The sequence below is a fragment of the Lontra canadensis genome, unplaced genomic scaffold (assembly GCF_010015895.1).
Source record: "Lontra canadensis isolate GAN:19392208 unplaced genomic scaffold, GSC_riverotter_1.0 scaffold189, whole genome shotgun sequence".
In the NCBI taxonomy this organism is placed as follows: domain Eukaryota; kingdom Metazoa; phylum Chordata; class Mammalia; order Carnivora; family Mustelidae; genus Lontra; species Lontra canadensis.
Genome location: NW_022631183.1, coordinates 789904 through 1076503, shown reverse-complemented (window position 1 = coordinate 1076503; position 286600 = coordinate 789904). Strand labels below are relative to the sequence as shown.

Below are 286600 nucleotides of genomic sequence, written 5' to 3'. Positions count from 1 at the left end.
GGTTGGGGAGTATACAGATATTCAAATTTGTAAGGTTATTAATGCCAAATAGTTTTCAATTCTCTCACAGTTTATAAGAATTCTACTTACTGTCAATATTTGGTATTATTACATGTAACTTTTGTCAATCTAGTGGGGGTAAAATGTATATATCTGCTTTTATATGACGGAAGAAGGAGTCAGCTTTACTTAAAGCTTTTTAAACTTCCTCTTCCTTTCTATATTAAAAGCTTGTAGCCTCTTTTGACATTATTGTGCCTGGGAGTTCCTTTGAGAGAAAGCATTTATTTGTGAGATAGTTTCTGCTAATGGTATAGAAACTGCGATGGGATAGAGGCTGCTAACTGGGTAGTTTGCATGTTGCTTTTGAGTTGATCTTGTATGCACAAACTAAAATTTCTTGTTAATGTTCTATAGAAATGGAAATTACATTCTTTAATATTGGCCCATCACAAATTAATCTGATCTTGAGTTTACACTTATATGCAAAACTATTTTAAACAAAAACTTTCTTCAATCTGTTGATCTGGAGTATTTCCACAGAATCAAGATTTGTAAAGATATCTTTGTGTATTTCTTTGTATTTTAATTGTACCAAAGAGATCCAACTTATTTTCTTTTGATGTGGTTATATTTACATGATATAACACAAATTAATCTCTCAAAGGAATTTTAAAACTCCAAATGATCATCTTACTGCTGTTACCCACTGAGCTGATCTCCACACGTCAGACAGGGGAATGAGTCCAAACAGAGGGTGCTGCTATACTGTGCCCTAAAATGTCCTTTTTTTTTAAATTGAAAAAGCCATTTGTATATAAACAGTACTCATCAGTAACTAAAAACATATGGAGATGAAAAAAGAGAATTCAAGACAAATGGCAATATATGTATATTTTAAAGTAGAACTTATATAGCCCCTTGTGTTTATTCTCTTTAAAAACAAATACCAGTTTTGTCATTTGTGTATTTTTTTCTTGCCTTTGAATGAAAGATTTTTGAAGGGAGGGACTATGTATTTGTTTTATGTTTCTTATGTTTCTTTATTATATTGTTAAATATAGTGTCATATCCTGAAGGGAATTCAGAATATTAATTGAGCGCAAAAGTCCCCGCTGTACCATTAATATTTGTTGACTAACAAAATGACTGAGTGAATATTCATGACCAAACCATAAGAAAGCTGCAGTTGACTTTCTTTCCTATGGTACAGTAGCTATTATTGGAAATAATCATTCATCAGGGGGAATACATTTATGCCAGGTGACTGTTTTTTCAACTTATTTATATAGCTAATGCTGTAGTTAGCCAAATTGCTATCAGCCATTGGTTTCTTTTAAAGCCAAGTGTTAAGCTTCATTTCCTCATTCCCATGATGCCAGATACTCACTTTCTGTACTGATCAGGGGACATCCGCTGCTGCTGAAGTAAGACTGACTTTCTACTAAAGCTCCCTCTAAGTGAGGACTTTTTCTGTATATCATGCGGCATACATGAGCTTTTCATTGTTTTTTGTTTGTTTGTTTCTTTGCTTATTTTGTTTTGTTTTGTTTTGCTTTGCTTTTGTTATCTTGTAAGTGGTGATCTATGAGATGGGGCAAATCTAGAGGTAAGTCTTTACTTTGCACATGGATTGCAACATGACAACACCCTCCCTGTTGCAGGCAGCTTCCAAGATGGCCTTCAGTGATTCCTGCCTTCGGGTGTTCACACCCTTGTGTATTTTCCTCCCACATTCTCCGTGGGTTGGTTTGTATAAGCAACAGAATGTGGCAGAAGTAGTGGTTGGGCACTTAAAAGATTATGTTCTAAAAGACTTTAAGAACCCAGAGACCACAGGCCAGATTAGAACCTCAACTAGTTCTATAAGGCATTTTTTCTGAGACTGGGAAGTTCCAACCCGGATCCTGAGCCAAAAAGGCCCCAGACTTTCTTAGATCTAGAAAAGTAAGAGACAGAAAAACTTGTATATGTAAATAGAAGTAAGTAGGAATTTCACTAAAAGACAGTGGGGAAAAAGGAGAGCTCCTAATGAAAAGAAATGAAATACAGAGGCTACCACGTGGCTGAACCTTAAAAAATTACTAAGTCAAAGAAGCCTGTCACAAAAGACCAGATAGTGTATGATTCTATTTGTATGTAATGTCCAGAATAGGCAGGTCTATAGACACAAGGGAGTTGCCTAGAGCTGCAGCAGTGGGGGTGCGGGGAGCTTGGGGTATGATAGCTCGGTTCAGGGTTTCTTTTGGAAGTAATGAAAATGTTTTAACATTGATTGTGGTAATAACTGCAAACCTTTGTAAATATACTAAAGCCATTCAACTGTATACTTTGAATGGGTCAGTCGTATGGTATATGAATTATGTCTCAATAAAGCTGTTTTTTTAAAAAAAAAAACTGGCTTCTGTCTCGGTTTTCTATCTCATCACTTCCATCCCCCTGGAGGAAGCCAGCTGCTGTGTCTTGAGGACACTTAGACAACCCACTCATGGAAAGGCTTATGTGGCAAGGAAATTTGTGAATCAGGTTTGCCAGTTAATTTGTAGTTTCCTAATTTGAGTGGTATTAGGTATATTTAATATATTTATTTTTTAAAGACTTATTTATTTATTTTAGAGAGAGAGAGATAGCAGGGAGAGGGTAGAAGGAGAGAGAGAGAGAGAGTCCTCAAGCAGACTCCTTGCTGAGCGTGGAGCTGATTGTGGGGCTTGATCCCAGGACCCCAAGTTCATGACCTGAGCTGAAATAAAGAATTGGCCGCTTAACCGACTGAGCCACTCAGGCGCCCCATGGCGTATTTAATATGTTTAAAGGCATTTATAAAAGGATAACAAGAAATATAAGCATGAACTCCATACTCAATGACATTAGGAGATCTTTTTAACCCCAAGTTATAGTATGTGAAGGCTAAAAAGTGGATGGGGAAATGAATGACTTAAGAAGTCAGAGAATGGTAAAATGTAGGAACTACAGAGGAAGTAACAGGGACATCAGTAACAGGCACACAGATTTGTCCCACAGAACCTGAGAAAGCCACAGGAACTGGAGGGGTGAAGAATATATGCAGGCATACCTCGGAGATACTGTGGTTTTGCCTCCAGACTGCTGCATTAAAATGAGCATCCCAATACTTCCCTAACCAGTGCCTGTAAAAGTAATGTATGTCCTATATTGTAAGTGTGTAGTAGCATTATGTCTAAAAAACAAACAAACAAACAATGTGCATATCTTAACTTAAAAATACTTGATTTCTAGAAAATGTTAACCATCATCGGAGGCTTCAGGGAGTCATAATCAGTGATTACTGGCCACCGTAACAAATATAATAAGGAAATACTTTGAAATATTGCAAGAATTACCAAAACGTGGTACAGAGAGGTGAAGTGAGCAAATGCTATTGGAAAAATTGTGCTGATAAAACTGTTCAACACAGGGTTGCCACAACCCTTTGATTTGTAAAAAACACAGTATTTGTGAAGCACAATAAAACAAAATACAATGTATCTGGGTTCCATCTGGTTCTTGTACAGATAAATTCTGTACAAAAACCAGATGGAACCCAGATACTCACCCCCCATTCTCACCCCAAGTAGTCAGACGTTCCCTCTCCCTCTCCAGGCAGGAGAAGGAAGTCATCTTCTCCAGAAAAACTGAACTAAGGGAGGCTTTGGACTTTGGTCTATCAGGCTCTGAGGACTGGGTATGAAAACAAGGGCATGGTATGAAGACATAAAAGTCTGTATCCTCAACAGGACATTCTGCTATTTTCCCTACCCAGCTCCAGAAAGCTTGCAGCCAGACTTTCGATATCCAGATAGGAAATAAAAGGATTTTTCTCCAGAAAACTGAGCTGATAGAAAATATATATACCGAATTCCTAATTTTACAAAAAGCCAGCTTCATAGTATAATAGAATTCATAACATATCCGGAGTATAACCACTTCTCCCTACCTTCATTTACTACCATCCTGGGGATTGCTGCTACCATTCCTTACTTGGATTCTGGCAGCATTTTCCTATCTGCTCACCTACTTTCCTACCTTTACTGCTAGAGCTAATTTTCATCCTAGCAGTCAGAAGAAATCTTTTTATAATGGATGTGAGATCATGCCACTTTTCTATTCAAAACCTTCTAGTGATTACAGATCTCAATCAGAATAAAAACCAAAGTTCTTACCATGGCTTACAGGTCATACATGATCTGTCTTCTCTGCCCTCTGCCTCTCTAACCTTGTGTTCTTCTAGTTTCCATTTTCTTACTCTATGCCTGCCACATTGGCATCCCTGAAAATACGGGCTCTCTCCCATTTCAGGGCCTTTGTATTTGCTTTTTTCTCTACTTCTTTCCCCAGACATTCTCTTGGCTAGCCCAACTTCTCTAGGTCTTGCTCAAAAGTAATCTTAACTGGAGCGCCTTGGTGGCTCACTGGGTTAAGCGTCTGCCTTTGGCTTAGGTCATGATCCCAGGGTCTTGGGATGGAGTTCCGCGTCAAGCCCCACATTGAGCCTCGCATGGGGCTCCCTGCTCAGCGGGGAGTCTGCTTCTCCCTCTCCCTTTGCCCCTTCCCCTGCTTGTGCACTCTCCCTCTGTCAAATAAATAAATAAAATATATTTTTAAAAAGGTAATCTTAACAAAAGCCTTCCCTGGTCACCCTATATTAAATAGCATCCTTTTGATCATCATCTTAATTTGCTTTATTTGCATCATAGCATATAACTAAAGATGTTATATATTCATTGTTTAATTATTTGTTGTATATCTACCTTGACTAAAATGTAAGGTGTTGCCTGCAAAACTTTTTCCATTTGTGCTCACTGCCATATCTTTAGCACCTGGTACAAAGTAGATGCATACTGAAAATTTGTTGGCTGAATGAATCAATCAATAAGTCACCCAAGGGGCACCTGGGTGGCTCAGTCAGTTAAGCATCTGCCTTTGGCTCAGGTCATGATTCCAGGGTCCTGGGACTGGGCCCCACTTTGGGCTCCCTGCTTTTCTGGAAGACTGCTTCTCTCTCTCCTACTCCCCCTGCTTGTGTTCCCTCTTTCGCTGTGTCTCTCTCTGTCAAATAAATAAATAAAATCTCTAAAAAAATAAAAGTAAAAAAAATCACTCAAAAGTGATGGCAATATGCTTTTTCTCTTTTTATTTGTTAATATGGTTAGTTATCACAATAAATTCCCTGATGTTGAACTATTCTTGTTTTCCTGATGTGATCATACTTAGTCTGGTGTTTAATTTTTTAAAAATGCTTCTGAATTTTATTTGGCTGTATTTTAGTTAATATTTTCTCAGTAGCTGTTTAAAAATTGTAGCTTTGTCAGATTTTGTTCTTGTATTTACTTTGGATTGAAACAAATGTATATCTTTTTTCCCCCCTCAAGGCAGCCTAGACTTATTTTGCAAACACAGGAGAGAAGAGTTTGTTCTAATTTATAGAACCAGGACTATTTCAGCCCATATTTTCCACTGTCTGAGGCTGAGGTTCCTCTCAACTTTCTTTTAATGTATTTCTTTCTTTCTTTCTTTTAAAAGACTTTATTTATTTATTTATTTATTTATTGAGAGGGTGAGAGCACATGAGCAGGGAGAGGGGTAGAGGAGGAAAGGGGGAGGGAGGAGGAAAGGGAGAGAATCTCAAGCAGATTCCATACAGAGCCCAGCAAGGGGCTGAATCTCACAACCCTCAGATCATGACCTGGGCCAAAATCAAGAGTTGGTTGCTAAAAGGGACTGAGCAACCCAAACACCCCTGAGGTTCCTCTCCACTTAATTCACATTTCCTGATCTGTCCATGAAAGATAGTGAAAACTTCCCTGAAAAGAAGTTTCTCTCTCTTAGAAGATTCTGGCCTTCCCATTTGCTTGGTTAGAAAAAGTCTTCTAGCTAACCATCAACTATAGAGAACAAACTGGTGGCTTCCAATGGGTGGATGGCGGGTGGGTGGGGGATGGGTGAAATAGGTGAAGGGGATGAAGTGTTCACTTATTGTGATGAGCACTGAATATGGAGTTGTTGAATCACTATGTTATACACCTGAAACTAATATAACACTGTAAGTTAATCATACTGGAAATTAAAAATTAAAAAAGAGGAAATAGTCTTTCTAGGACCTTAGGTTTCCTCTCCTCAAAATCTTTCTCGGGGCACCTGATTGGCTCAGTCGTTTGAGCAGCTGCCTTCAGCTCAGGTCATGATCCCAGGGTTCTGGGATTGAGTCCCATATCGGACTCCCTGCCCTGTCTGCTTCTCCCTTTGCCTCTGCCTGCTGTTCTCTTTCGTTCTGAGAATAACTAAATAAAAGTTTAAAAAAAAATCTTTCTCTGGGATGCAGTTTCTGGGAGAAGGGCCTCTGGTTTGAGGCTTTGACCCTCTCTCTCTCTTTTTTTTTTTAAGATTTTATTTATTTATTTGACAGAGATCACAAGTAGGCAGAGAGGCAGGCAGAGAGAGAGGAGGAAGCAGGCTCCCTGCTGAGCAGAGAGCCCTATGCGGGGCTTGTTCCCAGGACCCTGGGATCATGACCTGAGCCGATGGCAGAGGCTTTAACCCACTGAGCCACCCAGGCGTCCCGAGGCTTTGACCCTCTCTTAATCAGAGTGTTGACTATAATTTAACTTCATTAAAAGATTTTATTTAGGGGCGCCTGGGTGGCTCAGTGGGTTAAGCCTCTGCCTTCGGCTCAGGTCATGGCCTCAGGGTCCTGGGATCGAGCTCCGCATCCGGCTCTCTGCTCAGCAGGGAGCCTGCTTCCCTTCCTCTCTCTCTCTGCCTGCCTCTCTGCCTACTTGTGATCTCTGTCTGTCAAATAACTAAATAAAATCTTTAAAAAAAAAGATTTTATTTATTTATTTTAGAGAGAGAGAGAGCATGTATACATGAGTGGGGGGAGGAGCAGAGGGAGAAACAGAGAATATTAAGGTGACTCTGTGCTGAGATTGAGCCCTATGAAGGGCTCAATCTCACGACCCTGAGATCATGACTTGAGCCAAAAGCAATAGTCTGACGCTCAACCAGCTGAGCCACCCAGACACACATGGGTGACAGAAGATCTTGATTCACACACAGGTAAGTTTGTGTATGAAATAATGCACAAACTCTGACATCTTAACTATTAAGGGTACAAGGTGACATGGTGTACACCGAGAACTATTACTCTAGACTAATCATCTTGTTCTTGTCTTAGTCAGAGCTCTTGTGCTGTTAACTCACACTGTAATATTTTTTCTAATATATTACTTTTATATAATCTTTTTTAAGACTTTATGTATTTATTTGACAGAGATCACAAGTAGGCAGAGAGGCAGGCAGAGAGAGAGGAGGAAGCAGGCCTCCCGCTGAGCAGAGAGCCCGATGTGGGGCTCGATCCCAGGACCCTGGGACCATGACCTGAGCCGAAGGCAGAGGCTTTAACCCACTGAGCCACCCAGGTGCCCCCTTATTACTTTTATATAATCTTAAAGTGTATCACAAGATTGGAAAGTGTTATTGAAAGTTTTACAGCTATATAGTGCAATCCCAACCAGAAGAGAAATTTCTTTGCATCAAGTAGGCAATTGATAAGTATTTGTAAAGAAGGAATTAAAAGATACACTGGTGATGGGGAAATACCATAAGAAATAGTTTCCAGATAATTATAGTGGAAATTTAACAGGTCTAGTAAGGAAAAAAAAATAGAATCTTCCTATTATTAAATTTGCTACACTCTTGTGTTCCTACAATGTTTTACTCACATTTTTATTATTGCACTTACAATGTTGGATTATAATTTATCTTTAAAAATAACTGTCTCCTTTTCCAAACTCTGAACAGCTAGAGCATAGCATCTGAATCTTATTCCTTCTTATAATACTGGGACACATAGTAGGCATCCAATTAATGTGTGGAAAGAATAAATGGCAGTTGATTTTTGGATGAAGTATTATTTTTATTCCCTGCCAAAAAAGATATATCTCCATACTCCTTTGTTCTTGAATATATTTTAACTCAGTTTTCCTTCCAATACAACTATAGTAGAAGCAATGGGTAAGGCTGGCTGATTATTTTAGGCTAAGAGGCACAGAAGAGTATAGTTTGGTGGGTAACTGCTCTGAAGTCGAGTCACCAGTTAAGACTTTAGTAGTAGTAATCTTATTCACTTGGAAAGTGTTATTGGATGTTTTACAGCTATATCACTCAATCCCAACCAGTGAGAAATTTCTTTGTCTGCATCAAGTAGGCAATCAATAAATATTTATAAATGAAGAAATGAATAACATGGTGGCAATACCTGTGTGGCTCAGTCAGTTAAGTGTCCAACTCTTGATCTCAGTTCAGGTCTTGATCTCAGGGTCTTGAGTTCAAACCCTGAATTGGGCTCCATGGTGGGTGTGGAGCCTACTTAAAACAAAACAAAACAAAACAAAAAGAGATATTACTCTCCTCTGTCACTAATAGACAAGATAATTAGAATGCTATTACATCAATCTGAGTGTGAGGGCATAAGAATCTAATGAAAAGTAATAGAGAAGAAAAGAGGAAACACATTCTCTCTCTACTTTTTTATTACTTTGGTTTTGTTTTCTGATCTTAAAGTAATGCCTTAATTTTCAACAAGCATTCCAAAATGACTCAATGGGGGGAAAGAATAGTCTTTTCAACAAATGGTGCTGGAACAATTAAATATGCACATGTAAAAAAACAACGTTGGATCCCTACCTCACATCATATGCAAAAACTAATTCAAAATGAATCAAAGTGGGGCACCTGGGTTGTGCAGTCAGTTAAGCATCCAACTCTTGGTTTTGGCTCAGGTCGTGATCTCAGGGTGGTGAGATCGGGTCCCATGTCGGGCTGCACTCTGAGCACAGAGCCTGCTTAAAGACTCTCTTGCTCTCCCTCTGCCCCTCCCCCTGCTTTCACTCTCTCTCTCAAGTAAATAAATAAATAAATAATAAATCTTTTTAAAAAATGGACAAAGAACTTGAATAGACATTTCTCCAAATGATATATACAAATGAGCAACAAGAACATGACAAGATGCTCAACATTATTAGTCATTAGGGAAAGGTGCATCAAAACCAAAATGAGATACTACTTCACTTTCGCTGGGGTGATCAGTGAACAACAGCAGCAAATTAAAAAGGAGGGAGGCAACCTGACTGACTCAATGTGTAAGTCTTGATCTCTGGGTCATGATTTCAAGCCACATGTGGGGTATAGAGATTACTTAAATGAATACAAAAATAATTTAAAACAACAGTAACAAAATAACAAGTGTTAATGAAAATGTGAAGGCATTGGAACTCTTCTACATTGCTGATGGGAAGGTCAGTGGGTGAAGTCTATTATGGAAAACAGTTTGGCAGATCCTGAAGAAGTTAAATATAGAATTACATATGACCTGGTAATTCTGCTCCTGGATATATATCCAAAAGACAGAAAACAGAAGTTCAAACAAAGACTTGTACATGAAAGTTCAAAGCAGCCAAAAGGTAAAAACAACCCAAATGTCCACCAACAGATGAATTGATAAACAAAATATCTATCCATATGAAATATTACTCAGTCATAAAAAGGAATACGATACTAATATATACTACAACATGGATGAAGCTTGAGGACACTATGCTAAGTGAAAGAAGCTGAGCACAAGAGGCCAAATGTTGCAGGATTCTATTTATATGAACTGTCTAAAAAAGGCAGATCTGAATACTGAGGCAAGTCAATCCCTGTGGCACAATAGAGTCTCTTCCCAGGGACAAAGGGAAGGAGGGATTAGGAAATGATTGCTTGGGGCCTCTGGGTGGGCCCAGGTGGGCCCAAGTTGGGCTCTTGAGCATCTAACTGTTGGCTTTGGCTTAGGCGTGATTTCAGGGTCGTGGGATTGAGACCCATATTGGGCTCTGCACTCAGCGCAGAGTCTGCTCATGCTCACATAGATAAATAAAATATTATTTTTAAAAAAGGAAATGAGGGGTGCCTGGGTGGCTCAGTCAATTAAGCATCTGCTTTAGGAGCAGGTCGTGATCCCAGGGTCCCGGGATCAAGTCCGACATCGAGCTCCCTGCTCAGCAGGAAGCCGGCTTCTCCCTCTCCCACTGACCTCCACTCCTGCTTGCTCTCTCTCTAGTGAACTCTCTCTCTCTCAAATAAATAAAATCTAAAAAAAAAAAAATCACAGCGGGCACGTATTGCATGGAGCACTGGGTGTGGTGCATAAACAATGAATTCTGTTACACTGAAAAGAAAAAAAATGTCTGCTTAGTGGGTACAAGATTCTGAAATTGAATGATGTTGATTTTTGTACAACATTGTAAATGTACTTAATACCATTGAATTGTATATTTTTTAAAAAGAAATTATTTATTTATTTGTCAGAGAGAGCACACACAAGTGGGGGGAGAAGCAGTCTCCCCACTGAGCAAGGAACCCCATTCAGGACTCCATCCCAGCACCTCCGAGCCAAAAGCAAACGTTCAAACAACTAAGCCACAAAGGTGTCCCTGAATTGTACATTTTAAAAGGTTAAATGGTAAATTGTATGTTATATATATTTTACCACAATAAGAAAAAGTAACACCTTACCGTTAGACCCAGGAATTTCAATTTTAGGAATCCACCCAGAGGAAATAATGGGCTGGATATAAAGATATAGTAAAAAAAAAAAATGTCCAGTTGGGACTGTTCAGAAGTAGAGAGTTGACCTAATAAATTATGATGATATCTCCATAAAATGGAATACTGTGAAGTTATCAAAAATCATATTGGATAATACTTTATGTACCTGGGGGAATGTTCTGGATAATATGTCTAACAGAAACACAGATCACAGAACAGATATAATGATCATCTTTTTTAAAAAAAGATTTCATATATTTGAGAGAGAGAGTGTGTGTGTAGGGAGGGGTAAAGAGGAAGGGAGAGGGACCAGCAGACTCTGCGCAGAGCCTGATGTGGGGCTGGGTGTGGGACACTATCCCAGGATCCTGAGATCATGACCTGAATTGAAACCAAGAGTCAGACGTTTAACCACCTGAGCCACCCAGGTGCCCCTATAATGATCATCTTTTCAACAAGATAAAACCACTGTAAAGGGTCTAGAAGGACATACACAAAAAGGTTAGCTGTGGTTATTTTTGGCTGCTGAGGTTATAGGTGAATTTTCATACTGTTCCTTTAATTCCATGTGTTTTGTACTTTGAAAATGAGTTAGTTTTGTAACTTGAAAAGAATAAACAATGCATGTTATTTACAGTAAGGAAACTATCTCAGGATCATTATAAAAATCTAGAAAAATAATATTTAAGGAAGAAAATGAAAAGTACCTAGCATCCAACTATTTAATGAGAAATACTATAATTGTTTGGCATGTTTTCTTTCATACATATTAGTGCTTATACCTGCACTCACTTTGTGTGTGTGTGTGTGAATTAGCAAATCATATATAAAATATATTAATTACTTCAGTTACTATACATTAATACTATAAATTAATATTCAATATAAAAGGACTGCATGACCTTTGTAAATGTGGTTAGAGAAGTACTTTATAAAAGTCTACTGGTTCAACAATCCTAAATAGTTACTTGTTGAAAGTATTCAACAAGTAACTATTAATATTGATATTGTTTCAGAAAGTTTTGATCATAAACAAATATCATACATACACATACATGTATATATACTTTGTTTTACCTAAATTGGATCATAATACTTATACTGTTCTGAAATGTAGATTATTTAATAATACATCTTAGAATTACATATTGTTATATGTAAATCTATCTTTCTCTCTTTAGTAGTATCAGGGTTTCACATAGAATAAATTGTCCATAATATATTTAACCAGTCTCCTAATGGTAGACTTTATGTTAATTCCAAGATTTTTCTGGTGCCTGTGAGAACAACGGTAAGAGAGCCCACCTGAGGGGCGCCTGGGTGGCTCAGTCGTTAAGTGCCCATCTGCTCAGGTCATGATCCTGGGGTCCTGGGATTTGAGTCCTGCATCAGGCTCCCTGCTTGGGGGAAGCCTGCTACTCCCTCTCCCACTCTCTCTGCTTGTGTTCCCTCTCTCAAATAAATAAATAGAAAAATAAATAAATGAATACAAAGAGCTCATCTGCTTATCTATCTCTGCATTCTTATCATGGTATTTCTCTAGATGCCTATGACATTCTAAAGGAAGAAATGATAAGGCTTAGTGACAGGTTGGTCAGAAGCTTGATTTGATTAATTCAACCAAGAGTTGAATTGGGCATCAATTCCCACTAACCAAATTTACAAAACCAAATTATAATCCAGGGCCATTACATTAAATCATACGGAGGTGTATCTGTTTGAGAAGAGAAATTTATTGTCCAGAGCGCCCCTTTTCTTGGTTACAAATTCTCCTACAACCAGAAAATCACTTCAAGAATTGGATATTTTAAAATAAGGTTAAATGAACTAAGGGGATTTTTTTTCCCAAGCTGGGAAATTTGAGTCATGCTTCTTCACTGAACTCTCTACCTGTCACACAGATTGCAAGGCTCACACCCTCTGGTTTTCTTAGTGCTGGAGGCATATTGGTGAATTCTTACTTATCTGCTCTACTTTTTGAAACAACTCTGTAATGAACTTGCCCTTATTACTTGTGATATCAATTTTCATCCTTTCGAGCTCCAGCTTATTTTGCACTCGTGGTCCCCGGTCCACTGGTTTGATTCTTTAGATGAAATTCTGTGCAGTGTTCATACCAGACAGCTCTTTTCCTTTCTGGAGTTCTTTCAGCTTCCAGAAGGGCTGGGTGAGGATGAAGAGCAACAGTCCTCCTTCCTCTTCTCTTTTGTAATCAGTTCTTCCTTCATTTCACCCCAAATGGAGAAATCAGTTAAGTAGAACCATCAGGCTTCCTATCCTCTCAGTGGTGACTTGGAGAAGGAAAAGTAGTTTTAGCTTCTAGGGGCTCTTGGCCCAAATTTCTAGAAGAATAGTAGTGGAAAAGGGGGGGAGCTATTTTGGTCATGAGTAATTTCTCCAAGGCGAAACCCATAAATATTAAACGCCAATTTTGTGGTGGTAAATGCCACCAAATTGAATTGCTTTTAAAGCTACCCATAACCCTGGCAAATATAATTTCAGCTTCTTCTCACACTGTGGTATCCTTTTACTTACACCATACTTTGACAGAGAAAGAATGGAACAAGCTTCATTTTGATTCATGAATGTTGTTTTTATTCTAAATGCCCCATGTGAGGGGAATGCAAATGGGACACAAGATATATGCAAATTCACTTGCATACCCAGAGAAGGCAAATGAGGCTTAGTTCTTAGATTCCTTGATCAGGCTCCCTGGGTGAGAAGGCTAAGGAAAGAGGTGTCTGTAACTGAATTACAGAGAACGTCATGTTTGAGAAGGGAGAGGAGAGATGTTGGCTGCCATACAGCTCCCAGCATTCCAGAACCTGCATATAAAAGTGAGTGCAGCTGCCAAGCCAAGAGAAGGAGCTCAATGAAAGAACGGCCTTCACTGGCATGAGGGCGCCCAGGGCACAGAATGCATACAGCAGGATAAAACGGAGTCTCCCACTTTTCTGCTTTAGGTCTTGACCTCAAGTCCTCACATGAGTTTTTAAACTACTGTCTCTTCCTGTTTCTCTCTCTCTCTTTTACAGCCCAGGCAGGACTAAGCTGTGGTGGATTAGGCACAAAATTCAAAGGGTGCCCAAATCCCCAGCCATCCAAATAAATAATGTTTTAATGCAATGTTCTCTAAAACTTCAAAATCAGTGCAGAAAATCCACAATGAATAAAATGTCAGCATTTTCAGTGAAGACAGAAATCTATCTTGCCGATTCTACCTACCCTGTCTCAGTCACTTCACCGAACCCAACCCTGGTTCCAATAAAACTTTATTTGTAAAGCTGGTGGCTGGCTGTAGTTTGCCGATTTGATTTTTTAAACTATTGCATTACAATATTATTCATTGGATCGCTGAGTTTTGGGGGACACCTCTTCAATTTGGTGCCCAAGGGGATGTGTCACTCAGCTTATCCTAGCTCTGGCTCTGTTTCAGCCCCTCCTTTTTGCTTTTTTTTTTTTTTTTAAGATTTTATTTATTTATTTGACAGAGAGAGAGATCACAAGTAGGCAAAGAGGCAGGCAGAGAGAGAGGGGGAAGCAGGCTCCCTGCTGAGCAGAGAACCTGATGTGGGGCTTGATCCCGGGAGCCTGAGATCATGACCTGAGATGAAGGCAGAGGCTTAAACCACTGAGCCATCCAGGTGGCCCTAGTTTTTGCTTTTTTAACCTTATAATGATTCTGTTTGTGAACATGCTCCCTTCTGAACTTGGCTTAATTTGAGAACTGGAAATACTTAGAAGGGACTGGTTTGTACAGAAAACCTTCTTTTTCACCTTCTTTCTCTGAGATCATTTCCCTGGGAGGACATTATTAATTGTCCTTTCCTGTCCTCTTGTGGCCTTACTTTTCTTTTCCAGGCAGTGGTTCTGAAATTTCTTGATCCTAGCTATGTTCTGTCATCTGTGGTCTCTAGAAGCACCTCAATTCCCGTACTGATTTCAGGCAGAGAGGGTAGCAGAGAGGGTAATTTGCTCTTCTTGTCATAGAGATTCTTATACTTGACTCATGTCCACGCACAAGGTGGGCTAAGGTGGCTACGGAAAAATAGATGTTGTGTTCACACCACTACAGAGCCACATCAGATTACCCCTGAAGTATGTGACTCCTGTGCTGCATTTATAAAAAAATAATTTATCAATAGTCTTTACTTTAGGTTACCTTAGAATTTATGTTCTGTTCTAGGTCTGGATTGCAGTGGACTAACATCACACGTTTTTAAAAATTATGTACATTCACCTCTATAGAACCACAGAGAAGGAGGAAAGGAGAGAAAGGGAAGAGAGAGATTCCAGGTTTTGAAGGAACATTCTCCCGACCGAGGACACATCGCAGAGCAAGTGTGAGAAGGGAGACGTGAACCTGCTGTGTCTTTATAAAATGGTGTCTGTAGAACTGTACTTGAGGAGCAAGTCTCAGGAATTGTGAAGTAACCTGCCTAGTCTCCTTCCCAGCCTCCATCCCCCCATGAGATGGCTGTTCCACCACGTGGGGATGAATGATCTTTTGCTATTGTGTTTTGTAAGTCTGTTTTCCAATTGCTCCGTGCATTTGAATTTTCTTCGTTCAACGCAACTGACCGTCTCTGAAAGAAAACGTGAGGTCACAGCTATCACACAATGTTGCATTTAACCTTTTCTCCTCAGAGCTGGCGGGGGGCGCTAGTTAGGACTGTGGGCGCCCAGAATTAAGCTGCGGAGGTTCAGACTATGGCTCTGGCACTTGGTAGCTGAGTGACCTTGGATCAACTACTGTGCGTCAGTTGTTTTTTCTCATCCGTAAGACGGGGATGATAACATGAACCGCATAGGACTACCGGGGAGATTATGAAGGAGAATAGGTAAGGCGCTTATCCCAGCACCGGGCACTTAGTAGGTGGTCAGTAAATATGAGCTATGATTGCAGTAGGTCTGCGGTGGCATGGCTGCGTGATGAGCCTGTAGTGTGAGGAGTCGCCCCTAAATAATGACCTCAGACTGTGATGGTAAGAGCCAGTTAGGCTTCCTTCTAGCAGACATCTGGTCAGCGTGTGGTTCCAGTTAGGTATGAGTTTTATTCATAATAATATGTTTGGTAGGGGTGGCTGAGTTGGTTGTACGTTGAACGTCTGGTTGAATGTCTGGCTCTTGATCTCAGCTCAGTCTTGATCTTAGGGTCATGAGATTGGGCTCTGTGTTGGAGCCTACTTAAAATAGTAATAGTAATAGTAACAAATAGTAATAGTAATGAGTTTGGTAAATTTACAGATCTGAACAATTCCTGACTTCTAAGAACCACAAAGAGAATATGATAAACTTAGAACATGTTAAGAAATAGACTTAAGTGAAGTTTGGGTTCCTTTTTAATTTCCACTAATAGTTAACAGTCCCTTGTTCTTATTTCTAGGTGTTCATAGGACATAATCTCCCTCCCACCCTAAATAAGCTTGTTTTGCATGTTTGAAACACCAGCTCTGGTACTGATGCCCACAGGTTTTAGGAGGTTGGCAAAACCTACAAGAGGAGTTTTTTTTCCTATTTTCTGGTTGGTGTTCAGTCCTCATTCTATCAGATTTCTTAGGGGAAAGGTCCCATCACCCTTGCAAGTATTTTATATCTCTAACCTCTTGGCAAAAACTAGCAGAGAAAGATAGAGATAGGAAGATAGAAAGATAAAGATAGCACAGAAAGAAAGAGAATCGTAATGACATTGCGCACATTGCCTTTCCCAATCATGGGTTTCTCTGGTAGTTAGCTTTGCAGCCTGAAGCCGAAAATTCCCCCACCTTCTACCACTCTTTTCTAAACACTACTTAATATAATTAAAATTGCTTTCTCTAGACCAGAGGATGGCAAACTGGCCTACAGGCCTGCCACCTGTTTTTGTAAATAAAGTTTTATTGGAACACAGCCTTGCTCATTTGTTTACCTGCTGTGTGTGGTTGCTTTCCTGCCACAGCAGCAGAGTTGGGTCCCTGCAATGAAGATCACATGACCCACAGGTCTAAAGCATTCATTGTTTGGGGCTTTAAGAAAAAAGTTATGAACCCACTGTTCTAGAGGATCCCAAGTTTTCAGCTTTGTATTAGTTATCTATTGCTGAATCACAAATTACTCTAAAAAATAGTAGCTTATGACAACATATTTAGCGTCTCACAGTTTTTGTGGGTCAAGAATTCAGGAGTGGTTGGGGCACCGGTGTGGCTCTGTAGGTTAAGTGTCTGCCTTCAGCTTAGGTCATGATCTCAAGTTCCTAGGATGGAGCCCTGCATCAGGCTCCCTGCTCAGTGGGGAGGCGGCTTCTCCCTCTCCTCCACTTGTGCTCCATCTCACTATCTCTGTCTCTATCTTTGTCTCTCTCTCTCTCAAATAAATAAATAAAATCTTAAAAAAAAAAAAAAGAATTCAGCAGTGGCTTAATTGGGTCATTCTGACTCAGAGTCTCTCCTGAATTTGTAGTCAAGACCTTGGCTCGGGCTCCAGTTATTTGAAGGATCGACAGGAGCTGAGGGATCCACTTCCAAGATGGTTTCCCTCACACGGCTCTTAGTAGAAGGCATTATTTCCTTGCCAGCTGTTGCCAAGAAGTTTCAGTTTCTCACCACATGGACCTCTCCCTGGGACTACTTGAATGTCCCCACAACATAGCAACTGGCTTCCTCTCACCAAGTGATCTGAATAAGAGCGAAGAGGAGGCTGTAACATCTTTTATGATCTAATCTCAGAAGTCACACACACTTATTTATGCCATACTCTGTTTTTTAGAAGGAAGTCACCAAGTTTTGGTCCACACTCAAAGAGAGAAGAATTAAGCTTCACCTTTTAAGGAAAAGTGTATCAAAAAACTTATGGACAAATGGTAAAACCACCAAGCTTAATTCCAAACCATTTTTAAGGTTTTTTGTTTTGTTTTTAAGTCCTATGACCGGAGGTGACAAACTTTTTCTGTAAAGGGACAGTTAGTACATATTTTTGGCTCTGGGCCATATGGTCTCAGTTGCAAGTACTCAGCTCTGTATCAGGAAAGCAGCCATAGGCAATCGTAAATGAATGGCCATAGCTGGCTTCCAAAAACATTTCATTTACAAAAATGGGCAAGGAGTTTGGATTATGCTTCACAAAGTAGAGTTTGCCAACCCCTAGTCCAGAATATTTTCCTCCTTTCTTATCTATTTTTTTAAAAGTAGGCTCCACATCCAATGTGGGGCTTGAACTCACAACCCTGAGATTAAGAGTTGCATGCTCTACCAGGTACCCCTGGAAGATTATTTTTCAAGAACATAAATCAAAGAGTTGAGTCTCACAGAAGACACAAAATTTGAAGCCAGAGACATGTGCATCCTTGACCTTTCCCAACCAGGTAGTATGCTCTTCCAGGATAAGACATGCTTTGTACATCTTTTCATGCTCCTTTATCATTTAATAAGGTTCTAGGCAGGCAGTTGCTATTTAATTATTGGTTGTTATTTATTTATTTATTTATTTTAGAGAGAGAGAAGGTGGGGTAGTCTTCAAGCAGATTCCCTGTTGAACTCAGAGCCAGATGAGGGCTAAAATGAGGTTAATCTCACAACCCAGGAGATCATGACCTGAACTGAAATCAAGAGTCAGCTATTTAACTGACTGAGACACCCAGGCACCCCAATTATTTGTTATTTATTGAGTTGATAATATTTCATCATATGAGTATGCTATAATATTGAACCAACTTTCCTAGTCTTTGTTAGTACAAATAATCTATAATAAGTACATATATCTATATATATATGTACACATATATATATACACATACATACACACACATGAGTATATTCTAGGACAGATTCCTAGAAGTATAATTGTGAAAGATCATGTGTACTCTGTGACAAAAAAGACTTTCAAAATAGAGTTAATTTACTTCACATAGTATATATACAGTATTTCGGGATCAAAAAGGATATAAAGTGACTTGAACTTTCTTTACAGACTTGTAGTCACTGTGTGATTTTTAAAAAATATTTTATATATTTATTTAGAGAGAGTGAGCAGGGGGTGGGGCAGAGGCAGAGGGAGAGAGAGAATCTCGAACAGACTCTGTGCTGAGCTTAGAGCCCAATGTGAGGCTTGATCTCATGACCCTAAGATCGTGATCTGAACCGAAATCAAGAAATTGGACGCTCAACTGACTGAGCCACCCAGGCACCCCAAAGAGTCATTCTTGATTAAAAGAATTATTGTTGGGGGTTGCCTGGGTGTCTCAGTGGGTTGAGTGTCCCACTCTTGATTTCGGCTTGGGTCATGATCTTGGGGTAAGAGATTGAGCCCCTTATTTGGCTCCACCCTCAGTAAAGAGTTTGCTTGAGATTCTCTAACCCCCTCTGCCCTTCACCCTGCTTGTGTGCTCTCTCTCTAAAATAAATAAATAAATCTTAAAAAAAAAAAAAGAAAAACAATTACTGTGGGCATAGGGGAAGAAAGGGAATGGAATGTACTAGGTACTTACTATCAGATTCTTTCCTCATGCTTCTGGTTCAAATAGATGTTATTTTCTCTTTCATAGATGAGGAAACATGCTCAGAGGATTTATTGGCTTTCTGGTCAAAAGCTAGTAAGCCGTGATCAGAATTGACCTGAATCAGGGTTTTCCTAACTCCAAAGCTCTTTCTCCTACATGATGCTGCCTCCCAATGTGCTCAGAATGCATTGCTATTCTCAAGATAGAAACATACAAGATGGGATGCCTGGGTGGCTCAGTCAGTAAACCATCTGCCTTCCGCTCAGGTTATGATCCTGGGGTCCCGGGCTCGAGCCCCACGTCAGGCTCCCTGCTCAGCGGAGAGCTTGCTTCTTCCCCTGCCTGCTGCTCCCCCTGCTTGTGCTTGCTGGTGCTTTCTCTCTCTGACAAATAAATAAATAAATAATCTTAAAACAAAACAAACAAACAAAATCATATAAAACTTCAGGGCACTGATTTCCCTAGACTGGCTTTGTGACACTAAGGAATTTCAGGAAAATTTTAGTCATTCCTCTGTTTTGCTCTGAGAAGAAAAGAGTACCAGCTGTTTCCTCAGAAAGCAGACCTTCCAGCAGGTGAAAGGAATAGCAGAAGAGCTAGATGAGATAACACAAATAATTACTTTGACCTAGAGTTGAAAGGAACCAGGTGATTTAATTTAGCCACATTCTTGGTCATTATGCTAATTAGAGGAAATAAAAAGGAAAGAGAAGGCAAAAGAAAGGATAGGGATGATGATTAGGGGGATAACCAAGAAGAATGAAACTAGTTGTTATTTATGGTTTCAATGAGGCAAAAATCAAAACTGAAATTTATTTTCCATGCCATCTTTATATTTGACTTTAGAGGAGACGATCTATTTTACTGTATTTCAGTTTTTCCACCCAATAAATAATAGAAAACAACTTTGTGACTCTAATAACGACTTTTCTTCCTGTCCCAGCAGATATCCCCTGGATTGTATTTCTTCCTAATCCATGATATCAGGTGGATGAACATATAAATTATAAATTAGGGTAGAACTTCACTCATTTGGATTCTAATAATTCAAATGTATAATAAAAATCACCTACCATAGGTTGTGCTGAAATTTAAATCACTGGAAATATAGATTTAAAAAAAGACAATGACGTCACTGGAAAAAAAAAACAACAAATGGGGATATTCAGCTCATGTAAGGAAATCAGTTACTTGTGAGCAATTTAACACCTATTTCATATTTGTTACCTCAGCCTGAATTCAAAACAACAAAAAAGTTGTTTTTATTCAGTAAGTAAACTCTTGTTTATATGACATTAAATAACAACTGGATTAATCCCTAAGGGAATACTATATAGCCTTCAATCAGTTTTTTGGGAACTTAGAAAGTAAGAGACTGAAGAGTAATTTTTGGAAGGAAGGATTATGCCACAAGGAAGTAGAGAATTAGGGTCTAGAAAATTCTTGGGAATTGACATGTAAGAGGTTTTTGGTGACATCCAGAGGTTAGTTTTGGTAGTGTGATATGAAAGGATGTGAAATTTCAGAGATCTAGAGATGATAAAGTAATAAGGAAATGGACGCTTCCAGAGAATATCCATTCCAAATACCTGTCAGAGAAATAAGGAGAAAACAGACAGGAACAATGGGGGAAGGGCAGGAAGTGCAGTGAAGATTTTGCCAAAAAGTGGGAGACTTCTGCATGATTGAACGTAGGGAAAGAAGGCCGTATTGGAAAGGGGTGGGAAGAAATAGGATTAAAAAGCTGGGTAGAAAAAGAAAAAATCAGGTTTTGCAAGATAAAAACAAATTCTGCTCTTTGAAAGAAAGTCTGAGAAAAGGAAAAGACAAGTTACCCACTGGCAAGAACCACTTTAAAAGCATATATCTGGGGGTGCCCAGCTGGCACAGTCGGTTAAGCGACCGACTCTTTCTTTGGGCTCAGGTCGTCATCTTGGAGTTGTGAGATCGAGACCCGTGTCTGCTCTGCGTTCAACACAGAGTCTGCTTAGGACTCTCTCTCCTTCTCCCTGTTCCCCTCCCCTCTGCGCATGCTCTCTCTAAATTAAATACATAAATCTTAAAAACAAACACATAACTGATGAAAGATTGGTAACCTGAACAGGTAAACAATTCTCTAAACTCAATAATAAGAAAACAAATAATCCAAGAGAGAAAAACGGGCAAAACTTTGGGACAGACACTTTACAAAAGAAGACAGACAGATGACAAATAAGTACATGAAGACAATCTTGACATTTTCAGCCCTTAGGAAAGGGCAAATTAAAATAACAACGAGATATCCCCACACACCTAGAAGAACAATTTAAATTAATACAACAGGAATTATAACAACTGCTAATGTCAAGTGCTGGTGAGGATATGCAGTACAGCTGGAGCTCTTACCCTCCGCTGGTGGGAATGGAATGTGAGACAGCCACTTTGGGGAACAGTTTGGCAATTTCCTATAAAGTTAAACTTGCATTCACTTTATGATTTAACAATCCCACTCCTAGGTATTTATCCAAGAGAAATGAAGAATTGTGCCCATGCAAAAACCTTGCTGGTAGTACTTGTAACAGCTTTGTCCGTGTTTTCCAAAAACTGAAAACAAAGCATGGTACACCCATACAATGGAATACCATTCGGCAATAAAAAGAAACCAACTACTGATACACACAACGATGTAAATCACTCTGAAAAGTATTATGTTCTGTGAAAGGAGCCAGACTGAAAAGGCTACCTACTGTATGATTCCATTTATGTGATATTTGGAAAAGGAAAAAACTATAGAGACAGAAATCCAATCAGCAGTTGCCAGGGGTCTGAGGGCAAGAGGGGTAGAAAGAGGTACAAGGGAACTTTGTAAGACGATAGAAATACCATATATTTGGATTGTTGTAATGGTTACCTGCCTGTATAAGTCTGTCAAAATTCATAGAGCTATACACATTAAAAGGGTGAATTTTGCTATATATAAATTATACCTCAATCAACTTAAAAATTTTTTTACAGGGCTGGATAGAGAATATTTCCTTGACAAAAGTAGGAACACTTGAGCATGTAGGTTTTTTTTCTTGCTTTAAAGTTTTGCATGCATGTTTACTCTACCAAGGCGTCTCCCTTTACCTTATTTCCTGAATATCTCCTTATTCTCCTTGCAGTTTCAGGAAAGTGTGACTTCCCCATGGAAAGCTTTCCCTGACTCCACAGACCAGGTTAATTTTTCTTGCTCCGTGCTCCTAATAGCACTCTTATCTAATCCCTCGGCAGGGCGGGTCAGACTACTGTAACTGCATATTGAATCGTCTTTCTCCCCTTTTATGCTGTAAGCTTCGTGAGAGCACGAATAGCATCCTTCTTACTTAACTATAGTATCCTTGCATTTAGCACAGAGCCAGAAGACTATTTGTTGAATGAATGGGGACAAAGCAGAAGGTTTGGAATGGCTTGATGAGAAATTGAACATAAATTGAGAAGGGATGACAAAGTGTGTAAGTTATCCCCCCAGGACCCCCAGATCCTGACCTCTAACCTATGTTCCACCAGCATATTGTCCTTGTAATGTCTTCGCATGGGTGTCCTACTGTTGCTTTAGCTCTAATATTTCTAAGCAAGAGTAATTTCCCCCTTCCTCAATTTCATTCAAATGGAATTCTTTTCCCAATTACTCTATTTCTGAAAGTAGGATCTCTCTTCTTATACACTTTTGAAGGAGAACCTTAGAATATCTTTAAGTTTTCCTTGCATTTGCTCTCTTATCTAATTTGATATAGAAATGTGTAATTCCTTCTTTTAAGATGTTTCTCATTCTCATTGACTTTTCATTCCCAGAGATGTTCTTATAGGGCCCGATCTGGACAAGAGAGGCAGGCAGCAAACTAGGAAACACATATTCAAATATGTAATTATGACTTGTGATAAGTACACGGAGGAACAGAGTGCTTTTATACAATTATGAGATGGGGAGGCCTAATCTCTCTAGGTCGCAAAGGGAAACTTCTTTGAGAATATCATTTAAGATTATTACATTTCAGCTAAGAAGGAGAGACAGCCAGCAAGAGGAAGAATAGAAAGAACACCATACTAAATTGAAGGAAAATAACATGCCTAGGGTTTGAGGTGGGAAAGAAACTGTTGTTCAGTTATAGCCTGTTCCCAAAGCTGAGAGAGGATGATGGTAGCTGGAGGGCAGTGAGCAATGGGCAAGAGCAGCACGGGGGAGACTCGGGAAGCACGTGGGGACTGGATCCTGCTGAGCTTTGTAGGCTATCGCAGAGGATTTGGGTATTAGTCTTTCTACTGTGAAGCTACCAAAGGATTTTAATCAAGGGAATAACATAATCCAAAAAATAATGCTAAGCAAGAAAATCGTTACACACAACAGCATCTCCAAATAAGCATTGATTGTAAACAAGATTAACAGTGATATTAAAGCCTAACTTGAGAAGATGTTGAAACTAAAATACTAGATAACAGCGAAGAACAAGATGGGAGGGAGGATGATTGGAGATAAAGCTTTCAAAGGCTTTTTTTTTTCTTAAAAAGATTTTATTTACTTATTTGAGAGAGAGAGAGAGAGAGAAAGAGAGAGAGAGGACAGAGCACCATGTGGGGCTCAATCCCAGGAGCCTGAGATCAGAGCCTGAGCCGGTGGGCAGATGCTTAACTCACTGAGCCACCCAGGCACCCCATCTAAGGCTTTTCCTTATTCAAGGAAGACACTAGATAAATTTAACTTTAGACTTTGTAATATACATGTTTAAAATGTAAGGATAATTGCCAAAAGGATAAAGACATAATATGAAGACTCTAAAACAAGAAGGGTAAAGAAAGAATAAGGAAAACTAGGTCAATCCATTAGAAGGAATATGAGGTGGGAAAAAAGAATCAGAGAAATAGCACTGTCATTTAGGAAAAAATATCAGAATTGCTGTAATAAGTCCAAATATGTCAGTAATTTCAACATATAAATAGATGAAACTTGTCACTTAAAAACCAGAACTGCTTATACTAGATAATAGTGCAAAAAATGTAGCGAGGGGTGCCTGGGTGGCTCAGTGGGTTAAGCCTCTGCCTTCAGCTCAGGTCATGATCTCAGGGTCCTGGGCTTGAGCCCCACATTGGGCTCTCTGCTCAGCAGGGAGCCTACTTCTCCCTCTCTCTCTGTCTGCTTAATTGTGATCTCTCTCTCTCTCTGTGTCAAATGAATAAATAAAATCTTTAAAAAATGTAGCAATATACTTTTACTATAGACACAGCTAGAACATAAGCCAATGAATGGGAAAATATTACCCCAAAAGATGTCAGTATGATAATACTAATGCCAGACAAAATATCCTTTAAGGTGACAAATATGGTGAAGAGTGAAGATTTTATTTTATTTTTAAAATATTTTATTTCTTTATTTGACAGAGAGAAAAAACAGGAGGAGAGGGAGAGGAAGAAGCAGACACCCCACTGAGCAGGAAGCCCAACAGGGGGCTCCATCCCAGGGCCCTGGGATCATGACCCGAGCCAAGGCAGATGCTTAACCTGCTGAGCCACTCACGGGCCCCTGGGAGATTAATTTTTACCTACATTTCCTACAGAAACAGAAAAAAATGGACAAAATATTACTAAGAATATAGGAGATACAAATAAGACAATTAACAAACTTGATTTAATGGAGATAAACAGAATCCTACACCTAAAAGAGAGTACATGTTCCTCTTCAGTACACATAGAGAACCTATAAAATTTTACTGCAAAGCCAGTCTCAAGAAATAACAGAAGAGTTGATATCATAAAGACTACTTTTTTTTTTCTAACCATAATATAGCGAAACTAGAGATGAACAACACAAAACTCCATGCCACAATAGAATGACTTTTAGTTTCTGCCATCAGCAGTTAGGTGGATGGCCCTGCTGTAGTGTTGTTTACTGAGATGGGAAGGTCTGGAGGAGGAAGGTTTCTAAGCTGGATGGAAATGAAGTTGAAGCAATGATGAGTAAGTTCAGGGATGTCTGGCCAACCTAATGTAATGAGGTGTTGGGACAGTTGTACCTCAGCTGATTCACCAGCCATAGATGTAATCTGTCTGGTGTGACCACACTTCTTTTCAAAGAGCCCTCTTTCTATTTTGGGATTTTTGTAAATTTGAGTTTGAAAACCACCTACTTACATTAATATTGCCAATTAATTGGTTATGCTGCCACCTTGTGGTACAGTTTAGGATAGCAGATGTCTTTTCATTAGACGAACTCCTGCACCCTTTCTTTAAATTAAAGCAAGCAAGGGTTGGAAAACCATTGATGTCATTGTTCAGAATACCATCACTCCTATGTCTACATGATGAATTATTTCCCATATTCTGAATATTAGCATTGCCTTTACATTAAACTGTTAATACTGCAAAAGATTAGAACATAAAAAGCTTAATGCATGAAAATTATACAAACAGCCAATATTTGCTGCATGCTTACTATGTGCTAGGCACAATCGTAAGTTCTTTACATATACATCTTATTTAATACAACAACCCTGTGAATGCTGTTATGCTTACTTGAAGAAACTGGGGCATAGAAAATAGGTAATTGACTCAAGCCTACATAGATAGTAGATAACAGAGTTGAGATTTCAAAATAGGTAATAAGACTCTGCAACTCTTAAGTTTAAGTACTATAAACATGGTTCAAATCAGGAAAATTTTTAAATAATCTAAATATTTAACAACAAGGAAATGGCTCAAAAACTCTAGAGTGCAATTTGATAGAATGTTTGCAGATTTTTTTTAAAAATATATTTTACTTATTTATTTGTCAGAGAGAGAGTATGTGCACAAGCAAGGAGGGGAGAGGCGGAGGGAGAGGGAGAAGCAAACTCCCTCCTGAGCGGGGAGCCCGATGTGGGACTTGATCCCAGGATCCTGGGACCATGACCTGAGCCAAAGGCAGACGCTTAACCCACTGAGCCACCCAGGCATCCCATTCACAGACATTTTAAGAGATATTCAGAGATTATGTAATAACATGAGAAACTATTTGTAATATGAAAAATCCAGCCAATGTTATTCATACTATATTAGTTATAATCAATATGTGACACTCTAGCATGTGTTTTTATTTTTTAAGATTTAAAAACTTACTTGGAAATAACTTCAAACTTACAAGAAGTAGCAAAAATAAATGTAGTACAAGGAACACTTTTATACCCCTCACAAAGATCCACTTATTGTTATCATTTAATCCCATTTGCTTTATCCTTTATTCTATCTCTCACCACACACACACACACACACACACACACACACAATGTTTTTTATGGAATCATTTGAAGTAAGTTATATACATTATAGTTTTTTGCCCCTAAATACTTCATTATGGATTTCTGAAGAACAGGGTTTGCTATGTAGTTGTTTACTTCATGAGTTAGCGTGGGTATAATACTTCATCCAATTTACTGCCCATATTCCAAATTTTTTAGTTGATCTAGTAAGTTCCTTGTAGGTTTTTCCCCCTCCAGTGTAGGTTCAATTTTAGGGTCAGGTGGAGCATTTAGTTGTCATGTCTCCTAAATCTGGAAGATTTACCAGGCTTTCTTTGTCCTTTTTTTGACATTTACATTTTTGAAGTACATAATTCCTCCACACTTTTTGGAAAATAGAACATTTTTTGTTTACATTGATTATTAGGGAAATTATGATTATATTGAGTTTATATGTTTCTAGCAGGAATATTGTGTAGATGCTGTCCTAACCTCTTGGTATTACATCGGGAGGTGAATGGTGTTCATCTGTCCCTTGTAGGGGATATTAATTTTGATCACCCAGCCAAGGTGGTACTTGATTTCCCCACAGTATGATTATCTTTTCTTTTTCTTTCTTTCAACTACCAAAAAGTTGGGGAAGGGGGTAAGATTGTTTAAGACCATGTGAATGTCCTATTCTTTATTCTTCACCCAATATTTCTTCTAGGTTTAGTATCTTTTTTTTTTTAAGGATTTATCCATTCACTCCAGAGAGAGAGAAAGAGAGAGAGAGAGAGAGAGAGAGAGCAGCCCATGAGTGGGGGGAGGTACAGAGAGAGAGGGAGAGAAATTCCCAACCAGACTCCCTGCTGAGCAATAGGGGACTCAATCCCCCAATAGGGGACTCAATCCAGGACTCTAAGATCATGACCTGAGCCCAAATCAAGAGTCAGAGGCTCAACTGACTGAGCCACCCAGGCAGCCCAAGAGTTAGCATCTTTGATGGCTCTTGCTGCATCCAATCTTTATCTTGAATGTTGCAAAATGATGATTTTCCAATGTGCACCCTGTCCACATATACCAGTTATCCCCCACAGGGCTTCTTTATGATTTTCATGAGCCCTATGCTCTTCTTTGCCTCGTGAGCCCCCTTTTCCATAAAAATTTGTTTAAATTGCATTTTATGACTGTGTTTGTAAAAGAAGATTGTGATCCAGGCCGGATTTATTGTTACTACAATTATTTTTCTTTTGATATCTTTTGTTTGTTTTGTTTTAGTAGGGTCCACGCCCAGCGTGGACCCCAACATGGGGCTTGAACTCACAACTCTGAGATCAGGACCTGAGCTGATATCAGGAGTAGGGACGCTTCACCAACTGAACCACCCAGGTGCCCCAGTTTTTGATTCCTTTTAAAAGAAGTAAAAATTAAAACACTTTTGTGGGCTTTTAAAAGCAACCTAGGCTTTGGGGTGCCTGGCTGGTTCGTCCGTAGAGCATGCAACTCTTGATCTCTGGGTTTTGAGGTCAAACCCCATGATGGGCATGGAGCCAACTTAAAAAAATAAGTATCAAGGGCTTTAGACACTGTGGTTAAAGGATACGTTGGCTCTGGGCTCTTAGCATTCTAAGTAAGAGACCTCCCTTCTCCCTCACTTATCTATTTATCATCTATCTATTAGTAATGTAGGCTCCTAGATTGTTATTTTTAAATAGTTTCTAATTCATTACTATTTTTACTTAGTTTGGTGCTTAAATTGTCCCAGATTTGGCCAACGGGAGCCTCTTCAAATTAGCCCCCAAGTCCTCACAACACACTCCCATCATCTTTTTGCACTTATTTTCTGGCATAATAAGATGTTCTAGGTTCCAATTGTTCCTACCTTGCCCCATCCCTGGAATTAGCCATTTTTTGAAGGAGTCAAGGTTCTCTTGAGTGGGGAATGGTATTGGAAACCAAGATCTGGGCACTAAGCATGCTCATTGCTATTGGGTTGTATTGCTTCTTGGAACTTTGAACAGCCAGAGTTGGGAGGCACAGACATGCAAATACACATACACGTATACATGGGCACATACATAAGCACATATGTACACATACATATTCATATTTTAGAAATCATGAATTCACACCAATTGCCTTAACTCCAACCCATCTCCGCAGGATTCTTTCTTGCCTTCCCCCATTCCATGCTCCTCCTCTCGTGAGAAACTTGCCTCCCAAGAGTGGCAACACATTTACTCATTTGCTCAATACTGGATTACATCTAAAATAGTTTCAGAATGCTTTGTCCATCCCAGGACAATGAACAACCCTACTAAAGAGACTTCAGGATTTATTTGCACTTTTTTCTCTCTAACCCCCTTCAAAACTTAGGATATATTGTGTTCATAAATTCCTTGGATTAGTTCATTCTGTTTAATTTTTTCCCCATTCAGTGGGGTCATAGTACTCATTTGAAATAAATTATGTTCATTTGTTTCATTTGGCTTTGGCGTTATTTTTGTCTTCCCTTCTTATTGATTTGATTTTTGAATATGTAAGATATTAACATGCTTTCAAAAGTCAAAACTATACAAAAAGTTACACTCAGAGAAGGATGACTCCCTTCTGTGTCCCGTCCATTCATTCCTGAACCCTTACTCCTTGTGGGAAAGACACTTCAATGACTTCTAGTTTATCCCTCCTGTGGGTTTTTTGGGTTTGTTTGTTTGTTTGTTTGTTTGTTTTTGTAAAGGTAATGGGTAATTTCTCAATGATCTTTTTTCCTTATACAAAAGGTAGCATATTATATGTGCTCTTTTGCTTGTTGCCTTTTTGGGAAAGTTTTGTTTGTTTGTGTGTTTGAGGCGGGTGGGGAGAGAGCAGGGACAGGAGCAGAGGGGGAGGGACAAACAGGCTCTGTGCCTGTGCAGAGCCCAACGCAGGGCTAGATCTTACAAACCTGAGATCAGGGTGGAAATTAAGAGTTGGATGCTTACCCAGTGAGCCACCCAGATGCCCCTACGTGTTGCTTTTTGCATTTAATGCATCCTGGAAATCATTCCAGATCAGTTCACAGAGAGTGTCCTCATTCTTCTTCACAGCTGCATAGTACTCCAATGTATGGATGTACTATTGCTTTGAAATTATTTAGGTCCTTCACTTATTTAGGTCATTTCCAATATTTTGAAATTACAAATAATGCTGCAATGTTCATGTGCATTTTTATATTCTTGTTCATGGATATTTTAATACTATTGGAGTTGTACTTCAGGATAAATTTCTACAAGTGGGATTGCTATGTTAAAGGGGAAATTTGTATGTGGTTTTGCCATGTTCTCCCCCAGCAATCTATGAGAACATCTGTTTTATATCCTTACCAACTGAGTGTCTTGTCAAATTTGTTTTTGCCAACATAATGAGTGAGAAATGATATCTCAATATGTTTCAGTAATTTAGTTATCTCTTGTTATCTACATCATTTTATGTGTTTAAAACCATCATTATATATTTCTTTGTGAAATTTTCTGTTCAAACCTCATGCCTATTTTTCTATAGTATTTTTGGTCTTCCTTTTCTCCACTGTTAGGAGGTTTTTAAGAAGTAAATTTAAAAATTATAGCCCTTTCCCTGTGATACATATTGGGAATATTAAATCCCATTTTGTCATTTGTCTTTTGACTTTGCTTATAGTGTTTTGTCATATAAAACATTTTTATGAGGGTGCCTCAGTGGCTCAGTGGGTTAAGCCTCTGCTTTCAGCTAAGGTCATGATCTCAGGGTCCTGGGACTGAGCCCCACACTAGGCTCTCTGTTCAGCAGGGAGTCTGCTTCTCCATCTCACTCTCCCTCTGTGCTCTCCTCCCTGCCTCTCTCTCAAATATGTAAATAAATCATGAAAGAAAAGAAAAAAAGAAAAGTGGAGACAACTAATTCAAGAAGTTTTGCTATGAATGGAAACAAGAAAAGGGAACAATGGATGAAGGGACTATGGAGACAAAGAAGTTTTTTTCTTTTTTAATAGGTGATATGAAGGCATTTTGTGAACTGATGGGAATGAGTCAAAAGATGGGGAAAAATTGATGATGTAGCAGAATAAAAAGATAATAGAGTGAATCCTCGAAAGGGCAAGAAAGAGGGTCCGGAACACACCTGGCAGCGTTCACTTTTGACAGGGACAGGAACAGTTGTTCCAGTCCAGTGAGAGAAGAAAGGCGGAGAGTGTGAGCCTCGCTACGGAGAGACTGGGGTACTTGGTAGTGGGAAGAAGGGGGAAGGCCTGTTTTCTTTCTTCTACCACAACATAGCTGAGGTCATCAACACAAAAGCTATGCCTACTATTACCTATAAGGTGCGTAAAGGAAGTAAGCTATAGTCTCTAGATAGTCTTGCCTAAGATATGCTTTTAGTTATCTCTTGCCTTTTAGCAAACGACTTCCAGACTTACGGGGCTTAGAACAATTGATTATTTCTCACCATTCTGTGAATTGACTCAGTGGATCCTGTTGTGTTGGTTGAGGCGCTCAGAATGGTGGAAATGTCCCAGATGGCCTCACCCTCACGGCTGACAGTTGGTAATGGCCTTGCTTTTCCTGCCTGTGGGCCTCTCCACACAGAGGCTTAAGCTTCCTCATGTCATGGCAGCCTCAAGCGAGAAGCACTTCCTACATGTTGAACTGCTTGGCTGTTTGGAAGGCATTCAATATTGGGGAGGTTTCAGCTTCTGGAGTCACATTTTTAAATTTACCCATAAAATCTAGAGCTGGGAAGCCATATCCATATTTTGTCTTGCTAATTAAAACTGTCTGATAATAATTCTTTTTTTAGATTAATTTATTTATTATAGAGAGTGTGAGCGAGAGAAAGAGCGTGCAAGTAGGGGAAGGGGCAGACTCCCCACTGAGCTTGGAGCACAGGGCTGGATCCCACTACCCATGAATGGTCGGACACTTAAAGGGCTGAGCCACCCAGGTGCCCCACGAATTCTTAACACTAGCAACAACAGCTGAGATTTTTCTTAGACCCAGAAAAGAGGCAAAGCTTCATTTCTCTTTTGGTGACTTGCTTTTCTTTTTCCAGGTAGAAAACTGCCACCTGTCACCAAGATTCCTCTTATTTTTCCATGCACATGACAGATTTATCCTGAATGCAAAATGTTAAAGTCCCATTTTCCCCCCATACTAGTTACAGAATTTTTTGGATGACTTGTCATATACAAAAAATAAGGGGAGCATTGAAAGAATGATTGCACATAGGGGAAATGAAGAGCTCTTGCTTCTGACTCCATGGATTGAAACACAGTCAATGTGAAATTAGACTCAAAGCTTTGTGTTCCAGAGAGAATGGTGAAAAGGAAAGGTGAAAAAGTTGTATGTTCATGAGTAAGAAACAGGGGAGACAGGAAAGTATGAAAGAGAGCTAACTGATAGATATTTTAAAAATGTATCTTCTGGGAAGAACCACTTGGCCCCTCTAGGTTTCCAATAAAAAAAAACAAACAAACCTTGAATTGTATACATTAAAATTCATTTTAAAGGGCATTCTGCTTTTCCCTGGACATATATCACAAAATTGCAAACTGAAAAATACCTGAAGCTCCACTGAAAACATGTCATTTTGGTGAGGAAGTGATCGATAGGGAAGAGAGCCCATGTGAGACTACAGACATTGTAAAGCTATGCCTGTACTGTTATGTTTACTAGAAATTATGGTTCTGACTTGGAAAACTTTACCTCTTTCTGGAATGTAAAGCACTTTCTCTACTTTTGCTTGCAAAATACCCTTTCAAGACCTTGTGAACTTCTTTCACATTTCAGGTCCCCTGCAGGGCATGTCCAATAAAACTTTCCACAATGATGGAAATCTTTATTTTCCCTGTTTAAAATAGTAATCTGTAGTCACATATGGTGACTGGGCACTTGAAATGTGGTTAGAGCAAGTGAGGAACAGAATTTAACATTTTATTTAGTTTTAATTGCTTACAGTCAATTTTTAAAGAGCCATATGTAGGGAGTAGCTACCATGTTGGACAGGAAAGCCTGGGTGTCTCACTTGTTGCTTGCAAAATTCTGCTCACCTCTTTTTTCTCAGAATCTGAAAAAACTGAACTGCAATATCATAATTCAGTAGAAGATATTGCCCTATCATAATTTTTATTCCTAGTAATTTGATTAGTGTCTCTATTCCTCATTGGATCACAAGCTCTTAGGGGTGAAGACTAAGTTTGTTTTTTCTCACTTTTATGTTATACTTAGCACATAGTCCAGTAGCTGGAATATAAGAGATATTCAATAAATAAATTAGCACATGAATGAATTTAAAAACATCCATATATCTTTGGTATAAATGATGCTTCCACTACCTACTGTATGTGTGTGTGTGTGTGTGTGTGTGAGTGAAAGAGAGAGAGAGAGACAGAGACACACACAGAGACACAGAGTCAGAGAGAGGTTTCTAGAGAAGGATCTAAAGAAGTGACCAGAAGACCAAGGCCAGCTCATTACAGAGTTAGAATTGGCTACAGAGTACTTTGGTATCAGAAAATTGGCTTTTTTAATAACAAGACTCTTTTTAAGCATTCACTATATGCCAGACAATATCCAAAGTACTTGACATGAAGTATCTTATGTAATCCTCCTAAGATGACCCTGTGGAATGAGTACTGTTATTAACCCCATTTACAGATGGCACAGAGGAAAAGAGGAGTCACTTACTAAGGTAAGTAGCAGAACAAGCATTCAAACGCAAGCTGTCTGACTTCAGAGCCTACCTTCTCAACCACAGTGCTGTATTGCTTTCTGTTTGATTGTGTCCATATGGTGATAGAAGCTTAGTGACCTCAAATGTCTGCATCAAGCTTTTGTCTAAATTTAAGCCTCAGTAAGCCAGTGTCTCCTGGAGGTTTAGGCCTCTTTCCAGTGGTGCAGGTGGAAGGAGGTGGAGATAGTAGAACCGAGAATAATAGGATATGAAAATCTGCCCAGGATTTCTTTTTTTAAGCAAACAAACAAATATTTTTACTTTTAGTTTTTTTTTTTTTTTGCCTTTTACATAGTCAAGGGGAAATAAACGCTTTTCTTTAATAAAACAAAGCACAAAATAATCAACCTCACCCCTCCAGATCCCTGTTCTAATAAGAAAGATCAATGAAAGCTTGAAACCTCAGAGTTACTGCAGCCCGACTGTGAATTCTAGTTCTATTTAGCTTTCTCTCCACCCCTTCCCTCAACTCTATCACCTACTTAGTGCTCCATACATCGTCCATAGTTGATATTTGTACTTAGTTGTTTAATTGTTTCCTATAAGGACAGCTCCTCTTGCTGTATTAATTATACTCTTGGTGCCCCACTCCAGCCATTTCCACATACCATCCCACCCCCCACCAGATTCACTCTCCCCCCTGCCCAGCCCTGCTCTGAACCATGTAGCACCAACCTCGGTGGGCTATCACCTCTGGCTTCCGGTGGGCTCAGCAGAAGCTTGGCATAGGGGTAGGAAGAAGAGGAAGAAAGAAATGGGGGATTTCTTCTCTCTCCTTTTCCCCTACTTCAGTGGTCTTGTCCTCACTACCAACAACACCCCCCATTTTGTTCCAGCACTCCCTGGGATCCTGGAACCCTCTCCTCACCTTGCCCCTGCATGTCTAGGGAAGGGAAGGATTCCACAAACTCTGCCTTGACCTATCTGCTGTTTCTTTCTTTCTTTTCTTTTCTTTGTTTTACGATTTTGGTTATTTATGACAGAGAGGGATAGTAAGAGAGGGAACACAAGCACAGGGGAGCAGGAGAGGGAGAAGCAGGCTCCCTGGGGCTCGATCCAAGGACACTGGGATCATGACCTGACCAGAAGGTAGATGCGTAATGACTGAGCCACCCAGGGGCCCCATACTTGTTTTTTCTTTTAATTCTGCCCACATCCTTGTAAATAGTCCCTTTAGTAAATTATTTTCAGTAAACTGTTTCAAGTAGAATATTATTTCCTGGTTGGGATCCTGCTCAATCTATTTCCCCCTTGGTAGTCTTTCAAATTTCTTAAAGGCATGGAGGAAGCCTGGATTTCCGAATAGGTGTAAGATTAAATAGGCTTCAGGTGGACTGTCCCACAGATTGGATCATGAGATATTATCTGTTTCCAACCCTGTTCAGGGGAGAGAGACTCTGAATATGATGGACAGGCAAATCCTGTTATAGGTATCAGAGATAGCTCATCTGCCTTTTTTACAGCTCGATGAAATGAACTCAAGATTATTCACTGCCCTGGGACTGATCATCCAGGAACCTTGTGATTACTTAATGGGTTTCCTAGGTAACTTGATCCAGAAAAAGGTATACCTTGGAGGGTGGACACCAGCATTCCAGACCCCGAAAAAGGATAGTCTTCTCTTATATTCATCACATTGTCATTTTTACAGAGGGAAAGAAAAAAGAATACAGTTTTCCATCTTTCCCTTCCACAAACATACTACCCTTTTACTTTCTGGCTTGCATTTCTCAAATATGTATCTTCTGCTGTTTGTTCTGTGTTGTTTACAGCTTGAGTTTTATGTTAAAATGAAGATTCCTGTTATCCAAATCTATAAGCTAATCCGTTTGTCTACTTGGACACTATCTACATCCCTGTCTTCATTTCGGTTATAATACAAGGATCGCTTTTCCTGTCAAAGAGCAGCACTACCCCCCGCCCATGCCCATCTTCTCTTGTCTTCTGAAGGACCTCCCTCTTCACTTATACCCTTTCTCCCACAACAATGTCTTCCTTCTTACTGGAACAGTCCCATCAGCGTACAAGCATCCTCTAGCATCTCCTGTTTTGGTGAAAACATTCCCTTGACTCCACATCCCCCTCCAATTAGTGCTTCATTTCTCTGCTTGTCTGCCCAGCAAAACTTTTTGAAAAAGTTGTTTTTACTGGCTGCCACCACTTCCTTACCTTTCATTGACTCCATCCTGGCTTCCTTCCAGGAAGCCATCACTCCACTGAAAAAACTGTAGTCAAGGTCACAAGTGAACTCCAAGTTGGTGAATTCTACTGCTCTCTCTCATCCTCAGTCTCTGATAAACACTGGACACAGTTGCCCAGCCTGTCTTTAGAATACTTTCCACTTGGCTTCCATGGCACCATACTCTCAGTCTCCTTTCCTGACTCTTCCTCTATTCAATCGCTAAATGTTGGGTTGCTCCAGGGCTGAGTTCTAGACTAGCGTTACCCCCATGTGGCTAGTATGAAATAAGATTTGCTGTCAGCATAAAATGCACTCTGAATTTCACAGACTTAATGTGAAAAAAGTATATAAAATATCTCACTAAAATTTATTCTATCGGTTGAAATAATATTTCGCATATATTTGTGGGGTGTTTTTTAAGAGAGAGAGAGCGCGGGGGGGAAGGGCAGGGTGAGAAAGAGAGAGAGAGAGAGAGAGAGAGAGAGAGAGAATCTCAAGCATATTCCACACCCAATGCAAAGCCCCATGCAGGGGTCGATCCCATGACCCAAAGGTCATGACTAGAGCCCAGTTAAAAGTCAGACGACCAACTGACTGAGCCACTCAGGCACCCCAGGATATACTGGGTTATTAAAATTCATGTCATCTGTTTTTTTTTTTACTTTTTAAATAGGCTATAAGAAAATTCAAAATTATATAGTATCTGACATATATTTCTATCGGACAGTAGTTCAAGATCATTTTTCCCAACCAGATTTCTCATTTCATCATTATCCAGTTCCATAGCTTTACATAACATCTATATGTTGACTCCCCAGTTCAAACCTTTAACTCTGACCTCTGGTTTGAAGTCCGGACTTAACTGTGCAGCTGGTACTTGAACTTCCATCTGAAGGTCTAATAGGTATCTGAGATGTTTGCATGTCAAAACTGGAATCTTCTGTTCCCTCCAGCCCCATTACGTTACTTGCTAAGTTTCCCATCTCGATCTGTCCAGTTACTCAAGCCAAAATTTGAGTCATCCTCAATCACTTCATTTTCTGTACTCACTTCACCCAATCTTCTAGCAAGTCTTGTTGGTTCTACCTTCAAATTACATTTTGAATTCCACCCATTTTTCATCTCCTCTGCCACTATCCCAGTCTAAGCCACTGTCACCTCCTACCCACAGTACTATAACAGCTTCCTAACTGCTCTCTTTGCTTCCACTCTTGTGATCATTACAGTCTCTGCCCCACATCTGAGACTGATCTCTTTGACCATAAACCAGACCATGCCATTCCCCTTACTTATGCCCCCCGGTGACTTCCCATTTTACTCAGAATAAAATCCAACCTATCATAGTGTACAAGGCTCAGCCTACGTCTTATCCCTACCGATCTCCCTAACCTCGTTCCATGACACACTTTCCCCTTGCTATAACAATTTCCAACGTTGCTGGCCTTCTTTCCATACTTTGATCATGTTGAGTTTGTTATTTTCTTGGGCCCTATGTATGGTGTTCTTCCCTCTGCCTCAAAAGCCCTGCTCCTTGAGCTCTGTGTGATAACCCCTCTTCCTCCTTCAGATCTCAGCTCAAATAAATACTACCTTCTTAGAGAGACCCCTTGCAAGTGGTAATCTGTCCAAGTCACTTCCAATCTAGTCATACTCACAATCTCTCTCTTCCTCTTTTCTTTCTCTTCCTAAACTGTTTCATGTCATTGTTTCCTTTTTAGCGTCTATCTCCCTTTAAGAGTCTAAGCATCTCAAGAGCAGGGATTTCCTGTGTTAAATGGATTTTTTAAGAAAAGGAATGAAAGAAACTTTTTTGGGAACTTCCTATGGGAATGAATAATGTAGAATATTTAAGAAACTAAGGCCAGCTTAAGGAGATGATGCATTAGGCCATAATAGGTATTAACCCCTTAGTGGAATTGAACTTGTCATTTTTAGCAGACATTGAGGACCTAGCATTTGCATGGCCAAATTCTTTCTGCCCTCAGAATTGGGAGAGCTGAGAGGTGACCCTGAGAGGTAAAGAAGAAGGTGACCTTACAGGATAAAATTGTGTGTGTGTTTGCAGGGGGGGCAGGGAGAGGTCAAGGGCAAGTGCTAGCTCCTGACTTACACTTTACCTAGATTTTAGCTCTAACTAAAAGGAACCATGACAATTATTTCTTTAGCATCTGGGCCAGTATAGATAGTAGGTTTTCAATAAATGCTTTCTGGGAGAATGAATAAATGAGCTTATGAATTGGAAAGAAAATTCAGGAAAGGTAAAGTCTTAACATTTCTGACCTAGAAATTAGACAGAGACAAGGTTGCTTTGAACACTCTAAGGCACACTAGCCTGAGGATTTAGGAATAAGAGAACACTTTCTTCTCCTCATCCTACTTTACTCCCCCAGAGTCGAATCAACCTCAGAGTTCCTGTTGACCTCAGGAGAGGATTCCAAATACACAAATCAGGAAAACAGAGGGAGGCAAATTTTTGAATGTTAACCAGTAAGAACGTGCAGCTTGAGAACATCTCATTTCCCCCCCAATCCCAATTAGATATACTCGGACATATGAAAGAAAACCACTGATGGTGTGAAATGCAAACATATTATTCGACTGTGATGATATAAACCTGATAGTCTCTGTCCAGATGATACCTCTGCTGTGATCTATTTTAGGGAGCTTCTGGATTTGAATCTAAAAGTGACCTCTGGAAAAGAGATAATAATTTGGACTCACATAGCACTTTTCATATAAAGGTCTCCAAGCACTTTACAAAGAAATAAGTATTATTATCCCAGATGGAAGAACTCAGACAGAGGGATTGCTGCCCTTTTCATCAAATTGGACAGTGGAAACCCTTGGACTCCTGACATAGCCCCCAGCTAGAAATGATTGAATTATGCCCTCTTCATTGGGAACTGGGCCTATCCATGATGTGACTTTCTATAAATTCATACATGCACAAATACATAGATATATACATACATATATAAAGTAGAACATCAGGCTCTACTCTTAAGAATTTTAGCATATGTTCGAAACAACTGAAAATGGGTAGTTTTAAAACTGCTGAGTCGGGGGTAAAGTCTACCTACTTAAAATAAGAAAAATGGTCAGTCTAGGTGGACTAATAATAGCTAACATGAGCCAGGCATTGTTTTAAGTAGGCTACACATATTATTATATTTAAGACTCAAACAATTGTAATGAGGTAGAACCTATTATCACTCTACCTATTTCATTTTATAGTTGAGGCAACTGAGACACAGAGAAGTGAAGTAACTTGGCCAAAATGTCAGTTTAGCAAGTGGCAGAGCTGGAATTCTGACCTGAGCCCTTCGTCCACATGCTTGGCCAGGAACTCTATGCTGGGTACTGTAAAGCATGTTGCATGAATTGTCTCACTGAATCCTCTCCAAACCCCTAAAAGGTAGATACACCGTTGCCCCAGTATCACTGGGGGAATGAAACCAAGGCTGTAAAGGTGAAGCCACCTGCTCGAGCTCATGTTCTAGAAGGAGCAGAGCCAGGATTTTGAACCATGGTTGGAACAGCACCAGGCAAGGAGTTGGGCTGTTCATTCTGTTTCTGTCACTAACTAGGCTGTGTGACCTTGAGCAAATCAAATAATCTCTATGGCCTCTGTCTACTCTGTGAAAGGAGGACGTCGGACCACATTGACGCCAAAGTCCTTTCCAGTGCTAATACTCTCAGATTCTCAATATCTGTTTTCTACTTAGTCCCTTGTTTGAAAATACTTGGAGGAAAAGAAATTAACCACACAGAACCTGGGAGTGACTCTGGGAGCCAAATTTAGAAAACAGATCTCAAAAAGAGAAAAAAAGTTTACAGAAATGTATTAAGAAAATGAGACTGTCCTGTCGTGTTGATCTTGACTGGTGAGACTCGGTGACTACATCAAGGTTGTACATGTCTCCTTGATGAGCCAGTTCTCCTGGTCATAGTGACTCGTGTGACCTGGTCCATTGGCCATTTCTGGCCACTGAATTGACTGAAGCTGGAAGGAGCCCATCTTGTGTAGGAGGGATCTGGAAGAAGAAGCCAAGCTTTTCATGTGGGTGTTCTATCTTGAATTCAGAATGTCTATACCATTCTGTCTACTTCTGTTTTTATTCTCAGTGATTATTATATAGTGACACAGCCTACTGTTACCATGAACCAGTTTTTTCACAATCTGGTGGGGAGCCATGCTATAGTCAACAGGTCTGGCTTTCTGTTTCTCCGTGTTATTCTATTCAAAAGTATGAGCTTGACCCAAAGGAACCGTATTTATTATCTTAAAGACATATCTATATTCCCATGTTCATTGCAATGTTGTTCACAATAGCCATGGTATTGAAACAACCCAAGTGTCCATCAGTGAACAAATGGATAAAGATGGGCTATATCTCACCCCACAAAATTATTATTATTCAGCCTTTAAAAAGAAGTAGATGCTGCCATTTGCAAACCATGGGTGAACCTGGAGGGCATTACGCTAGGTGAAACGAGCCAGACAAAGACAAAAACTGCATGGTGTACTTTACGTGTGGAATCTTAAAACAGAACAAACCAAGTCAAAATAAAACAATGAAATAAAATGAAATTCAAGTCAGACTCATAGAAACAGAATAGAATGGTGGCTGCCCAGAGCTGGGAAGTGGGGGAAGTGGGGGAGAGATTGGTAAATGGGTACAAACTTTCAGTTATAAAATGAATAAACTCTTAGGATCTAATGTATACATGGCAACTATAGTTGCTCACACTGTATTGTATAATTACAATGTGTTAATAGAATGAAACTTAAATATTCTTACCCCCCCAAAAATGGAAATATATGAGGTGGTGGATGTGTCAGTTAACTTGATTATAGGTATCATTTTATAATGTATATGCATATCAAACTATTGCCTTGTACACTTAAAATATCTTACAGTTTTGGGGAAGAGCAAGATGGTGGAGGAGGAGGAGACCTAAATATCATCGGGTCCCAGGAATTCAGCTAGATAGTTATCAAACCATTCTGAACACCTACAAACACAACAGGAGAGAGAAGCAGCAATTCTAGGAACAGAAAATCGACCACTTTCCAGAAGGTAGGACGTGCAAAGAAGTGAAGCCGAGGAGATGGGAAGATAGACTATGGTGGGGGCGGGGGAGGCGCTGGCTCCTGGCAAGCATCTGAGCACAAAACGGGAACTTTTAGAAGTCGGCTCCACTGAGGGGTGTGGCTCCAGAGGCTAAGAGGGGGAGGAGGTGGAGCCCTCGCAGGAACAGTGTGGTCTCAGGACCCACGGGGTCACAAAAAAACTGGGGGTGCCTAGGTGTGACAGAGATACCAAGTATCAGAGCAGCGAAGCCGGCTGTAGAGATGGAGCTGAGAAGTGGACTTTCAGCTCAGGGTTACCTTAAACCATGATCTGGGGCACAGTTGGGCCATTGCTCTTCAAAAAGGGACCCCACCTGCAGCAAATCCTGGGAGACTCACTTTCCTCCTCCAGGAGGGGTGGCGTGGGACCATGCTGTAGCAATCTGCTGGGTGTGGAGACTCCAAATGGGACTGTGTGCCAGAGACAGAAATGCTTGGTCACAGGCCAGGTGAGCTCGGAGCTCGGCCGGAGACCAGGGAGACAGGAGTGATTGAGCGCTTTTCTCCAAGGGCGCACTGAGCAGTGGGGCCCTGAGCTCTCAGCTCCTCTGGGCGGGAGATTGGGAGGCCGCCATTTTCATTCCCGTCCTCCAGAGCTCTATGGAAAGCGTTCAGGGAACAAAATCTCCCAAGAGTGAACCCAAGCAGGCTACTTAGCCTGGCCCCTGGCAAGAATGGTGCAATTCCACCTCGGGCAAAGACATTTGAGAATCACTGCAACAAGCCCCTCCCACAGAAGATCAGGAAGAACATCCAGCCAAGACCAAGTTCACTGATCAATGAGAACCACAGAACTTCAGAGCAAGGGGAAAGCAACACATAGAATTCACGACTTTCCCCCCATGATCCTTTAGTCTTTCAATGTTAATTTTTTTTAATTTTATTTTTTTCTTATTCTATTTTTAAAATTTTTTCCTCTTTTCTATTTTAACATTTTAAACTATTTTATTTTATCAATACCTTTTAAGAATCTTTTTAAATGTTCATTGTTATATTCTATCCCTTCGTTGTACTTAACCTTATTTTCTATATACATATAGTTTTTGGGTTTTTTTTTCTTTAAAATTTTGGCACACGGGGCACCTGGCTGGCTCAGTGGGTTAAAGCCCCTGCCTTCAGCTCAGGTCATGATCTCAGGGTCCTGGGATTGAGACCCACATTGTGTGGGGGGGTTCTCTGCTAAACAGGGAGCCTGCTTTCTTCCTCTCTCTCTGCCTGCTTCTCTGCCTACTTGTGATCTCTGTCTGTCAAATAAATAAAATCTTTAAAAAAAATTTGTGGGATACAGTTTCTTCTAATAGATCAAAATATACCCTAAATATAGCACATGGCTTTGTTCTAGTTTCCAGCCTGATCACAGTCTTTCCTCCTTTTTTTCCTTTTACTTTTTCAACCAACTCCTTATCTTATCAATTCCTTTTTTAGAATCTTGTAAAATTTTCATCTTTACAGTCATATTCCATCCCTTCATTGTGTTTACATGAATAACCAGAGGAATGTTGAAAAAGAAAACCAAAGTCAGCATCATCACAATTCCAGACTTCAAGCTCTATAACAAAGCTGTAATTATCAAGACAGTATGGTACTGGCACAAAAACAGACACATAGATCAATGGAACATAATAGAGAGTCCAGAAATGAACCCTCAACTCTACGGTCAACTCATCTTCAACAAAGCAGGAAAGAATGTCCAATGGAAAAAAGACAGTCTCTTCAACAAATGGTGTTGGGGGAATTGGACAGCCACATGCAGAAGGATGAAACTGGACCATTTCCTTACACCACACACAAAAATAGACTCAAAATGGATGAAAGATCTCAATGTGAGACAGGAATCCATCAAAATCCTGGAGGAGAATATAGGCAGCAACCTCTTTGACCTCAGCTGCAGCAAATTCTTCCTAGAAATATCACCAAAAGCAAGGGAAGCAAGGACAAAAATGAACTGTTATGACTTCATCAAGATCAAAACTTTTGCACAGCAAAGGAAACTGTCAACAAAACCAAAAGACAACTGACAGAATGGGAGAAGATATTTGCAAATAACATATCAGATAAAGGGCTAGTAGCCAAAATTTATAAACAGCTTATCAAACTCAACACCCAAAGAACAAAAATCCAACCAAGAAATGGGCAGAAGACATGAACAGACATTTCTGCAAAGAAGACATACAAAAGGCCAACAGACACATAAGAAGTGCTCCACATCACTCGGCATCAGGGAAATACAAATCAAAAACCACAGTGAGATATCACCTCATACCCGTCAGAATGGCTAAAATTAACAAGTCAGGAAACAACAGGTGTTGGCGAGGATGCGGAGAAAGGGGAACCCTCCTGCACTATTGGTGGGAATGCAGGCTAGTGCAGCCACTCTGGAAAACAGTATGGAGGTTCCTCAAAAAGTTGAAAATAGAGCTACCCTATGACCCAGCAATCGCACTACTGGGTATTTACCCTAAAGATACAAATGCAGTAACCCAAATGTTTACAGCAGCAATGTCCACAATAGCCAAACTATGGAAAGAACCTAGATGCCCATCAGCAAATGAATGGATAAAGAAGATGTGGTATTATATATACAATGGAATACTATGCAACCATCAAAAGACATGAAATCTTGCCATTTACGGCGATGTGAATAGAACTAGAGGGTATTATGCTGAGCGAAATTAGTCAATCAAAGAAAGACAATTATCATATGATCTCCCTGATATGAGGAAGTTGAGAGGCAACGTGGAGGATTTGGAGGGTAGGGAAGGAAAAAATGAAACAAGATGGGATTGGGAGGGAGACAAACCATAATAGACTCTTAATCTCATGAAACAAACTGAGGGTTGCTGGGGTGGTGGGGGTGGATAGGGTGGCTGGGTTATGAACATTGGGAAGGGTATGTGCTATGGGGAGTGCTGTGAATTGTGTAAGTCTGATGATTCACAGACCTGTACCCCTGGGGCAAATAATACATTATATGTTTATAAATAAATAAATATGTAAATATCTTACAGTTTTGTCAATTACACCTCCCTAAAGCTGAGAAAATAAAGATAAATGAAAGAGAGAGAAAAAAACAAACAAACCAAAAACAACCTTCCAAATATGTGAGCTTGAGTTTGTGATAAACCTTGGCCCAGCCCTTGGCTTTGTGATCTTGGGAAAGTCACTTAAATTCTCTCAGTGTCTCAATTTTCCTCATCTTTTTGTAAAGTGATACTTACACCCCTTGGTCTCCGGTGGCATAAATTTCAAATAGTCTGCCACTGGTGGAAATGGTTGGGAGAGATTAGAGCCATCTCAGGTGACCACGTGGTGAGGGAGAGGGCTGGTGTGGTGGCGCACACAAAGCAGGTGTTTTGGCCATGGACAAGCCTGCATGGCAATCCCAACTCTGCCTGTCATTTGGGTGAGTTATTAAATCTCCAGAAGTCTCTCCAACTTGTAAAATGCAACGTTGTGGAGATACAGATATATAAACATAAGCTTCTGACAGACAGTAGGCCATTAATAATGGTGGCTATCATTTTTTTTTATCAATTACTGAATCACAATGAATAGTTAGCAGGTTCAGAATGTGAAGGTTTATTTTCTAAAACATGCCTATTCATTCACTTTGATCCCTAGGGAAGAGCCAATACAGAATTGGGTTATCCAGCTAGGAAATTAAATCCCATGTTTCTCTATACTGAATGTTTGGGGCTAATTCCAGAAGCTTATCCTCATTACACATCACACCTTGAGAATAGCTGGACAGGTACTTCTCTTCCCCTCAGAAGTCTCTGCATTAAATCCCCACTCCTGTGACCACAGGAATTCTGGTAGTCTGTTGGGATCTCAAAATTTATCCGTTCTAAAGAGGGTAAAATTATCATGCACTAATTCCCAATGCTTTTTAGCATGAGAAGCTCATTTTTTTAAAAAAGATTTTATTTATTTGACAGAGAGAGGTAACACAAGCAGGGGAGCGGGAGAGGGAGAAGCAGGCTTCCTGCTGAGCAGGGAGCCCAATGCGGGGCTCGAACCCAGAACCCCAGGATCGTGACCTGAGCAGAAGGCAGATGCTCAATGACTGAGCTACACAGGCACCCAGAGAATCTCATTTAAAGGTAAAAATAATTTAAAGGAATCCCAAAAAATAACAGTTCTATTTTAAGTAGCTTTTGATTGAGAACATACTTGATAAAAATTTAGCAATGGTGAGAAGTTAGAGGATCCTCCCAAACATTTTTTTTGAGTAGGTAGTATACAAACCTGATGGAAAATGCAGAAGGTACCAAAGGGAATAGTCCTTGCACTCCATGCCTCGGTCACTCAGTGTCCTTCCCAGAGCCAAGTGTTGTTGAAACACTGTGTCTGCTTTGTCCTTTCAAAGGTCATCTATGCTTTACAAATACTTACATATTTATCACTTAAAAAAAGACAAAAATAACAGATCTTTCCACTGTTCTTCATACTTATCAATGTCTTGTTATACTTTAAACAGGGTACGTGAAAAAAAGAGAGAAGAATGTGCATTTTTATTCATCACAGTGGCATCTGCTATTGAAAAAGTTAGATTGCATTTATTAATATACCGAAAGTCCAAGTGTACATCAATTACAGAGCACCTAGAGATTCTCAGCTCTAAGTTTGGAAACCAGTAGTATAAGAAAGTTATCAATAATATTCAACATTAATTTTGGCCCCTACTTTGCATCAGGCATTGTTCTCAGAATTTTATACTTGTTATCTCACATAATCCACATCCTTCAAATCCTTCTCTTTCAGCTTAAATGTTATCTCCTTAGAGAAGCTTTCTATGATCCAAGGATACCTTCCCTCTTTCCTTTCTATTATTCCCTATCATTTCATCCTGTTTATTTCCTTCAGGAGATGAACCACTCTATGTAATTAGTTACCTATCTATCTGCTTGTTTACTGTTGTCTTCCCAACAGTACGTGTTTTACAAGCAAGGACAGAATCAGCTTGGCTCCTTGCACTATATCCAGTGCCCGGTACCATGTCTCAGAGGAGCCATTCATTGGATATTTATTAAATACATCATGAGCAAAAACCAACTTGACGAAGTAGACCCTATTATTATTTCTGTTATACAAATGAGGAAACCAAGGCCCAGAGAGAAAAACAAGCTCATTCCAAAGTTAGTAAATGACAAAATTGGTTTGAAACCCAGCTCTGCTTGACCCCAGAGCCCAAGCTCTTTACCACCATTCTGTTGTCAGAAATGGAAGACTGAGTATAGTCCTGGATGTGTGTGATCTTGAATAAGTCACTTTTCCTCCCTTGGACTGTTTGCTCCACTGGAAAAGGAGAGGGTGGAATTAGCAATATTCCTCACAGAGGTGTTCTGTGATGTAGGAGATTGTGATCCATGAAAACGTAAAGGGGGACATTGAAGGGACCAAGAAGATTGGCCAGATGCCTGCAAGAGAGATAGATGACTTTTGACTCTTTTCTTCCTTCCCTCCTTTCCTCACGGAAGATTTGCTGATCTTTATTCTATGGCAGGCACTGTGTCAGACATCCCTTTGGATAGGGCTCCAAAGACTAATAGGACATGGTCCCTGCTGTTAAGGGACCTGGCCTGATGGGTCTAATGCAGACCCACTAACAGCTGTTTTTAGTGTAGGTAAGTACCATTATAGTAACATGTATGAGGCACGTGGTTACACGGAAGAGGAAGGGATTAATTCCATCATGTCATATGTACAGTGCTCGGAATGGAACTGGATGTAAGGAAGGGAGGGATGAGGTGTAATGCTGAGCTGGGCCTTGGGGGAAGGAATAGTCTTCCAGATGGACAAGGCTAAGGTGAGGCTTCTGGACCCAGGAGACATTACAGGCAGAAACACAGGCACATTTTGCTGGATTCCTAGAGTAGGGGGTTGGCTCCCACGGTGCAGAGCTGGTTAGGTAGAGGGAGCCCAGACTCTTCAGCCTGGAATCGACTCCTGAGAGCAGAGGCATGGCCAACTCATATTTACATTTTATTTTTAGCAAGATGACTCTGACTGTGGTAGGACAGGAGGAGGCTGATGAGGCCAACAGTGGGGAAACTGGTTAGCAGGTTTTGCAGTGGTTCAGGTGAGAGATGATGAGCACTTGGAACCTAAGGCATTCACAGCAGGGTGGGAGAGGAGCTAGATACACCGGAGATTTTTTTTTTAAAGGTAGAACAGAAGGACTTGGTAATTGATTGGATGAGGGAGAATAAGAGGAGACTAAGGGACTTATTGGAATGGATCAGGTGACCAAATACAAAACACTGCCATGAACAATTATAGGGAATTTGGAGTGGTGTGGGAGAAATAATGCTGTTGTCTTTGGATATATTAAGTTTGAGGTGGCTCTTAGACAGCCAACAGGAAAGGTATAGCTGTGTCCTTCCTTTACAGAATAGCAGTCCAAGCCTGAGCCAGACATCCCTGGGCCCATTTCCTGCTGGGCCCCGGCAGGGATAAAATTCTCCAAGACCTGAGTAGAATTCCTGAGCTCCACATCCTTCAAGGATATAAGCTGGAAATTGAAAACTCCCTAGATCCTTATTGATAGGAGGAGAACAGATTGTGGATTTGCTTTTTAAAATCGGACGTTGGCTCCAGTGGATCGAACTCTCTTGTCCCTTGCAAGGACCAGACTTTAAAACAAAAGAAACCATTTCTTCTGGAGCAGCCTCTGGCCCTGACAGACTCTGGCTCTCGAGTTGGCTCCCAAGAAGCCCCCACTTGCTTTAGGGAACAGCTTTTCTAAAGAAGGTGAGGTTGTACGGCATGTAGCCTGTCCAGCCTGGCCGCTGCTGAAAGCCCAGAGTCTTGGGCACTGGACCCTCGCCCAGCCTCAATGGGCGTCCTCAATGCCAAGAAAAGACTTCACGTAGCCCTAACTGTTTCCAAAATGACGCGTCTGGAACCCTTCTCCACCTCAACTCGGATCCCTAGAGCTCACCAGGCGGTGGCAGGGCCGAACACGTGGGCCCCATTAGGGGCCGGCCTCTAAGGTCCTCCCGGGGAAGTGGGTAACCTAGGAGGCGGAAGGCTGGCCCGCCACACCGAGCGTGGTAATCTCCCAGGCTGCTCCAGCCCCTGGCCAAAGGCAGGGACACGCCCTGTGCCCCACTCCCACGTTCATAGGACGGTGCCAGGATCCCTTTTCTCTACTCCGCCCTCTCCTCCCGCACTGTCCCACTGTCCTGCCCATAAATTGCAAGAGCAAAGGTAGCACGATTCCTGCGGGCCGCGACATCGGGCGCTAAAGCAGTGCAGTCCCGAGCTTCCCCTGCAGAAGCCGCGCTCCTCACTTGGTCCGGGGGTAGAGGGGGCGCGAGAGAGCAAGTGGGCGGGCATCCTATTCTCCGCATCCTCCTCCAGGTCCTGGCGCGCAGGGTGGGAGCGCCGCGCCGCTCTGCGCTGCGCATCGCGGCCGGCTAGCCGCCTGCCCCCTGCCCTAGCTGGGCCGCCTCCCCCGGCTGCCGGTGGAGGGCTACGAGGCGCTAACGTTACGCTGTTTCCGGTTTTCTAGCGGGCTCTGTTTCCCCTCCCAAGGCGGCGGCGGCGGAGCGGCGGAGCCCCCCAAATGGCCTGGCCAGATGCGGCAGGTTTGCTGCTCAGCGCTGCCGCCGCCGCCACTGGAGAAGGCTCGGTGCAGCAGCTACAGCGACAGCAGCAGCAGCAGCAGCAGCAGCAGCAGCAGCAGCAGCAGCAGCAGCAGCGAGAGGAGCAGCAGCAGGAGCAGCAGCAGCAGCCGCAGCAGCAGCAGCGAGAGCAGCAGCAGCAGCAGCAGCCGCAGCAGCAGCAGCGAGAGCAGCAGCAGGAGCAGCAGCAGCAGCATCTCCTCCCGTCCCGCTGCGCCCCCAGAGCCGCGGCCGCCGCAACAGCCGCAGCCCCGCAGCCCCGCAGCCCGGAGAGCCGCCGCCCGCTCTCGAGCCGCAGCCGCCGGCGGCATGAGGCGCGACCCGGCCCCCGGCTTCTCCATGCTGCTCTTCGGTGTGTCGCTCGCCTGCTACTCGCCTAGCCTCAAGTCAGTGCAGGACCAGGCGTACAAGGCACCGGTGGTGGTGGAGGGCAAGGTACAGGGGCTGGCCCCGGCCAGCGGCTCCAGCTCCAACAGCACCCGCGAGCCACCCAGCTCGAGTCGGGTGGCGCTGGTGAAGGTGCTGGACAAGTGGCCGCTCCGGAGCGGGGGGCTGCAGCGCGAGCAGGTGATCAGCGTGGGCTCCTGTGCGCCGCTCGAAAGGAACCAGCGCTACATCTTTTTCCTGGAGCCCACTGAGCAGCCCTTAGTCTTTAAGACGGCCTTTGCCCCTATTGACACCAACGGCAAAAACCTCAAGAAAGAGGTGGGAAAGATCCTGTGCACTGACTGCGGTGAGTCGCCCCCTTCCTCTCTGCTGGAGAAAGGGGGGAGGGGCGAGGTGGTGGAGAATGGGGGTGGGGCGGGGAGGTGCTGCAGGTGCCCAGGCCTGGCAGCGCCCGGCTGCTGGGGGTGGGGGGTGGGGCCGTCCCTGGGCAGGGCACCTGGCGCGGATGGGTGAGGGGGTGGGGGTTGGGGAGAAGGAGGATCAGGCTCAAAGTGTGCCGGGGTGGGGGGTGGGGGAAGGCGCTGGCCTGGGCCAGCAGCGATCTGCGGCTGATGTATGGCATGTAGAGCTGGAAAGCTGCCATCATAGCCCAGTAGCGGCAGGAAAAACGGCGAAGTCCGGGTGGTGCCGGCCCGAGGCTCGGTGAGTCAGGAGTGACCCTCGGAGGCCTTGCCCGCTCTGCTCCCATGGGCCTGCCTCGCTCCGACTGACCAGGGTCTGCAGGAGCAGCTGGGCAGACTCCCAGGTCGTGAAGGCCTCCGCTTACAAGTTCTCCTAGGGAATGACGGCCCCCGCCCCCTCCTTCCTCTCCGGGGCTCCGGTTCTGCTCATCCCCACCGCTGGCGCAGGCAGAGTTGGACTTTTTCTGCTACTGTTTTCCGTCCTCCATGTGGCTCGGGGTGTTTTTTCCTTCGTGATTGCCTGTCTTTGCTAAGCGGTTAGCCCAGTCTTCTCTTACCCTCCAGGACCGGGGAGTGGACACCTCTTTTGGCCGTTTCTGGGAGATTTGACTAGGTCTCTTGATAGGGATGACAACGAAATAGAGTAACTTACTTCTGCTGAATGCCGTAAGCTCAAGCTCTGACATCTTACTGGCAGGATGTGTGGACTGCATCTGCCGTCTTCATGATGTTGGGGCTGCACGGGAATGCAGGCGCTCAGAAACAACACAAGTGTGTAGATCTCTGTAGCCGAGAGTGGAGGTCTCCCATGTTCAAAGTCAAAGAAGTATCTGTTTAAGAGCTTTTGTTTCTCCTCCCTGAACGCACTTACTTCTCAGTGAGATATTTCAAACCAAATCGCCCCCATACTGGAGTATTTGGTGCTGGCTGGTCTTGGGCTTATTCCTGTTGGGGCTTCTTTTTGTCCCGTCTCAGGCTAAATTGGGTGCTTGCTGTGTGACTCTGGGCTGTGTAATCACTGAATTATGACAGATGTCCCGGAGGTCATCGAAGTTGGCATGTTTACCAGGTTACCAATTGGGTCTATATAGGCTTTGGGAAGCAAAGAATGTGGAACAGCTCATGGGAAGTTTTGCTGCCCTCCCCTTTTTAGATCAATGCCTTTTTGCGTTTTGGAAGCCTTCCTCCTCTCTCCTCCTCCCCCACCCCTGTCCTTCAAAAGACAAAATTTTAATTTAGTAGTAGTGGTTGGGTATCCAGGCATTATGTTAAACTGTGGCCACTTTAATCAGAAGACTCTTGAAGTATCTTAATGAGGAGGGAGAAACTTGGGTGGTAAGAGTGATTTCTCTCTCTGACATTGTTCTGAGGAATACTGTTGACTGCTCCTTCATGTTGGTTTTATGCTCTTCCCTGTTTTATGAGGACAAGTCGAGAGCAGTTAAGAGTTTCTGATTTTTTATTCTGTTAAGTATTTTATGTGAGATCCCATAGGGAGCTGTGGAACTGTATTGTGCAGCGGGAAATAGATAGTAAAAACATTTATTGAACCTTGTCCAAGGACAGCTTCTGTTTTGGTTCTCCGTGAGTTGCTCCCGCGTATGCACAGTGCACATCACTACATAATCCCTGGTCTGGTCCACTGAGACCCCATGGTCTTTGTCAGATAATCCCCTGTCTTCCTCCACCTACTTTCCCCCTTCCCTCCTTTGCAATTATACCTTGTTTGTCGTGGTGAGAGTTGAGGAGTTGAAGAGTTGAATGTGGAGATCACGAGAGATGTGGGGGTCAGAGATATTTTCTACTTTCAGGTTATGATCACCTCATTTGATGGAAGTGGCATGTGTGGGTCTAGTTCTCAGAAAGTGCCCAAAGAGATCCCTTCTGAAGAGAAGGCCATCCCATGCTGTAAATTGTCAAGAGACAGAAACAAGCATGGAAGTAAATAAACACTTCAGAATGCAAACAATTTGGCTTTGAGTTGATAGCGCCTAAGTCGGTGTCAGTTTGTGGAGGGGGGAGCTTTATATAAGGGAATTCGAAATTAAAGGACATATTTGTGAGAGGAAATTTGTGGAACTGGGAATTATATGTCAGAAGAGCGTAAACTGCATTTTCTTATTTTCTACCATGGGGTTAAGGAAAACACGTCCTGGTGATGGTATATTAAATAAGGAAACAAAATCATCCTAACTAACCACAACACCTTCCTTGTGCTCAGCAGGAAATAACTAACAAATTCATTTTCTGTTTTCTATCTCTAAAGAAAGCCCTCTGGGCCACAGGGTCATTGGGAACATTTTCTCCTTGGAGCAGATTTGCCCATTGCAAAATAGGGAAACTGGCACTCAGAAACTGTCATCATGCCTGTTATATTGAGCAACTGTGGTTGAATTGTTACTTTGTTTAGCCAGTTTCAGCTCTGAATGTGTCTGGATTCAGAGAGCTGTGTTTCCTGGGGAGATCATCTAGAAAGGTGTCTTAGGGTGGGTTAGGACTTTGGGACAATGTATCCTATGGAGGGATATTGAGTTTAAAAGTTAGCACATGTCTCAGTAGCATCAATGAGGGGTCATGCTAGACCCTTTGTAGAAGGTCCTCACGAATGGCTAATTTCACTGCTATTGTGTAATATTGATTTGAAGCCTGTGAAGTCTGGCTGGGATAACAATATCTGTCAGAGGGGTATTTTTATAGATCTCATGTGTATCATTCATCCAAAATTACTACCTCTGGTGGTAAAGAGTTGAGTAAAATCTTTGCATTTCTAAAAAGCTTGCATACAGGGAGGTGTTTTCTGTGCCTTTTGTGGAGAGGAAAAAGAGGAAAAAGAGAAAGCAGTCTTCAGGATTAGCAACTCTGTACAATGCTATAAAAGCATCCTGTTCTGCAACCAGTCCTGCATTTTTAACGATGGTTGCACATATTTTGGTATAATCACACCCTATCTTGTTGCTTTCCTATATATATGGTTTTAAGCTGTTTCCTTGTTGCATAGACACAGCAGATAGCTTAAGAAAAAAAAAAAGATCATTCTTCCTTTGGGACTTTCTGATTTACAGTTTTCTTCCAATGTATAGTGTTCTTTGTTGTTAAAGATGGAAAAGGTGTATTCCCCCGGGGCGGGGGGTTGGGGTGGTGGTGGTGGTGGTGGCTTTACATCCTTTAGGATAGTTTTATTTAATTTGACAACCAGAATCACATATTAGAGGAAGGTGGTTCACAAAATTCAGCATAGCAAAAGCGACTGCATATTTTTAAAATGCTGTTTATTTAAAGAATCTTTTCTTCCCCCGCCAGCTGGAAACCCAGCTGTGCTACAGCTTAAAGATGGGAAAGTGAAACTAGTCTAGAAACTGACCATTCCTAGCTGTGAGGACGAGGCTTGGCCATAGATTTAGGGGTAGAATTGCCATGATAATATCATTAGTTCTCTTGGTGCCTCCTTTCCTCAGCCAATTGCAATTCTTGGGGGCGGGAACCATATCTTATCTTTGAGGTCTTTTTCCTACCTCTCCAGCCTCCCCCCCCCCACCATGTTGGTACTGTGTCTGATGTGTACAGGGACTCTCAAGTGTCTTTTGAAAGGATGAAGTCAAGTGAAGTTAAAAAAGCAAGCCTCCCGATTAATACTAAAACAATCTTAACTCTCGGATCTGTGACACCAAGTCTTAGTTCTGAAAAGCTGAGTTTGATGATAGCCTTTACCTGTCGCTATGGGAACCTTTTTTCCAAAGGAGTCGTTATCAACTAGAGTACTTAACCACAATGTGTTTAATCATTGTGCTGATTAGTGTTAATGGGATTTGAGCCACAGAGACTAAAGGTCTTGCTGGAGAGGACTCTCTCTTTTTTTTTTTTTTTTGGAGAGTAGATTACCACTCCCTCACCCTCAAAACAAAAATAAAAATAAAACAACTCTCCATTTGAATTAACAAATATTTTGGGAGCTAGAGAGGATGGTATGTTAACTAACTAGGTGACTAACTTCTTGGTCCCAATCCTCTTTTCCATTTTTCATCATCTAGGACATTTTCATTCTATTTCCTAATAGCAAATGCACCGTTAGGGTTTTTTTTTTCCCTTTCTAAAATTGTATTTACTTTTCTGAATGTGTAATATATTTATATGCCTCAATCCAGAAAGTGCATATGAATATACGGTCAAAAGTCTCCCTCTCACTCCTGTGCTCAGCTACCTAATCCATAAGGCAATTGAAAAATAACATATTCTTGAAATGTGTATTTCTCTAAAAGCAAAACGTTTGTCAAAGTAGTCTTAGGTTTTTCTCTTAACAGACGGAGAGTGTTCATTTTGCCATTAAGTCAATTTTATGGTAAATTCTTCCCCAGGCAATACATATATATACATATGTATGTGTATGTATATATTTGTATAGGCACGTACATATATATGTATCTATCTATACATAAGTATATATTTGACTTAACCCAAGATCTTAATCACTACCCTACCTCACAAATGTAACCCTAGGCTCAAGTATGAAAATACCAAGGTGTTTTTCAGATACTTTGCCATTAAGAAGTTTTGTGTGACAGGAAATTTTGGGAGGAGTCTTCACTGGGATGCCCAAGAGAGAGATGCAATGATTTGTCCCTGAGCTTAGGGCAGCCCCTCTGCCCGTACCACGATTCTTACTGTTTCTCTCTCTCAATAACCTCACAGCAGAATCCACGAGGAAAATCACATGCTTCCATATGTGCAAAGAGAAAACCCCACAGTGCGTGATTGCTTTGATTTTCATTTAGAAGGCAAACCCAAAGACTTCAGTTGCTGATGAAGAGTTTGATTTTGACTGACTGTATTCCTATAGGCTGGTACAATTCTAGGGGGAATTATCCACTTGAATCTTGCTTTGAAGTACGTTTAAGGTAACGGATTTGAATGCAGTGTTAAAATTTCAGAGTGTCAGGGAATTGCCACTTGAATACTGAGGGGAAAAAAAGGGCAACAGTGGAAAATTTTAACCCTCTAAATCCTGGTGGCTTAGTGGCATCTGGCAATTTTGCCCACTAATTTGGAAAAGGAATGACAATATCAGTGAAGTTTTTCCCTGTGTCATCTTCAACAACTGGTTCTGGGTTCTTTCTTTTGAAGGCCTGACGTGGTGGTGGTATAATTTGAGCCAAAGGTAAGAGAAATTTCCCTCCAGATTTTGAGTTTGGATGCATGCGTATGAAATGGGGATTTTTGTCTTACTCGTTTCTAGGAATTAACCCTCCTTTCCCACTCACTTACTGGAATTAGTATATAGAAATAAAGTGAGTTTATGAATTTCAAGAGATGATATAGGGAACGCTTTAGTAAACTGAGGAAAGTAGGTGAATTGGCTGGTGGAAGTGTTGAATTGTGATAGGTTTGTGAACATAGATTCTTATTTTTTAAAATATTTTATATATTTATTTGACAGAGGGGGGAAAGAGAAAGAGAGAGAAAAAACAAGCAGGGGAGGGGTGGAGGGAGAGGGAGAAGGAGGTTCCCTGCTGAGCAAGGAGCCTGGTGTGGGGCTCCATGTGGGATATTGGGATCATGACCTGAGCCGGAGGCAGATGCTTAACCAACTGAACCACCCAGGTGTGCCCCTAGACGCCTTTAAAAACAACAGTGCACCCAGGTGAATCTTGGTGAACTAGAGCTTGGTGGAAAGCTGTAGGAACCCTAGCAAATGTGGAGGCTGATTAAAAGGCGTTAGAATGACCTGTGAGAGGACATCCTATACTCAGGCAAAGAGCTGGGAAGCTTCTGCCAATCTGGGGTCAAAAGACAGAGAGTCACATTGACAGAGAGCATTTGTTGTTAATCAGCTGTGATATTTTTCGATAATTATGAAATGAGGTTAAGTTAAGGAACCTTCTTTCTCTGGCTAGCTGTGTCTGGCCAAGTGTGGCATATGAGCTCCATTCTGCAGCAACGTTCCCTTCCCACTCTGTGCTCCGAGTGAGCTCCAGGTAGCCTCTCCAGGGACCTTCTCTGGGACAGAGCCGGTTAGCTCCTCCCTGTGCCTCTGCTCAGGACCTGCTTGTGCAGCTTGCCTCCAGGGCTGAGCTGGATATGGTGAATACTCCATTTACCCTTGCAGATGTTTCCAGAGTGGCAGAGCATCCTGGAGGTTTCCGTCTTCCACTAGCAACACAGACCCCCAAGATGTGGTATTTGAGTTGTTTTTTATCCTGCCTCCAGAAACAGAATCTTTAATGGTCCTCTTTTGCTCTCACAGATTTCCCGCCTTGTGCTGATGACATTGGCTTCCCCCCCCTTCTCTTTCCCTCCGTGATCTGTTTATTCAGACTGAGGATCTGTCTTTGTCCTTTAGGCTCGGATGTTTTACTTGGTCTTGATCTTGATATCGTTCCAACTAACAAAAGCCAAACTGGGCTAACATTCCTCCAGACTGAGTGAGAGGAAAAGTCACTGCATGGCTGAATACCTGGTCCAGCCCCTGGGAGAGTCAGGACGTCATTAATTCGATTACGACGATGATGCCTTTTGGTGTCCCTGAAGTCGTATTACTAAAAGAGCTTTGCTTCAAGTCCATCTTTCAAATGTTTGCTTCCACAAATAATTCAATGTAGGTGCTCTGCTTCAAGAACGAGGGGTTTCGGGTAGTTGTATCAGACACAGTCCCTCTCATCAAACAATTTACAATCTGGAGGTACAAAGGAAGAGTGGCACTTCAATCCAGAATGTGATAACTGCCATGAGACACACCAGCAGGGGACTTTGGGGAGTAGGGGAAGCCTCTCAGAGGAAAAGAATATCATATTTAGAGGATTAAAGGAGAAGCAGTTAGAGATGGGATTCTAATACTCAGAGATAGTTGAGGTAGAGGTGGTTTAGAGATAGAGAGGGATGAAATGATTGATTAAATTGATTGCATGGGGAGAGAGCCACTTTCTCTTCCGCAGAGGGGTATACTTAAAGTATACAAAATAACCAGAATGACAGGGAGAAATGGGTAAGGAGTCTAGAGAGGAAGATGAGGGTAATATTTTCGACTGTCTCGAATGCTAGGCTGATGACTTTATTTGTAATTCTGTAAGTACTATTTGAAGGCTTATGTTAAAAGCAATTCAGTAATGTTTTGTAGTTACTGGTGGATGGGTCTTGCACATATTTTGTTAAATTTATCCCAAAGTATTTCATGTTTTCCTGATGCTACCGTAAAGGGTATTTTTGTTTAGCTTTGCTTGCCAGTTATTAATTGTTAGCATATAGAAATGTAATTTATAAAGCACTTATTTTGTATCCTGTGACCTTAAGACATTTGCTTGTTAGTTCTAGTAACTGTTTTTGGTAGGTCTCTTAGGATTTTTTTCTATGACTAAGTTGTCAGTGAAAAAAAAGACAGTTTTCCTTTTCCTGTTTGCCTTTTTTCTTTTTTGCCTTTTTTTTTTGTTCTTTTTCTTTCCTTATTGCACTGGCTAGGACTGCCAAGGACAGTGTTGATTAGAGTGGAGAGGACAAACATCCTTGTTCTAGTCATGGTGGAAAGGATTCAGACTTTCACTATTAAGTACAACATTAGCTGAAGGTTTTTCATAGATGCCCTTCCTTAAAAAAATTTTAAAAGTCTATTTAGTGTGTGTAATGACCAAGAATTTGGGCTCTACAGCCAAATGCGCCTGGATTTGGAAGCCATCCTCTGCATTTTCTAGCTGAGCGATGTTGGGCAAATTACTTTCTGAGTCTTAGTTTCCTATAAAATGGGGATAATGATAGAACACTTAATAGGATAGCTGTTCCTATTAAATGAGGTAATACATGTAGAATGATTAACATAGGGCCCCAATAATAAATGTTTAAAATAGTTACTTATTAACAAAATCTGACTAGACCAATGTGAGCAGGAAGCCTAGTAAGTGAAAATTTTAAGTTCTAGAAGTGGACTGAAGGCAGGCAAGGGGAAAATTTTCACCAACCACTCTATTTTTAACCCATATGTTCCTATTTATCTCCACTTGAGAGCCCCGGGCTGGGCTGGTGGGAGTGGTGATGAGAAGGGCGTGGGTTATGTGTGTGGTTTCAGTGTAGGGAAGTTCATGTGAGTTTAGGGTCTGAATGCTGGTCCTGTGGAAGTCCCAAGTAGGCTATCAGTCTTCATGTACCCATGGGTCTCGGTTGGTCAGTATTCTGAGAAGCCCACAGGTAGATACTGCTGCTGTTTCACAAATGGGATGACTAAGATCCATACTCCAAGTTTTCTTAGGAGGAGCTGCTCAAAGTCCCTGGAAAATAGCTGGAAATGTCCATCTCTCTTTTTCTTCCTTCCTTCCTTTTCTTTTCTTTCTCTTTCTTTCCTCTCTCTCTCCTTCCTTCCTTCCTTCCTTCATCTTTCTCTCTCTTTTTTTTTTTTTTTCCCAAAGAAAGCAGGTCCCTGGTTCATCCTGCTTTGATTTGGGGGTTTCCAACTCTGGGGATAGGTTTACACTGCATCATTCATATTCTTTCTTTGTTTCTACATTGGGTTCGGTGTGGATCTCATGGCTGACCAGGGACAGTGGGGTACAGGTGTGGGCATACAACAGGTGGCATTTTTGGAGTTTGTGGGACTGAATTTTAATTTTACATAATTGATTGATGTGCGGAACCTGATGAAAGTATGAATCTTTGCTCCTTAAATGTTTGTAGGACAGAGACTCTTTGCTTTGGCTTCTTCCTCTAAATATTTGTTGGGTATTATTAACCCTCAGATTCTGGGCTTGCCACATATCCCTAAGCTCAAGTTCTCCTGTTATTTTCTCATTCTTAGAGTCTTAGTATCTATGGCCTGTACCACGTATATGACACTTATCATTTAATGCCATGCATTGTTAATTACCTTTTGATAGGTCAGGTCAGTATCTTATCTCCTTTCCCTGACTAGAAGATCTTTGGAGGGCAGTAACTTAACATATGATAAAGTAAATATTTGAGTAATGGCTATTGCCGAGAAAGAAGGGAGAGTGGGTCTTTTTGCTTTCTCGACTGCCCACTTTGGCCGTAGATAAATTTCAAGTTTCCTCAGATGACAGCCTAGACTAAGGGACTAGAGCAACCATAGAAAGTATCCTCAGACATTTTGATAATAGGCAGAATTTGGCTTCTCTGTCATGTTTCTGTTCAGTTCTTTACCCCCCTTGATAGTTCATAGCGTTTTGTGCGTAATTCTTCTCTTTTCTTGAATTTTAGAATTATGACTGGGTGGTTTCCCTCACACATGTTAATATTTTGGCTTGCGTTTCCTTTCCGTCTTTTGGTTAGTTGGCATTCTGCAAACGATTCTTCAGTTTCACTTTGCCGTGGGAGTTTTTAGGATGTTCCTTGTTCGGGTTTCTCCCTGGAGTGTCCAGTTGGACGTGGTTACTTGGAGCTGCTCATGCTGCAGGCTGAGTACCTTGAGACGGAAGACGTATGGCTGGTTGTCATCTGTAGTAAGCGGAGACCGCAAGTTAGGCATTGTTGTACCTCTTGGCCTCGTAGGCAGCTTGGGCGCTTCTGGAGGCCAGGACTGGTTCTTACGTTGTGGTGTTATTTCCTCAGAGGGTGGGGAGGGGGATCCTAGTGTTTCTTCATGTCTCTCTTTGGCATGTTCATCCTCTACCATATCACTGAAATGAGGCATTGTCTTCCATCTGCTTGGCTAATATATTGGGTAAGGGTTGGGGTGGCTTTCAAGGGGAGGTGCTCCTCTAGCTCAGAGTGCCTAAGGACCACCCGTCACCACTTTGCACAAGGCCATGGCACGCAGCTCCCTGGAGTCAGTCCCTTCCATTCGTGCCTGTGGCCAGAAGTATAATCTCAGTACAGGGCCTCACTACGGCTCCTTAGGCCGGTGATGAACTTGACAAACACTGCGCCACTGAGGACTCTCTTTTGGAGGAGCTTTGTGTGGTTTTGGAGAGGAGAGTTTATTTACCAGTCAGGACTGAACAGGTAGATTAAAGAGATCTGACGTGTCTGACTTCCTGTCTCTGAATGAGAGAAAGAACGGCAGGCCTGCCTCTGGTGTAGCTTTCCCAGGATGGTCATTGGTTGGTTGGATGTCAGGGAATGAAATAATAAAAAGAAGAATTTTTTTTTTTTTAAAGGAAGAAATGAATCTCGGACCACAATGTGATCCAACTGTCCAGAATGAAGCTAAGGCCCACAAGCGAAGAGTTTCTTTCAAAGGGCACTGGGGCTTCCAAAGGCAGCCTCTCTGACTGCTTACTCTTAGTTGGTTTCCTTTTCATCGTTCATTCATGTGGATTTCCTTCTGAGAACCTCTTACCTGGGGTTTCCAACTCTCCTACCTTGCCCTTCTGTGCTCCCTACTTAGGTCTGCTGTCATACTTGCTTTTTTGTCATCATCGTAATAGCTGGTCCTCAGTCCCTATTCCCCAAAACCAGAGAAGTTGCCAGAAATTTCTAGTGCAACCTTTCCAACCCTTCCTCAGACTTTAGGTCTGGTGGACCTAGTGGAAAGATAATGAACAAGGCCTGGGACAGGGACCTTAGAGGCTAGAACTGCTTATGACAAATCTGGCTGAATTCCTCTCAGGTCCAGTTCTTTTAGGTAAAACATTTAGCCACCATCCCCCTCCCCAAGAAAGCCTCTCCCATATTCCAGGTTTCATCTGCAAAAGGGAATGCTTTTTCCAAAAAGGCTAGTAACATTCACGAGGCCCCCTAGTGACGTGCATGTTAAATTGTCTTGGCCAAGTACTGGTTTTTGGATGGCACTTCCCAGAGCTCGGCCCAAGTGATTCAGGCCATTACTGGGAAGAGCCTAGGATATGGAGGCAGGTGGAATCATACTCTGGGCCAAGCAAAACATTACCACTTCTGAGAGAAGCTTCTTGCTACTGGGAAAGAATCTAACTTGTAAGTTGAAGGGAGGCACATGGATGGTCCCCAGATTGGGAGGGAGCTTCCTGTCTTTGTTTCTCATTATGCAAATTATCTGAGTAGGTTTCTGCTGTGCGTGGTGTGCACTCATCTAACAGGGCAAGTGGGAGCTGGAGCTGAGACTAGTTCCCTTGGGAATATTGTTTTCACCTCTGCCAGTGCCCCCCCACGCCAGCTTTTACTTTGCCCACACTGGTTGTGGGCTCCTTGCTTCTTGTGTGTGGTGGCACAGCCTCAGGGCCTCTGGTGAATGAGCCTTAGGCCTGGAGCTTGTTGTACAGAGTAAGGATTAAAGGCATTGGTTTTAGATTCCTCTGTTAAGGGATCATGTCAAGTGGATAGAAGTTCCCAGAGGTTTGATGCTCTTCATTAGGCCAAGCTCACAAACTATATTTTTTTAAAGTAGGTACATAATTTTACTTTTCTCATCTCTGAAGTTAGATAATAGCCTAGTCATTCTAGAGGAAGAGTGCGTGTTGTCATTATTATTATTGGATTTTATATGAGAGACAGAGAGAGAGAGAGAGCACGCGCACGCGCACACGTGCGCACGTGAGTGGGGGAAGGAGCAGAGGAAGAGGGAGAAGCAGACTTCCTGCTGAGCAGAGACACCCCCCACCCCTCCCACCCCCGCCTCAAGCTTGGGGCTTGATCCCAGAACCCAGAGATCAAGACCCGAGCCAAGATCAGACTTGTCACCAGTTGAGCCACCCAGGCCCTCTGGCGCATGTTGTCATCAGACGAGGAAAGTAGAGAGGCACAATAGTGCTTCTCTGGCCCTGTGTCTCAGAGGATGATCCTCTGTGAGCGCTACTCTTTATTCTGTGGGTCAAAGATTCCTTTTTTTTGGAAGACTTTGTGACTGACAACTGTGAGTTTGGGGAAGGGGTCATGGCTGGATTGCCGTGGACCCGTTCACCCTTAAAGACTGAGGCTGCGCTGTGTCTCCTGCCTATGGTTCTTCCAGTGATGTGTGTGTTCTCTTTGGTTCTTTCCCCTCCCATTTCCTTCTGTCGTTCTGTCACTGGCTCTTCTTTTGACCCCTTGGAAAGGGTACAGTGCCTAAGGGCTGTCCTTGGTTCTCTTCTCTTGACGCAGGGAGTCGGTGCTGAAGGTTCAACCATGTACGGCATCTTGGTTAAGAGGCCATGCTCTGGGGGCACCTGGGTGGCTCAGTGGGTTAAGCCTCTGCCTTCGGCTCGGGTCATGATCTCAGGGTCCTGGGATCGAGCCCCACATTGGGTTCTCTGCTCGGCGGGGAGCCTGCTTCCCCCTCTCTCTCTCTGACTACCTCTCTGCCTACTTGTGATCTCTGTCTGTCAAATAAATAAAATCTTAAAAAAAAAAAAAAAGAGGCCATGCTCTGGAGTACTCTGAAGGGTAGACCTCCCAGCTCTATGACTTTGGGCAAATTTATTAACCTCCTTTTGCTTCAGGTTCCCCAGCCATAAAATGGGGCTAATAAGAATACTTGTCCTCATGGGGTAAGGTTTCAGGGAACTCCTCACGTAAAGTGCTCCGAAAAGTGCCCACTTGGGGAAGAAAATGGCAGGTTAGCTGGAATTCCCGTTAGTGACATGTCTGTTGTTGTGGAAAGAAAATGGCTTTTCATTTTCATCCTGATATTTGTTAAAATCCTGGCTCTGTTCCTCATAAGCTCTGGGGACTAGGGAAGGTCACTTGATTTTTCTGAGTCCTCCCATTTCCAGCTGCCTGGGGCACATTGTTTCAGGCCTCTGTCGCTGCCTGATGAAGCACCCCAAAATGTGGTGGCTTCAGACAGCAACAATTCTTTGTCATTATCTCTCACAGTCCCAGGGATTGACTGGGCTCAGCTAGGAGGTTAGTATCTTTCTTGTCCTTTTGGTCACAGGGTGGCTAAGCAGTCAGACGGTAGCTGGGACTGGATCACTTCAAAGTTTCCTCTTGACCTGTCTAGAAGTTGTTGCTGGCTCTTCTCATCTGGGAGCTTAGCTGGGGTTAAGGGCCAAGGACTTTGCCTGGGAGGATCCTGAGAGGGGGCCAGGAAAATGCTGAGTTGTCTTTTATGATCTAGCCTCAGAAGTCACTTCTACCACATTCTGTTTGTGAGAAGAGAGTTAGTTACTAAGCCCTGACCAGGTTCAAGGGGAGCAGACTTAGACTACTTCTTGGTGGAGGGATTGTCGAAGAATTTGTGGATATGTTTTGAAACCAGTACAGTCTGCTTTCTTTTTTTCTTTACTTTTTATGATTTATTTGAGAGAGAGACAGAGACAGAGGGGCAAAGGGAGAGGGGGAGGGAAGAGAATATCCTAAGCAGATTCTGCCCTGAGCGTGATCTCATGACCCAGAGACCACGACCTGTGCTGAAACCAAGAGTTGGAAGCTTAACTGACTGTGCCACCCAGGCGCCCCTACAGTGTGCTTTCTGGTCACAAACTATTGATATGAAAAATACGCTCATCTTTACCCCAAATCTTACTCCTTCAAAAAAGGCTTATCTATGCTGGCACCAGGCTCAGGCCTGGGGCCAGGGTCTCACCCTCTAAATCAGGTGTAGGTGCCGATGGGGCTTCTCTAAGTCAGTTCCTTGGGTGCAGCAACTTGAGCCTTATTCCTCTTGACTTGAAGAAGTGAACTATAGAAACAAGTTCTCTGACTACCCTCCCCGCACCCGTCTACTGTCTCACAATGCCGGACTAGATGTAGGGGAACTGCTAAAAATGCCCCTTTTTAAAAATTGGTAATACGTAAATATTGTGGAGGACTTGAATTTTGAGATAATTTTAAGCTTAAAGGAAAGTTGCAAAAATGGCACAAAGACACTCCTTTGCCCAGCTTCCCCGAATTATGCAACCACGTGAACTTATCAAAACCAGAAAATGAATAATAGTATTGATGTAATACTATTAACTAATCTATAGACCTTATTCACATTTGGCCAGTTGTCTTACTAATGGCTTTTTCCCAGTCTAGCGTCCAATCTAGAATCTCCTATCACCTTCAGCTGTCATGTAGATATTCTAGCTGAGGTAGATATTCCCATTTAGAAAGGGGGATAAAGAAGATATGGTCCATATACACAATGTCCACTGGTACATTTCACAGTTCTGAGATCCAGCCCGGCATGTGAATAGGCTCACGTCTGGGAACGATTCTCCACTATTCTTGGTTTGATCCTATGGGCTCCACGTTTTGCCCTCTAAATTCGCCTTCCTTTTCCCTGAAATACGGCCTGGGTCTGCAAGCTAAGGACTCGTCTCAGTGTTCTGTGTTCTTTCAGGTGATGGTCAGTCAGGTGCAGCCCCAAGAGGAAACCCAGGAAAGGCACAAAAAACCAAAGGTTACTAGAGTCACTGGTCCTAGAGAAGGGGTCACCACATGCTGTACAGGGTCGAGAGAACTTGCCACATTTCGGTCAGATGGTACAAGACAGAAGAGCACAGACAGCATTAGGCCCGAGACCTTATTGAGATTTCCTTGGGAAGAGAGAGCCAGGGCAGGATGAATTGTTGAGGACTGGCTAGTGTGAAGAATTCTGGTGGTCTCTAAGCTATAGGGGTGGTTGGTGCCTGCCTGCCTGGCTCCTGGTCCTGGGATGATTAAGGGGCAGACAGAAGAGGGACGGCTCTGCATTGGTTATTGCATATCAAAGGCTTGCTCCTGATTGAGTGTTTTGCTATCTCTAAGAAGTGGCTAGCCCTGATGGTGCAGTCTCTCCAGACAGAAAGAGTTTTTCAGATGTGCAGACATCCTATTACATAGAAAAGGAAAACTCTATAGAGTACACTCAGCCAGCTTCCTTCTTATAGATGTTTGGGGACCCAAAAGGCTTTTCATTTTGTAGTGCTTGGTCCGGGCTAGTACACTTCTTTTTTAAAATGTGCAGTTTGCCTATGAATCTTACTGGAGTTCACTACTTTAGATGAAAGTCACACTCTCAGATTTTAGCAAGCTAAGCTCTTCTCTGCCTTGAGCTCCCTGTGGGCTGCTGTGAGATGACACCCTCAGATTAGTGGAATTCCTGTTCTTGAATGGAAAGGACCTGGGAGGCGTGTCCTTAAGATCCTTAGAGGGCCTTTTGTCTAGCTCAAAGGTTCTTGGAGACGTTGCCTTTTGTCCTATGCTGTATAGGACACACCCGTCTTCGATAGTGACATTGATCTAGACTTCCAAACCACTGGGAACCTCAAAATCCATAATCTTTGGTTCCTTTCTTACCTTCATCCCCTATGTTCAGTACATTGTCAAGCTCATGACAGTTTTTGCTACTGCAAAGTTTCTTCAATCCAATTCTTTCCATTCATGTTGCTCTAGTTGGGTACTTGTACGTCGCCTAGACTATCACAGTCACTGCTAAATGGAATTCCCCATTTTCAGAGTCTCTGCTCTCCTCTATCATCTCTCCTGGAATTCGCTTTCTAAAACAAAGTAATTACGTTTGCCCAAAACAGAAGTCTTCATTAGCTTCTTACTGCTTGGAGAATAAAGTGCAAATGCCTTCACGTGACATGTGGGGCCTTCCACAGTTTGACCCCGCCTGTCTTTAAGCCTGCAGCCCACTCTGCTACCCTTACTCTTTGCTGCAGCCAGGATGGACTGTTCTGAAAATTTAGGAAACATTTTACATTTTTCTTCCTTAGCGCTTCTATACACTCTGTTTCCTTGGCTTGGTATGCTTTTCCTTTCTTTCTCAGGTGCTAGCCTCCTCATCCTTCACAGTTCAGCTCAGATCCCATTTCTCCTCAAGGCTTTTTCTGATCCCCTCAGTCTGAATGAATCATGGCATCCTTTATGTTTCCATAGCTGTTCATAGCTCTTCCGTAATCACACCGGTCTGTTCTATCATTTAGTGTAGTCAGATCTGGAAGCAGCGCATGTGTGTGTGGTCCCTAGACTATGAGCTTCTTGAGTGTGAGATGGAACTGCAGCAAAGGCTGTTTCTGTCTCTGACTTATTATTATCTTTTTGTGTGTGCCTTAGTTAAGTTAGATGGCTACCAACTGTCTGATGACTTGAAGAGAGAATGAATTTTACTTTAGGATTAGAACTGGCTGTTAGGGAAAAGAAGGGCCATCTGCACCCCAGTGTTCATAGCAGCAATGTCCACAATTGCCAAATTTTGGAAAGAGCCAAAATGCCTTTCAACAGACGAATGGATAAAGAAGATATGGTCCATATGCACAAAGGAATATTACTCAGCCATCAGAAAGGATGATACCTACCATTTGCATAAACATGGACAGGTCTGGAGGAGATTATGCCAAGTGAAATAAGCCAAGCAAAGAAAATCAATTATCATATGGTTTCACTTACTTGTGGAACATAAGGAATAACATGGAGGACATTATGAGAAGGAAAGGAAAAGTGAGTTGGGGGAAATCGAAGCAGGGAGACGAAGCATGAGAGACTGTGGACTCTGAGAAACAAACTGAGGGTTTTGGAGGGGATGGATTGAGGGATTGGTAGGGCCTGGTGGTGGGTATTAAGGAGGGCATGGATTGCATGGAGCACTGGGTGTGGTGCATAAACAATGAATCTTGAATCACCGAAAAAATAAAATTAAAAAAAAAAAAAAAGAACTGGCCAGTAGAATAAGCATCTGGTTCCTGGAAGGAGATTGGCCTGGGTATATTATACATTGGCAGAGATATACAAGGGGGTAAATTGAGGCAGCTGCTTCAGATGCAAATAGGGGTTGGTTTAGTTAGAGTGCTATGCCAGACTCTTGACTGTTCTTGTTGCTGCTGTTGATAACAATTAAAAAAAAATCTCTGATATGTGGCCTAGAGTCTGTGTTTTATTAGCCTCTGTGGAAAACGCCTTGATTGTTGGGGGTGCTAATTACTAAGCACCTGAGATTGTTCAGAAATAGGAGAATATGGTTCTTTTGTATGCCAGCGTATGCCATGGTACTTGGGATGTTATAGGATCTCAATAAATATTACTTGAGGCAAAGAGTGAGTGGAGAAGTGACTTCTCCTCAGTGACTCTAGGGTACCTGCGTGTGCCATTCCCAAGGATCCCCGCTTGGAGAGCCAGTTCAAAGTTGGCCAAAGTTAAGAGAAGGCTCGGTCCTCCCAAGTGATTTATTCAGGGTCCTTGTGATCCTCAGAGCTTTCTGCACTGCCACGGACGAGTGGGGAGGACACTGGGGCATTCAGATGTAGACATAAGCGATCAGTGGCAAGTGAATGGCAGAACTGTGATCGAAATCAGGCAGTCAGAAGGGACAGGAGCTTCTTTTAGGCGGCCAAGAGGAGAGTCTGGGCTGTGTCCTTAGTCCAGGAAGAGGAGACTGTTCAGGCATTGTCAGCTGTTTAGTGGTTGTTTTGCTTTTAAATGATGAAAGCCCTTCCTGGAAATCAGTGTTTCTGGGCCTAGGCTCAGCCCACTGCTTTCCCCATGACCTTGTGCAGCCTGTGCTTAAACCCTGGGCTTTGTCTTGAGCTGACAAATGCTGGGTTCTCCTTTGGCTGTGAGAACTGGGGTGGAGGGAGTGTTACAAGCCAACTAGGTAAGTGGCATGGCATCAAAATAGAGCCTGCATGGGTTTCTAGCTTTTCTTGGGAAATTTTAGCAAATCCCAGACTGAGGGACAATCTGGATGTCTGCAGTGCAGAATTTCTCCCTGGAAGCTGGACTTCCCTGTCTGCTATTCTGAGTATCAAATCCGAGCAGCCTTGCTAAGTCTGTGATTGTGGTAATTGGATGGGAGGGGTTGGGGCAATTTAGGAAGATGATGGGGGCCTGACCTCTTCCTGCCTTTGAAATCCACAAAGGGAAGGGAAATGGGGAAAATGATAAATAGTTGATCAGAAAATGGGGAGTGCCCCTCCTAAATTAGGACAGCTGGCTCAGTGATACAAATGTTTTGCTGCCAATGGCCCTCAGGACCATTGCTGTGAAAACAGAAGTTCAACTCTGGCTTTGGGCAGCTCTCTCCACACAGGGAGGGCAGTGTAACCTCTTCTCTGCCCTTGCCCGGCCGTGGGTTCCTCTGAGGAAGTCTCAAGGGTCTGGAGAGAGGGGACTCATTGGGTCCAGGTTACTGGATTCCAGGGGAGGGGTAGTTCCAGTTGACAGGGGCCTCAGGGCATGTGGGTTTTTCTGCTTGACTTTTGGCTTGTCCTTGGAGACTCTGCTGGCCTGTTTTCAGGAGGACTGGATCAAGGTGACCTGCCTCTGTTCCCTAGATAGGAGAGTTGGCCTGCTTGGTCTCTCCCTATCCCCGAGAAGCTGATTTCGCTACAGGACTGGGTGAACCATATGGCAGCCCAGATTACAGGGATTGTTGGAGTTTGTCAACAGAGAGAGCAGGCTTTTTGGCTCTAGCAGATCCCCCAGGTAGGGTTCCCACACCATCTGTGAGCACAGCATATAGGATCAGCCCAATGGGTATACAGTCCCATGCTCATCCACTCCCTGCCTCCTAAACAAAGGGAGAGGTAAGTTTGCCATCAAATATTGGCTAATAGATACATTCTTTAGTTGCTTTATTGTTAGTTTATTTGAAGGAAGCTAAAGAGGTCTGGTAGTCATGTATCTTACTCTTGAGAGGTTTATAGTCTAGTTGAGGATATCAGATTAACATGAATCTAGAGCATGTGTCATAAAGCAAAAGATACATGATAATTAAAAATAGGGAAGATAGACTATAGAATTCAGAAATGGGGAGGATCTGTTGGGGCTGAAATTTTCCAGAACAGGGTTAGGCTTGGAGGTTAGTCTTGAAGAATGAATAGGTTTTGGGGATTTAGGAGGATAAAGGAAAGGCTTCAAGGCCCAAAGAACAATATGAACAGAGGTAGAGACAAGCAAGATGTCTTTGCAGGACCATGAGGAGATTAGTGTGGTTGGGGTAGAGATACAGGGGAGATAAGATTAGGAAAGCAGGGCCAGACCAGATTAAAGACGGTCTCCAGAGACAGGCTAAGGAGCATGGACTTGGTTCTGGAGGTGATATGGCCCCATTGTAGGTACCGGTGCAGATATGATATGAAGGGAGGAATGTTTGCAAGTACTTTGTATACACAAGTCAGAGTAGACTGGAGTTGTGGAGAGATATATGTTCCAGAGATCAAGGAGGGATTTATAAAGTCCTTGAAGCCATGGCAACTGGGGGGGAAGAGGCAGGTAAATTATGTTGTTTCTTTCCAGAATCTGTAAGATTTGATCGGGAGCTGGGTAGCGCCTGTGAGAGAGGTCAAGGTTGAATCTTGGAAAGCTGGAAAAATAATAGGGCCATTGGCAGAAATGGAGAAGTTGTGAGAAAAAGTCATTGTAAGGAGGAAAATGATGAGTTGGCAATGATTTTATTTACTTAACAAACAGTTCTGTGACACTATGAACTTGGCACTGTACTAACCACTTCGTAAGTGTTAACTCATTTAGCTCTCATCAAAACCACATAAACGCAATACTTTGCTATTATCCTCTTTATCACAAAGGGGAAAACTCAAGCATGGAAAGGTTAAATAATTTGCCCAGCATCACGAAGCTATCAATAAATGGCAGAGCAAGCATTCTGAACCCAGGCCATCACTCTAGGCTCCCCCTTGTTAATGGGAGACCCAAGTAGAAACTGTAATAGGCAGTAGGACATCAAGTGCTTGTTAAATGCTGCTCTTGTGAAGAATTCTTTGTAGGAAATATAAAAATGGGGGCATGACATGGATATATCATCCGGGAGCTGGTACTAGGGAGGGAAGGGCACTTGCCCAGTCATTGTTAAGGGGCACTATGTTTAGTGCTATGAGAAGGGAGTACATTAAGAAGTGGGGGGACAAATGCATATGTGGTTAAGAGACACCAGAAAAGACTTGAACAAGAAGGAGATGGGATTGTAGATTGCAGATACACCTTGAGAGATGGGTCAGGTTGGACTTCAATAGTTGGTTGTAGGGGAAGACCATCCCAGATAGAGAGCAAAGCTTGAATAACATCATGGAAGAAAGAAAGTTCAGAATGTATTTTGGGACCAGCATGGGCCACAGTACTTAGCTCAATAAATGTTTGCCCTGGGATGGGAGGAGGTTTAGTGGGACTGCAACACAGAGTTGGACAGAGAGGACTGGCTCCCTGGAGAGAGGCCTGGAGCCTGTGAGAGAGGAGCGCGCATTGGAGACATCCGAATTCCAAGTCCACAGCTTACAAATGAGATGTGGGGTAGCTGATTCCATCAGGACAGAGGACTCCTGGAGGGAAGCAGAGAGTTGAGGATGGAGCCTTTTCGTTTTATGCATGTGGATGTGTAAGCTAGTCTTCCTTTGGGATGAGCCTGAAGAGTTCCTAAAAAGAGGCCTTGTGGGTTGGCTTGTGGGCTGTGGTTGTTTGTGTCCTGGATTGGGACACCATTTCTGGCTCTTGGCCTCTGCTCTTCCAGGGTCTACGAGCCACCTGGAGTAAGTGCATTTCTCATTGTCACGGTTCCCTGAGTAGATGTAGACCAGGATCCTAGGCCCCTCCTGTCTGGACTGAGGAAGGAATGAAGATATGACACCATAGGCACGTCATGGGTGCAGAGATGACATTTCAGGGACACACGGCTTCCCTGTGTGTTGTGAAACTTGATGTGGTTGAGATTGCACTCTCTCGTGTCATGGGCAGTGACTTCCAGTATTCCGTAGCCCCTGAGACCTTCAAGGATCATTCTAAGGAAGACAGTGTTGAGTAGGGACAGAACTTAAAAACACAGAGGTCAGGCACGACTTGTGGACAGGCTGGGAGGATCTAACCTCACACTTCATCTCATGAAAAAAGACAGCACAGTCCTAGGAGCGAGATGTCACTTTGAAGTACCCGATTTGCCACTCACTAGCTCTGTGACCTTGGGACAACTGACCTTTATGAGCCTGTCTCCTTAACTGGAAAATAGGGTTAATGGTATTGGCTTTTCTTTCCCAACAAGGGTATAAAGGTATAAAGCCCGTCTGCGAAAGTGCTTTGAGCTTGCGGAGTGCTGATGAGTACAGAGTGCTGTATGTGCTATTATTATTACAACTACGAGCCCTTTGCTCAGTTTTTAAGATTAATGTCCTGAGAGGGCCTTTTGCATAACCTTTTGCATAACCTTTTGCATAAGCATAACCTCTTCATAGTCCCTGTGCCAAGGACTGCAAGGGCAGGGTCACAGAGCGGGGGTTTGAGGCATGGCATGGAGTGTTTCCTCGGGCAGATGTGTCCAACTCCATCGGCCGTGTGAGGCACTGCCTCTACCCTGAACACCCAACATCTGGGAAACTGGGCCTGACAGCGGATGGCATGGTGGATGGGAGGAAACCATCTAAGTCTTTTCTTGGAACCAGCATGAGCCACACACATAAACTCTTCTCTTTTTTTTTCCAACACAAAAAGCTCTTTTATCTCAACCTTTGCTTGAGAAGATCTCCCTGAAATGCATGGGGGCATTGTGCTGCCTCAGCGTTCCTGACCCCCCCTGCCCTTAGCATCTCGACTGGTGTCATGGTCAATCCTTTCTCATGGCCCAGAGCTCTGCAGGCACAAGTTCGGCTGGGACACGTCTGTCCTGATCTTGCCGCGTCTCCTGCTTCTTGATCTCTGACGACAGTTTTGCCATCATTTCCTGCTTCCTCCAAAAGTGGAAGGCGAGATGCTTTTTGGCTCATGGGACGGTTTGCATTACCCTGGGCTGGGCTGTTTTGGGCTCTGGTGAATTAGCAGCTGAGGAGCTGGGTCCCCCGATCTCTGTCCAACAGATTCCTAGCCTAAACCCTTCCCATGCCAGGACAACCAGCACACCCTCCGTGGAGCTTCTCTTCCCAATGAATTCTGTTCCTGTTTTCTTTCACCCTTTGGAAAAATCTTCAGATTCAACTGCAAAGTCAGCGCTGCTTTCTTAGTGCCAGCTCTTGTGGTTCCAGTCTTTTATTGATGGTGTGGGGCCACCTGTCCCAGGTCGGGGTTGGGGTGTGGGGTGGGGGGACAAGGAGCTGCTGCCCTTCTGGCTGGCTGCTGCAGGCTCCGGGAACAGGCACCGCCAACTTGCAGTGACAAATGCAAAGGCTCAGCTAAAGGTGGCTGAGAAAGAGGCTCTGACCTTTCACAGACACAACTTCGTTGGATTCTCCCGACAACCTGGGAAGGTGGCCTTCTCTTCCAGATAATTACATTCTGGAGCCAGAGGTTCAGGACCCTCGGCCTCGCTAGTTAGGAGGGATGGAGCTAATCTGAACCCAGGCTCTCCAGGCTGAGCCAGTCTGGAAACAAAGAGCAGTGATAAGGGGATTACTGGCACTTACTGATTACCTAGATATCCCCCACCCCAGCTAACATGGAGATGCAAGAGATGACTGGATAGGGTTCTTTAAAGAGTTCTGGGTTTTTTTTTTCCCCTTGCCCCATTCTGGGAACGGCTAGTGACCGTGGCCCCTGGTTGGAGCTGTCCTGGGTGGCTCAGCCTCTGATTGGCCCTCCGGCCTCTGCTTCCAGAGCCTCCCGATTCAGGTCAGATGCTGCGTGGTGCCCTAGAAATAACGGGGTTTCTAGCCCAGCGTGCCTCCCTGGAGCCCCCCGGCCTGCTAGGCCAGCGTTTGCAGCACCCGTCCCCCCTGCCACCTTCCCCCCTCAGCTGTGTTTATTTCTATTATGTCATTTGCTTATTATAGGCAGTCTGCTAAGTGTCAGCTATCATGCCCCCGTGGTTCCCCTGCATTTTCTTCTCCCCATCCTCCCCAGTGCTTTGGAGACTGTGGGCGACAGGGACCCAGGAGGCAGCATTCTAAATAGGTTCCTTGTAGGGTTCTTCATTAGGAATTAAGCTTTTCTGTTGATTTTCCCTCAGGGTCGAGCTTTTGTTAGAAGCCTGGCGTTGTCAGTGAGGATCCTCTCTGTGGTCCTGAGAAGCAGCAGCCTCAAAGGATTGAAAAGAGAGCAAACTGCAGGGGGGAGGGCCTGTAGGGGGAGGGTTGGAAAAGGGGGTGTGGTGGTCAAGTGCTGACCCTGGATCTGGCAGCTTCTGTGTTTTGGTCTTCTGCTTCCTGTGACCTTGGCAAGCACTCGTCCTTTTAAATCTTTATGTCCTTGTGGTGATTCTGCAATTTGCACTAAGCGATGCTTACTGAATTCTGGTCCTAGAGTCCTAGCCATAGTTACAAGACAGCTAACTGGAGAAACTGCCCCAGAATCCAGGCCTGGGGTGGGGAGAAGCTGGGAGGTCAGATGCTTGGGCAGAGACTGAGGAGGCATCGCACTCTGGACTGCAGTGTATGAAACGGGGCAGCCTCTGTCCCCTTCCAAAGTTACCTCGGGAAGAAGTGGGGCTGTTTTTCCTTCTGAACCCACCCCTCTGACCCCTCTGTCTGTATGTTGGTGCTTCAGGACTTCTCTTGAAAACATCGCCGTTTTCAGTCATTTCCCTGGATTGGACCTGGTTACATGTGGGCCATCTCCCAGAGATCCCTTGGCATCTCCAGCAGACCCCTCAGTTGGAAGCAGTGCCCATTTGGCCTTGTTCTGACTCAAGCCGAGGGCAGAGGAGGGTGCGTGTTTTGGACGAGGTGTCAAGATGGGGCCCGGAGAGGTTGTTTGCTTCCTGGGGTCTCCGTTGCTCACTAGCCAGCAGCACATGGGCCTCTAGCTTCTGGGGGTTTTCTCTAGAAAGTATTAGCAGGGCTGACTTGATGGCTGCGTGTTTGGAGGGTTGAGCAAAAACAGTCTTGCATACTTCCTCGTCACCCCTTCCCTCCTGAACCACAGAGGAGCCGCCCTTGGTGTCCAAGGCCTGCGCTGCCCCCAAATCCATCCCTCCCACGTTCTTGGGATCCACATACTGTCCCCTTTTCTTTCTTTTCACTGTCCCTTCTCTGGCTTCATCTCTGCTGAATCCTTTCTATCCACTTTTCAACGTACTGACATCTCTCCATCTACAGCTCCCCGCCCCAGCTTTCTGTTCTCTCTTCTGCCAGACTTCTTGAAAGAACAGTTTTTACACCTTGTCTCTGTTGCATGAGCTCCCCTGTCCCCCTGTTTGGCATCCTTCCCAATCCCCACCCCACTAGAACCACTCTAAGTGAATTCCAGGTCCCTGAAACTCATGTCCACAGTCCTTCCCTGTCTTATCTCCTCTCTCAGCAGTTTGACCCCAAGAACTGACCCTGGCTTCTACTGCCGTCACCCTTACTTAGTTTTCCTCCTCCAGCTCTGGTCATCCCTTTCCGGTTGACCGGGTTTCTCCGGTTTTCAGCTCTTTCCTTTCCACCACGTTTTTGAATGTGGGAGTTCTTCAAGTCTCCATCCTAGGTTCTCTCTGTTTCCCCTACTGTCTCTCTGTACACAGCTTTCCTGCCTCTGGTGAGTGGCTGCCAGGACCCTCAAGGTCATGTGTTTAGCTGGAGCCCTTTGAGCATGAGATTCTATTCATCTTCTTACTCATCTTCTCTATTTGACATGTCACAGTGATCTCAAACTCTGCCTGTCCCAGACCGCACTCATAATGTTACCTCCTTCCCGAACCTCTAACAGTGTCCCCTTGTTTAACCACTTGGACTTTCTTCTTTGTCACTGGAACACAGCAGCCCCCCCTTGTTACTTTTCCCTCCTCCGTCTTTCTTGAATCTGTCTCTTCACTGATATCACTCATATCAAATACTGTTTGTCTTGCACCTATTTTATGAGAGTTGCTTCATTACAGGCCTTTTAAAAATTTATTTATTTATTTATTCGTCAGAGAGAGAAAGCACAAGCAGGGAGAGCAGCAGAGGGAGAGGAGGAAGCAGGCTCCCCTCTGAGCAAGGACTCTGAGCAGGACTCGATCCCAGGACCCTGGGATCATGACCTGAGCCGAAGACAGGCGCTTAACTGACTGTCACCCAGGCGCCCCTATTACAGGCCTTTTTATTAGTGCTTTTTGCCCCTTAGAGTCATTCTTCACATAGTGGGCTTTTACTTCTTTTCAATTTTTTTAAAAATTAAAACTTTTTCCCTCACATAGTGGGCTTTTAAGAACAGATGTCTAGTCAGATTTCACTCTGCTACCCCTCCTCTCCTTCAGTCCCTTTCTTTAACCATCACATATATGACAGCCACATCCCTCTCATGTCCTACAGGCCTGTGTGGTCTTGCCTATGTCGACATGACCAACGTCATCTCCACCCCCTTCTCTTCACTCTGCGCTTGGGTCACACTGGCCTTGACCAGATGTGACTGCTGCCTCAGGGCATTTGTATGTGTTCTTTCCTGTCTTGGAAATGCCCTTCCTTCCATCCTTCTGCACTCTGCTGAGATGTTACTTCCTTCAGGAAGGCTTTCTGAAACCCAGACTAGGCGACAGGTAGGCCACATCTGCTCACAGATGCCACTATCATTTCCTGATCCTTCTAGTACTTCCTCATGGTAATAACCAAGACATCATTTGACGTGGGATATCTATCTCCCTGCTAGACCATCAGCGTCTGAGGGCACAGACTATGTGTGTCACGTTCAGACAGTCCTTGCACAGTGCCTGGCACAGAGGTGGCCCCAGGATTGGTTCTTCTTATGGATAAATGACAGCTGAGCTGGGGAGGAGGGGTTAAGATGAATTTGCGGGGAGCTGTACGCAGACAATGTTGTCCTCCCAAACTCTCAAGTTAGAGAAGTCCCTAATAGTTCAGTGTGATAAGAATCACATAGTTAGCTTACCTGGTTGAGAATATGGGTTTTAAATATGAGGAGATGAAGGCCCAGAGAGTGAAGTCACTTGCTCAAGGTCAGAGAATGAGATAGTGAGAGTACAGACTCCTCCCGCCCAAATTCCAGGTTGGCCTTCACTCTCTCCTGCACCACCCCCTTCCTGCCTCTCATACAGGTGACAGCCTGTATGTTCCCCAGTTGCTGAACAGGGCTCTGGAATCAGGAAGGCAGATTGTTTCCTCCCTGCTGTGAGTGAAGGTGGCAGGTGGGAGCAGCACCCCTCCTTCCCCCCACCCTTGCCTGTCACTCCCCTCCCCCCAGAGTTAACAGTGAGTGATGGGCTGCAAAGGCATCTGAGCAGAAGCCGCCAGCCCTACCTATTGAGATGCGAAGCCCTAGAAGGAAAAACACAAGGGATGTGTTTGTTGAAGTAACTTGATTTTCCAGTTTATAGGTTATCAGAATTTGGGGACTGGAAGCCTGACTTTGGAGCTAAAGCTTCTGGGAGCCTGGTTTGTGGCTGTGACTTGTGGGTTCACTGTGCACCTGGCTGGGAACCCCAGCTGTGTGGTCTGAGGCTGAAGCCTTCGTTAAGGCAAGTGTGGAAGCGCGTCTGCAGTGAGACGTCCCTTCCTCCATTGCGCTTTGAGAGGTCTGTCCTGCAAGATCTAGAGATGGAAAGCTCCAGGCTGGGAGTGCAGGAAACAGGATACTTAAAATATAAACTATAGAATGCTGGCACCTCACATTTCCAGGTTCCCCTCACTCATTTTCAGGGTTTTTTTCCCCTTCCTTTTTTTTTTAAACCATTAAATCTCCCTGACTGTCCTAGGTATGAGGATGCAGAGGTAAGTCACATCTCTGCCCATGGGAAGCTCATAGCTTAGTGATTGGCCTTTCATGTAGTCATTCACTCATTCATAAAATATTTGGTAGGCATTTGTCACGTGCTACACGTTATGCTGGGCGTATTCACTCATTTGGCAATATTTGAGTTCTTCCTGTATCTCAGGACTCCTTCCAGGTGTTTGGAATATTGAACAACAAGCATCTCTGCCCTATGGAATTTACTCTCTAATGGGGAGAGACCGATCATATAGACTATCTGTAATAAACCAGTAAATTGAATAGTGTTGAGAAGGGGTAAATATGATAAAAAGGAGAAAAATGAGTGGAAAGGGGTAAAGGGAGTGCATGGCATGGGTTGAGGTTTTAAGCAGGGTGGGTATGATAGACCTAACTTCCAAAAGTGACATTAGAGCGGAGACTTGAAGGAGGAGAGGGACTGAGACATATGGCTATCTTGGTGAAAGGAATTTCAGGCAGTAGAACTTCCACCAAAGGTGGAAACATGCTTGGCATGTTCAGGGAATAGCAAAAAGGTCCGTATGTCTGCAGCGGAATGAACTGAGGTTAGAGAGGCAATGGGTGCCAGATCACATAGGGCCTTGTAGGCCATTGTGAAGATTCGGGTTTTTCTTTTAGTAAAAACCAGACCCACCAGAGGGTTTTGAGTAGAGGAGCTGTTTGATCTGATGGATATTTGAAAGGGATCACAGAGTCTCCCATATTAAGAGAGACTTTTGGGAGAAAGGGTGAAAACAGTAATCAGTTAAGAGGTGACTGCAAACATCTAGGAAAGAGATGGCCGTGGCTCTGTGTATTGTGGAAGCAAAGAAGGGGATATGAAGCGGTCGGAAGCTGATAGAGGAAGTGGAATCAGGAGAGGTTTAATTTTATTATTTTTTTATTAAGGTGAAATATACATAAACTTTACTCTTTTAACCATTAACAAGCATATAGTTCAGTGGCCCTAAATACCTTCACATTTTGGGGCAACTATCACTGCCATTCATTGCCAGAAAGTTTTCATCTTCCCACAATGAAAATCTTTTTTTTTTTTTTCAGGAGGAGAGAATTTGTGTCATGTTTCTGGGCTAGGTGGGAATGATTCAGTTGAGAGGGGGAAGTTAATGATGTAGGAAGGTGAGGGAGGGGAGATTGTTGGAATGATTTCCTAGAGTGGAGAGGGGCTGAGACCTGGAGTACAAGCAGAGGGGTTGGCTCTGGGACCACAGATAGTTCATCTCAGTAACAGGAGGGAAGGCAGAATTGTGGGGGGGGGTGCCAACAGGTGCTGAAATTCTATGGTGAGCCTCTGTGAACATTCTTCTCTGGTTGTTCCCATTTTCTCAGTGAAGGAGGAAGCAGAGTCATTGGCTAAGAGGATGGGGAAGAAGTACTTGAGGTTTGAGGAGAAAGAAGGTAGAAAAAAGTCATCTAGGTGAGAGGATAAACTAGGGAGTTGCAGTATAACTGTAGGATCCACTATAATAAGGGCCCATCTTTGGGTCATGGTCATGAATTTAAAGGGAGACCACCCTACGTGGTTGTGGGCTCTTCTCCAGCTGCATTCAGTTGTGTGGAAGCCAATACTGGGTTGGATTTAACCAGGACTGTGGTTTAACAAAGTAAAGAAAGAGAATTATTATAATAAAGATTGATCATGAATGTAAGCAGGGAGAGAAGGGAAGAGGGGGCACCATATTCACTCTGATGACCAGTGAAAAGATGGTAGTATCAATGGGCTGGAGATTCTGTTAGGATAAAAGACTTGTTGGGATGCCCGTCCTAGAGGCACTGAGCTGGAAAGTGGTTGGAGAGTGGGATGTGTACATTCAAGATCATGGAGGGGTTGTAATTTCTGGTGCTGACAAGGATTATAGTGGGTGAATGAGTGAGTTGCTAGAGAAGAGAAGAGGACAAGGTCACTGGAGGGGAAGAATGCAAGGAACCCAGAAGCCAAGATATTGGCAGGACCACTTGCTCAGTGTAATGACATTTCTGAAAGTTAAGGTAGGACTAGTATACATACATGTATGAATAATAGACATGTGTCCTGCCTCGAAGAGCTTACAGTCAGAGCCCAGGAGATAAGCAAGTCGAAGGCGTCGACAACATAATGTGGTAAATGCCATGACTGGAAACATGCCAGGAAGGGCAGCACAAATGGAGGACACCCAAGCCCAGCCTTGGGGGCTAGAAAGTTTTCCTGGAGGAAAGAGGTTCTTTGGGGGACTTTGAAGAACAAATGGAAGTTAACGAGGGAAAGGGAGAGGAAGAAGTACTCCAGAAAGGGGGAACAGCATGGGCAAAGGGATAAATATGAGACCAGAGTGTGCTGGGGTAAGTGAGAGAAGATCTGTGACTGCGGGTTCAGGTGCAGTGGGGCTGGATGAGATTAAGAAGGTAAGGGAATGGAGTCATCATGTGGGGCCTTGGGGGCTGCAGTAGGGAGTTGGGCTCTATCCCATGAACAGTGGGAAAGGTGCAGATGGACTAGGGGATAGAAGCTGGTGTTGAGGAATGCTTAACAGATGAGAGACCTTTGAGCTGGGCCCTCATATGAGCTGTCTGTGGCTGCATAACAAATTACGCTGAAACTTAGTGGCTTAAAACAATAAACATTTCTTTTCCTTCCTTCCTTCCTTCTTTCTTTCTTCCTTCCTTTCTTTCTTCCTTTCTTTCTTTCCTTCTTTCTTTCTTTCTTTCTTTCTTTTTCTTCCTTCCTTCCTTCCTTCCTTTCCTCCTCCTTCTTTTTCTTTTTTTAAGATTTTATGTATTTACTAGAGAGGGAGAGAGAGAGCATGTGCATGAACAAGCAGGGAAAGGGGCAGAGGGAGAAGGAGAAGCAGTCTCCCTGCGGAGCAGGGAGTCCAACACAGGGCACGACCCTGGGATCATGACCAGAGCTGAAGGCAAATGCTTAACCAACTGAGCTGCCCAGGCGTTCCCAACAAGCATCTATTTTCTCGAAGTTTCTGTGGGTCAGGAGTCCAGATGCAGCTCGGCTGAGTCCTCAGACCCAGCAGTTTCACAAGACTACAGTTAGAGGGGTGGCTGGGGAGGCATTCATTTTGAGACATGATGGGAGCCTTCCACGCTCACTCTCACAGCTGTCAGTAGGATTCAGGTCCCCCACTGGCCGTTCGCCACAGACATCAGTTCCTTGCCACATGGGTGTCATCACAGGCTAGTTCACGACATGGCCCCTGACTTCCTTCAGAGCATGCAAGGGAGAGGGCGAGAGAGAGCAGGCAGGTTTCAAGTTGCTGTCTTTTTATGACCTAACTATAGACATTCACGTATTGCTCCTTCCGTCATATTCCATGTGGTAGGTAGGAGTGTGTCACAGCCCACACTCAAGAGATCCTAATATGAGGAGGCAAGAGCATTAGGGGGCCATCCCAGGGGCTGCAGTCACAGGCCTGAAGGAGGGCTAAGCCATGGCCAGAGAGAGATGAGGAACAACTCGGAGAGTATGGCACAGAAGAGTTTTAAGGAAGAGGGAGTAACACTGGCAGTGGCATGTAGGCACACAACGCACTAGGTGTCCAAGTGGTGGAAGATACCTCTGTTAAGACCCATTGGAAAGGGTCTTGTGTGCTATACTGAGGAGTTTGTTCTGTAGTCTTCCTACAGGGAGAAAGTCCCTTGAAGCCTTTTATGTAGGAGAGTGACCTAATTAGCTTTTGGTCTCCAGCTGTGTGGGGGACCTTTGGGACTGGGAGGGACGGGTGACCGAGAGCGCCCTCCAGTGGGCAAGGAGGGTCTGCATCCAGGCAATGACAAAGGGCCTTGAGAAAGTGGGCGGGTGGGCGGGGTGGGGGGGGTAGGGGGTGCTCCCGGAGGCCCGCTCTGCAGCAGCAGCATGCTGAGATGCTGCTGGTTTCTCCAGGGGTCTTCCACGACAGGGGAAGCCTCCCAGTAGCAGAGGACTGCTGAGTTTCCACTCCCGTTGATGTGGTAAGGGCTCTCATCCCCACCTTCCCCCCTTCCAGAACAGCCTCCCAGGACTGTTGGGTCAGGCAACGTCAGCCCAAGAGAGCCCTGGGCTCCAAGTTAGCGTTTGGCTCCAGCAGGGTTCCTGGTGCCTGAGCGACACAGTGGCGTTAATGCGCACCACAGTGAATTCTGCAGGGGAGGGAAGTTTGTGTGCCCTTTTGCTAGGATCTCCTGGGAAAAGAAGGATCAGATTGGAAGGTAAGCTCTAAGTGGCGCGTGAGTGCCAGAGAGAATTGCTGTGGAATATGTCCCAGGGCTTTGTACTTGTTCAGCACACATTATCTCACTCAGTCCTCACAACAGTCCTAGGAAGTTGGTATTATTGCTATTATCCTATATCTAAATCCTCTATTTCCCCTACACGGGGAAGTGAGACTCAGAGATGTTAGGTGGCTTGCTTAAAGCCACACAGCAAGTTAGAAGTACAGGCAGGCCTGTCTGACTGCAGAGCCCATATTCTAACCCTATTACCTTACTCCTGTCTTCATGCTTTTATTTATTTGTTTATTTTTGAGCCCATCAGTCTTCAGTCTTGTCTCTGATTCTATCATTTGTCAGAAGATTATTGTCCCTCTGCTGCTGGGGTAAATAAGCTATTCTTCTTTGTAGGTTTTAATTTGGCATCGAGTGTTGACCCGTCTGGAATTGATTGTAGTATATATAAATTTCATTTGGTTGTGCTCCCTTGGTCACAAGTTAGATTCTCCTAAGCTAGCTCAGGTAAAGATGAGTTCCCTGGGGCACCTGGGGGGCTCAGTTGGTTAAGTGTCTGCCTTTAGGTTAGGTCATGGTCCTGGGGTCCTGGGATCGAGTCCTGTGCCTGGCTCTCTGCTCAGTGGGGATCCTGCTTCTCCCTCTCCTTCTGCCTACAGCTCCCCCTGCTTGTGCGCTCTTTCTCTTTCTCTCTCTCTCGGTCAAATAAACGAATAAAATCTTAAAAAAAAAAAGAGAGAGAGAGCTTACTAAAGGGAACTGTGAAGTGTTGAGGAGTAAGGGATCTCAAAGCAATCCATGAATAAGGCTGATCTATCACAGGGCTGGACCTTGCAGAGACTAAATCAGACCCAAACAGCATGTGCCCAGCTCAGTTTCTGGGATAAACTAGGTGCTCACTAAATATTTATTGAATAGGTGTAGTGAAAGTTGAGTGGCCCACTGTCCAGTGAGAGGGGCCTGTGGCAACCCAAGTAGGCCACAGCCTTTTTGTTCCGGCTGGAATCAGGTTCTCTAGGCTCCTCGAAGGCTATGGCAGTAGTGACACTAGAGGTTCACACCTGTTGTGGGACCCAGCTCTGATTTCCACACACGCCTTCTGCCTAGACTCAGAGCTTGACCTCAGTGGCTGGAGCCAAGTGGGAGACATGGATGACCTTCCGCCCACTGTGTCTGCATTCCTGCATGGGTCCCTCCACACCTGTTCTCATGTGAAATGTCACCAGAGAGTAAGAGTGTCCTCTGACATGACTGTGGTCTCCCAGCACTAGACTTCTTGGTGACTAGAAGAAAGGAAGGACTACAGGGATGGAGGATCTGGGTTCAGGTGTTGGCTCTGTCAGAGCTGTGTGACTTGGGCCTGATACATAGCTTCTCTGGGACTTGGTTTCCTGATTTGCAAAGGGCAGAGTCTGATTGAGGTTCCTCCCTGCTCTCGAGTCCTGTGACCTGCAAGGTTGGGGCCCAAGATCACAGGGAAGGAGACGCTGGGATCACATTCGTCTCCCCTGGAATCCATCCATAAGGCGAAGCAGGTGACACCTTTGATGGAGGACAGTTTCCAAGAGGGGTAAGAATCTTTCTCAGGGTTTGGGTGAGACTCTCTCTTTTTCGAGTACCCTAAAGACACTTGACAGCTAAGTCTGGCATGGTCAGCTGGGTCTCTCGAGGTGGGGGCAATGAGGACGCAGATGAAGTACATGGCAGACAGGCCTCCCCTGCTCGCGCTCTCCGTGCACCACCTCTCCACCGCCTTCCCTGGGCTCATCTCATCTGTTTGAGTCCTTGATCCTGAGCTATATGTCCCTTTGGTGTTCGTTATGGCTCTGGAGTAAAATATAATTTATTTTTCTCCAGCTGGAGGTGCAAGGTTGCTTAATATTAGTAATAACATCCTTCGTGCTCTGCCCTCCACGGTGCGTTAACTGCCAAGTCCGATCCTGTTTGAAGCCGGAGGCCCTACCACTTCCACAAGTTGGGGTTCCTGATGTATTTTTGAGCTACCTGAGCTTTTCCAAAGTGCATTGGTGAAGGAATTGTCTCGTAAGATGCTAAGCAGCAGTAGTGTCCTGCCCCTCCCCCCGCCTCGAGTTAGGACAACCCAGAATGTCTCTAGACCTGCCAGCTTTCCCCAGGGGGCAAAATCGCCCCAGTTAAGAACCACTGTCCTCAAGCTACTACCCCACGCATGCTGGTACCTTGTGACCCAAGCGAGGCTTTTGAGAACCCTGGTCTTTGTTTTTGGTTTTACTTCTGACTCAGTGAAGGTTCCAGGGCAATGAAACTCTGTAACTCTGTTTATTTACCTATAAAATGGGGCCACCCATTTTCCTTATCAGGATAGTAATAGATGTTTGTTGAAAACAATTCAGAAGCAGCGTTAATGTATAAAGAGGACAATCTAAAAAGATTTGTCAAGCATCTCAACTACCTAGAGATAACTACTATGAAGTTGTTTCCTTTCTACATTTTTAATTTGCATACCTCTCCCCTCCCATGCCACAGGGAGACCAAATCAGGATCATGTCAGAATATATGGCAAACCGTTCTTGGGAACACAACTCCTAACAGGCACCTAGAAGGCCATCTTATGAATGCCATGTATTTTATTTAATTTTTTGGTTTATGACATGTATCATGTCAATTTTTTATGGCAAGAGCTAATACTGGGATAGCAACCTCATGCATGAATCTTTGTGTGCAACTCTGATTTCCCTTGGATAATTCCTAGAAGTGGAATTGCTGGGCCAAAGGGTGGGGACATTTTTAAGGCTTTGGGTGTGTATTATCCAGTTGCCTTCCAGAATGGTTGTGCCATTTCTTACCAGCAGTGTATGAGAGAGCCAAATTGGGGCAATCTGTACTTAAAAAAAGCTTTCTTCAACACCTCAGGCTTCTGCTGAAGCTGAGCAATCCCCATTTTGTTTGTGATTTTGCATGAGAGCCCTAGAAGCACAGTGGTGGTCTGCTCTCAGGGTACAGCTGGGCAGAACGTGCACTGACCAGGATGGGTGACAGATGCGTATCTTAGAATTATGGATGGAACTAAGACCAAAGACAAGAGGGCCCACAGCCATATGAGAATTCTGTCATTTTGGCCTGGCCCCAGGAAAGGGGTGTTGTGCACCAATGGCCTTGTCCTAACCAGTGTTCTAAAGGGGCCGCTGATTTTAGAGCCTCTGACCTAGACACCGTTAGTTCATGGTTTTTTACAGTAGGAGTCCAGTGGCCTATGAGGAAGGCTTAGAGAGTCGCATCTGAGGTGGAGCTGGCTAGAAGGAATTTTACTAGTGTCAGTGTTCCCTCCCTGCCTCCCCCATTCCTCCTACCTGCCACACCCCTATCCTCTTAGAGGCATTCTGGGCATTCTTAGTAAAAGAACATGCAGAAGGTGTAATTTCTCATCTTGACGTGAGCCTGAGATGCTTGAGATGCTGGGGTAGACGGGGCAATGGGGTGGGCATGTGGCACCTGAGATATTGGGTCTGTGCAGTTGTAGTCGTGACCTTAATGGCCATTCCGGTCTTGGCAACCCAAAGCACTCCTGCCATGGCTGCCTCTGTCTACGAATGTACTCACTGTGGGACTGGAAGGTAAACAGAGGCAGGCAGTGATGCAGTCAAAGAGAGACAGACAGACAGGTTTTGAGACCAAGCACTTGCTCCTTTGTTATAGGGGCAGACACGTGGAGGAAGGTTGGCATTGGCTCTGGCCCACCCCTGGGGTGAACGCTTCTGTGCGAGCACCAGCTTTGAATCCCTGGCCACCTTTCTCTGGCCAGTGGAAGAGAAGGTGAAGGTGGCTGGTGACTGTTAACTGGTGCTCATTAATGGTGATTTCACCTCCCTTGTCAGGGCCTCTGGTATTCACGGGAGGAGCCCTCTTATGTGGGAAGAGGGATAGTTAAAGCTTGGGGATCTTTCCTTTCAAATTCCTACTTCTGCCCCTAGGGAGCTCAAGGTCTAATAGACCTTTCTTGGGGAGACCCACCCAAGGCCACATTTTCTGAGATGGTGTCAGATTCACCTTGCTTTGCAGTAAAACCGAGGGCAAGGTGCCTGAAGTTGTGGGGTAGTGTTTAATCAGTGGTAAATCTAGAGACATAATCTGTCTTTTAAAATTTTGTATTTTGTGGCGCCTGGGTGGCTTAGTGGGTTAAGCCGCTGTCTTCGGCTCAGGTCATGATCTCAGGGTCCTGGGATCGAGTTCTGCATCGGGCTCTCTGCTCAGCGGGGAGCCTGCTTCCCTCTCTCTCTCTCTCTCTCTGCCTGTTTCTCTGCCTACTTGTGATCTCTGTCAAAAAAAAAAATTTTGTATTTTGAACTGGTTTTAGACTCGTGGAAAAGTTACCAAAATAGTACAGAGAGATCCCTGTACACCCCTCACTCAACTTCCCCTATTATTCACATCTTACGTAACCATAGTAAAGTTCCCGAAACTAGGAAATTAATGTACTGTACACTGCAACATCAGCCTTCTTTAAATTTCCTCCATTTTCCATTCAGGTCTTTTACCTGCTCCACGAACCTCCCTAGGATCCCACCATGTTGCCTTTAGTTCTTATCACTCTGTCTCCTCTATTTTTTTTTTTAAGATTTTATTTATTTATTTGAAGGAGAGCATGAGAGGGGAGAGGTCAGCTGGAGAAGCAGACTCCCTGTCGAGCAGGGAGCCCGATGTGGGACTCTATCCTGGGACTCCAGGATCATGATCTGGGCTGAAGGCAGTCGCTTAACCAACTGAGCCACCCAGACCCCCCCCCTTTTTTTTTTAAACAGTGTTTCGATCTCTGCTGGTTTTTTATGATCTTGACATTTTGCAAGAGTGCTGATCAGTTATTTGGAACAGAAATGAGGTTGTGTCCTCAAGTGCATCTTACAGGGGATGGTAACCTGGATCACTTGGTTAGGTGGTGTGTGCCGACTTTCTCCACTGTGAAGTTACTATCTTTCCCTTCATAGTCAATAAATATCTCAGAGATATACTTCAAAACGATGCGTGTTCTTTTGCTCTTCCCACTTTTGACTGCTAATTTTGGCATCCATTGGTGGATCCTGTTGGCAATGGTTGTTTGTGGTGTTTGCCTGGTGGCGCTTTTCTATTTTTGCATTTATGAGCTGTAGAATACTATCTACTCTGAAGAAGAGCTAAAGACATAGTCTGGATGGCATAAATTATTCCTTGATTAAGTCTTCATTCAAGGGCAGTAGCTCTTTCCAAACGGTGATGTGTTTATCTTTATACCCCTGTACATTAGTTTCCTGTTGGCACTCACAGAAAATTTGCAAAAATAGTACAGAGGGTTTCTGTACACCCCTCACCCACTCCCCCGTATGGGAAGACATTACGTAATCACAGTAGAATTAGCAAAAGTGGGAACTTAGCTACTTTATAGGAAGGCTGTTACAACTACTAAGCAGGAGAGACTGGTGGCTTGGCCCAAGTGAGTCATGGGGGAGGAGCGGAGAAGTGGCTGGAGTCGGAATATATTTCAAGGTAGGACATACAGGCTTCATGAAAGGACTGGACGCAGAGTGAGAGAAGAGAGGAGGAGTGCACTTTGGCGCCGAAATGTTTGACCTGAACAACTGGTCCTGCCATTTTTTGAATTGGGGAAGATTACAAGAGCCTGCCAGGCGGTTGCGCCCATCAGCTGACAAACTCCCCTTTTCCCATCACCTCCCCAATTATCCACTTGATCCAAGCTGTCATTATTTCTCGCCTCGTTGTTTTAATAGCCTCCAAACTGGTCTCTCTGCTTCCACCCTTACCCCCTCTACAGCTGCTTCTGCACACAGCCATGAGATAGACCAAAAAATGAAAAATAAGCCAGCTCAGAGGATTCTTCTCCTCAGAGGCACATCTGGCTCTCTTTGTCACTCAGAGCAAGGTGACTAAAGGCCCACGTGCGTGTGCTGGTCCGCTGTCTCTGACCCCAGCTCTGCCTTCTCCCCTCATTTCTCCTCTTGCACTACTCAGGATCCTCTTTGTTGCTTTCTGAGCCTGCCAACCTTCTTCCAGCCTCTGCACCTCGGTATTCGGTGGCGGCCCTGCTCTGGGATTGTATTCGCTGTCTGCCTCCCCTAGACATCTGCAGGGCTCTTCCCTTACTTCCTTCATGCTTCAGATGTTACCTCCTCAACCAGCACTTCTCGGACCATCCTCTCTGCCGTAGCGTCCCCCATGTCACTCCCTGTCCCTCTTTCTGTTTTATTTTTCTCCTTGGCTCCTACTATTACCTAACATTCCCAGAGATTTCTACTGATTCACCCTCTAAATGTTGTCTGTCGCCTTCCATTAAATTTACGGACTCCAGGAGGATGAGGATTTTTGCTATGATATATAGTTAAGCAGATAGAAAGAATTTTAAGAGCTGCTCTCAGTCGTCACATTGCTTAGAATTTGTTTGGGGTAATAAGATACCCATGTGTGAAAAGATGACTAATGGTACCATCCTCATGAGATATCAATGTATATTAAGTATGATGTAGGGCTCAGTTGTGGGGACAAGGGCAAACAAATATGTAAGACAGCTTCTCCTTGCAAGCTCTTCCAGCCTAGTGGTGATGACCCAAAGGAAAACAAGCTCTACCAGCTGGGTGAGCCAACTGCCTGCTGTGCAGTGTGGATGCCACCCGAGCAGCAGCGGCAATGGGGACGGGGGCTTTCGTCTGCAAGACCAGCAGCCGCAGGCTTCATGGAAGATCTCACCATAACACCTTGGCTCTAGAAAATCCAGGGAATCAGAGCGGTCTCCTGTAGCCAGTTCGCAGGGTGCGAGGGTGGGGAAAAGGCAGAAGACAAGGCTGGCAAAGTAGGTCACGGAAAGTGACGAGGGACGCTGAGTGCTGTGTTCAAGTTTGAACTTCATTCTGTAGGTGTTGAGGAGGCTTCCCCCTCCCCCCAGTAAAGGGTCAGAAGAGGGGATTGGCGTGGTTCCCTGTGACATGGGAGCACATCCCATGACAGTTAGAGAGGATAGAAGGTAGGGAGGGCAGTCCAGGAGCTCCTGCAGTAATCCGGGAAAGAGGACGAAGCCCAAAGGACAACAGAAGGTGTAATAAAGGAAGAAGGGAATGGATTGGAGAGCCCTTTGAAGGGAGAGTTGGTACATCTAACTGAAGATTTATGTGGGGGGTTATGGGACGATTTGCCAAAGGTAATGGTGAGGCTTCTGGCTTGGGTGACTGGATGGTTCTCAGAACACAGGAGGGTAGGGCTAGAGATTTGGGAGTGCAGGGGTGGGGAGGGTGGAGGTGATGGGAGAGAGGAGGAGGCCCAAGTTGTCATCCTGGGAGGTCTGCCCTGACCTCACTGAGTCCCCTGATGTGTGGCTTCAGAATTTGTACGGCTGCTGAACCAGGGAGATGTGAGTCTGTCTGCCTGCTGACTCCATAAGCCCAGGTCAGAGCTGCTGTTCTCCCTACTGCCTCCAGGTTCAGAGCTAATCCTGGAAGAAGGCAGGAGGAGGTGTGGTGCCTGGGGAGCATCTCCGGGGCCTTTGAAGGGAGCCGATAGGGAGCGGGAAGGAGGCTTGCAGTGCCTGGGAGCCAAGTTCAGCTCAGCTCTATTTTGGGTGACAACATTTACAATGTTCCTTCACCCAGAATCATTCCGCCTGCCTGCCCGCCTTCAGTGTTTCCAGCTGATGGGTTCTCGTGCCTACTTAACAACCGGCTTGGTTCAGGGGCTCCCGGGCTCCCTGGCTGCTGCCCTTCAGGCCCCTCACTGTTCAGCAGGATGCCCAAGGCCCTGGGTGACCAGAATAGCAAACTTGGTATTCCCCAGGCTCTTCAGCAGGGGAACTGAAAGAGAGGCGCCAAAGCTGGAAGCAAAGACCGGTGGGGAGGTCGAACGTCAGAGTTCAGGCACTGAGGTGGGCAGGCAATTGACTTGAATTTCTGTGTTTTGCATCCTCTGAGAGACCAAGTTATGGAGGAGGATATGCTTGCTAAATGAGAATATTCTGTGTTTCCACATCTCTTGTTTAAGAACCTTCTGGCACAAGATCTGGAGTCTGCTGTTGTCCCAGATTTATCCCCTTATCAAATCCGTGGACATTTATAGGTCACATTTAGGGCTTTGCAGATAGGGTGTGCAAGGGACAAGCATCATTGTTTTGTAATTAAAAACTTAAGGGTGTTACACATATACACTGTAGGAATATGTGAGAGTAGTATAAAGAAAAGAGTCAGAGTGGCCTGAAATCCCATTACTCTGAGAGAACTATGGCTAATGATTTTGATCACCATCTTTTCCTGCACACCTATGTGTGTATTTTCCTGTGTGTGTGTGTGTGTGTGTGTGTGTGGCATACCTGCATATCGCCTTTCCCCAGGCTTCCTCGAATGGGTACAGAATGGGACACACTCTCTCAGCTCCAAAGTACTCTCACCCAGAATGTACTTCCCATATCGTCTGGGAGATTTCCCTCCTACGACTCTCCTCCTTTTTCCAAAATGAAATCAGGCTCCTTGTAAAAGACTGTTGGTTCTTCCAGGAAGGGGTGATTTTGGCAGAGCTCAGCATGGGATGGTATGCAGTGGGGAAGATGAAATTGAAGTTGTATCATAATCTCACCTCCTGAATAATGATTCCAAGGAGGCACAGAGCACCAGCAATCTTTGAGTCCCTTCCCTCCATGTTCGAGCCTTGCTTGGGAGGACAGCAGCGAGTTATATTCGCCATCAGTTGAGTAACCAGACCTGATGGTGAGCAGAGAGCCAAGAATTATGAGAAAGCTTTTCAGAGTAACATGTCATCCCTTGAATAAAAGATGCCAAGTCACCGCAGAACTCTCTAACCAGCTTATAAGCACCAGATTCTCTGCTGATGTTTTTGGTGTGGGTTCACCTGAACCTGAGAGGAGGACTTGGACATGGATAGTTTATTTGAGAGGAAGTGTCGTGAAGCAGGAATGAGGGGACAAGCCTGAGTGGGAGATGAGGCAGGAGAGGAGGGAAAACCAACACAAGGCTATAGTTCTTGGGGATCCTACTATGGCCAATGGGGACTCAGTTCTAGGACTTTCTGGACACCATAGAGTGCCTTGTGGAACTATCTGCTGGCAGGATGCATGGCTGAGGCATTTACCCACTAGTTCCCATTTTCCCTGACTGAGCATTGTCCTCATGTGTCAACAAAGGCCACAAGGGGCTATGTGCTTCAGGTGGGACCCTGTCAGCAGGAGGTAGGCCTGAGCTCACACAGAACAGGAGAGCAGAAATCAGAGGTGGACTGAGGGGGTATGGTGTGGAGCTTGAATGGCTTCTGCTACAACCTAGAACTCTAGAATCCTTCTTGTTTTCACAGATGTGAGCAAGTTCCCTCAACTTTCCCCTGACCTATCTATCTCCTCTTCCTATCTTCTCCGTTCTTCCACGTCTCTGTTCTTATCCCATATTCCCAGTGACAGTTTGTTTCTTTGACTCTGGATGGTGGATGGTATTTGTTTGTTTTTTAGTAGCTCCCAAATTCTGAAATCGTTAGCCCTAATTCTCATTGAGCCTTGTCAGAAGCAAGGGTTGGGCCTTCTGAGAACCTCTCCCACGGGAGGTGGTGGGGCCTCCTGAGGTTCCCCACAATGGACTGAATTCTCCACTTCTTGCCATATCACTGCTAGAGACCAGACTTGGAGGAAGACAGGGATGGGGAGAGTAGAAGGGGGAGACAAGTTATCTTGAGCTGCTGTCCTCGGCTGGGGGAGGGGGCTCCACTTTGGCTATGAAGCAGTTACTGTGGGATTCTGCTGTGGGACTGGTCCGCCAGGAAATCCTACCAATATCTGAGTATACCTGAGATGGAGGGATGGCTGGCCTTCCAGGGCTTTCTTGGCTTCTGGTTTGGTTTAAATGTTTAAGTATTGACCACAGTGAGGACATTTCTGCAGCCCTCTGAGACTTTTTTAGAACCACATTCTGACCTGTTAGCTTTTTTGTGGGCAGTATTGGGATTAGTGTGCCATTCTTTGAGCATAAAAACTAGAGGCCCAAAGAGATTAAGTGATTTACCGGAAGCTGTGTCATTTTTCCCTGGTGACAGAGTGCTTTAGAACCTGGGCCTCCTGGCTTCCTCCTGAGTTCTTGACTCTCCACTCCCTGCCTCCCACCCCAAGCCCTGCCCACCAACACAGAAATACAGCGTTTTATTCCTGGCTCTAACTTCAGACCTCTAGCCAGATTGTAGCTCCATGGGGACAGGGCCTATGCTTTATTCCTCACATAACTCACTGCTCTTAGCCCAGGTCCAGGGCAGCACAGGCGTTTAACAAAAACTCCCTCATGTCCCTGGACGTAGAATGCTCTGAGTCAATGAGCACCAAAAAGGAGGACTAACTTGGGTCCCTCACCATGTAGGATCTGGCCCACCACACAATGTAGGCCTATGTAGAGGGAACCCTTGCTGGTAGTTCTGTCTTCTTGCTAAATAGGATTCAGCTGCCACCTTTTTTGGGGAGTTCCTTTCATGTCAGGTTCTGTCAAGGGCAGAGGGAGTGCACCCTCATGGACCCCTGAGCTCTTACTCCAGGGGGCTGACTTCCACCTGTCTCTGCTGTTTGGCACGTGATGGCCCACACAGAAGAATGGCTCTGCCGCATCTGTCCTTTGCCCAGGATTCAGCAGTGCTGTGGTCCCTTAATCTTTGGGGCAGGTCTGCTTTGTTAACCTCTGTTCTCCTCCCTCCTTCCCAAAAGCGCATGGGAAGTGCTGATTGGGGACGGAGGCAACTCGCTGCTTAGACAGACACCCTTAGAGCAGTGCTGGCAAACCAAGTGTTAGATGGGCTTTGTGAGATCACTCCATTTATTCCTGCTGGTCTTTGAGTTGTCAGAACTGTGAGTGGTTAGGGCCAAGGGGGTGAGGCGGGGTGCTGAGCTCCAGCAGAGCCTTTCAATGGGCAAAGGAAGGGTGGGCTCTTTCTCCTGTTTCTCATGCCCAGGGACTATCCATAACCCCTGATTAAAATTAAAAGACATCCTGCCGCCACCTCTCCTCGTGCACCACCCCCCACACCATTTCCCATTAGACTTTTACATGAAATAATTTAACAAAGATTATTGAGGTCCGGTTGCAGGTCCCATCATTTGGGGACTACAAAGAAGTGTTCAGTGTGTTCTCTGCCTTGGAGCAGCTTCTGGTATAATTGGAGAGACAAGGACACACAATGAAGACCAGGCCAGGCGGGTTTGGAGTGCCAAACGAAGGGCATGACCGCTGAGCAGATCAGAGTACTTAGAAGGGAGAGAAAGCACTTTGGATTGACAGGGACCAGAGAAGCTTCCCGGCAGAAAGGAGATCTCTGGTCTCGGAAGTCACACACTTTTCTTAAAGTAAGTGTTATAGGTATATTCCTTTGGAGTAGGACTTTATCACACATTTTTAACACATTCACCACCAACAACAATGTTAGGTTGCTAGGGATGAGCTTATTGAGTTCCTAGGTAGTCACTGTAGTATTGTTCATAATAGCCAAAGATTGGGACCAGCCTTGAACAAGGGGACATTGATTAACTAGACGGTGGTATCTAATATTCCCCATGTTGTGGAAAACCAGGCAACCATCATGCATCATTTATGCAGAATTTTACTTATTTACATCAAAAAATGTTCACAGTGGATTGCTCAATGAAAAAAAAAATTAGGTTCTAAAGTAGTATGTCCAGTATGAGTCCATTTTATATTTGTTAATGTAATAACGTGTTAAAATATGACCGTTTCATTCATCTTCTTTTTGCTTATCCATTTTCTGATTTTTGCTACATGAGCATTAACTAGTAAATAACTTCTGATGTTTGCCCTTTTTTGAGGTAACAGAGTTGGAATGTCCTATAGCCTTTGGAGGGACAGGTCCACGGGGGTCACATGTCCCTTATTCTGTGGGGACAGGCCCTTGGCTCACACTGGTCCTCAGTTCCTGAAAAGGCAAGTTAGCCAGCTGGGGATGGGGGCCACTGGTTCAGAGAGCCATGCCTGGGAGGAAGTGCAAAGTGTTCGCTCTAGTTATGGAAGCCTGTGTAGTTCCTAGGCCACTGAGGCTGGGTTGCCCTGTTGGCCTGTGGGGGAGCCATATTTTTTTAAATCCAGCCTTCTTTGTGCTTTATTTTAGTCAGGGAATCACTGCTGCCCACTGTCTAGCTAATTATGGTGCTGGGAAGAAAAAGGTGCTTTTGAGAGTCTGAGCCTCTGTGGGAAAAGGTTACGAGATGAGAGTGACAGAGTCCATCTCTTCGCAGCAGCAGTGGGGGACAGGGTCTCTGTTCCCTGAAAAGCTCCTTCAGATGACCTATATGGTCTAGACTCTGTCTGTATCAGCAATAGCTGTCATCTGAATGTCACCTTAGGAGATTGGGTGCTTCCTTTTCCTTCCCTTTCAGCAGGTTTGAGATTAATGTGTACTATTCTAATATATTCTAGTATATTCTAATTTGAATGCTTATTAGTGTTTCTAAAATTCCCTTTTTATCACCTCATTTCCCCAAACTAAAACCTTCCCTCTCTTCTCGTTGCCTCTAGGCTCAAGTCCAGACTCCTCCGCCCTGCATCCAAAGGCCTTTTGCAGTCCCACCCACCCCCGCTTCATACACCTTATTCTAACCACTGACCTTCTTAAACCCTCTGTAGTTCCTCAGAGCCAAACCATTTATACACCACAGCCCCCAGTACGTTTGCATGCTGGCTCCTCTCTGCCTCACCTCCAAACTGTTCTTCCTTTTGTTAAAGCCAGTTCTCCTCTTTGTTCCCAGGCCAGCCCCTGTCCTCACTCCCCAAGTCTTCCCAAACCCTGGGGAACACAGTGATCCCTCCTGGGCCAAACACTTTCAGCCAAGGGTTTGTACTGCTTTGTCTGGCATATTTTTATGAAACTGTGGTAAAAACTAAATAATGAGATTTACCTTCACAACCATTTCTATGTGCAGTTCAGTAGTGTGAAGTCGGCTCGCGCCGTCGTGCAACCCATCTCTAGGACTTTTTCATCTTGCAAAATTTAAACTCTATCCCCGTTGCACACCAACTCCTTGTTTCATTTTGCTTGGCATTTTATCAAGGACCGTGTTGTGATATCAGAGATGCTGAACTGTTTCTTTCAACTAGCATTCAGTGGGCACCAATGTTCCCGGCAAATCCTTAGAATGTTCTAGGGAAATATGAAACTGGAGGAGATACAGCCAGCAAACGCGAAGAGTTCACTTTATCATTTGTGTATGTCTCCTCCCTCCCTCAACAGGTGGTAAGAGAGGGACCTTCCTGTGAGCCACAACAGATCCTTTTTTTTTTTTTGGAACAAGGCAGAATATTGTGACTAAATACACATAGACCTAGTCCTCGGGTTCCTGTGATACCCACGATAGGGCTGGGTGTACCCTTACTCCGTGTTATTTGCTAATTGCACATGCTGGTGCTGATTCTTGAGGATTCGAGTGGTCTTTATGTGCTTTTTTAACTAGACGTGAATTTTTTCCAAGAAAAGAATTTTGTGTGTTCTTTCATCATAACAAGGTTACTTTTATTATTTTGTCTTATAATAAACACAATATGCACTTGTCAAAGAAATTTTTAAAAACCGGAAAATACAGACAGGCAAAGAACATCAATACCAGTAACCAATAGAGTCTCACTGTCCCAGAGATAACTGCTGCTAATTCTGTACTTCTGTCCTTCCAAATCTGACTTTTTCAGAAACACATACAGATGTACTTTTTAGCCAAAATAAAATAGCATCACGGATACGTACTTCTTTGATCAGCTTAATATTCATGGCTTGAATATCTTTACCTGTCAATAAATTCCTTTAATATGCCAGGCACCAGCTTAGACATGAGGAATAAGCAATGAACAAAAAAACTTGCTTAAAGCTTACATTGTGGGTTGAGATGAGGAGTGGGGCCAGGGGGAGTGACAGTAAAATGGACAAATGAACAGAATAATTCCAGATGCTGATAAGGGTTATTTAAAACACGTGAGAGTGACAGGGGAGCTTCCTATGTGGAGATCAGGGGAAGAACATTCCAGAAAGAGAACAGCTAATATAAGGACCAAAGCTTGGGAATTAACTTGGCTCATTTGAAGAACCAAAAGAAAGCTAGGGTGGCTGAAACAGTGAGGAAGAGGGAAATCTGTGTATTGAGTCAGAGAGGTAGTGTAGATGGAACTTTTGATAGGGCCCTTGTGGGGCCTGGTAGGCTATGGTGGAGTCTGGATTTTATTCTAAGGTCAGTGAGAAGCTGTTGGAGGAAAGGGGCCTGTTTTAGGAATGTTGCGCTCCATAAATGTAATTTATCTCATCACCAGATTAAAAGAGACAAAAACCCCACATAATCATTTCATTAGATTCAAAGAAAACTTTTGATAAAAGCCAACACCCAGCAGAGAAGAAGAACACACAACAAGTGATCTCGTGTCTTCACCGAGTGGGTTGTGAGGGGGGCAGGGGGCAAGGATTCCAAAGACCTATTTCAAAATTAGGTAAATGCATGTTACTAAGTGAAAGAACCCAATCTGAAAAGGGCACATACTGCATGATCCAACCATGTGATGTTCTGAAAAGGCAAAACCAGGGAGGCAATAAAAATATCAGTGGTTACCAGGGGTTGGGTGGGGAAAGAACGAATATGCAGAACACAGAGGATATTTAGGATGGTCAAATACTGCGTACGATACCATAATGATGAAAACCTATTCTTAAACATTTGTCCAGACTCATAGGATATACAACACCAGAGTGTGCCATCATGTAAACTACAGACTGTAAGTGATAAAGAAAGGTCAGTGTGGGTTTATCACTTTAACAAATGTTCCCGCTCTGGCAGAGGATGGTGATAGTGGGGAAGGCTGGGCATGTGAGGGGCAGGGGGCAGACGGGGACCCTCTGTACCTTCCCCTCCATTTTGCTAGGATTCTGGATTCTAAAAACTGCGCGAGAAAAGGAAAGTTCATAAAAAAATAAAAACTGAAATGATTGAAAAAAATAAATTCGACAAAACTTGGGGCACTGCCTGCTTTTGGTTTTGGCTCAGGTCACGATCTCTGGGTCCTGGGATCAAGCCCCACTAATGGGCTTCATGCTCAGTGGGTAGTTTGTCTGTGGATTCTCTCCCTCTGCCTCCTCCTCTGCCCCTTCCCCCTGTGCGCTCTCTTTCTCAAATAAATAAATAAATCTGAAAAAAAGATAAAGCAAAACTAAACCACAGTGTTTACAGAGTCATGTTTTGGTAATAAAAGTAATCCTCAGAAAGTAAGGAGGTGATTACGAAAAAGTCAAGAGAACTGTTACTCTTAGGTAGGAAGAGAGAAGAGTCTATAAATTGAAGAGAGACACGTGGTAGGCCTTTGGGGTGGTCGGTTTTGTCTCCTTTCATGAATGGTGATTACAACGGTGTTAGTCTTATAATAAGTAAGCTGTATATTTGTTTTGTGCTGTTTTCTATATTTGTGTTATTTTAGGTATTAAAAAAAGTTTTAAAAAACTCAACAGCCGCCCATGATAAAATGGGATGAAAGGGAACTTTTTTCCACCAGATAAGAGTGACTATAAAAATACTAGAGTAAACATTTTCCTAAATGGGGAAATGTTGCAAGTCTTCACTTTAAGACCAGGATTGAAGCAAATATGCTTGTTATCGCCAGTGCAGAAATTCAAGAAAAAGAAATGAGAGGCATAAGAATTAGAAGAAAGGAAACAAAAGTCATTATTTGCATTATGTGTCATTATTTGCAAAGAAACCACTGAATAATACAAAGACTATTAGAAACAGAATTTGGCCAGTTACCTTGATATAAGATTAATATGTGAAAGTCACTTGCATTCTATATACCAACAACAAGCTAGAAAACATCAAGAGAAGATGCACCCAAAATACTGTCAGAGAACGTTGAATACTTAAGAATAAATCTAACAAAAAGTATACAGTTATTCATGGGGGAAAAAAGTGTGTAATTTCATTAAGAGGTTTTAAAAAGAGAACGAAATAAATGGAGGGAGATACTACCCTCCTGGGCTGGAAAATGTGATACCATAAAGCTGGCAATTCTTCACTTCTCCTCCGTTTGACCTCCAGATTCCAGTGAAAACCCCAACAGGGTTTTTCCTATTATTTGATAGGGATTCTGAAATTTTATTTTTTTTATTTTATTTTTTTAAAGATTTTATTTATTTATTTGACACAGAGAGAGAGATCACAAGTAGGCAGAGAGGCAGGCAGAGAGAGAGGGGCGAAACAGGCTCCCTGCTGAGCAGAGAGCCCAATGCGGGGCTCGATCCCAGGACCCTGGGATCATGACCTGAGCCGAAAGCAGAGGCTTTCACCCACTGAGCCACCCAGGTGCCCCAGGGTTCTGAAATTTTAAAGACAAAGTGGAAAGAAAAGACTTGCTCTGCCAGCCACCAGGACTCAGTATGAAGCTAAGGTGGTCAAGACGGTGTGGTCTTGGCAGGAGAATAAACAAAACCACCAATAAAATAGATCACAGGGCTCAGAACCAGACACACACAGTTAGGGAGCTTCGGTGTATGACAGAAGTAGAATGTCAGATCAGTAGGGAAGTAAAAAACTGTATAATAAATGGAATTTGAAAAAAACTCATATGCAAAAAGGTGAAATTGGATGCCTGCCTTACACCATATGCAAAACATCAACTCCAGATGGTTTAAGGATTGAAATATAAAAAAACCCCACAACTTTAAACCTTTTAGTAGGTAACGTAGGTGATTCTCTTTTAGAATTTGAGTAAGGAAGGATTCTTAAATAAGACACAGGAACTATTGACTACAAAATAAAAGTAGACAGGTTTGGCTCTAGTAATATTAAGAATTTTTATATATCAAAAGACACCTTAAAGAAAGTGAAAAGGCATTTTATAGACTGGGAAAAGGTCTTTGTTGCACACACCATCAGCAAAGGATTAGTGTCAGGGATGCACAGAAACCATATCAACATATTAATAAGAAAAGCCTCAGATTGGGGCGCCTGGGTGGCTCAGTCGGTTAAGTGTCTGACTCTTGATCTCAGCTCAGGTCTTGATCTCAGGGTTGTGAGTTCAAGCCTGTGTTGGGCTACACGCTGGGTGTGGAGCCTACTTTAAAAAAAAAAAAAAAAGCCCAAATGATCCAGTTTTTAAAAATGGGCAAATGACATAACAAGCATTTCATAGGACAGGAAACACTTAAGATCAACAGGAAGAGATGTTCAATGCCGTTAGTGATCGGGGAGGTACAAATTAAGACAACAAGTAGAATATTTTTAGCACCCATTTGGTTGGCAGAAGTTGAAAAGTTTTATAATACCAGGTGTCAGAAAGGAACTGCAGCCACAGGGTCTTCAAAATTCCTGATCAAGTGTAAATTGTTGAACAGTTAAAATTCAACATTCACGTACCCTGCAATGCAGACATTCCACCCCTAGGACTATATCTAAGAAGAACTCTTGCACATGTACAATGAAGGACATGGACCAGACTATATTGTTTATAGTAATAAAAACCTAAAAAGTCTTACATGCCTATCGATGAGAGATTGAATAAACTAGGTCTATACAAACAATGGAATATTAGACAGCAATGTAAATGAACTATAGTAATACGCAACAATAAGCATAAATTTTAGTAGATTTTATCTTATTATTGCATGCCACATGATGTCCTTTTTTATTAAATAGCTTTAATAAAAACATACATAGTTATGCATTCTTATAGATGCAACAACCCTGCATATAAAGGAAAGCAAAGGAATGAGGATTCAGGATGAGGGCTGCCTAGCATGGGAGGAGGTAAGGAGATAGGGTTGTCCAGGGAGCCAAATGCCTGGATAGATGTAGATGATCATCAAGTTCCTAGCTTTCACTTTAGGTAGTAGGTTTATTAATGCCTGTGTTAAAACAGTTATCTACGTAGCCAGTCAGGAAGGTAACCAGCTCTGGCTGCCATGTGGAGAATGGGTTGAAGGGGGTAAAAGTAGAGGCAGGATGACCAACTAGGAGGCTAGTTGATAGCCCAGTAGAAGGGTGGTGCTTTGTACCTGGATGGTAGCAGTTGCAATGGAGAGTAACAGACAGGGTCAGAGTATATTTGGGAGGTGATAGAGGACTTGCTCTGATGGCTTCGAGTGGGGAGGTAAGGAATATTCTATTATATGAAGCTATCAAAATTTATTTAACAATCAGCTCTTGTCATTTCGATTGTTCACATTTTTGGCTCCATGAAAAGGTCTAAAATGAATGTCCCTGCAGCTTAATCTTCATATATCTAAATTAATTTCTTAGGTGCCCCTTCCAGAAGTGAAATTTTTATACCAAAGCATACGTGCATTTAACACGGCTTATGATACGTATTACCAAGTTGCCTTCCTGAAGGGTTGGAGTGCTTTGACTACCACTAGCAGCGTGAGGCCATACCCATCCTTCCTTTTTTCCCCTCCATCCAGAGCTCTGTATTCAGAGTGGTCTCACTGGCAGTTGAGGGAACATGTACTGTCCTAGCAATTACCCCTGGAATGATTTCTGTGGTTGTTCAGTCTTCCTCTGGCCCGGATCCTTACCACCCAGAGAATGTTCCTCTGCTTCCTTCAGTGGCCATCCTTAGAGCTTTGGATTCCTGCACTGGGTCCTTCTACGGAGCATATAGTCTAGGATATGAGATGGCATAAGCTCTTCCTTGGGAAAGGCTCTTTAACACGTGGATCAGACAGAACTCTTCCCTTCTTTGATGCCTAGAGTCTTCCACTTCAGACTCTGCCTACCCCCAACCCTCAAAGAGCCCTGGGGATTTCTAACAAACCTGGCAGTTTTTCTGAGTCATTTGGGTAAAGGTTAAGCAGGCATATAAAAGAATTAATCAATTAATTACTCAAGTTCATGTCCCCTCAGAGCATCTGGAGCTGCACTATCCAAATATAGTTGCCACTAGCCACTGGAGGCAATTTAAATTAATTAAAAATAAATAATTTTAATTTCAGTTCCTTGGTTACACTAGACATTTCAAATGCTCAGTAGCACATGTGGCTAATGGTTACCATATTGAACAACACGGATCTGGACCATTTCCATCATCATAGAGAGTTCTATTGAACAGCATTCCAGAAGCTGGCTTACTCAGGATATGTTCTCAGGGGTCCTTTTATTTATTTTATATTTTATTTTATTTTATTTATTTGGTCGGGGGAGAGAGAGAGAATGAACGAGAGCATGCATAAGAGTGGAGGGGGGCGCAGAGGGAGAGGGAGAAGCAAGCTCCCCGCTGAGCAGGGAGCCCCACTCTGGGCTCAATTCCAGGACCCGGAGACCATGACCTGAGCTGAAGGCAGACACTTAACTGACTGAGCCACCCTGGTGCTCCCCTAGGGGTCCTTTTAAATGTGGGATTGGAATGCTCAGTGAGGTTAGGTGGAAGTAATTGGTATCAGCATGACTTGCTGGATAGATAAATCCTTGCTGATCTGGAAATCAGTTCTTATTATATCTAGGTTCTTTTTACCTTTTCCTCTTTGTCCTTGACCTGGGGACTCTAGTTCTGTGCCAGCTATGTCTTAAGAACTGTGTGTATGTATATTTTATAAGAGAAATCTGATTGCTAGTTCACGACATTGACTGACCTAGGCCAAAGCCATTTTCCTCCAGCGCAAGAGCCTGGAAGAGAAATCCCAGGGGCAGCGCCTGATGTGCGGGCAGGCCATGGTTCTGCCTGGGTCTGCAGTGGCTGGAGGGAAGAACATTACGGTGGAGCCAGGGACTCCGAGTTCTTCATTCCTTCCTGTCACCTTGGTTTCTTCTTGCCCAGAATGAGGATGACACCACTCCTAAACATTCTCGAGTTGCAAGAAAGGGGTGCTTAAGGGTGATGGAGCGCCAGGTTCTGTCTTCTTTCTACCATCCTGGGGCCGTGGTTCGTTAGCATCTGCCTCTGTCCCTTCCCTGCGTATGACCAGACCCTCTGTGAGAAGCACTCTTTCCAGTGACCTAAATATAGCCCTGGGAGCCCCAAACGCCATATTCTAGTCTTGGCTTGTGCACTGACTCATGGTATGAGTCTATGTAAGTCACTTCCCCTCTCCTCCCAATGGGTCATCAGGGGTGGAGGAGGGATAATGGCCCTGAGTCACCTCCCAGAGAGGAGCTAATTAGGGCTTATTGAGGCAAAAAAGTGGCAAGTTGAAAGAGCAATGGAAGGAGTGGGACTCGAGTGGGGCTCTGAGGAGGGGCCTGGCTCTCTCGCGGCCTGGGTGCTCTGCCTGCTCAGACCTGGACCTATGGTTAGCTTCAGACGGGCTGTAAACCTTCCTGAGTGAGGTTGGTTTCTGTGTGGGCACATCCCAGAAGACAAAGGTGGAGTGCCTCTGTGCCTGAGGAAGGTAAGCTGAGCAAGTGTCCAGGCTGCAAATTAAAGCCTGAGTAAGTTATAGGAATATGGTCCTCTAGGGAGTGCAGCAGAAGGGTCATAAGCTAGGTCTGAGGTCACCTGGGTCTGGATCCTGCTATTGACCTTCAACTGCTCTGTGACACTGGTTGTTGCTTCGCTTCTCTGTGTTTACTGAGCTATCTGTAAAATGGGTTCACTTCCCCTGTCCTAAATACCGACAGTGGCTGTTACGGAAAATAAAAAAGAATTGAACAAAAAGTAGCATTTGTTATGTTTTCCTTTTTTGAAAGTATAAATGCCCATTGTCAGAAATGTTGAAAACCCAGAAACACATCGTGAAAAAAAAGAAAAATGATTCGCAATTTTACCATGGCAAAATACATCCTCTTGGTAATTTTCCTTCCAAATTATTTTTCCATGAATGTATTTTTTTTCTCCTTACTAGATCTTAATGTTATAATTTTACATATTACTTTTTCTCACCTATTATTATTATATGGTGATTATTTACCCATGCCATTAATTGTTCTTCAGGAACCTGAATTTTAGGGACACTTGAGTGGTTCAGGTGGTTAAGTGTCTGCCTCTGGGTCAGGTCATGATCTCCAGGTTCTGGGATCAAGCCCCACGTCGGGCTCCCTGCTCAGCAGGGAATCTGCTGCTCCCTCTCCCTCTGCCTCTCCCCACTTCTTGCATTTTCTCTCTCTTTCTCTCCTCTCTCTTAAATAAATAAATAAATAAAATCTTAAAAAAAAAAAAAAAAACCACCTGGATTTTAATGGGTGATGTTCTATCATTTGAAAGAACCAAACTTTATTTAACAAATACCCAAGTGTAGGCCATTCCAAATATTTCCTTATTACAAATAAATGCTTTGTTGAGCTACTTTGTATGTAAATCTTAGTATTCATTTCTTTCCTTATAATAAATTCTTAGAATTGAGGTTTTAGGGCCAAAGTTTAAAGCTGATACAGTTAAACACACACACACACAGAAGGCATTGATGGGAATGGTGGTGAATTCATGTGGACTTAATATCCTCATGTATCTATTGCAATTGTGGAATTTCTGGGTGTGTAAAGTAGATGTCTCCATGACCCTGGTGGGGATCTAGAAGTGGGGATAGAATTTTACAATAAAATTAGTGCCTCCTCCTCTCTTGTAGAATTGTCTGATGCCAGGAAAACAAAGCACTGATGGTAAGAAAGTTTTCAGTACGAGAGGGCAGGGATTTTAGGCCACACACCCGTAAAAAAAAAAAACCAACAAACACACCTAAGTGTTTGAAACTCTGGGGTCCAGTCAGTACCCTCATAACTTGTTAATAACATGAGCAGGTCACATTTTTCCCAGGCCTGGGGAGACAAATCCTTAACCTCTGGGACATGAGGGAATGCTGGGACATGTACTGAAAGTGGGTGCGTGCGAACTCATTGAACCACAACGTGGTAAAGGTTGTTCTTTTGCCTTTCTTATCACGAGATGGAGGGCTGACAGGCTGACAAGACAGACAGAGGCGATGAAAGCAAGTTATCTGAGGGACCGAGAGGGACGTGAGGCTAGGGAGCCTCAGGAGGAGTGTCCTAGAGCTCTGCATGGAAAATCCATTTAGAGGAGCAGCCCCCGGGTGGCCCAGGCCTTTCAGCTGGGCCTGGCAAGGGATCCACTCTGTGCTGGGGACCATTCCCGGACTGAGACACTGATGCCTCCCACGAAGCGGAGACCTTGTCTTTGGACACTCGCTACCTTGGGATTCAACTCTCTGGGAGGCAGCTTTAGTGCTTTGTCTGGGCACACTCACAGCCACCTTCCCTTTTAGATCTTAAGATATGCTGGCTGCTGCCCTGTGGGAATGGCGGAGAGGAAAGGAGGAGGCCACTCTGACCTATCTGCTTACCTTCAGCAGAGACTGTGAGAGTCGTGACAGAACATCTTGCCTGAAATGGATCCTCCCTGTCCACAGGAATGTGCACCCCTCCCCAGCCTGCAGCAGCCAGAGACCTCGTGTCATAAACAGAGGCTGTGGTACGGAGCAGCCGGGCCAAGTTAATCCCCCAGACATCAGAGCTTGGCCTGGCAGAGATGGGAGCGGGGCTGATAAGGCCTCATGAAGGGGAGCGTGAGAGCAGAGGCGAAGCGCTCAGGCTGGTGTGTACCCCTCGGAGGGCAGTTTCTGACCGAGGCAGATGATAAAAGCCCACCCAGGGACAAGACCCCTTCTCAGCCTATTTAGGGTACCGCGCCAAGGGGCCGCTCTTCAGAGCTCGTGCCCCAGCTCGCTACACTGGGGGAAAACAAGGCTCTTTGCCGGGGCTGGGAGGAGGATAGTATCTGAAACCCAAAAAGAAATGATATTGGCATTTACTGAGCCCGCCCTGAACCAGGGGACAGGTAGATCAATCCTGATACATCCCAACTCCCTGAGAACTTGAACCTGGCCGTGCAGTGCTGAGGGGCACTCTGCTGGTCCCCTTGCAGCTCTCTTGTTCTCATTGACTATGACTAGAAGACAAGCCACTGAGGAGCTCTGTGAGCTGCTGTAAATGGGCGGGGTCATGTGGTGCAGGCTAGGAGCGCTGTAGGAGTTCCAAAAAGGCAGAGATCGGTGTGGGCTGAAGCAATTAAAACGGGTTTCACAGAGAATGGGGCCAGGACCCGGATCCACCGTGAAGAGGGAGGGAGGAGGCAAGGAGGGCCCTTAGTGGGGATGGGAACAAACAGAACAGCAGTGAGGGGTCCTGGGTACCCCGGATGGAGCAGGGAGGCTAGGGATAGAGGAGCAGTGGGAGGGCGGGGAGGCAGCCAGATTGTAGACTGTTTAGAATTCCAGGCAGAGGAGTTTCAACTTGATTCTATAACAAATAGAGAGTAGAAAGAACCCCTAGTGTGAGGAAATGTGGGAAGCCATGCCTTGCTGATTACTCCCACTGAATTAATTCCTTTTTGCCCTCAGTGAGGCCTGCTAACCCCCTCAAAGGCCTCTTCTGAGAGCTGAGCTGTACGACTCTGGCTCCATTATGGTCTGTGGCTGCCTCGGCCCTGGGGGAAGCTGCAGACCCTTCCTTCTCCAGCCGTGCCTCCGGACGCTGCTCTGGTCCTCATTTTTCTCCACACCAGTGTCTCCTCCACGCTGGTGGCCTGGGGCTTGTCAGCACTGGGGGTAGAGGAGAGGACAGACATACTGGGTACTTGCCCTGGTCCAGGCTCTGTGCTGGGGCACGGACCTGAGCAGGACCCACCCAGCCTCTGTCATCAGAACTCACAGTTTGGTAGCACCAGATTAAGTACCACACGGAGAGCATGATAGGCAGCTGCCTGCCTCCAACGCTAAACAGAGTCTTCCTCACAGTGCGCTGGAACCATGGAGCCCTCGATGAAGTCCTGGGAGTTCTGAGACCTGTCCCTTGAATTCCTTACTTCTGAGGTACCTGGACTAGAATCAGAACTTCAGCCTGACTCTACACAGCTACCTGGGCTCTCTGGGTTAGCACCCCTGTGTTGAGGGAAGTGGGGAGGGGGCAGTGGCATGACTGACACCATCCAGCGAGGTAGGTGAAGGTTCTAGAAGAGTCCCACTCGAAGACGATCCAGAGCAGGGAGGGAAATGGCTGCTGGGAAGACCAGTGCTCTCCTCCATGGCCATGTTGGGTGGGTGAGCTACACCTTCTGGCCTACACTGTAGCCCTGGGTTTGGGAAGAAGGGGTCAAGCCACCTCTGGGAGCAGGGATGGCCAAGGGGGCATGGCCCAGGCCGAGATAAGCAAGGCTGTCAGGCTGGGGCTGGGTGAGGGCCGCGGCCACAGCTCTCTCTCTGCCAGGGCTGAGAGCACATGCAGCGAGCCCAGCCTGAATCCTACTGGCTCCCCTCTGGGCCCTCATTTCTGGATCAGTCACACCACAGGAAGCCCTTCTAGGGAGCTGCCGCCGCCACTGTGGATACTTTTGCCAACTCCTCCCAGCCACAGCCACACTGGCTTAGCTGTCTCCATCCCTCTCCGGCCCCCTCCAAACAGCATCTACAGAAACCTCTTTTCTGCACAACCGGCTGCTGGTGGCGGGTAATCAAGTTGAGAGCTGCAGAGATTTCAGCCATTTGGGAAAGGCAAGTAGGAGGGAGATTCCCCAGGGAAAAGGAGCCACCTGGCGAGCCCAGAAAGTCTGGGGAGAGGAGTGTTAGGAGGAGGAGACAGGGAAAGAAACTGGGAGGCAAACTCTGTATCGAAGCCAAGAGACTGTGGAGGTTGGTGTTGGCATTACGAAGAGTCCTTCTAGCCTGAAGAGATGGTTTTCTCCCCACAGTAACCCTACCTTTCATAACCAATCTTTCCCCACAGAGCTCTTTGGAGTTGGGGGTGCCAAATGGCAGCCAGAGAACTTGGGCTTCTCTTGGAAGATGGACGGTCTTCCTGTTCTTCCCCACTTCAAGGCTCTTTGCCTAGGAATAGTGGCCATGGGAATGGAGTGGCTGGCCTGGAGGGACTATACTGCCACCTGCCTTGTTCCGGGAGCGGAAGCTTCTTTGCCTCTTCTTTCCTGTGTGTCTGAGGGTCTAAGGGTCTACTTTCAAGAGGTTCACTTTATCTTGGAGACAGCCTTAGAAGGAGCACAACAAGGTAGAAGGAAGATAGAATGGGGGCACCTGGGTGGCTCAGGCAGTTAGCAGTCCAACTCTTCATTTCAGCTCAGGGCTCAATCTCAGGGATGTGAGTTTGAGCCCCATGTTGGGCTCCATGCCCAGCATGGAGCCTAATTAATAATTTTTTTTAAAAGAGTGAATATTTGGGGAGATATAGTGAACATGCTGTGAATTGGAGAAATCCCCCCAAATTTCTGGGGCTGAATGTCTGTAGGACAACTGCTTGGCTTGATCTGAAGCCAGGGCCCCACCTCGAGTCAGGGGAGTTAGGCTGTCTCACCTGAGTGTCCCTGGACCCCCCTTAATGTCTAGGTTCTTCCCCGTGTGGGGAGAGTTCAGGGGCTACTGTTACCAAACCCACCCACCGCCAGATGTTCAGGGAGTGAGAGGAAGGAAGATAGAGTGATAAGCAGAAATGTCCCAGGAGCTGGCTATGTGGAAGGGCTCCCCTGGTATGTGATGGGCCTTAGGATTTTGTTTTGTCCTGACTTTCCTAAGCTTTGTAGTTTTCCATAAAGTATTCTCACATATACTCTCTTATATTAGTTATATAATATTGCATTACAAAATTACCTCGAGGGGCGCCTGGCTGGCTCAGTCAGTTAAGCATTTGCCTTCGGATCAGTTCATGATCTCAGGGTGCTGGGATCGAGCCTGCATCGGGCTCCCTGCTCAGCAAGAAGCCTGCTGCTCCCGCAGCTTGTGCTCTCTTTCTCTCTTGCTCACTCTCTCTCTCAAATAAATAAATAAAATAAAATAAACTACCTCAAAACTTAATGGTCCCAGATAGCAAAAAACACTTCTTATCTGGCAGTTTCTGTGAGAATCCAGATACAACTAGGCTGGGTGGCTTGTGGCTCAAGGTCTTTCCGATGGGGGCAGTGCTGTGGGCATCCAGCACCACGGGCATCTCCTTGTCCAAGTGGGGCTGAAGGGTCTGCTTCGCACAGCTTGTTCATTTGTCATCGGGAGACTTCGGGAGATCTGCTTCCAGGCTCACCCAGTAAGACTGTCCGCAGAGCTCCCTTACACCACGGCAGCTAGCTTTCCCTGGGACAAGAAGGAAGCCTGGTCTATTTATACCCTAATCGCAGACCTGACATCCCATCACTTGCCATTTTCTGTTTGTTAGCAGCAAGTTACTAACTCCAACGAATACCTATGGGGAGAAGATTATAGTGAATGCCAAGAGGCGGGATTATTGGGGATATTTTACTTTTTCATTTTTTTAAAAAAAGATTTTATTTATTTATTAGAGAGAGAGAGTGAGCAAGAGAGAGAGAGAGAGAGAGAGAGAGCTCCCATGCATAAGCCGGGGGAGGAGCGGAAGGAGAGGGAGAGGCAGACTCCCTGCTGAGCAGCGAGACCTATGCAGGCGCTCAGTCATGGGACTCCGGAATCATGACCTGAGCCCAAGGCAAACGCTTAAGCAACTGAGCCACCCAGGCACCTACTGGGGGCATTTTAGAGGCTACCTGCCACACCTCTCGTGTCAGCCCCACATCACCTCTACGCTAGGTAGGGGGAAGTGGTCCATAGGTAAGGAGGAAAGGAGCTTAGGAGGGGAGGGTCTCTGCTCAGGACCACAGAGATACTACATGATAGATTAGAATTGGACCTTAACCTTTGTTTCCATCTGACTTCCAATTTAGTAGTCTTACCTGGATGCCTAGCTGCCCGTCCATCCCATTGCCTATTGGTATTCTTGCTTGGGAATCGGGGCAGGCTTGAGTTGACTAAGCGTTTAGGTCTTTGACGCTGTGCGGCTGGCTGCTCGATGCTTCCTGGCTGTTTCCAGAGTGTCAGGAACATGGCTCATAATCATTTCCTTCAGTAGCGGGCACAATTTCTCCTATACTCTTTTTATTTTTTTTTAAGTAGATGCTTTATTTTAGAAGTTTTAGCTTTACAGAAAAACTGTAAAGATGGTCCACTGGGCCCTGTATATTGCCCACCAGTTTAAGACGTTAGTTTTAACATCTTACGTTTGTTACAATTAATGAATCAATATTGACGCATTAATAACCAAAGTCCATCCTTGTAGTCATATTTTCTTATTACTCTTTCATAGTTGAGCCAGGCGCTGGGCTAGACATTACTGTGATGAATTCTTAGACCAGTCCTGTAAGGTTGGCACTGTTATCATCTCTATGTTGTTAAGTCCCTCGGCAAGATCAGAGCTGTGCGCAGAGGCAAAGGAGCATTTGAACTGTGTTCTCTCTCACTCCCGAGTAGTGCTCTTAACCATTTACACTTCTCTTCCTCCCTCTCATTCTCAGATTCCTGCTCCTACAAAAGGAATTGTACATGTAAGCACTAACATCTGGCTCTACCCTTAGGGCCTAAGCTCATGGGAGCGATAAGAAGATGCCAGGAGACTGACAGTCTTGTAAGGACCTCCTGCAGCCTTAGCCTTCTCATCTGTGGAATGATAGGATTAGATTAATGAGCCTGGGTCTCCTTTGCCTCTGACTTTCTGCAACCTTGTCAGTCTGTCCAAAAGCCTTTGTCCAGGGGATCTGGGGGCTTCCAGTGGGAAAACTGGGGAGGAAATGGGCCAAAGCTTCTTCCCTGGGCACCAAGTGTCTCTGGCATCTGGGGAATGAGCCTGAAGGTTAGCAGGATAGATTCGCCTTGGCATAGAATCGATCACTTGGCTGCCCTCCACGGGAAGATCCCAATGCTTGCATTCGAGCTTAATGCCCCTCCCTGCTCTGAGAGCCTTCCAGGCGAAGGCTTCTAGAGAAGCCACTCTGGGCGGTTATTTTTTCCTGAAACATCAAAGAGACCCACTCCTTGAGGAGCATAAACTCTACACAAAGAATTCACGTATTCAGGGGCACCCGGGTGGCTCAGTCGGTTAGCATCTGCCTTCGGCTCAGGTCATGATCCTGGGGTTCTGGGATCAAGCCCCCCGTTGGGCTCTGTGCACAGCGGGGAGTCTGCTTCTCCCTCTCCCTCTGCTACTCTCCCTGCTTGTTCTCCCCCACAACCCCATCAAATAAATACAATGTCTTTAAAAAAAGAATTCAGGTATTCATTAAAAGGGTGACTTGTCAGGATCCCAGAGGCAGCCGGAGTGGTGAAGAACATGGACTTGAAAGTCCTATAGACACGGCCTTCCTCTCACAAGCTGGTGACTTGGACACGTCTCTCAACCTATGTATCCGTTTCCACATGTGTAATGTAAGGAAAATATAAGGATAGCTACCTCAGGGAGTAGTTTTTCAGATTAAATGTAATTTATGTAAAATGCTTATTACTTAAGCCCATGATAAGTACTTAATAAATGGCAGTTATTTTTAGGATTTGTTTGAATAGATCTATTTTACTTGCAGCTCCAAAAATTATTCTTTTTTGGCTCTGGGGTCTGGTGCCCCTTGGGAGTTCCAAGGAGTTAGAAAGAACCAATTGCTGAGATGCCCTCCAGCTCTGGGATGTGGAGGGCTTTACTGGAACGTGCTGAGGTGGGGCTGGGGGGTGAGGATCCACTGAGCCCCACCGACTGTTTCCTTCTCCACCAGCTGCAAAGAAAGCCTGAAGCCTTGGCAGGACAGTTCCGGCCCCATCGTGACCGCCCCAGCCAACTTGGTGCTGCCTGAAATTCCCCAGATGGCCCTTGGGCTTTGGAGGGCCACCCTCCCCTGTGTAACGAGGTAGGCAGGACTATTCATAGGGTTTCTCCTGTAGTGTACCTCCCAGACATGGCACCTGGCTCTGTGTCAGCCTCTCTGACCTTGCTCGAGTGCTCTATACTGACCTGGGGTCCTTGACCTCATGCCCAGGAGGGGTAGCAGACAGCAGACACCATGAGAGCAGGACCAGAGCCAGGGTGGAAGCCTGGGCCCAGCTGGGCCACACAGCAGGGTCTGCTCCTCGAGCAGGAGGCTCCCATCTGTGCCTCTCCCGCCCTGAGAGCTAATGGAATAGGGACAGAGGGACCTCACTGCAAGTTCTTGCAGAGCCGGGAAAGGTGTTTAGACCAGCTCTTTTTTGTTTTCCTTCTTCTTCCTTTTTACCAGAAGGTAGAGCATCGGAGAGGCTGGACCTGATTTTGGTTCCAAGTTCAAGATTGCTTGGGTTAGCATTGGCTGAATGATTGCAAGAGGTTTAAGAAGGAAGAGGTCCAGGGACGTTCCTAAGTTATTGAGGGTGGCCTACGCATTCACACACATGTAGTGCGTATGATAAATAGACATCTGTGACACACACACGAGGCACTTGTGTAGCTGCATTTTCCAGAAACGTCTTTTCCAGAGATGGGTTGGCTGCCAGCTCCCATAGGAGGCCCACAGCCCACATACAGACCAGGAAATGGGTTTTCCACATCCAGGGAACATTTACGGCATCGAAGGAGTCATTATCTGGGTCTGTCCCCCTCTGGGTTTAGGGCGGAAGTGACTGGGACCTGTGGGGTGGCCACAGAGGCCCTTTAAGGGCAGGAGCCCCTGGCCGGGTCCCATCTGGAAAGCTGCTGTCCCCAGGCTGAGTGCTGAGAACAGTGGGTCCTGAGGTTGGGGTAGAGAAGTAGGTGTAGGTCATTTCTGAGGCCTCTAGCCCATGTGGAGAAGGGATGGGGGATGGCAACAACTGAAGTAGAAGAGAAGTTCAGGGTTCTAAATGTTTAATAATTTAGATCTTGACTGGCAGAAAAAAACTCCTGGTAAATTATTCTATTAAGAAATATGTTATTTTGACCCTCATTGAAAGTGTGTTTGTCCTGCTTCTGTCCCCAAGCCCTCAGGAACACTGCCCCTTGCTCTTTTATGGTCTAGATGGCCACTCACAGCCCTCAGATCCGTGTGCTACCAACTTAACCCAGATCCCCCTCTTGGCTGGCCCAGGCCTTCTCCCCTCCAGCCGTTTGGTTCAAGCATTTTGGAGCACCCCATTGCCTTCCATAGCCGATTTTGTCCCCAGTTTGCCAGGGAGAAAGAGATACCCACCTTGGGGGTGGGGGGAGGAAAAGAGTAAAGGGGGAAGCTTGAATCGTTTTCACATTATAACCTCTTGTGGCAGTTTTCTCAGTGAGGAGGGGAACCCGAGTGAGGAATTGGGATGAAAGCTTTTGGGGTGAGGGCATGTATTTCTAAAGCCACAGGATCATTTCTCCTTCGTGAAACCTTTTTATCCCCCAGACCACACCAGGCCAGGGAGGACTGTATATCTGGGAAATGCCAGCTTCTAATTTTTCTTTTCCTTTTTTTTCAATTTAAAGTTTTATTTTAAGAATTACACAAGAGGGGTGCCTTGGTGGCTCAGTTGGTTAAGTATCCGACTCTTGATCTTGGCTCAGGTCCTGATCTCATGGTTGAGAGTTTGAGCCCCGCATTGGCCCAGCATGGAGGCTACTTTAAAAAAAAAATTTTTTTTAAATAAAATAAAATAAAAATTACACAAGTGCTTAATTGAGATAAGTTAAGAAGTATGAATGATGAAACAGAAAAAAAACCCAGAACATTTATCATCTGACCACCCAACAGTGCAACTGGAAATGTTTTGGAGTAAATGCCTCCAGACCTTTTGCTGTGTTTTAAAGACCGTTTTTAAAACGAGGCAATGCTATACCTACTGTCTCATAGCCTGTCCCTTTTTTCATATAAAAGTATGTAGGAACATCTTTCCTTGCCAACAACCATCATTTTTATGCCGTCATTTAAAAAAAGTCGCATAGCATGTCATTGTATCATACAACTATAATTTGTTTTGTCAATTATTTATTAGAAATTTAGTTTTTAATTTTTTGTTATTCCAGTTGTACTTCCAGATGCCTTTTGTGTGTGTGTGTGTCTGTGTGTGTGTGTGTGTGTGTATTCTTTCTTCCTCAGGATGAATTCCCAGATAGAACTGTAAGGACTAAAGATATACACCTTTTAAGGCTTGTGATGCTTGTGGCTCAATTACAAATTGCAAAAATCATACCAGTTTATGATTCACCACCCGTGTTGGTCTATTTGTGCGCACCTTACTAGGTTTCCTTTTTTTTTTCCCTTTAATATCTGATAAGCAAAATGTTATTTCATTTTAATTGGCTTTGATTACCATTTAGACTGAACATTTCGTTTATTAACATTCTGTGTTTATGTCTTTGTGCATTTTTCTCTTGAAGTATTTGTCTCTTCTAACTGTTTTACAAGTTTCTTCCTCTAGCAAGTGTGTTAACCTATTTCATTTAGCAAATGTTACATACAGTAGTTTTTCCAGGTCGTCATTTGTGTTTGGCTTTGTGACTTTTTTTTTGCCATGAAGATTTACCTTTTTTTAAAGTGGTAAACATCTTAATATTTATTTTAGGGCTGCCTTTTGGTCCATGGTTAAAAAGACTTTTCTGTTTCTGTGTTACATAAACATCCACCTAAGTGTTCTAGTGTTTTATTTAACATTTAAATCTCTTAACTATCTGCAATTGATTTTTGTGTGTTCTAAGAATGGTATTTTAAAAAATCTTAATTTTTTTATGCCAGCACCTTTTTGGACAATCCATCTTTTCTCTCTTAATATGAAATTTCACTTACATTCCATATGTATTTATAATACTACATTTTAAAGATTTTATTATTTGAGAGAGAGAGAGCATGCACAGGGTGAGGGGCAAGGAGAAGGAGGGAGAGAATCTTGAGCATACTTTGCAATGAGCTCAGAGCCCAACATAGGGTCCAATCTCACAACCCTGACATCATGACCTGAGATGAAACCAAGAGTCGGACGTTTAACCAACTGAGCCACCCACACGTCCCTATAATATTATATTTTATACAAGCAGTGGCACCCTTAATGAAGACACTATTGTTCTTTGCCTTTATAATATATTCTACTGATCAATCTATTCTGATGCCTCATCTACACTTTTTTTTTTAAAGATTTTATTTATTTATTTGACAGACAGAGATCACAAGTAGGCAGAGAGGCAGGCAGAGAGAGAGAGGAGGAAGCAGGCTCCCCACCGAGCAGAGAGCCCAATATGGGGCTCTACCCCAGGACCCTGGGATCATGACCCGAGCCTAAGGCAGAGGCTTTAACCCACTGAGCCACCCAGGCGCCCCTCATCCACACTTTTTAAAAAAAAATTCCAGTTGGTTAACATACAGTATAGTATTAGTTATAGATGTACAATACAGTGACTCAGCACTTCCACACATCACAGCAAGGGCAGTCCTTCATCCCCATCACCTATTTCACAGCCCCCCCACCCACATTCCTCTGGTAAACATCAGTTTGTTCTCTATAGTTAAGGAGTCTGTTTCTTGGTTTGTCTCTCTCTCTCTGTTTCCCTTTGCTCATTTGTTTTGCTTTTTAAATTCCATATATGCGTGGGGCGCCTGGGTGGCTCAGTGGGTTGGGCCTCTGCCTTTGGCTCGGGTCGTGATCTCAGAGTCCTGAGATCAAGTCCCGCATTGGGCTCTCTGCTTGGCGGGGGGCCTGATTCCTCCTCTCTCTCTCTGTCTGCCTCTCTGCCTACTTGTGATCTCTATCAAATAAATAAATAAAATCTTAAAAAAAATTAAATTCCATATATGGGTGAAATCATACGGTATTTGTCTTTCTCTGACTGACTTATCTTACTTAGGGTTATACTCTCCAGCTCTGCCGTTGTCGTGGCAAATGGCAAGATTTCCTTCTTTTTTACGGCAGAGTAATGTTCCACTGCATATATATACCACATCTTCTTTATCATTCATCAGTTCATTGACATGTGGCTGTTTCCATAATGTGGCCGTTATAGATGATGCTGCTATAAACATCGGGGTGCATATGTACCTTCAAACTAGTCTGTCTCCTTTGGGTAAATACCTAGTAGTGCAGTTATTGGATCATGAGGTAATTTGATTTTAACTTTTTGAGGAACCTCCATACTGTTTTCCAGAGTGGCCGTACCAGCCTGCATTCCCACCGACAGGCTTCCCCTTTCTCCACATCCTCGCCAACACCTGTTGTTTCCCATATTGTTGATTTTAGCCATTCTGACTGGGGCAAGGTGGTGTCTCAGGGTGGTAGTTTTGATTTACATTCCCCTGCCTCATCCACACTTTTTACATTATTGCAGCTTTATAGTACATTTAATTATTTAGTTATTTAAAAGATTTTATTTATTTCAGAGAGAGAAAGAGAGAGAGAGCACAAGTGAGCACAAGCAGGGGAAGCCGCAGGCAGAGGGAGAGGGAGAAGCAGGCTCCCTGCTGAGCAGAGGGCCCGATGTGGGACTCGATTCCAGGACCCTGAGATCATGACCTGAGCCAAAGGCAGAGGCTTAACCCACTGAGCTACCCAGGTGCCCTTTAGAGTACATTTCAATATGTGACAGTGCAAGTGCCCTTTTTAAATTTTTCTTGGCTTTTCTCAAATATTTATTCTTCCGGATGAGTTTGAGAATCAATTATGCCCTTGGGATTTTGATTGGAATGGTGTTAAATTCAGAGATTAACTTGGGAAGCTTTACATAGTAGAGCACTACAGTTTTCTATCAATTTATGTCTTTCTGTTTGTTTCCTTTAGCAGTGTTAGAGCCTGGTTTCCGTTGGTAGATCCTGTACATTTCATAGTGATTTTATTCCTATCATTTTATAGTTTTACTGACACTGTTCGTGGAATGTTTTTTTTTTTTTATCCTATCTTCCAAGTGCACATTGCTTATATACACGGGGATTCTTGATTTTTGATATGATGATTTTGTAACTGGAAGGGAAACATGCTGTCTTCCGGTTTTTCCTTCGGTGGGTTTGTGCCAAAGGCGTGTTTGACCTAATTTAAGGCTATTTAATTTCCTTCTGGATCTGGGCCCTAGCTCCTCCCTGTCATTCCCCGCAGTTGCAGCACAGAGTTTGGGGAAGGAACGGCCGGCACAGTTGGCTCCTTGTCAGCTGCCTCCTGAGGTCGGGCGTGTTGGGAACCAGATGCCCACCACATTTTCTCCTGACTCCGGCCCCGGCCATGTGGACGCCAGGGAAGAAGGGACTTAACCATCTAGTGAAAAATCGGCGCACGTGTCCAAGCTGCGGTAGGCAGAGAGACCCTGGAGGAGGTAGTATTTAGATTACATTTGGTGCCAACCCTGGGAGCTCTCAGGAAATGCTCCAGGGCCTGTAAATGCCATACGCTTGGCATCTGGGGTAGCTGAAGGCATCTGAGGTGGTTTTGACTGTGACTCAAAGGCAGGGGCGGATCAGCTTCTTTTCGCATCATGTTGGAGAAGCTGGGGTCAGGCCGACTGAATGGACTCCAGGATGGTGCTGGTGCAGCTGTGCGCTCCCTCTGAGGAGGAGGGAGACTCGGCGACGTTCAAGATGCAAGGCAAAAAAGGAAAACTGGTTGTCCTCATTTTTATGTCTGAAGCAAACAGAGCTGAAAGATTTTGTGGAGAGTGTTAAGGAATCCCTTCAGGTTTTACACATTCTACTTTGGTTAAGCGTAAAGACGGACAATGCCATTTCTGTACTGCTTGGGGTTATTTCCCAGTGATGAACCCTCTTTCAACCCTCTTACCTTTGCACCCACATTCCTCCCCCTCCCCACTGCCACACCCTCTCTTCCTCGCTCTCTGGTCTTTTCTGCATAGGCTGATGCCAGAGAAGACCCCAGAGCTACCCTAGAGAAGGTCAGCCAGCAGCGGGATACAGGGGCTAGAATGGTTAGCAAAAGATGGGGAGGGATTTGGGGAGGGGAGCATGGACTTGGACATGGACATGGATGGCTGGAGTGGGGAGTGAAACTTAGAACCCTGATTTGGGGCAGGGGCCCAATAAGGCTTGCCTGCATTTTCTGGTGCCTGGCTCTGAGTGTCCCTCTAGCGGGAGGTGGGGACATTGCTCTGGTCCTTGTGGCCCTATAAAGGCCATACACTTATGGACATAGAGTTTTATCAGCCTGGCCTTCAAGGTCCAGTCATGTGCCCAGACCTATCTGGGGCCCACACCAGGTCCTTTTCTCTATTCCCTTTCTTTTTACCACCAAACCCCACTGGAAATCCATGTCGTTCTCCTAGTCTTCCAAAGAAGGAAACACCGCAGACTTGGTTGGTATTTTACTCCACTATTTTGAACCATCTTGTTCCCAGAATGTGCTATATTAGAGCTAGTGTATTCTTCTTACAAAATAAAACCATCATCCTGTGGCATGACTTAGACAATATGGAGAACAGACACCTTTTTTCTTTTTTTTTTTTTTTTTTTTTTTTTTTTTTGTAGAACCCTTCAGGGACTTGAAAGACTAAGTTTGCCTTTGAACTTTTGCCAGCACAATTAAGTAAAAATCATATTTGTGGATTGACGGGAGCACTGCCTGGCGCCAAGTAAAATCACGTTGGTTGTTTTTATTTATTGCCATTATATATACTATTAGTCTTAGATCACAATAGCACACCCAGTTTTTGATATTACTTAAGTTTGCATGTCAACTGGAGGTAGAGAATGTTCCAGTAAGGACAGAAAGGAAACATATTCCCCTCTCCCTTCCTGTTTGAAAGGCAAAGGTAGCCCAAGCCAAAGGCCGTCACCCTTTAGTCAGGGTGGGCCTCGAGGCTCACCAGTCCCCTAACGTCTAAAATCTTTGAGGGCAAGTGTTATGTCTGACATATGCAAACCCTGTTACCTCGCAGAGGGCTGATTCGGTAAATTTATAAAGAAAGGTAGGGAGGGAGAGGGATAAGCTGTTGTGACATCTCAGCCTTGGAAGGGACAGTATGATCTCTGTACAGAAAATGGCCTTCTAGCTTCTCTGCCAACTAGTGATTCTGCCTTGCTTGACTGCAACTACTGTCTGAAAGCTCACTCTTTTTGAAGACTGCTGGGGGAGGTGGGGGGAACACCTCTAATTAGTAGGACTATTCCTTCTATTGAGATAGAATCTGCTTCCCCTTAACCTCTACCCATTCTTCTCACGTCTGTCTGTTGAACTGTGGGCATACCTTTAGTCCTTCTTCCAGGTAGCAACCCTACAGATATTTGAAGATACCTCTCATTCCTTACTTCCTGCCAAATCTAGAATTTGCTTCAGGAAAGCTGTAAGAAACGCTGTGTCCATCATAATGGGTTATGAAAAAAAGCCTAGCAAGTTGGCCCTAATCTAGGAGATTCAATGAGAATGGTCCTTTCTGACCACTGCCTTGGGGTGAAGGTCTACTCCCGGGGTCAGAAGACCATGACCTGGCCTTTGAGCTTTAGCACCTTCCCCTCCTTCTACCCTAGGTCAGTCCAGCAGCATGTGTATCATTCACCATAGCCTTCGGGCATACAGCTTCATAATCAAGGATGCAGGCTTGAAGCCAGATTACCTGGATGGGTTCTCTCTTGGCCCTGCCAGTTAGTTAGCCTCTTTCTGGTTTGAGCGCCCTCATTTGCAATGTGGGGTTAATGCTCCCTACCTCACTGGGGCGTCAGGGACTTCGTTCATGCAAAGCACTGAGCACAGTGCCTTGCATCTGGTAAGCACTCAGGAAACATTGGCCAGTACTATTATTTTTACAACTGGAGCCCTCCTGCTGTAGGGAGAATCTTGGGTAAACTTCTACATTAGCCTTGCCCGGTATCCTCTGTGCTTACCGATGTCTTTGTCACTCACCAGACTGGGAGTACCCCTTGGGGAAAGGACATCTCTCATTCATTTCTGTTGACACAGTGCCTGGCATATATCAAGTACTGGAGGAATGTCTGACAAATAAAAGCCCTGGGTTTGTGTTTAGACGCCCGTTCTTACCAGCTATGAGACTTTGGACAAGTCATTTAACTCTTTGGGGCTTGAATGTTTCCGTGTACAATGTGGAAACACTACACACCTCTCTGGGTTTTGGAAAGCTTAAGGGAGATGACAGATGTGAAAGTCTTTGTTAAAGAGGAAAGTCCTAAGGGGAAAAAGCCTTACTCAGTTTAGGTTAATAGAGCTTAGCTCCCTGGGGGCCGGATCGAGTCTTTTCATTTACTCCCTTGACAGTCTTCACAACGCCTTACAGAGAGTAAGCCATTCTGAGTACTGGGCTGGTTGCACAAAGGAATGGGTGCTTGGATGGGTGAAGGAACTGAATCGAATGTTTGAGCCTGTACCATTGTATTCAACATTTCACGTAAATGAACTGTTTCACCCCCCGATGACTGTGAATCCTCAAGAACCAGGGTCATGCCCTCAGTGGCTACATCCTTCATATTCTGGCCTCTGACAGCAGGCAGCCAAGGGGCTGAGTGAGTCCGGGTAGTCAGCAGTTGGGGCTGATAGTGTGTTTGCGCGTGCGCGTGTGTGCATGTGTGCGCGCGCGGTGTGCGCACACACGCCTGAGCTCCAGATCCTCCGCCCCTGCTTTCCACCAGGTGGCAGGGCACCTGTCGGAGCCTTGTCTCCAGCACCTTCCTCCTCTCTCCACCAGGTGGCGAGGCAGGCTTTGCATCCCGTATTGCACTGCCTTCTGGAAGGGGGCTCCCTCCTCCTGGGCAAAGGCGACTGGGAAAGCTTAATAGGGCTGAGGGTGCTCCTGGAGGTCTCCTGCTTCCCTCTACACCTAGGCCCAGCTGATGCCTCTGGTGCCCCGTGGGGACGATGGAGCCAGCTCGTGGTGGCCTTGCTCATCAGGGTGGCATCTAGAATACGGCTGGATGGGAGCGGGCCCTGACTGCAGGTTGGCTGGACGGAGATCGCCTGCTGTGGATAGGCGACTGCTGCTCCAGCTCAGAAGTCCCCCTCCTCTCTTTCAAGCCTTCCTCCCCATTTCCAAATCCCTGCAGGTCTTGGAGGGCAAGCTGCTGCTGTCTTCTCTGGCCCTCCCTCCTCAGTACTGATCTACCAGATTCCTGACTTCACGCAACTCGGATAACGGCCAGTCCTGCAGCAGGCTTGCTGGATGGGACATAAGACAAGTTCTCCTGGGCTCTTCGCTGGGGAGGGTGTTCAAATCCTGGGCTGCTTCTAAACTCTTGGGGCTCCAAGTCCCAGCTGCCCCCCTCAACCAGGACAATCAAGGGCAGGGTTGAAATGTGTCCCAAAGCTACATGATAGGCTGGGGCTGATCTCTGACTGGAGCTCAGGCTTTCCTCGTCTCCGAAGGAACTTAAGTTACCAGATTCTCCTTGGAAGTGTCTCTGCTTTTCCTCGCACCAGGTAACCAACGGTCTCCCAGGCTCAAGTCATACACAGCAGGACGTTTTTGGCACTTTTGTTCTCTGGCCTGGTAGGAGGATGCCTTTGGCCATGTTGGCCTTTGTGGACTGCAGGATATGGAAGGAGGGTAGGGCCTTGTTTTTCATCTTCAGTACAGAGACTCTCCTGACCCAAGGGGAGTGATCTATAGCCCAAGCCTGCCTGAATGGGCTTCTCTTCCTCTGCCCAGAATGAATGCTTCTCGGACCTCTACCGTGTGCCCACGGCTGAGCAGGAAGTGAGCTCGTGGCAGTGTTTCCTGGAGGTCCTTGGAATTGAGGGAGAAGGCTGACTCAGACTCAGAATCACCTGGGCAGCTCCCGTGGTCCTGGGCCCAGCACCACTCTGTGCCTCCTCCCCAGTCCAGGCACTGCCGTTCACTGTATCCCTGTTCCCATGGACTGGCAGGGTGGAGGCCCCTCTCACGTTGCCCAAGGGACTGACTTGGGTCTCCTGCCAACCGTTGGGGGTATGGGGTGACCTCTCAAAGCAAAGGACACCAGAGTAATCTATTCACCTGGAGCCACTGGCGTGGCCTGGGTGACCCCATCTTTCCAAGCTCTCCTGCTCTCCTGCCCTCCCTTAGACATGGAGGAAAGGCTACCCTCGCTGAGCAGCTGTGCTGAGCTTCCATTCCTGAGTACTTACGGAATTTTCTAAATCCCAGCTTACATTCTTTTACTTTTCTGCTTACAGTCCCTCGGTGGCTCTCCGCACCAGCCTCCAGGGCCTCCTGCTTGCCTTTCCAGCCCTGCCCTCATCCCCTCACCATCAGTGGCCACACTGAACCTCCCTTCTCTCCTAGTGGAAGCCCCATGGCCTTTCCCTTCTAGATTCTTCCATGTATTCGTCCCTCTTTATAAAATCCCCTCCTTCCCTTTTCCTCCCTCTACCTTTGCTGGCTAGTTCACACCACTTATTAGAGCTCATCTTAGAAATCCCTCCTCCAGGACACCCTCCCAGCTCGCCTCAGCCCTCTCTTCTTGCCTCTCTGATGACGCTTGTCAGACTGAGTTGTAACTATTTCCTGATAGGTTTTCTTACCAAATGCTATGCCCTTAAGGGAAGGGGCCAAGGTTTTGGTTTTTATTTTCAAATGTGGTGGAGGTGCCCTCAGCTTCCAGGTCACATAATGGATGCTCAGGATTGATTTGTGGAGTCTGGTAGGAGCTGATGGGTGGGTGAGGAACAGGTAGGCCTTCCTTGGAAAACTACCTTCCATTCCCAACCTGGATTATCTAAGTCTTTAGGTACTTTGCTCCTGTATTTCTAGACAGTGGAGTTTCTGTGGGCAGAGACCATTCATTCATTCATTCATCCATTCAGTAAATATTACAGAGCCCCTCATATGTGCCAAGCACCATGCTAACACTGGGACATAACAGTAAAATAAAAATAACAGTATAGTAAAATAAGACACAGTCTTATAAGTTCCTAAACTCACAAAGCTTATATCTTAGTGAAGGAAACAGATAACAAACAAGTAAATATGAAAATACAATTACATATAGTGATCAGTCCTAAAAAGAACTACAGAGACTGGTTTGGGTGCTAGGACAATCATAGGAGGGACTGTGCCCCCAAACCTCTCTTCCCCAGGGGGCTAGCACACTTCTTCCTCTGCAGAGGCCTTGAGCCCCCAGAGTCCCCCTTCTGCTGGGATTACATCAGTGTCATTCTGTCCTCATCCAGAACTATGCTGCCGAGCACTCCCAGGACCTCTTCCTTTTAACACTGCCTGCCTGTGGGGTGAAGGACTCTCCAGGGTGGGAAGGCAGATGGGTCTGGGCAGAAAGGATAACCCCTTGCTTTGCTGTGGGAGGGCCTGGACTCATCAGCAGAAGGGGCAGAGTCCTTCCATCTGGGGTCTGGTTAAGTGCCATGTTCGGGCCCTACTGACACACTAGAGCAATGGTGGGATTGGTGTGGGGCTTGCACAAGAGCTGTGGCCTCGTGGGGGCACACAGAGCCACCGCTGCCAGTGCCACCAGGAAGCCTCGTGTCACTGAGTGGACAGAGACCAGGCCAGGCAACACTGTCCCTCTAGGCCTGCTGGCAGCTCTGTGGGCTTGGGCTGCTTTTTCCTCCAAACAGTCGTTTGCCTTGTTGGAAAACTGGTGGCCTGTGTTTGGGTGAAATCATGTGAAAGAGTTGGGGTGTCCCTCTGGGGTGCTCTCCCCTGGCTTGGAAATTAGTGCCGATTACTGGGGTTCTGGGGTCTTAGCAGGGAGAATGTGCTAGCCTGTGTCCAGGGCAAAGGGAACTTCACTTGGAGCAGGCAGGAGGCTGGGGCAGCCGCCTGGGCAGTGGGCTTAACAAGGAGGCAGCTGAGCTCCTGCCCCGGGGCAGGGCTGACGAGGCCACCACCATCCATCCATGGGGTCCCTGCATCGAGGCACCTTTGTTTCCCCTTCAGCCAGGAGAGTGGAGGCAGGCTGCAGGGTAGAGGCTCCGCAGGCCTGAGGCCAGAAGCACTGCTCTCTCCCCGGGAGACACAGTGGCGTCTCTTGACACTCAAACATAAACCATCCCTGCTGGCATCAGCCTGGCATCTGCTGGCTCAGGGTGGATGGGCCTTGCTTTGGGGCAGGGGCCACAGGGCAAGTTGGGAAGGGCCCTCCCCACTTCCTGGTCTGGACGGGACCCAGCCAGTTGCTAACTTCAGAGACTGCATGAAACGGAGGTTGAGAACTAGAGGTTCCATAAATTTTAGGGACCTCCCAGATGCAAGGGTCTGGGTCCAGCCTCCTTTGTCCTTTGGTCCTGTCCACAGACGCCTATGCCAGAGAGCTGGTAGGCACTCCGGGATCATACACGTGATGATGTTTGTGCCTGAGAGAAAGGGCATGTTGATGGTAGCTTCTGGAAACATGAGCTCGTGAGTGCTTATGCCCATGACTATGTGTGTCTCAGCCTCAAGGGGATTTCTGTCCCTTGAGGCTCTGAGTGCCTCTGTGAATAAGACCAGGCTGGGATTTGTGTTTATGACCATCTGGTGTGGGCACCCACATGTGTGCGTGTCTTTGTTTCTGTGGAGCTAACCACACGTTCTCTCTGGAGCTGCTTCTCTAGGCCAGGAAGGGGACACACAGCAGAGTCCCCAGAGAGGAGGGTACACAGGGCAGGGCCAGTGTGGGAACTATGCTTTCCCTCGATCTGCTTTCCATCCCATCCTTTCTGGCTCTCTCACCCTAGTCTTGGCCTGAGGGGGGGTGGGGGGAGAGAAGACCCTAAAAAGGCTTTGTGACCAATGGTCCTGCCAAATTCGGGGGCTAGGCATGGCTGGGCTTGCCTGAGAGTCACAGAAGTGAGAAACTGGGCAGCAGAGAGAGAGAGAGAGAGATTACAGTTCCTGGAACAGAGCTCCTTTTTTTTTTTTTTTGCCTTGTTCTTTTTTCCTGGCTTGGAAATAAGTCTTCAATCTGAGATTAGGAGAAAAGGAAACAACCAGAAAAGGAACCAGTTTGAAACCAAGATGAGCTGCTGGATGCGGACCACACCCCCACTGTTGCTGAGTGTTCTTCCCCAGATGCAATTCTGCGTGGGCGGTGGGCGGTGGGGGAGCAGGGAGCGGCGCGGGGAACATTCAACTGCCCGTTCCCCACCAGGCCAGAGAGAGGCAGGACGACAGGTGAGATCAGGGGGTGGGCTCTGAAGTCAGGCAGACCTGCAGTTTAGCAGCCAGACTTCACCTCCGCGAGTCTTGGCTTCCTCTTCTGTGCCATACACGGTGATTGTGAGGACCCGACGAGGACTGGACAGCGCCTAGCACGTTGTAAACATCAGTGGTACACATAGGGGTGGGACTTGGCTCTTCTCATATATTGGCAGCATAGGCATGAAGCTGAGGACGACTGTCGGCAACATAGATCGCAACTAGGACTAGACGTAGAAGCAACCGTCTATACCAAAAGGTGCCAGCAGAGATGCCAACCAGGCTGGGATGGGGATGGGTTTACTCACAGGGGCTGGTGCCTGTAGTTGATGTGTAAACACGGGTACACACTCATGTGCGAGGTTCTGAAGATGCAGAGGCACTGGGAGGGATACGGAGGGAAGATACCCATGGTATTTGTTTGTTTGTTTGTTTGTGTTATTTATTTTTTTGGATACCTGTGTTTCAAAAAGTAAGACTATGGCCTGAGAGGCTCTCGAGATGACCTAAGCAGCCGGTGTCTGTCCATCGTGTCAGCTGGTTAAGGAGATTCAGGTGTGTCGGGAGAAGGCAGTTTGGGATCTTTGTCGTGGAGGTCCAAGTGTTGTACTCTTTTGGAAACCAGTGGTTTGTTTGCTCATTCACTCACTCTCCTTTTATTGATTTGATGGCTGTGGAGCCCTTGAGGGTATGCTGTGTCATACCCCCATGCTATATGGGCCAACAGAGAAGGAAACTTGAGATTGGAACTGGAGAAGAGATCTGGGGGTGGGGAGCCCAAAGATAAACTTCTAGTCCATAGAGGGCTTTTAGAGGACTCCGCCTTGCCTCTACGCGCTGGAGAAGTCGTGGATCGAAGCCACAGCAGGAAGGATTCAGGCTAGATTTGAATTTAACAAATACTTGGCACGAGAGGTAAAGAATAGCTTCCTGACATGGTCAGGCACAGTCAGATGCCCCATCTGTTGGCATCTGGCCTGCCTGGGGCAAGCGGTTGAATAGGTGACCTCTTGAGGACCCCTCCACACCTGGCGTCTAGAATATTCCACCAGCTTGGTTGCTGACTTAGTGTAAGACCTTGGGGAGATGACTAAGCCCTAATGAGCCTCAGTTTCCTTCCCTGTTAAATCGTGACAAGAGTGTTTCCTTTCAGTTCCTCCCTGCCTTCCGGGGCTTGGGAAGGTCAAGGAGCCCACCTCTGTAGGGTTGCTCACATTTGTGAAGAAGAGGCCCCTATTTCTAACTGCGGAGAGTTTCTATGAGCTGACTTCACTGGCTTTCCTCACGCTGCACCCCAAATCCATGTGCTCCCTTCACTGCCCAGGATTCCCACCTCCCCCAAGCCTGTGTGCCTTATAAGAACAGATCCTTATCCATATCAGGCAACTTCCCTCTGTTTCTCACTGTTGCTGTGACCCCTGCCTAAAATGCTCTCCCCAGTCTGCTTTAAACCTGCTGGGTTTTGGCCAGCCGTTTTTCCATTAGAGGTTCAGTTTTTTCCCCCCTGCATCCTCCATAGCTTGTCTCCAAAATAGCATTCCTCTTTCCACGCTTGCTTTAGCTATCCCCAGTCCTGACCATCGTGGGTGCCACTGGGTCTGCTCTTGGGGCTTAGCAGCACTGATGGAAGGACGATCGGAAACTGGGCTTGTGCACAGCAGGAACCTGAAGCAGGTGGAGAGGCGGGTTGGGTCCCCAGGAGGTAAAGGACTAGTTCTTGGGACCAGAGATAGGTGGATTGGAAGAGGCCTGCTGGCGACCCTTGCTGCCTGTGCCTCCTGCCATCTGGCCGTGTGGCCCTCCGGTGACCTGTTGCTCTTGGGGTTGGTTAGGAAAGCCAGAGCTCTGGTAAGGGGGAGATACTTTGGGAGGACAGCTGGCATCTGCCTAGAGTTGCCTTGGCCCCACGTCATCCTGGGAGCTCAGAGAATGAGTTTGCAGGACCCACAGGCCAGGGCTAAGGTGGGGACTGAGGCTACTGCAGAGGCTTTCTGGAAGTGGAAGGAGCTGCCAGGGAGAGAGCGCTCCTTACAAGGGGCTGGGGACATCAGCTGCTATTCGGCCTCACCAGCCCCCCCTTCTACCCTCAGGTCCCAGAGGGACCAAGAGGCCAACCCCAGTCTAGAAACTAAAGTGCTGATACAAACCAGGAGTGGCCCAGCAGGAGCTCTGGAGGGGGGCTTATTTATGAAAGCTTCCCTTCAGCCTCCCGTGAGAAGCTCCCCAGAGGGAGGGAGGAACCTGCAGCATCTGACCAGATGTGGAGGTCACAGAGGGAGTCCAGCCCATGCTGACTGTCCCTTTCTGGGTCTCTGTCCCTGGGCTGGTGAGAGAGAGAGGACCTGGCCTTGGGGGAATGTTTTTTCCTTCTGGCAGCTGCAGCCCAAGACCATGGCTTCCACATGTTTCTAAGCAGGCTTGATTGTCCTCTGGAGCGATGGGTCACATACATATCAGAGTCCTGGCAGAAGGGGATGGGGGGGCGCCATGAGGGTGAGGGGGGCTGGGATTCTCTGGGTGACCTGGCAGTAGGGGCTCAACTCAGAGAGAGGAGGCCCTGCGGGAAGCTTGCTCACAGCAGATGCACTAATATAATAGGGCAGGTGAGGGCACTAGCCAGGGCTCCCTCTTCTCCCCACCACGGACCCACTCAGCAACACCCCCTTCTGCCGCTGGCGAGGCCTAGAACCGTAAACAGCCTGAGTCAGAGCTGGACAGCAGCTTACGAGCGTGCTGCTTCTGTCATTAGCCGTAATAGCAGCATCTCAACCAGCTGCTGGTGCCTTTCATCCAGGCCTCTCAAAGAACTTGACAGAACAGCAAAGGGTTCTATGATCCCCATATTACTAATGGGGAAACCAAGGCCCAGACGAGCCTGGCAACTTTTTGAGGCTTAAATGGAGGAGGTGGCAGGAGGCTACAAACGGGCAGGTTCTGTCCAGCTCGGGAAGGAGGTTCTGGGTTCTCATTGGGTTATCCACTTGTTTATTCTTTCTTCCCTAAGTTGCTGATATCCAACAGCTACCAGCAGTAATGAGAGCTACAACGTGCATAGCACTTACTGTGACCCAGCGGAGGGAGGTGCTGGTATTATTTCCATTTTACAGATGAGGAAACTGAGTCACAGAGAGGTTAGGTAACTTGCAGGTCAGACAGCTAGTAAGTGATAGCGTCAGGATCCAAACCCCAGAAGTCTGGTGCCAGGGTTTTAACCTCAGAAATATATCGCCATTCTGGATTGTAACTAGGCCAGGCCAGTCATGCCAAGGTGGAACTCTAGCCTCAGCTCTGAGGAGAGGAGAGCCCCTGGGGAAGTTGGTCTGGGGAGTGACGTCCCGGGAAACTCAGCCTGAACCACAGTTATAGGGACGTTGTAGCAGAGGTTCCTGATATGACCTTGTTGCTGGTGAATCAGAACCTGGGACCCAGGGGACAGGGCATAACCTCACCAACCCCTCTGCCTTCTCCCTCATTGCCAGCTGTCCAGGAGCTTGCGGGGGTGGTGAGGGGGTCAGAGCTACTTGGGGCGGTGGTGGGTACAATGAGTGTGTTCTTGGAAGAGAGCCAGCTGCCTTCCTCATGACAGGGAAGGAGTCTTTGCCCCATCTCCAACCCTCCGGCCTCTGATGCCCACCTTCTTCTCAGGAATGTACGGCCACACACAGCCCCAGGTGGCTTCCTGTCCTGGCTGCCCAGAGGCCCAGAGACCCTGCTCCAATCTTCTCTGCAGCCTTTCTGGGGCTGGGGGTGACAGCAGGATAAAAGCCAGCCTGGGGATCGGGTTCTGCCAGAGCTTGCTGTGGGGGCTAAGGCAAATCATTTACACTCTCCGAAGGGCCTCTGTTTCCTTACCTGTGAAACAAGCATGCGAATCCAGTACTGTGCCTAGCAGCCTGATTCTTGGATGTCCAGAAGAGAAAGTCTCTTGGGAGATGCCTGGGCACCCTGCAGACACAGGCAGTGGGCGGGGGTGGGGGCAGGAAATACTGGGAAATCATGCTAGGCAAGGCCGCTGGCCATTTCTAGTGCATGCTTCCATTTCAACTATTTGCAACTTTCTGAAAAGTTCATGGTTTGGGGATTTGTATTTTTTTTTTGGTCATTGTTTCCATATTTGGTCATGGCCTGGAGCAATGATTTTTGGAAAGATAGAGTAAAAAACCCCTTCAGCTGTTTGTGAGCATTGCAAACACCCACAAAAAAATATCCTTTTTCCATTTAGAAGAAACAACAACATAGTTCTGTTTTCTTTTTCAGCTCAAATAACTCACAAACAACTCCAAAGACTTCAAACTTGGCTAGTAATTAATCCTTAATGAAGGGGACTGTACAGTGTGTGCTTTGCAAAGTTGGGGAAAGAGTGGTTTCAAATTCAAAAAATTACTGATGCTTGAAAAAACTCAGCATTCTTTTCTTGCTTGCTGGCCCTCACCCCTAGACAGCAGCCCCCTCTTCATCAAGCTAGAGTGGAACCCAAATCTAGAACCATAGCCCCTGTGGGAGTGATTCTGGAAGGAGGTGGCCAACCTTCTGCCTGAAGATGCTGACCATTTCGTTTCCTGCGCAGAGTGATCTTTGCCTGTTGCACAGACTGATGGACTGAGGCTGAGCGAAGTGGGAGTCAGGCCTCTCCCTGCTTTGCTGGTTGAAGGGAGCCGGTCTTTGGAAAGCTTATGTTTGAGGTCCTTATCCCAGGAAGTTTCCAGGAGGCACCTTATAGTCTAACAGTCACTAGTTCCAGAGTCATGGGACCCGCCAGGGGAAGAATCCAGAAGAGCCGGCCTCTAAGAAGGGAAGTGATGATGGCTCACGTGCCTGGAGGAAATGGGGGGCTCTCTATTGTGTGAGCAGGGGAGCCCTCCTCCATCAGGCCACATCCCCTGGGCTCCATCCAGAAACTAGTGTTGGGGGCCTTTTTCCTTTCAGCTACCCCTCCCCCAATCCCTCCTGGCTTCTTTCAAACTCTCTCTAGCCCTGCCTACTCCAGCTGGGGAGAGGACATGCCAGTCTTCTGGCATGCAGTCTTCTGACTGCTCCTGCTCACTCTGCTATTATCTGTACATCCACACCTGCCCCAGAGGGCAGCGAGAGCCTCGATTCCTGGAAACGGGCTCTCTTCACCTTGCAAACCAAGACAGTGACTGGAGCTGGGTGTTCCAGGGCCTGGAATGGAGTGACAGGAGGTGGCCGTGTGGAAAGAAACTTGGAAGCCTGATGCCTGAGACCTAAGTCCGCCAGATCCACCACCTGCCTCCCCACCTGCCCCTGACAGACCTCACCTGTCCTTGGCTTCCTCACAGGACTAGCACCCGGGTGGGGCTACACCCTCTCCAGAGCCCCTTTCAGGCCCAAGGATCTGACTTGGCCTCGTGCTCTCAGGGCTCTCGATGTGAGTGGGCATCCACATCTATGCATATGTACACACACACACCAGATTTTTTTTACTGATTTTGGACATTTGGGGAATGGGGACCTGCGAGTTCCTAACGCCAAGGAGCGAGAGAATAAACCGATTCTGGGGTGGGCCACATTCAGACATGAGGAGCCCCTTGGCCAACCCCCAGAGTCCTGCAGCCAGGCATCAGAGACCAAGGGAGTTAAGTGGGCAGGGGCCATGGATAGAAAGAACCGCAGAAGGTTCTGCCAGCTGGGAGAGTGGAGGATGGACCCTGAACTTGTCTACCAGCCAATGCCAGGATGTCATTTTCTCACATCTGGTCCCACATCTGGAACCAGCCAGATGATCCTTTCAAAGTGCTGATGAGGCCTGCCCCGTTTGCCTCAGGGAGAAGGCCATTTGGTGACACTGTCTCCAGACCTCGTCATCTCCAGATGGTAGCCCATATTTCAGCTGGGATCCTCAGGGCACACCCACAGGACCCTGTAGCTGGGAGTGGTTCGAGGCAGCTGCCTGGAGCAGGGGCTTTGCCTTAGCCCCTTGTCAGGCACTAAAACCTATGGTACATTTCCATTTCCTGCTAGGCAGCTGTTGGCCTCCCACCTTGCCTCCTGGAACTCGCACATTCTGCCTGCTGCCATTCCGGCCCTTGGGGCCCAGCTGCCTTAGCCTTTCCATCTGACAGCCATGTGACCATGGCTTCTAGCTGTTGACCTCTGACTGTGGAAAGCAGAGAAGATCTATGTCAGGAGAGGCCATTCTTCCCCGCCTCTCCGTCCCTAGGACCCAGCTCTGGCCCATCTGGACCCTCCAATCCTCTTCCTCGGCTTCACAGAGGAAGCAACAGGAAGCAACAACCCCATACTTTTGAGAGGTCTGCCCTATGGACCATGGAGGAGAGGAAACAGGGAGATCCTGCCCTCAAGGAGCTTAGAGTCTTGAGGATGAGAGGGGGCTTCAGAGGACTGAGAGCCCTTAGTGGGAAGTCATAGTCATGTACTTCATGAATGGTATGCCTGAAGGTCCAGAAAGAGATGGGAGTGGCTACTGTACTGAGGGACAGGGGAGGCTTCCTGGAGGAGGTGTTAACTGGTCAGGACGGGACGGCCTGGAGCCTCCTAACTTGGCTTCTACTGGTCCCCAGTTACTGTGTTAGGGCCAGGAGTGACTGGGTGGTCTCCCAGGCTGACAGTGGTTCCCACGAGCTGGGGAGAGCCAAGTGGACACAGAGGGCGCTGTGGAGGGGCGGGGGAGTTGCCGAAATGCACACGTTTGTTTCTGGTTCTTCTTGGTTTAGGCTCCATTCCTCAGCCTGCCGAGTCAGCCCTGAGGTGGGGTGCAGCGCCCTCCTGTCTCTTTCTCAGCCTCTGCTTCTCCTTTGTGGTACTTTTGCTGGACTTCCGTTTGCATTCCCAGGTGTGGCCTGATTCTCAGTTGAGAGAGGAAGAAACTGAGTGTCAGGGCATCCGAGTACTTGTCCCCAGGGCTGCCCGGTCCCACCTCCCTCTCTTGGGTGCAACAAGCTCCTGTTACACACCACCCCCCAACCACCCAGCTCCACGTGGCACAGTCCACGATCTGTTCTAGGAGCCTCTCATAGATACCTACTTCTTTGTAGATTGAAAAAAGCCATGTGCGGAGGCAACAGATTATGGAACCGAGACTCAAGTCTCACAGATGTGAAACAGTTAAAATAGTTCCAGGCACATATGACGACGGCCAGAGTGAGCAGTGCGGCCCCTGCCACGACTCCCTGTTGCGCACAGGCCTCGGCCCCAGCGTCCCAGTCCAGTTTACTCGGCCTCTCCGGATCCCGCTCCTGCCAAGTCTCTCTGGCCTCAGCATTCCCGGTCTTTCTCCCTGTCATAACCCTAAGGAACTCACTGTGCTTTCCAAGTTACTCTTCCTCCCTCCCCTTATGCTGTAGCTACCTTCTGCAGTACCTCTCCTTCTGTGCACCTGCAAACTCCTATTCAGCTTCTAGATGCCTGCTTATTTATCACCTCCTCCAAGAGGCCCTCCCTGATCCTTAGCACTGGTCGTACTTCTGCTCCCATAGTGCTGTGTGTGTAGGTACCCTGAGCCCAGCTCCCGCACACCGCTTTGTAACTGCCTTTTGCTTTTCTGATTCTCTCTGGACTGTAGGCTCTTTGAAGGCAGGACGGTAACCATCCTATTCCCCATTTGCCCCCTGCTGCCTACAATGGTGCCTAGCATCGTGTAGGGCACCTGACCCATACTGTCGGAATACAAGTAAGCGGAGCTGGTGAACACACGAAGGAGGGGGATGATAGTCATCAGTGGGAGGGTGAGGGAGGTGGTGCTCTAATCAAGAGGGTAGATCCTGGGCTCAGACCAAAAGGAGAATGGAGAGAACAAGGATCACTCTACTGATAGCTAACGTTTACTCTGTGCGAGGCTCTGTTCCAAGCACTTCCTAATTTTATCTTTACAAAAACCCTATGGGGTGGGCACTATTACGGTCTGGATTTAGGGATGAATGGAGTGGGAAAGGGGAATAATCATGAGTTGGTAGAGACAAAAAGGCATTTTATGTTAGGAAAACAGCATAAGGAGAGATACAAAAGCACTTGGTAGGACACATGTAGGGACCTTTGTGGAGGGGCAGGAGCTGAGGACTTGGTTGAGGAAATCATGGGAGTGAGAATTGATGAGGTCCAGGGGAGCTAAATCACAAAATTCTTTACATTTTGATTTTGATTTCTAAATCAAGAAATTTGTCTTGATTTAGGCCTTGGAAAGCCACTGCCACTTTCTCAGGAGGAGACTGGTGGGGTTGGATTTGGCCATGATGTTGATGAATGAACGAGAAGGGAAAAAACAGGCAAGCCGGCCAGAAGGAGGGCATTGGCATACTCCCCTCCCTTCCTGTTCCTCCGACCATTTGGAATCTTCCCTTTCATCACTGCCCACTCTAGGTGCTGACATAGGTGGCCTGGGGACCCCCGCGGCGGGCCTCCCGCGGCTCCGGACTGCCTCCTCTCTGGCTTGGCTGAGGCTGGCTGCTCAGGGCTGTGACCGTGACCTGGGCTGGGCTGGATTTCTCCTCCACAGTCACTCCTGCTAATGAGAAGCAGTTGTGCTTGCCTCGAGCATGTAGGAGGTAGAGGGAGAGAGGATGGCCCAGGCCTTTGCTCACTCCTGTGGGTCTTCCCCACCACCCTCTGGGTCTCATTCTTCAGCAACTTCTAACTAGTACCTCCTCTTTGCCCCCAGGTCAGCAGCCTGCCTGCCCTCAATGCTGGTCCGTTCTTTCAAGGCTCTCTTTGGGGTTCCAGGACAAAGATGCTGCCTGGGGGTGGGGTCCCCGAGTGGCTGTAAACCCATCGTCAGGGATCCCTGTCATAACTTCCTCTTGCTGTCTGCCTCTTTCTTTTCTTTCTTCCTGTTGTCAGATGAAAGGGCTTGGGCCACATGGGCTCTGAGGTCCTTCTTGTTCCCATGTGATTTTTCTCTTGCATCCTTGCTTTCTCCATTTTCCCCTCTCTACTACAGCTTCTCAGGGGTCTGGGACCTTCTTAGCTGAAGAGGACATGTCTTGTCCTCTTCTCATCCCCTATCATTTGAGACTCCTCCTCCAGGAAGCCTGCCATGACCACCCTGTCTTGTTAGTGCTCCAGAAAAAGCCCAGGCCCAATGCTCGTGGGTAGGAAGGCAGTCCAGCCTCGATATCCAGGCTTTGCAACTTCGTGGCTCCTCTGAACTGTTCTCTCAGGTTGGGGAGGGTGGGGGAAGGGGTGGAGTGCAGATGGGAGTGGGGATAGTGGAGAGGGGATGAGGACACAGACATTCCAGCGCTTTCCCTGCTGGAAGCATCCAGAATACCTAGTTTTAGGAAGGCTGAGGAAAGAGGCCCAGAGTTGTTCTCTGGCTCACTTCTAGCTCTTCCCAGATGCAGGCGCCCCCTTCCCTCAGATCCATTAACCCTTAAAGCTCAGTCACAAAGCCTCCTTTGGGCCTGACCCTTGCTCTGGGCTTTCCTTAGCTCCACTGCCCAGCTGGGAGCCACTCCTCCCCGCTCAGCCCGCCAGGCCGCACAGGCCTGTGTACTGCCAGGGCCCAGGGTTAAGTGCTAGCCAGCCCAGACTCTCTCCCCAGCTCGTCCCTACCCCACAAATTGTGTCAGAGGCCTGCTGACACCCCTCAGGACCCTGCTCTTTCTTCTTTTCTCCTCCCTGAGGCCTTTTTTATGGCGATGCTGTGGACGGCGTACGTCTTCCAGAGTAATATGTTCAGGATTAGGCCGCACAATGAGGTTATGACTCCCTCCTGTGCAGCCCCCACCCAGGGGAGCTTGCCCTACATCTGGTCGGCGCACATCTGGCTCAGACTCACAGATGGCCAGATGTTGCATCCCTCTGAACCCAGACCTGCAGCTTGCTCTGCTAGTGGCCGGAGCTGCACGAGCAAGCACACACACACACACACACCCTTCTCTTTGGAGCATGAAGGGCTGAGGTCATCTGGTCTCCAAGGGGAGCTTGACCTTGGTGCGGTGATTCCTCCTGCGCCTGGTGGGGCAGGCGGGCTGTTGGGACACATCTGTGGAGGTATGCACATATCGGTTCCCCGCTTCCAGCCAGGCAAGCTAGTGGGAAAGACCTGCTTGAAACCGGGCTTGGAGTCTGGAGCCTTCCCCCGCTGACCACCCCCTCCCAGGCCAGCTGCTCTCAACCAAACCTGGGGCACTAATTTGGAGGCCCTCCAGGCCCTGAGCCACACAAGCTCTCCCGTCTCATGCTGAGGAGCCCCCCTGTGCCTTCTGGTGCTCACCCAGCTTCTTCTCACCCTTGTCTCATTTTCCTCTCTGCCACCTTTCAGAGTCCACAGCTTGGGCAGTTTGAAAGCCCAAAGGCACAGAGAGAGACTAAGCACCCTAGGCCCTCAAATCGCTGGGAGGTCATCTGCCAGGTCTGTTTGCCCACTGGTATTGGCAGAGGCTGGCCAGGCAGATCCAGGGAGGGAAAGGAGACGGGCAGTGACTAGGTGCCAGCGTGCGTGTATCAGTCACTGATCTAGGTGCTTTCAATGTGTCATCTGACTTAATTCTTACAACCACTTCGCAAGGCAGCTACTAGTGTCTCTGTTTTACACATGATTGGAAGGCATGGCTCAGAAAGGCTAGATCTCTCGCCCAAGGTGACATGGCTAGGAAGAAGCAGAACCAGGATTCTAAACCTAGTCTGTGTGACTGCAAATTACGTGCCCTTGTGCCATGCTGTCTCCCTGGCAACCTCACCGGTGAGTGCCCCTAGCCATCCGCAGGTCCTCCTTCTTGGCTGCTGTAGTCTCTGGATCTTTAGCAGCCGAGATGCTGAGGCTGTGAGCTTTGGCCTTCCTGCCAGGCCAGGCAGGGCTGCCGGGGAGCTGGGGGAGTTGGAGGAGTGGGGGTGCAGGGGAGTGTAGCAAGGGGTTCTGGGCTGAGGTTGTAGTGTTGTTTGTAACCAGTGGGTTTTCTGCCTGGTTGGTCAACGGCCTGGGGACTGAGGTCTCACAAACACAATTAGGAGTTGAGAAAACTGGGTGGTGTAGGATGAAAGGCAGGCAGATGGACCGAGGAGGCATTTGTGGGGAACTTGGGAGCGTTCCATGGCTGTGGGGCAGAAGGCGCCTCATTAGAAGAAAAGAGGGGGCCACAGAGCCCAGGCCGCTATTGTTGCCTTATCATTCCATCAGCCTCCAAAGGGCTCCCAGCAGATGGAACATTCCAGCAGCACCTCCTGGAGGCCCTTCTTCCTGACCGCAGAATGTGGGACCCTAGAGGGACAGCAGTTGCGGGGGAGGGGGTGGACAGGCAGCCTCCAGCTTGACCATGACTGATTGAGTCTCATGGCAGCTCTAGTGCTTGGCTGCCTTGGGCTTGGAGAGCAGGAACAGTAGCCTCACCCCTCTCTCACCTGATCCCAGTACACAGCCACAGACATACACACACGCTCACACACACACACACAGACACACACACACAAATTGCCTCCCCATCCCCGCCCCCAAGTAAAACCACTGTTCTGTATCTCTGCCTGCCTCGAACAGAACTGTCACTGTAGAGACGAAGTCGAAGCACAGAGAAGGCAAGTGACTTGTCCAACGTCAAATTCACATGTTATCATCTCAGTCTGCATCCAGAGCCCAGCCCGCCCTAGAGAGACATCACAGGGCAGTGGGAACAGCCTAGCAAGTACATCATCCAGACGAGATTAAAAACCCAGCCCAACCTCTTCTCTGCACTGTGACTGAACATTTCCGAGCCACAGTTTCCTCTTCAGTGAACTTGCACATTTGTGGGCAGAATGAGAGACAATGTAACAGGTGCTTAATAAAGAGGAGCTGCCATTCACAGCAGTGGCCGGGATATTGGCTGGGCCCATAGTTGGAATGCAGCTAAGATGCTGGGCTGGATGGGGGGCAGTGATATTCAAAGGGCTGGTTATAGTGCTTTATGGACTTCTGTTTTGGGGACAAGAGGGGTCCATTCCGTTGAGGTCTCTTAAGAAGTCCAGAGCTGAGTTCTTCCCCACCTCTACGTGTGTTGGTGTAGGGGAGCCCCGAGGTTGGATGCAACCAGATGTCAGGTGCAGTGAGATGTTTGGACCCTCATTCATTTCTGACTGTGGAGAGTAATTTGCCCCAGGAAAGGAGGTAGCTGCGCTTGCAGGCATCTACAGGAGGAATGGACAGCCGGGGGTTGTCACAACCACCCCTCCTCCCCTATTCCCCAGCTTTGGGACACCACAGCAGAGCTCTGGGACCAGCACCTTTCTAAAAAGCTAGGAATGGGGAGGTGCTCTTAGGTTTTAGTAAAAGGAGAGACTTCAGCTCGCTCCACTTCAGGAGTTTTCTACTTGGAAAGAAGCTACATGTACTACAGGAGGCATATTATATCCCTGGGTGTGAGGGAAATATTGGTACCTCTAGGGCTGCATTCCATCTCCCAAGGGATGGGCAAACTCTCCAGCTCTCCCCTGGGGCAGGTCAAGATGGTTCAGCCAGCCAGGGACAAGGCCAGCCTTGACCATTTGTGGTCCCCAGCATTGGGAGTCTGGTCTCTGGTGTGCAGCTCACTCCAGCTGACCTTTTGGGGGACATATTAGAAGTGTTGAAACAGTCTGGCTCAAAGGCAGCTCTACCCTGGGGAGCCTGAAATTCTTTTTCTACTAATGATCCTTTGAAATAATCCTTTTAATCAGGTTTCCCCTAGGAAGAGTCTAGAACACACTTTCTTAACAAATTTTCACTTGTCTCTTTGTCACACATGGGGCAGGCCTAGCAACAATTTGCTATTTAGAGCAGGAGCTGTGCAAAAAATGTAGCAATTCTAGCTACCCTTTGGGAAACCTTCCCCACTGACTAGCCCCGGCCGGAGCATTGAAGGTGTCTGCTAGCTCCTTTTCTTATGCTCTAAAACTGAGGTGGGCAGGGCTTGCGTAGGGGAAGCTGGTAAAGAGGAACACACAGCCATGGCCAGATAACCAGCAGCACCTCATGTAGAAACAATCACGTGTGCTGGAAGCCTGAGAGGTGGGACTTTTGAGAGCTTGACAAAAGCTCTCTGCACCATCTATTAGCCATTCTGGGTCATTCTTTAGCCCAAGATGCTCTGAAGTAAAATGAAAGTTCCCTAGTTAAAGTAAAATAGAAGGCTAGAAGAAAAATAACCTAGAAGTCTGGCAAGACACTGAGCGACATGTTTATAATGCTTATTATCTTCAGGTAGTAGGAGTTCTAGTTATTTTTATGTCTTACTTGTATTTATCTGTGAACTACTTTAAGATTTATTTTTATTTGAGAGAGAGTGAGCACAGGTGGGGAGAGGGTAGTGGGAGAGAGAAGCTGTCTCCTGCCAAGCAGGGAGCCCCATGCGAGACTCGATCCCATGACCCTGGGATCGTGACCTGAGCAGATGGCAGATGCTTAACCAACTGAGCCACTCAGGGCCCCCTGTGAATTACTTTTGAAATATGAAAAGAATTTATTTCAGATTTTCCTAAAGGAAGATCACATTATGACATCATTCATTTGTGCTTCAGTAAAAGTTAGCTCTGGGTCTTTTCCTGAGAGCAGGATAAGTTAGAGGGATGAAGATCACTTCTGAAGCCTTAAACCTAATATGGTATACCATACCTGTAGATAACAGGACCATCAAATGTCTGTGGAATTAACTGATCAATGGATTTTTAAGGACTGATAAAGAGGTAAGAGATACAGAAATTTGATAGAGGAAAAATTGAGCCTGGAGGTCCTCTGATACACAGAGTAGAGACCAGTCTCTCTTAAAGGGAAATGGGAGACAGGAGACCATTTCTCTGGTGGTCAAACGAGTCCTATCATTTCCATTCCTCCCTGAAATGCCTGCATTATGGATCTTTGGGGAACCCTATTGATAGACTTGAGTGGTCTGGTCTTGGGAGCCTTAGTCCCATGAGGACTCACACACTTTGAGAGTCAGTGGGACACGGATGCCCTTGACCAACTAACTTGCCTGTGTTGGGATAATCTGTAATCTAATTCTATATATTCCACTTTCTGAACATCTCTCTGTTCTACCAGTTCTCTTCGTCTTCACCCTTATCTCACTTGGAATTATGGCAGTAGCCTGCTCACTGGTCTAACTCCAGTCTTAATATCTATTCTTCAGGCTACTGTCAGAATAAATCTTAATATGCAGCTATGACCTTATCATGATACTGCTTCGAACTGTTCATCAGCTTCTCACAGCACTCAGGATAAAGTCCAGGCTCCCAGCGTGCAGGTCTTCAATGAACATCAGAGACAACATAGCAGGTGCACAATAAATGGGAGATGCTGTTGGCAGGGGCGGCCAGGATATTGGCTGAGCTAGTGGTCAGGACATGGGTTGGGGTAGGGGCTGAGATGAGGCACTTTAATGATCACTTCCACCTTGGAAGGTGGAAAGGTGGAAGTGATCATTAAAGGGATGGTAATGGTGATCTGTGAATCGAACCTCCGGTTTAGGGTCCACAGGGGTCCACTCAGGTGAGGGCTCCCAGGTCATGCTCAGGTGAACCTCTGCCCCACTACCAGAAGCACGGATATGTTAGAGTCCTGAAGCCTGGTGTGACCAGATGTCAAGTGCAGTGGGACTGTGTGGCTCCTGGCTCCGTTCTGGCTGTGGAGAGTGTTGGCCCCAGGAGAGGGGTCTGCCGCCTATTGTGGTACAGCCCACCAAGCTACGGTTTCACACTGGGTGGAGTGGGAAACAGCTTTATTGAGATGTAATTCCCGTACCACACAGCTCACCCATGTAAAGGGTACGATTCAGTGGTTTTTAATATATTCACAGAGTTGTGCAACCATCACGAAAATCAATCTTAGAGCATTTTCATCACTCCACAGAGAAACCCATACTTTTTAGCTTCCTACCCACCCCCCGCCCGCCCTAGGCAACCACTAATTAGCTTTTTGTTGCTATAGATTTGTCTATTCTGGACATTCCTTGTAAGTGGAATTATGCAATATGTGGTCTTTTGCGACTGGTTTCTTTCTTAGCGTCATGTTTTTAAAGTTCATCTGTGTTGCAACTTCTATCAGTACTTTGCTTCCTCTTTATTGCCAAATAATATTTCGTTGTATGTCTTTGTGTGTATATATACACATTTTGTTTATCCATTCATCAGTAGATGGACATTTGGGTTGTTTCTACTTTTTTTTTTTTACTATTCTAAATAATCCTGCTTTGAACATTTGTGTATCAGTTTTTGTAGGAATGCATGCTTCCTTTTCTCTTTAGTGTATACCCATAAGGTAGTGGGATGGCTCAGTCATATGGGAACTCTGTTTAACCTTTTGAGGAACTGCCAGACAATTTTCCCAAAGGAACTACTCCCTGCAGTGGTGTGAATGTTCCAGAAGTTTCTCCACATCTGTACTAGTATTTGTTATTACCTGTCTTTTTTCTTCTAGCCATCCTAGTGAGGGCGAGATGATGTCTTACGGTCTTGATTTGCATTTCCCTAATGACCAATGACTTTAAGCATCTTTTCATATGCCTATTGGCCATTTGTTTATCTTCTAGGTGAAATGTTTACTCAAGTCCTTTGCTCATTTCTGAAACCAGTTGTTTGTTTTTGTTGTTGTTGAGTTGCCCTTTGCCTGTGTAAAAATTTTTTAAATTTTGGCCAATTCAAAATTGAGCTGTTTACCTTTTTATTATTGAGTTGCAAACATTATGTGTACATTTGGGGAATGTTGTCATCTTCACAGTATCAAGACCTCTGATTTAAGAGCAGAGGGTGTGTTTCCTTTTAGTATTTAGATCTTTCATTTCTTTCTGCAATGAATTTTGTAATTTTGAGAGTTTAAGTTCTACATTTGATTGGTTATATCTATCCCTAGATATTTTATTCTTTTTGATGCTATTATAAATGAAAGTGTTTTCCTAATTTCATTTTTGGATGATTCATCACTAGTACATAAAAATACAATTTATATATGTATATACACATATTATTACAAATACAAGGAATCTATATCTCGTACCTGTAAAGTTACCGAACTCATTCATTACCCCTAATAGTTTTTTCTTAATGGATTCCTTAATAGATTCCTTAGGATTATCTCTCCAAGGTCATGTCATGTTGTAAATACATATTGTAAATACATCAGTTCAGATAGATTTAAGTCTTCCTTTCCAATTTCGGTGACTTATCAAATTTTCTTGCTTATACATTTTTTTTTTGTGGTCAGAAAAAAATCTAAGTCTACTATTTGTAATGTGTGAAAATATTACGAACTTCAAATTTTAGTACCTATGAGTAAAGTCATTTTGGAATGCCTGGCCATGCTGCCCGCTGGCTCACATACTTTCCGTGACCATTTTTGCCTTACAATAGTGGAGTTGAGCCCCTACAATACAGACCATATATGAGGCTGTCATCGCTTGGATCTGCTCCATTACGAACCAGTGATGCACTTATAATTTGACACAGTTTCAAGTGACACATGTATCACTATAATATGGCATTTTATTTACTATTTTTTAAAGATTTTATTTATTTATTTATTTTTAAAGATTTTATTTATTTATTTGACAGACAGAGATCACAAGTAGGCAGAGAGGTAGACAGAGAGAGAGAGAGGAGGAAGCAGGCTCCCTGTTGAGCAGAGAGCCCGATGTGGGGCTCGATCTCCAGGACCCTGGGATCATGACTTGAGCTAAAGGCAGAGGCTTTAACCCACTGAGCTACCCAGGCACCCCAAAGATTTTATTTATTTATTTGAAAGGAGAGAGCATGAGCAGGGGAGGGGCAGAGGGAGAAGCAGACTCCCCGCTGAGCAGAGATCCTAATGCAGGACTCCATCCTAGGACCCTAAGATCATGACCTGAGCAGAAGGCAGAGGTTTAACCGATTAAGCCACCCAGGCACCCCCATTTTATTTACTATTAACAGTGCACACCTGTCATGTCAAAACAAGAAAAGTGAACTTTGAACGTCATACTTTTGAGGCCACAGTGGACTGTGGATTATTTTGTTATCGGATTAAATGATGAAGGATATTTATTATGCAATGACATTATAGCTATGCTAAAAGAACACAATATACATCAATGTTATCAGACTAAATATTCCTCACAAGATCCCCAAGTCACAGGAAAACAATGATTGGAAAAATTAGAAAATTTCAAATGGAATATCTCATCACAGCAGAATTCTTCAAAAAATAAAAGATGAAAATCAAGCTGCAACCAAAGTTTCCAAGAGGCTCATTTGTTAGCAAAGAAAGCTGTTTACAAATGGCAAGTTAATTAAATCGTGTTTGATTGTAGCAACCGAAGAAGATGTCCAGAGAAAATAAACACACTTAAAAACTATTAGCCTTTAGGCAAGAATAGTTGTTCAAAGAGCTGAGGACATTACGAACAATATAACTAGTAAACTTAGAGACAAGGCAAATGATTTCAAGTGGTTTTCCTTGGCTCTGGATGAGTTGACAAATGTTAGTGATACTGTCCAGTTATTATTGTTTGTCTAAGGAATCAATGCCAAGTTTGAAGTGACTGCAGAATTGGCCCCAAAGAATAGTCTGAGTAGAGCAAACACAGGTGAGAATAGTTGAGAAAACACTAATTCAGTGCAACCTGAAGTGGAATCTGCTAAGATGTGTTATAACTAATGGTGACAAAAATATGTCTAGAAAAGGGGGACCTGGGTGGCTTAGTCAGCTAAGTGTCCAACTCTTGATCTCAGGGTGGTGAGTTCAAGCCCCATGTTGGGCTCCACGCTGAGCATTGAGTGAACTTAAAAAAATTTTTTTTTAAATATATGTGCAGAGTCTAAATAGGCTTAGTTGAGCTAATTCACAAACCTTATGAAAATGGAAAAGGTGTTTAAAGCCTATAGTTACTCATTATATTATTCACTGGCAGGTACTTTGAAGAAAGATTTAATCTATCATGTGTTAATCAACCAGTTGTGTCATATGCATATATATCTACATAGATATAAATATAGATATTGATAGATAGGATAAACTCTTGCTCACATTAACCATTGCCAGTTCTGTAAATTTTCATCAGAAATAAGAGCCAAATCTGTAACCTCTCCTATCATACAGCAGTTAGATGGCTTCACAGTAGTAAGGCTTTATCGTGATATTTTTGAGTTCAGAGCTGAGATAGAAATGTTTCTGAATCAGAAAAACTACCCCCCACACACTGTTATCAAACACTGAATGGCTTTGGAATTTAGCTTTTGCTGCAGATTTGATAATAGTCATTGGTGAATGGAGCCTAACATTACAAGGCAAAACAATAGTTATCTGTGAGATTTTTATTCTGATAAAGTGATCTCGACCACAATGCCTGCTGTTTGAATCACAAGTAATGTCAAGCTGCCTTATATACTTCTCGTGCTATCAGAAATTCGAAGCAAGATATCTCCATTCCCACGCAAATGTGCAGGAAAGTATTTTCTGAGCTCAAACTATAGTCCCATCTGTGTTTCACCGAACACTGATGCAAGCGCAAAGGAAATTTCCATATCTCAAAATTCATTTAGCTGTGCAATTGAGGAACTTCCACCTAACCTTCAATTGGACATGACTAACCTGCAATGTAATGACAGGCTAAGAGGCAAATAGCAAGAGAAGAGTCTCAGAGAATTCTATAAATACCTTCCAAGTGATGAATATGCTCAAGTAAAATCATATGCTCATGAACTGGTATCAATATTTGGCAGTACTGATCTGTGTGAAAAGACATTTTTGAAGATGAAATACATCAAATCTCATTACAGATCAGCATCACCAGGTGAACATTTGCAATCAGTTTTGATGGTAAGAGCACTAACTTCACATCCCAATTAAGGGAAGTGTTATTCCTCTATCCCACCCCAGAAAAGAGTTCAATCATTCTCATTAATAGACCTGTGTTACCAAATATTGTACTCAATTATTCTATTTTGAATTTCATCAGTAAAAAGTATGGTAGGGCGCCTGGATGGCTCAGTCAGTTAAGGGATCGACTCTTGATTTTGGTTCAGGTCCTGACCTGAGAGTCATGGGATCGAGAGCCCTACCCTGGGCTCTGCACTAGGTTGGGATCGTACTTGAGATTCTCTCTCTCCCTCAACCTCTGCCCCTCTCTCTATTCATGTGCATACTCTCTCTCAAATAAACCATTTTTTAAAAGTATGGAAATTAATTTTTTTCTCTTCTTCTTTAAATACCTATAATATATCATTGATTTTACCTCTTGGCCCACACAGTCTAAAATACCTACTCCTTGGGGCTTCATAGAAAAAGTTTCCTGACCTTTAGCTTTAGCTTTTTCATTTTGCAAAATGAAAACCAAGCCCCCTTCTATTTCCCAACCTCATCCTTGTCTTTTTTTTTCTTTTAAAGATTTTATTTATTTATTTGACAGACAGAGATCACAAGTAGGCAGAGAGGCAGGCAGAGAGAGAGGAGGAGGAAGCAGGCTTCCTGCTGAGCAGCGAGCCCGATGCGGGCCTCGCCCCGATCCCAGGACTCTGGGATCAGGACCCGAGCCAAAGGCAGAGGCTTTAACCCACTGAGCCAGCCAGGTACCCCCTCATCCTTGTCTTTAAACCTTCTAGCCGTCTATCCTGTAGTTGCCTGATGTCACTCTTTTTTTTTCTTTTTAAGTAGGCTCCATGCCCAGTGTGGAGCCCACCATAGGGCTTGAACTCACAACCCTGAGATCAAGATCTGAGCTGAAATCAAGAATCCCAGACTTAAGCGACTGAGCTACCCAGGTGCCCTGTTACATTTCCTCTCTTGAGATCTTTGCACATGCTGCTCCTTCTGCCTGGAATACTCTTCCACTTCTTCCCCCACTTCTGTTGGTTGACTCTTTATTGTCCTTCAGGTCTTACCCTAGATTTGACTTTTTCAAAAAGTACTTACTGACATCTCCCACCAGTGTGCGATCAGTATCTCAGGAACTTCCATAGCACCCTGCATCTCCCCAGTCTCAGTAATCTTTTTCAAATTGCACATGGCAGAAAGTACAAGAACACATGATGGAAAAGAAAGTTTTCTGCCTGTTTCAGACTCCAGACACTGAATTCCTCTTTTTAGAGTCTTCCACTATTACATTTTCTTGGGGGTCCTTGTAGAGATTGTCAGCCTATGTAGGGCATGCATTTATGTTTTTTTTGTTTGTTTGTTTTGCCAGTGATAGCATACTATACACATCATTCTGAATCTGGGTGTTTTTTCACTCACCTGCTATTAACTTTGAAGTTTACTCCATATATAGAACTGCATGATCCTTTAAAAAAAATGTCAGAAAAATAATTTGAGATAGAATTTATATACAATAAACACCAATTGTAAGTGTATGATTCTATTAGTTTTGGCAAGTGTATATGGCCATGTGAAACACTACCACATCATGTTACAGAACATTTCCCTTACCCCAGCAAGGTCCCTCATGCCCCAGGCAATCCCTGATTTTCTTTCTGTCACCATAGTTTAAATTTTTATCTCTAGAATTTCATTTCAGTGGAATTACCACATACAGATTATTTTCTGTCTGGTATCTTTTGATAAGCATGTTTCTGAGACTCACCCATGTTATTACATGCATTAAGTCCCTTCCACTTTCTTGCTAAGTAATATTTCATTGTATGGATATGCCACAATGTGTATCCATTCAACTGCTGATGGATATTTTAATTGTTTCCAGTGTCGGGCAGTTAAAACTACCATGAATGCATGTGTACAAGTTTTCTTTTTCTGGGATAAATATGGAGGAATGGCATGCCAGGGTGTCATGGAAATGGTTTGATTTTTTAAGAAACTACCAAACTGTACCATTTTCCTTTCCTGGAAGTTCATGAGAGTTCCAATTGTTCCACATCCTCCCCAACATTTTCCGTGATCATTCTTTCTAACTGTGGCCCTTCTGGTGGATGTACAGTGTTATCTCACTATGGTTTTTCATTTGCAGTTCCCTGATGGATAATGATGTTAAGCATCTTTCCATGTGCTTCTTTGCCATCAGTATATCTTTTTTGATGAAGTGTCTGTTCAAATCTTTTGCCCACTTTTTTAATGGACTTGTCTTTACATTAGTTATAAGAATTTTTTCTATTCTTAATATAATCCCTTTGTCAGGTAGGTTTTGTAGATTTTTCCCCAGTCTGTGGTTTGTCTGTTTATTTTCATAACACTGTCATTTGAAGAGTGGAAGTTTTTAATTTTAAAGTCCAGTTTATTTTTTCTTTTGCATTTTATACTTTTGAGTCCTGTTTAAGAAATCTTTGCCAAACCCAAGGTCACCAAGAATCTCCCCTGTGTTTAAGTTTTATAGTTTTAGCTCTTATACTTAGGTCTATGATTCATTTTTAGTTAATTTCTATATACATGGTGTGAGGTGAGAGTCAAGGTTTGTTTTTTTGTGTATGGCTATCCAATTGTTCTAGCACCATTTGTCAAAAATGTTATTTCCCCCCCCCCCCCAAGAATTCCCTCGAATTACCTTAGGACCATTGTCAAAAATCTATTGATAATACATGTGTGGGTCTATTTCTGGATGCTATTGCATCTCACTGATCTATAAATCTATTTTTATGCCAATATCACAGTGTCTTGACTATTCTAGCTTCATAAAAAGTCTATAAGAAATCAAGTAGTATAAGTTTTCTAATGTTTTTTTTTCTTTTTCTTTCTTTCTTTTTTTTTTAATTTTTATTTTGCTTTTCCTTTTCAGACTTTGGCTTTAGCTATCCTGGGTCCATTGCATTTCTACATACATCTTAGAGTCAGCTTGTTAATTTTTACTAAAAAGTCTCCTGAGAGTTTGATTAGGATTTCATGGATCTGATAGGTCAATTTAGAGAGGAATTACATTTTAGCAATATTAAGTCTTCTGATCCATGAGCACAATCTTTTTATTTTAATTCCAGTGTAGTTAACATACAGGGTTTTATTAGGTGTGGAATATAGTAATTCAACAATTCTACACTGAGCACTCAGTGCTCAGCACAAGTGTCCTCCTTAATCCCCATCACCTACTTCCCCCATCCCCACTTCACCTCCACTCTGGTAATAATCAGTTTGTTCTCTATAGTGAAGAGTCTATTTCTAAGTTTACCTCTTTTTCTCTTTCTTATATTTTTTCTTTTTTTTTTTTAAGATTTTATTTATTTATTTGACAGACAGAGATCACAAGTAGGCAGAGAAGTGGGCAGAGAGAGAGGAGGAGGAAGCAGGCTTCCTGCTGAGCAGCGAGCCCTATGTGGGGCTCGATCCCCGGACCCTGGGATCATGACCTGAGCTGAAGGCAGAGGCTTTAACCCACTAAGCCACCCAAGGGCCTGTTTTTTTTTTTTTCTTTTTATTTTTTAAGTAATCTCTACACCAAGTGTGGGGCTCGAACTTACAACCCCGAGATGAAGGGTTAAATGCACCACCAACTGGGTCAGCCAGGCACCCCTCCCTCTCTCTCATTTTTTTCTCTTTGTTGGTTTTATTTCTTAAATTCCACATGTGATTGAAATCATACAGTATTTGTCTTTCTCTGGCTTATTTTGATGAAGATTTTATTCTCTAGCTCCATCCGTATCATTGCAAATGGCAAGATTTCATTCTTTTTATGGCTGAATAATATTCCATTGCTTATCTGTATACACCACATACATCTTCTTTAACCACTCATCAGTCGATCAACACTTGGGGGTTGCTTCCATACTTTACCTATTGTAAATAATGCTGCTATAACCACAGGGGTGCAGGTATCCCTTTGAATTAGTGTTTCTGTATTTGGGGGGGCGGTAAATAGTAATGTAATTACTGGATTATAGGGCAGCTCTATTTTTAAACTTTTGATCACCCTCCATGTTGTTTTCCACAGTGACTGTATCAGTTTGCATTCCCACCAACAGTGCAGGAGGTTCCCTTTTTCTCTACACCCTTACCTACACATGTTGTTTCTTGTGTTTTTGATTTTAGCCATTCTGACAGGTGTGAGGTGATATCTCACTGTGGTTTTGATTTGCATTTTCCTGATGATGAGTGATAGGTTGATCATCTTTTCATGTGTCTGTTGGCTGTCTGGATATCTTCTTTGGAGAATTGTTTGTTCATGTCTTCTGCCCATTTTTTAATTGGGTTATTAGTTTTTTGGGGTGTTGAATTGTATACGTTTTTTATATATTTTGGATACTAACCTTTCTCGGATATGTTATTTGCAAATATCTTCTCTAATTCTGTATGCTGTCTTTTAGTTTTATTAATTGTTTCCTTTGCTGTGCATAAGCTTTGTTATTTTGAGGTAGTCCCAATAGTTTATTTTTGCTTTTATTTCTCTCTCCTCGGAAGACACATCTAGAAAAATGTTGCTGTGGCTGATGTCAGAGACATTACTGCCTGTGGTCTCTTCTAGTATTTTTATGGTTTCAGGTCTCATATTTAGGTCTTCAATCTACTCTGAGTTTATTTTTGTGTATGATGTAAGAAAGTGGCCCAGTTTCATTCTTGTGCATGAGGCTGACCAGTTTCATGAACACAATCTTTACTATTTCTTTTTTTTTTTTTCTGTTTACTTTGGGTTTAACCTGTTGTTGTTTTTTCTACTTTCTTAATGTGGGAGTGTAGGTTATTGATTGAGACCTTTCTTCTTCTCTCACATAAGGGCTTAATTCCATAATCTTTTCTCTAGGTACTGCTTAAACCACATCCCACAAATATTGATAGGTCATATTTTCATTTTCACTTGATTTCAAATCTTTTCTAATTTACCCTGTTATTTCTTCTTTGATTCATGGATTATTTAGAAGTGTATTGTTTAATTTATAAGTATTTGAGGATTGTCCATATAACTTTCTGTTACTGGTTTCTAACTTAATTCTTTTTTTAATTGTATGATTTGAATCTTTGCATGATGTGACTCTTTAAAATTTTTTGAAATTTGTATTATGGCCCAGAATATGACCTAGCTTGGTAAATAGTCTGTATGCATTTGAAATGAGTATGTTCTGTTAATGTTCAGTGTGGAGTGTTCCATGAATTTTCATTAGGATTATTGGGGTTTTGTTCTAGTTGATCGCTCTTTCCAATCTTTTGCTGTTAAAATTATCACTGAACATCATTAGTTCTTGTAAGTGAAAAGTGCTTATCAAAGGTTATGTGCTTTTAAAGTCTTTGTAGCTATTACCGGATTTCCCTTCATATTGGTTATACCCATCTACATCCCACCAGCAAGGTATGACAGCTAGCACAGTACCCACTCTGTGGCTTGCTTTACCCACTAGACTCATGGTTCATCACTGTACCCCCAACATCTGGCACAGGGCCTACAAACCTGGTTTCTCCCTACTTTGTTCTTCAAAATCACATCATTGTTCTTGGCCTTTCAGGCTTCTCTCTTTAAACTTGGCCCCAGCATTTCCCCTATGGCCTGGGAAGAGGGGAAGGGCCTCTGTCGACTTTTTGCCTTCATACTCTGCATTCAGGAACCTACTTACTCTCATCCCACCTTGGCCAGATTAACTTTCTTGATGACTGTGACCCCTAGAGATCTTATCTCTGAACTGCTACATTTAAAGTTCTGCCCCACAATCTTGTGCTTGATTATATGCTATTTGTTTGCTAATGCTCATGTAATTTGTGTTTCCAGCAAGATTAGAATAAACTCCTTGAGGACTTGTGATTATATATATTTTCCCTCTAGAATATGGGCAGATTGAGCTCCTTCTGTGTGATTGATCTTGTGCCAGGCACTTCATACTATCATTTTATTTCATCTTCACGACAGCCTTGTGAAGTATCCTTTTCGTAGTTTTATGTATGAGGAACCTGAGGTGCAGCGAGGTTAGAGGGGGGATCTTTAGTTAACAGCTAGTGAGAATGAATGACAAGGCTGGCATTCAAACTCAGGTCCGTCTGACTCAAAGCCCGGGTGCCCTTGGCTTTTTATTCCAGTTGGATTTGTAACCTGCTCTCACTGCCCACCAATCTATCTGTCACCATGTGGAACAGACTCAGATAAATTGGTTCTTTGGGGGGGTGTCTGGTGACCCCAACATTCTCTGCAAACCTCTTGTCACTGCAGATAGAAGCCCGTGGCCTACATGTCTGCTTTTGTCCAGAGTACCCTTTCCATCAGGATCCGCCCATGGCCTGCCCCTCCCTGAACCCCTACTGGGTAGCCCAGATGGCCTTTGTTGTCCCCTGGTGGGTTTCCCCAGCCATTTTTGGCAAGTGGGGCCTCAAGCAGGGCCAGCAGCGGACAGTGAGGATCTGGAAGTCAGTGAGGCATGCATTTTATCATCAGAAGCACAAGTGTGATCTACAGAGACGGAAAGCAGACTTCCTGCCAGGAGAAGAAACACAAACCAAAGGAACCTGTCTGAAAGTTTGAACTGAACTCTGCTACTTTTCTGTCTTTGTGACCTGGAGGACTTTTGTTCTCTTGTTCAATCCTTTTCCAAATATACCCTACACGTGGCTACAACAGATAAAACAAATGATCTCTTCACAGAGAGCTTCCTAAAGAGTAGGAAACACCTTGCTTTCAGTGCCGGGTACCTGTGATTACCTCTTTACTGCTTAGGCAAGTCCTTTGGTTTAAGCCAGCAAATGAAGAGAAAACCTTTTTCTTTAACTCACTCATCTGGCCTCCTCCAGGGAATGCATGAAACAGCAAATTTGTAGAAACAGGTCAGTCATGCTTTGGGCTACAGTTTGAGGGGGAATAAAGCCAGTCCTGACTGACTAGGAGTGGGAAAGATTTAGGAAAGGGGGAAGGTGCTATGGGAAAACACTCTAATCCTGGTTTGTCCCACAAACAACCTTATTAAATTGTCAGCACAGAAGCCCTCTCTGAACTTAGTGGCATATCTAGGGTTAAGAATTATGTTGAAATGGTTCAACTTAAGTGCCTTGATGTATTTAACAAATGGGCGATGAATGTCCCGGTTGATGATGCTCTTTCTTTGTCCCCAGGGTAGAGTAAGAATTGGCTAGAATATTAGTAAATAGTCTGTATGCACTTGAAATGAGTATGTTCTTAGACGACTCTTCTCACTGACAGAGTAACCTAGCAGCTGATGGGAAACTTGACCTATGAGGGGCTTTTGAGGTACCCAGTCCCATCCAGAGGAAGGAGACTGAGTGTTGGAGGGTTCCTTGAGAAGATATGGTACCCAGGTTTTGACAAGGAGGAGAAGTAATTCTGTGGTTAAAAACATTTAGCGAAAAACTTATAAGTAGCCTCCTGTGGGTACCATTTCCTCTGTACTCAGATGGAAGTGTGCCTTCTCTGCTTGGCAGACATTTCTGTACAACTGGGACGACTCCTCACATGTTCCTTCTGAAGAGCTCATAGCCCACACCCAATCTCATGTATTCCCTTGAATTCCCCCAGAAACAGAAATTATAAGTTTGACATCAATTTGACAAGCACTGTGAACAGCACTAGTCACCACCCCCCACTGCTGGCCCATGTAAGGTGCTAATAGTACAGTGAAGAAACCTCCTTTAAGTTCAAGATTATAGTCTAATTAGAGCTATGAGGCCACAGAAATCACTATAGTTGAAGGCAAGACATGCTTCATTGGAGGGAAGAACTGCTGATCCTGTTCTCTAGGGATGGGTAGGCTTAGAAAGAGCCAAGAGGGCATAAAGAGTCTAGGGACCAGGAATAAGCAATATTGGGAAGGCATAGGGTGTGTTTGGGAACCACGTGGCCAGAACAAGGAGAGAAGACACAGCATGGGTGCCTTGAATGGCAAGCCAGGATATGGACACAAGAGGGCTGATGGAGCAGTCAAAAATGCTATTGAGCAGAGGAGAGTCAAGAATCAAAAGGAACAGGCTCCAGGAGAAGGTGCTAGGTTCTGTTTGTAGTATCTGACTTCATCTCCAGGTCAAGTTCTCAGCTGGAGTTGGGAACACAGGGTTGACCATCAGGAAAGGCCAGAGTGGGAGATACACTTGGGTTGCCCTAGAAGAAGTGGTGGTTATTGCTGTGGGCTTTGAAGAAGTCCTGGAGAGGTTGGGGTGTGAAATAAATGGCCAGTACCCAGCCCAACACCTGGCCCGGAGCAAGGCTGAAACACTTATGCAAGAGAGGAAGAAGTGAATGGGTGAATGGGCCAAGGGCAGAATCCCAAGAAGCACTTGCATGGACAGAGTAAGAGGAAAAGGAATAGTGTATTAGTGAAAAAGAGAGAGAATAAGCCTTCAGAAAGCTAGTAGAACCAGAGGAGTAGCCTGGGAGAAGAGGACATGGGAGGGGACATTTTGGGAAGGAGGGGACCCAGAGTGTTCATCATTGCAGAAGAGTGGAGGTCCTGGGAAGCCTGGCAGGGAGGCTGGCTTCATTTCTATGAAGTGGGCAAGTCTCAGCGCTTGCCTCAGTAATGGGACTCAGGGCCTGGACATTCATACTCCTCTTATTATCTTCCCTGTTTCGTCAAGATGGCTGCCCCAGGCATGAGCTCTTCTAGGCTCCTTGGCTCTGCCAGTGGTGGAGGACTGTAGGGCAAGCAGGGGCTAATAGTGCAAGGAGGACAGGGATGTTCCATTTTTTAACACAATGAGGCTTTTCCTAGGACAAGGACAGAGTAAAAACATAGCCCCTATCTCTCAAAGTCCCCCATCCTGGCATCCCAGAGAGAGGGTAGACAAAGCTGTGAGCTGGTTGCCATCCCATCCAAGGCCAGTAAAGTCATTCTGGGGATGGTTTTCTCTGGACATGGGAGAAGGGGGAAGTGAGGCCAGAGAGTATCCAAAACTCGTTCTACTGCCTTTGCCAGATTTCTTTTTTATAATTTTCATTTTCCTGTCTGCTGTGTTCTTTGAAGAGCAATCCCACAGCCTCTAAGCAGGGAGCGGAGGACTTCAGGTACAGGAGGGAGATTGAAGGTGGAATGAGGGGACGGGGGTGGGGTGAGTCGTTGCCTGGAACTCACTGCAGCAAAAGCTCCAAATAGGATGGGGCAATAGGGCAGGGGTGAGGCATCTGGGTCCAGAGTGAGCCAAGAAAAACCACCGTCAGGAGTGGGGTGGGGAGGAAAGACTGCTACTCCCACACACCAGTCTCCCAGTATGGTCTCCCAGAGAGGCCGCTCTGACCCCAGCCAGGTACGACATCCTTTTATTGGGTTCTTCTTGACCTCTCAGAAGAGCCTTGTATGAAAATTTGACTCTGCTGAAGAAATGAAGGTCAGACGGCAGGAGGGACGTCTCAGCAGTGGAGTCCCGCTAGAGGGTGGCTGGCATGAGGCTCGGCTCCCTCCCCTCAGGAGTGGAGCAGCTTTTCTTTCCTCCATGGTCACAGAAGGTGCTGTGTCCAACTGTCTGGTGGAACGCCTGGATGGAATGTGCTTGGAAGGTGAGCTCAGGTCATACACCTGATGGAGGGGCCCATTGCATTCCCTTTGGCATGGAAGTAGTTCTGACTAGTGACTTCAGACCTCCCGGAGGAGAGGGAGCGGGGGTTTCATCCTTGGAGGGGTTTACTGAGCATTCATAGGTCACCTCTGGGCTAGAGGCCACCTCGCCTAAGCACAGAGTCCGGAGGCTGACCACTTCTAGCAGAATGACGTGAGAGAGTTGAACAGCACGTTAGATGGCTTTCCCGCCCAGAGGTGTCCCTGCACAGGAGCCCCGCTCATTGCTGCTGGCAGTGCAGCCAGGGAAGGCTGTGCCTGTGTCCTCTGTAGAGAGCAGACAGGGGCCAGAGGTCATCCGCAAAGCGCCGTGGCTCACCACAGCCAGCCCGGGCTCCGAGGAACAGGGAGAACTGGGTAGGGGAGGCTACCCTGGGGGTCAGTGAGAGGCAGGCTTCTATGATCACACGTGACTGGGCAGAACCACGCCTGCCCTGTGTGCATGGTTCCCTGCAGAGGGCTCCGGGGGCCTGGGCTTCCTCCCCCGCTGCCTCTGTAGGGTCCTCATTCCTGGGTGACACCCATGCCAGCCTCAGACAGCAGAGGGAAATGTTGAAGGCTGAGTAAGATGCCCAGACCCCTGCAGATGGATTCTGGCAGGGAAGCCAGAGCACGTGGGACCCGGCTTCTTATCTTTTGGGGACCAGAAGAAGTCAATCCCATGTGGGTGGTGAAGGCTGTTGTACTCTCTTCCTGCGTCAGAGGAAGGCCTGGGTCCTCCCCACACTCCACGACCACAGTAGGGGTGATGGGATGACTCAGAGGCTGCAGTGGCCACATTTGCTGTACCTGCTGGGCATGTGGTGGGGGGCAGGGGTGGGGAGTGACTGAGGCAGAGGGGAACAGGGTAAAAGTGTGTCAGGGCAGCGAGAGTGGGCCCTGCCAGCAGGGGTTGGGGAGTGGTGATTAGCCCTCCTGCATCCATGGATGGGGCTTTTGAAGACCCAGTGGAGGGGGTGGAGTGGTGGGGCTGGCTGGGCTGGCAGAACTGTGCACTGCCGTCTCCCTAGAGTGGCCCTCAGGAGCCAGGCTATAGGCTTCCACCTAAAACCTCTGCCCGCTCACTTCCTCCCTTGGCTGGGTCTGGCTGCAGGGCCCTTGTTATGGTCCCTCAACCACTTGGCTCAAGGGCTGGAACTGCTCTATTCTCAACTGCCCCTGACATATTCCAGGGGTATACACCACAGAATAGAAGGACGTCTGGAGAGGCTTCTAGTCTGGATGGTAGCAGAAGCCAAAGGAAATATTCACCAGGAAAGAAGCAGCTATTCCTGGCCCCTTGGCTAGGGTGCTCCCTCCCCACGACCGCCAGGGTCGGCGCATTCAGTGAGCCCCAAACCTCAGGATCTGGGGTTGTTAGTGTTTAGGGAACACTGTCTCAGTTTCCCACCCATGTAGGAACTCCCTGAAGGCAGGAGTGGCATCCCCCCCACTCCTCCCACACACAGAGTGGGAAGAGCTGTGCCGAGTTTGTGTGGAGCAGATGGGTGACCCATAGACCTTCAGTGTGGCATCGTTTCAAACACAGGGCTTTCACTCTGCAGGAACTTTTCTATCTTGACACTGGTTTATAGTCAGGATTTAGCTCCTGACCAAGAAGACGAGAAAGAAGACCCCAGACGCCAGAGATTTTTGACAAACCAACTTGGACTACACCAACCCTACTTGCTCTGGACACCTGGGTTAGCCTCACCCTTCCTTGGCCTCTGAGCCATCCCCTTGTTCCTGCCTCCCAGGGTCTTCCTACGTGTGCTTCCCGGTCTTCATGTAGCCCACGGTCTCCTTGTCTTCTCAAGATCCCCACAACAGTGTCATTTTCGCTCTTCTACCTTAGCTCACACCAAGAAGGTGTGAGCAACTTAGTGCCCTTGCCTTCTTCCGAGGGATGGACTCCAAGTGAGCCACAGTCTTTGTCCCAGCTGCAGCAGCAAGGAGACATCAATGAGGCCCCGGGAAGGGAGGTAGCCGATGGAAACCGTGCCAAGCCCCGGCGGCCCAGGGAAGCCTTACAGAAAGATTCTTTCTGGAGGAAAGAGGAGATTAGCTGAGCCTCCCCAAAGAAGACAAGTAAAGAAAACGGAGAAATATTTCCTTTAAAAGGGAGTAAGAGCAGATGGAAAGAGGGTTTATATTAATGAAATCTCCGGATATTAAGGATGAAATGAATGCCAGAGAAGGTTATTATCATTTCATTAGAACACAAAGGAAGAAACAAACACGTTATTATGTGAAACCAAGAAGTTATGAACAAGGGAATCCAGCAGGGAAGTTATTAGCTGGGTTAATTAAAACAGAACAAGCCGGTTGAGTAATTCCGTCTGTAGGACACAACAAGGAAGGCATAATTCATCGCCCTTAAGAAAAATATTCAGGGTGTTTTTTTTTTTCTTTTTCTCGTTTACCAGAAATTCTGCACTCTTGATATTGTCTCACAAACCAAGAAGATTTATTCTTGTCAAAACTTAATTGATTTAGCACCAGGATATTTTATTAAAGAGAGTTCAGTTCTGATCAGAAGAGATGGAACTCCACCAGAGGCCCTTGGGCCCAGACGTCTATGGCTCCTCCCCTCTCCAGGGTCCCAGGCCCCATGAAGAGCCTTCCTGTGCCAGGGCTGTAGGGTTATGGGAGGTGGCAGCAGAAGGTGCAGTGAGGCCTCCCTCACCCATTCCAGGGATCCCAGGCAGGGCTGGACCAGGCCTGATCTGCTTGCCGTCTTTTCTCTGCTTCCTCTTGCCATGCTGCAGCTGGGAGGCCTTGGCGCGGCGCATGTTCCCCGGAGCTGTCAGAGCCAGTCTTTCCAGCCAACCCTGTTGGCAGCCAGCTCCAAGGGGAAATGACCAGCGGGACTACTGGGCAGCATGGAGCTCTCTGCTCAGAGGGGCCTGGGATCTGCTCGTTGGGGCAGAACTTACGTATGTGAGCAGCTGCCCCCTTCAAGGAGCTCAGAGGTCCCAGGTGTGATGGTCCCTAGCAGGCCCAAAGGACCCTATCAACCCTTTGGGTTTTGCTGGTCTCTTACTGGCCTTGTGAAGGACAAGTGGGGCTCTGCGTTTGGCTGAGCCCATGGAGGTGGATCTCCAAGGTCTTTTTCTCCAATTAAGTACTAGAGAGCCAGAACTCCCAAGATCTTTGGCACAGGCATGGGGCTCAAGAGCTGGAAGGGGCCTTGCCAAGGGGATAATCCATCCAAACTCTTTGTTGGGGAGGAGGCAGCTGGGTCCCAGAGAGAGAGATAATGGGAGAGTCTGAGACCTATCTGAGGCCACAGAGCTAATCTAGTCAGTGGCTGAGCGGGACAGGCACCGAGGTCTCTTCCCAAGTCCTGGTTGCTCACTTCTGCCCTATGCTCTGCCCCTGCTCTGTCCTTCAGGAATGTCAACCACACACATGCCCAAAAGACCACTGGGAGATAGAAGATACATTTTAATGAAAGATAAGGTGGTACCAACACTGTTTCTTAATCGTCATTTGCTTTAGGTTAACAGACTTTACTTTTCAAAGCCGTTTTAAGGAACTGCAAAACTGAGGAAGTACAGAGATTTCTCTTATGTCCCCTACCCACATGTGCAGAGGCCCCCTCACTACTGACACACCCCGCTACTCTGGTACCTTTGTTGCAAGTGATGGACCCACACAGACACAACGTTGTCACTCAAAGTCCGTAGTTCGTATCAGATTTCAGTCCTGGTGTTGGTCATGTTTGGGATTTTAACAAAGGCATAATGACATGTATCCACCGTTGTAGTATCATATGGAAGAGTTTCACTGCCCCCCCGAAATCCTCTGTACTCGGCCTCTTCGTCCCTTCCTCCTCCCTACCCCCTGGCAACTCTGGTCTTTTTACCACGTCCATAGTTTTCTTTTTTCCCGAATGTCATACAGTTGGAACCAGACAGGATGTAGCCTTTTCAGAGTGGCTACTTTGATTCAGCAATATGCACTTAAGCTTGCTCCGGGTCTTTTCATGGCCTGATCATTCGTTCCTTTTCAGCACTGAATAATGTTCCCTTGTCTGGATAGGCCAGTTTACTTCTGTGTTCAGCTACTAAAGGGCATCGTGGTCGCCTCCAAGTTTGGGCAATTATGAATAAAGCTGCTGTAAACATCCCTATTCTGGTTTTTGTGTGGACATAAGTTTTTAATTCATTTGGGTAGATACCAAAGACCATGATTGCTGGATTATGTAATAAGAGTATATTTAGGTTCGTAAGAAACAGCCAAACTGTCTTCCAAAGTGGCTGTACGGTTTTGCATTGCCACCAGCAGGGAATCAGAGTTCTTGTTGCTCTCCATCCTTACCAGCATTTGATGATGTCAGTGTTCTGGATTTTGGCCATTCTCACAGGTGTATTGTAGTACTGCAGTGTGTGAATTTGTAGTTGCCTAATGACATAGGACGGTGAACTCCTTTTCATCCGCTTACTTGCCACCTGCATGTCCTCTGTGGGGAGCTAGCTGTTCGGGTGTTTTGCCCATTTTAAAAATCTTCAAGAGTTCTTTGTATATTTTGTGTAACAGTGCTTTATCACAAGTGTCTTTTACAAATATCTTCTCCCAATTTGTGGCTTGTCTTCTCATTTTCTTGACATTTTCACAGTTTTGTTTTAATTAAGATATAATTCACATAATATTGTGTAAGCTTAAGGTATTCAACATGTTGATTTGATACATTTATATATTGCAATATGCTTACTGTATAGCATTCGCTAACACTTATCACTCCACATAATTATTTTCTTAGGATGAGAACACTTGGAAATTTTTAACATTAACGAAGTCTAGCTTATCAATTATTTCTTTCATGAATCATGACTTCGGTGGTATATCTAGAAAGTCATTGCCAAACCCAAGGTCATCTAGATCTTCTCCTGTATTATCTTCTTGGAGTTTATAGTTTTGCATTCTACATTTAGATATATCATCCATTTTGAGATCATTGTGAAGGATGTAAGATCTATGCTTACGCTGATTTTTTGCATGTGGGTATTCCAACATCATTTGTGAAAAAAAAAAAAAAGAAAACCAAAATATTATTTTTCTGTTATATTGCCTTTTTCTTTTTAAATTTGTCAGAGACTATATTTACATGGGTTCTGTTCCATTGATCTATTTGTCTATCTTTCACAGTATCACACGGTCTTGATTACTATAGCTTTATAGAAAGTCAATTTGAATAATGTCAGTCCTCTGGCTTCGTTCTCTTTCAATGTTGAGTTGGCTATCCTGGAACTTCTGCCTCTCCATATAAACTTTAGATTCAGTTTGTTAATATCCCCTAAATAACTTGATGGGATTTTTTAAAAGATTTTATTTATTTATTTGACAAAGATCGTAAGTAGGCAGAGAGGAAGGCCGGGTGGGGGAAGCAGGTTCCCTGCTGAGCAGAGAGTCAGATACAGGGCTCCATCCTAGGACCCTGAGATCATGACCTGAGCCGAAGGCAGAGGCTTAACCCACTGAGCCACCCAGGTGGCCTTAGATGGGATTTTTTAAACTGGGACTGCATTGAATGTATAGCTGGAGTTGGGAAGAACTGACATCCTGACAAAACTGAATCTTCCTTCCCATGAACATGGAACATCCCTCCATTTATTGGTTCTTCTTTGTTATTTCTCAGAGCTTTGTAGGTTTCCTCACATAAGTATAAACCTAACAAAAATATGGGCAAGATCCAAGTTTTTCCATTTTGGAGGGGTGTGAATGTAAATGGTGACATGTCTTTAATTTCAAACTCTTATTTGCTCATTGGTGGTATAGAAGAAAGTGACTGACCCTTGTGTATTAAGGAACCCTGTTTTCCTGCAACCTTACTATAACCACTTTGTTTTGTTTTGTTTTGTTTTTAAGATTTTATTTATTTGAGAGAGTGAGAGAGAGAGAGAGTGACTGTGAGAGAGAACACAGGCAGGGGGAGGGGCAGAGAGAGAAGCAGACTCCCCACTGAGCAGGGAGCCCAATGCGGGGCTCAATCACAGGACCCCAGGATCATGAACTGAACTGAAGGCAGATGCTTAACAGACTGAACCACCCAGGTGCTCTGTCATTTGCTTTAAAACAGAAACCTTTTTAGAGGATGGTAGCTAAACTTTTTTAAATGTGCTTTCTCTTCTCTTTGAGCTTTCCTACATGCTGTCTCCTCTGCCTGAAACAATCTCCTCTCCCCCACCCTTCAATCTCTGCTCTAGATATTCCCTTCTTCATACTTGATTTATGTCTTCAAGTCTCAGAGAAGCCCTGCTTTACATTGAGAAGCCTTCCCTTACCCTGGTGAGTCTGGGTTAACTAATCACCCCCACTTCCTTCCTTCTCTGAAAGATGGAATCCCTGCCTTCAACAGACTTATGGTTTACTTGGGAAACAAGCCACAGAGATGAAAATAATAATAATAAACAAACATTCAGCACTGATCTAAAGACTTTGCCTTGGGATGTCTGGGTGGCTCAGTCGGTTAAGTGTCTGCCTTCAGCTCAGGTCATGATCCCAGGGTCCTGGGATCGAGCCCCAGGTTGGGCTTCCTGCTCAGTGGGGAGCCTGGTTCTCCCTCTCCTGCTCTCCTTGTGTGTGGTCAAATAAACAAATAAAACCTTTAAAGTAAGTAAGTAAATAAATAATAAAGACTTTGCCTGAATTAACTCATTTAACCCTTACCAAAGTGAGGATTGATGAGAATCAGAATCCTCCTCGCCCTATAAAATAGAATTCAGACACCTTAGGTTGGCACAGAAAACTTGATGTCAGGGTCCCCATCCCCTTTTTCAAGTTAAGCAAGCTGAATTTCTCACTATGCCTTGTTAAAGTCTACACATTCTTCTCTCTGAACCCTTGTATGTGCTATTTGCCCTGCTTGGAATATGGTCTGCTCTCCTCGGTTTGGGTGAAATACACCCATCCAAAGGACCCAGCTGTAGTCTCATTCTTCCACGACCACTCCGTTGTCCCTCATTCTACAGCACTCATTCCCCAGACCGCTTATTTTTATTATGAACCTAAGCCAGTTTGCAGGAAGAAAAAGAAACATACAGAACACCAAACATGTAAATCCTTACTGCCCTCCACAGCCCCTCTGATTCTGGCTGAGAGCCTTGAGTGACTGTCTCTGGTGTGGTCTCTGCCTCATTCCATTGCCACATTTTATTTACAGTCTTTATACATCGAAATAGCCAACATATTTGCCATTGAAGTGGTCACCTAGTATTCCGTGGTGTACATTCATTGCTTCTCTTGTAGAGCCCTGCATTGTGTATTCTAATTCAATTTTGTTTGCATAAATATCTGCATGTCAAGTATGTGCAAGAGACCACGACTCTTGTCTGTGTTATGGCAGTTGCAAGAGCCTTAAGACCAGGCTCATCTTCAGCATCACCGTATCCCCCTACCCGCTGTGCTGAGCTGGCGTATGCGGGGTGCTCTGAGAGCCCTACTTGGTGGAAGTAAACGCTCATAACGCCAGGCGTTTAGCCATGTAACTTAGCCCCCACCTCTACCCTGATACACACTAAACCCACAAGGGCTGAGAGGGGGAACAGGAGAATACCCAGTACCCTTTGCCAGAAGATTGATCACTCTAACATTGCCTCCCTCATCTTGTCACCCCCCATGCCCCCCCAACCCCAGAGTATCATTTAGCTACAAGGATTCAGGAACCTTGAAGATCATTTTCTCAAGCAGCTAATGCATGCAAACCAAACATGAGGACCAGGTCCCTGGCAAGTGCTTCTGCTCTTAGTAACACAGAGCCGTATGGGGCCCTGGGGTGGGCCCGGTGGGGGGGTGGGTAGGGCGGGGATCTTGGGGAGGGGAGAGTCAGTGAGCCCATACCTGCCATTTCCCTGACTTTGAGTGTAAACTCCAAAGTCAGAACTGCCTGCTTCTTCTGCATCTGCGCTCAGACTGAGGAAGCCCGCCCTGGGCCCTTTTGGCCCCGGGAAGCACTTTGGAAACACATTGTTGTCTTTCCACAGGCAGGCGGAATTAGCTTTAAGCAAAAGTTTTCTGTGAAAACTCGTTTTGAGAGAAAGGAAAAGAGATGTTAGAGAGCAATTATTTGTTTTACGAAACAATTCAAGAAGGGTTTCCTTCAAAGTAATGCAGTCCCATGGGAGGCTGAAGTGTGACCCAGGGGCCAACTCTTGAGAGAAACCATTTGTGGTCTTCCTTTCCAGCCCCTCTGCCCACCCATCCCCTTTTGGAAGTTTTCACCCTTCTGGCTATTTATTCAGCGTTTGCTACTAGTCGATACAGTATTCTCAGAGAATTCTTCTAGCGCTTTTCCCACCCTCCGTTCTGATTCCTCCTGGCCTCTAAATATGGGCCTGCTTCCGTCTTCCCTTTCTCTGTCTGCACTTGCGTCCCGGCAGGCTTGCTTCCCCTTTAATGATGGTCATTGGTAGGTAGTCGCTTCTCAAATCCCTCTGGAGCCCACTCCAGTGCCTTCTCAGAGGTCTGCGACGCATGTCCTGGGGGCAGCCCAAATCCAACCTCCTAAACAGCTCAGGCAGCTCTGGTCCCCGTTTCCCCAGCTTCCGTCAGTGCTCCGATTACCAGCCTCTAGTCACGACGCAGGCCTGAGCTGCTGACCTAGCCCATCTCGGACACTCACTTTCCCTCTCTACCTCAGTATGAGGACTGAGTGAGACAAGGGATGTGGAAACATGTCTTGGGCACACCATGAAAAAGTCTGATCGAGGTTTTCTCATCTTGGGGTTTTTAATGGGTCACTATAACCACTCCATCACCTCTGTCACCGTGTCCTTCTATCATCCATCCTTTTCTCTCACTTGTTGATAGGACTGCCTAGGTTGGCCTGGCCCTCTAATGCAGAGGTCCTCAGACTGCCAGCCACCTAAGAAGCACTGAGAGGAACTGATGAGAAAGGCAACTGTAGTATCTTTAACAATTATGGGGGGACACTGGATATCCACGTGCAAAGAATACCTCACGCTATATACAAAAACTAACATGGATAGGGCGCCTGGGTGGCTCAGTAGGTTAAAGCCTCTGCCTTCGGCTCAAGTCATGGTCTCAGGGTCCTGGGATCAAGTCCCACATCGGGCTCTCTGCTCAGCAGGGAGCCTGCTTCCTCCTTTCTCTCTGCCTGCCTCTCTGCCTACTTGTGATCTCTCTCTTTCTGTCAAATAAATAAGTAAAATCTTAAAAAAAAACAAAACTAACATGGATCAAAGCTAAAAGTATAAGAGCTCAAAGGACAAGACTCTTAGAAGGAAAAACAGGCATAAATCTTGAGGACCCTGGATTAAGTAATGAATGGTTTCTGAGACGGGATGCCCAAAGCACAAGTGACCAAAGAAAAAAATATAAGGTCTATGCACACGCTGGAATATTGTTCGGCCATGAAAAAGAATGACGTGCTGCAGCGTGGATGAACCTCGAGAACACTAATGCTACACGAAGGGAGCCAGTCACAAATGATGACGTGGGATGTGACCGCATTTCTGTGAAATGGCCGGAACAGGCAAAGCTATAGAGACAGATAGTTGATCTGTGGTTGCCTAGGGCTGCAGGTAATGAGAGAAGAGAGGTACTAAAGAATAGAGACTTTCTTTGGGGAATGGTGGGAAAGGTCCTAAAATTGAAGGTGGCGATGGCTGTACAACTCAGTATATATTCCAAAAGCAGTGAGTCGTATGCTTTAAGTGGGTCACTTATATGGTATGTCCGTAGTATCTCTATTAACTTTAAAAAATACAGTTACAAGGGGGAGGAAAAGTTGCTGGGGAGAGGTTACAGAAAGCTTTAAATGCCAAACTGAGAGTGGGGACTGGATGATCTCCACATACCATCTGCATCAGGATAGTTACAGAGACCGAGTCTGGCCTCACCCCAGAGGCTGTGATTCAGAAGGTACTGTATGGGATCCATGCTCTGGGTTTGCCACGAGCGCCCTAGGGAAGCCGTGAACGGCAGCTACCATTGTGAACGCTGGTGCGCCCATCGGGCTTGCTGCCTCCAGCCTCCCCCTGCTGTACTCGGCCCTGCACGTTGCTGCCAGATGAGCCTCCAAGAAAACTCCAGTTGGGACCCCTTTGCTTAAAAACTGTCCGTGTCCTCTCCTTTTCTTGGCATGAGCTCTGAGAGCTCCAAGCCATCTGGTCCCCATCCTCTCGGCCCAGGCTTATCTCCTATGACTCCCTACACGAGTCTTTTATGTCGGGCAGGCTGGAACGTTTATCATCCCGTGACCCCACTTTGTGGGCTCCCACTCGTGGGCCCTTCCTCGGCTGTGCCCTATTCCAGGAATGCCTTTCCCATGCTGCCTTCTGGTCTTTTGCAAAACAAATGTTACCATGGTCCTTTCCCTTTAGCCAGATGATCATCTGGAATTTACCACCCAGCCTTTCGTAAACATTAAAGCTATGTGATTCCGCTGGTAAGTCAGACAGTACTATGCGGAGCTGTTGCAACAGAGCACACGTTGATCAGGCCGGCCGGGCGCGCAGTAGGAGTGTGGGGCCAACAGGTGGCACGTGAACTGGGCTTTCTGTGCAGCCGCTGCAGTCCACAGAGATGGAAGCACTGGCAGGCTGGGAGGGGCACTGGGCAGGGTGGAGTCTCCTGCTGAGCTCAGGGTCCTCCCTGGGGACCCTGGGGAGCAGGGGCCCACCTCAGACTCTACCGTCACGTGGGCAGGACCTGGGAGGCCCCGGCCACCAGCACGCCTGTCCAGCCTTCGTGGCTCAGCTGGCGCCGGCTCCTCACAGTAGCTGGAAATAGTGAAGCAGAATCCTTGTTTCAACCAGTGACCCTGAGCACAAAGGCTCCCCACCCCATTGTCCACCAAATCACCCCGTCTCTGCGGCAGGAGGGAGGGCTAGAGAGTGAATTACAGCCTATTTGTTAACGAGCTCTTAAAAATAAAGTAATGATTGTCAGATAATTATTCTACAGTGCAACAAGAGCCCCCTTGCAACCATTTCAGTAATTACATTAAGCCGTTCTATTTGTAAGACGCTAATAGGAAACAAACCATTAATTAGCATTTTGTCTTTCCTCCCACTGCCCCGTCCCCCGCCCCACCCCTTGACTCAGAACCAGGGTGCCACCATGGGGGCTAGTGAAGACTAGGAGATACAAGACCCAAGGCTCCCTGGGAGTGAGGGATGAAAAGCAATAGCAGGTACCAGCATTTTTGGGACTCCACTGTGGCCCGCCCCAGGGTCTCTCATGGCCTAGGACCCACGTCGTGGGGCCCCGGTAGGGCTCTGTGTCCACTCCTTTGGTCCTGGAGTCAAACAGCTAGTAGCTGTGGAACCAGCTGAACCCAAAGTGGGCATGTTCCCGGGACCTCGGAGCCCGTGGGTGGGGCGGGCGGGCACCTGGGCAAACAGAGCTAAGCAATGAGCAGGAATGAATCAAGGACAGCTTAAATATGCAGAAATGCAGCTCATACCTCTGGGCAAAAATAATCCCGGAGTTATGTAATGGATGGGAGGGATAGGAGAGGAGGGGTGAGGTGTACACCAGTTTGAGTGAATGAGATGGTGAGGGAGAGGGGGGAGAGGAGAGGATGGAGTGGGAGGATCCTAGGGGATTTGGCAGAGGAGCTCCTGAAGCTGCTGTCTTTGGGGTGGGTGTGCGTGTGTATGTGTGCAGATCAGGGAGAGGGTGTCACTTTTCTTTGTGGAACCCTGCACACAGCCAGAGGAAGGCAGCTCTAAGGGATGCTGAGTTCCATGCCTGGGGTGGCCTTAAGGTGACTCCAAACATGTGGGCACCCTGTTCCTGAGTCAGGAAGGAGAGGGACATGGCCTAAGGGCACAGGTGGGCATCTGAGGCACCAGTCTCCCTCACAAGTCAGTGCACCTCCTACCTCTCTGCTCCCACCCCCAGCTCACATCCCACCACCAGCCCTTCCTGCTGAATGGAATATTCCCCTTCTTTTTCTAAAAAGCCCGCTTTGGACACCCCAGGTCATTCTTAGCTCTCTTCCCAAGGAAATTCCAGGGTATCTGGTCTCATCCTTTTGCAGAAAATTGTCCATAAATTGCTGCTGCGGTCTTAGGCTGTGATCTTTGTCCATCCTTGAAAGTGTTGTCCTCCCTCTAGACTGTGAGCTCCCAAGGACCTTTGTAACCCGCAGTACCCAGCACCGTGCCCATTACTTAGCAAGTGCCGAGCGAGCAGTGTCTGACCAAAGTGTGTCTGAGCAAAGGCAAGGCAGAGAAGAGGGCACAGAGGCTCCAGTGGGGCTCCCCTCGGGCAGCTGAGCTGTTGGAGCCTGGGGCTGCTAGGTGAGCCCCAGAGACTAGAGGGTGGGTTGGTGGTATTGGAGCTGCCCACTGATTTAAAGGGGAGGATTGGGTATAAAATCACATAAAGTAAGCACTTGGCTGGACATCAGTCAGAACCCCAGAACAATATGTGTAATTAGACAAAGGCTGTGGGAGACACTTCACTGACCACAGTTTCCAGAACCCGCTGCTCTGGAGTGGCTGGGAGAGAGAGTCAGAATCACCAGAAGGCTGGTTGGAACTAGGGGAGGGTGTAGGAAACACACTTAGGGCTGAATATGGGTCCAAGGGAGCCGTGAAGGTCACCATCATCTTTCTCCTTCTCCTCATCATCATTGTAGCCTGGACCCTAGAAAGACTATAGGAATTCTGCAATGTCCAATGGTCGAGTGCGGGGCTCAGAGCTCCTGAGGCCCTGTGTGGGTGTGCGGTTCCCATGCGCATCCCCACGTGCCTCCGTCCACAGGCTGGGCTTAAAAGAGTGGGAGTTTCTGGAAACCAGTGGTTGACCTTCCAAAAGTAAGAGGGAGGCTTCTAGATGGCCAGCTACAACGGCAGCAGCTCATGGCAAGGGAGGAGTTTCCCAGAGCTGGGAACAGATTTGCAGACTCAAGAGTTCTTCTCTGAATCTGTATTGCTAGAACAGCCCCTTGAAGAGTACTTCAGTATCCCTTGGGTCACAGGGAAGCGACACTGAGGCTGGGGGGAGACTATTACTTCCCAGGAACCACCAGCAAAATCTGGCTGAGCTGAAAAGAGAACTCAAGTTTCCTGGCCCTATCTTGACAGCATACCTACTTGGAATTTGTATGTCCTGCCCCTGGGTGAATTACACGAGTGTCCGCTCTGGGATGCTCCAAGAGCCAACAACCTAGACATTCTGGTGGTTCTTGCCTTATAGTATGTGCTGAAACGTTCATAAGCTGTGAGCAGGGGCTCTAAGGAAAAGGAGAGGGCTGATTTGAGATAGTAAGAAGAAAAAGGACAGAGCCAGAGTTGGGTCTTCAGGCTCCCTGAGGCCGGCCACAGCCACCTGGAAGTTAGCATCTGTGAAGTTGTCCATTGGAAATTCCCAAGAGATCTACATGGGAACCAGTATCCAAGGCCAGGCCAGGCGAGCTGGGCTGTGGTCCCAGGACCAGCCAAGCCTAGGGTGGCAAGGCTGAGCTGGGTAGGGCTAGGCTGGGCAGGGCTGAGAGAGAAGAGAATTTTTTGCCTCCGGGCTTATAAATGCCTATATTGGGCAAGGCCTCTTGTTTCCTTGGGCGGTGACCAGGAGTCTCTCCAAATTTTCCCGCCTGGCATGAATTTTCTCCCTCTGCCCAGAAGGGGTCTGCAGCCTTCTGGAGGAGCCCCCTCAATCCTCAAGGTGATGGGTGTGAGTGTTGGTACCCACAGCCTCACCTCCTAGACCGGATGGAGACACGGAAGTGAACTCCGAGTGAGAGGGCTGCTCTCCGTGACCCCTGCTACACGAGGACAGGACCCCTAGGGCTGAGGACAACTGCTTCTGGGAAACGTGGTTCCCAGAGGCTGCTGATCTACATAGTCACTGTGCCCCCACCCATGGGGGGACAGACCAGCAGCTAAGCCCTCGCACATGGTCCCCACAGCCCCCAGGCCAGCTAACAGTCATTATGTCGTTACATAAATAAATTACGTACTTGGGACTTGGTGTGTAAGTGCCAGTTATTATTATTGCTGTGTAATTATGCAGTTAACTTGAAGAGGGAGGCTGGCAGGAGGACTGAATCACCCCCGACCCTGGGAAAGCTCCACAGGCTCCCACCTCTCACCCCAGGGGGAACGTGGCTCTGGGTCACAGAAGATGAAGTGCTTTTGTCTCCCAGGTGTTTCAGTGCAGATGGGGCAATGTACCCCCAGGCCTTATCCTGGAAGAAGCTGGCAGCGGGAACCCAGGATGGCTTACTCACCTGCAGTCGGGCCCAATACCCAGCCTCAGGCTTTCTGTGAGCACCGTCTGTCCCTGCAGCCTAACAGAGGGGCTCACAGACCACTCAGGGCTCGGCCAGGCCCAGGGGCCATACAGGGAAAGGCTGAGGGAGAGCACGGGTCTGGGAGAAGGGTCTAGGAATGCAGAATCTCTCTTCCTCATCTGTGGGACTGGGGACCACTCCCTCACCTACTCCCAGCCGTCTCTCCTCTTGCTGGCGAGCTTGGAACCCTCAGGTGCCTCAGTTCTGAGCACTGCCTCCAGGCAGCTCTGGAGATAATCTAGTCCAACTAGATCTAGACTGACTAGTCCATCTAGTCCAACCTTAAATTTTCCAGAGGCGGAGTCAGGCCAGAGAGGGAAAGGGACTTGCCCAAGAGCACCCAGCAGGTCCCTGGGGACACTGGCAGCAGTGCCCAGCCTGCCTCCCTCCTGCCTCTCATCGGCTTCCCTCCTTTGTCTTCTCCATCAATCGCACTCCCACCTCCTACCCCTCCCTCATCACTGGGCTGCTCTACTTTCTCACTTCCTCTCCCTCTCCTGCTTCCAGCCCTGCCCAGGCCTGCCTGTCGCCTCACCTCTCCCCTCCTTTGCTCTCCCATTGCTGCCTGGGCTTTCTTCTCCCGGCCCCTGGAGCCAAGGGAGGCTCCCCACCCTTTCTTTGGCCAGTGCTTTCTTCTCTTTCCCGGTCCCTCCCAGGGCTCATCTTCCACCTCCTTTGCTCTCCTAAGAGGGTCCAAAATGAAGGAAAGACACTAAACTCTCAAGTGGAGAGTGTGGATTCCTTTGTGGGCTCGGGGTTGGGTGGGTGAGGCATAGGAAGCCTCCTAAACAGTGGGAATGCACACCCCCTCCTCCCCGCAGTCTGGGTCCAGCTCCAGCTCAGGACCAGCTGATCTGTGTCCCCTGGGAGCAAAAGGAAAGTGGTCGGGGTCAAAAGAGCATGGCGGGAAGGTGTGACTCATCACCTTAGCACTGCTGGCATGGCCTCTGAGCATCGGGAGCTGCCCAAGACCCAGCCTTGGCATTTCTAGAAGACCAGATATGCCTACTTCATCCACTTAGTGAGATCCCTATGGGAAAGTCCTGTGGGGCACCCCTCCCCCCCATTTTTTTGAAGGAGAAATCAAGTCTTGTTCAGAATATCACAGTTGAGGAAGGACTGGTTTGGAGCCTGAGTGTGTTGATGATTTCAAGCTCCCTACTAGACCAAAGCTCAGTGAAGTTCACACGCTAAGGTGTGAGTATAAGTGTGTGTGCAGAGCAGGTAGGCACAATTCTGAGCGGACTGTCCAGGGTGTACAGGTCTATGTTTCAGCTCCAGAGGCCTTCATGCCCAGCAATCAAGAGCTCTTCTCCAAGGATCTCAAGCCCATTACTCCTTCAGTCACCTTGATTCTTATGGCCTTCCTGGGCTGCTGGACGGAGGGATCTAGGGACATTTCTCATTGTGTAGCTTGAGTCCCTGGTATAGAAAGTGATCTGTTCAGGTTAACCTAATTTCAGGGGCAAAACTGATGTCCTAGCATCTAACCCAGCCCTTCTTGTCCAGACCTTGCAGCCCCCTTCTTTTTGGTTGCTATGTTCTCTGCAGGCTGTGTGAGGGAGAGGGAGGCACGAGCGAACTTGTGGGAGGGAGAAGAAATCCATCAGAGGTTGCTGAAGTTACAGGGATGCTGAAGCTAGGGCCAGGGTGCAGCTTCTGCAAGAGGCACTCCAGGCCTCGTGAGTAGGGACCGGCCCTCGCTTGCTCCCTGGGGCATGCGGGCTCCAGCCAGGGGACTGTGACATCCTAGTCACTGGCAATAATGGGCTTCCCAGGCCTTGCATAATCCCCCAGGGAGCGGGGATTTCTCTGGTCTTACAGGGAGTGGCATATTGATCTATTTCCTCCTCTGGCAGCCTCGCTGGGTGGGGAGTGACAGAGAGGAGCCTCAGGAGCCTCGTGACTTGGAGACACAGGGTCCGGGGTGGGGGGTGGGGGTTGGCTGGGGTGAAGGTAGCCTCATCTCCAAGGGTTTTTAACCCCCGGGACCAACATGCTGTGGCTCTGGGATCACTCAGGGATGACTTTCCCTGGGGCAGGGGCTGGTCTTTAAAGGACTGCTTTGAGGTCTCTCCAATCTGGGGTCACTGACTTGCTTCTGGAGGATTCCCACTGAGCATTGGGTCCAAAGGGACGGGGCAAAGCCCAGCTTGGTTCCAAGACCCCTTTTCAGGAAAACGTACAGGTAATCTTCTTGGAGCCCCAGAGTCTTAGGTGGGGGTAAAGGTAATGTAGGGTGGTTTTTTTTTTTTTTCCCTCTTTTCACTCAAAGGCATTTTTGCACATGACTCAAACAAGTCTAAACTTTCCTAAACTTCAAAGTTTGCCCATGGCACAGCCTCAAAGTAGAGGGGAAAACGTTAGAAAGGAAAAAAGTTTGTAAGCCAGTTAAACATTGTGTTTTTGCTCCTTACAGGAATTGAATTAACTTGTTATGTTACTATTAGTGTCTCATTGTGAAACCAGGGTCAGGGAGAGGGTTCTTCTCTGGGCACTGTGGTCTCCAGGCCCATCCAGGCTTCAGCTCCCTCCCACAGGACACTATGCAGAGCACTGCACAACCTGCGGGAGGAGGAAGGGGTTCTCCCTGGGTCATTTTCAGGCTCCTGGCATGAGCCCCAGTCCAGGCTGGGGGGCTCTCTGGGTGCCTGCTGTCATCCTTCCCACTAGCTACCTCTGCCGCAGGGGCACGCATGCATTGTGGTACCGTGTGGCACCCTCCACCTGCCTGTGACCTTGGCACTGAGCCTCGGCCACAGGGCTGTCGGAACTGTGCGGGTCCTAAGGCCAGTGGCTGGCCCTGAGGAGCCCTTTTTCTACTCTCTGCCCTTCTCCTCATCCTGTTGAGTGATACCACGGACCTGTGCTTAGGGGAATGGGCTCTGGGGACATAAATTCATAGGTTCCTAATTGCGCCCTGCCGCTTACTCGTTGTTCAACCTGGACAAATAAAAACTACTTCAGTGATCTGTACCTGTTTCCTTATCTGCCAAATGGGGATACCTGTAGACTCCCATCATAGTGCTATCATGAAGAAGTATATGCTAAGCATGTAATGTTAGCTGCTCTTACTACTGCTGTTCTCACTCCCTTACCCCGTGCTTCGGGCCCTCCTCAACTGACTGCCCCTCACGAGGGTCATGGCCTGGTACATAGTAGGCTCTCCAGAAGGTTTGAATGGTTGAGCTGCTTAACTGGCTCCCTTGCCTCCAGTCTCTTCCCCTTTCCATCCATCCTGCACACACCAGTCAGATTCATTTGTGTAATGCACACACCCCTTCCTGGCTCAAAAAAAAAATCAGTGAAGTACCAGGATCTCCTAATAGTCCAAAAGCATTAGCCTGGCAGTCAGAGCGAGCAGATCTCTGCCTCTGCACAAGCCAGACAGGGTAATGACCAAGGCATGGGCCCCAGGGAGGTGGAGCGAGTCTTGCTCAGCAGCTTTCCCGTCATACAAGACTCTGAATGAATAATCTCGTCAGCCCTCGTCTTGGTTTCCTCTTCAGAAAACTGGGAGAGGAGTGAATCTACCTCACGGGGATGTTGGGAATACAAGAGAGAAGGTGTGTATAACATGCTTAGCACTCTGCCCTGAGCTCTGGTGGACACCAAGTGTCCAGAAACTGTTTGCTGTGTTCAGCAGCAGCAGCTCCCATCATTTCCTAACATAAACATGCTCTGCACATGGTCTCCTGAGCCTGCACCCAGGGAACGCACCCTCGGAGGCTCTGCCAGTGTCATCTACTGGAAATCCTCCCCTGCTGAAAGACCTTCCTCAAGTCACACGCCCTCCCGCAGCACAGAATCCGGACACCCTAGCCCATGGACGGTGCTTGTGCTCCCTTTGAAGTACCATGGTCTTGTCTTTTCTTTTTTTAAAGATTTATTTATTTCCGTGAGAGAGAGAGAGAGAGAGAGAGAACAAGAGTAGGAGAGGCACAGGTAGAGGGAGACAGAGAATCTCAAGCAGACTCAGTGCTGTGTGCAGAGGCTTCTCAAGTCTGGGTCTCACAACCCTGAGATCACAACCCAAGCTGAAACCCAGAGATGGACACTTAATCGACTGTGCCACCCAGGCGTCCCAAATTACCACGGCTTTTCTGACTCTTAGCACGCACTGATACAAAGCCATGAGCTATCTTGGACTGCCAGGAGAGCTCTACCCAGGAGAAGTTATCTCCCTCTGGCCTGTGCCTTTCACTTGGGCCATTTTGTCTTGCTGTCACCCTTGGCCATTCTTCACTAGCAGGATGGGTCACTCATCTGTCCCCCAGGGACGTAATGCCCTCCTACCAGGTGCCAGGCGCTGGGCTCCCAGCCCTAAAGGGGCCTGACTCTGGTGGGAGAGACAGAGGTCATGAAAACCAATGCGAAGTGATGTGTTCTTGCAAAGACACTCGAACATTACTAAGGAAACAGAGGAGCTGATCATTGACCTCTCCCACCCTGCTAAAAGCTTGTGGTAGCAGAACATTCCTCTTAGGATAAAGCCCATTGCATGTCCAGGGTTTGGGTTTTTTTGTTGTTGTTGTTGTTGCTGTTGTTGTTTTTAATGAGCCTACAATGTCCTGTTTGATCTAATTACTGCTTGCCTCCTCTCCAGGTTCCTTTCTCTCTGTGTGTGCCACATGCCTCCCTCAGCACACTAACTACCTTTTCGTTTTACAACAGCAAGAATGCTCCTTCCCACCCCACAGCCCTGGATGTGGTATTGCTTTGACCAGGAAGGCTCTTCCCCTGAGTCCAGCCAACTCTTCATCGTTCTTCGATTCCTAATTTAAATGCTTCCTAAGGAAAGCCTTCTCTCACTGCTTCGTTTCCTCTGTAGGACCCGTATGTCAATATTGAGATATGTTTGTTGAGTATGTCCCCATAATATTTAACACAAAATTTAATTAATTTGCTGTTTGTGTCATTAGTTGTTGGTCTTTCCCCCACCAAGACCGGAACCTGTGTGTCAGCCAGCCCAGGTCTGTCTTGCTCACTGCCAATCCCCAGCACTGTGCCTGAAACATAGTAAGCCTTACTGCATATCTGCTAAAGAAATGAAGAGAGAGGTTGGCCAGACCAAGAAGGGGGAAGGCCATCCTGGGCAGAGAGATTAGTACGTGCAAAGGTAAGAAAGGAGACAGGGTAGTGTGTAGGCCTTGTAGGTAAATGTGGCTGGGGCATAGGATGCGGGGCTGGAAGGCTGTGAGCTGGGGCCCAATGCAGTAGGACTCCCAACACCGTAAGGAGCTTGGGTTGAACCTGCAGGTAGTAGTGAGTGATCTGGCTTGGGTTTTGGAAAGCTCTGTCTGACAGCCTGGAGGAGGCAAGACTTCAAGCAAGGAGATCAAAGTGTGTAGGACAAGAGGAGGGAGCGAACTGAGGCCGTGGTGCTTGGCTGGGGAGGGGTGGATAGGAGTGCCATTTTAGAAGCTGAATAAACAGAGGTTTGGAGCAGGAATAAAACCTGGGTTTGGACTCTGCCCAGGACCCCTTACCGCCCACCTCACAGGGAGCCATACTAAACGAATCAAGATGAGTGGTACCTTGGGAGAGGGGATTGCTCTTCTACTTGGTCTCTCCGGAACTGGCCCCAGTGAGACAGGCTCGGGGCCCCAAGAGCACCAGAGATCAGCCCTCTGCAGGGCCATTGCCTCCATTGCCTATATCTTCTCCCTTTCTCTGTCCACTAGCTTATCCTCAGCTTGGCCTAAAGGTCTGGCCAGCACCCCCTCCCAGCCTTGGAACCCCCCCACCCCCACCCCTACCCCCACCCCCCAGTCCTTGGCCTTGACCCAGAGCCCTAGCTTGCTCCTGGCTCTCCTAAGGAGGACACTCCAGAAAAGCCTTGGGACCCTGTCCTGATGAGGCAGAGTGGCTGAGATGATCTTTGACTCGGATTCCAGTTGGGATGGCTGTAAGGGGACACCTCAGGCAGAGAGAGGCAGGCAAACCGCAGGCTCAGGCTTTCTGGGAGCCAGAAGAGGGAGAGCCTTTGCTATGTAACCCTTTCAGCACCACACCCAGGCTGGAGCCAGGACGCTGTCCTTTCTGGCAGCTCTTGCCCAGTGGCTTGTGGGAGGTGGAGGGTGGGGGGCTGGAGGGCTGTTGGGGTCTGAACTCACCTCTACAGGCCTGGAAGAGAGGAGCCAGCTGGTGCTGGCTGCCTGGGCTGTCAGTGTGTGTGGGAGGGGGGCTACCAGCCACCTGGGGCGCCCAGGTTGCTTCAGGCTGCAGCCCGCCTTGGCTGGGAGGGGCTCAGGGACAGAGACTCTCGCAGCCGTGCATAAAAATTACTCTCCCAGATGGTGGTATCCCATGGGGTTGAGGCCAGAGCTTCTGGGATGAGGAGGCACAGGCAAACTGCCTACAAGACTCTTGGTGGGGGGCTGGGGGGGCGGAGCTCAAGGCCTGGGAGAAAGACTGCAAGAATCAAGAGCGGGTCCTACCTTACCGGGATGGCCAGTGGGCTTCATTTCGGCCCCTCCCTGGCCCCTACTCTGGCGGTCTTCCCAGCCCCATGCTGTCCTTAGCCTGGCCCTTACTAGGGGATCTCTACTCCCCCCTCACAAATCTTGGCTCGGCACCCACCCCCCAACCCAGCTGATTCCCGTCCTCGGTGGCGAGGTCTGTGGCGCTCTGTTTGGGCACTGATCCTACCTCGCTCGGCGGCCCGAGGAGGGGGTCCAGGGCCCAGACCCGGCTGTCCGCCGCCCCCTGTAGCCCGCACAATTGGGGCGGGGGGGAGCGGGCGGCGGGCGCGGGAGGGGAAGAGTTAAGGCTGGCTGCTCCCCTCCCCCGGAGGGTGTGACCGCCCTATAAGAAAGGCTCCGCGCTCGGGCACTGGGGCTGCAGGCAGCGGGGGCGCAGCGCGCCAGCGGAGAGCTGAGGCCGTCTCAGCCTCGCGTGCGTCCCACCGCTTGGGACCCCGGGCAGAATGTCGGAGTCCAGGAGGAGGGGCCGAGGCCGCGGCAAGAAGCACCGTGAGGGGAAGAAGCGGGAGCGGGATCGGGAGCAAGAGCCTGAACCCGGGGAGAAAGGTAGGGCACCTCGATGCACCCAGAACGCCCATTTCACTGGGAGAAACCTGCCACCCGCTCACCCGCCCCCAGCTCCTAGCTGGCGAGTCTGTGCGAGCGCCGCCCAGGTGACAGGCACCAAAGGAGCCGTGAGTGCTTGCGGGCGAGCAGGGCTCCGTGGCCAGGTGGGCATGGGACTGCGCGCCTGGGGTGTGCGGGTGGCTGTGCGCGCCTGTCCCCTGGCCGCTGTGTCCCGACCAAGGGGCGGCGGAGAGGGGCTGCCCCCCCTCCGGGGACCCGCCTGCAGATGCGGAGCCCTGAGTGAGCGGCAGGATGGAGCCGGGGGCACGGATAGGAAAGCGGACCAGTAGACACAGGGCCTGGCCTGGCCTGGCTCCGAGCGCTGAGGGAGCTGTCACACTGCCTCTCCGACCTCTGGGAGCACTCCCACCCATGTGCCACACCTCCGTGAGTTCTCCTCAGCCATTGGAGCAAGGGCAGCAGCGCCTGCCAGCTCTGGAGACTCAGAGGGGATGCCCTGTTCAGCTGGGGAGCTCTAGGGAGTAGGGAGCCAGGGCTTTGTGGCGGACATTGCTCCCAGAACTGGACCAGGGACCAGGCATTTGTCTCTCTTTGGTCTTCAGGACTACTCTCTTGTGCCTAGGGGTTCTGTCCCCAGGGAGGAAGTGGAGAAGGTGTCCTGGGTGAGCAAAGAGCCCTGTGCTGACACTCACATTGATGCCCTCCCAGAGCAGCTACAGGGTAAAGGAGAAAAGATCCCACAGAGGGCACTGGTCTGGGAGTTGGGAGGCTTCAGTGGTGGTTGAGGATATGGCCAAATCTCTTTCCTTTTCTGAACTTCTGTATAATGCAGCAGGAGCTGTGGCAAGAAAGTCTCTGAGGTCTCTTTGTTGGGGAGAGCCCAGGAGTCAAACGTTGCCTTCAGCCTGGTAGTTAATTAGGAGCTAGCGAAATTTAAAGGCCAGGGCTGTGTTTTCTTTATAAAGAACACCCCTTAGGGCACCTGGGTGTCTCAGGGCTCCTACTCTTGATTTTGGCTCAGGTCATGGTCTTGGGGTTGTGGAATCAGGGCTCCGCATCAGGGTCCATGTTCAGTGGGGAGTCTGCTTGGGATTCTCTCACCCCCCTCTCTCTGCCCAACCACCCCCCATGCTCACACTTTCTCTCTCCCTCAAATGCATAAATCTTTAAAAAGAAAGGAAGAAAGAAAGAATGGTTTTCTGCCCATCTCCACTAGGCAACCGTGTCTAGAAGTCCACCGTAAGGAAATGGACACTGCTGGTGTGTGCCCTAAGTAGTGTGTAGGTCAGCTTAATCTGGGCACGTGTAATGTGGGATTAGCTTTCAATCTCAGACCTAAAGAAAGTCAGGGTGCCTATTTTCAGGGTCAAAATTTATGGATGTGATTCAGTGAGCCACCCATTTTTCCCCCACCCACCCACCTACACCCCGCCAACCCCGAGCACATCCTATCATGGGCAACTTGGAAGGCTGACTGGTTAAGGGCACATTCCCAATGTCAAGGAAGCCACTTGATGGGCTTCAGTGGGTGAGTCGTAGTGCCAGGGAAATGAGAACTCCCACTGCCAAGGGTAGAGTACGCATTAGGGCATAGGTGGGAGTGGACTATGAGTAGGAGGTTCCACAGACCTCTCAGTGATCTCTTCCAGAACCTTCTGCCCCTGTGAGAAAGTCCTTAATGTCTCACTATAATCTTTCCTGCTTTTTTTCTTCTCAGCTTCATGTTATTCCCCGCTTCCCAGTGAGAAGCCTGCTCTTCAGAATGCCTTCCTTCAGGGAGCTGGCTGGTGAGCAGATACCAAACAGAACCAAAGCCTGGGCTTAGAGGGACTTTGGAGACCTGGGACACTCTGGAAGTGGGAAGCCATGGGGTAGGGTCATGCTCCAAAACAAGGTATCAAGAGAAAGTACCATGTCAGTGAGAAACAACAGTCTTAAGTCCATGATGTGTCTAGGGGGTTTGATTTCAAACCCAGTAGAATCAGTGCTTAAGTCAACAGTGGCCTATAGAACTGGAAGCCACCCTCACAGTTCCCCTCCAGGCCCATCTGAGGCTGCAGGGCTCTCTTAGTGCATGGTCAGAGCATGCCAGTAGTGGAGGACATGGGCACTGGGCACCCAGAAGGGGGGACTTAGCTGGGGTGGGGCCACAGTTGGTTGAAAGTCTAGGAGGTGCAGACATGGAGAGTGTGAGCAAGTTATCCACTAAAATCTTCAGCTTAGATGGCAGGGCGGGGTTGGGGTGGGATCTGGAAAGTGGGAGGGAGAAAGAAAGAAAGAAAGAAGATGATGTTAATTAATTGGCTCCCCACCCTCCCCACCCCCCCAATCAGCAGCCTCCATCTCCTCCTTGGCAAACAGCAGGAGGAGTCCCCCAGACACACACATACACAGGCCAGCATGGGGAGGTAGACTTTTCTTCTCCCTCAACGCAGGAGCGCCTGCTGAGCTGCAGGTGTGACTCAGTGAGAGTTAGTAGGGCTGAACCTGGTATCCCTCACCTGGGGCCAGTTCCCCCCATTTCCCTTTGCCCTTGGGGATTGAGGAGGGGGCTGCTGGCATGACCCATGACAGCCCTGACAGCAGTATTGGGGGATGGGTAATAAACTCTTGTACCTGGAGTCTGCCCCCTGCTCTGCCTCTGTGTGACCCCAGGCACTGCCTGCCCTCCATCTGGGACCCTGGAAATGGGTTCTGCTCTCAACTTGTGCTTTCTCTCCATGGCGAGGCCAGAGCCTCAGGCCTCAAGCCCTGTGCCTCTGAGAAGCCCAAGGGAGGAGAGCTGCGAGATCGAGGTGGGAGAGGAGCCAGCCCCCAAAGAAACTGATCAGCCCTGAAGATGCTATCTGGTTTTGAAGAAGGGCTTGGGGATTAGACTCGAAGTCACCGGCCTTTTCTGGGTGCCCCCTAAAAGGCCAGTCAGGGATGGATGGAAATGTCCCCTCCATTGAGCTCCCCATGAATTGGGAAATCATGTCTGCCCACAAAAGGTCAGGGGCCACACTTTGGTCTGGGTGTCCTGGAATATGAAGGTGAATTAGCATCACCAGCTGAGAACTCCGGACATCTCATTTGAATGAGCATGAAGAAATCCTTGCAAGGTCTTTCCCATCTTTCTCATCTCCTGCCTGTGGCAAAAAAACAGCACCCAGAGTTCTAGAGCAGACTACTCTTTAGGCTGGCAAGGGTCAGGTCAGAGGTGGTGACGTGCCCACAGGTAGTGATGTGGTGACATGGTGATGTGTTGCATCTCGTGGTCGGTCTGGCCGTCTCCACCTCTGGCCTCAGCCTTGGGCTGACCCTGCTAGCCAGGCACATAGAGAGGTCCTCCTGCCACTCCGGGGCTCAGCATTTGCCTCACATTCTGCTGTGGCTTCCTGGCACCGGGGAGTTCGTTAGGATCAATAACAACAAGCAGAGAGTGACTTTGTACTTGCCAGCGCTCTTTCATCCTGACAGCTCAAAGCAGTTTACAGACCAGGACTCATCAGCCCTCAGCCCAGGTCTCAGGAACTCAGCAGGGGGGGACGAGGGGACAGAGAGACTGGCAGGGCCGAGGTTGGAGGAGGGCAGTGAGTCACCTGGGGTGGGGGAGCTGGGTCGCCACTAGGTCTGGGAGAGAAGTAAAATCAGATGGAGGGCTTCAGGCCACACGTACAGGGGATGTTCTCCCTTTGAGAAGGAGGAGCTTGTCCCTTCTGACCTGTGCGGACTCCATGAGCCGGCTGCTGGAGGAAGCAGCCGCAGCTTCGTGGGCAGCAGAGGTCCTTGGACATAGATATTGGCAGGAATCCCCAAGGGACCCCAGCTACTGCCCTCTGCCCTCGGGGCAAGAGCTGCAGGGCCAAGTCAGGACAGCCCTGACCTGGAGTGGTGCCAGAATGAAATGTGTACGGGAGAAGGAGCTGGCCCCACATGGGCGAGCCCCAGCCCAGGCTGGAGGTGAGCTTCCCAGTGTGGATACCCATGCCTGATGCACCCCACCCACCTGTCTGCCTTCTTCTGCTCTCCAGCCCACAAGGCTTGCCTGAAAGGACCGCTGGCACAGAGAAGAGAGAGTTGGTTTTGTTTTGTTTTGTTTTGTTTTGTTTAAGAAGCTGGCAAAACATTGCCAAAACTGGAGACCCGGAGCCCATCAGCATCATATTCCCATTGTGTTTTCCCACCATTTCTGAGCCTGTTGCCCACCATTTGTAAGAGTCATTTATCAGAGTCGGGGACGCCTGGGTGGCTCAGTTGGTTAAGCATCTGTCTTCGGCTCAGGTTGTGATCCCAGAGTCCCAGGGTGGAGGCCCCAAATTGGACTCCCTGCTCAGCAGAAACTTACTCCTGTCCCCCTCTGCTGCCTCCCTCCCCTCATGCTCTCGGTCTCTCTGACAAATAATCTTTAAAAAAATGCAGTTTCTTAAAAAAATAATAACTTAGGAGAGTCAAGTACAGTATATACCTGTCTTCCTCCAACCCTGCCTGGGCATAAGCATTTACTAGGACTTCCAGGTCCCGGCCCCAGGGTAACTACACAAATTGTATGTACATTTGCTCCGTTTTATAAATTCAGTTCTGCAAACTTTCACCTAGCTCCTACTCTGTGAACGAATCTTGGTCTCTGCCCTCAGCAAGCTCAGACGGCTCTTGACACAAACACCTGCGATCAGAACCATGTGTTCAGCCAGAAAAATGTACAGTGTGTGATGGGGAGAATAATTGGCCCTCCTGGAAGGGTGTAGAGAGGGCTTCCCAAAAGAAGTACCATTTGAGCAGAGTGTGGATGGGAGCAGGAATTCAGCAGGGCGAGACAGGGTTTTCCAAGGGGTGGGATCATCTCCATGGCCAACCTGCACTGGGGGGAAAGGAGGAGCGGTCCTCATGCACTGAGCACATACCATGTGCCAGGACTGCTTCTATGAAGTCTAGGTATTATTTTATCGTCCCCACTTTACCAATGAGAAAACTGAGGCAGAAGAGTTCATGACTTGCCTGGGATATGGCCATGAATTAGTGGCAGGGTCACCAGGTCCAGGTCTGCCCCCTGTCCTGCCTCACCATGCACATGTCACTTGTCCCTGGCTCTAACAGTTTGTGTCCCTCCAGAAATACCAGTGAGGGGCATAGAATGCCCTGTTAGTCCACTTATAGGAGCAGGTCCTTCCCATCACATCAGCTGGTTGGTTATGAACCCATTCTTGGGCTCTTGGGCAGGGTTTAGGGGGATCAAAGATGAGCGTGTTGAGGCCCTGCTCTCAACGTGAGCTCACGGTGGGACTGTGATGGTAAGGTATAAACAGGAACCGTGGAGCACCAACACTGGACAGCCCTGAGGTCACACCCCCAGGCTACCAGAGAGAGTCCAGCTAGATCTGGCACAAGTCTGGGTAGCTTTCTGGTTCTATTGAGTTCCTTGTGCCAAAGGTCAATGTTTAGATCAGCAGGAGCCTGATTTAAGGCATAAACTGGGAACTTGCTAGAAATGCCAATTCTGGGGTCCCACCTCTGGCCTACCGAAACAGAAACTGCAGGGCTGGGGCCAGTATGTGTGTTTTAGCAAATCCTCTAGTTGACTGCGATGGTGCTAAAGTATGGGAACCACGGATGGAGCTGGGCAGCTAGCCTCCTGGAGCAGAGCCACCCCGGAGGGAGACTGTCAGGCCCACGGGTGTTGAACCTATGTATCAATGCCAGGCTTCATGCTTGGGGGCTACAGGCTATCCTTGGGGAATGGGTCACCCACCGCCTTGTGGGCCAAGGTAGGTGTGGACAGACCTAACTACTGTTGCAAGAATGCTCCTGGCCAGGGCTGACAGAATAGAGATGAGAGACTCATTCCCATCAAGCAATCTGGGAAGCTTCCTGGAGGAGGTGGAGTTTCAGTAGACTTTGAAAGATGAAAAGGAGGAGGGCTCTGAAGAGCTGGGCCTTTGGGCTAAGGAAACCCCTTGAACAAATGTGCAGAACAGAGGATACTGGGAAATAACATGGAGTTCTGAAGATATGCCACCCTACATGGTGTGTGGGAGGGAGAGACCAGGCGGGCCCAGCAGTAGGTTCATTGAAGGTCAGGCGGGGGAGTTTAGACTTATCTGAAATAGGCTTATCTGCAGTTTCTGGGACAGTCAGGAGAGGCTGGATCTGAGCTCATGGTGCAGTCCCTTCACTGTACAGATGGGGAAAAATGAGGCCCCGAGAGAGAAGTCCACACCCCAATGAGGCGAAGAGTTTGGTGGCTTCAGGCCAAGAGGGAGAGCAACAGCTTTGTGAGGTGCTGCCCTCTCCCCGGCCCACTGTGGCCTCATGTCTCCACGCTCACCTATGGTGATCCAGTCAGAGAGAATTTCTCATAGTTCCTGGAGTGTGCTGTGATCTCCTGCCCCAGTCCCTTGAACCTTTAATTCCCTTTGCCAGGAGCACCGTTTCCCTTCTTTGGCCTAACTCCTGTCATCCTTCAGCTTTGCTTTCTCCACAGAACCCATCCTGCCCCAAGATGAGGAGGGAGGGAGACGGGCAGCCTCTCTGTCTGCCCCCAGCACCTCCCTGCATCACAGTGCCCATCCCACTGTGTGGGCCAAGTCAGCGGACTCTCCCCCAGGGCCAAGACCACATCAGCTTGACCCTCAGCACCGGACATGTGCCAAGTGTCCAGTTCATACTCGAGTGCAGGAATGAAGAACATTCCCGAGCCCTTTCACTCCTGTACAAAGAGACCCCTCCGGGCCCTCTCTTATTTGAGGGCAGCCTCCCACCTGCAGCTGGGGGCCCTCAGTGGTTAGGCAGCCTGGTGGGCCGAGCAAGTGTAGTCCTTGGTGTAGTCCCCACCTTATCACCTGCTATCCTGGGGCAGACACTTGTCTGGGCTGAGGGGGAAGGAGAGGGAAGAGTCAGGGAGCAGTGTTGGGTGGGAAAAGGCTCCGAGATGGGCTACAGAGGGACCCCATGCTCCCCTGAGTGCTTGCAGCAGCCTCGTTCAGGGCCACTGTGAATGACCAGCAGTCACAGTACAGCCCTACATCATTCATTCACTCATTCGGCCTGCGAGCACCTGCTTGGTGCCAGATGCCAGGGATAGAGTGAGTCTCCAACAGGGTAGGAGATGCCCAGGGAGCCTGCGTGAGGTGGAGATTGCTCCTGGCTGGGTGGTTTAGAGGAGGACAGTGGCTCCCGGGGTGAGCCTGAGGCTTCTAGATTAAGAAGAGCGGCCAGTTAGGGAGCTCTCTATTCCCAGTACTGTGCTGTGTACTTCTTGACAGACTTTAACCCCATTTCTTTCCAGCCGCAGTCCTAAGAGGTAGGCGGGAGGGTCCCTTTTTCATAGACAAGGAAATAAAGGCTCGGAGAGTTTGAGTCACTTCACTAGCTACGCAAGACACTGGGCAGAGCCAGGACGTAACCGAGACCGGTGTGACCCCACGGCTGTGTGTCTGACACTCTCAGCTGTGCTTGTGGCGGGGGGATGGGATGGTGGGGGAGCAGCAGAGGGCGCGGAGGCAGGCGGAGCAGAGAATAGGCATATTTGGGGAGTGGCCAGTGATTTGGTTTGCCTGGAATATACCATTCCTGAAGAGAAGTGATGAAGGAAAAGCAGACAGGTGTGTATGGGAAGGGGGCCCATTCGCTGACCCAGCAAGATTCCCCCAAAAGGAGGGCAGGTAGGTGACCTTTCTTCTACAGACATCAAGGAGCCAAGGCAGGTTTCGGAATGGTAAAGAGGCCCCATAGAGGTGACTATGTCCACTGTTAGTAGATTGGTACTGGGGCTGGTGGGAGTTGAAGCAGGACCAGGTGGACGAGGGAGGGTGAGGAGGATAAGAGGCTTGGTGGATGGCTAATGGTCTTAGCCTGTAGAGAAAGTCAAGAGAAACACAGTTGTCACAGATGACAAGTTGTCACAGATGACTGGAAGAGGAGACCCAGGGGGAAGAGTGGTCCTGAGAGAGATGGGAAACTGGTTTCCCACATGCTTTGTTTGAGCCAGTGACTATCCAGGGAATTGCTCATTTTGGGGTGAGTCCCTTCCACACCCCCCTCTCTCATTAGCCTGGACCACAGGGCCTGCATCTCAGCCCTCCAAGACCCCAGAGTGCCTATGCCAGGCTCTCCAGGCGTGTGGATGGACTTGCAAGGGAGGCAGCTGGGCCTTGGTAACCCCCCGGCCCGCACCCACTGTGGTATCTGCCTTTGCCGAGTGCATGGGCTCATCTGTGCCTTTCTTATATGGTGCCTACCAGGACCTTTCCCCTGAAAGCCAGTGTTTCTTAGAATTCTTTTTATTTCATCTTCAAAATCCCCATCATATGTCTGCATTAATACAAATGTCTGTATTTAATACAAAGATGTTGCTTTTTTCTTACTAATGAGCCTGGCAGAGCCCTCAGAAAGCGGCCCTGAGATCAGCCTGCGGCTTTGCCGGTGTCCCAGTCTGGGAAGCTGGTCTGTGAGCTGCCTCCCTTCTCTCTACCCCCACTCCACTTCCTCGTGACCTAGAGCTTCAGAAACAACTTTCTCCAGCCAGGCTGAGGAGGTGGGAAGGGCAGGCCCTTCCTGAAGGGGATCGGGGCCTTGGGATCTCCTCCTTGGCTCTCGCCCTGGGTTCCCTGAGCAAAGGGCGGCCCCGTGGAGCAGCTGCAGGCGCCCCCACCCCAAGGCTTCTGGGCTGGGCCCAGCACTCGGGCCCAGAGCCCAGCCTTCCCCAATGGGGAGATTAAACAGTTTGGGCACAAGTAAAGGCCTTCCAGGGATGTCGTCTCTGCTCTGTCCGTCCTTCTGCCCCCAGCAGTGGAAGGGGTGACAATGGTAAGAAACTTCATCCCCTCCACAGAGAGCTTTCTCTTCCTCCCTTCCTCTAAAGCGGGCAGGAAGCAGTTTACAGATGAGTCAGCTGAGGCCCAGAGAGGCTAAACCACTCACCTAAGGGCAGAAGCTAGAAAATCGGGAGACGGGGACAAAGAGCTGAAGTGCATTGTCCCCAGCTGCCACCCTTTCCTCTGTTGATGTGCCAGCTCTGGGTGTCTGGGGCCCCTGCTCCAAGGACTGAGAAGAACCCAGAGAGACCTCACGTCTGTGCGGAGTAGCAGACACTGCCCAGCAATGGACGCCTCTGCCCTGTGACCCTGTGCAGTGTCCCCCAGATGTCGGTGACATCCCTTCAGTCCCCCATCTCTACTGCTCATGTGCCCGCGTCGCAGCCCAGGCGAGGAACTGCGGCACATACCTGCCTGATCCAGGAGCTGACCATTTCTGCCTTGGCAGGACCCCAAGAAAGCCAGCGTCGCTGGCAGCGGGCAGCGGGGGTGGCCATAGCGTTGGCCCTCAGGGTCAGGCCAGGCTTGTTATAGGGGTTGGGTGTCAGTGGATGGGTGCTTCTGGGTGGGCAGGAGAACCTCTAAGGCAGGAATGGTTTCTGTGGGTATTTGGAGCGCCCAAGTTCTCTCTCCTCCTCCCCCTTCCCTTCTCCTTCCTCTGCACCCACCTTCCTGGAGCAGGGTCTGCCTCCCCTCTTAGCTCCTGTCCCCAGCTGGCCCTGGCCTCTGTCCTCTACCTTGTAGCTGCGGTGCCAGGTGTAGAGCTAAAAGCCCAACAGGTCTGGGCTGCTTCTCACCAACACAGGGAAATGGTCCCATGTGAGGCTCAGTTCCCTGCCAGTGTCAGCAGAACCCTGAATGGTAGGCAGAGCCCAAGCCAAGGGTGGGAGCCATGTTGCCTTTCTCAGCAACATATCCCTGACGTCATGTGGGGGCCTGATACATCAGAAGAATTGTTGGAGGTGGATATTTGTTGGATGATTGTGAGAATAGGGCAGGGCAAGCCCAGGCATCAGGCTGGGCCTGGTTGGCTGAGGAAATGCGGCTGGGGAGGGTGGTGGGAAAGCCAGGAGGCCTGGCAAGGTGCAAACGGCCTTTAGGAGGTCTGGCCCCGTGAGTCTGAATAGCTCTTCTGCAGGCCACGGGGAGCATACCTGGCTGCCCGTTTCACAGAGAAGGCCTCTGTGCCCACTTAAACCAGCCGTGTTTTCAGTTGTTCTTTTCTTTCCCATTTGAACTTGGAGTCTGTAATTAACCTCTGATAGGCTGCAGTCACTTTATGGGTAAGAGAGGGGTGGGGAGGGGGCGAGCCCGGAGCCCGCCAGCAGCATGCTGGTGGGAGACTTTGATGCCAGGCAGGCTGGCCGCCTTGTCTCCAGGTGTTGCCCTGCAAAGGGGACTGCTCAGCCTTAGTCATGAGGGGAGGATCATTAACCCTTTCAAGAGTCCACTGCCCCTGCCCCCTGGTTGCTGGGAGGGAGACCAGTCCAGGTCCTCCCCGGCTGGGCTGCCTGGCTCTGTCCTGGGCGTCTGTCTTGCTCTCAGATCTCAACAGGCTCCGCGCCCACCGCCCACTACCGAGAGGAATGAGGTCAAGCTGCTGGCAGCAGCGGTACCTCCTGGCCTCGGGGCCGGGATGTGGGAAAGGAGCAGCCCTGGTTGTTCTTGCTGTTGTTATCTTCATTGGGATGCTTGGTGGGGATTCCCTCTCAGACAGATACAGCCTAGATGCCCTGGCTTGGCATCAGGGGATAAGGAAGCAGGAGCCACCAGACACCCCATGGGGAGCCCAGCTTGCGACAACTGTGGAGGTCTGTCTGAAGGTTTACAGGACTTGTCCCCAAGAGAGAGTTTTTGTGGTAGTCTGGGTCATCCTTTAGAGATCTTCCTCATAGTGTTATAGAGCTGCCAAAGGAGAGGTCCCCACGACCCCCCTCCAGAGAGCCCTAGTCCTGCTGCTCAGCCGGGCACTGTGCCAGGATGAAGGGAGCTGGATGGCTGAGGAGCTCTCAGGGAGCGGGGAAGCTCAGCAGAGAGGGCTGGGTCTGAGGAGGAGACCGGAGGGGAGGTAAAGGGAGGGTTGCCCAACAGCCACCCAGGCCATCAGCTTGCTGCATGCCCTTCCACCTGTGGGGAAGGAACAGCCACAGACAAGCAGGGTATCAGTGACAGTCATGGGACCCCCTTCTCGTGTGCACAGGTCTTCCTCTTCCTTCTGCTTGACATCTCCCACCTGGGTTCTCTCCTGTGTGCTGAGGGGCCTTTGTGAGTCCCTTCTCTGTGTGGGGAGATACAGGCCCTCCAGACTGGGGCTCTTCACTTTGGCTACGAAGCTGGATTTGTAGAGAAGTTTATTGCAGTCTTGTTAATATTAGATGATGTTAGAGACGACCTAACCAATTCATTGGAACGATGAGACAGGATATGGACATTAAAATGATTTAGATTTGTATTTCTAGATTTGGGAGAACGTTTTTACAATATATTTACTAAAGGGTAGGATATAAAACATTTTAGAAAAGTCTTGCAGGAGACATTTGAAAATGTTTACAGTGTTTCCCCACTCCCCGCCCCCCATGGAAACTGGATTTAAGTGTGCTTTTTCCTGACTTGTATAATTTTTCTACAACAAAAATGTATTTCTTATGTAACAAAACAGTAACAGAGAGGGACAAACTAAACTCCTTGAGAGGTGGGAGAGGCTGCATCATACATGGCCAGATCATTTCTGTCTGGGACAAAACACTGAACCTGGCATACAGTAGGCACTCAGTAAATGCATGTCAACTGACTTGCGGTGAGCTTCTGCCCACTAGGGTTGATCCAGCTCTTGTCCTGACAAATCCCTCCATCCCAAGAAGCCTGTTCCTCTGTTTGTTTTACCTCTGCCCCAAGACACTCGTGGGACATGGTACAGTGATCTTCATGCCTCACACTAGCATTGCATTCTGGGCCCTGGGTCATCAAAGAGACCGAGACAATCCCAGACCCAGCTCAGAGAGAGTGCCCCGGCAGAAGTCAAAGAGCTGACCTGCTCACGTCTTAGGCTCTGTAAGCACCACCTCCACATCCTCAAAGGTCTGCTGTCTGGGGTGTCCCCAGGGGCTGGTACTGGATCCAGTGGCTGGGAGCCACTGTGGGAGAAGCCATGGTGGCTCAGCATGTAAGAATGACCTTAAAATGCACAGAGTAAGGTCAGGTCATTCCCCGACTTATAAGCCTCTGAGGTCTTCCCACCCCACCTACCAGACCAATCTGGGCCATCCTGGGGAGCTGGTCTGTACCCATCACATAGAAAGCCTAAGGAGGCTCTGGGCCCAGAAGTGAGGGTGCAGAGGTCCTCTGGGTATTGTTGTGACTGCCACCTCAAGGGTCTTCTCTTTCCTGCCCCCTGAGCCACTTCCTCTCCCCCTCAAGGGACTTGCCTGATGCAAAACAAAAACAAAAACAAAAACAAACAAACAAAAAAAACCCACACCAAAACAACAACAAAAACACACAGCCTATTCTCAGTCCTATTCCCTTTCAAAAAGTCTGTTTGGCTTTCAGAGAGCTGTGAACTAAGATTTCTGTGAACAGGGACCAAGACTAGACACTGTTAGAACAGGAGGCATGGTTTTTAGTATCTTAGATGAGTCTGGCGAGGAACTGTTAATAGATGCAAAAGAAGACTTTATAAAGAACATGGCATGATTCAAATGTATGGTTATTTTTATTTTTTCATCCTTTAGGCCAGTCCTATTGAATAGGAATATAATGCAACCCAAATATGTAATTTAAACTTTTCTAGTAGGCACATAAGTAAAAAAAAAAAAAAAAAGAAGAAGAAGAAGAAGAAGAAGAAAGAAAAAAGGGGCAAAACATCCAGATTTCTTGCCCTGGCTCACACAGCTCCACATCTATCACTGGGCCTACCCTTCCAGGCTCCCCTCACACTCCCCCTGCCTTCCAGAATCTTCCAGCCACATGAGCCTCTTTTAGTCCTTGAGCTCACCAAGCTCATTCTCACCTCGAGGCCTTTATCCAGCTGCTTATTACTGCCTCATAGTCCCTATTGATCATTTGCTCTTGTCTCTCCTCACTAAAACTCAGGTTCCCTAAGAGCAGGAATCTTATCTGTCTTCTTCACTACTGTATACTCTGGGCCCACAACAGTGCCTGGCATGCCGTAGGTTGAATGAATGAACAAACGAGGAACAAGTGAACCAGGTGGGGTTGTTCTGAAGTGAGTGAGGAGACAATCAAGAAATGGCTATCAGGTCACACAGAATTCTCCCTAGACAGAGTGTGATCTGAAATGCAGTCCCAGATTTCCCTTTGGTCACAGGGAATGCCTCTGGAGCCCCCGTCTCCTCAGGCCCCCTAACATGGGCTCATGCCTGCTGTGTCTGGGATCAGGCTATATGTCCGCACTCCCTCCCCATCACTGCCACCACGAGCAGTGGCCCCCTGCTCGGTGCATAGTATCATACCAGGACTCATGTCAGGAAACAAGGTAGTAGAGTGACCACCATTTCTTCCCACCTGGTGGGTGGAGGGCAGGAGGCCCCCTTGTGTCAGAACTGCAAGAAAGGTCACTCCCCATGCAGTGGGGGTAGGCACCCTAGAACTTGAGAAGAGCTCTGTCCCCAGTTCATGAGGAAGAGGAGACTAGTTGGAGGTCACCAATTAACCAAGAGGTTGTTAGATCACTAGGTGTCAACCCAACTTTAGAGGAAAGCCACCCATGAAGAGGTTTTTAGCTTGGCACCAGTCATTAACTGTATACTGACAAGAAGTGTGCGTTCCTTTATGTTACATGTTTCTAAAGCCCACACACTCAGACCCGCTTTTACAGGTTCTGCTTCAGAACATCTAGATGTTCCAGGCACCTACAGAAATTTTTAAAGCTTCCTTTGTGGTGCTCAGTAGCATCTAAGGTTAAGAACTATTGATAAGGAGGGGCGCCTGGGTGGCTCAGCCGGTTAAGCGGCTGCCTTTGGCTCAGGTCATGATTCCAAGGTCCTGGGATCAAGCCCCACATCTGGCTCCTTGCTCCGCAGGGAGCCTGCTTCTCCCTCTACCTGCTTGTGCTTGCTCTTGTTCTGATAAATAAAATCTTAAAAAAAAAAGAAGAATGATTGATAAGAAGTGACTAGGGACCCCAGAGCAAGCAGATGAAGGAGAGAGTGGTGTAGGTAAGGGGCAAGGATACTGACGCAGGACGTCAGTCACACTTAGGTTAATTCACATAAAACTTCTGGGTGTCCAAAAACATACCCCCAAATCAGCATTAAAAACTGTAAGCAGGGGCGCCTGGGTGGCTCAGTGGGTTAAGCCGCTGCCTTCGGCTCAGGTCATGATCTCGGAGTCCTGGGATCGAGCCCCACATCGGGCTCTCTGCTCAGCGGGGAGCCTGCTTCCTCCTCTCTCTCTGCCTGCCTCTCTGCCTGCTTGTGATCTATCAAATAAATAAATAAAATCTTTAAAAAAAAAAAAAACTGTAAGCAGCAGGTAATTGGGGAAACTATAGAGAGCAGAAGGTTAATAGCCTTAATATTTACAAGAAAAAAAAAAAACCCTTATGGATCACTAAGATGAGCACCCAGTAGAGAAACAGTATAGACATGAACAGACAGTTCAAATAGAAGAAATACAATGAGCCAATACATTTATGAAAAGTGGTCAGCCTCCCCAGGAATCAAATAAACGCAAACTACAACAACAAAGAGACGTTATCTTTTGCCTAGCTAATTGGCGAAGATTAAATATGTGATAACACCTCATGTTAGTGAGGGTGTGGAAAAAACAGGCGCTGCCATTCACTGGTGGGAGTGCAGACTGGTGCAACCTTTTCCAGAAGGCAATTTGGCACCGCTTAAAGCTGAGGAAGATCGCATGCCCTTTTGATGCAGCCATTCCCCTTTTAGGAAGAGTGCCCTAGGAAATTATTGTGGATGGTAATAAACAGTAATAGCTAACCTTTATTAAATGCTCTGTGCAAGCCAGACTTTACGTGCGTTGTCTCGTGCACTGCTCACAGCCATCCTCCCGTGAGAGAGGAGCTATTATTATCACCAGTATTTCCCAGGTGAGGAAACAGAGGCACAGAAAGATTAGGTCAGTGACCTGAGGACACTAAGCTAATGAGAAGCGAGGCCTGGATTTGAATCTGGACAGTCTGAGTCAAGAGCCACACTGCCCATCCGGCAGGACACGCCGGATGTGTGCGAAGGGTGAGCCCTGCGTGCACACGACAGGCATGCTGCATATGTATGCTGGGCAGGGCTGGGCCCATTTGTAATGAGGTGGCAGTGAGGAGAAAACACGCTGAATACGCCAGGATTGGAATTGGTTCGGTCAATTGGTTCCGATTCTGGGGCTGATAAAGGAATAGTATGCAACCATGAAAAATAAGAAAATTGTGTGTGTGAACACTTGGGGCTTATGCATGTACATAGAAGGTCTCTGAAATGATAGAAATGCAACTGATAATATCGGTTGCCTCCTGCAAAGGCCCCCATGTGACTGTGGTCAGAAGTTAGAGGGAGACTTGTTTCTCAAGCCTTATACCCTTCTTATACCTACTTCTTGAATTTTAAATTCTGTGAAGATATTATCTAAAGGTGTATTTATGTGTACTCGCACCCATAAGTTATGTTACAGAGCTATTCCACGTGACTATTTCCTTGAAATGCTACCACAGGTTCTGAGGAAACCTGTGGAAATCTGAGGAAAAAAGTTCTAAGATCCTTGCTTGGGGAATCATTCCAAAGTCAGCGATGATACGTCTTTAACTCTGTTCTCCACCCACTCCCCAAACTGTTTTGCTCATGGAACCCTTTTCTCAAGTAACGTCTATTATCATCTCTCTGGATATTCACATCCTGTAGAATTTGGTTTGGGAAATGCTGTCATTACTAGTTAATGCCAAGCTCAAAGACTTACATTTCTTTCATTAAACAAAAGAAACGTGTTACCGACACTGAGCCCCTTTATTTACACTGCATATGTACGTGTGTGTACCTTACTTCTGAGTACCAGGATGGTGGGTGATTTTGTTTTCTTTTATCCGTCTGTATTTTTAAAATTTTCTAAAATGAACAAAATCCTTTCACAAGCACTGTGTAATGTCATGTTTGAAGCTTCTGGAGCCCTTTCTCATCTGCTCTCGCCACCCGAGCACCCCGCTCTCATCTCCTGCCTGCTTACAAGCAGCCGTTCAGGGGTAGGTTCAGTGTGGAAGCCCTAGCAAAAGCCAGGCCCTCTTGGCTGCCTTCATTCAGAGTTGGCCGAGACGGGACCATTCGGTCCCCAGACAGCTCCCTGGCCCAACAGACCCTGGTTTCTGCTATTGGAGGAATTTCAGTTATGTTCTCTGTTCCCCAAAAAGAGACACACGCTGCAAAAGCAGACACAGCCCACTCTGGGCCTGACGTGTTGCAAACGCAGATACCTGGGCTTCGGTCCCAGCTCTGTGGCTGCCTGGCTGTGTGGCTGTGTGACCTGGGGCAAGTTTCTTAACCTCTCTGAGTCTCATCTTCCCCATCGATGTCTGCAATGACCCTTGCCTCACAGAGCTTAGGGACTGAATGAGAGCATGCAGAAGGCATTGTGTAACCTATAAAGGACTGTCCTAGTGGAAATCATTACATACCTCAGCAGGGAATACAGGCTGGCCCTTACCTTTCTGAGAACAGAGAACTTCCCCCACCCCCCTTTTTTAGGTTATTGTGGGGAGGGGAGTGAGGAGATGAGGCATGGGAGATCTGGGCAAGTAGAAATAGAATCCTGTGTAAGAAAAGTAGGAGAAGCCTCTCAGCTTGGCATTTGCAGGCCTGCAGCCCTAGTTGGGCTAGTGTCCCCCCAGTGGAGCCCCAGGCCTTATCCCCCAGACACCTGCTCACCTGCCTTCCTATTCCTTCTAGCACTTTAGCATCCTTCCGCTCTTAGCTCAGGCCACTCTTCCCCCAGCCTGCATTGGGGTCGCTCCTCTAGGTTTCAGCACCTCCAGGCCTCTGTGTACCATGCTATGATGTTAGTGCCAGATTGTAGCTCTCCTGCCGCCCTGAACTTTCTGGGGGCCCGAACTCTATCCTCTTGGTCCTCCTGTGTCCTCCAGGCCCAACATAGGCCTGGGCATCTGGGATAGGAATTAGAGCATGAGCCCCAAAGTCAAAGGCACCTGGATTTGAATCCCAACGGACCCTGAGAAAGTGGCTGCACCATTCTGAGCCTCAGTTTTCCCCATCTGTAAAGGGGTTTCATCCCTGCAGTGAGGCCATGGGTCTTTTTCATAAGCTAATGTATATAAAGCTCCTAGTGTCATTCCAGGCATGAAGGAAGCCCCGTAGGTCATAGCCACACTGACATCATTGCAGACCCTCTGTGACTGCTGACTGAAGCAGGAAATAACCCCGTGCCCTCCCTCCACTGCACACACCTGGCAACACGCCCTACCGCCATACTGACCTTCCTGCCTTGCTCCCCACAGCCACCCGGCCCAAGCTGAAGAAGATGAAAAGCCAGACGGGGCAGGTGGGTGAGAAGCAGTCACTGAAGTGCGAGGCCGCAGCGGGCAACCCTCAGCCCTCCTACCGCTGGTTCAAGGATGGCAAGGAGCTCAACCGCAGCCGTGACATTCGCATCAAGTACGGCAATGGCAGGTGAGGAACGCACCTCCCTCCTCCCTGAAAAGATGGGGCTAGTTCCCGTCCCCCTTCCTGACCACACCCATTCCTCCCTGCAGCACTGGGTCCCTTTGGTTATGGCGGCCCAGTGTCCTGCAGCAGATAGATGCTTAATGGGAAGGTCTCTGGATGGTTGAAGGCAATTTGATCATCAAATACAGCTTTCCCTGTGGAAGTCCCCTTTTGGCCCTAAAGCTTCTCAAAGGATCTGCCTCGGGGCCTAAAAGCCCACCATTTGGCAATGTTTGGTGGGAGACCACTCCAGGATGCATCTGGGAAGTCATGAGCGAGGACTTCAGCCTTCCTCTACCACCAACTCTCTCTCATCACTTCCCTTATAAAATCGTTCCTTCCCATCACAGTGCCTGTCCCTCCCCCCGGTGCTGCCCGTCCCGCTTCTCCCCTCCACCATCACACAGGGTCCGCTGACTCCTCCCTGTCGTCATCCATGGCCCTCTGCCCTGCTGGCCTCTGCCCTCTAATGACACCCCTCCGCTGCCCGTGGCTGTGGCTTTTGAGAGACCCTGGCAACCTCAGAGCTTCATAGCCCCAGACCTCCAGGCCTCTCAGCAGCCACTGGCCTGGGGCCACCGGCTCTGTGATCCCTCCCCTCTTCTGGACCTTTTGTGCCTGTAACCACTCCATCAGTGCTAGAACTTTCCTGTCTTGGGGGCTTCCCTCCTCTCCTCCCTCCCTCATCCACTTGTGGGGGATTTCACCCTCTTCTAGCTGATAAGATTATCTTTAGTGCTGCCAGCTAAGCACTAGCTCCCAGCAGGGATATGCCCCCAGACAGCTCTGAGCCATATGCCCCAGTCTAGCCTCTCCTCGGCATGCTTTCTAGCCCTGCCGCACACCCTCCTGTCTCCCCTCTCGGCAGTGGCAGAACCAGACCCCCTACAGCCTGGCATCAGCCCCCGTGACATCCCCACCAGCAGGAGACACCCTGCCCTCTGCCCCGCATGTTCTTATCCACCCTCCTGCCTCCAGCGGCTTTTCCTCCACTGTCCCACTCTTGGCCATCCCCACTCTTCCTGGGCCGCGGGTCCCTTTGTGAGTTTGCTTTACGTAACATGTGCATATGGGACATCAGCTGCAAGCCAGGCCCTCTGTCAGGAGCTGGGCTTACCCCAGAAACCACACTTGGTCTCTCCCTTCCCTCACAGAGCTTCTAGTCTAGCTTATAGATACAATACAGAAGGTGGTAGAGGCCTCCACCCTTTCTTCAAAAAAAAAAAAAAAAAAAAAAAAAAGTGCCTTATCCACCCAGTTTTACTGACAGTTCTAGAGGCCTGCCGACTCCTGTGATCCTGGCAGGGGAGATCTTTCTACCATAGACGCATATCCCCTCTTCCTCTCCTGAGTCACTGCCATGCTGTTCCCCAACCCCTCAGTGCTCCTGATCCCTGGTCTGTTCCTTTCACGATCCCAGACTTGGGCCCAAGCTGTTCCCCATGCTGGCAGCTCCCTGCTCCTTGTCCCTAGCAAAGCTCTCCAGGCCCAGATTAAATGTATTCTCTGCAACACCTTCCTGAACCCTCCAGGCAGCTCTTATGGTCCCTTCTCACAGTGCCTTGGACATGGTTTCATTGCATTTCAGGGGAGGTTGTCTGTCCCTGGAGCACGAGAGAGCCTCAGAGGCTGGATGCTGCCCGTGTACACCCTTCCGCCCTATGCGGCCTGGCAGACTTCTGCATTCAGTGTTGAATTAATGAGACTCTTGCAGGACTAGCTCTCTTCTCCTGGGTATAGGGGGACACTGGGACTACACAGGGCACCCTCCTTGGGTTGACCTAGACTTTGAGCCAGTTGCTGTCCTGGTCAAGCCTCAGTCTCACCTGACAAATGGGTTACCCGGTCCAGAAACAGGGCCTGGTCGGGTCTTTCTCTCCTGGCTATGGGGGATCCCTAAGAGCCTGGAATGTCCCCCCCGCCGGCCCTCTTCCGATTAGGGGCCGGTCCCATTTGCAACACCCCTGAAACTTCCTCGATCCACCTATCCTGCCCCTGGTTTCCCAGCAGTGAGTTGACAAGGTGGACAAATGAGCCATGATGGAGAACTTCAGATTCCCTTGCTGCGGCCAAGAGGGCTGCCATCTACACACACACACACACACACACACACACACACTTCACCTGGCTCGGCAGGTGCTGGCGGAATCTTCTCTTTCCTTCCACCCATGCTACAGCTTGCTCTCTGGCCATCCTAGCACTCCATCTGCCAAGCCCCGCTCCGTCTTGACCTGGCCCTCAGTCTGCCGAGGCCGCCTCCCCCAGCAGGGGCTGCCATTCCCTGGGGCTGCCACACTGAGGTGTCTCGCCCAAGCCACCCCGTGCCAGAAGAGAACCAGCAGCCCCAAGCCCCAGGCGTGGGGCCCTCCCCTGCAGAACCGCATGTTCCCTTATTTATGAGGGGCAAGCTAGAACAGGCCCCTCAGGCAGGCAGCGGGAGGTAGGCCCCAAGGAAAATGCACGGACGGGCAGAGGATGCAGCTGCCCAGATGCCACCCCTGCCAGCAGGAACCTGGCTGAGGAAGCTGGGGAGGGGCAGCCGTCGCGGGGCCAGGCCTGGGTCAGTGTGGCAAGCGGGCATCAGGCCCACCAGGAGGGTGGGAGAGAGTCCCGGACCCTCAGGCTTTCCAATCAGAGCTAGGAGTGACAAGAGAAGGTAGCAGCCCCCACTCCTTCAGGCCTGAGAGTCCCAGAGAGCCCCTTCCCTGCAGCTCTGACCCCAGGACCTCTTCTGCAAGTCTGGGCCACCCCCCACCCCCTGGCACTGGCCAGATCACCACCTGGCTGAGAAACAAAGGTGCCTACAGCCAGCAAACTGAGGCCCCATGGTTTCTGTCCACTCTCACCCCTTGCCAGCTCCTCAGAGGAGAGGGCCTCTCCCCAAGGCCTGGACTGACTTTCCACCGGTCTCACACACCATAGGTGAGAAGACCTTCCTTCCATTTCCAGCCTTTATCCCTCCAGATATCTGTGAGCCTAACTCCACCTTTCCTGCTACCTGGGATGTGGTATAAGGGGAGCACCTGAGAATTCAGCTGTGGGTGACAAGGGTGGCTCTGTGTCCCTCTCCCTTGACACTGCGACCCTCAGGTGGTACCCTGCTCTTAGCTCATCTAGTGTCAAGGAATTGCTGGCCAAGAAGTGAGAGAAGCCTGGTCCTGGGGCTGCCAGGCTTCGTGGCATCAGATTAGGCTGAAGCCAGGAAGGAGGTACTGTTTTAGCCAGAGGGACCTCCGGGAATCTGTTTAATGAGGAAAATAAACTTGAATTGAAAGAAAAGGGTTGGAGACAGATACCAGCAGGTCAAGGAGACAGAGACTGGCTTGTGCTGGGGAGGGCTGAAGGGACGCAGAGTCAGACAGCTGTGGCTGAAACATTAGTGAAGACATCGACAGAGCAACAGGGCCTGGAAAAGAGCACCCCATGGACTGTCCTTTGGAGGATCTTGGAGTGAGGAGGTCTGGGAAGAGCCCCCCTCCCTGCCCCGAGGCAGCAGTGAGCCCGGGAAACAGGTTCCCAAAGCACAGCCCCAGTGGGGATGGGGGGCAGTCGTCTGGCTCCCACACCCACAGCACAGCCTTACCTCCCCTGTCCTTCTCCTGTCAGTGTCATGGCTCTATTTTTCGTCCCTGGGCTTAGGGCAACAGCAGCTGGACCACCCTACCTAATGTTCCACCGCCCTCCAACACACTACACATATTCTGGGAATCTGGTGTCTTACTTTGGGACTAAAAAGAGGCGGTTACATCATGTAAAGAAGTTTTCATGCTACTTCTTGTTCCCCCTGGGGCCCAGGCTTGGATACTAAGATTTATCCAGAGCTCAGAGGGGCCCCTGAATAGCACTGGGGCAGAGGGAAGGATGGGAGGTGTGAATAGACCCTTCAGAGGCCAGGCATCCCGGGGCAGGTACAGAGAAACCCTGGGAAGGAAGGAGAGGATTGGCAGGGTCTTTGGAAAGAAGAGAGGAACTAGGGCCTGGTGCCCTAGAGTCACTTACAGCCCAGAGTCCCTGCTCAGGTCTGGCCCTGCAACTCTCAGCACGCAGGGACAGGGTGCAAAGCCCTTCATGGAGGGGGCTAGGCCCCCAGCCTCTGGCCCTGGAGATAGTCCATGGGCCCCTGAGGGACCCATGTCCCCACCAACTCCAGCTCCTCATCCACCTCTGCTTCTGCCTTGCCAGGTCCCCTTGCACAAGTCCAGAAGCCCCTTTAGGACTGTTTTCCCATCTCTACTGCCTGTCCATCTCCAGGTTAGCCAGGAGGATCAAGTCAGGCCATCTGGAGCAGGAACTATTTGTTTCCCGGAGGGATCCAAGCTTCCAGCACACAGAAGTCAGAAGCTAAAGCCCCTGGGAGAAGCCACAGAGTACCCCGAGTGGCAGGGCTAAGGTGAAGGGCGGGGAGCCGTGGGTTGGAACTAGGAGGCTAGGCAGGTGTCGTGGGAACCTGTTAGCTCAGGGGCCCTGCCCAGGTCCCTGGGAACAGGCCTTCCGTATCTAGAGCTGCAGGCTGCCACTCCGAAGGGAAGGCTGAGGTAACTGGTGAGGCAGTGGCTGCCCTGTTTTGAGGGGGGACACTGGGCCTGGGGAGGGACGCTGAAAGGAGAGAGGTAGCCACATGACTTAAGAGAACCCCACCTTCCTCCCCCCGAAAAAGGCTCCAAAGAAGGTCCAGCCCTGGAAAAGTGGACAGGAGGATTCACAGATTAAGAACATATGTGCAGCTTCTAGCTCTACCCCATGCTCTCCTGAGCCCCCCAGGTCTCCCTCCAGCTCAGGGGACTCAGCATTCCACCTGGAGCCCAAAATCTACTTCCGATCCCCCCTGCGCAGCCGCTGTGGCTCTATGGGGAGAGGTGACCGCTGGGTGACCGCTGGAGAGCCCGAGCCAGCCTGGGCCTTGGCTCACGTCTCTCCCTCTCTCATCCCCTCCCTAACCAGAAAGAACTCACGACTACAGTTCAACAAGGTGAAGGTGGAGGACGCCGGGGAGTATGTCTGCGAGGCTGAGAACATCCTGGGGAAGGACACAGTCCGCGGCCGGCTCCACGTCAACAGCGGTAGGTGGCCCCCCAACAAAGGGAGGGGTTCTGCAGGGGTTTGGTTCGGCAGGCCTGTTGCCCCCCAGCCCTTGGGAGGCCCGCACATGATCTGTCTTGCACTTGACTCCCCTCCCTCCTTCTGCTGCCATATCAAGCCCCGAGATCTGGGCCGATTCAGAGAAATGCAGTCAAAGCATAAATGTTTAGCTTTGTTATCTGGGCCTGGAAGAGCCGCCAGCTCTCATTTTAAATATCCTGAAAACTAAATATTTTGAAATCAAGAGGTGGGGGTGGGGGACGGATATTTTTAGAAGGCAATTATGGGAGGCTGGGCTGCCAAGAGCGGGGCTCCAGGGAAAGGCAGGCCCTGGGCGTGTGGGAGCTGACTGCCTGTTGCTTTGCTGGGCACCGGGGTGCAGGCAGCCGTCTCCCCAGGGCCATGGCCAGGAGGCTGGGCTGTGTTGGCCCCTGCGGGCAGCCTCATTCAGGGACAGCAGACCCTTCTCCCACAGACTGGCTTCTCCCTTAAGAACATGCAAGGTCTGAAGCCCACGGCACCCCTAGCTCCCCACCCCAACCATGGCAGCTCCAGTGTCGGATGCAAGCAGGCTGCTTTCCCTTGGCTGGAATGTGGCCAGAGCTGCCTGTCCTCAGGCTGCACGCCTCCACTCCAGCCCGGGAACTCCAAATCCCACAGATCCCTTTCCTCTTCCCAACACCCACACATTGAGCATACCATTTTGGCTACCTGGTTCTTTGGGTTCACTTCCAGTCCTGCTCCGTCACTCTGATGCTGCAGCTGCCTTCGCCTGCCTGTACTTCTACCAGCCAGCCAGCCCTCCAGGACTCCCGCAATCCAGCATTATCTAAGGAGAATGTAGGAGTTCCCTGCCCCGGGACCCTCAGTGCAAAACCTGGGGCAGACCCTATCTGTTCTGTATTGGGAAGGGTCTCTTTGTTCTCCCAGCCCCTTAAGCTCCTTGTCTCCCTTGCTGCCCTATCTTAAAGGTCCAAGCCTCCAAGTCAGACCTCCTGGTCTGCCTTCTTTCTGGATCTTTCTCACATCTATACCTCCCACTCCAACCCTACCTCAGAGACAACCCGGCCCAGGTTTCAGCTCTATTCACCTAACCCAGAGCAATGGCCTCTTAAGGTGCTTTAGTCTTGTCATGCCCTTACCCCAGGACGCCACAGAACAAGGACTTCATCCCACTGCCCAGAGCACACCAGTGTGGCCCTAACGATCTTTCCAGCCCTGTGTCCGTCCCATACAGTCTGTTCTCACCCTTCCTCTCGTTCCAGCTCTCCCAGGCTGCCATCCTCCCCAACCCCTCCATCCCACCACAGTGTCATTCCCAGCTCGGGTCCGGCCCCCAGGCCACTGCTTGGCCAGCTGCAGTCTTGCATACTTCCTGAAGTCTATTAGATTGGTCTTCACATCTCATCCTGTTGCTGCACTTTCCGTGCAAGTGTGACCTCCGCAGTGGAATTGTGAGCCAGGACCAGGGAGAGCGGCGATGATGTCTTCTCCGCAGGACTTAGTGAGAGCTGCTGTTGACTCAGAGTGGGCTCCATGCCACATTCTACGCCATCTCTCGAGCCCTGACAGACCCAGGGTGTAGCTAATAATTTAGGAGACTGGAGCTCAAAGAGCTTCATTCTGCCACACATCTAAGTGATGATTAAGCAGGTATCTATACAATGTAAAAGTAGTTAGCAAACACTGAGACCATGAGCTCTGGGAGGCTGTGTCTCACCTGATTGCCACTCTAGCTCAGGGCCTAACACAGTGCCTGGCTCATAGTAGGCACTTGGTAAATAATACAGAAAAGGACTTAAAACCCGCTCCAAGGCCTTTACTGACTTCCACAGGCCCCAGGGGGCTACCTGGGCACCCCCTCCCCATTCCTCTCCATCTGTCCCAAGCCCAGGAAAATGGACCATGCTAGGGGGCCAACACCTGTCACCTCCGTCCATAGTGGGCAGACATTCTTAGATCCACTTTGGGCTTGAGTTTAATTCAAGATTTTTCTTGGTTAGAACAGAGTGGGGGAGCACCCACTCAGTCAGTAGAACATGCAACTCTTGATCTCAGGGTCGTGAGTTTGTTGGGGGTAGAGATCACTTAATAATTAAAAAAAAAAAAAACCTGACAAGATCTCCAACTTAAAACTACCTTAAAGAATGTATGTATTGATTTATAAAATGGAGAAATCCAGAGGTAGAACAGGGCCCAGCCACAACAGAATCCACACGGTCTGTTGTCCTCATTCTCTCCTTCTGTAAAATGGGCTTCTCTCATGTTTGGGGAGCAGATAGGGAAGAAGAGGCCATGGCCTCAGATGGCTCCAGGTTTTACACCATCCCCATCTCCCACCCAGGGAAAAAGAGACAGCTTTTGTCTGTGTCACTGACTTGATCCGTGGATCCTGCAGGGTTCATGGGCCCCACTCAACTCAGTCACTGGCCTCAGGGGATTGGGGGAGCATCCTGCCAGGCTTGCATGTATGCAGGGGGTTAGGGGATAGAGAGCAGAGTCCATGACTGATGGCCCTGCCCCAACTACATGGGGGCACATTTCTGAGAGGAGTGCTGGCAGCAGGGGAAGGGGGCAGGGCTGCCGGACCAAAAAGCAGAGTAGCAGCCTCACTCCCATGCTGGGCTTGGGGAAAGAGGCTGGAGAGTATTGGAAGACCCCTCAGATAAGCCGCAGCCTGGCAACATGCAGAAGCTCCTGTCTGCCCTCAGCAGCCCATGTTCCTGTCAGTTAGGGAGGCGGCCAGTGGAGGTTTGCCCTGGGCACCGGAGGGCTGCCCCCAGGGTTCCTTGCCTCTCCTCCCTCCAGCTCCACATGAGAGCAGCAGGGCCAAGCCACAGACTCCAGAGCTCTGGTCTCTTCCGAGCTCTGCAAACCTGGGAGACCTCCTATACCCAGCTTGTCCTTCCTTTCCCCAGCTGAGGCTGAGCCAAATGATCTCTAGACTCTTCCCCCCACACACACACAAAATTCTGGGATTCTGAGTGTGATGTTGAGGTGGACATACTGTGCACCTAGCCCCCACCCACACCCTACCTCTTCTGTTGCCCTGTTGAGCCGGTGGCTGGCCCCTATCCTTGACATGGGTCGAGGAACAGGGCCACTGTGGGGGGGGATCAGGACACCCCCGTTGGCGGGGGTGGGGGGGAGCGTTTCCACCGGCAGAGATGCCCAGGCTCCTTGTTTACCCATGGAGCCCAGAAGACTCGCAGCAACCACACCCTGGGGAGTAGGTGGAGGGCGGGTAGCGGGCAGCTGTGCCTGCCCCCATGACTCATCCCGAGGTGGCTTGGCTTGGCCCGCCCAGGCCCCGGGGAAGCTGGGGCTACAACATTGGGGCGGCCAGCAGAGGGCATGGGAGGACGCCTCGAGGGAGCAGTGGCCACGAGGGGCAGGGGCATGACATCGCCTCACTGTGACCCTTGGCAGCCTGCTTTGGCTCTGTTCCTGAGGATCCTGAGGCTCCTTCCCTGAATCAGAGCAGACCCTCCTTGCAGTCACAGCTCTAGCAGCTCATGAGACCCTGCCTCCCTGGTTGCCCGGGAAGAGGAGTCAGCAAAGAGTTTGCGGGACTTTGAATAAAACAATCAGTTTGGTCCAGTGCACCTCGGACTTAGCGACACCAGCTGCCTCATCTCCAGCTGAAAGAGAACTTGGGAGCGTCCCAAGGTAGCCGTCCCAGGCCCCAGATGTCCAGCTGGACTTCCCTCCGCCCCAGAGGGGAGGCAGATTTGACCTGGGGCGTCCAGGACCCCAGAAGCCCTGCAGAGGCTTCTGGGCCTGTCCCTCACCTGGGGGCTTAGAAAGGCTCGATGTTTCATCACACACACACACACACACACACACACACACACACACACCTGCTCTCTCGCTCACCTATTCAGCAAGGCCTTACTCAGAAAGACCCAGTTCAGAGCTCTGGGGAGTCACAGCCTTGGCTCCCAGCAAAGTCCCTCAAAGTTCCTGGCAGGACGCCCAAACCCAAACTCAAAGCATCTGCCTGTTCTGACCCATGAAAGAGGAAAGGCAGCTTTACCCACAGGAGAGTGGGCATACTGGGCAGGTGGCTGGGAGCCTTGATGAAGGGAGATCCCTTGATCTGGGCCTTGAAACAGAAGCAGAAGTTCCTCCCTGAGCTGTGGGTAGCTGTTGTAGCTGCCAGCAGCAGGGAGAGCGTCCCCTGGCCATCAGCTCTCCTCCTGTCCCTTCCCCCTCAGAACCTCAAAATCTCTCGACCACCAGGATGCTAATGGCTGATAGAGGCCACCTGTACCCTTCCAGGTGTTTTTAATTTTAATTCCAACGCAATTAACGTGCATTCTATCAGTTTCAGGTGTACAGTAGAGGGAGTCAACAATTCTTTCCCTTACCCTGTGCTCACAACAAATGTGCTTCTCATCCCCTTCACCTATTTCACCAATCCACGCATCTACCTCCCCTCTGGTCACCATCTGTTCTATAGAGAGATTTCTGGGTTTTCTTTTTCTTTGTTTTGTTTCTTAAATCCCCCAGAGGCGTGAAACCAAATGGTCTTTGTCTTTCTCTGGTTGTCTTATTTCACTTGGTATACCCTCTAGGTCTAAGTTGCAAAGGACAAGATTTTGTTATTTTTTATGGCTGAGTAATATTCCATTCTATATCCCATCTTCTTTATCCATTCATCTATGGATGGAGACTTGGGTTGCTTCCATAGCTTGGCTATTGTAAATAATGCTGCAGTAAACACAGGGGTACACACATCATTTTGAACTAATGTTTTCATATTTGGGGGTAAATATCCAGTAGTGGAATTACTGCATCATAAGAGAATTCTATTTTTAATATTTTCATACTATTTTCCACAGCGGCTGCCCCAGTTTATAGTCCCACCAATAGTGCATTTCTCCTCAACCTCACCAACACATGTTGTTCCTTAAGGTTTTCAATTTTAGCCATTCTTCGAGGCACTTTTGAAGATTTTCTTTGAGAGAGATAGTGAGAGAGAGCACAAGTGGGGAGAGGGGACAGAGGGAGAAGCAGGCGCCCCACTGAGCAGGGATCCCATCACGGGGCTCAATCTCGTACCTTTTGCCTTTCTGGGCCCCGGCCAAGTCCCCATGAGGACACAGCTCTGGGCAGCACAGACACCCCGCCCTGGTCCCAAGGCCTCCATGAGCACAGACATGCGTGTGGACAGGCCCAAGTGTACAGCTGTGGCCCCGACCGCCATGCTCTCTGCTGTCCACTGCTCACTCAGCATGGCTGGGGGCAATCTCTGCCACCCACAGCCACGGTGGTCATCCAGCTGGGCCGAGACTTCTCGGCCTTAACCAATGCCCATAAGAGGACCCAAACCTGTGGTCCACATCATGTTTGCCTTCGTCTGCTCATGTTAAGCCTTGGTGCTGATATGTTCTTCCATGGTGCTGATATGTTCCCTGAGGCCTTGTCCCCACACACACGGGGACTCTGGACAGGACGTCCCCTGCTCTTTTCCTGCACTCCTCCTTGGCTATGTAACTGAAGGGCAGGGCAACCTCTGGTGTCCTCCAGAGTAGTGGATTTTGTAACTCGCAGGCAGGGTCACCTCAGCTGTTTCTCTTCTCTGGCCCTTTCTTGGTTCTCTGGGTCTCCCTGACCCAGAGAGTGGGCAGAGACCAGCAGAGGCTTCCTGCCCTCACTGAGTGTGCACTGTGTGTCGGGAGGAGCCCTCTGCAGGGGTGGGGATCGGGGAGCCAGAGGAGCAGCCGCAGGCAGGGTGTGGAGGGGAAGGTGGGAGCTGGCCCTGCCTGCCGGGTTTTATCAGCGAGCTCCTCAGACATATACAGAGGCCGAGCTGTGTATACACTCCCAGTCCCCGCGCTCCATCTGTCTCCCACATGTCTAAACACTGAGGCCGCCAAGTGCCTGCCCTCCTCCTCCTCCTCCTCTCAACCTTATCCCCATAGGGAGGGGGCGGGGAGGGACTCGGTCCCCTTGAGGAGACAGGAGCAGCCCAGGTAGGGTGGCCCACCTCAGGCAGGAGGTCGCTGCTGGGGGAAGGGAGAATGCGAGAGCTCCAGAGGCTGAGGTGCTACCCAGTCTGGAGACAAGGCCTCAGGCGTTAGCTCGGGGATGAAAACCAACCCCGGGGGCAAGACTTTTCCTTAGAAACCAGTTTCTGAATTCCATCCCCCGGGGGAGTAGAACTGGAGTTATCAAATTGGTCTGATCTGTCAAATGGGCAGTCTGGGTCAGCAGCCTGAAAGCCCCGTTCTCCCCCCCCCGCCCCTGCTCACCCAGTGTCCACATCCCAGCTGCCCCACAGGCCTCTCTTCCCTGCCCACCTCCTGTCAAGAAACCTGACCTCCAGGATTTAGGGCCTGGGCTGTCGAAGCCTAGGGGCTCCCTTCAACAGCTGACTGGGTCGGGGAGAATGGGGCTGCCCAATGAGGGCAGTGACAAAGAAAACCCTGGGTGCTTAGGGAGAGGGGCATAGTGGCCTTTGCAGCAGTCCTGAGAGGCTTGTCCCCTCTGGGACAAAGGAGGAACACGTAAAAGCTAGGATTCTCCTCATGCCTCACGAGATCTTAAAGAACAAGTGTCCAGAGGGGGCCATTCCCCTCCAAGCCCAGCTCACTTCCAGCCACCTCGAGATCCCAAGCAGTGTAGAGGTCTCCTCCCTGCACCCCTGTGACTTTGTTCCCCACAAAAGACATGATGTCTCATCCACCTATGGCGGGGAGGGCCCCCAGAAAGGCAGGCAAGAACTGGGCTCTTAATTCCAGTAGAAGGAGCACTTGCCGCTAGCTTCTTATCTCCTCCCAAATATGGAAAATCGTCCTGACCTTTGGGGGTTTGGGTACTTTGGTCCAGAGTGCAGGGGGCAGGGTGGTGCTGGGCAAAGGGTCAGAGCTCCTGGGGGCCTCCCCCTGGCCTTGCAGGTGATGGGGAGGAGCCACCAGACCTTCCCTCTCCAGCTATTGCTGTAGTTCCTGACCTTCCAGCTATGAGATGAGCCAGGAAGGACAGCAGAGAGGTGGTTCTTGGGGCCCAGAGGCAGTCTCAGTGGGTCACTGGCACGTGTCTCTCGTACCTCCAGTGAGTACCACTCTGTCATCCTGGTCGGGGCACGCCCGGAAGTGCAACGAGACAGCCAAGTCCTACTGCGTCAATGGAGGCGTCTGCTACTACATCGAGGGCATCAACCAGCTCTCCTGCAAGTAAGTGACCAGCGGGGGCGGGCAGGGGGCCGAGAGTAGGGCGAGAGAGGCTGGGCCAGAAGCGGAGGGCTCTAGGAAAAGTGGACTTCAAGTCACTGACAGGAGGTCCCCAAGGGGTGTAGACAGGGAGGTGTGCCCCTGCCCCTAGCCCTTTCCAGGTATCTCAGGAGATGTCAACCCCGAAGAGCTTGGGGCTTCTGCAGTGCCAGTTTCACAGGCCCCGACCCAGCCCACCCCACCCCATCTCCCAGTGGCCGCCCTTTCACCAGCACCTTCTAGGGAGATGGAGGTGCCAGTCTGTGCCCTAGGCACTGGGTTCTCGCTCTCTCCCACCCCTCCCGCTCTGTCTCCCCTCGTCTCTCACTTTCTCCCCACCGCCATCTCTCAGCAACTCTCCAAACTGTGTTGATGAACATTTCCCAGGGGGTGTCTTCCCCAGCAGTGAAGAGCTTGGCAGGGTCAAACAAAGCACATTTCCCAGAGCCCTGGGTAGTGGAGGGTCTGCTCTCCTTGCCTTGAGGGGAAATGAGGACTCTGCATCCAGTGCTCACCCCAAAACCTGGCTGCTCTCCCTGCCTGGTGCCCAGATATGCCCTGGGTGCTTCTTGTTCCATTTCCGACCCTGGCCCCTCTCTGTGGGGGGAAAGGACCCCAGTGAGGATACCACTCTGGGTGTGGCCCAGTGAGGGGGGCAGGGTTGAGGAGAAGCTCAGTCTGGGGCTCCTCTACCTCCAGCAAGGCAGGGCTTCCCCAACAGGATCTCCATCCCTTTCCCCTCGGCAAACAGGGCAGCTGAGAGCCCAGCAATCCTCAAGGATTTATTCAGGTCCAGCTGGGTCCTATTCCACAGCTGGGCCCACAGGGCCCCCGACACACTCTCTCGTGGGTGAATGAGGAGCCGCAGGGTGAGCTTGGTGAGAGCAGCACAGGTTCCAGTCAGATCGAGGAGGGGTTGAGGGGGCACTAGTTAAAAACTTTGGGTTTTCAGAGGACCCCAAGCCTAGGACCCCAGCAAGGTGCCACAGTTGCCCCATTCCCATGGCATCTGGGCAGAGGCCACCAGAGTACTGGGGGAAATTGAGAGAGGCGTTTGCCCTCCCCACGGACAAAGATTCAGCGCTTCTCAGCTCTCCTGCCTCTGGGCTCCAGCTCCAGAGCTGCATGCCCCCCCACACGGACTATAGCCTTAGCCCGAGACCCCTCCACCCCACAAGGTGATAATGAGGGGCCAGGCCTCCTAGACAGTTTCCCCTCAGTGCCAAGCTGGGTGAGCCTGGACTGCCAGACTCTGCCTCTTGCCCCAGCCAGCTTCCTTTGCTGGCTTCCCCCCAGCCACAACCTCCACCGGCTGCCTTCCCCTTACTGGCCTCCCCTGTGCTGAATTTCCGGGGACTGTCCCGGAAGCAAAAGAAGGTCCCCCAGGGAAGTTCTCAGCCTGGACTCAGCCCCTCTTCTCCCTTCTTCTGCCTCTAGGAGGCTGCCACATTCACGAAACCAACCCTGGGGAATATTCTAGCTATGAAAATGCTCTGAGCTCTCTGCAGTAGATCTATAGAAACTCATAAGTGTTCTGGTATACCTCACAGACATCCCCCAGCCCTGTACGCCCCTCCCCTCTGGCTTTTACCCCCTGGCACACACACGCACACACACACACGTGGGCACACACCAGGCCTTTCCTCTATCCCTAGCCCCTTGGACCCTGGAACCTTGAAGGAATCCAGCAGCATCACTGAGATCAGCCCTGGCTCCTGGCAGGGAAGGTTTCAGCCACCCATAATGGGTGCCGGGGCCAAAGAAGGCCATGGGGGCCCAGGGCTCGAATGCTAGTGTTGAGTGTGGAAAGGGTAGGAGATGAGCTATATGGGTTTCCACAGGGTCCTGCCAGCAAGGCTGTACCCCTAGGAACCTTGGAGTCACACCCAGCTAAATCAGAGAAGCAGAGGGCAGGAGCCTCAATCATTGCGAAGATGGTGTCCCATGGGCAACTGGGGTTCACTGTTTAGAACTTGAACTTGGTACCCCAATCCACTGCCTCCCCATTTCAACCTGCCCTAGGTCAGCCCCAGCCAGGGCTCCTGGAACCCGACTTCCCTGACTCCCTGAGCCCTCAGGGGAGAGGGGCATCCCCTGTGAGGATCACTCTCAGGAGGGCAGGTCCTCAGAGCTGTGCTGGAGAAGGACAGGGGGGAGGGGGGGCAGGGCAGAACCCAGAGGCCATTCTGGGGGCGGGTGAGCCGGGAGGGAAAGGGGGGCAGGCCTCTTGGGATTCCTGATGACACCTGAACGGAATAAAAAGGAAAGAATCTAGGAACTGAAACTCACGTCTTACCATTTGTGCTGTTTGTTTACTTTTTATTTTGATTTTTTTGCATTTCCGCTTAGCTTGGATAATGAAACTAGACTGGTCAGTTTCATTCCAGTTTCTATAAAACTCAGTTTTCCTTCCTGGTTTTCAGACACTTGTTGTTGTGTATTGGTTCAGAGCCCTGCAGGGAGTGTTGGAAAGCAGGCACACTCCGTCCCTCCTGTTTTTCTGGAATTCAGAGCCAAACTAAACAGTGTCATGGATACTGAATTTTGTTTAAAAAAGAAAGAAAAAACTTAGGGGGATTGGAAAATGGGGGTCCAAATCCAGGCGACTGTCCCCTGTCTGGGCGAGACAGGGGCCTCTGTACTTCTTCTCGCTGCTTTCTCCTCTTCTCTCCGTGTTTTTGTGGAGCACGGTTGGTGCGTGACTCTTGGGGACTGGTTCAGGGGATGATGACAGAACAAGACTCTTTCCAGCCCTGTGCACATACCAGCGGCATGCCTCCCTCTCCCATCCGGTTCATCCCCCCACCCGCCCCCCCACCATGTTCAGGCGGTTCTCCCATGCCATACCCATCTGCCTGCTCTCCTCTCCACATCTCCACCTCACCCCCTCATGAGGCCAGAGACCCTCCACCCCCCTCAGTGCCCGGGGCACACCCTCATCTTTCATCCTCCCCCTGCCCCGGGTAAGGGCAGCACACATGGCATTATCCCCAGGCTACCAAAAGGAGACACTGAGGCCCGGGAGGTGGGTGGAAAATGGGGAGGCAGAGTCCCAACCTCTGTCACCCCAGATACAGCCCATGGGCTCTCCTCTCTGCCCCTGTCTCACCTCTGCTCTTCTCCAGCCCTGGGCACAGACCTTCCCATAGTCACAGCAGATGACTCGGGGAAGGGCTGAGAAAAATGACCTGCCGCTCCTTCTTATCTGTCCCCTGGGCCCCTGAAACTCAGAGGGCCCATCCCTGTGTCCATGGGAAACTACCCACTACCAGCCAGCTCCTCACGTGGTGTCAGACACCCGCCCCCCGCCGCCTCGTGGTTGATAGGTTTCTGTAGCCCCTACCCCATTACCTGGTCCTGAGCACAGGGTGGCAAGGCTAGAGGCTCACCCCCAGAACCTTCCCCAGGGAGGCCCCAGGCTCCTGAACGTGGCTCATTCTCAGCAGGCAGGAGTAAGGAGAGTCCAGGAGCCCGGTGGAAAGATCTAGTACCCAAACAACACTATGGGTGTCAGTCCCCCAACCCCTGCATATGCCCATCCCCCACTGCTTTTTCTTTTGTTCAGCCAGTGGGGAAGATGCTTTCCCAGGGCACAAGATTAGGACCATATTACATAACTCCAGAGGGCGCATTTGTGTTAGACACTGTGCCCATGGTGCCACCTGGAGTTCTGTACAACTCAGTGGCCATGAAGGATAGGAGAGGATAGTTGGGTTAGTTCAGGCTGGGTGTGGGATCAGGGATGCAGGAAAGGTCTCCAAGAGCCATGGGACAGCATCCCTGATGGTCAGCAGTGGGAATCGATTTCCCCTTCGCCCCCTCCTGCCCCTACATTACCCCCTCTCGCTCTTAAACACACACACACACACTCGAGCCGGGCTAATCTCAGACACTGGACACAGTCAAACCTATCTCTTTCCCATTCCTCTGTGGATTCCGAGAGTCATTTTGGCAACTTCCTGGGTCTTTATCCTCCATCCCCAAAGGTGCTGCTGCTTTGATAGTCACTTCTCCCCTCCAGCCCTCATCCCAAGTGGACAGCAGTCTGAGAGCTGCGGAAGGAGAGCTGAGCCTTACTGGAGCTGGTTGGGAAGCCTTAGCAACTACCTCCATTTTCCTGGAATGGGATGCTTAGACCAGAGTAGGGTGTACGGACAAGGTGTGAGCTGCCGCTGCCTCCTCCTCCGAGCCACCCTGTTCAACAGGATGAGGGTCCCTTGGGTCCCACTGCAACCCCCACCATCTTCTCCAGACACACTTCCCAGCCCCACACCGCTACCCCCAGCCAGGCATGCCTGCACACACTCCCACCACCGCAGGGACCAGCCTCCTGCCTCTCCTGCGGGAGACACCCTCAAGGCCCAGAGAAACTCCAGCTGCCGGTCCACCAACCACTCCCAGTCCCTCAGGCTAGACTGGGGCAACAGGGGCTCTGTGAGTGTCCATCACAGCCAACGGCAGCCATCCCGTTAGCTCAAGGGGTTACTGATGGTTGGGACACACCAGAATGCTAAGAGGTAGAGTACACTCAACCTCTTGAGAAAGTTTACTGATTCGTGTGAAACAGTGACCTATTACCTAGAGAATACTGGCGATGGAGTTACCCAATTCCCCAACAAGGAAAATGAGGCAGAGGCAGAAGCAGCCCAAACCCATCTTTGAGTAGGGGGATGGGGGTGGGATGGTCAGTCTGGCCTGGTCTCTAAAGCTTCCCTCAGGTATCTGGCCTTGCCAGGGTTCAGAGGAGAGTACAGGGCTAGGCAGGTCTCCCAGAAATCTGCAGGACAGGGACTCACTTGAGAGCAGAGTGGCAGCCAGAGAGCAGAAGACAGTGTGGCGTGGGGGTAAAGACAAAGTCAGGGAGCGTGGGTGCTGCCTTTCGGCTACAGAGGACCCAACACGGGAGAACACGCTCCCACCCGAGCCAGGCAGTGATGGAGGAGCAGGGCACGGGGAAAGGACAGGCGGCCCAGGCAGCCAGGAGACCCCCGGCTGGAAGAGGTTTCAGGGTCCTCCAGGAGCCTGCTTCCACCCTCCCCCACCACTGTGGTTCTTGCCATTGAGGGGTGATGTGAGATGCTGGTTCTTGCCACTGAGGCCAGCTGTGAGATGCTGGTAATCCCGGCTCCTCTCCAGCCTCACCTGTTCCCTGCCCTCCCCGCCCCTGTGTATTGCTCCAGGGCAGACTTCCCCAAACCATGTTCACAAGTGTGCCTCAAAAAAAAACCATCTTCCATGGTCAAATAAACTTGGGACCTACTGGAATATTCAGCTCTTTTCCTCCTACGAAACTCTTCCTAGCCTTTCAGATGCCAGCGCGCACTGCAACTCTACAAGGAAACCTGGGGATGGATTTCCTAAATTTATTTGGCCACAGAACCCTCTTTGAGAGAACAGATGAAACCTCTCCAAGGTCACTTTTGTCACAGGCACACAGTCTAGAAACAGCATTCCGGAGTTCTCCTTTGAGCTTTCTGGGGGCTGTTTCATGGATGAGAAAACCTGCCCAGGGCCCTGGAGAGAAGCCGTTGGTAGGGCCTGGAAGGAGTGGTTTCCCAGAACTTGGTGTTCTGGAAGATTCCCAGCACTCTGCCTGCCTGCCTGGCACTGAGGGGCTACCGTTCTGGCTTCACGGGGTCCCAGGCAGGTCAGAAGGGAAGTGTCACCAACCACAGGGCAATTAGGCATGAGGTTCCCAATCTTCCCACCCACTTCTCCCTAAATCATCCTCCTCTCCGCCCCACCCCCGCCCCCACCACCCACCCACCGAGCCACATCTATTAGAGAGATTTGGAAGATTTCTGAGCCCTTCCCCCAGCCCTGACTCCAGCCCCTGCAGCGACGAGTGTGCCCCAGCGCCCGACTTGGTTTTCTCATTCATCACTGTGCACTTTGATTTCTAACCTGAGCCTCGCGGATGATGCCAGTTTGTTCTGTGATTTTTCCCCTTTTCCTTCTCCAGATGTCCAAACGGATTCTTCGGACAGAGATGTTTGGAGAAACTGCCTTTGCGATTGTACATGCCAGATCCTAAGCAAAGTATGTTTGAAGATACAAACACAAGTCCCTGCTCCTTAGAAAGCTTTTGGGTGCAGTCCCCCCAATGTAGGGCATAGGGCCAGGGGTGTTGGTTGTTTTGATCTTTGGCTGTTTTTTTTTTTTCTTTTTTTTTGTATTTTGGTTCGTTAGTTCTTTTGTTTTGTTTTGTTTTGCTTTGTTTTTCATTTTTGGCCTAATCCTTGGGTTGCAAGTTCAGGGCTGCAGGTAAGGGGCAGAGTGGCGAGGCCAGTGCAAGCGCTAACGGTGGCAAGGAACCCAGCTGGCACTGGCAGGAGCCCGTGCCGGGGTGTTGCCGTGTCTGTGGCTCGCTATCCTGGCTCTCTCTTTCTGGTTTTCTTTCTTTTGGTAGGTGTCCTGTGGGATACACCGGGGACAGGTGTCAGCAGTTCGCAATGGTCAACTTCTCCAGTATGTCTCTTTTTTCTATTTCTTTCCTATCCTGGTGACTGACAATCTCCCCCCACCTCTGGAGCGGGCGGGCTGGGGCCTTATTAGTGAGACTTAGCGGGGAACCGAGGGATGGGGGTTGGGGAGAGTGGTGGTTGTCCTGGGCTCCTTTTGGCCCTCAGAGCTCATTCACCTGGTGCCTACCTGGAGGAGAGGGACAGACTTCCCTGCCCCAACCCCAGCCCACCCACCTCTTCCTCTTTTTGGGGCACTGGGTGCCATAATGCTGCCTTCTCGGTGATGAAAAAAATGCTCCCCCCCCCCCCCCACCCAAACCCCACCCGCTTCTTCCTCTTTTCAGGGTGCTGGGCGTAATAATGCTTTCTCAGAGACAGATAAGCTTCCCGCCCTACCCCCACCCGCCTTCTCCCTCTTTTTGAGGCACTGGGCACAGTAACAGTGCCTTCTCGGAGACGAATGTGCTTCTCCCCCACCCCGCCACCCCACCTCCCTCTTCTGGGGGCACTGGGCACAATAACCCCAACCTTCTGGCCCAGGCAGCGGCAACCCCGCTCAGGTCTGGGCAGCAGTAAGGGAGAAGCCTAAGCGGAGCCCTCACTTGCCTTTTAAGGCCTGTTTGAGGAGGTCATGTGCTACAGGGCCAGGCCACAAGTGTGTGCACGTGTGGGCCGGTGCGTTTGAGAGAAACAAGTTCTCGGAGAGCCTGTCTCTGGGTCTGGCCAGAGTTTATCTGGCTTTGATTTGGGGGTGATGGGAGACAGTGGGGAGGGGGGGTTGTGGGAGAACAAGCCCCAGGGCAGTGGTTTCCATGGAGGCCAGAGACCAGAGGCATTTCTGAGGCTCCAGGGATAGGGTGGGATGGGGGTTTGCTGCCTGCTGCAAGACAGAGGGAAGGAGGATTCAAGGGATAATGGGTGATTCTCTCCAGGCCCTCTCTGGTCTCAGTCCCCATCCAGAACTCCATTCCCTTCCTTTCTTCTGCTTGTGAGGTTGACGCTTTCAGTTTGATGGTTAACTGAAAAAAATATGAGCCCTGCAGCAGAAAGAGGAGACCACAACTGGGGGGTGTTTTGAGGCTGGGAGCAATTTCTTCAAGTGCCACCAGGTGGAGGTGGAGCAGAGCATAAAGCCCTGGGCAGGCCTGTGGACTCCGGGACTCCGTGTGGGGCCCACTGGTCCTCCAGAACACTCCAGGCCCCTGCTCGGCCCACCCCCACCTCCTCTGCTTCAAGGAGGACAGCCCATGAAGAATGCCTGGGCACGGAGAGGTGGAGCTCCAGAAGAGGCTGAGAGCAGGATGGGGGGAGGGGCAGAGGAGCATTTAGGTGGCCCTTGAGAGAAAAGGGCTGTGCTGGTTTGGGTCTCAGGCTGGAGTGAATGAGTCTTCCCAGTCTTCCTTAGGCCACAACACAAAAGCCTAGAAATCATCTCCTCCCTCTCCCTGCTAGAGCCTGGGAGCCAAGACTCGAAGAGGAAAGTAGAGGCCCCAGAGAGGGGGGCTGGACTGCCCAGATGGTCAGCTGTCCTGATGAGGTGGCACTGTCCCCAGGGCCCTCTGGTTGGAGGCCAGGGAGGAAGGCTGTGGGGCTAAGGATGCTTCGGGGCTAACAGAATGCTTCAGAGTCCAGGCTCCCGGAAGAATCACAGAGTCCAAGCCAGCCCCACTGGAGGACCAGAGGTCAGGAGGGGCCTTGGGAGGGAACAGAGCAGCAAGGCCGAGGCTAAGGACCAGGGGAAAGAGGCAGTGGAGGGCCTATTCCTTTGCACCCTCAGTCCCAGAGCCTCCCTGGCTTACAGGACTGTTCCGGACAGGGAGTCCCAGCCCATTGTGAATCAGAAGAGCAGAGCCTCCAGAACTCGGCCACTGGCCAAGCCTCTCTGCCAGCTGGGCTGCTTCAACTTTCAGTTCAGAGCACCTCAGAGGGTCAGCAGGGCCCCAGGAGCCCAGAAAAAGCCTAGAAATGCTGCCACAGGCGTTTCTGCCTAGTGTTACCAGGATCGTTGCTATTACCTTCCCGTGGAGGATTGATATTCTTCACGCCATTGGCCTAGAGCACTTCGAGCATTGTTCTAGCAGATACTGAAAAGGCAGTAGAAAATGCTAGCTAGTTTAAGTGTCAGGCTTTGGATTCAGACAGATCTGAATGACGATGCGGCTGTGGAGCGTACCAGTTCTGGGGCCTCATTTAACCTCTCTGTTTGTTTTCTCATCTGCAAAATGGGAATGGTAGCATTTATGCCTCGAGGGTTGCCGTGAGGATGGAGTGCAGTGATGGGTAGGGAGGGCTTAGCAGAGAGTCTTCTGCCCTGCGTAGTGGGAGGGCAGTTTAGCACTGCTCCCGGCTACAGCGGCTGGGTGGAGCGGGCAGGAGGGCCAGCACCAGCGCCCTGCAGCCCGACTCCCAGCAAGTCCTTAGCTAAGGGTCTGACCCTCCCCTTCCGCCCAGACAGCCTCTAGATCAGATGACCTTTTGCAGTGGCCACGGAAAGGGAGCCTACAGCCACAGTAGCACTTTGAAACTTCTCCTTCTTCCCCTGACAGCCCCTCCATTTCCCAAGAGTCACACCTTGTGCATCCATGTACCCACCCCAAGTGAAAGAACACACACACCTACGGGCATACACACATGTAAGCATATACTCACACGTGTTCACACACACATGTGCTCACACATGCTCAAACACGCAAGCACATGCCTGGACTCATGGAAAACATGCACATCTGCTCGCCGCCCCCCCACCCTACCCCCCCGGCACACACCTGTGCAAACGCACAAGCACGTGTTCTCCTCAGGGGTGCCCATCATGGCTGCCTCGGCCAGGCCCCCAGAACTGCGTGTCATTGGACATGGCCAGGATGAAGACTGTACGTTGTCTGGTAAACCTGGCCCTCATGGAGATCTGGCAGCAGGTTGCCATGGTTACAGGTCAACCTGCACACTTCCGCTCAGTGGCACCTGTCTGTGGTTCAGTTGCACCAGCCCATCCTGGCTGAGGGGCAGCCTGTGAACATGATGAGCGGGAGACACCTTTGGCGGGAGCAGACTCAGCCACAGGCCCTCAGACTCCAACCCGGGTGAGAGGGAAGCAGGGCTGCCTTCCTGAAGATGGCAAGCTCTCAGGGACCTCACCAGTCCTATCAGCCACCACTGGCCCACCCCACATGGGACTGGCTTTGACTGACAGGGGAGGCCCCTTAGGAGGCCCAGACACTGCCCCAGCTGCTGCTCATTGGTTCCCAGAGCAGGGAAGCTGAAGAAAACTCTTCAATGGCTTTGGGACCCCACTGGCTTCTCCAGGTGATCATTTTCCTCATGACTAGTCAGTTGGGCCCAGAGACTCACAGGAATGGCACAGGAAATTCCTGCTCATAGCCCCCACGTCCTCCTTCCTCTAGAGAGGGAAATGTCAGAACACAATCACCTCCCTGGATTTTGAGAGCTGACTGCACACGGGGAGGCTGTAGACCAGGCTCCCGTACACGCACTGAGCGTCCTGCTGTCCAGGCCGCTCACGTCTTCCTCTCACTGTGGACAGCCACTTTTGACAGATGAGGAAACTGAGGCTAGACTCGCCCACATGCACACAGCGCATGAGGGACAAAACTGAGTCTTGGAGCCTGCACAGTGGTGCGGGCCACGTGAGAATGGTAGGTGAGCTTTCCAGAAACACTGTTGAGATTCCTGGGCTCCCAGCCGAGCCCCTGATCCCATTGTCTGGGATGACTGGGATGCACAGCCAATGGCAGAGTTCCCAGAGATCCAATGTAACCGAGACTGAGAGGTGGATAGGCCGGGTGTCCTTGAAGATGCAGTGGATCTGGTGCAGGGCTGACCCTTGGGCAGGGCCTTTTGATCTAACCCCTCCACAGTGTGGGTGCCCACCTCACGGAGTTCTGAAAGTCCACATTTACAATAGGATCCCACTTCAGAAAGTGCAACTGCCCACTATCCCACACGCATGTTCCACAGCGGAACCCACCTGGCTCTTCCTACAAGTTGCATTTGGCTTTCCTAAGTAGTAGAATCAAGATCAAAGCCCAAGGCCTAGGCCCTGGAGGCTTCTAGGGTGTTGGAGGTGTCCTGTGGAGAAGTGACCTGCTGCCCAGAGCCTCCTCTCCCCATAAACTCGGGAGTCTCCGTGCCAAGGCTCCCAGTAGGTGGGTAGGCCAACCACACCTTTGGGGGCAGGACACAGACAAGGGCCACTCTGGGGCCCCCACACCCTTGTTCTGAACAGAGAAAAGCGCCCCATGAATGAGCTTGGGGCTGAGCAGGTGGTCTCCAGGGGTGTGAGAATGTGGAAGGCCTGGTGCTGGAGCTACAGGGACGGGGGAAGACAGGGACTCCTCAGACCACCACCCCCACTCACCTTTCCTCCCTGGGGACATCTGCCAACTGACTCTTGCGCCTCTGCCTCCCCACCAGGTACTAACCCCACAACTCATCTCTAAAGAACCTGCCCTGCCTGCCGACCCTAACATTTCTTCTCTCCACCTCCCTCGGGGCTCCTGGGGACTGGGTGCCAGGGCAGGGGCTCAGGAGGCCGGGAGGGGACGCCACTAACCTGCTTTCACCTCACAGGCTGGCTGCTGGTGTCTGAAGAGTCCTGACCAACGTTTCTCTCTCTCTCTCTCTCTCTTTTTCTCTCTCTCTCTCCCGCCCTCCCCCACCCTCCCCGCTCTCCCATCTCTTTCTGTATCCGTCCCTCTGTCCCTCCCCTTCTCTGACCCTCCTCTCTTCCGCACTGCCAGAACACCTTGGATTTGAACTAAAGGGTACGGAGCTCTATGTATCCGTCAGTGCCATCCACACTGCCCCCCTCCACAGCCTCTGCCACCACGTGTGCTGTCCGTTGAGTCTCCTTTCCAAAACACAGAAAAGGGATAAGTCCAAAAATCTCCCCTGGCCCCACCAAGACGTCCGATCCTAAACGACATGGATTTGGGGGAGACAAGAAGCTCAGAATAGCAGAACACCCCAGGTTCAGCAGTGTCCCCTGGCTTGAGGCCCATTCCTGGGGGGCCTCCCAGGGGAGCAGCCTCCTGGGCTGTGCCGCCCTCTGGGTTGTCCAGACGAGAGCCAGGCGCCCAGAGAGTGGGTGTTGGGAAGCCACAGCATCCCGGCTTGGAGAGTTGTACATAGAGGCCTCCTCTTCAGTTCCACTCTAATCCTTCCTGTTCCCACTTCCATTTCCATTGCTTTTCATTCCGCACTGCCCTGGCAGCCGATTGCACCCATTTGTCTCTTCCCCCTGCCCTGTATATGTCTGCCAGGCTTTGCCATCTGCTTGAGGCTGTCACCCCTCCATGATCAGTCTCCACAATGGCACACATATTCTTCGCCTGTAGGCAAGACAAGCGAGGGTCTAGGGTGGGCTGGCCTCTGGTGCTTGCCCTCCTGCTCCCCGACTCAGAACCTTACCTCCCTCTGGCTACCGGCCCCCCACCCCGGCCCCTGGGAGACACCTTGAGTGGGAAGGGACTGGGAGGGGTCAGTGTGTCCTCTCTCCGTGCTGGGAGGCTCCGCCTGGCCTCAGAGTCCAGACAGGTTACAGCAGGAGTGAGGCAGGGCTCGGAGGGGTCAGACCCCAGACGCAGTGCAGAGCCTGCAGTATGAGAAGGCCGTTCCCGAGGCAGGACTGGAGAGGCCCCGGCTCCCTCACAGCCTCGTGCCTGTCCGCTCTTCTCAGGAGATGGAGCTAAAGTCTGTGAAGAGTGTGTCTGCCTGCGGATGGTGACAGGCTGGAAGGACAGGGGCTGAGTCTGCATGGCATGTGTGGTCATGGCAGGGTGCGTGAGGTGAACCTGCGGGGCGTGTGCACAGTGGTGGTGGATGTCACACCTCTCGTTAGCGCCTGCGGTGCATGAAGGAGTGCAGTGGGACATCTTTAAGGGTGAGCGTCATGCAGGTACAACTGCGAGGGTTTGGAGGTGAACAGCAGGGTGCCCAGGCGTGTGTCTGCATCTGTAATGGCAGCCAGGATGTCCTTTCATGCGCCAGCTCAACCAACATCTACTGAACCCCAGAATTGCCAGACTCTGGTGATCTGAGCACCCCTGCCCTCCTGGCGCTCACACAGGATGAGACAGACAGCAGACAGGATAGATAACAGGTGGTGGTAAGTGCCATACCAAAAATAAAAGAAGGTAATGGGAGGGTACCTCGCTGGGGAAGCAGTCACCTTAGCTGAGTGGCCAGGAAAGGCTCATGTGACAGGCTATCATCTGGGTTAAAACCTGATGGAAAGTAGGCAGCCCTGCCAAAAACTGGGGGAGAGTGTTTGAGGAGGAGACACGGCAAATTAGTGACAGTGGGTGGAGTGGGCTCACCTGATTCAGTGCATGGAAGGAATGGCAGCACCTCCAGGCACAGCAGACATAGGGACCAGACCAATGATGAGATATAAAGGCCAGGCTGGGACCATAACCCAGACCTGCAAGGTTATGGTGCATGTGTGGGCTGGATTCGAATTGCAGGGAGAGGCTGTTGAGGGTTTTCAGCAGAGGAGTTGATGATCTGCTGGCTTTGGGGCGGAGAACAGCCTGGGTTGGGAGACAGGCTGGGAAGGAGTGAAAGCAGAGAAGCCAGCCAGAAGGTGCCCAGCTGTCCAGGTGAGAGGTGACATCATCCTGGACTGAGCTAGAAGTGGTGGAAGTGGTCAAATCCAGAATCTACTGGGGAGGCAGAATTGAGAAGACGACCTGAAGCACCAGGTGTCAGAGCCGGTGCGGAGAAGAAAGCCATCGGCAGTGATTCCAAGGTCTGGGGCCTGAGCAACAGGAGAGGGGATGCTGCCACTGATGAAATGGGAAGGGCAGGGAGCAGGTTTGGAAAGAAGCTGGGGAATCAGCACTTCTGCTTGGCTGTGGCCCTTGGGCAGAGGAATCTGGAGCTCAGGGAGAAGTCCGGTCAGGAGATACAAAGTTGAGAGTCACCTGCATACAGATGGCATTTAAAGTCTGAGCTGTGTACAATCATGAGAGGAGAGAGGGCAGGCGGAGGAAAGAAAGAAGCCTGAGAACCCCTTCTACCTTGTGGTCCACAGAGAAGAGTAGGCAACAGCAACTTAACATGTCAGCCAGTGAGGGAGGAGGACACCCAGGGGGAGTGGACCCAACAGGGGGAGTCACCTGGGAGGGAAGCAAATGACCAGGGGACCTGGCAGTAGGAGGCTGTCAGTGACCAGGACCAGAGTGGTCTCGGGGCAGTGATGGAGACAGATGCCCCATTGGAGAGGACTGGGGGGTGGGCAGGGATGAGAACTGGAGGCAGGACGTGGACCACAGAGCCCCGAGATGGGGGGTCCAAGGTGGAGGGCTGTTGAAGACTGCATGATCGTGTGTGTGTGTACGTGTGTGTTTCTCTGGACACATGCAAGTGTACCTTTGTGAAGGCGTCTGTCTGCATACAGAGAGGCAGAGTCCGAGAAAGGTGTGTGTCTGGAGGGTTTATACTCCCAGTATTTGCTGGTGAATGTACGCAAGGGGTGCTGCAAGCCCAGGAACTTAGGAACATTTCCCAGGGCTCTACCTAGGTCTTGGGGTCTAGCCTCCACGTGTCCCTGTGCTGGGGAGAGGGAGCCACACAGAGGGGCCAGCTGGCAGGTGTGGGGAGGGGCAGGGTGTGTCTAGGCTGCTGCTGTCACCTTTTTCCTTTTCTTCCTCCTGGTCTTCTCTGCTCTAGAAGGCAGGGGTTGCCCTACCAAGAAGTGGGAGGTGGAGGAGATAGTTGGTTCTTTTTGGAGGGTTCTGAAGCCCAGCCTAGCTCAGATCCTCAGAGAGGGTGGGGGCTTCACCTCGAAAACAGGGCACCAGGGGTTCTGCTGCCTCTCGTGGGCTTCTGGAAAGCAAAGGGAAAGGCTCGAGTGGGCCACGGCCGTGTGCTATCCAGGCCCAGGGACAAACCAAGGCCTTTCTCTCCATACCCCACTCCCTGGGTCTGATCTGCTTTGTCTCTGCTCCTGGCATCCGTCCTGGGTCCATTCTCTGGGTCGGATGTCCTGTCACCAGCCCAGGACAAGTCCTCTCCAGCTTCTTGGCAAAGCTGAAATGGCAAGCCAGGCCTTTGCCCGGGGGCCACGGTACGCTGCTGTGAAGAACAGCTCTCCCCCACCCATCCAGGCTCTTTGAAGCCACCAGGCCATTGTGGAGTAGGAAAAGGTTGCTGGTCAAGCTGGGTTGCCCTCCCCTGCAGCATTTGGAATTTCACCTCCATCCCATCCACGCCCATCTGCCTGCATTTGTCATTCATGCGCTCTGAGCAGGGTGTATGGTTTGGGAAGGTGAATTCAGGGGTAGTCCCTTGGGACCAGATCCATGGATGGGTAGACTTTGGGACAACAGAAGGCAATTCAGGAGGGAGGGGCTAGCTGGGAAAGGAGGAGATGCAAAGGAGCTGGGAGGCCCTGAAGCTTTGGGGGTGGGGAGGGGGGTGTCTCTGCATCACTGTCCCCACAGATCTGCCTCCTGCCCTGCCCCCTCACCTCCTCTTTCTCTGCCTCTGCAGAAGCCGAGGAGCTGTACCAGAAGAGGGTCCTGACTATCACCGGCATCTGCGTGGCTCTGCTGGTGGTGGGCATTGTCTGCGTTGTCGCCTACTGCAAGACCAAGTGAGTGTCAGACTCTCTGGCCAGTGCCTCCAGGATGGCCTTTGTGAGGACAGTCTCTCTTCCTCCCCCTAACCCTCCTATGCCCCAACAGCCTCTTCAGGAGCCTCTGAGCTGATGCAGGGCCAAAGGGCTAGGCCAAGAAGCAGGAGCAGAGAGGGTGGAAGAGACTGGCCCCAGGGGAGTGAACAGAATCATCAAAAGCACAGATCCGGGTTCGAATTCAGCTCTCCCATGTCCCACGACCCTGAGCAAACTGATGGACCTTGAGTCCTCATCTATAAAGTAGGAACGATCCTAGTAGTACCTCGGAGGACACATGTACAGGACAGATATGAAGGAGAATCTGGCCTGTCAAGAAGGCACCACAGGGGCAGTATTGGGGGTAGGCAAACACAGAAAGGAAGGCTATATTCCCAGCGGCCAAAGAGACCTCAGGAGGCACTGTCTAGTCCCACGTGGGAGAGGTCTAGGCCAGAACACAGAGAAGATGGGGCCAGGTCACCTCTGGGCAGAGGAAACATGAGGGCAGAACCTCAGGGAAAGGGAAGAAGGGTGCAGGAAGGAGACTAGGGCAGTTCCCAGAGAATAGTGGGAGCTGACAGGCAAATGCTGGAAAGGATCGGTTTCCTAGAGCATGAGCAGCCCAGACTAGTTGGAGCAAAGGCCTGGGGTCAGCAAAAAGAGAGGCATGAGTCTAAGGAGATGACTGGAAACCAGATGGTACCATAGGGCACTGAACCCCAAGCTAGGGGGCCTGGGTTTATCCTGTAAATGATAAGGGAGCTCATGACATCTGTGGAGTGATGTAGTACAGAAAAAATGATAGGTCTGTCATGTCCGTTCTTATCTGGAAAGCAAGGGTCTGGGCATAACCACCATTTAGGGTACTGAGTCCCTCCATCTTGACTCCTGCTGTGTCTATCCGTGGGATCTAAGGCCCTGCCAGCCTTGGGAGTTAAGGGTCAAAGTGCCCAGAGGAGACTGGGCCTAAAAAGGAAAACTGAGATCAGGAACTGGAGGGCGGGGGGGAACCCCTATTCTAACCACCAGCATTTATGCATTTCTTGGACAAACTTCATTCAATGCCTGCTGGCTACCAGGCCCTCCACAGGCTCTTGGCCAGTGCTCTAAGCAAGGTATCCAGTGTAACGGGATACATTTCAGGGGTGCCTAACCTCAGCTGGAGCCCAAGAAGGGTTTCCCTGAGGAAGGAGCTTTTAGGCTGAGCCGGGGAGAAGAGCAGGAGCTGGCAGGTGAGGAGGCTGAGTGCGTTCCAGTGGGGAGTCGGAGCACACGTGCAGAGCCACAGAGGCCAGAGGAGGCCGGCACTGGGGAGGGGCAGGAGCAAGCCCTAAAGGAAACAGTACACTGGGGTGCAGAGAGGGCCGTGAGCGAGGGCCTGTGGAGGGTGTTTAGTGGGGGAATGACTGGACTGGGCTTGATCTTTACAGAACAGAGGTACTGGGCACTTAATATGGCCACAGTAAAGTAGTCCCACGAGCCCCTGACCACAGCTCCGTGTCTGATTGTCCTCGGTGCACTTGACTGAAAGTACCTTGCTCATTAATTTGTTTACGTATCTATTATCTGCCTCCCCTACTGGCCTTCGAGTTCCGTAAGGGTAGGGAGGGATTGTGTCCATTGCCTTCTCTGTTCCAAAACAGTATCTGGCACATAGTAAGAACCCAAGAGAGAGCGAGTGAATGAATAAATGGACCAGTGCTTGAGTATTTTATCAGCTCTTAATTCTCAGTGGACTTTGCACTGGGTTAGGGGTCACCCAGTTTACGATGAGGAAAGTGCAAAGTGGCAAGAGTAAGTAACTGGCCCAGGATTACACAGCTAGGAAGCGGTGGGGTTCTAGTCTCTCAGCAGAGCCAAAGCTCAGAACCGCTGGGCTCAGGTGTTGCCGAATTGAAGCTGGTGATGACAGTGGAGGCGGCAGGGGCGTGGTGTCCTGGCTGAAAGCAGTAGCAGGAGACTGCCCCGGCATCATGGGGCCAGCGGTTAGAAGAGTTCCCCTGGGGGGCCAGCTTGGGAATGTCATCCTCACTGTGGGGGGCACGCCAGGCTAACACTCCCTTCTTCTATGCAGAAAACAACGGAAGCAGATGCACAATCACCTCCGGCAGAACATGTGCCCTGCCCACCAGAACCGGAGCTTAGCCAATGGGCCCAGCCACCCCCGGCTGGACCCCGAGGAGATCCAGATGGCAGATGTGAGTGGTGTTCCCAGAACCCCCTTGGAGCCCTCCCTGGAGAGCCAGCCTTGTCTTGTGCCCTGCCAGACCAGGGCAGGGCAGCAACAGGCCCATACCATGTTCAGCCTTGCCTGCTTACCTAGCCTCACCAGGATGACTGGCCTTGCTTTGCCCACTTCCTCAAGGCATTGATTTGCTGGGACCTTCGCTGCCCTAACACCAAGTCCCTCACCCAGTGGACCACTCCCCAGCCTGAAACTGAGTGTGTCGCTTCCCCATCCCCACCAGGAAGGAGGGCCAACCCAGTAACCCATCACTAACTCCCACCCAACTGTGTCTGTTACAGTATATCTCCAAGAACGTGCCAGCCACGGACCACGTCATCCGGAGGGAAACCGAGACCACCTTTTCTGGGAGCCACTCCTGTTCTCCTTCTCACCACTGTTCCACGGCCACCCCCACCTCCAGCCACAGGTGGGCACCGACCAGGTGCACGTCTGCCTGGGGACACACAGAGAAACCCCCCCAGCCAGGCTCGGCTCTGTGTTGAGGGTCCCTCAGAGTCAGAGGCAGGAGGTGGAGCACCTCAGACTAGAACCCACCAGCAAACATTCATCCAGATCCTCGGTGGCCCGGATTCCCTTTTCCAGTCTAAACTGACCCCAGAGAAACAACAACATCCCTGGGCTCCCACCTGACACTGAGTGCTGGCATCACGTTATCTGGCGTTAAGTGCCTCCTCATTCAAACACCCACACCTATTTGATGCCCTCTCTTGGGTTTGCTCATATGAACCTAGTTCCCCGTAGCTTCCTTTCCTTTAGAGTGGGGAGGTCTGCCCGCCCAAGCACAAAGGTCCATGGAGCTCAAGAAATGCCATAGTTGGTCTTCTTCCCTGGGAAGCGGCATGGACTAGACAGGGCCCCCAGGTATTGGCCACGAGGGCTGCGCTCCTGACATAGGTGGCCAAGGACCATGGGAGCGGAAGCATCCCCCACAGGGAGTCCCGGGCCAAGGCTAGGGGGAGGATGGTGGCACAGAGGAAAAGAAGAGGCTCGTGCACATGGCAGCCCACCCATCCACAGGTCACTTGGCCCTCCTTCCCCCCTAGATCATGGTGTGACACGTTGGCTCAGAGTGGAGAAGGGCCGTGAGCTGAGGATGCCTGAAATGCAATAAGAACCAGGGAGGGGGCGGACCCTTGGACCACACCTGCTGGGCTGTCCTGCCCCTTCCTGATCCCTCACCTCTCCTCCACCCACCTTCTCCAGGCATGAGAGCCACACGTGGAGCCTGGAACGTTCCGAAAGCCTGACCTCCGACTCGCAGTCAGGCATCATGCTGTCTTCAGTGGGCACCAGCAAGTGCAACAGCCCGGCATGTGTGGAGGCCCGGGCACGGCGGGCAGCAGCCTACAGCCTGGAAGAGCGGCGCGGGGCAGCCGTGCCACCTTACCATGACTCCATAGACTCCCTGCGTGACTCCCCACACAGCGAGAGGTCAGTTCCTGCCTCATGCCCTCTGCCCCACCCTGGCCAGAGAACTGGCACCACTGGCCCAGGGCTGACCCTTATGGCAACTCAGACATACTCCAACGATTCTCAGGTCCATATTTCAGCTTGGCCAGCAAGGTCCCTGAGAGGTTCAGTGATCTGCTCAGGGTCGTCAACATGTTCATGACAGACTGGGACTGCAGCTGAGCCAATGGACCCTGGTGTGGAGTGACTGTCTAGTTTAATTGTCCTACTAGGACACTTTTCAAAGTAGAAGGGGATGTTGATAATTAATTGCACTAGAAAATCAGGAACAAACAGAGGCTGTTCCAGACAAACCAGAACATATGGTGACTCTACCCTGGTGTCACCCAGAGGTCCCATGGCCCAGCGGGAACAGAAAGACACCAAAATGGAGCAGATTGGAGGGTGGGAGGGGAGGCTGTCTTCAAGGAGACTGAGCAGTGCAGGCTGGGCACAAGCCAAGAAAGACTACAGGCCCTGGCAATATCAGCAACAAGGCCCAGGGATCAAGACACCATTGAGTTTCCAAGCACTGGATAGAGTGTGAACCAGGAAACTCCCCTTCTTCCCTGACTCCATGCCAGGAGTCACAGGAGGCCAGCCCTCCACCTTGTTCTGCCCTCCAGTGGCCCTTAGCAAGTGGGATCTGTGGGAAGAGAGCAGAGGAAGGTGCAGAGTGCTGGGAACTCGGGAACTCAGAGTACTGGAACTGAGTACTGGAACTCAGAGCTGGAGTAGAGGGAGAGGAAGTGTTCTCCTGCTCTAACTTAGCCTACTCCATGCCAGCCCTCGCTGAGCAGACCTGCCTGGGGACACAAAGATGGCCCACCTGGTTCTTGCTCTGGAGGAACTCCAAGCCACAGACACAAACTACTGAAGCTCACAGCCACCTAAGGAACATGCTTAGCACAGGCCATCCTACCAGGGCAGAGACCCAGTCTGACTCCAGGCTCTAGGAAGCAGCCAGGTTTCTCAGACCAACCTTTCAAAGCCCAACTCCACCACCTGTGTGATTTGGAGAGGTTGGTCACTTCTGTACCTTGTTTCCTCAGCTGTAAGTCATGAAAAACTGTACCTACCATGCATGGTTCCTGAGAAGGCCATCAGAGATCATATGCACGGAGCCCTCTGCCACCTACACTAGGTGCAGCTGTTGTTTTCAGTCGAAGTAGGACTTCTGAATGGTTGGGAGGTAGAGACAAGAAGAGCACTTCAGGCAAGGGAAGCACTCTGAGCTTTTCCAGCATCCATTTTCAGAACACGGCTAGTGAGTGAGGTGCCCGGAGCCTGGGTGAGCTGTAGGGAGAGTGGAGCTGGCTCTGAACAGGTAGGCCGAGCCAGGTAAATGGCAATGGCCCTGGGCTCTGCTTATAATGGGGGCCTGGAATGGGTAAGCAGGAACGGCCTCCTTAAGCAAAACAGTGACAGTAAAAGATTGCTCTGGAAAACTGCATACTGTGAAGGAGGGGCCCTGGAGTCCTGTAATGATCAGAGCGAACAACTAGGCCCGGAATGGGGTAGAGCAGGGCACAGGGTGTGTTCCAGGAGTTGGGGAATGGTAGCTAATTGGATGTACGTGTGAGGGAGGGCGGAGAGGTAAGTGAGGTGACTCAAAAAAAGAGTAATGAGGACTCTGAGAGCCCTGAAGTGTAAGTCCTGGTTCCTGCCTGGCGTCGGTTCAAATCCCAGCTCTACCACTTCCTGGTTTCGTGAACCCTTAGCAGGTCACTTAAATGTTTTGAGTCAGTTTTCCTCATGTGCAGTATGGAACTAATCTGAGGGTCTTAGAGTATTGCTGTTAGATGAGATAGTACAAGTAAAATGCCCCAATCTGAGCCTGACCCAAAGTAACCATTCAGAATCCTGGTGACTATGGGCATCCCCCACACGGAAGGATCATTCGGGAAGGATCACCAAGCAGGCACTGGCATTCCATTTGATACATTTATGGAATCATCCCAGCGACGCCATGGAATTAGCATTGTGGTTATCCCCACTTAAAAGATAAGGCAACTGAGCCTGGTAGAGGTTAAGGAAATTGCTTAAGGACAGTAAGGAGGGCCACCATGATTCCTAGCGGCTGAGTTCCAGGCAAGACCGCTTCTTTCCGTCGTAATCCACCCCTATCATCCCACCCCGTAGCCCCCCGCCCATGCCTCTGCCTCTCCCCGCAGGTACGTGTCGGCACTGACCACGCCCGCGCGCCTCTCTCCCGTGGACTTCCACTACTCGCTGGCCACGCAGGTGCCGACTTTTGAGATCACGTCCCCTAACTCGGCGCACGCAGTGTCGCTGCCGCCGGCCGCGCCCATCAGCTACCGCCTAGCGGAGCAGCAGCCGCTACTGCGGCAGCCGGCGCCCCCCGGCCCGGGGCCCGGGCCGGGCGCGGACATGCAGCGCAGCTACGACAGCTACTACTACCCCACGGCGGGGCCGGGGCCGCGGCGCGGGGCCTGCGCGCTGGGCGGCAGCCTGGGCAGCCTGCCCGCCAGCCCCTTCCGCATCCCGGAGGACGACGAGTACGAGACCACGCAGGAGTGCGCGCCCCCGCCACCGCCGCGGCCGCGCACTCGCGGCGCGTCCCGCAGGACGTCAGCGGGGCCCCGGCGCTGGCGCCGCTCGCGCCTCAACGGGCTGGCGGCGCAGCGCGCACGCGCGGCGCGGGACTCGCTATCGCTGAGCAGCGGTTCGGGTGGCGGCTCGGCTTCTGCCTCGGACGACGACGCGGACGGGGCGCTGGCGGCCGAGAGCACGCCTTTTCTCGGCCTGCGCGGGGCTCACGACGCGCTGCGCTCGGACTCGCCGCCGCTGTGCCCGGCGGCCGACAGCAGGACTTACTACTCCCTGGACAGCCACAGCACGCGGGCCAGCAGCAGACACAGCCGCGGGCCGCCCCCGCGGGGCAAGCAGGACTCGGCGCCCCTCTAGGGGCCCCCGCCGCCCGCCGCCCCCTCCGCCTCGCCTGCCCCACTGTCTTTAAGGAGGACAGAGACCACCGCCTGGAGAGAAAAAGGAGGAAAAAAAGAAATAAAAATATTTTTATTTTCTATAAAAGGAAAAAGGTATAACAAAATGTTTTATTTTCATTTTAGCAAAAATTCTCTTATAATACTAGCTAACGGCAAAGACGTTTTTATAGGGAAACTATTTATATGTAACATCCTGATTTACAGCTTCGGAAAAAAAAAAGAAACAACAAAAAAAAAGTGAGATGGGCCAATTTTTTGACTCTTTAATAGAAACCTATATTGTGGTGCCTTTTGCTGTACGCTAATCTGGGGCTCCTGGAGAGAAGAAGGGTTGTGGGGTGAGGGTTAGGGGAATGTAGGATCCCAAGCTGGCAGGGATGAGAGGAGGCTGCCAAAGAAGAGGCTGCTGGGTGCTGGTGGGGGCGGGGAGGGGACTGGCCCTGAGAAAGAAAATGAGAACAGTAGCAGCTTTGCCCTCAGGCAGATCTTGAGTCCCCGACCCCCTGAAGAGAAGGCAGGGATCTAGGCTTGGAGCTAGAGCTGGGGTCAGGTAACATTCAGAGGGAGACTTAAGGCCCAGCGACAGCAACCAGAATGGGGAGAGGGCCTCCCTGTTCCTTACAGCTGCTAAGGGAGGGGGCACTGAGACAGAGATCTTCCCGACAGTCCTGGCTCCAGGGAGGGGGCAGCTCTTCCAGGGCCCCAACTTTCTGGCTCCTCCTCCCCGTGGCCTCCAGGATGCCCTTCCGTCCTCTGCAGCACCTTCGTTTACAGGTTGTCTTTTCTATTTTATGCCTGCATGTCCTTTGCATTTCAGATTCTTTAGATTGGATGCATGGTCACGCTGGGACCGAGAAGAGCCACTCCACAGTGTATTTGATTCCCCTTTTAGCAATAAAGTAACACCATTTCTTCCAGACCCCAAGCCACCTATGACTTCCACTCCCTCTCCAGCCCTGTCCTCCCCACCCCTGCAAAACTGGGTCCACTGCTAATTTGTCAAAAAGGTAATTGTTTAAAAAAAACAAAATCAAAAAATACACCAAACAAACAAATGGGAACCCTGCCCTGAAATGTCCAAACACCTGACTGTTGACACTTGAACATTTTTATATTATAAATAAAATCAGAAATAACTCATGTTTGACTGTGTGTGCCTAGCCCCCTGGTAGGGAGAGAAGACAATGAGGACCTGGGTGGAGATGGATGGATGCCGGTGTGGAGACTGGAGAGGGCCAGGGTAGTCCCAGGGAGGAAGAGACAGTCCCTCTAATCTACCTGGCTTCAGCCCCTAGGACAGGCTGCAACCCTCCTCCCTTTCCCAAGAATATTCACAAGGTATCCCCCCTACCTGCCAGGGAACCTGTCCAAGGGGCTGATGCATATTACTCTGCTTTGAGCTCAGTCTCAGAACCCTAGCCCAGTTCCTGCCCTGGAGCTACTGGGACTGCACTGAGGCAGCAATTTCCGGCCTATGTGGGTGAGAAGGGAAGGCTTGTGGGGTTGGCACTGGGGCAGCTGAGGCAAGGTGACCCTTGCGGCCTCAGGCATGTCACAGGCAAAGCCTGGACATGCAAGATGGCATAATGGGTATCCTTGGCTGCCAGGAAGATCACAGCTGCTGCAGCTTGTAAGCCCACAGGGTGTTGTGCTTCTCCTAACTTTATAGCCCCTCAGAGCCAGGGCCTGTCTAAACCTGCAGTCCCTGATGAAGGCAGATGGAGGTCCAGGGTTAAGAAGCCTTTTCCCTCGTTGACTCATTTATTAAACCAGTGCCCAGTGCCAGGAACCCTTATGTTCCAGCCAGACACAAGGGAGTCTTCTATCCAGAGGTCTCAGGTGGTTGACTTGAGTGCACACATGCACAGATGCCCCTAGAATGTATGTGGTCAGTTTAGAGACCTACAAATGGGAGGGCCAGAGAAGCTTAAGGTTGAGAGGAGCTGAGCTCCAGTTCCAGCTCTGCCCTCCTTGGCGGTGTGACTTCTCTAGGCTGCTGTTTCCTCAGCTGTAAAGCGGTGATGCTGACACCTACCTCAAAGGGTTGTTGTGGAGATTATATATAAAGCACCCAGGAATGCTTCTGGCACATGATGCCTATTAGTGGTTAATTTGATGATGATGGTATCCTGTGCCTTGCATTCTTGAATCACAGAATGGCAAAAAGCTGGATGAAACAGAGTTGATGAGGAAAAGTAAAGAACTAAAGTCATTGTGTTCACTGTGGGGGTGCTGGGGAAAAAAGCACCTGTTACAAAGAAACAAAGGAAAGAGTGAACTAGATGGTATATAAACCTGCAAATCACTGATCTCTCCCAGGCCCCATCTGGTGATCTCATCCAGATCCCTTTGCTGGCTCTGAGTTAGTTTACTGTTGGCTTTAAAATTTTCTGACAGCCAATAATTCCTCTATATGACTTCTGACCTCTATGTGAACCCCAATAATTGTGAACGACTTCTTGGTGAACCCATTGACCTTTTCACAAACCCTCAGGGTCAAATTTGACCCTTCTGAGGGCTCTGAGTTGCTGTTACCTTCTAAATTTTCAGTCAGAAACCACCTCTGACTCCAGTGAACCCACCTGACCTCTATATGGACCCCAGTAATTGTGACTGGCGTCTTGGTGAACGCCCCCCTCTGGACTTTTCATGACCCCAGGTAGTTGTATTGAATAGTTTGGTAGCTTGGTTTTCTGATCTGGATCCTAAAACACCCACCAGGAGTCTAAGGCCAGAACCTAATGGAATTCACCACCCATTCATTTCACAGGTATGAATGAGACCTGGGAAGGATGTGGCCAGAGAGGCTCATTTCCCACTCTGTTTCTCAAATTTCTGCCTTGAGATGTCCTTAGTGTGGCCCATCAGGAAGAGGTATAGCCCTGTTAAGGGACTTTCCTACTACCACCCTGCCCTCCAGGAGCACTCAGGACATTCAGGTGGCTACCTGAATCAGAGTCTTCTTCTCCACTCCAGTTCTTTCTTCTCTCTCTGCCAGGTCAGTTTTGGCTTTCTCCCCAGTGCTCCCAGGGTTCTAAATGGTAATGGTGACTGCCTGTCCCCTCTCCACTAGACTGTGAGCCCCATGTGGACAGAGAGCTGCTCGGTCCTTTTCTCACCACACTATCCTCAGCACCTAGCACAGTGTGCAGCACTGGTGACCTTCACTGAATAAGAAAATGAAGGTTGAAGAAACACTGTGGTCAAGGGTCAGCCCCCACAAGTCCCTGAGCCCAGAGCAACTTCCCAGGACCACCAGGTGGCGCAAACCACTCATTGCATCTCACCCGCGGTCCTCCAGCCCCTGGATTTGGACAGTCCTGGAAAATGGGCATATTACGGGCAGAAGTTGGGGGAAATATGATGGTCCATTAGAATGCAGGAAAAAAAATATATTAGAACTTTCATTTAGGTTTATTTTCATCTCATCTTTTTAAATTTCTATTTTTGTGTATGTTTTATAATGTACATAATATTTTAGTACAGTAGTACATGTATATAATTTACAATAAATAATTATACAATTAAGAAAATGAACTAAAGATTTTTTTTACTGATGGGAGACATCACTAGTGCTCAGGGAAGCCTGTCTGCAGCAGACAGAAGCTTGCTCCTCTGCTTTCACTCACCCACCCTCATGAGGTGGAGGGTGGGAAGCTGACCCCAAAAATCAAAGACCTTTGAGCCAGCATGGAGAAAGTACAGAGGGCTCTGTTATGTTACATTGCTCTTTCAAGTTCATTTAAATGAACACTTGCTTCCCCTCAGCAAAACGAAGGGCCCAGATGGTTTGGGTATAAAATACACATCAGCTAATCCAAATTAAATAATCTGGATTTAAATCACTATATATTTCCACAGACTCATACATACCTTGCATCAAATGTGAGCGTGCTTGTACGTGTTAGGTACTTAATAAGATAACCCAACCTTGCCACTAACTAAATATGTTACCACTGAGGTCAAACTGCTGCCCAAACTAATCTATTTTAAAAGTATAAAGGACCTGCTCATCATAGCTCACTGAAGGCCCATCACCTCCACCGCTGGTCCGTCTGAGGAATTCAGGGTTTATAAGATACTAGTCTGATCATCACGTGGCAGATTTTTCCATCCTTCTCAGGCATGTCCTTAGCTAGCATTTTTGAGTCACTGGAAGAGTGAAAGAAATATCAGCTTAAAAACCAATCAGCAACTTCTTACTCCACCTTTTCCCAAGACCAGGAATTAATGGCTTCCATAACCTTCCTCCACCAAACATCTTTGGGCTTATTGACAAGTGGCTGTTCGCAAGGCAGAGTGTCTTTTATTCCGGGAGCAGTAGATCTGTACAAGAGGCCACCTCTGGAGCTCAGAGACCTGGCAGCACCAACATAAAGACCAAAATATAAACAAGGCCATAGTCCCATCCCACTAACACCCCAGAATGCCCATGGGACAGATGTGGTAGCATACACACACACATACTGTCTATTTATTCCAAACATCAACTGTAAGAGCAGTGTAAGTCACAGGTCAGCCGGAAGAGGGGAAAAGGGAGTGAGAGGAGGTCAGCACATCCTCTCCCAGAGTGTCTGGGCCACCAAGGGGCCAGGTAACAGCCTTCCTCACTAACAGGTAGAGTTCTGAAATGGGCTTTTCCTTCATCTTATTTCATCTTGATATCAATTCCAAAATCATCTTTAAAGGGGTTCCTTATATATATATAATTCTTATATATATACATTTTTGTCCATATAAAAGAAAGTAGGAGTGGCCTCCATGAATGGAAGGTGAGGTGGACACACACATGAGTAGACAGCTTGACATCAAGAGAGCAGGCCCGGGTCCTGGATTATTGCAAAAGGAGGCAGGAGAACAGGGCGTGGTTCCAGAAGCTACGGGGTGGGGGTGGGGAGGGCACAGGCAGGATGGTGCTGGTGGTCCACAGACCTGCTGCTGTTCAAGTCTAAGGAAGGTGGATGAGAACAGGTGGGGACCCAAGCTGACAGCTGGAGTCCAGACCTGCCCTTGGGAACAAGAGAGATGAGGGAAGGAACTTGTGAGAAGGGGAGGAGGGCCTGCAAAGCCAGCTGCCCTTCCTTCTCCTCCAGTGAGATCATGGCTAGAGCATGCACACAACTGGCCTAGACAATGAGGCTTGGTGGTAGAGAGGAATGTGAGGGCTAGAAAGAAGGTCTGAGGCCCATATCAACTCCAGGAAGCAAGAAGATCAGCGCCACAAAGAACATTTCCATCTCCCTGGGCCACAGGGCTCTCTACACCCCTCTGGCTGCCTGTCAACTGCCTGGAGCTGGCGCGAGTAGCCCCTGGCTGGAATTGTGCTCACTGACCCCTCTAGGGACATTTGCCTGCCTCTGGGGCCTGCCCATCCACACCAGCTAAGTGTCAGGCCCCGTGGTATCCTTTGTAGCTCTGCTGCCAGTCATAGTCCCGTGGCCCTGACTGAGGGCGGGGCTTGAGTGTGTCTTGCGCAGAGAAGGGTCGTCCCCTTCTAGAGTAGCCAGTCGGGCCTCAATCCGCTCCAGGTCATCTGAGCCCACTTTGATTTTCACAGCCAGGAGGTGGATATAGGTCTCATAACGGCTTTTCTAGAAAAAAGGCAGAGAAAGGCCAAAAACAAAGTCAAATGACAAATAAGAAAATGCAAAAAAAAAAAAAAAAGTATTTGGACCTTATGTGATAAAAGACTAATTCCTTAATATTCAGAGTGCTCTCACAAATCAATAAAAAGGAGATAAACAATCCAATTAAAAAATAGGCAAGGGGCATACACAGAACTTTAATTCCTAATTTTAAAAAAATTCAAGTTAAGGGGCAATGATGAGTATGACAGCAAAAGTACAGACAACCAAAATAAAAGTTGACAGATGGGATTACAAAATTTAAAACTCTTGTGCATCAGAGTGGCTGGGTGGCTCAGTCAGTTAAGGGTCTGTCTTCAGCTCAGGTCATGATCCCAGGGTCTTGGATTGACCCACCCCCAGCAGGCTCCCTGCTTCAGTGGGGAGTCTGCTTCTCCCTCTCCCTTTGCCCCACCCCCTGCTTGTGTTCTCTTTCTCTCTCTCATAAATAATAAAAAATAATCTTTAAAATAAAGGTAAAAGTGCCCCTAAATAAAATCTTTTTAAAAAAAAACTCATGTGTATCAAAGGACAATCAATAGAGTGAAAAGGCAATCCACAGAATGGAAAAAAATATTTGCAAATCCTCTGATAAGGGTCTACTATCAAGAATATAAGAAAAACTCCTACAATTCAACAACAGAAATACAACCCAACTTAAAAAGGGCAAATATCTTAGACATTTCTCCAAAGAAGACATACAAATAGTCAATAAGCTCATAAAACGACATTCAACACCATTCGTCATCAGGGAAATGCACCTCAAAACCACAAAGAGATACCCTCTCACACCTATTGGAACATCTACTATCAGAGAAAAGTCAAAGAGTGAGTGTTGGTGAAGGTGCAGGAAGATTAGAACCCTCATGTGCTGCTGGTGGGAACCATGGCCTACCGCCGTAGGAAACAGTCTGGGGGCGCCTGGTGGCTCTTGGTTTTGGTTCAGGTCATGATCCCAGGGTCAATGAGATGGAGCCCCCCAGAGGGCTCTGTGCTCACTGGGAAGTCTGCTTGAAATCCTCTCTCTCTCCTTCTCTCTCTCTGCCATACTCAAATAAATATTTTTCCAAAAAAGGAAACAGTATGGTTGTTCTTCAGCAAATTAAAAATAATATTGCCTTGTACTCCAGCAGTACCACTTCTGAGTATATACCCAAAAGAATTTAAGGCAGGTCTCAGAAATATGTGCATACCCAAGTTCATAACAACACTATTTACAAAAGTCAAAAGATGAAAGCAACCCAAATGTCCAGCAGCAGATGAAAAGATAAAGAAGATGTGGTATCTACATACAATGGAATAGTATTCAGCCTTAAAAAGGAAGGAAATTCTAACACATGCTGCAACATGGATAAACTTGAGCATATGCCAACCACAAAAACACAATTTCTATATTATTCCACTAATATGCAGTAACTAGAGGAGTCTGCAGAGACAGAAACTAGAATAGTGTTCGCCAAGGATGGGGCAGGGGGAGTTGGAGAAGAGTTGCTCTTTGATGGGTATAGTTTCAGTTTGGAAAGATGAAAAAGTTCTGGAGATCGGTTGCACAACAGTGTGAGTAGGCTTAATACTACGGAACTACACATTTAAAAATGGTTAACGTGATAAATTTTATGCTATGTGTGTTTACAATTTTTTTTAATTTTTTAAGATTTTATTTATTTATTTGAGAGAGAGAGAGATAGAGAACATGAGCAGGGATGAGAGGGAGAAGCAGTCTCCCCGCTGACCCAGGGCCCCGGGATCATGACCTGAGCCCAAGGAAGATGCTCAACCAACTGAGCCAGCCAGGTGCCCTGCACAATTAAAGAATTTTTAATTCAAATTAAAATAGCAATGAGATACCCCTTACTAAACCTATCAGATTGGTGATTAAAACATTCAGGCGTGTCCACTGCTGGTGAGTAACATGAACAGAGAAGTACATTCATGAGCTATTTAAAGTATTATAAACCTGGGGTGGGGAGGTGCTGGGTGGCTCAGTCATGAACCATTGGACACTTGATCTCAGGTCATGATCTCAGGGTTGTGAGATCCATCCCTGTGTTGGGCTCCATGCTAAGTGTGGAGCCTGCTTAAGATTCTCTCTCTCCCAGGGAGGTGAGTGGGGGTATGGGGTACTGGGTGACAGGCATTAGGATGGCACATGACATGATAAACAGTGGGTGCTATACGAAACTGATGCATTAGTGAACTCTACATCTGAAACTAATAATGTACTATATGTTGGCTAATTGAATTTAAATTTAAAAAAATAAAGATTGTCTCTCTCCCTCTGCCCCTTCCCCCACCCCTCTCTCTCAAAAAAAAAAAATTGTTATAAATAGGTAAACATTTAGGAGGGAAATTTGGCTGACTATAACTGAGGGCCTGACTCTGAGCTTCCAGCCCTCACCCAGTCAGAAGAGGCTGAGGTCCTAGAAGAAGCAACGACGAACAGTGAGAAGACACTGTTCTCACACAACTCTGCACATGAGCAGAAAGACCCTTCACTGCTGGGCTTCACATCCCCTCCCTCCACACTCCCCTAGTTCAGCCAGGGTAAGTGAGAAAGACCAGAATGCCAGAGTCACACTCAGTCGTTTGGGCTAGGATCCTGGTTCCTACACTTCTTAACCGTCACCTCAAGGAAGTGGTCTGCCCTCTCCACGCCTCAATTTTCCCATCTGTAAAATGCAGATAATAACCCATTTCAACAGAATTGACATGAGGATTAAATCAATCAGTACAAGGGAATCGTGCCGACAACTGGCAAGAGATCAGTCCACTGTAGCTTTTGTTATCCCTTTTTCTTTTTTTTTAAACGTTGCAGAGAGAGTGGGTCTGAGAAGATTTTGAAAGCTGTACCGCTTTATTTTTTGAAAGGTCAGGATCTTCCCTGGGAACTCTCCTCTCTTCCTCACACTTCAATAGAAAATAAATGTAGAAATGCAGAGACTGACATCAGTGACTTACTGCCTTTCCTGCCCCAAAGGTTCCGTCTAAGCCTCTATATGGTCCACCCCCCCACAGCAGGTCAATACAAAGCCCAGTCCAAAAGAGACAAGTGGTTCCTGCCTCCCTCCCCGAGGCTGGCCCCCTCTTGTTCACCTGATGAAGGCGATGCTCCGTCAGCCCCATTTACAGAGCATCAGGAGGCAGAATCAGGGTGGGGGCCAGGGAGAGGCAAGATGGAGGGGAGGGAGAACTTAGTTGCTGTGCCTGATAAACATCTGTGGAAGAGGAAAGGGAGACAAAAGTGGGATGGGTCGTGCAGGTGGGCTTGAGCTGTTTATGGTTTTAACAGCTCTCCGAGAGGCTGGGTCATGGCAGGGTGTGGAAGTGAGGAGGGTCTTGGAGAAGAGTGGGGGCCAACTTGTGCTCTTTGAAAGACACAAGTGAGGCACAACTGTTTGATGAACAATTGGCAGCCAGACTGCATAGCCTGGCCCGCAGGAGGCCCTGTGTGGCTCATGACTGGCTCAGGGGAGCTCCCAAAGTGGAGAACCCTCAAACCAGGAGCCCCCGGCTGCAGAATGATATTGGTGACAGGAGAAGGAGGAGAGCTGGCTTCCTCCTTCTGCCCCAGCCCTGTCCTTCGCAATAGCCCCAAGTAGAACCCACCTCAAAAGTGAGATAGTGCTCCTTCAGCCGGTTCTCCTCAGCCTCCTTGGACTTGACACCCTTCTCGATGGGGTGACACCTGTGCTCAGCCAGCTCTGCAGTCACCTGCCTCAACTTATTCTCATGAGAACGCAGCTGCTCCTCCTGCAAAGACAAGTCCCGGACTGTGAGGTCCCACTCTCAAGACGTCACAGACGTGAGTCTGCACCTGTCATGCTGGATCTGCTTCCACAAAGGGAAACTGAGGCCTGGCCAGTGTCATCAAGTATGTGGGGGACCTAAGGGAGTGGTCCTCCACCCTCCTCCTTCCCGCCTTGCTTTAACTGGCATCAGCCCTCCTAAATAAATCCACGGCAGACTCGGGAAATGAGAGACCCTCACGCTAGAAGGCCCACACAGACACCTGACATAGACACACCATCCCACCAGAACCAGCACCCCACACTGGTTCATATGGACTCACACATGCACACACAAACACAGTGGACCAAGGGACAGTCTGGCCATGGCTACGCCTGGCTCCATATGAGGCACACATTCTCTTGGATTCTTGCCCAGGCACACGTGATGGTCAAAGTCCCAGCGTCACACGCAGACAGTCAGAGACACTGTCACTCACGGACAAGTGCGCGCATATGTTTCACCCAACAAAGTACAGGCAGACCACTTGGTTCTGTGTGGGCAACGAGCTGCGTGTGTGTGCGCGTGTGTTATGCATGTGTGCAGTGGGGGTGTGTGTACCCAGCAGGTGTGCATGCACATGTGCACACGAGTCCCCATATGGTAAATGTGTGTGTGGGCTGTGTGTGTGTGGGCACCATCTGCACATGCACAGGGGCTCTGGGCAGAAATTGTCACTGAGGGGCTCAGTGGAGAGACCCAGGACAAGGGCCCGCTATGAAAGGGGCCCTGACAAAGACAGGAAATATGGAGCTCCTCCTGCCCTCCGCCTCCCAAGGGGTGCTCCACCATGTATCCTCTCTCCAGAAAACCCCTGAAAAACTCAAGTACTGATGAGCAAGAGTTTTTTTAGGATTACAAATAAAATAATTCAGGGTAAGTAAGAAGAGCAAAAGAGTCCTAGATGAGGACCTAGCCTATCTCCCTATGACACAGCCCGTCCCTGGCTCCCTGTGACACACAGTCTCTCACATCCAAGCTCAGACATGCACCATTCCCAAGACCCACAATGACATCGACAGGCTATTACACCATTGGCAGAGAAGAATGCAGGCCTCTGTGTGGTGCCTATATTATCCACCCCACTGAGGGTGGCCTCAGTCTTCCCATCTGTAAATGGGCATGGGGTGCAATGGGGATGGAGAAGATCTGTCTCTTCACCCTGTCTCTTAGCCCAAGATCAGGCACCATATAGGAGGAGGTAGAGACTGCTAAAAGGCGGCAGTGGGGAGAGGTGCTGGATGCAGCCTGAGTAGGTAGTGTTGGGGTCCCAGGAGATCATACCTGGCAGAGGCGAGTGGTGCAGGAGGGCAGCAGGGGCCGACAGAACTTCTTCATGGAGCTGACAGCAGCAGGGAAGGAGGGGGCTGAGAAGATGGCAGCTACCAGGTTGATCCTAAGGATCCAGGACAGCATTTCTTCCTTGCTCCTGGGGACAGGAGGAGAGGGGAGAGGGCACCAGCTCCTCACAATAGGACTCCCTTCCCCCACCCAGCACCCAGGACCCACTGCTATCCTGGCACAGGGTGGGAGTCACCCCTTTCACAAAGGGGGACAAAGGAGTGAGGGGGGATGGCAGAATAGGGGTGGATGGGTCCGGTCAAGTCTGTGTAGGGAGCTCGCTTCTGTCCCAGCTTCTGGGTTAAGACCTAGATTTTTACATGGAAAGAAAGTTCTCTAGGTCCAGAGTTAACAGTCATGGGTCAGTGGGCCCAGATTGATCCCTGGATCAGTGGATCCTAGAGGCAATAGGCAAGGGGTATCCCCACTCAGGCCTCTGGTCCCTGCCCCACTACCTCGCCCACAATGCCCACTCCCATCCTGAGAGGTCCTCTACTAGCCTCTCTGCTTTTAAGCTACTCTGACATATAACTCCAATCTCAAGTCACAGAATAGGGTGTAGAAGAGTGGAGGGAAGGCCTTCTGGGGACACCGTAAGCTGAGTCTTTCCCATTCATTTCCCCACCCCAATTTACAGTGAGGGAAGATTCATTACGACCCCATTTGCCCTGATGTAGGGACTTCAGTGTGCACCAGAATGTCTGGCCTGTTAGAACACAACTGCTGGCCCAGCCCCATAGCTGCTGATTCAGTAGGTCTATGTGGGGCCAGAAAAACTGTATTTCTAACACATTTCCAGGAGATGCTGACAGACCCACACTTGAGAACCTGTACTTCAGGGGACCCCAGCTGTCAGTCTGTATCACGCAGACACACTCACTCTTATGGCTGACATGAGGGCAAGCCGACAGCACCTCACCTAAGGCGGGTGAGGAGCAGGGTGTAGTCAGTCAAGGCTGTAGGCCCTGAGCCCAGGTGGGAGGGAGGGGCTCCCACTCCTACTCACGGTGCCTGGAAGAGGAAGACCCTCCAGTCAGCTGTCTTCAGCTTGAGCACATTGGACTTCTTGCTGTAGTCGGAGGCCCTAGTGGCCAGAGCATGGTGCACGCGAATGGCATTCTTCAGGTCGCCCTCGGACAGAGCTTTGTCAGGCCTGTACTCATCCTGGACGGGTGGGCCGGGGGCAAGCAAGCCTCTGTCATCACCAGGCTTGGGTTCGCTAACCCACATTTCCTCCACCCTCGCCATCCCTCCCTCGTGCTCTCACTCCTATCCCTCCACTCCCTCCATTCTTTAGCTCTTGCCACTGTGGTACGATGCCCACCCCAACAAAGCCCACCAGCCACTCCTCTCCACAGCCTGGTTTGTCCCAAGGCTCAGAGCTTCCACTGTGTATCTTCTGAGCCCCTAGGTATTTGAAAGATTCCTCCCTGAAAACCCGAAGCTCTGTGAGCCCGAGTCAGGCTTTAATGAGGGAAGGGCTCAGCATCTGCCTAAGCCCCAGGTCCTGCCAGGGACACTCTGGGCACCACTAGACAGGCGCCAGTTGAAGGACAGCACTGACCCTACCTGGGTAAGGGCTCTGGGGCAGTCTCTCACCTTCTGTAGATACAGGATGGTCCCTTTGAGCACCGCGTAGAATTTCTTCCAGCCACGCCTCCCACGGGGTGCTAGGGATGGAGTAGGGGTAGTGCAGCCACAACTATGCAGCCCGATATCTCCTCCCCTGCATGCCCCTGCATGTCTACCAGGGTGTGCAACCCTAGAGCAGTGACTATGGGAGCCAGAGCCTCTCCCCTGAACTAGCATCCCTCCCTGTGCCCCTTCCCCCGCCTGACACCCACTCCTCTTGCCATCCATGTCGGCGTGAGTCTTCCGAGTCAGCACACCGTGCTTGTAGGTGGTAGCGCTGAGAGCCTGCGGGACATCCAGGAAGGGGTTGCCACCATCCAAGATCCGTGTCACTTTCTTGGTGCCTGTCCCAAACTTGTCATCCACCAGCTCAGACAGTGATTTCCTCAGCTCGTCCTCATCACTAGGAAAATGCTAGGTCTGAGCACCATCTCCATGGAAGCCTTAGCCCCACATGGACATGTTCTCTCCCCACCAACCCAACTCTAGGAAAGAGTCAGAGGTAAGCAGAGATAAGAAGTTTCCGATTCCAGATCACAGATCCAGACCTTTGATCCGTCCCTTCACTCTTCAATTCTGACCCATGTCCCCTGAGCTGTGATTCTTGGCCTCCAAGCTCTCTCTAATCCTTACCACTGACCACAAAGTTGGAGACCTTACTAGTTTTATTCCTGGTCTTTCTTCTCCTCTTTCCAACCCTGAGAGCCCAGTCCCAGGGAGCAGTGACCCATAGCCAGACTAAAGTGGCTTCCCAAGTCCCAAAGACACTGTCTGAGCTGGCCCTGGGCCAGTAGATGAGGCCCTAAAGTTTAGGTTCCCCATTAGAGCCCTGGGAGAAAATGTCAGCTCTTCCCAGGGTTGTTGGGCTTCCTAACAATCCTTACATGTATGACCTCTACATGAACCCAAAGACCAAGGTTGCCCTGGGGAGCACAGGAGGCTGGGGCAGCCACTTTCCCCAGGAGCCTCTCAGTCTCCTGACCCAGCAAGGTCACCACACCTCTTTCCAGATGGCTGGGCTCCTCCAGGTCTCACTGCCTTTGCAGGGGAAGAAGTTGGCAGACAACCACCTCTCTCTACTGCCAAGAGCAGTCACTACATAAATATGGTCATATTCTTAGTGTTATAGGGGGATTTGTGCCTCCTGTCTGCCTACCTCCCAAAACGGGAAGAGCTATCATCATTGGAATAGTGCCAATATCCCCAGTACAGAAAATAAGTTGTAGACATCATGAAACTAAAGTCACAGTTTAATTAATTCCATACAAGGTTTTTGGTTTTTTTTTTTTAATCAAGACAGAAAATGTACCCTAAGGGGAACTTAACACCTGGCGCTGGCCAGATGGACAGGGGTCACCAGAGCTGTGGTTTGGGAGAAATCAGCACCATGGAGAGTGACAGGAGTGTCCTCCAGGCACCGTCAGCCACTCCCCCTTCTCCTTCCCAGTGATTCACTTTCCCTATACCTGTGCCCATGGGTACTACTCACATGGCCCATTCCAGCTTTTCGTTCTTGATAGAGTTGTAAAGGGTCTGGGACAGAGGAAAAGAGAAAGAGAGGAGTTCAGATGAAGAGTCAGAGAAATCTCCATCTACCTTTAGTAATGTGGTTGCAGTGAGGAAGCAACTTTCTAGTCAGTGGGACAAAATAAATGTTTGATTCACAACTGTTGAATGGGCGAATGAATGAGGGATGGGTGGGTAGATGATTCTTTAGATGAATGGGTGTATAGATTTGAGGAAGAGTTGGGTAGATAGGTTAGTGGGTAGGTGGATGGGTGGGGAAATGGGTGAAGGGGAGGGGAGGGGCAGGCGAATGATTTTCTGGGTAGGTGAATGGATAAAAGGATGGGGGCATGTGAGGTTGGGTAAATGGGTAGATGGGGAGAAGTGGATAGGTGGGTGTTGGGACTGGGATTATTTAGTCTCACTTACAAATACATTCTTAACAAGCCCTTCTTGATGATGAAGAAGATAATTATAAGAAGAGTTACGGAGACAATGTCCTATTTTTTGGCCTCCAGACCCACTATCCAACTTCCTTCCTGGTATCATCATATCCTTCAAACCCACTATCTGAAACTGAATTCATCAGGACACCTGGGTGGCTCAGTCAGTTGAGTATCTGACTCTTGATTTCAGCTCAGGTCATGATCTCAGGGTGGTAAGCTCAAACCCTGCACCAGGCTCTGTGCTGGGCGTGGAGCCTGCTTAAGATTCTCTCTCCAGGGCACCTGGGTGGCTCAGTGGGTTAAAGCCTCTGCCTTCGGCTCAGGTCATGATCCCAGGGTCCTGGAATAGAGCCCCACATAGGGCTCTCTGCTCAGCAGGGAGCCTGCTTCCCTTCCTCTCTCTCTGCCTGCCTCTCTGCCTACTTGTGATCTCTGTCAAATAAATAAATGTTTTAAAAATTAAAAAAAAAGATTCTCTCTTTCCCTCTCCTTCTGCCCCTCTTCCTGCTCACTCTCGCACTCTCTCTCTTAAATAAATCTTTAAAATATAAAAATAAAAAATAAAACTGAACTCCTCATTTACCCCCTAAAAAACCTGCTCCTCTTCCTCCAAGGCAGAGAACTGACCAGGCCTAAAAGGCCAGAGTTTCACCCTGGGCTTCAGCTTTAGGGGAAAACTAGAATCCCTTAATTCCTGGTGATGTTGGGGAAATGAGTGCGTTTTTCCCTGTGGTGATGACAATGACATTTGTAGTGATGGTGGTGGTGGAGATAAAGGTAGTGGTGACGGCAGTGGCAGCTATGACAACTGTTGGTAGCTTTGAGGGTTACTGTGACAGCAATGAATAGAATGGAGTGTTAAAACAAATCTCATAAAGTGTACCCCTCTGTCTAACTCAGGGAACAGGTAACAGTCAAATGTTGAACTGGATGGTCACTAACTCTATCCCAAAGTCATGGTGGCCCTGACCCCAGTATTAAAAACGTAGACTTTCGGAAGGGCCTGGCTGGCTCAGTCAGTAGGACATGTGACTCTTGATCTTGGGGTCATGAGTTTGAGTTCCATGTTCGGTGTAGAGGTAACTTTTTTTTTTAAAGATTTATGTATTTATTTGAGGAGGGGAGGGGCAAGAGGAAAGGGAGAGAGAGAATCTTAGGCAGTCTCCTTGCTGAGTGTGGAGCCCAAAGCGGGGCTCGATCTCACGGCCCTGAGATCATGACCTAAGCTGAAATCAAGAATCAGACACCTAACCAACTGAATGACCCATGTGCCCCCGATCTAGAGGGTTTTTTGGTTTTTGTTTTATTTTAATCTAGACTGTCAGGATGTAGTAGAGCAGAGATCTCTCTCCTCCCCACCTGCTCCAGGTACATTTCAGGGGATGGGAACCCTTAACAGGTTTTACCTTCAGCAGGTCTTTGGCAAAGTCTTGGCCATCATTGAGCTGGTCCAAGTTGGCAATGAATTGCTGGCAGGACATCTTTTTGCCAATGTTCTGTAACGGAGAAATGGTTCTGCCTGAGAACAGGGTTGGAGGCAGGTATGATCCCCACACCCTGCCCTGCCCAGCCAAAAGTGATGAAGGAGCATCAAGGGTAGTAATGAAAAATACTGCCTATAATTCCCTTTGTGTCCAAGAATTCACAAAACTCTTTTTCACTTTCAAGATTCTATGTGATCCTCAATGAGAAGTTGGGAGTTTTCCTCAAACCCAGATGGAATCAGGTTGAATTAAATAACATAACGGATGACATCTGCCAGGTGCCTAGAATGTTTCAGGTATTGTACTTGACATGCATTATTTTATTTCCTTTTCATAACAAGGAGAAAGTGAGGTGGGTGTTACTATTATCCCCATTTGACAGGTAAGGAAACTGAGATGTAGGAAGGTGAAGTGATGTGCCCATGATCACACAGCAAGGAAGTGGAAGGGCTGAGTGTGTCTGACACCAAAGCCCATGCTCTCACCCGCTACTCCATGGTTAACTCTCCCAAGGTCACACAGCACCAGGACTTGAACCCAGGCCTCTTGGCTGCTGAGCAGAAGCTCTGTGTATTCCGTCACAATTGTCTCACCCTCTCACCTGTACAGAGGGGCGGCAAGACCTCCAAGAGGTAGGTGAAGTGAGGGAGAGGTTTGTCTTAAGAGAATCAAAAATCAATTTCCACCAATACACACGGGTACCCCATGCTGAGCTGGGCTAGGACCGAGGGAACCCGAGCAGATGGCCTCACTCCAGAAGGCACAAAAAGACAAAGAGCTGTAAATGACTGCACCCCAAGTTCTGCATTTTTTAAACCACTGAATAGCAGAGGGGCTCCAGCCCTCCAAACCCAACACCTGATGTGCATACTTTCAGATTCTTGCAATATCCATGTCTGAGGACACACTGAATGGCACTTCACCTTTGTGAAGACAAAGACCCTTGAACACAGGATACTTACTGGTGTAGGAGTTTGTGGATTTAGGTTGGCTATAAGACACTATTTTCCAAGACCTAACTACAGATGGGAATAGGTATTAGCTCCACAAAAAGACTTCATAATAAAATAAGTTTATTTACATGTTTCAGAGTCTTTAATATGACTGTGTGCATTGAGAGTCTCCAAAGGAAGGATTCCATGTACAGCCTCTCAAATTCATTGACCTTGTCAGCATTTTAACAAGGAGAATCTATTAACATCATGTGGACATTCACATACCACAGAAAATAATCCAGGAAACAAGGATATAAGGCTTTATAAGTAAATGACAAGCAAGAATTTTCTACACCTTTCCAAAAGGTTAAGGAGACATCCTACCTGCACCGTGATATAGTATATTTCATATATTTATGTGGATATTTTATACATACATATATGTATTTTCATATGCCGCCACTTATGTGTGCATTCATAATAGAGGGATATGAGGCAATAATGTCTGGGTTCCACACACTGAACTTTCCGCAGCCACCTCAGGAGTTCAAAATTTAAAAAAATAACCAGGCAAGATTTTCAATCCCAGAAATGATGGGCTATCTTGCTGCAAATGAATGTTCCTAACTGAAACAAGTGCTGGTCAAAATATCAAAACTTCTGGGTGAAGGCACTAAAGAAATGTAAGAGCAGTGGGAACTTCAAGGGTAAAAATCCTGCAAGAAGGGAAGCATGGAGATATGAGCCCCATAAGGAGAGGCTTTCCTACCTGAAGCATTTGCTGGTTCACAAGCAGTGGCCAAAAGGATGAGCAACTGAACAGTCAGCAGGACTGAGGAACAAAAATGGGAATTCAGAGCCCACCAAGGACGAGGGGCCCTGGGGAAACACCCCAGTCAGACTTCAATACAAATGTTGAAATTAAGAAAGGAAATATTAAAGGGATTTTTCTGGCAGAAGGAAAATTATCCCAGATGGAAGCATGAAGAAGCAGAAAGGAATGAAGAGTAACAAAAAGGATGGCTACATCCAAATGAATACTGATTATATAAAACAATGACATGATAAGAAAGTTTTCTGGGGAAGGGCACCTGAGTAGCTCAGTTGAGTGACTCTGGATCTCGGCTCAGGTCTTGATCTCAGGGTTGTGAGTTCAAGGTCTTAAGATTGTGTTGGGCTCCATATCGAGCATGGAGTCTACAGAAGAATAAGAATAGGAATAAGAATAAAGGAAGGAAGGAAGTTAGTTAATTAGTTAGTTAGTTTTCCGGGGAAATAAAGTATAGAGAAAGATCTAATAGTTTAAAAGGTGACAACAGTAATATACAAGTTAAGAGGGCAACAGTAATATACAAGTTAAGAGGGAGAAATGGAGTTAAACTCTTTTAAGGTGATTTTATTGCCCAGGAACTGAAAAAATTCATTAATAAGTTAGGGTGCACTGAAAACAACAAAAAGAAATCCTAAATAATGAACAACTAACAGGCTAAAGGGATAAAAGGGAATTCTAAAAAATGCTTAAATAATCCAAAAGTAGGCAAGAAAGAAGAAGAAAAGGAACAGAGAATGTTAAGTCAGAGAAAACAAGTTGTATCCTGGTAGGTTTAAATTTAATTATATTAGTAATTCATTAAATGGTCAAATTAATGGGACACCTAGGTGGCTCAGTCATCACATATCTGCCTTCAGCTCAGGTCATGATCCCAGGATCCTGGGATGGAGCCCTGTGTCAGGCTCCGTGCTCTGCAGGGGAGCCTGCTTCTCCCTCTCCCACTCCCTTGGCTTGTGCTCCTGCTATCTCTCTCTCTCAACTAAATAAATAAAATCTTTTTTTAAAAAATGGCCAAATTAAGAGGCAAAGATTATCAGATTTGATTTTTTTTTAAAGTGTATCATAAAAGACATACCTTTTAAATATAAGGAGACAGAAAACTTAAAAACAAAGGGTGGAAAGAGATATACATGCAAACACTAAACAAAAGAACTCCAGTATAACGACACTAATATCTGAGAAAATAGACTTGAAGACAGGAAGCCTTACTAGAGATGAAAAGAGACATTTCATAGTGATAAGAAGGCCAGATGATATAAGCATCTGAAATGTGTATGCATCTAATAACACAGTCTCAAAAAATAAAAGACAAAAATTGTCAGAACCAAAAAAAGAAAGATACATTCACAATCTTGGTTGGAAATTTTAACACTGCTCTCTCAGTAACAGAAGAACAAAAATACTAAACAATTCATTAACAACAATTAGATAAAATGGATGAATTCTAGAAACACACAAACTATTAAAAATGCTCAAGCAGAAATAGAAAATCTGAATAGATCTATAAGAAGTAAAAAGATTGAAGGACACCTGGGTGGCTAAGTAGATAAATCATCTGCCTTCAGCTCAGGTCATGATTTGAGTCCAGGGACCGAGCCCCGCATCAGGTTCCCTGCTCAGCAAGGAGTTTGCTTTTCCCTCTGCCTCTCACCCTGCCCTGCTCATGCTCTCATGCTCTCTCTCTCATTCTCAAATAAATAAATAAGAACTTAAAAAAAAAAAAAGATTGAACCAATAATCACAAAAACTTCACAAAAGAAAAGCCAAAAACCAGATGACTTCAGTAGTAAACTTTACCAAACATTTAAAGAACAATTAAGACCAATACTCCTCAAACTCAACCAAAAAATTGACGAAGAAGGAAAACTTCCTAACTCCTTCTATAAGGCCAACATTACCTTGATAACAAAACCAGAAAAAGATCACAAGAAAACTACATAACAATATCCCCCAGAAATATAAATGCAAAAACCCTCAACAAAATACTAGTAAACAGAATCCAGCAGTATTTTGAAAGGATTATATACCACGATCAAATGGAATGTATCCCAGTAATGCAAGTGTGATTCAACAAAGAGAAATCTAACAATGTAATACACTACATTAATAGAATGAAGGGTGGGGAGGAAAGCCACATGTTCATCTTAATTGATGCAGAAAAAAACATTTCACAAAATTCAACACTCCTTTCATGATAAAAATAAAAATAAAACACTGAACAAACTAGGAATAGAAGAGAACTTCCTCAGTATGATAAAAGGCATTTATGAAAATTCACAGTTAACATCAAACTAAATGATGAAAGACTGAAAGCTTTCCCCCTGAGATTAGGAAAAAGCAAGAATGCCCACTTTCCCCAGTTCTCGACATTGTACTAGAAGTTCTGGTCAGAGCAATTAGGCAAGCAAAAGAAGTAAAAGGCATCCAAATTAGAAAGAAGTAAAACTATCTCTGTTCATAGATGACATGACCTTGTATACAGAAAATCCTAAAGGACACAACCAAAAAATGAACACATTCAGCAAAGTTGCAGAATACAAAATCAGCACATAAAAATCAATGTTAAGTAAAGAATAATCACAAACTGAACTTAAGAAAACAATTTCATTTACAGTAACATCAGAAAGAATTAAACACTTAGAAATAAATTTAACCAAGGAGATAAAAAGACTTGTATACTGATAACTACAAAAGATTGCTAAAAGAAATTAAAGACTTAAATAAACAGAAAAACCTCTGGTATTCATGGACTGGAAGACTTAATCTAGCTACAATGGTAATACTCCCCAAACTGATCTATAGATTCAATACAATCCCTATCAAAATCCTAATGGCCTTTTTTGTAGAAATGTAAAACCTTATACTCAAATGCGTATATAATTGTAAGGGTTCCCAATACCCAAAAGAATCTTGGAAAAGAACAAAGTTAGAAGACTCATACTTCCTAATACCAAAACTTACTAGAGACCTACATTATCAAGACAGTGCAGCACTGGCATAAATATAGACATATAGATCAATGACACTAAATTAAGAGTCCCTAAATAAAGCCATACATCTTTGGCCAATCAACTGGTTTTTACTGAAAAATCTGAGATAAAACACTGCGTCTGTTTAAGGTATACAGTGTGTTACTTTGATATATTTATATATTGTAATATTGTGGTCAATTAATATGACCAAGACCATCTAATGAAGAAAGAATGGTCTCTTGAACAAATGGTGCTGGGACAATTGGATATCCACAGCAAAAGGATGAAACTGGACCGTTACCTTATTCCATATATTAAAATTAATTCAAAATGGATCAAAGATCAAAACATAACAGTCAACACCATAAAACTCTTAGAAGAAAACATAGGAGTAAATTTTCATAACCTTGGATTTGGCAATGGTTTCTTAAATGATACCAAAAGTACAAGCAAAAAGGAAAAAAAGAACAGAGAAATTGGATTTCATAAAAATTAAAAACTTCTGCATCAAAAGATATATCAAGAAAGTAAAAAGACAACCCAAAGAAAGGGTAAATTTCTGCTAACCATGTATCTGATAAGAGTACCATAACCAGAATATATAAACTCAACAACAAAAACACAAACAATGCAATAACAATGAACAAATCCTTTGGGGCACTTGGCTAGCTCAGTTGGTGGAACCTTCGACTCTGGATCTCGGGGTTGTGAGTTCAAGCCCCATGATGGGTGTGGAGATCACTTAAAAATAAAATCTTCAGGGGCGCCTGGGTGGCTCAGTGCGTTAAAGCCTCTGCCTTCAGCTCAGGTCATGATCCCAGGTTCCTGGGATCGAGCCCCATGTCGGGCTCTCTGCTCAGCGGGGAGCCTGCTTCCTCCTCTCTCTCTCTCTCTCTGCCTGCCTCTCTGCCTACTTGTGATCTCTGTCAAATAAATAAATTTTTAAAAAAATCTTAAAATAAAATAAAATCTTCAGGGGCGCCTGGGTGGCTCAGTCATTAAAGGTCTGACTTCAGCTTGGGTCATGGTCCCAGGGTCCTGGGATCAAGGCCCGCATCGGGCTCCCTGCTCAGCAGGAAGCCTGCTTCTCCCTCTCCCATTCCCCCTGCTTGTGTTCCTTCTCTTGCTGTGTCTCTCTCTGTCAAATAAATAAAATCATTAAAAATAAAATAAAATAAAATCTTTAAAGGGCACCTGGGTGGTTCAGTTGGTTAAGTGTAGGACTCTTGATTTCGGCTAAGGTCATGATCTCAGGGTCATGAGATTAAGCCTCCCATTAGGCTCTGTACTGAGTGTAGAGCCTGCTTAGGGTTCTCTCTCTCTTCCCCTCTGTCTTCCCCAGCTCTTCACCCAACTGCACTCCCACATGCGTGTGTGTTCTTAAAAAAACTCTTAAATAAAAATATTTTTAAATCAAATCTTTGAAAAATAAAAAATGAAAATGAGCAAAGGATTAAGGATTTTATTTATTTGCAAGAGAAAGCACATGGGTGGGGGGTAGGGGAAGGGGCAGAGGGAGAGGGAGAAAATATCAATCAACTCCCCACAGGGTTTGATCTCACAATCCTGAGATCACGACCTGAGCCAAAACCAAGAGTCAGAGGCTTAACCAACTGAGCCACCCAGGTGCTGCTAAGGATTTAAATAGACATTTCTCCAAAGATACACAAATGATAAATAAGCACATGAAAAGACACTCAACATCACTAACCATTTGGGAAAGGCAAATGAAAACCACAAGAAGATATTAAGATGGCTACTATCAAAACACAGAAAACAAGTGCTGGCAAGGATGTAGAGAAATTGAAAACTGGTACAGTGCTGGTGGGAACATAAAAAGGCTCAGTCACTTTGGAAAACAGTACGGCTGTTTTTCAGAAAGTGAAAAATGATATTAGCATATGATCCATCAATACCACTCCTAGGCATATACCCAAAAGGAATTTAAAGCAGGGCCTCAAAGAAATACCCACACATCCATATGTCCATAGCAGTATTATTCACAGAAACCAAAAGGTGGGAGCAATCCAAGTGTCCATAAGCAGACAAAAGGATAAACAAATGTGATACATACAGACAATGGAGTATTATTCAGCCTTAAAAAGGAAAGAAATTCTGTCACAGGCTACAACATGGATAAACCACGAGGACATTATGCTAAGTGGCATCTATCAGTCACAAAAATATAAATTCTCTATGACTCTTGTTTGAGGAATCTAGAGTAGCCAAATTCACAGAAGCATTGAGTGGAACGGTAGTTGTCAAGCACAAGGTAGAGAGAGTGGGTGTTGTTTATTATGTAGAGAGTTTCAGTTTGGGGAGATAATAAAATTCTGGAGGTTAGTTGCAGAGCAATGTGAGATACTTAACACTATGGAACTAAACTACATAAGATGGTAACTTTTATGCTATTCATATTTCACCACAAATCAAATTTTTTTTACTATAACTGTTAAATAAATTTTTTAAAATCCAAAAAAAAAAAATGGGCAAGTTACTCAAGTAGACATTTCTCCAAAGAAGTTGTAAAGATGTCCAACAAAAACATGAAAAGATGTTCTAGCATTTCTAGTCATCAGGGGAATGCAGATGGAAACCACAATGAGATACCGCCTCATACCCACTAGGATGCTGATCCCTAAAAATGAAAAGGAGTGGGGTTTTCTGTTTGTTTGTTTTAAAGATTTTATTTATTTAACAGAGAGAGACAGTGAGAGAGGGAACACAAGCAGGGGGAGTGAGTGAGGGAGAAGCAGGGAGCCCGATGCGGGGCTTGATCCCAGAACCCGTGACCCTGACTTAAGGCAGACACCCAACGACTGAGCCACCAGATGCGCCCAGGAAAGGCAGTGTTAATGAGGATGTGGAGAAACTAAAACCCTCACACACTGGCGGCGGGAATTTAAAATGGCTCAGCCACCATGGAAAACATTTTCACAATTCCTCAAAAAGTTAAGCACAGAATTCGTATGTGAGGGAGCTAGTCTGTTCCTAGGAATTGAAAACAAGTGTTCAAACAACAATTGTACACAAATGTTCACAGCAGCATGAATCACAATACCCAGAAGGTGGAACAACCCAAATATCCATCGGCAGGTAAACGGATAAACAAACTGGTATATCATGAAGTGGAAGGTTATCTGGTCCTAAAAAGAATGAAGTATTGACACATGCTAGAAAGTGGACGAACCTTGAAAACAAGTGCAAGTCAAAGAAACCAGGCACAAAAGGCCACATATTGTACGACTGAATTCAAATGAAATACACAGAATAGGCAAATCCAAAGAAAAAGAAAGCAAATTAGGGTTGCCAGGGGCGGGAAGGAGGAGAGAATGGGGTATGACTGCTAATGGGCACAGGGTTGCTTTTGGGGTGATGAAAAAGTTCTGGAAGTATAGAGTGGTGATGATTGCGCACCATGTGAATGTATTTAATTCCACTGAATTGCATACTTCAAAATGGCTAAAATGGTATGTTATGTGTACTTTACCACAATAAAAAAAAATAACTAAGAATGTACAGGACTTGCATGACACAATTAAAAGGCTTGACCTTATCTACACATACAGAACATGACAAGCACCAGCTGCAGAATGGACTTCGTTTACAAGCCCACATGAAACATCTACGAAAATTGTGCATCTGAAGAACATGCACTGAGCTCCTCTGCCAGCTGTTTTATTCCCTCTCTAACAGGAGCTGTTTCTGGGGCCCTCGCAGGCCCCACCTTCCCAAGATGCCCACATCCACCATGGAGTGCAAGGGGGACAGCTCCAAGCAGGGGAAGCCGCTCCCGCTCCCGTGGAGAGACTCTGGAGAGCTCACAGAACTGCAGCCAGGCCCCAGGCTAAGTGCCATCTCCTAAAGCCACAGGAAGCACACACTGCGAATCAGAGTGAGGTAAGTAACTTGCCCCAGGCCATACAGCTGTCAAGTGAGGAAGTATAGGGGACTCTGGCCCAGAACCCTTTCCCCTGATCCTTTTGCAATAGTGCTTTAAGAGAGAACTCCGGGATGCTCAAGGTCTACTGCCTTGTAGATACCACCACCCTGACCCACCCACAAGAGCACCAGAAGAGGCTGGTGTTTCTCTTCAGCCACTGGCACTGAGGTGGGCCAGTGGCAACGAAGGCCCACCCAGCTTAGGGGACTCCTCAGCCTAAGGAGTCACTGGACAGTGGCTACTGCCACTTGTAACCATGAGCAGGCCTTCTAGAACTTGGCACGGCAGGGTCCTGAGGTTGCCCTGAGGCTCAGCCAAGGGTGCAGCATCTTTAGTGCTCTTTCTAAGGTGTGCTAGCAAAACTTGCTCTCCGTAAACAGAGTGAGCCATCTGGGGGAGCATTAGCTGGTTGACGGGCACTAGCTCTGGTGACATTCCCATGGAATATACTTGTCTTCTCTCCTGTTCCATGATCAGGCTGCCAGCCCATGACAGCTCTTTATGCCAAGGTCAGCAAGGCTCTCACCCTTCCCAGGCCAGGTGCCCCAGTGTGCCCACCTGAGCTAGCCTGTTCAGGCTGCCGTCAGGCGGCAATCTTCATATTCGTGACCCTCCACAGATCTGCAGGCTAGGCCTTGGGGGCTCTCCGTCATTCAAATGTTAATATAAGTAATGAATACCATTGTCATTCTTATGTAATGACATTATTCATAATAAAATCCTCACTAGGTGCCAGACCCTGACAGCTGGTTCTGTGCATATTAATTCTTTCCATTCTCCCCAGGACACTAGTCAGAATATCATTATTCCCACCTCACAGGGGCATAAACTGAGGCACAGAGAGGCCCAGAGTCTTGCCCAGCGTCACAGAGCTTCCATGTGGAGGTAAGAGGAGGATCTGCAATTGGGTGTGTCCTAGCTCTTTCTTCCACTCTATACCCTGGGCTTTCTTGTTTAACTCCAGAATGATACTGGATGGCCTCTTGTCCCCAGGAGTTAATGAAAGATCCCCAAATCAACAGAGGGACTCTGAGCTCCATTAGGTGAGCAATGATGGGGCAGTGACTGGTAGGGCCAGATGAAGTGATGGGGAACACAGAAGGAAACATGGAGATGGGGGGTCTGGGCTCACAGGCATGCACACCGCCAGCTACACTTACCACCTGAAGGAGGGCAAGAGAGCCCAAAGAGGGGGGTCCCGGGAGCAGATGGAGGAAAGAAGAAGGAGTTACTGAGCCACAAGCAACACTGAGAAAGCCCAGGGCTGAGAGAACATAGCCTCATAGCCTGGGGCACTCACCTGTCAGTCACTGCCTGGTGGTGGGTGGGGTGATAAGAATGCCCCTTGAGGGCAACCTACCATTTGAGGGGTGGGGGCTGCCTGGGGCCAGACAATGCAGCGGGGTCAAATTCGGACTTGCAGGACAAGGGTAGGAAGAGCACGAGATCTTTTAGCAATGCCTGGAGTTGACACAGATTGGGGACACATCTTATCCTGCAAACCCTAATTCCCCTGTGCCTCAGCTGTTCTCATTGTCCTGCTTGGGGACAGCAGATCTCAGAGAGATAGAGACAGGGCCATGTCTAGAAGCCAAGTTGCCCAGCTCCCAGGTCTGCTTCAAGAACCATGGCCAGCAAGCAGCTGTTAGGAAGGGGGCTGGAGAAAGGAGGAGCCCCAGGACATGGTGGGGAGGGTCAGTGAGAAGACACGCCCCTTTCCTGCCTCCCCGACTCACATGTCCATGCAGGTCCGTGTTGAGCAGCATCAGAGCACAGGTGAGTGTATGGATCCCATCTAAATCAGAGATGGTGGCACCCTCAGTGTAAGGACCCAGTTCTTCACCAAACCCAGCCACCCAACTGTCTCCTGACAGAGTCAGCCTGGTGGCCTTGGAGACAGGAAGAGGCCAGCTACCAGCCAAACGCACCTCAGGGCCCAGGACCTATGGGATGCTCCCTGCCCCACCCCCACCACAGCACCAGAGTCACTTGCCTGCCCCAGGTCAGGGCCAACCCCTCCCCTCAGAGGGCCCCCCGATCACCCTGGGCCTGTTCTAGGCCAGACTCCTGCCTCCTGTGACCGAACTCATCTTGACACTCAGACCCAGGAGCGGCGCTAGGTCCTGGACTATGTCCCTACCATGGCCTGTGTCTCCTCCAATAACTGGCCTCATCCCCCAGGTGCTGGGACTCAGGTCCATTCACAGGGAAAGTCCTGCTGCTCAGTGGACTAAGAGGGCCCCGCCCCAGGACTCCCACCACACCAACAATCAGCACTGCGATGGGGGGCCGGGGAGAACAGAACACCACAGGCCCGAATCTAGGACAGCGGACTCCCAGGCACGAAGAATGACCAGAGGCAAGACATTCGGAAGGTGTCTTGTCCAGCAAGCAGACCTCATTCCAGGTGCCATAGTCCTGTGTTCCGTGTTTAGCAAGCAGGACAGAAGCGGCTGTTGGCGGGGTTGGGGGGAAGCCGGGGCCCCGCGGAGCAGCAGGTAGGGCAGGCGGCCGTACCTTCCGAGGTGCTGTCCTCCGGGTTGCACTGGCGGTACCGGCGGGAGAAGTGCGTCAGGACCCGCTCACGCTCCTGCGTCTCCCCCATCAGCGGGAAGGCCTTCAGGAAGGTTCTGGAGGGCAATTTAAGGATGCTGGAGACCTCTAGAGTCCCTCAATCAGTATGGATCCTCACCCGCGGAAGAACTCGCTGCCACCACCACCACTCATGCGCACACCCACACGCGCGCATAAGCACGCACGTGCACAAGCACGCACGCGCCACACAAACCCGCCGGAGGGACAGCTTCCGGATTGTGGAGGCTGGGGCTTTAGAATTTCAGCCCTCAATGCCTTCCAGGAAGCAGGCAGGGGACAGACTGTGAGGAATAAAGGCCCCTCAGTTCTGCCGTGGGCCTGCTTCAGGATAAACGCCCACTTCTATCTGCCTCCTCTCTGACGAGGCCTGCATGGGCCACACCTGCCCCCACCCCCCCACACCCCCCACCCCATCCCCAGCTCCTCCTCTCTCATTCCTGTTCCTCACCAGATGTGCCACCAGCTGAACCCCAAGCCCCACCTTGGCCTCCCTCACCCTTCCCCCACACCAAGTCTGAACTGCCAGTAACTTGTTCTTCACCCTTGATCTCAAACCCTCCTCCTCCTCTGCCCTCATCGTACACCCAGCACACTCACTGTGGCCTCTAGACTGGAGCACCCCTGTGCCTCTCTGATACATTCCCCCTGAAGACACGGAGAAGCCTTTCTAAACACACATGCAGTTGAGACTCATCCCTGCTTAAAATCTGTCACTGTCTCCCCAGAGTGCTCAGGATAATAGCCAAGCTCCTCATGTTCTGGCCTTCACAGAACATGTTCCCACCACGCTCCTGTCCCTCCAACCTCACCCCCATCCGCCTTCCACACCATATTCACACCCCGGCCAGGACAGGCACCTTTCCAACTCCATGCCTCTGGGGAGGCTGAAGCTATCTGAGGACCTTCCCTCCTCTACTGGGCACCTCTACCCACTTCTCCTGGCCCACTTCAAAAGCCACTGACTTTCAGGGGCCCTGGGAGTTGATCCCAAAACCACAGGGGCTGGGAGATGGGGCCTATGCACCCCTCTTCTTAGGAAGAAAAACTGCAAACTGAGCAAATTCGAGCCTCTATCTGTGCAGGGTTCCTGAGACTAGTTCATTCCTAATTTCGCTATGGTTCATTTCGTTTCTGGAAAGCCCACTTTGCTTTATGCTCTCTCGTGCTGCTCCTGAGGCCCCCTGGGACCTGTGAGCACATCTTGGCCAGTCCTCACCCTCTGAGGCCTTCAAGGCATCCAACACTATAGCCCATGGTCTTCTTCAATCCCAGGCAGTCAACTGCCATACAAAACACGCTGTCTGTCATCTAGTCTCCCCTTCCTCCCACCCCCGGTCTCTCCTGTTCCCTGTTCTCTTCCTCCCATCTGGCACCCAGCTCTGCCCCTCCTCCTCTAACCACACTCAGCTAGGACTTTTTAAAACCCATCCCCCATCCCAGCCTTGACCTGTCCTATCTACAAGCCATCCATCCCTCCCACTCCCCAGGTCAAACACTCCTTCACCAGGGGTCCTTCCCAAGCCCCAATCCGACACAGCCACCACCAAACTCTCAGGTGGCCCCCAGGCTCAGCCTCACCACTGCCTACCCTCTCCCCTGAACTTTGGCCTCACCCATCTCTCTACTCAATCTTCTAGAGGACCCTCACACCAATCTTTCCTTTAGTCCCACTGCCCACCTCAGACCTATCCTCTCCCACCTCAGGCCTATCCTCTCCCACCAGACCCTCTTCAGAAGCCTGCATGCCTCCAGACCAAAGGCCGCCAGCACTACCTCCAAAATAATGCTTTTACATCCAGTAACTTCTGTAGCTTTCCAGTGCCTTTGCAGTTAAGCCTCAATCTACTGGGCTGGCATACAAGGCTCTCCAGCACAACACCCAGGCCTCTGATCGTGACCTGACCCACCAAACTTCTTCTCCCACCACTCTTCCTCATCCCAGTGCAAACTTCAGACTCAGCTCAGGACAGAGCAACTTGCAGCTGCGCAATACCTCCCCTGAGAACCTGAGAGAAGCCAGACAGAATACATCTCTCTTAAGCTCTCAGGAAGCCACTGGGCCAAACTTCCAGAGAGGAAAGAATGGAGGTGAGGGGTTCATCTACAGATAATTTTTCCTTGGGACCATTGCTGATTATGTGCAAAGGCAAGAGGCAGAAGACTTGGTTTCAGAGAGCTGAAGACACAAACCTGGAGACCTGAGGGGTTGTGAATATACGGCCAATATTCCCTTTGAGAAGTCTGCCAAATTCTGAAGATGTGAGGGGCAGGATGCTAAGAAGCTAAGCAGAAAGCCTCTAAGAAGTAGAAGGACTGAGTTTGTTTTGTTTTGTTTTGACACTCTACCCATATTGAGGAGACACAATTAGGATTCAGGACCCACCAAAGGGAGAGGCCCCAGTGAACACACTAGGCTTCTAGTGGAAAGCCATGCAGGCCTCCACACTGTGATGGGAGATCCCTGAGTTTACCAAACTTTGGTGCAGCCTTTCCTCAGCTCAGCCATGGTCAGATTAAGAGTACACCCCCTGCCCCACCTCTAACTGCCTATCAAAGGACAAGGTAAACTTTCGCTGGAGGAAAATACAATTATCTAGAACCTCTCTAATTTTATACAAAATGTACAGCATCTCATAAAAAAAAATTATTGAGCGTGCAGAGAGACAGGATGTATGATGGAACACCAAGAGAAGAACAAGAGACAAAAGAAAAAGATGAGATGATTCCAATGATACAGATATTGGGATGAGCAGGCTTTGAAATAAGGACTTTGAAATAACTAGGATTAGTCTGTTCAAAAGAGAGGGAAAGATGGAGTAAATCAATGGAAAGATGAGAAATCCAACCCCCAAGAATTAGAATCTATTTTTTTATAATTTAACAAAATGAAAATTTTAGGGGCTCCTGGGCGGCTCAGTCATTAAGCATCTGCCTTCAGCTCAGGTCATGTGATCTCAGGGTCCTGGGATCAGAGTCCCACATCGGGCTCCCTGCTCAGCTGGAAGCCTGCTTCTCCCTCTCCCATTCCCCCTGCTTGTGTTCCCTCTCTTACTATGTCTCTCTCTGTCAGATAAATAAATAAAATCTTTAAAAAAAAGAAAGAAAGAAAGAACATTCTAGAACTGAAAAATATAATAATAAAAAGAAAAAATTCAATAAATGAATTTAACAGCATATTAGACACAGATAAAAGGGTAAGTGAACTAAAAGCAGGTCAACAGAAAATATCCTAAGTGAAGCAGAGAAAAAGGAATGGAAAATACATTTTATTAAGTGTGGGAAACATGTGGGACACAGTGAGATCTACCATCTGGGGACCACCCCCCACTTAGCACAGAGATTGCGAATCTCCCTATGCCCCAAGGGCTGTGGCCTGCTGTCTCCCTGTGGGCCCTGCCTGTCGACTGGTTAGACACTGGGCTGCCCTCTATTCCCTACCCTCCACCCCCTGGAGCCTGCACCTGACCCTCCTGAAGGCTACTGTCTGCATCCAAACACCAGAGGACCTGAGATCAAACCCCATTTTTGCCATCTCCTCCCTCAGGGACAGATGGGGAATCACTTTACCTAATGACTGGTTCCTCATTTGTGAACAGCAGTCCTAACACCTACGCTGCAGGGGTGTGGTCAGGATGAAGTCCAAAGCGTGTGGAAAGACCCATCCTGTCTGGCAAACAGGAAGTGCTCAAATACTGGCAAGTCCTTTGCCCTTCAGCTCCAGAAACCTCAAGATGGCATTCCCACCTTCCTACGCTCAGCCATCCACCAATTACCGGGTACTGTTGTGCTCATGGCCCCTTCTCCACAGCCTTCCTGGGAGGGTCCAGAGACTCACCCAAGGTTGCACAGCAAGCTTATGACAGAGCTTACATGAGAATCCAGATGTGTGGCCTGTGTCCCATGTGGATACCCCCCAATCCCAGCCCCACTGACCTGAGCGCTCGGTCCAGGGTCAGGCCCGAGAAGTCGAAGAAGCTGAGATACTCCCCGGCCACCAGCCTGCTGAACTCATTGCTGTCAGGAGAGCATGGGGTGTTCATTAGAAGCAGGGCACAGCCACCAATAGGAGGCACATGGGCAGTGAGCCTTGGGGGACCCAGAGCCACCCACCCGACCTGCCCTTCCCTAGGCTGCCTTTCCCCTGCCAGCCAGCTGGGCTATGACAGTCCATCCTTGGGTTGGAGGGGGTCAAGAAGGCTTCCTAAAGGAGATGAGGTTTCTGTGAAGACAGCAGACCCATAGGAAAGTAAGAGCCAGTGAGGTGAAGGGAGGAGGGAGACAGATGACGCGAAGTGTTCCCAGTAAAGGAAACTGCACTAGTCCAAGTAGCTATCAGCAGGGCCCTGTGGCCAGAGCCAGAGAGCAGGAGCAGTGGCAGCAAGAGATGAGGTAGGGAGTGGGGCACAACAGCCAAGGGAAGGATGGGTAGTGTTCAGGAAGGAGGTGAAGAAGGGAGGGGTTGAGTGAGTGGGTCAGATCTGTGTGTGGAACACTGTCCGCTGAGTGGAGACCACTAGGGGCTGCAGGGGCTGCAGAGGCTGCTTCCTAGAGAGACAGAGAGTTTGGGGAGGAGTGAGATTTCTGAAGCAGAATCCACAGGCGATGGAACGGTGCAGCGCATGACCCCAGGAGGTGGGCTGTGGGAAGGTGTCCAGAGCTGGACATCAGGTGGGGCTAGATGTCCCAGTGTGAGAGATAGCAGCTGGTTAATGGTTGGAGAAAGGGGATGACCCCAAGCGAGAGAAGGGTGCAGACCTAGGACGGAGATCAGAGGAAGCCCCTCTTAAGGGTGGAGGCCAACTGAGGAGAGAGAGGGAGCCCCTGAAGGAAACAGAGAAACACAGCCAGAGAGAGCCAGGGGTGCAGTGTCTGGAAGGCCAAGGGAGAGTTTCAAGAATATTGGAGAGATGAATTCTTGTCAGAAAAGAGAACAAATTTCCACCTGAACCTATCCAAGCCCCAAGCTTTCCCCCATTTACAGGAGACTTGGGACTAGGGAAATAGAAAAAGCGTGACATAACTCCATGGGGACACCAAATTCAAATCATGGAAAATTCTTCCTGACAAATGGCTCCATTTCTTCTACAGATACATGGCCTTAGAAAAAGGAGGCAGCCCGGCAGCCTATTAAGAGACTTAAGAGGAAAAAAAGAGAGACTCAAGAGACATGGTGCCCAAAGGCAAAGCATGGACCTCATTTGCATCCTGATATGAAGAAGCATTTCTGAGACAAAATATTAAACTAAGACTAAATGTTAGACATTCTATGGAATGTTGGTTAGTTTTGTTAAAAATTATAATGGAATGATGATTATATTTAAAAATCCTCATCAGTTAGAGACACATACTGAAGTATTTATGGATCAAATGACAGAGTGTCTAAAATATGCCTTAAAATATCCCAGCAAAATGGGTCGGGGGTGGGGAAGGGGGATGTTGTTAACTTTGAAGCTGAGTAATGGGTATGTGGAGATTTCATATATTTTCTCCGTTTTTGTGTATGGTTGAAATTTGCAAAACAAAAATTGTACTGAAGGAAAAAGAAAGGAGTGGGGTATGTCTGCAATGTTGAGGAGGGATAAACTGAGGCCAGGTAGCAGCCCCTGAACTCAAAGACAAAGGCTGCTAACTTGGCCCTGACTTGGAAAGTCAGCTGAAGGCAGATGGTAGGAGGGGAAGCCTGCCCCAAGGGTTGAATGTGGAGAGGGGGAGTGCACTGAGGCCACCCAGGGCACCCAAACTTGAGAATTCTGACTGCCAAGAAGCTGGGGAGGAAGTGCAGTTGTGGAAGAATTTTTGTTTTCAGATGGGAGAGACTTAAGCAGGTTAGGTGCTGATGGAAACTCTTGTAGAAGAGGGGCTGAAGGACAGAAGGCTGCAGATCAAACATAACCTAGGCTCCAGGAGAATGTCATTAAGTTGAAGGTGGGGGTCACAGTCCAGCAGGAGAGGTGAGGCTTCAAAGTCATGATGTAATGTCTGGGCTGGGGCTGGGAGGCAGGAGAAATGGTGAGGCTAAGAAGGGTAAAGGAGGAAGGGGGGGTTGCTGGGCTGGGGGAGGAGGGAACGGGGGTTGGGGGAAGGATCCCAAGCAGAGCTGGCCTGAGCTTTTTCAGTCAGTTTTGACTTGGGGCCTAGGGGCTGGACTGCCCCTTTGACTTGAGAGCTGTGACTGCCTCCCCATCTCAGAGCCTAAATGTGGGGATAAGAGGCCCCCTTAGGGCAAAGGCAGGTGGCCATGCTGAAGTCAGAAACACATGGGGTATGTCTGCTGATTCCCTCAGTCCCTGCCTGTCCCCCCATCCCCACACGGCCCCCAGCACTCCCATGTGGCTAGTTCCCTTTCCCCAGTCCCAGGGCCAGGTTTGTGCTTTGGTGGCTTCAGCCCCCTTAGCCAGTCCCAACAGACTGAGAGTGGGCTTAATGAGAGCCAGGAACCCCTTCCCAGTTCCTGGGTCCCCAGCAGTCCCCGCCCAGGCCCAGGTTCTCTTCTCCCCAGCCCCGCCCCCCTGCTCTGTCCTCACTACCATCACCACAGTCCCATAACCACAGGCCACATTGTACTCCCCAGCCCCAAGGGACAGCCCCACCACCACCTCCCCTCCCTGAGAGCATGGGCCTTTGCCCAGGCAGCCCAGAAAGGAAACAGATTTAGGGCAAGGCCAGGAATGAGGACAGTAGCAGGAGGAGGAGCTCTTGGGGACTATTGGGAACACCCCAAGCACCAGACACCCTTGACAGTAGTCACCCACACCTCCTTCAGGCTGAGGAAGACACTAGGTTTGCCCAGGGTGGGGGGTATGCAAACAACTCACTTCTTGCCTAGCTGCCGGGCAACGTCACAGCGCTGAAAGCCCTCGAGGTGGTAGAGGCGGCGGGCCAGCCGACGAGCGGCCTCACTGACACCCTGGCACCCGTTGGCCAGTGGGTCTGTACTGCCCGGCTCCAGCCCCTCCGAGCTGCTCAGTTCTGAGTCCGAGTCTGAAAAGCCATCCTTTAGGCTGGGGTCGCTGCACAAGGAAGGTGGGGACAGAAAGAAGAGGACCAGGGTCAGAGCCCCGGGAAGAGGCTGGGAGGTCTCCCCAGGCCTCTGAAAACCACCCAGGTACCAAAGCAGGGGCAGAACTCCACTGTATCAGGAGGGAATCTAGTCAGACTTTTAGAAGAGCCCCGCAGTGAAATCACTAGAAGCTACATGATCCACACATCACAGCTCTCTGGCCCCACCACAGCTAGAAAGGCATAAGAGGGAAGCAGGGAACCTGAGGACCGGGGTGGGAGGTCTGGGATGCCACAACCATAGAAAGGGCTTGTTCACTCTGGGCACTGGCTCGCCCTCATCTGCGTGCCTGCTCTGGGTCTCAGTTTCCCCATCTGCCTAACGTTTCTCCCAGTTCCCAGAGTAGGCTCTGCCTCACCTGGCTGAGTTCAGCAACTTGTCTGTCTCCTCCTCCTCCTCCTCCTCCTCCTCCTCCTCCTCCTCATCCCCACCTGGACCCTGGGGTCCATCTTCATGGAAGCCATTGGGCACAGCTGTGCGAGACAGGCGGCTCAGGACGTTCTCTGATCGGCTGCTGGAGATGGAGCATCGCAGGGGGCTGCCCAGCTCCCCATCACCACCAGCTGCTCCCACGTCCCCCTCAGGCCCCATGTCCCCATTGCCCAAGCTGGCCCCTGGCTCAGGGCTATCACGGGCCCGCTGCTGGATGAGGGGTGTTAGGGGGGCCTCAAAGCTGACGCAACTGTCACTCTCATCTGTGAGGCTCAACACATCCAGGGAGTCGAGGCTGCTGTACTGGGTTCCCCGAAGCAGATCTGACTCCACGATCTTCTCAAACGTGGCACTGAAGCCATCCCGCACATCCGGCTCTCCCGGGCCACCCGGCCTGTGGGATGCAAGGACCAGTCACCATGCTGCCAGGGGGCCTCCCTTTCCACGGGCTAGGATGGCACCCATCCACGTCTGGGAGCTCCACAGGGGCAGGCTCGGGCATGGATGATGTCCTGTTTATTCTTTCAGCCCAGACTTTCTGGGCACAAGATGCCAGATGCTGGGCTGCGTGCTAAGGTACAGCAATGAAAAACGATGGACGTGGTACTCCCCAGTGCCCACCCTGTCTCTGGCCCAGAGTAGGCATCATTTATTTGTCTAAATGAATGAATGGGAGGCCTCTTCCTCCACTGTGGCCCAGGGGCTGCTGCCTCCAGGCTTCCCAGAGCCATGTGGGTATCCCCCATCACAACTAGGGTCATGCTGGGTCAAAACTTTGCCATCCCCACAGCCTGAGAGGCTCTCAGCTTATCCGACCACACTGTAACTCTCAGGCTTGGCCTTAATGTCACCTCCTCAGAGAGACTGAGGAAGGCAGGAGCACATCACCCACCTCACCGGCCCCTCTCCTCATCCTCCATCCTCAGGGTATCTCCTCCCTAGCTGCCAGCCCCTGTCAGCATTTCCCATCTGTTCCCCAGTCCCACCCCTCACAAGGCCAGGGAATAGCGAGCACACAGTCCGCGCTCAGTAAACCCTGCTGAACTGCTGGCAGGGTGAACCTACAGGTATTTATCAGCCCCCTGGCTTCCCAGTGCGCCAAAGCCACAGCAGGGCCTTGTCCTGTCCCTGCAAGAGGCCTTTGGGTTGGCAATTCCTCTGCCACAGGGCTCTTCCCTCATGCTGAAGCCCTTCTTCCTCACCCCTTTCTTCATGAGGTCTGCCCTGAGTACCCTCTTTATAATTGGGACCCACCTCCAAACACCTCAGCCCTTTTTTCCTACTTGATTTTTTTTCCAAAGCACTTACCCCCCCTTCTTACATACTATATAATTATTACTTTCACGATTTATTATCTATCCCCCCAGACCCTGAGCTCCATCATAGTAGGAATTTTGTATGTTCTGTTCACTGAAGTATCCCAGCACCTAGAATAGAACACACTGAGGTAAACTGAGGCATCCCAGGAGGATTCTTACCCCCTGGGGAGATACATAGGGAAGACAGGTAAGGAAGAGGAGACATTGAAAAAAGCAAGATCAAGAGAGATGGAACAAAAGAGCCACAAGAAGAAAAAGAGAGAGAGAGGAAGAAAAATAAGAGAGACAAGAAATAGACTGAGAATAAGAGAAAAAGAGAGGAAGAGACAGAGAGAGAGACAGAACATAGAGACAACGAGGAGAAGAGACCCAAAGGAAGAAGCAGGCTGAGTCCAGCCCATTTCAGATACATCAAGGTCCGCCTTTGCAAAGTGGCACACCCCTCATTCCCCCTGCGGATCGGCCACACACTGCTTCTCCCAGCCCCTGCGGCCTCAGAGAGTCCAAGCTCTATTTGGAGGACTGGGAAGTACCCCCTCCCCTCAGACACCTCCTTGGACCCCAAGTCTGAGATGTGGTCCTACTGTGTTCCCTGCAAAAGCATACTGACCTGAGAGAGGAAATGGAGTCCCAGCCCATTGCCCCCTGCCCAGTTCCAGCAGACTGAGACCTCAGCCTCATTAGGCCTTCTCTTGCTGGAGAAGCAAGTGGAGAGGGGGGCAGGAATCTAAGAAGTAGCAGGACACCTGGCAGTAAGCTGGGGTAGAGTTGTCTCTGGTGACCTCCAGGAGGAAGGAAAGGAACATAAGGGTCACTTCCCTGGTTACCAGAGCAGATGCCAGACACCTGCCCAGCAAAGGGACCTCTGCTAGGCCTGTGCTAGGTTCCAGAGACATCTGAATAATACAGATCTCTGCCCTTGGGGGAGCTCTCATCTCACTGTCAGAGCCTGAATGGTCTCCCCCATCCCACTGTCTCCCACCCTCTCATGAACCAGAGCAGACCTGAGAGGTGGTCCTGACAGAGGCTTGAAGACCATTAGCCTAATCTCCAAACTTCCATCTGCCCCTACTTTCAGCCATCCCCAATAAATACACCACATAAACACAAACAGTATGCTCCAAGAAGCCCCAGACCCTTGTGTGCACCCTACTGCGAGCCAGGTAGCTGTCCTAGGACCTTTCTGGATGGAAACACTCCCGGCCACAGGATACCTGGTACATGCAGGCACCCAGCCTCACGTACTTCCATTCCTATCCACAAAGCTAGCCACACTCAGCCCTAGACCTGGACATGCCGACCCAAGTGTGTACCCACAGATGCACAGGCCAGGCACACACAACCTCCCCCAGACACACACACGAAACCACACAGACCCATGCATATCCATGTGTTCATACATTCCTATACCCACAACAATGCACAGGCCAGACAGACACATGCATGCCACCTACACATACTTGCTTCTCAGGCCAGGGCCCACAACTGTGCACACTAAGACTTCTGTACCACACTAAGACTTTGCTTTTCTCAGCCCACCCTGAGGTCTTCTAGACATTTCCTGTCCCATCCCCACCCCTCCCACCCACCCCCATCCAACTAGCACCTCCAAGATATGAAGGATTCTCCACCTCCTACTGAGGATAATAGAAATGGGACTGTAACTGCAGTAAGTAGGACTGAAGTGAAATTCCTAGTAGAACCTCCAGAGGGCACTCAAGTGAGGGGCAGATGGCAGGGATTAACCCACAAAGTCTACTTTTTTGAGGTCAGTTACAGAATTGGGAGATCTTCATCTCCAGGAAACAGAGGGATGGACCAGATGACCTTCCACATCAAAGCATTTTGGAACTCAACTCTACTGCCCAGCCTTGGTTGGAGGGTGGTGTGTGGTTCTCCAACCCCACATGGATACAGCCCATGATGGTTTGGGAGGCTTTGGGGGTGGAAGGCACAACAGGCCTGCTGGCTTTTGAAATCTAATGGCTCTATCCTTCCAAAACACTCAGAAGCTGGGCAAAACAGGGACATGAAATTCTTACTGTATAGAGGAGAAAAACAAGCCCCTGAGAGGCTAAGTGGTTAGAACGAGGCCACCCAGCATTGGAAACAGCCAAATGTAGTGAGCCCCCAACCCAAGACCCCACTTACCCCAGATGAGTGTCCTCAGTGTCCAGACAGAGATTCTTGGAAACATTGTCCCCCTCTGCTAGCCCACCAGCCCTCCAGGGTCTGGACTCTGTAGAATCTTCCAGAATATTTGAGTCTGGCCCCAGAACTAGGCCATTGGTGAAGGAAAGGCCAAGGCTGAGACTATGGAGAGCCATGTCCGGGCCCTGTGTGGGCTCCTCAGTGTCCACCAGAGTGCCCCTCATCTCATGTGCTGGGCTGTTGTAGCTACTGTTCAGGTCCTGACTGTATGCCATTCCATTCTGGACCCCAGGTTCTTCCTCGGGCTCCAAGCTGGGGTCCCAGGCAGCACCACTTTCCCCAGGTAGTACAGACGGAAGCTTATCCTCATCCATGGCCGCCACTACTTCCTCCCCGTGCTGACTGCTCCTGGAACTCCCCTAGACCCAGAGGGGAATGAAGAGATGAAGAGGTGAGTCAGACAGGACAGGTGCCGAGGGATCTAAAACCCAGCAGGACCAGCACTGGGCAGGCTGCCTGGGGACAGGAGGATGGTGAGACGATCTTCTCAGGACCTCCTGGCTGGAATACGGGTTCAGGCTGTGGCACCCTAGGGCAACAGTCCCACTCAGGCCAGCTCATCTCTCCCCTGACCTGCATTCATCCTGTGTGCCCAGTCCTGCCTTCCCTGTTACCTCTTACATGTCTCTGTTGTGCCCTCCAGAATCCACCAAAGCCCTGTGAGAAAAATCCAGGTTGGGAGGAACTAGGAAAGGGTCCAGGACTTCTCCAAACCCCCTCCCTTTCCTGCCTATATATGAGGTAAGCAAAACTCCAGACTGACAGCAGCCGGTCCCCTTGTTTCTTTGCGAGTTCTCATCCTGACTCCAGGAGCCAGAGAAGAGTGAATCTGTGGGTGAATGAGGGAAATGAGCTGGGGATGCCTCCAGAGGGAGATTTAAGAAAGGAGACAAGGAAGTCAACAGAAGTGCAGCTTCATCAGAACCTGACGCCAACCCAGAGAAACCAAGCTGAGGTCCCAGGGCAGCCATCCCAGGCCCAGCATGAGGCGCTGTCCAGGGTGCTGGGCAGATGAGCCGCCACCCAGGACCCTCACCTACAGAGTCTGCCTGTCTTCTCTGCCCAGCGCCCAGATCCCTGGCTGTGCGAGGAGAAAGGATGAGGGGGACCTGGGGATCCCCTCCACACCGGGTCCCCCAGAGCTCACCCAGCCTTGAGGAGGGATGCCATGGAACATTCTGGGGAGAGCACCAGAAGGGGAGCTAGGCCCTGCTCTGCCCAACTCACTGAGTGACCCCATGTGGGTCCAAGTTGGGCCTCCTTACCACCCCAGCCAGGCCTGCCTCCCACTCCCCTCTACCCTGCTTTGGGTCCTTACCTCCTCTTAAAATGAGGAGATGCATTTTTAGCTGTTATCTCCATCCCTACCCCCTTTTAAAGCTGATCAAAACCAGCCCACAATTCCCAGAGGCTTGAAGCCCAAGCTAATCTCAAACAAGAGGCCAGATGCAATGGGCTAGTTCTAGCTCCCCCTCAACCCTATCTCTGCCCCTGGCCCCACCTAGCCCTTAGGCTATTTCTGTATCACCTTACCCCACCCCATGACCTTTGTTACTGGGGATACAGACCATTCCCACCAAACAACTTCCTTCCTTCCTTCTTCAGGCCTCAGCTTCCCCTAATACCCCCAGGCTCTTCTGGAGAAAGGGTCCTGAGGTTTCAGGGGAGTCTGGAGGAGAGAGACTGGTCAGCCTTCTGGGCTGCAGCGGAACAAGTTGCAAGTACTGCAGTAAGAATTTAAGTGAGACCCATTCTTCTTCTACTTGCCTGGTCTGAAGTGTCTCCTGAGGGACTTGTTAAAATAGATAATAAGGTCTTCCCCCCAAACCTCCTAAACCAGAACCTACAGGGATCAGATATGGCAATCATTTATTCCTTAAAAAAAAAAAAAACAAAAAAAAAAACATGAGTTAGACTCTAAGAGGAACTTCCCACATAGAGAAGATGAGCCTGGATAGGAAGGTCAGTCTTCTTCTCTGGGGGTTTCCAGGCCCTGGAGGGGGTATCTGCCACCACAGGACCACTTAAGATTCATTGAACCCTCAATTTTCACACATGGAGAAAAGAGAACAGGGTAGACAGGGATCTGGGGCCTCCACCCACTACTCTGAGCATTTCTCCTAGAGTTCTGAAGATGGCAGGAGTGTAAGATTTTACTTAAAAACAAACAAAAGAGCAACAAAAAACATCTACAGATTAAAAAAACAAAAAACAAACAAACAAAAAAAACCCATGAAGATCCAGGCAGTAGACTATCTGGGCCCTGATCCTAGGATGCCAGGGACCCCAAGGGGCTCAGCACTAAGGATGGGTTCCATCTGGTCTGCCCTAAATCCCTGCTGCTGCCGCTGCTATTTCAGTCTGCTCCCTCCGGTTGTGTGCTGGGAGCAGGGAGAACAGGAGGTCATCTCCTCAGCTGAGATTTCTGGGTGGGGGGAGCATTTCTAAAGGAAAGAGGAGGGAGAGTGGGGACTTCTGGCTTGCTGCCTGAGTTCTAGTCCTCTGGCCTGCTTTCTGGCCCAGGGGCCTGGATGCCCATTGGATGTGGGGCACAAGGCTCCAACCCAATTCCACCAGGGCGCCTCAAGCTCCCACACCCACACATGGAGGATGAGCCCAGCAGGACCAAGTACCTCCCCTTTGGTCAGGGCTCTGTCTGAGGTCCCAGTGAAGGCTGGGATTTGAAAGCATAAACAGTTTCCCCTTATGCTCATGCTACACCAACCCCAAAGCCAAGGTTATAAACAAACCAAGGGCATCTTGGGAGGCCCCTACTTCACCCCCCAACTTTCAGCAGCTGCCTCAGGCTGGCTCCAACCCTACCTGCCCTGCCTTGTCCTCCTGCAGCTGGGAGTGGGATAGAGGTTCTGCCAACACTGGGCACTGGGCCGTGTCCTCAGTTTCAGGGGGTGGGCAGACAAGGGGCAGCATTGAGCTCCTCTGGGCGGGGGGGCCAGAGTCCCTGCCTGGGCTGAGGGCCAGCTAAGCCCAGAAATAGCTGAGCCAGGACACCCCCCTCTCTTTCTGAGCCCAAGAGAGGGGTGCATAAAAGGGGGCTTCAGGTCAGAGGTGTGAAACAATACCCCAAGCCTTCACTCTGAACCATCATGTGCCCTGAGATGCCTCACTGTCCCCTCTGGCCTTTATAAACCCATCTTCAGAATGGGAGCATCACCTCTTATCTCCTTCTTCCCCAGGGCTGGTGGGAGAGCTTGAGATCATGAATGCAAAGAAAGCAGAAATCCAAGGAAGAACAAACTCCTACAGGGATCAAAGGGAAAGGTAGCTATGGTCCACTCTTCCCACCACTACATTTGACAAATGGAGAGACTGAGGCACAGAACCAGGAAAGGCTGTGCCCAAGATTACACAGTTGAGGAGCTGGCACTACAACTCAGGGATAGCTTCCTTCTGTACCTGGATTGGCTAGAGGTGCAGGAGGAGCCCACAGTTTCCCAGGCCCTCCATCAGATCCTCCCACAAGATCAAGGGCTCAAATATTCAAGCAGGAGATTCTACCCGAAGCAGTGACCCTGCCCCCTCCAACCCTGCTGGCAAGACCAAGGGAGGAAATACAGCTGGGCCACAAGGCACTGATCCCAAGCAGAAGCCTACAAATGACAGGCTGGCAGTGGCTAGATCCCCTGCATCCTCTCTCAGCATAAACCAGGCCCTGCTCCAAGCAGGGGCTCCTACTACCCATTGCCCTTGAGATGACCTTGGGATCAGTGGCATCTTTTTCAGCTCCAACTAAGGTGGACCCAAGATAATAATGGAACACTGGCAGGGCCAGGGCTAAATGCCAAACCAGCCACTTTCTGGGACTCAGCTGTGCCTAAGACAACCTTGTCCCCCTCCTCACTCTCCCCATGGCAGCCTGAATGAACTGTGAAAACACAAATCACATTATATTCTTCTCTCACTCATAACCCTCCAATGTCTCCCACTGCTCTTCGATTAGAACTCATCCTCCTTAGCATGGCCTAAAAAAGCCTTGTCTAAGCTGGTTCACTGCCCTCTCTCCATCCCCCACCCCATCAGCCACACTGGCCTTCTTTCTGTTCCCTGAGCTCATTCCCACCTCAGGGCCTTTGCACCAGCTGTACCCTTGGCCTAGAATGCTGTTTCCCTAGATCTCTAAATGACTGCCTCTCCTGTCACTTAGGGCTCAACTCCAATCCTGCCTCCTCAGAGAGGCCCTCTCTCAGCACCCTGTACTCTCACACTCCTCCACTGAGCATCCGATCTGCCAAGCATCACTTAGCAGAACTGAAACTCCTTTTTCTATTTTCTTCCTTATTTCCTGCCATCTCCCTCAGTAGGATGTAAGTTCAGGAGGGTGGGGGCTGGGTCACGTTCACCACCTCCCCCAGAACCTAGCACCAAGCCCGGCAAACAGCAGGCACTCTTTTAAATATCTGATGAATGAGGAACCTGGAGATTTTCATCACTGTTACAGGCAGGAGCTAAGAGACGTTGAGGAATATGCTTAGGGTCACAAAGCTAGAAAGAGGCAAGGCTGGCATTCTGCTTGGAATGACATTGGACTGTCACAGGAATACCTTGTGTGGTGAATTCCATGTAGAGATCCAAACCAGGGACTATGGGAAGCCCAAGGAAAGGTCTGGAGCAGGGCGCCCAGCAAAGAGCGTTCCAGGGCCTGACACACTCTATAAGATAGAGGGGAGAATGCATGGGTACTGAGGCCTGTGTGCATGTCTGTGAGCAAGTATATGGTGCGTGCATTTTTTAGCACAAACATACATGCACACACATACAAACACACATGAAGGGAGCTGGGCAGCCCCTCATGTCTACCCTGCATACCCCTAGGTGATGGGGTAGAGATGAGGAGCCCACAGGCCTAGAGATAAGTTTCAGGCCAACTAGACCGACATCACTGGGCAGCTGGGATTAAAATCATTCTGCCTTGAGAGAAGCCAGGAGCCAAAAACAGACAACTCATTGCTTCAGGTTAGGGTGGGGGATGGGGAAGATACGCACCCACATTGACCTAGTAGCATCAGGTGACTGCATGGGTTTGGGAGGAGATGGGGGAATACAGGCCCACTTGGTAGAAATGGGGATGCAGGAGGCAGAACTGAGGTGGGGAACCCATCGTGCTGAGTACTACCCAGACCAGGCAAAATCTAAGAGCCTGTGGGATGTCCAAGGGTACTTAGAGGCCAGGCAGGCTACACATAGAGGGGAGTGGGATCAGAGAAAATCATTCTGGAATGTCATTATTGAAGCAAATCTGAGACTCGGGTTTTGCCTCCAAGGTGCTAGAAGAGTTTGGGGAAATGAAACCTCTCTCTGGACTCATTTCCCCCATATACGTCAGAGATTCCAAACCATTGCCAAGTCTTGGACTTTGATCATATGATGGCGCTGTGGATCCTACCCAGACTCTCACATATGTGCACAACATTTTGAGTATTTTTGAGAGGCTCAAGAACCCCTGAAGCCCATCCATATGCCTTGGGTATGAACTCCACAAAAGGGACAGTCTTCGAAGATCTCCCACCTCTGCACACTGGACACTCACAGTGAGTTCAAGTACAAGCAAGGGCTACTTGCAAGGCAGAGGAAATGCTGGAAGCCTTTCATTGTCAGAGCTATTCCATGCCCACTGGGAACCCACTCTGGACATCCCCATTAGTCCCACTATCCTTCCCAGAACTCTTACTGCATGGACTCCCTAGCTTACCCAGATTTTTGCACATGAGCTGAGATTGTCACACATACATGAAATGTATCATCTTAAATAAGATGATCAGTGAAAAGAGCTGGTGTGTGCTAAGTGTTCAGAATGGGCTTTGGCCAGTTGTGTCCCACGCTATTCATGGGGCCCCCGTTAAGTTCCAGGGCTCCCCCAGGAAAAGGCTGGGCCACTGACACCAGGAAGCTCACAGGCAGACCCCTCGGTGGAGACCCTGTCCCCCAATGTTCACCATGTTCACCCCACAAGCCTCTGCCAGTCAAGGAGTCTGGAGGTCAGAGCTCTAAGCACTGTCTCTAGGCACAGACCAGCCTGGTCACATGCCTCTTAATGTCCCAACTGCTTGGGGCAGGCAGAGTAACCAGGATGATAGGAAGGGGTTGTCTACCCAGGAGTCTTGGGAACCTCCCTGCCTCCATTCCTCAAGGTGACCTTAATCCCTCCAAACCCACTAGGTCTGCCCAACTTGGAGCACCTCATACAGCAAAAGGGTCTCAGACTGGGAGTCCAGGACAGCGGGTCAGTGTCCTAACTGTACAGTCAGGAAGACCTGCCTTCAACCCCCAGCTCTGCTGCCCACAGGCTCTGTGACCTCGGGAAAGCTGCCCACCTCTCTGAGCCTCAGCACCCTCCTCTGTAAAATGTGGGGTGCTAAGAGCATCTGCCTCGTGGGGCTGCAAGGAGGACTGGAAGAGATGGTGTGGGTGCAGCGCTCAGCTCAGAGCCAGGCACAAGTGCTCAGGGAGAGGTGGCAGTCATTGCTTCCCAGAACCCTTTCCCAGGCTGCAGAGGAAAGGGTGGGTTGCCCTCATTGGGGATGGAATGTGCAGAAGAGCAGCACAGGATGTTTGGTGGGCCCTGCAGACACTGGCTCCTGGTAGCCTGTCAAGTGGCTTCCGAGACAAGGGCTTCAGGGGCCCAGCCTGAGGGTGGAAGCAGGAGAAAGGTTCAATCTGGGGCCCAGGAGGTTGGCCAGATAAAGTGCCCCACCCTTACCTGAGACAGGTGAGGCCCCTCCAGTCCAGACCCCACCAACACTCCCAACCCCGGGTGAGGATCCCTCCTCATGTCCACCTCAAGGCAGAAGAGCAACTCTAGGTGCAGGTGCAGGGCCAGGGCCCTGGACTTCCCCGAAAATATGCCTGAGCCCTTCAAGGGGGTGCCAGCCCATGGTTATCAAGAAGCCCAGCATAACCCTGCTTTCTTCCACTCAGTTTGGGCCCTTGGGGAACCAGCTTTGCCTTGAGTAGTGAGCATCTGGACAGCCTTCTCTTTCTCATGGTTGGGTAGGCAGAGGTCCCCAGGGCCGGTTGCACATTTGCATCTTATCTGCATGTACCCCTCAGCCTGCTGGGATTCTCAGGGGCCTCTGGGCCCAGCTCTGCAAAGGTCCTTCCTTGACATCTTCCAACAACAACGTGCTTCTCTCCCCACCCACCAGCCACTTGGCACCCTCCTTTGCTTAGCATTTGCATATATCCGCATACCAGTTTGGAGGCCTCTCAACCCTGATGAAATTCCTGTCTGCTGTCAAATCCCAAGTCAAGTTTACAGCTGGGGCTCAACCTCCAGCTGACTTCCAGAGGGGTGAGTCCTCTGCTTTCTGGGTCAACAAGGGACTCGGCTGCTCTGGCTAAGAGACCGGCCATTGCTCTGTCTTCCTAAAGCTTCATAGGGTACCTGGGACTCACTCAGCTTCTTGAGCCCCATTGGACCCATGAGCCGGCAGACCGAAAGCAGAACATCAAGAACTATAATGGACTAAGTGAGCAAAGTCCTCCCAGTCATCCCCACGTCAGCTAACACGCCTGACTGAGGGTGGATCTGGGGCCTCCATCTCTGAGCAGCCGCTGCCCACCCCAGCCCACAGTCTGGCTCAACAGCCAGGAGAGATGAACCAAGAAACCTCATCCTCCTTTCTCTCTGCCCAAGTTTTACTTAACTCTTACTCCCTAGATCCTCATATTCTGTCTGCCCCCACCCCTCAAAACCCCTCTATGTCTCTGCATCTTCCCCTCTGACCTTTCCCCCACCCCCTCCCCAACCTCATAATGCTGTTGCCCCATTTGTCCCCACCCCTACGGGGTACCCTGTCATCCTCTTCTCCCCCTCTCCTCACCTGTTCCTGTCTCTGCTTTAGGACTTCAGCACAGGGTCTGACCAAGGTTGTGGTCTCTTTGAGGCAGGATAAAGGCAAGCAGCATGTCCATGAAGCCAGCAGGTGTGAAATGGGCTGTAGGAGGCCATTCCACTGTGACTGCCCGAACCCATCATTGAGAGAGTCCCTCCTATTCAGCCATAGCCCACTGCCAGAAGATGTGGGACCTGGTCAACAGCCTCACCCCTTGATGGCAAGCACATGGGGTGATGGCAAGCACAAGGGGATAGGACAGAAAGAGAGGAGTCAAGAATGACAACAGCATCTGGGCCCTGAGCTCTGGGAAGCTCAGAGCCATTCCTGAGATGGGGAAGACTGGGCAGAGCAGGTCTAGGGAGGAATATCGGGATCTCAACTTTGGACAAGTTGAGTTTGAAGGGTCTACTAGACATGACAGTTGAGATGTTAAAAAAGCTACTGGAGCCCAGAAGACAGCTCAAAATTGGGGGTACAAATGTGGGAACTGGCAGCACGTGGGAAGGTGTAGCCACAGGACCGGATGGGGTTGGCACAGGAGTGGAAGAAGAGGGAGAAAATGGGCCGTGCAGGGACTGAGTCCTGGGACACCGCCATGTGCAGAGGTGGGGGCAGGGTGGAGCGGAAGGAAACTGAGTAGGACCAACCATGAGGCCAGAGGCAAACAAGAAAGGATATGTTGGAAGTCAAAGAGAATATTTCAGGAATTGGAAGAAACTGAATGTGTCAGATGCTTCAGATGGGGACTGAGACTTGGCCACTAAGGGTAGCAACAGAGAGGTCTGTGGTGACCTTGAGAAGAGCAGTCAGCAGAAGGGGGTGAAAGCCCAGTTGGAGTGGAGTCCAGAGAGAGAGTGGAAGGAGGACCAAGAGATAATGAGTCCTGACAACCCTTCTGGGGAGCTTGGCTACGAAGGAGAACAGAGATGCAGCAGCTGCTGGACAGAGAACACAAGACAGCCACCTTGTAAGACAGAAGAAACAAGAGCAAGGGCTTGCTGATGGAAGGATCTAGTACGGGAGGAACTGACAAGGCAGGAGGGTGCCCTGGCTGCAGCAATGCCCTCGAGCAGGCACTATGGGGGACAGTGTGTAGTGCACAAGGAGAGGGGCAACCTTAACCAGAGAAGGCCTCACCCCCAGCGACAGGAGGCAGGCAGAGCCATGGGGGCAGGAGCCGGTAGAATGTCACACTGCAAGTCTGGGAAAGTCCCTATTGCTTCTGTTTTCTCAAAGAAGTAGGAAGCAGGATCATCAGCTGAGAGGGAGGATGGGGAATGAGGGGCAAGAATTGAGGGTAGCAGACAAAGTGTGAAATAGTCAGCTGGTAGTGGGAAAGGAGATGGCCTCAGGACCTATGGTGGGAATGCCGGACAGCGCTAAGGACTCACCTGAAGCTCACAGTTTTGAGGCAATTTCAAGTGAGACAGGTCTGGGTTGTGGTTTTTCTCAGCCCTGCTCAGCTGTTCAGGGGCAGATATAGAGCAGGCTGGGTGGCTGGGCGTTGGATTTAACCAGGGCTGGGGTTTCACCAAGAAAGTGTGAAGAAGGGGCACCTGGGTGGTTCAGACGGTTAAGTGTCTGCCTTCAGCTTGGGTCATGGTCCCAGGGTCCTGAGATCAAACCCCACATTGGGCTCCCTGCTCAGTGGGGAGTCTGCTTCTCCCTCTCCCACTCCCCCTTCTTGTGTTCCCTCTCTTGCTGTGTCTCTCTCTGTCAAATAAATAAATAAAATCTAAAAAAAAAGAAGCGTGAAGAAGTAAATGAGGTAAGGGAGTTGGGGGTCCACATAGAAGGGGTTATTCTGAATTTTAGAGTGGCCCCGGGCCTGTGCTCAATCTTCCTCCCCTGCTGGTGCCTGAAAGCCCCCCACCCATTCCCTGCTGTGAGTCATGAGTGGCCTTCCCTCTGCCCTCATCCCAAAATGAGCCTCTGAGAGGGCGGCCACAGGCAGCCATCAACACCTGAGGAATGAGCTTCCCACACACCGTTCCTCTGACCTGGAGAGTAACGTGGATCCCACATACTCAAAACTTCATCCTTCGTCACTCTTCCCAGGCCATCACAACACAGCTCCCTACATCGAGTCAGACGCCAGTGCCTATTTTTTCGACCTCTTCCATCTCTCCTTATCCTCCTCTCCACCTCCCTCCTGCAACATCCAGGTCCCAGCAGGGCCACAGCACCACCAACTCCATTCCCACCATGCATTCCCTCTACATGCCATACAGAGCAGCCCCAAATTCAGTGCCCGCCCTCTCATCCTGGGCCACGTCATGGCAGTCGGACTGATCCTTATCCACCACACTGGCCCTGCCAATTCCCCTCCATCCTCTTCACACACAACCTGTCCAATTACTCTCCTCTCTAAAGACCTTGGTGGCTCCCAGTTCTTTGGAGAAAGGGCCAGCTCATCAGCCCACATTCCAGGCCCCACTTCCTTTCTTCCTCTCTTGGACCCCTCCATCCCCTCTCCCCTCACTACTTCCTGCCCCCAGTTGTGGCTCACCCCCACACCACCCCTGAGGTTGGGAGATCCTTGAAGGCCTCATCAGTGTCTGCTGAATCACCCTTCTCCAGTACGTGGTCTGAAGTACGAGCTCAGTCAGTTTTGCTGACCTGGTGTGTGGATGACCAGGTGGGTGAAGCTTCTGGAAGTGGAAAGAGAGAAGAATGGAGTGAAACAAAGGGATTCTTTAGCCAAGTGACCTCACTTAGCTGACCGCCTATTACAGGACTCCTGAAGAGAGAAGCACCAAGAAGGAGGCAAACATGGCCTATGGGAAACTCTTGCCAACAAATGTTTAAGGTGGATCTACTCGTGAGCAGGCAACAAGACAAATTCAGAATGTGGGACATTCTATAGGAAGAGTGTCAATCAAAAATGACAATGTGACAAAAGACCGGGGTGAAGGAGGGAAGACAGGACAATTGTTCCAGATCAAAGGAGACATAACTAACTGTGATGTGTGATCCTTGAACAAAACTTGTTTTTAAAACAGCTATAAAGGATATTACTGGTACAACGAGAGGAATTTGAGTATGGATTACATACTAGGTTAAACTGTATCATGGTTAAACTTCTTGAGTATGACAATATATAGTCATTATGTAGAAAAACGTCCTTGTCTCAAGAAACTCATGCTGAATTATTCAGAGGTGAAGTGTTAGGGTATCTGCAATTTACATTCAAAAGGTTCAGAGAGAGAAACACAAACGTTGGTAAAATGTCAACAGTGGGTAGATCTAGGTCTCTAGGGGAAGGGTATATAAGTGGATGTTCATTGCACTACCAGGTGTGATGAGACAAAAAATTAGGGGGGAAGGAAGGGAGTGGAGGGACACACCCCAAAGAGGGGAGCTCAAGGCCCCACTTGCCTGGACACAAGGCAGAGAGGCAGTCCTGCATTCCAGCAGGACATGGCCGGATGCTAGGGTCAGCTGGGGCCAGGCAGGCACAGCCCTGGAGTGGCTCACCACCTAAAAAGGGTCAGCTCCCAAGGAAGACTTACCAGCGAGCAGACACACTTAGAAGGACAAGGGCCCTGCAGAAAACAACCAGGTCCCAGGAAGACCAGCAAGGCAGCCCTACCCTACCTCTGCCTGAGCTGTGGCAAGAAGCCAGGTGCAGCCCAGCTCACCACTCCCCCCAAACACCCCTCAAGGGGCGACAGTCTGAGTGTATCCTCCTGTGTGAGGAGCCAGTCTAAATATGGAGCCCCAGACATAAGATGCCGCTCAAAACAGATTTTCCTGGAAAAGACCATCTGGCAAAGGATGTCTAGAACATCTTCCGTAATGGGAGCCAGTGTCATTTTCCTGCAAGCAAATGTCCTGAATGGGAATGCCTTGATCCCACCTCTCTAGAAGACCCTAGCTTAGTGCCTCAGTTTCCCCCAAGATCACTCCCTTGCTCCATACCGAAAGGTACGCAGTCACCTCCCTCCTAACTTGCATCTCAGAGAAGAAGAAAATGAGACTGAGGACAGAGGTCCAAGCAGCAAACAGTTCTGCTCAGGTACGAATCCTCATTCTGCCACTTACTAAGTGACGCTGAACAGGCAACTTCTCCCTGAGCTTCAGTATCCACCTCCACAAAATGGGAATACTAGCAGTATCTCCCTCTAAAGCCAGTTTTATGAGAGTACTTAGCCAGTGGTAGTGCTCCATATATGGAAGCTCAGCGGGGTCATGTCCCCCGCTTGGAGACCCTCTCACTGCTCTCAGTATATTTCCCTATACATTGGGGAGAGGGAGCTCTGGGGTGGGCAGGTCCCTCCTCCAGAGATAGGAGGTGAGCAGGGGAGGGCAGCTGGCCCATCTTATTGATTCAGAGATCCCAGGTCACAGAACTTGTAGCTTCCCTGGGAGGCAGGGCTTCTAACCTTCCAGGTGGGGGGTGGAGAATGACTGTACTTGCTCAGGGATAGGGGTTGGGCTTGGAGGTAATCACAATGCCCCTTACCCTCTCTCCTTCAAGCTGCCTGAGTACCCCCCAATAAGCTGCTCTTGCATGCAGGGTCTGGAAGGAGTTAGGGGAACCTAAGAAAGTTCAAATCCCTCTCCTTAGACCTAGGCTGCCCATCTGCCCTGGACAAACCCTGAGCCCTCTCCCTGCTCTCCATTCACCCAGCCACCAAGCTCAGCCTGGCTTATGCTGAGCCTGCCAAGAATTTCAGACCCACTTCCATTGTGGCTACTGCTTCTGTTCCTAGTTTCCTTCCAGGCCCTCCCCAAGCCAAGATGGCCCCAAGACAAAGGGGTAGGCTGGGGCAGTGCCCACCCTGGGCTTGAGTGGAGACAATGTCCCAAGCTCTGATTCAGGGAGTCCCCAGATTTCTCCAGGGACAGCAACAGTCAGAATACCTCCTCTTAGGAGGGGGCCAGCTGGGTAGGGTGGTCCCCACATCTGGATTCCTTGCCCCACCCCAGCCCCAGCAGCAGGCTCTAAGGACCCCTCCCTCCCTGCGGCTGCCACGGCCATTATGGGCCTTCTCAGCGTTGCCCGCTGCCTGCCACGCCCCCACACAAGCCCCTTTTCTAGCAGCAGAGTCCAGAGCTGGGAAGGTCTGGCCAACAAGCCAGGCTGTCAAAGTTAGGAAACTGGAAACAGAAATAAATCCTCAAAGCTGCTTCGTGGTAAAGGTAGCTGCCAGCAGGCCCCGGCAACCACCCAACCCCCTGGGTCCCCTGCCACCAAGCTGCCATTGGCACCCCGTCAACACACACATGTAGCTCAGATTATACAAAAGGGGGGGGGCGGATCGGGAGGCAGAGCCCAGAAGGCAATCACCCTGCCTGGCCCTGACTGGCCCTGCAGGCTGGCCTGGGGTTCTCTGGTGGCTCCCCCTCTCCCTGGCCCAGACCTGGCCATCCCCGGGCTTCCCTCTCCCAGCCCCATCTCCATGACAACCGTATCCTTCGGATGCTCCAGCCGCCACGGAATTGATCTCAAAATGTAGCTTTGTTAGCAGACCCCGGCGGGCGTGGAGGGCGGAGGGCGACGCCCTCCAGCATGCATTTTCCCCCAGCATCCCCGCCTGGCCCCCAACCCCACTTCGGGAGAGGCAGGGTCCCGGGGAACGAGGGCCCTTGGGACCAGGTGGCCCCGCGGCCCCACTCACCGCTCCTGGTCCCAGTCGCTGGGTCCAGCCTCTCACGGCGGTGCCATGCGGAGGCCTCTGCTGGACTGACCGTCCCGCTCCGCCTCTGCCTGTCGGGACTCCCCGCGCCCGCTTCAGTCCCTTCAGGTGTCAAAGCCGAGGCTGTTGGAGAAGCTGAGCAGAGATGGGGGGACGGACGGCAGGAGGGAGGGAAGGAAGGAGAGAAGGAGGGAGGGAGGAGCGGGAAGGGCGGGGAAGGGCGGGGGAACTGCAGGCGGGCGGGTAGCGGGAGCAGAGCCGGAGGCGACAGCGGCCACTCTGGCTAGCCCTAAAGCCACGCCTCCGCTCCCAGGTCCCCACTGTGTGCCCTGACCCGGCCAGGGAGGGTGCGGCCAGCCCCTTCCCGTACAGCCCCGTGCCCCGGCCCTTTAAGAAAGTGGGGGAGGGGAGCGCTGCGAGGTTCTGCACCAGCCCCCCTTGCCCAGCCCGGCCCCAGCTGTCCTCTAACCCTGGGTCAGACCCAGCCACTGCTCCCCCAACCCTGCACTGCAGGACCCTTAGCCTCAGACCCTCAGGCTCTGCTCAGCCCTCCTCCAGCTGAAGGAGGGAACAGGTCCTTGTCCTGCTCCAAAGGTCTGTTCCTCCACTAACTCTTTGCCCTCCTCTCCCCACACAAGCCGGGAGACATCCTACCTGGGGTGGGGGATGAGGTGGACCATCTCAGAGATTGGTAAACTGAGCCTGCCCTACCTATCTACCTACTGAGACAGACAGAGAGACAGACAGACATGAGCCATGGGGTGAGAAGGGGGGGTCAGGACAGAAGATCAGACAAAGCAGAGAGAACCTGAGGGAGGAAGAGGGGAAGGGTGGATCCAATCAAGAATGCAGACTCCCAGCACCAGATCAGGGGGATAGGCTGCCTAGGCAGAGAGATACAGATGCTGTGGGCTGTGAAAACCATTTCTGGAGGGACCTGCCCCACAGTTCCCCTCATGCTGGTCACCACCTTAAAGACACCCCGCCACCCCGCCCAGAATCCTAGCTCTAAAGAAGGGTGAGAGGAATGCACTGGACTAGACACCCAGAAGGACTTCCTAGCCTTGAATCTCCTGCAGGGCAAGAGGCCACCTCTCACATAGGTAATAATGGGCCCCCACCTGTAGGGATCTACAGAGACCAGAAGCTGTGGGAACAGGGGAGGGTGAGTAGGTCCAGTTCCACTAAAGAGGGAGATCAGGGTAGAGTCAGCCCTACCACAGAAAGCCACTTTCTACAACTTTCCTTCCACTCCAGCCCCAGGAGCTGTTCACTGCACTGGGCTCCTTGCCATCTGAGATCTTTGCAGGTGTTCCACCCTCTGCCTGGTCAGGCCTTGATCCTGCTGTGCCTATTGAACTCCTACCCAGGACTCAAATCCCTGCTTAAATGCCCCTTCCCCAAAGAAGCTTTCTCTGACCTTCTTTTTACCCATACGCACACGGAATTAGGGGCCCTCTTCTTAGGGAGCAGAGGGTGAGAGAGGGGAGAGGATTTGCTGATCTATTAGGGTTGTCTAAGCTGTGCAGGATGGAGTAATTGGAGATGCAGGGTGCGAGCTGTGATTACTCTCCTCCTCTTCAAGCTGGGCCGCAGCTGAAGCTGGGGTTTCACCAACCATGGTGACATGGTGACACCTCCATTATTAACTGTATATCCACCATGTGCCAGAGTCCACAGTACATGCCTTCCGTGTGTTATATTTAACCCTCAGAACAATCCTATAAACCATTTTACAGATGAGAAAACTGAGGCCCAAAAGTACTGGCCGCTTGCTTAAGGTTCCAGGAGGTCTGATCCTGTGGACGCAGCTGGGCAGTTGAGAGAGCACTTGGCCCACAACTCTTTGCTGCCCATCAAAGCCAAGGAGATTGCCACACAGCCCAGAAACAAGGGGGCCACTCTATTTCAAGTGCCCAGGATCTTCTTGGAGGGCACAGAGGGAACAGGGCTTCCATGCTATCCTGCCCTCTAACCTTCTGCCCTCTGCTACCTGTAGGTAGGGATTGGGGGGCAACCAACAGGAACCATAGGCAAAGAAGGAGTCACAGGGCTTCATTTCCACATTCCCCATGCTCAGGACCCATGACCTCAAGTCACAGCTGGACAACATTTCTGAGCCTCCACTTCCTCAACTACCCAGTAAGGATGGTAATATCCCTCTCTTGTGGGGCTGGGGTGGGATGAAAGGAGCTGTTATGCTGAGTGCCCACCCACCCACCCAAGACCTGGCACCCGAGGCACTCAAAGGGCTGTGGTTATTCCAGCTGTAACGAGGGACTTGCTCATGGAATGAATCGTTTACTCTCTGTCCACCTAGATGGACTGTGAGCCCCCTGAAAGCAAGGTCTTTCTTGTTCTCAAGGTATGCTCAGTACCTAATGCAATAACTCTATGCGAAAGGAAAGAAAGGAGGTAGGGAGGGAGATAGAGCTGTCTCCCTGCTTAATTTGCCACACAGAACCCCATCCCTCGCCTGGGTCTGCTCCCCACGACTGGCAGCTCTGGGAGCCTGTTGCACTGGGCACAAGCTGGCCAGGGCCAGAGGCCTGGATTCTGATCTAACCTTGTGGCTTCCTAGCTGTGCAACCACAGGCAGCTAGATCTCCTCCCTGAATCTCACTTAACTGTGTAATGTGCAACTAGCCCAAAGGGCTGTCATGAGCCCACGGATGGCCTCTTGTGTGATAGGAGCACTGGACACAAGAGAGAGATTTACTGTGTAGCTACTTTCCCGTGTAGCTACTTTCACCTCTTGGAAGAGTACAGCTTCGGCTAAAAGCACTACATTCCTCACCCTCCCTCCAGCGCAAAAAAGAATCAGCAGCTTCTCCCGCTTCCTCCAAGTGATGCCCTTTCCTTCTCCCCAACCTTTCCCTGCCCACCTGAAGGTGATTCTCAGGAAGGCAGGTGCTAGAGGCTGGACAGAGGCAAGGGGCCCAGTTCTCAGCCCATGCAACCCAGCACAGCCTGCCAGGGCGAGGCCTCTACCTGACCTCCTGCCTCCCCAGACCCAGGCAGGGCCTCCTCCTCTTCCTCACCCTGAACAGAGTGGTGCATCCAGGGAAGAGAAGAGGCAAGGACCTGAGACCTAGCACCAGGAGAAAGGCATATGAGTCCAAAGGGGGTTTGGCCCAGAGAGCTCCTGCAACACCCAGGGCTCCCATCTTCCAGCTGGTAGACTGAGGCCAGGGAATGAGAGGCTGGGTAGGGATTCCACAGGCCAATCCTGGAGGACTCAGTGAGCACCTGCTGTGCACCCAGCCACGCTCCAACCCTGCCCTTGCCCCTTCGCCCCCAAGATAAAGCCTCCAGCCCACCTGTCCAGTGTTCTCTCTTGACACCTCACACTTCAAATGTGATGCTCTAGGCCCCCACCCACCTTAGACACCACAACCATTTCTAATAACCTCACTTTGCTTATGCTGGTCCCCTGCCTAAGATGCCTTCTCTTCATTCACTCTCTCTTGTTAATTCCTCCCAACTCTCCAGCCCCCTCGAGCTATTGGGCCATTCATTTTCCCCCATTATAGCAAAGTTCTTTGAAGAAGTTGTCCATGCTTTCCAATTTCTTTCCCATTCTCTCTTGAACTCACTCCCATCTGACTCTCATCCTCTCACCCACACTTATTCCAATGATGCTGCTCCTCAAGGTCACCAACACAGCTAATGAGTACAGATGTACAGGTTGGACACTGCACCAAGGCACCTGGGGTACATAACGGGTGGAGAAGGAGCGGAAATCCAGCTGTGCCTGGTACAAGGGTACATCATGCTGGGAAGAGACACCTTTTCTTTTACACTGAGGTATCTCCCTTTTGTGTGCCTGCACACTGGGTCCACCTAGAGGAGCTGCCTCTTTCTCCTGTTTGTACAAAGGGACTAGATATACTGACTGGTACCTGGTCCCTAATGACCACTGTGATGCCAAGTCCAAAAGTCAATTCTCACACCTCATCTTAACTTATTGGCAGAATCTGCCACACTAGACCACCCTCCCTCCTTGAAACAGTTCCTCCTGCTGGCTTCCAGGATGCCTGTTGCCCTCCAGTATCCCTGCCTGTACCTTGTAACCTTTTCAGCTGATTCCCTATGAGATCTGCTTTCGAAACACATCTCCAATTGTCCACTGCCCATCAGCTGGCAGCAGCCACCATCGCCTCTCACCAGGATTGTTATTGTCGTCTCCTCAGTGGTCCCTCTGCTTGCACCCCATCCCACTACTGACATTCCCAACATGTCACTAAGAGTTAAAGCAAAGCCTTACAATGACTACAGGTTCCTACATGATCTGGGCCCCACTACCTGTCTGACCTCACTCCTTTCTAGCCACAGGGGCCTCCTTGATGATCTTCTAACACATCAGGCACATTCCCACCTCAGGGCCTTTGCACTTGCTTTGCCCTCTACCTGAAACTCCTCCCCCAGGAGGCTGCATGGCTTACCCCTCACCTCCTTCAGTTCTCTGCCTAAAATACCACCAGTCTCCCCTTGGCCTGATTGCTTTTCCTCCAGAACACATATTTATATCCTACATACCTATTTGCTTATTCTGGTTATCATCTGTCTTCCTACCACTACTATCATCACTAGACCATAAGCTCCAGGAGAGCTGGAAATCTGTTCACCTCTGTACACCCAGGGACTAGAACATTGCCTGGCACATAGCATGTACTCGGTAAAAAGCTCAGATAATGAGCACACCAGCAGATAAAGAAAGAAAATAACTACAGATACTAATATGTACTCTGAAAAAAAGAAAATGGGGATGTGATGACCCCTAGCTAGAAGAGTGGGAGCGCCTTCAGCCAAGTGGCCAGAGGAGGCCTCGCTAAGGATGGGCCCCCAGACTGGGCACATGCCCTCTGGGCTCACACAGCACCACCATCTCCCCCATCACAGCACACATCACTGTGCCATTACTGTCCAAACTGGATAGTCCATAAGGGCAAGGACCCTTCCCACTCTTCTCTGGGTTCCCAATTCCTCAGAGCCCAGGGCCAGCATACAGTAGGCACTCAAAGGGTGATAAAGCCAAAGAACGGATGGATAAGAGGTCATGGTCAGATCCATGCATGAGTCACAGGACTGTAACGGAGCCCAAGGTAGGGAAGCTGTGCGGTGAGGAAAAAGCAGGAAGCCACAGAGGCCTCAGGTGGAATCCTCGGAACCTTGGGGTCTCCTCTGTATAATCCCCCACATTACCTAGGACTTCTATGTCAGCTGAGAGGGAGTGTGGGGAGGAAAAGCCATTCTCACTGGCCATCCCGTGACCAGGACGATGATGATTCACCCATATGTTTAACAAACCTTTACTGAGCAACTCCTGCCTGTTCTGTGCCAGGCCACGGGAGGAGGGGGGGGCGGGCCCAGATAAAGTCCCTCGCTCCGTAGCTCACAGCCTATCAGATGATTTCCCAGAGGAAACACCCCTGTAGGTTGAGTTTCCAGGAGCTGGCGACTTCTCTGCTTCACCCTAATCATCACAAAATGAGATCAATTTTTAAATACGAGTTTTAGGAGTCTCCTACCTACTACCTCCCCGGACTGTGAACTCCAAAGAGGACAGGAACTGGGTCTTGTTACTGCTGGATCCCTAGCATCAAGCACAGGCCCGGAGCATTGTTGGAGCTCCATACATACTTGCTGAATGCACGGATGAAGGAAGGAATGAGTGGGAGGATATAAGCAGAACCTGCGGAGAGCAGAGATTTGGGCTTGCAGCCAAGTGAAGGACACGTGGGGGAAAGGCCACAACAGCTGAGCAGGCCTGAGATGCTGGAAGGTTTCTGGGAGAAGAGCAACGCCAGGGGCAGGAGGGAAAGGAGAGGGGAGACTGCTCAACCTCCAAGAGTTGCCTGTCCTACCCCCACCCCCCAGCAAACAGGGCCCTGACAGCACTGGTCCAGGGCTAGTGGACAAAACCCCATAAGGAGTGCCAGGGACTTGAAGTACCTAGAGCCAGCCGGCTGTGGGCCCAGGGCACAGGCAAAGCCTGGCCCAGAACTTTGTCTGAAGGCCTTTGTGGGCCTCTGGGAGCCTGTCCAGGAGGATGCCGGGAACTGGCTAGGGTGCTATGGGGTGAGCACTGTCCTGCTTCCGGAGGTCCAGCTGACCCTCCAAGCCTGGGTTATGGGGATTAGCAAGAGGATCCCTGTCTGCCGCCCAAATCCTTATCCTTGGAGAGAAAACACCACCTTAACCCAGGAAGTCCTGGCTCCTAGGATTAGAGTGACCAGTGGATCTCATCCTGGTAACTGAGACTCAGGGAAAAGGCAGCTCCGCTAGAGGATGCAGAAAGTTCGGGTTGAAGCTGACCCTCCCCTCACCCAGCTTTCGTCACCAACCTCCCCTTCCCCGCTCTCAGGACGCCCAGCGGCAGAGAAGAGGGAACACGCGGACTCCTGGCCTGGGAGGCGCCTCCAGCCGCAAGTTCCCGGGAGGGCGTGCTCGGTACTCGTGCGAAGCCCAGGAGGCTCTCTGCTTCCCTCTGCTGGCCGCATCCAGAATTACCAGAGCGTCACGCGTCATCAGGCCAAGCCAGGTACCTGGGTGCTCCGTGGCGGGCAGCCCCCCTCTCAATCTTTCATCAAAAGAAGAGACTAGAGGTCATATGGGTCATCCCCCTGCCTCAGCACCAGGCCCAGCCATGCCCCGAGGCCCTCTCTAACCGGCCTCCGTGCTCGGATGTTCGCTCCTTCTGGCAGTCCTTTACCTGGTCCAACCTGAGTATTTTCTCAACTTGACCCAGGCTGTCTCTGAAGGCCACGCTCTTCCAAAATAAGGATGGAAAACTGAGGCTCCACCGACTATGCCATGGTGACCCAGGCCCCGTCTTCTTTGGAACTGAGGGGAATGCAGATACCTCCCCCCACCGCAGCCGGTAAGGCTGGAGTCTAACCCGCCGAGGTCCGACAGGCCGCCCTGCCCAACCCCTTCCGGAGCCCTTATTTAAGCAGTCCAGCCAAGAATGAGTTCTTTTGGGGTCAGGGCGTCACCTGCTGGTGGCTACGAGAACTGCACCTGTCCCGCTAGGCACAACCACTGGCCAGAAAAGACCTCCGATAATAATCCAAGCAGCTGATTTTTATTAAGAGTGTTCCGTGAGCCAGGTTCATACTGAGTTCTTGGCATTATCTCACTTCACACATTATCTCATTTCATCCATACAGAAACCCGAGGAGGTAGACAGCATTCACTCCATCTCACCTATGAGGACCTTGCAGCTGGGAAAGTTAAGTGTCCTACCCCAGAACATACCTCTAGCAAGTGGCAGAGCCCAAGGAGATCTCGTTCACGTGCACTGGGGCAGGAGGGAAATGACAGACCAGGAGTTAGCTCTTTGGGGAAGAGCTCTGCCTTCCCACTTCCCACCCAAACTTGGGCACAATCCAGCTCAGCCTAGCTTGCTCCTGGCAGAGCTGGATCTGTCTGGCCTACACCAGTAGGGTCCATGCCCCTCTCCCCTGACAGAGTGAGAGCTTGTGTAGTGCAGAGCCAACACAAAGCTGCTCCCTTTTCCCCTCCATGCAGCACTAATAATGGACTGCTCGCCCCTGCGATTTGAGACTGCCTCTGGGGCCACCCACTCCACACACGTTGCAGACCCTACACTCAGCCCCTCCCTCACTTCCCAGTTCATGAGCTGCAGCAGGTACAGTGTAAGTGGTAGCAAGGGACAGAAACCAGCTTCCCAAAAAAGAGGCTTAAGTGAATGAAAAATCCTAGGACCAGAGCCAGCTGCAGGTAGTACTGTCTCTAGGCTCCCAAATGTCTTTCTCCAAACCTGTAGCCCAGTATTCCTCTATGTTGGCTCCATTTCCAGGCAGGCTCTTCCCACAAAGTAATAAAATGGGTAAGTAAGGCACCTCTGAGCTTATGTCTACCTTTGAGGGAAGAAGCCTTCTCTATCCCAAGGATATATGCCAAAGTCTCAAAATTCAATCTCATTGACCCAGCCAGTGACATAGACCCAGGCCTCAATCAATCACTGTGGCCTGCAGGGTCCCTGCTCCCCTGGGAGTGAGGAGTGGGGTCAGCCCAGGAGATCCATATGCCCTGGTCGGGGGAGCAGAAATGTCCCAAAGGCAAACAAGGGGAGAGTTACCAGGAGCAGTCAGACGGCTGCTGCACAGCAAATAGCAATCATGTCCATGACCCCCAGCCACACCAGAAGCCCACCCTTTCTTGGTTCCATTGACTTTTTAGATTGCAGACCGCTTCCCAAATTATCACGCTTTCTTTCTTCATTCCTTCTTTCAACAAATTTTTATTGAGTCCCTACGTGTACCAACCACTATACTAGGTGAATCAGAGAGGGAAATCCATGGCCTCCAGGAACACGCCTAGCGGAGGTGAGACTAGAAAAGAAACAATAAATACAAGAAATAAATAAAATTTGTAATAGAGACAGTGGCAAGTACTACAGGAGGAAATACGCCAGCATAGAGAGGATAAGGAGGGTGGGCAGGGTGACAGGTATCGCAGCTTCAAACAGAACACTACCAGAAGACTCTGAAAAAGTGATTTTAAGGAAAGATAAGAAAGGGGTAAAAGAATTTGTCATGTAGATATGGGGGGGAGGGAGGGTTCCAAGGACCAGGAATAGCCAGCACAAATGCTCTGAGATGGGAGTGTGCTTGGCTTGTTCTTGGAACAGCAAGGAGCAAAGGGAACAAGCAGAGCCTGTAGGGGGTGAGGCACAGAGATGGCAGGGACCCAGTGATGTAGAGCTGTGCCACCTGTGTGAGGGTTACGGCTTTGAGTCTTAGTGACATGAGGAACCACCCAAAACCTGGGGCAAAAAACTGACCCGATCTGAGTTGTATTTTTCTTTTAAAATATTTATTTATTTATTTATTTATTTATTTATTTATTTATTTATTTAACACACAGAGAGAGAGATCACAAATAGGCAGAGAAGCAGGTGGAGAGAGAGGCGGAAGCAGGCTCCCTGCTGAACAGAGAGCCTGATGCAGGGCTTGAGCCAAAGGCGGAGGCTTAACCCCCTGAGCCACCTAGGCGCCCCCTGACTTATATTTTTAAGGGATCCCTTTAGTTGTTGTGTTGGGGATAGACTGGAGGGGTCAGGGCTGAGCCTAGAGACCAGTTAGGAGGTTACTGCCAAACTCCAGGACTGGGGAGGTAGCTGTGGAGCTGGGGAGAATTAAGCAGATTCTAGATGTATTTCGAAAGTAAATCCAGTAAGATGAGTTGAGGGATTGGGTGTGGGGTATAAGAAAAAGAGAAGTCAAGAGTGAAGGAAAATCTGAGGGCCTGAACAATGGGAAGGACAGAATTGCCAGGAACTACGGTGCAGAAGTGGGGAAGACCATGTCTGAGGGAGGGAAGCAAGTGCTCTGCTTTGGACATGTGGAGTTTGAGCTTTCGGTCACCCAAGCCGGGGATGTCAGGTAGGTGGATAGAGCCGTGAGAAAGGGCTGGCCTAGGTGTACATTCAGGAGGAGTAATGAGGCCACCCAGAGGTGGGGGTGCGTGTGTCAGAGGGCCAAGGATGGAGCCCTGAGAGCCTCCCACATTCAGAGGTCGGGAAGGAGAAAGGGGAGAAACAAGAACAGAGACTGAGAAGGAGCATCTGGGGGGAGACAGGAAGCAGGAGAATGTGGGGTCCTATAAGCCAAAGGAAGATAGACCAAGTCAAACGGTCCTGATGGATCGAGTGAGATGACCATGGAAAGATGACCACTGGATTTAGCAACATGGAAGTCACAGGGGTCTCTACAAGAGCCATCTGCATGGGAAGGGTTGGGGTAACCTGATTAGAAAGAGACCATGAAATAACAATTAACAAGCTTCACAGCAGCCAAAAGGTGGAAATAACTTCAGTGTCCATTGACAGATGAATGGATAAACAAAGTGTGGTGTCTAATGCAATGGAATATTATCCAGCCTTAAAAAGGAAGGAAATTCTGGGGCACCTGGGTGGCTCAGTGGGTTAAACCTCTGCCTTCAGCTCAGGCCATGATCCCAGGGTCCTGGGATGGAGCCCCAAATCAGGCTCTCTGCTCAGCAGGGAGCCTGCTTCTCCCCCTCCCCTCTCTCTGCCTGCCTCTCTGCCTACTTGTGGACTCTGTCTCCCAAATAAATAAATAAATAAATAAAAAGGGAAGGAAATTCTGGGGCACCTGGGTGTCTGTCAAATAAATTTTTAAAGAAGGCGGGGAAGGAAATTCTGGGGCACTTGGGTGGCTCAGTAGATTAAGCGTCTGCCTTTGGCTCAGGTCATGATCCCAGGGTCCTGGGAGGGAGCCTGGGGTTGGGCTTCCTGCCCAGCAGGGAGCCTCCTTCTCCCTCTCCCTCTGCAACTCCTCCTGCTTGTGCCCTCTCTCTCTGTCAAATGAATAAATAAAATCTTTTTTTAAAAAGCAGGGAAATTCTGACATATGCTAAGACAGAGATGAACCTTGAAAACATGATGTGAAGTGAAAGAAACCAGACACCAAAGGACAAATATCGTATGTTTCTTCCTACAAGAAATATCCAGAATAGGTAAATTCAGAGAAACAGAAAGTAAAATGGAGGTTACCAGGAACTGGGGGAGAGGGAATGGAGAGTTATTATCTAGTGGGTGCAGAGTTTTTGTTGGGACGATGAAAACGTTCTAGAAATAGTGGTGATGTCTGCGCATTTGTAACACACCTAATGCCACTGAATCACACACTTAAAAATGGTTAAGATATTAACTTTTATGTTATGTATATTTTACCACAATAAAAAATAAGGTGGGCTTCAAAAAAATAATCATAAAGAATTCGTTAAGCATCTGCTGTGTGCTATAGACACTGAGCCAAGGCCTGGGGGCTGTAAGCACACTGGGTGCCCACATGGGCTCCAACAAGAGATATCCCAGCTCCACCTTTGTTCTCTTTGTTCTTTGGACCCCTGGGCAAGTATCTGGAGGACTGACTTGAAATGCTGGTTGTGTGGGGATTCCAGAGGCTGTTTGGTGAATGCTGTCCTGAGACCATGGTGGAAAGCCACAGCTGGATCCAAGTTCCATGGCTTTGTACCTGGTGGAGTCCTCACCATCAAAGATTATGGGCCAATCAAATAGGACAAAGACAAAAGGAGATCTTCAGAAGCATGCCACCAAGCTCTGCCCTTGGGCCTGGACTTATCTGGTCCATAGGTTTTTTTGTTTTTGTTTTTGTTTTTGTTTTTGTTTCTGTTTCTGTTGTTGTTGTTGTTTTACCAATAACTTGAATGAAGACCTAGAGGCATGCTCAACGTGTTTGCAGAAACTGGAAGATGGAGGGAGATGACATGAGAAGGCAGAAAGAGGCAGAAGAGTAAGTAGTTAAGATTATAATGTCTGGATCCAGACTTCCCGGGTTCTAATCCCAGCTCATTTATGACTCAGTCAACTTGGGAAAGTCACTTAACTTCTCTGTGTTTCCATTTCCTCACCTCTCAAATGGGGCTAACAACAGCTCGCTGGTAGGGTTGTTCTGAAGTCTGAGTGAGGCAGTTCCATGTCTGGCGTGGGGTAAGTGTATGGGGGTGTGCTACTCTCTCCCTTATCAGGCCTGGCTGGAGGGTTAAGTCAAAACTAACAAGATGGAATTTAATGAGAACAAATGGAAAAGCTGACATTCAGATTCCAACAAAGCAATTGTACAAATTCAGGGTCAAGAAGACTTGGCTGGGCATCCATCCATTCATCTGTCCCTGAGAAACAGCCCAAGGTGTCCAGTGATTTCCAGGGCAATTGCAGCCAACCCTGTTATTATGACCTTCAGTGGTATTCACTGAGATACAGCATCCAAGACCAAAGAGGTGACAACCTCATCAGGTTACAAGCTTCGAACTCAGTGGTGATCACCCTTTGTCAGGGGAGGGTGGGGGTGGTGTGCAAGCATTTTGTAGAAAAGTTGTACAGTTTCTTATAAAACTAAACACACAACTACCCTATGACCTAGCAATTCCACTTCTATTTCAAGAGAAATGAAAACATATGTTCACACAAGGACTTGTACTGGAATGTTCATAGCAGCTTTATTTACAATGGCCCCAAACTGAAACCAGCCCGGGTGTCCATTGAGAGGCAAGAGGATTAACAGACTGTTACACATCCATACAATAGAATTCTACTCGACAATAAAAAGGAACACACTACTGGGGCGCCTCAGTTAACCGTCTGCCTTTGGCTCAGACCATGATCCCAGGGTCCTGGGATCGAGCCCCACATATGGCTCCTTGTTCAGCTGGGGGGCCTGCTTCTTCCTCTCCCTCTCCCTCTGTTCCCCACTCCCTGCCAGCTCATGCAATCTCTCTCTCTCTCTTTCAAACAAATAAAATCTTTAAGAAAAGAAAGATGTGGGCAAAGAGGTAGCTATGAGGATATTCACTACAAAATCATTATAATGGCAAAAGTTGTAAACAACTTCTGTGTCCTAAAATAGGGCACTGGTTGAAGAAATCATGGTGTCCTTATGCCCCGGACACAACAATTAAAATGGTACATCACAAATATCTGCTGAAATGGGAACACATTTTCACTACATATACAGCTGAGAAGGAAAAGCAGGTCTCTGGGGTTACCCTGCTCCTCACGAGAGGCCTCATCCTAATCCCTGGAGTTCTTGGGGGCTTTAGTCTGTCCTTATCCCAGCTGGTTCTTGCTGTCCTCTTTCCATGGAGATCTCCATTTCCCATCTGCCGCTCACCTCCCCACACACAGTCCCATTTTCCCCTTGTGATTCCCTGGG

The 286600-nt window shown here is 48.4% G+C and overlaps 2 protein-coding genes and 1 long non-coding RNA gene across 8 annotated transcripts; 1 reads left to right on the top strand and 2 right to left on the bottom strand.

Moving 5' to 3' along the window:
- The first annotated feature begins 47542 nt into the window (after positions 1-47542).
- NRG2 (neuregulin 2) lies at positions 47543-223396 on the top strand. 3 transcript variants are annotated; one of them, XM_032847556.1, is made up of 11 exons: positions 47543-48701; positions 187988-188159; positions 193137-193255; positions 200335-200455; positions 206901-206959; positions 211713-211736; positions 215467-215569; positions 217665-217788; positions 218117-218244; positions 219042-219269; positions 221462-223396. In XM_032847556.1, the coding sequence occupies exons 1-11, from the start codon at positions 47924-47926 to the stop codon at positions 222213-222215; spliced, it is 2610 nt and encodes an 869-aa protein (XP_032703447.1). In that variant the 5' UTR covers positions 47543-47923; the 3' UTR covers positions 222216-223396. The 3 variants fall into 3 exon arrangements, with proteins under 3 accessions (XP_032703447.1, XP_032703450.1, XP_032703448.1); XM_032847559.1 differs by lacking the exon at positions 211713-211736; XM_032847557.1 differs by lacking the exons at positions 206901-206959; positions 211713-211736 and adding an exon at positions 206454-206530.
- On the bottom strand, positions 204345-227150 carry LOC116861079. Its single transcript, XR_004381407.1, has 3 exons — positions 226712-227150; positions 218978-218982; positions 204345-204359 (listed from the first exon to the last, which is right to left on the bottom strand). It is a non-coding gene; the product is annotated as an uncharacterized LOC116861079 (long non-coding RNA).
- Positions 227151-227160: 10 nt separating this feature from the next.
- On the bottom strand, positions 227161-280770 carry PSD2 (pleckstrin and Sec7 domain containing 2). Of its 4 annotated transcripts, none has more exons than XM_032847561.1 (15): positions 280588-280770; positions 260315-260733; positions 256771-257238; positions 256168-256362; positions 253286-253366; positions 249275-249387; positions 248492-248552; positions 237998-238088; positions 236129-236172; positions 234852-235042; positions 234607-234677; positions 234014-234171; positions 232951-233095; positions 231487-231630; positions 227161-227847 (listed from the first exon to the last, which is right to left on the bottom strand). In XM_032847561.1, exons 2-15 carry the CDS (start codon positions 260686-260688, stop codon positions 227638-227640), a joined length of 2346 nt encoding a protein of 781 aa, XP_032703452.1. In that variant the 5' UTR covers positions 260689-260733; positions 280588-280770; the 3' UTR covers positions 227161-227637. The 4 variants fall into 4 exon arrangements, with proteins under 4 accessions (XP_032703452.1, XP_032703451.1, XP_032703454.1 ...); XM_032847560.1 differs by lacking the exon at positions 280588-280770 and adding an exon at positions 273855-274048 and having other exon boundaries at positions 260315-260739; XM_032847563.1 differs by lacking the exon at positions 280588-280770 and adding an exon at positions 273855-274048 and having other exon boundaries at positions 234861-235042.
- Between the last annotated feature and the right edge of the window lie 5830 nt (positions 280771-286600).

Excerpts from the sequence above, each read along its gene's own strand:
- NRG2 (XM_032847556.1), top strand. The coding sequence starts at position 47,924 with ATGCGGCAGGTTTGCTGCTCAGCGCTGCCGCCGCCGCCACTGGAGAAG. Across the intron at positions 48,702-187,987 it reads GATCCTGTGCACTGACTGCG|CCACCCGGCCCAAGCTGAAG; the intron begins GTGAGTCGCCCC and ends TGCTCCCCACAG. Across the intron at positions 193,256-200,334 it reads CCGGCTCCACGTCAACAGCG|TGAGTACCACTCTGTCATCC; the intron begins GTAGGTGGCCCC and ends TCGTACCTCCAG.
- PSD2 (XM_032847561.1), bottom strand. The coding sequence starts at position 260,688 with ATGGATGAGGATAAGCTTCCGTCTGTACTACCTGGGGAAAGTGGTGCT. Across the intron at positions 257,239-260,314 it reads ACTGAGGACACTCATCTGGG|GCCGGGTGGCCCGGGAGAGC; the intron begins GTAAGTGGGGTC and ends TGCATCCCACAG. Across the intron at positions 249,388-253,285 it reads ACCCTGGACCGAGCGCTCAG|AACCTTCCTGAAGGCCTTCC; the intron begins GTCAGTGGGGCT and ends ATTGCCCTCCAG.